This window comes from Crocodylus siamensis, chromosome 5, assembly GCF_052110815.1.
Source record: "Crocodylus siamensis isolate JL-2025a chromosome 5, ASM5211081v1, whole genome shotgun sequence".
NCBI lineage: Eukaryota > Metazoa > Chordata > Crocodylia > Crocodylidae > Crocodylus > Crocodylus siamensis.
Genome location: NC_143399.1, coordinates 127,914,602 through 128,202,959, shown reverse-complemented (window position 1 = coordinate 128,202,959; position 288,358 = coordinate 127,914,602). Strand labels below are relative to the sequence as shown.

At 43.2% G+C, this 288,358-nt stretch overlaps 1 long non-coding RNA gene across 1 annotated transcript; it reads left to right on the top strand.

Moving 5' to 3' along the window:
* The first annotated feature begins 140,135 nt into the window (after positions 1-140,135).
* LOC149864556 (uncharacterized) lies at positions 140,136-288,135 on the top strand. The gene is made up of 3 exons (XR_016442765.1): positions 140,136-140,927; positions 247,537-247,622; positions 286,004-288,135. It is a non-coding gene; the product is annotated as an uncharacterized LOC149864556 (long non-coding RNA).
* Positions 288,136-288,358: the final 223 nt, after the last annotated feature.

Sequence of the window (288,358 nt, the reverse complement as noted above, 5' to 3'; positions counted from 1 at the left end):
TACGAGTGGCCCTCGTCTGGACCCTCTCCAGGTTATCCACATCCCTCTTGAAGTGTGGCACCCAAAACTAAATGCAGTATTCCAACTGCGGTCTGACCAGTGCCCAATAGAGGGGAAGTATCACCTCCTTGGTTCTGTTTGTCATGCATCTGGTGATGCACAATAAAGTGGCGTTAGCTTCGCTGATGACTTCGTCACACTGACGACTCATGTTCATCTTGGAGTCCACTAGGACTCCGAGATCCCTTTCTACTTCTGTGCTGCCGAGCAGGTCATTTCCTAGGCAGTAGGTGTGTTGGATATTTTTCCTCCCTAGGTCAGCACTTTGCATTTCTCCTTTTTAAATCGCGTTCTATTGTTTTCTGCCCATTTGTCCAACGTGTCAAGGTCTGCCTGCAGTTGTTCCCTGCCCTCCGGTGTGTCCACTTCTCCCCACAGTTTTGTATCATCTGCAAACTTGGGCAGAGTACACTTCACTCCCTGGTCCAAGTCACTCATAAAGACATTGAAGAGTATTGGTCCAAGGACCGAGCCCTGCGGGACCCCACTGCCCATGTCCTTCCAGGTCAATACAGACCCATCCACTGCCACTCTCTGGGTATGACCCTCTAGCCAATTTGCCACCCACCGGACTGTGTAATCGTCCAAGTCACAGCCTCTTAATTTGTTAACCAATGCGGGGTGGGATACCGTATTGAAAGCCTTCCTGAAGTCTAAGTAAACGATATCTACCTCTACTTCCATGTCCAGGTGCTTTTTAACCTGGTCATAAAAAGAGACTAGATTAGTCAGGCATGATCTACCTGCTACAAATCCATGCTGGCTTCCCCTCATCATAATTTTTCCTGCTGGGCTCTCACATATGTGAGCCTTAATAATCTTTTCAAAGACTTTACCAAGGATGGAGGTGAGACTGACTGGCCTGTAGTTGCCTGGATCCTCCTTCCTCCGTGTCTTGAAAAAAGGGACCACATTGGCCCTTTTCCAGTCCCCAGGACCTGGCCTGTGTGCCACGAGTGCTCAAATATTCTTGCCAGTGGCTTCAGCCAGTACCTTCACTACCCTTGGATGGAGCTCATCTGGGCCTGCCAACTTAAATGTATCCAGTCCTTCCAAGTGACTCTGCACCATCTCAGGGTCAATTCTTGGTAGTCTGGCACCCAGCTGTTGTCTCTCTACAAACCCATTGTGAGACTTGTTTTGTGCCTCGTTTAGGAAGACTGAGGCAAAGAACTCATTGAGGAGTTCAGTCTTGTCCCCACTGTCTGTCACCAATAGCTTTTGCCCATTCAGTAGTAGTCCTATACCGCTCTGGGCCTTCCTTTTACACCTTATATATATCTGAAAAACATTTTTTTGTTATGCTTAACTTGGGATGCCATCGTCAGCTCCATGGTAGCTTTGGCCTTTCTAACTGCCTCCCTACAACTGCGAGCTGAGGAGGCATACTCCTTTTTAGCAATTTCTCCCATTTAAGCACATGCTTTGATCCATTCATATTCACAGCTGATAACATACTTAAGTGCAACTGAAAACAGACTTCAATTGATATTGATTTGCAGTAAGATTTAAGTGGGTAGTTAAGTGTTTTGCTGAATAAGGAAGGATTACTACATTGGGACCCTAAGTAGGAAGTAGCTGTTCAGTGTAATCAAAGATATGACTAACGGTAAACCTCTCTTCCACTTGTATTCAAAACACCTGATAGAAGGGCTGGTTATGCAACGATATCTATTCTGTCTCCCTTGTACATGCCAGAAATAGATTTCACGCCATTTTCAATTAGTTTTACTCATAGGTTATCTCTTAAGTGTATGTGTGCTCACGTGGGCATACACGTTTGTGCATGCATGTATGTTCTGTGTCAGTGACACTGCAACCTTTGCAGGACCAATAAGTTACACTGTCTGATTCAGAAATTAGTCTCCATGGAGCTAATCGGCTTTGTTTCTGCCTTTGAGCACTGATGTTTTTTCCTGCAGTGCTATCCAAGCTCTGGGGTGACTTTAACTGAACTATTGATTGACAAACTAATGTCATGAAGTAGCCTTATATGCTCCATGCTAACAGTAACTAAAATCTCCTGGTGTTAAAGGGGAAAATATAAAAGTTTCTGTTTTCAGTACGAATAGTTTGAAACGCTGCAGTTGCAATCTTTGCTTTGCTAAGAGATAATGACCATAAAAATTCTGGACCAAATCTCCAGCTCCAAACATCACTGTCTTCAGCCTGTGCTAACTTATATCAGCTGACAAACTGGCCTTTGTTTCCTACCTACCCAGAACAGGAGTGTTGTGTTTTATTAAATAATTTTAATAGGTTGAATCAGGTCAATGACAATCCAGAGAGATATTATATGACATTAAGGTACCTATAGACTCTATAACCATTTCCTCTATGTAGTCCCAGCTGCCTTCAGTACTCCTCCGGGGAGCAGTGTAATACCAACATAAACATAATCCATTGCTCCTTCCTTACAGTTTTAATTTTTTATTCTTATGAATTTCTGGGGAGAAAAAGAATGCTATCTCTGCATAATGGTTTTAAAATGCACCATACCTATGTTCCAGAGATGCTGGGAATCTTATTTCAGTCCTAACTGACACAGAGACTTCATCCTGCTAAGCAAGAGGCAAACACATTTTAGTCAATTTTAGAACACATGTGGGTAGATGTACATGAAAAATATACAGGGGTAGGCAGGGCATATTTTTTTCAAGCAGAGTAGAATCTTCTTTATAGCTTTGATGAAGAATTGGGAATGAAACTCAGCAGCTTTCTTCATGATAGAAACAAAATTCCTCAAAATAAAAGGTAAGAAAGAAATAGGCTTCTAGGATGGTGAGGTAGCCTTGGCAGTCAATCAGCAGGATAACTATGCTAGCTGACAGACTGAAAGACTGCTCCAAAGTCACCAGTACACCTGTCTGTGTGAAGCCACCTGGTACCTCTGAACAAAATGTTCTCAGTGCTCTCTTTCTGAGTTGTACAAGGCATTTTTTCAACAAGGAACCCACCACAGAGAGGTTAAATGGTCTTCACCTAAGTTCCAGCAAACTGCAGCCACTCTATTTTGTGGCTCTCTCTCAAAAATAATATGATATAGGAAACTGAAGTTTTTTTGTGTGAGAATAGTATAAAGCAAGAATGACTAGAATATATCTGCATAGTATCATGCTATTCTTTGAATGTTTGTGCCTTAAAGCAACAGTAACATTTGGCAGTAAAATGGTTGCATGTTTTAAGATAGTATGACTTAGATCAGGGCTATCCAACTGCCCAGTGAGGAGTTAAGTTGCAGCTCTGCATTCTCACCCAGCCACCACTTCCCCTAATTGGTCTGGGTGCAACAGCAGCTGGAGCCTCTGGGCTCCCACTGCTTTTCTGGCTGCTGCTTCCTGCCCTTGCCTTAGGGAGAGCTGTGGGTGAGTCTGTGCCCGCACAGGGGATAAGAATTGGAGCTTCATGGTGGGTACATCACACTTGCCTGGGGCAGCAACGTGGGAAGGTGCCCTCAAAGGCATATATTGCAATGGTATGGGGGTGAAATCCATACTCATGCAGCAGTTGGCGATGGGGGGAACAATGTACAACATTGAGGGGAGGGTGCCAACAGAGAAGCAGGAGGGATGTTTGGACAGAGGGTAGTCTGGCAGCACCTAGCTCATCTCGTGCAGCCTGCTAAGCATGCAGCCCCTACTGGTGCGGCCCTGGAGGTTTAAAAGTTGGGCAGCCCTGACTTAGATGACTGAGAATTTTTCACTTCTTTACCCACTGGTATAATTTATTGGTTTAGATCAGTGTCTTGGTTGTATACTGCTGTTGAAACAAGGAAGTTATTTGGGCAGGTAAACTGACGTTTTCCTATTAAACCTATCCAGCAGACCGAGAAGGCAATTATTTGCCCAATTCTACTTGGCATACTGGCTTTATAGAAGTTTGGATTGGTGAAGTAATGTATTAAGCTTCTGAAGGCAAACAATAGAAAAATGTGTTTTGTTTGGTAACTTGTTCTTTTTCTGATGAACTAATAATGTTATAGAATTCCTTACCTGAAACATTCCTAGGCACAAATTGCCTAATGTAACAAATTTTCATTGAAAAAATGTTGGTTCATTGGGACTAAAATATTTCATTGGAAACATCTCTGATTCAACAAATGTTTGCCAAGTCTAAGGAAGGTTTCCAAAGGAACAGGAGCTACCTGGATTCCTACAAGATCTGTCCAGGGGCTGGACATGCTGGAAGCTATCGAGTAGCAAGCCTTAGGACAGATGTCCATTATCCGAAATTGATGAAACAGCTGATGAAACTGACAAGAATCCCAGTTTCTCCAAGGAGCTGCAGCACCTGAATAACTTCTGGTTCACCAAAAATTTTTTATTATAATCCAATTTAACCCTTATCCTTGTTGTCCTGATTTTTGGCCAGGGCAGTTCCTGACCTGTAGACAAAGCCCATTTTCCATATTGGCTGTTGTATGATCACCTTCAAAATGATGCTTGATCTTAATAGTTTAATGATATTACTTGATTTGTAATTACATATTACTGGTGCAAAGATGCAGTGGCAGGTAATGTAATATTTATACATGAATATGTGGTTTTTCCATATATTCGATCTCACAGTAGATGGATATCATTGGACTCTAGAGTTAAATGAGAAAAACCACAGCCTGAGACATTTAATAAAAGCAGTGACTTCATTCATAGAAGTAGTAATAGGTAGAGATTAGATATTTTTTCTCAATGATTTTCAACTAGGCAGTGACTCTGCTAACTGCCACTTGCCCCTTTTCAAAGACAGTATTTAGAGGCTGTTTTTGTTCTATTTCTCTATTAACCTTCCCCCTTCCCTTTTGTAACTTGTATAGCTGAATACTAGTAAACTTTTTCTTAATTTACTCAGTGGATAGTAAGGTATTTTGGGGTCAAACACAACATGTTGCAAAACCCAAAATGAAAACCTTTTTTTCCTGAACTTTGAGAATTATTTTACATTAGAATAAATTTGAAGGAAATGTCAATATGAAATGGTTTTGAGTTAGAAAATCAAACTGTTTCATTTTCAAAATATCAACACAAAATATTCTGCCATTTTCCAGGTCTCTTCTCCCTACAGTGAAAGTGGCCTGCTTTTCCAAAATGTTTTGGGGGTTACTGAATTTGCATGTTTCTACTGAAAAAAAAAGGCTGAATAATTTAATTCAGCATTGACAAACCTTTAGGTTAGTTACAGCCTCTATGCATTGCCACAGTATGACTACCAAGCTGTCTACCTCGCCAGTTCTTAACCTGTGCCTTTGTTGGTATAAACGTAATTGGGCCTCAAAGCGATTCTTGTTTGTGGGGGTGAGAGAGTTCAGAACCTGTTTCTTCAGGCTCTTGGAAAAGTGCCCCTAAATTTGCTTGTGACTTCCTGTGTGTATAGAGATGCATGTCATGGAGGGTCTAAAACACTGAAATAATAAGCAGATATTGACTTCTAAGATGTCTGCTTCACTGAGCAAGTGCATGTCAATGGATCGATGCAGCACTATCAAGTCCCTGACTCTGGTAGGGTAGGGCTGCCTGCTGTTAGTGACATCTCACTGCTGGCATTAGATATTAGTCACAGCAAGGAAACCTTTGGGGAAAAATAAGGGTGGGAGGGCAGGAATTTATGAAGGCTTCTGTTTAATTATTGAAAATATAATTTCACAAATATATTAGTTCTACCATTTTAATTAGTTTTGAAGGATTTGGTGTATGAAAGAATCCATCATGTAGACCTGTGTTTGCTGAATGTATTCTTTTAAATGAATGAGTCAATGGGTTAGAAATATTTAAATGCAAAAATCTGTGTTAATGCAGTGGTTGCACAGTTTACATCATCATAAAAGTCAGGAGATGTGAAAGGCAGGATGCCAATAGAAACATTAACTCTGCTGTATCGCATATATTGTGCCACATCCCTGGTCCAGGCAAGCACTTCACCATTTGCCTAAGAACCTACACAATTCCCAATTAAATGGAAGAGCCAGATCCTCAGCTGCTTTAAATCAGCATCATTTGACTAAAATCAATGGAGCTGCAGAGCTGGCCATCAGCAGACTGTCTGGCCCAAACGGTTTTGCTCAATTTGAAACTGCAGTGGAAGTTGTATGTTTTGCAGGATTATGCTTTGGAGAGTGCAGTTGTGCAGCATGTAACTTAATGGCAGATAACACCCTGAAACAAACATTTGGGGCTCTACTATTCTCTTCTGCATACACTTGAATCCTTTTCATGCTAACAGGAATTGCAAGGTTGCTTCACTGGAATCCCCTCCCCCCCCGTTAATCAGTATTCTTTTCTGAGGACATGCATTTTTTAAAAAAGAAGACAGATTAAATCCTGCATCATATTTTCTTCAACATTCTTGAGAAGAACGCTTGAGCTCAGCACCAGAATTCCTGACAGTGACAGAGGATTTCATGACCTTATGTGACTCTCTTCCAGTGCACCTGTTAATGATTGCTGACATACCACAGCCTCACACACTTATCTTCTAACGAAATTGCACCGGCTGGCTGTACGGGCAGCCTGATGTGAGAAATGGAGGTCTCAGTTTTCATGTGTCATATTTAAAAAAAAAAAATTGTAGTGGGAAAGAGTGACAAAGCCACAACATAGAATTCTTTATGAACTACAAGAGGCTAAGCTAACGGCTGTGTGTGCTGTGACATACATTAAACCTGAGCTGGGGGTAGGGGGTGGAGTCGGTGGTAGGAATTGTACATGTGTGAGTGGCAGAGCAAGAATCAGGGGGTTGTGTAGCTCTTCTTTTCATACACTTGCTAATAGCTGAGTGAGACATCCAGGCAGCAAGAAAAGCCTGAAGGATCATTAACATCACTGGTTTGGAGTCTGCAGGAATCTATATCATTTAAAAGGAATGTGGATCCTGTTGAAACATAATGAGGACTAAACTTCCATAGGTTATTTAAAAACCAAGGTCCTGACCACTTGCTGCCAATAAAGATCCCATGGCCACTTTTATAGACATTAGAGAGATTAGCCCTGAATATATTCCAGCTAGATAACTATATTTTGTTACCTTCCCAAATTCACCCTCCTGTTACAATTGTACAGAATTTCAGGCTCTCTCTTTAAATGTGTTGCACCACTCTGCTGTCTTTTACCTCCTAGGAGGTTGTTTTAATAGTGAGCGAAGGGTATATAAGAAACATGGAGACAGCCTCACCCCAACTCTAAATATATATGCCACAAGTATTTATAGTACATGTATTTATAGGGTTATATATATTTAGCAGATTATATTTTCATATAATTTAAATGAAACATTCTCACCTTGTTGAAATTTTTTAACGGTACTAAATCAAAACTTTTCAGCATTTTTATTTCATGGTAAATATTATTTTAGCTTCTTGATCTGAATCAGAACAAGAACAAGTTTTACAGTGTGAAAATTTCCTACAGAATGCAAATTCTGCTTTCTGTCCTAGCTGTCAGGGACAGGAAAAAAGGGTATTAAATATCATTTTTAGAGACTGTTTATGTTCCCCTCTCTCAGAACTCTGTGCATTTCTTCTTCTAATAATGAAGTTGTCTGGCTTCATGGGAGTAGGAGCATGAAAGGTTTTTTGTTAAAAATGTTTGAGAACTTTCTTTAAAGTATCTTTTCTGCAATGGATCTTTTCAGTGTTTGTGACCTACAGGATGGTTAGTTCAAAGGGTTTATTGGCACTTGTTTAATTTGGACTCTCTTCACTAATCTTTAGTGGTGTGGCCACTTCCACACTAAAGTCAATAAAATATTTATAGCTTACTATCAGGTGTTCTCTGTTTCTCCCCCTTTTATATTGTACACCTGTGTATGTTCATATAATGCATATCCAGACGAGCACGCAAGTGTGCTTTCAGTACCTCAAAGCTGTTTGAGGTGCCACAAACTGCGTGTGGTGCATGTGTACCTGCTTTTTGTGCTACCAATTAACACCATGGTGCCAAAATTTGACACAGGGAGAGCCTGGTATGAAAAAAAAAGGCTGCTAAAAAATGGGGCACAGCGTATGTGGTAGTAATGTGTACTACCAGAAACCGAGCCTAGCCAGCCATTGCTGGCCAGGGTCCACGCAGCCAGATCAGTAACATTGTTGCCCTGGGAGGCCCCCAGGACCACAGTTGAGGCTCCTGGGGCCAGCACAAGTGCTGGCCCCAGCCTCCCCTACCTCGCCCAGGTCAATTTGCGTTATGTCAGAGCACGTGTGCATGGGCTTGCCGCAGGGCAAAAAGCAGCAGCACAAATATGTGCCACTACTATTTGTGCCATGGGAAATGCATGCCACTGCATGTGCATGCTCATCTGGATGCACCTCTAGAATTCAGCTGTGTCCATACCAGGGCTTGCACCAGGAGGTCTGAAGTAGGTCTTAAAGTCTAGTTTTACTTACGGAATGAGAGTGGCTTGATCCAGTGTCAAAGGCCACAACTCAAAGCTTTTTTGAAGTTAGATGGCTCCCCTGTTTTTCAAGAAGCTTTGTATTAGAGTTAAAATGAGTCTTTAGAATGTATGTCCGACATTATCTGTGAGCCTTTAAATAAAGAGAACAAGTTATAGTGGCTCTGAAGTACCCAGACACTTTGCACTACCATGGTCACAGGGCCAAGTGTAAACTGGAGCAACTGTGCTGAAATAGTTAGAAGTGCTCCCACTCATGGCAAGTCTGAATTTGATCCAGAGTGTAGAAAGGATTTCCGACTGCAGCAGTGCAAAATGATAGGCCTGCAAGAAGGTTGGGAAATGTGTCTGGAGTTTTTCCCCCCTTCTTTAGCTGAGACATTCTGTGACTCTAGCTTTGATATGCAGACAGGGACACTGAACTTAACACCTGTCAGTTGCTTGGGGCAAATGCTGTTAGAAATTTCTCTAACACACACGCACGCTTTGAGTTCTTTTAAAGTATTTAGAGCTTTTCTGTGTGAACCTGTGTGAAAGCTGTTACAAATAAAACCCATACATCCATGGCACAAATGCAACCACATTTGAGACCCTTTCACTTTCTAAAATTCTGGGAAGGAAGGAAATGCTGGGAAGTGGTGTTTAGATGTGCTTATCCTAGGCTCACAGCCATCAATCTATACTCTCTGCCTTGTGCTGACACTTCCTTCTAGCAACAGTCTTCATACCAAAAGGAACTCTATTAATAAATTGCGTCCCAACTTACGAAGGATTTTTTTCCACCAGGAGCCAAGTGGCTGATACTTAATATGTACTGTAATGTGACCTTAAGAGAAAACTTAGTCACTGCAGTCCAGCAAAATAATTTGCTTTAGAGCTCTTCCCCCACATTCTGCTAAACCCCTCTGCATTTTCATCTCTTCCTTAAACCTGCATCACTTTTGAATGGTCACCTCTTCATTAAGAGGAGGTTCTTGATTCTCTGAGAGTTTCCTTTTTCAAGCTCCACATTCACTCTTATTTCCCAAGATAATTGTTTGTCGTGCTCAAGTTCCTCTTACCCACAATGGAGGCAAACAACTTGTGGCCTGCAAAATTGTGAGATGTCAAGTGATGTTGACTAAGCTGGAAAAGAAAATACAACCTATGGAAGGAAATTTAGAAATCCTTGACCCAGTTCCTGAAAAAGAATTAAGATTTAGTCTGAACTGCAGCTGACCCATTATGAAGTCCATTGTTGCAATGACATCCCATCGTAGCATCTTTTCAACGGCCAGTGTTCTGCTTGTGTTCGAACTGGGTCAAAGAAATAGTAGACTTGTGACGCACTTTGTTCCGTTTACACTTACTATATATGTATATAAGTTGGAAGACAGTTATTTAGGTTGCAAAGTCAAGTGCTCAAAAGTTAGGAAATGTCAGATCTACAGTTGCCTTAGCAACCTTAATTCTGTCCCCTACACATCAGTCCTATCCACTGAATGAGGCCAGGTCCTGAGGGGGAAAAAACCAGCATATGCTAACATTGCATACACACAAGGGGGCTCCGGCATTTCTTACTGAGTGAGGTCTTCTCACCAGAAAGCAGCACACATTTTTAAAGTCTAATGATGCTCTCTGTCTTCCCTGAAAATGATTAACATTCTCTTGATGGCCAAGTAAAAATGCTAATATTCTTGAAGTGTCTGTCACCCTGCACCAATGGCTGTTCAGCACAGGAAGATCCTCCAAGTATATTTTTCAGTTGAAAGTTCAAAAGGGAAACATGGCTCATGGATGATGCTTACCATTTACCACAGTTTAGTTCCTGGCTTCCTGCTTCATACAAATGTTAAAAGAGCATTATTGGGTGCCTTGACAATAGGGACGGGGGGCTGGGTTCTAGGACTGGCTTTCAGAAGCAAAATAAATGCATTTTAAATATAAACAAGCTGATTAAAATATGGATATTTACATTAGAAAGAAAGTACAAAAATATGTAGCGATGACTTTTCATCTAATGCAGCTAATAAAATACCTGTGTATGTTCATCTAATGTTTTATTAGCTGCATTTTAAATATAAACAAGCTATACCTTTTCAGAGGTATAAGTGCCTAACGAGCGCAAAAGATGGAGATAAAATAACACTGCCAGTTAGGTTGGGTGTTTCTTATTTACAACTTGGGTTACAACTTTAATGCTGCTGCACTTTGATGGGGAATCACTTATTTTGTTGTGCTCAGACACTGACTGAAACTTTACTGAAAACATTACATTTTTAATTCTGCTGTTACTGAGTCACAAAGCCACCAGCAGAGGGAGTGGAGGTACATTAGCAACACACCCTATTCCCCAGCTGGGTAGCTCTATCAGAGAACATAAGTAGTGCTTGTAATCAACAAGGTAGCACCTCCGCACTGTGTATTACCTTAGCCCCCATTAGAAATGGTAGGAGCCGAGAGAAAAACATTTATCAGGCTGAAAAAAGAGAAATAGTAGAGCTGTTTGTTTTCAGGCTTGCAGGAGCATAATTTTAAAAGCAAAAGCCATAAAAATATACCTGAGTTTTATATCTGTTTTTCGGTGTTTTTAACAACACTTTGCAAGACCATAGTGACTTTCACGTCTCAAAGCTCGTTCCAAATCTTAATGAACCAAGCCTCATAAAACACTTGGAAGCCAAGGAAATAGATTCCATTAGTAAACTGAGACATGCATGGACCTGCATGACCTTGGCCAAGTTGGAAGTCTAAGCATTTCTACTGGAAATTGCCATAATGTGACTCCAGGGCTAAGTTTGCAAATTTAAGCAGTTATTTGTTATGAACTCTCTGCTTTCCTACAGGCCTGTGCCTCCAGCTAGGAACCTGACGTTGCACATGCTGCTCTAGAGCCTTTGCACTGTGTAGGACTATGACCAGCAGATTCACAAGTTGCAGTCCTCATAAGCTCTTAGCAGTCCTTAGCCCTTCCCCCTCACGTCCCAATGAAACTTTACTGAAAACATTACATGGAGATCTACATGAAGCCCTATGAGACTGGACTATAAGGAGTTTGGCTGAACTGGGGGCAACAGCATACATCTTTGCTCGGTCTCATGTACAATTTACCTTTATGTGATGTGAATAATGAAGCATGCCGGTTCATAATTCATTTCCCATGAACAGTACAGCAAGTAGCACTTGGTTACTCAAATATTCACAAAGAACAAACACAGTACAGGGAAGAAGGATAGTCAAAGCACATTTGCTGTTAAACAGAAGTGAGTGCCTGTTGATGGGTTTTATTCCATCATCCCCTTTTCATATTTGCATGATTGAAAACTAAATTATTTTGGTTATGGGGGAACAAAGGGCTTGTTCCAGTCTAAGTGCAAACTTACAGTTTGAGATGCAGTGAAAAGTCATCTCTGCATTTTTTTTGTACTTTCTTTCTAATGTAAACCTCTGTAAATTGGTAACATGAGACAACATATTGAAAATTAAGTGTAAACTGAAGATATATATATTTTTATGGCCACATTATTTGTAATGCTTTGTTTGTTTCAATATGATCTGGTTTGCCACTAGATGTTCGTTATCACAAATCCTGAAATCTTTATTATGTCACTTGATACAAAAACTAAGAGTGAAAAAACTTGAGTTGTTTCTCTCTGTCCCTTGCCCCTACCTCCTGCTTCCCTGCTTCTTGTATATACGTATAATGATAGTTCTCTAAATTAAGATAGTGATTTCAGAACTGGCTACCACTCATCCTAAACCCACCTTATCTCTTGAACAGCTGCAGATTCCTGTTACTGAGAAGGTGGACCAGATGTATTAGAGAGTTTAGTAGTACATTTGCCATGCCTTTAAAAGCCTAGGCATAGTCATTCACAATCCAGAAAGTATGGGGGAGGGGAGAGGATGGTGAGAGAGGACGAGGCTGCTGACGTAGGATGAGGATTTAAAGAGCTGACCACCTGCTCTTCTAACCCTCATCTGCACGATATTTGAGCCCATGAATTCAGACATGACACTTGGGGGCTTTGGGCTAATCTCACAGTCTGCGTACAGTCACAAAAATGTGACCTCAGGAATGGAGACCATATCTTCTGGATATCTTGGCAGAGCAAGCAAATAAACATTTTCATATCAGTACCACTGAGTGTTGGGGAAGCAATTAATATTTATTAGGAGGTCAGAAAACCTACATTTCAGCCTTATTTGAAACATTTGCTGTATATTATTCCTGACCAAGTGAAAGACATGCATGGAGTTGACAGTATTTGACCCTACAGCTTGCACTTTTGAGAGAGACTTCAGTTCACCTGCTTATGAAGGTAGTTAGGGAAAGGCCTTGGATGTTTGAGGTTTTCAGAAATATTGCTATGATCTAAGTTTGTCAACTTTGTGTCTGGCTCAACAGTGTTCACCACAAACTGCCCTGTACAAGAAATGAGGGCATTTGGGCTGTTCATTTGTCATCTTGATATTATTGTGGCCCTACCCAAAATTAGAGCTACCCAGGAGCTATTCTAACTTATTGCAAATGGCTATGCCCCTGTAGAAATATACACCAGCTGAGCCCCACTGCACTACACTGGGTGGACACCTGATGTAGGAGCCAGATACGTTTCTTTAAAATAGCTGACAGCTTCCCTTTGCAGCCCTCCCATACTAGCACATTTGTTGCTATTCACTTGGTAGAAATCCACTTGGAGAGCCTGCAGCTATGGAGACCATTGTATTTATTGTGGACACTGCTTTGCTTGTCCAGGAGTGTTAGTTCCTCTGACCTTATTTCTTCTTGTACCATGTACACCTTTTTCTCAGAAATAGTCCCACCAAAATCTTAAGTGGGGAAGCTGACATTTTGCCTGTGATAGAAGCACCATGCTTTGATTCCTGCTGTACCAAGCAGCAGCAGTGGCATTTCTATTTAGGCAGCTAAGAGAGTCAATTGACTTAATGTCTCATTTCAGTTCACTTCACAAGTGTTAAAGATCATCTCTCATTTTTAGTGGTCTTGATGTTCCACTAATCAAGCTGACCTTTCTTCAAACAGTTCTTTTAGAGCTCTTGCTCTCTCCTCCTATTTTGCAGCCTTGAAGAATGTTTTTAGTTCTCTTCAGAATCATAGATCCACAATGGAGATTGCTGTTCAGCAGAGCTAAGGTTTCAGTTTTTGGTTAAGCAGGCAGGGAAGCATCCTTGAGTTAGATTAGCCTCTATCCCTGTTCTGTGCAGGCATAATTGTGGAAAAATCATTTTTTTCTTCATTCAGCCTTCCCAAAAACAAGTATGTATCTTATCTGGGCGGGGGGTGTGGTGTGCAAGAAAATCTGGGGTTTCCTGTTTTTCTTCTAGGAGTCAAACCCAATACATTTTGCTGGCAACATCAGTGTTTCTGACCTCATGGGAAAAGTAATTGTATGATTTCTTGTAAGGGTCCAGTCTTTGACAGATTAAGCTGATAAAATTTTGCATTTGAATGTCACTGGATGTGCCTACATGAGATACATTACTGCACAGTAGGTTAGTCTTCTATCAAAAAAAGCATCACCATCTACATGTGTGCATATTCACTGTGCAGTAAATTAGTCTATTGCATGGCTAGCTACTACCTATAAATACAGGTAGTAAACTAACTGCACAGTAGATACTGGGCAGTAGCACTCATGTAGAAGCTGACTGGGAGTAAATTTGCTCCTGGTCAGCCTATCTAGCAGGGGCCCACTGGGAACAGGGAGCTATCTATCCCTGGTCCTGGCACTGCTCAATTCCCTGGCTCCCCCCAGGAGCTGGGAACTGACCAGTGCCAGGACTGGGGAACTCTCTGCCCCCTGTGCCAGCTCCTGATGTGGAGCTGGCAGCTCCAGAGGGTGAGTGGGGGACCAAGAACCCATCTCCTGCCTGTCTCCTGGAGCAGCTCTGTGCAGTGCAGAGCTGGCTGCTCCAGGGAGCAGACAGGGGCTGTGAATCCAGCATTTGCCTGTCCCCTGAAGCAGCTCTGGGGAGTGGGCAGGGGCTGGAAATCCAGCCCTCATCTGTCCCTTGGAGCAGCCAGCTCTGTATGGCACAGAGATGTTCTGTGGGGACAGGCAAGGGCTGGATTTCCAGGCTCCCCCCACTTCCCAGGGCAGCCAGCTCCATGCCAAGCAGGCCAACTGCTGGCAAGTCCTGTGCCCCCTGCCCAGCAGGAGGCTCACCAGTAGCTGCCCCATACCCAGGACAGCTTTCAGCAACTCCCTGCTGGGCAGGGCTTCCCTACCCAGCAAGGGGCTTGCTGGCAGCTGTGTGTCTGGATGGGCACCAGGCCAGGGTTGCTCTGCCTATTTCAGGGGCAGCTCTCTCCTGGCCCTGTGCACTTGAGGTCCCCTCTAAATGTGTACAGGTCCAGGAGACAGCTGCTGCTGCATCTGGCACAGCTCTCTTGGCCCTGTGTCCACTGAGACTAGCCCCATATCACTTGCCAGCCCCTAGGCTAGCACTGGGGGGAGTCTGGATGCTTCAGGGGACAGAGCAGGGTGGTAGTAGCCCTGTATTGGGCTGTTTACAAGAGGGAACATGTGTAGACACATTCTCAGGAAAGCTTACTGTGCAGTAAAACACTGTGCAGTAAGCCCAGTCTGAATTAATAGCATGTGTAGATGTGCCCCCTATGAATTAACTTGGTGGTTATGAGGGATGAGCCAACCAACATTTTTAACCTATCATCCTATATATCTTCTGCATTTGAGCTCTGATCTCTTGTTTTGTGTGATTCCAGTCTTGCTAATGTACAGAATGAATTTCTAAGATGGACTCATCCATTTTAATGAATTCAATGCAAATATAGATTTCATAGATTTCATGGACATTAGGGCTGGAAGGGACCTCAGAAGATCATTGAGTCCAGCCCTCTGCCCAAAGGGCAGGACGTCAGCTGGGGTCATAGGATCCCAGCAAGATAAGCATCCAATTTGCTCATGAAGGTGTTCAGTGTAGGTGCTTGAACCATATCCGATGGCGGGCTGTTCCAGACCTTGGGGGCTCAGACAGTAAAGAAATTCTTCCTTATGTCCAGCCTGAAACGGTCTTGTAGTAGTTTATGACCGTTTGACCTCATCATCCCTTGGGGCGCTCTGGTGAATAAACGTTCCCCCAGTTCCTGGTGGTCACCCCTGATAAACTTATAGGTGGCCATCAGATCACCCCTGAGCTTGCGCTTTTCCAAGCTAAAGAGTCCCATGGCTCTTTCATATTACATGAAAAACATACTCAGAACTGAGGAGGAGGAGAATTGGGAATGGGTGGCTGTGTAGTTAAAGCGCTACCCTGTAATTTGGGAGCTGTATGTGGGCTTTCCTGATCCACAGACTTCTTGTATGATTGTGAGCCAATCGTCTACAGCCATTTCTGAAAAGAGGTATTTATGTCACTAGCTCTCTTTACACAACAAACTTCCATGATTTTTAAGAGAGTTAGGTGCCTGTAACTTCCTTAAAGGACCTGGCCTCAACCTTATGTCTCAGGAACATTGGACAGGAGTCTAATCTGTTGCCATCACAGACAACTACGTCATATCTCTTTCATAAACCAACCATTTTCTGTCTTACAACTGGTTAGGTGCCCCCGCCCCCCTTTACTCTTATTGGGAGGCTGTTCCCAAAAGTCACTGGGATAATTACAACCTTTCTTCTAAATTCCAGCCTCAATATAGCTATTGTTAGTTAGTTTATTTATTCTTGTGCCCATTTTATTCCTAAGCTTTAAAAGATTCTTTTCCTTCCCTGGTGTTTACTTTCCTTCATTCTGTTGTATTTTCAGACAATGGTCATATTCCATTTCAGTCTTCATTTTACTAGGCTAAGCAGGCCAATCTCTTTTCATGTCCTATTAAAACAGGATCTACATTCCGCTGATTATCTGAGGAGTCCTTCTGTTTGAACTTGAATTCATTTATCTTGAACATAAATGACCAGGATTGTGCACAGAGTTCCACATGAAGTCTCATCAGTATCTCATACAATGATATGAATACTTCCCTATTTCTGCTTGAAATACCTCTCCTGATATGTCCTGGGGGTCATATTTGCCCTACTTCTTCCTGCGTTGGATGAGGTAATAATGTTTGCATTCCTTTCATTGATCTGACTGTGTTGGTGGAACCATTCTCATTCCAAGTTCATCTTTTATAGAGGATAATTGTTATGACATTTTCAGCTTCTAAAAAAATAAGGCAGGACCCTAAAAACAACAGCCTCATTCGCTGTACAACCGTGATTCATTTCCCTGAAAACTACAGCCAAGTACAAACATTAGTTTTATTGGTAAAAGTGATCAGAAACCAGTCTATACCCATAACAAAACAAGTTTGGTGCGCACAGACTGGCTTTAAAATGGTGTCTAAGATTTGCTTCCCTCACCAAAGGTCGAACGTCTCTTCTGTTTGCCACCAATCTAAACTACGACCCTTACAGAAAACTGCATAATTCAGATTGATTCTGCCTCCGGCTTTTTGAATGCCTGTACTTAGCCTATCTCCACACTGAAAGAGGAGAACTGTAAGGAAAAAATAGCATATGGGTGATGGAGTGCATACAGAAGGGCACCTCCTGCTGTAGCTGCGAATGCTTTGTAGGAAGCGTGCTGAGTTACACCCATCTCCTGGAACAATGATTCTGCTGGGAGAAGAATCTAGCTGCTGGCTGGGAGCTTGCAGCTGGTTTCCCTTAGCAATGGCCCCTCCTCTCTCCCAGCCTGTCCCAGTTTCAAAATGGGAGGGTGGAAAGGGAGCAGAAGGAGCTCATTCTAGGGTTCCCCCGCTGGTACTGGAGGGTGGGGAGGGTGAATTAAAGGCTCTAGTATACCCACTACACCCTCCAGAAGGGGCTAAAACCACCCCCCACCCCCAGAAAGAACTCCCTCTACTCCCTTCCCCCCTCACCCTGGGACCAGCTTGAGCCTGGCAGGGAGCACAGACAGAAGTTACAGAAGACACCCTGCTTCTGTAACACCCTCATGCAGTTAGTGGTGAGATTTTCACCCTATTGGCCATTTCTGAAGCTCTCTGCAGCTGTGTACTTGCATTTGTTCATGGCTATAAACTGCTGTCTGTAGCCAGACTGGGCAAAAATTCTTATTTCTGTCTGCACCTTAAAGGCTGTGTCCTAATGCATATGAATTAAGCTTGCACATCTTTAACCTAATGTTTCCTAACTTTCAAATACTTGATCCTACAACATAAATAATGTTCTTTTAGTGTCACACCTGTGTGTTAGATGTGGTGATGTGGCTTTGAATAAAAGTTCATATGAGGTTATACATACATAAAAGTTAATGTATTTTGATTGTATTTGGAACAGAGCTGGTTTTAGAGGAAAACTGGCCATGGCTTTAGGCCATGGTGAGCGTCAGTAAGATAAATTACAGCATAACTATAGAGCAGCAGTGTAAGTCATCCAATGTGCAGGTTGGAAGAGAGAAGAGGTCTCCCCTTAATCTCTGCCAGAGGCCTTGGTGGGTGTAACACTGGCTTTTTTGATACGTGCTGAATGTGTAGATTATGGAGCTCATCCCACCCCCAAAATCATGTCAATAAAAGTTTTAAAACTCACCGTTCCATCACACCTCTCAAACATCCCTGACTCAGAAATGTCATTTAGTCTGTATATCCTATTGGAAAACCTGTGATATACATAGCTCATTTCTATCCCTGACTATGAAAAACTAGACTGTAATCTTATTGGCAGTGCAGAAGTGAATAGTGGGGTTTTTGAAGGAGAATTTGTATTTTAAGAGAAAGGAAACAGATTTGAGTGTTGGATTAGTATTACAATAATATTTGACTTGCTATATATAGATTATTATTATATTTTTAATGAAGCTTCTTGGCAGTGCTCAGAGGTTTCAGATTTTAGAAGCTGTCTCCTCTGGAGACTGATTTGGGAGCAGATTCCAGCAGAGGTGGTCAATGGAGCTTTATTACCTAGCTCTGTCCCACGCCCCACCCCCCCACATCATCTAGCATATGCCCTATAGGAGGAGTCAGCAGCATTTTCTGGCAGTGGGCCAGAATGACTCAGATCAGATTATTAAAGCCACTTCTCCCCACTGCTGCTTTTCTCTGCCATCATACTCTCTCAGTGCTGTATTCCCACCTCATGCTGCATTCTCTCAATGCAGCATGGGCATGGGCAAAGTCTCCACCACCACACCTCTGACTCCCCCTATTCTCCAAGCTGAATCAACTGGCTCCATGCACTGGTTGCTGACCACTGCTCTACAGCCATTTTTTGCATGGTAGACAAGAATGAGGAAAAGGGAACCCTAGGACCTTTGTACACACCACAAAATCAGCCTTTAAAGTGGGTTAAATGCCCTTGTGCACCGCTTTAATGGCATTGCTGTTTTTATGTTCAATGGCATATTGTATGTTAAATGACTTTGGGATGTAGCAAAATAAAGCATGTCCGAGGTGTTTTAGTTTGCTACCTTAGTAGCCACAGAGGGAAGCACTGGGCCCTGTGCAGCAAAGGTGCTGTGCAGGCAGCCTGGTGGCAGCCTGTGCAACCAAGCTCCACTAAAAAAAGCTGCAAGCCTGATCCTTTTCTTTTCTTCCTTTTTTCCCAGAGCCTGCCTGGCTACCTGAGCTGCATGGGGGCCCAGTGCTTCCCTCCATGGTTGTGGTACTCCCTGGGACACCCTGGCCAGGTGTCTGTGGGTGGGTGCAGCCTGGAGGGTGCTGGCGCTGCTGCGGCGGGGAAGCACCATCCTGTCCTCCCCTCTCTCCCTGCAGCTCAGGGATTGCTTGGCTCAATGGCAACTCATCTTCCCTCCTTCACTGCCAGAGAGGGAGGTAAGGATTGGGCTTCAGCCTCTGTGTACATGCCACGGGGGTTTACTTCGATTTAAATTGAAGCGGTGGGTTTTTTGAAAACCCACCGCTTCAATTTAGACCAAAGTAAACCCCAGTGGCCTGTGCAAGTGGCCCTAGATCTCTGCTTTTCTATTGTATATTAATATCAGCCCCTTAAGCCCTGATTTAGGAATGAACAGAGGCCCAGCTCCTCAAACTGGGTGGACAGCTTTAGTTTAATTGAAGTCAATGCAACTGTGGTCATTAACACTAGCTGTCCAGTGGGATCTGACCCTGTAAACCTAACATCAATGCAGGCTTTATTAATGTCACTGGGTGAACAAGCAAACCCAAACATGATTTCCATGCAGCTATAAATTAGCCATGTCCTTCAGTGCTTTGTTCATTTATGGCCCTAATCAGGAGTAAATGTGTGGCCTACTTCTCTGGGTATTTGTAGCACCCAGTAAGTAGCTTATGTCTTTTCTTTGACAGGAGTATAAGGAAAGAATGACAGTGAGTGTTTAATGATTTCCCCTTACTGTATATAGAAGACCAAACATATTGGAAATATTACTCTATGAGTTTGTTTGATGTGACCCTGAGAGTGGAAAAATGTTTTAATAGAAATAAAGTGCAACCTGACTGTTATTAAAGATGCCAAGTTTATTGAAGTGCGGCACAAAAAAGGTCATTTGGCTGGCACAGTATATCCAGACCACAGGAAACAAAGAAAGAACCAAAGTAAGACTAGTTATAGATCCTTTATTTGTCAGATCACCAGGAAAATATTTTCTTTTCCCAGAAGAAAGGGGGTAGTGGAAGTACCAATGACCTTTGTTATTAAAACAGAAAAAGTAAATTAAATTTCAGTGGATTTTTTTTTGGACAGTATATATTTGTAATGGTTTGTTGATGATGATTTTTGTTTCTTTGTTTGTTTTTTTGCATTGGAAACCAGGGCATAAGACCTTTTGATCTTCAATTTTCTTTATTTGGAATAGAAAGAGCTCACTATATTTAAACTTGTTTGTCCCATAGTATGGAAGGGAATTAGCAAAGAAATTTAGATATGGATTCAAATCTGAAGCTTCCCAAGTTTCAGTGATGCTCTGATTTGGTGCTTTTCTCTGAACTCCATCTCTAACTTAACGTTTTCAGAGTGATTGCAAAGGTGGATAATAAGTGGTTTCTATATAATACAGTATATCCAGTCTATAAGCTGAGGCATGATGGCAGAGTGGTTAATGCATCTTGCTGCTTCTAGAGCAGTGATTCTCATCCAGGGTGCCAGGGCACCTTGGGTTGCTGTTGGATCCTTTTAGTTTGTATGACTAGGTACATTTTGGATACCTTTATCTACCTTTACCTTATTTGTGTGTTCTGGGTCTTCAGTGGAAAGGAAGGGAATTGTCACTGAGGGATGAGACATCATTGGTCACAGAAAATTCTAAAAAAAAAGCACATTGTGGATATAACTAGTAAAATAGTTTTTTGCTCATATTAAAAATCACTGTAAAACAAACTACTCTTAAGGAAAGGAATCACAGATGCACTAAAGAATTGCTCAGGATAAGTGAATAAAACTACTTTTGTCAATGTCCCACACTTGAGGGGGCCTAATTATTTCATCACTAATTATCCCATCAGTTGTACAATTAGGCCCAAAGTTTGAGCAGGTACACATGAGGTTTCTTGGATTGAGCAAGCAGGAATAGAAAAGTAGCCATCAACAGCGCCCCTATAAGTCACTGTGTGCGTCACTCAGTGAAGATGCAATTCTCTCTGTGTTTTGGGACAAGACAAAAGAAATTCATTCTGCCACATTGTTAACTATCAATCAATAATATTTTATCTTATGCAATTCACTAGGGAGTTGCTCAATTAGTTGTTAGATTCTCTTTTCCCTTCCCCACATTTCTTGACTTGGCAATAGACTACAGCTATTTAGAGTTCAGTTTCAGTCCTGGTTTCTGTATGCTCCTATTAGGACAATCATTCTTCCTCTATTTGTTACTAAATTCTTGGAGTAAGATTAAACAATGAGTTGTTTTTAGTCTCAAAGTATTGTGGGTGTTTGCATTAAATTGTTTGGAAGTTTATAATTTACTGTGCAAGTGAAAGGTTTATCATTAGTAAACTTTGCATATCAGGATTGTAAGTATCAATTCAGATGACACTAGTTAGGTTTCCTGGGCTCACGCTAATTTGATTTGGGAGGCATTCATAACAATTTTCCTTTGAAATCCAGAATTGCATTTTTAAGATTGCTCTAAATTGCAGTAATGAATGAAGCAGTTGTATAGGGCTTAATTCAGATAAGTAGTAAGCACTCCAAAGTGAAGGTTGCTGAGCTCTCCAGATCTTGAGCATGCATAACTGAATTGGAAGCCTCTGCCAAACAGTAGGTTTTACAGTAGGTTTCTAAGAGAATAGGTCTACTCAGTATATTTTGGCACTCCTTTTTCTTGTATTATCAGAGCTTAAGAAGTTCAAAGGAGACGCATGTTTTAACAGGGAAGAAATTAACCAAACTTTTAAAACCTCCAAGATAACAATGTCATAGTCATAGAGAATGACACTACCAGGATGACTGCTCCCATCTCCGAGGGTAACACAATAAGATGTTTTTTCCCTAAGATAGGAAAAGATTAAATAAGACAGTATTAATCCTCCTCCCTCTTCCCAGGAGAAATTTTTAAAGATACAAATAAGCATTTTATTGAAAATGTCTGGAAGTCAGGCTACTTACCTGGCATTTGTATTATTCTGCAGCTCTGGCCAGGCTTCTCTGCAAGTACAGCTGTACTGCTTTTGGTACCTGAGCTAGCTCAGTTAGAGCCGGTTCATATATTTCTACACAGTCATGAAGTCATTTGAGTTAGAATTCCATTGACTTTCCATTAGTTTTGTGCTCTTAAATCACATGCTTCTGGAAGACCTTCTCATAATCTGGACAAAAAGGGGCAATTCTGGGAAGTTAATTAGATTCAGATAAAAATGGGATAAAATGTTACATCTTCTTAGTGGATTTTTTTCCTAATATAATGCAGTTTTCCTGGCATAGACGAACTCCCATTCCTCTTGTAGAAAACAATTCACAGCTCTAAATTCCACTTTCACAGAATAGAAGTGTTATTAATGGGAGAAGGACTGGTCCCTCATTGTACACTAACAGGGCCAACTGATTCATAGTCTGTTATCTTAAGGAGCCAGGTCATGTGGTGGGTTGTCCACTTAAGAATACAACACACATAGCTTTCCTGAAAGTACACATTTGTAGGACACTGAAGAGTTAATAATCTATTGCTGCTTAATGAACATATAACCACCTTCTCAAATCCACATTGAATGTGTAGTTAAGTGTACTCAGGGCATTTTAATTTAAAATGTTACCATAAAAACTGTAAGTGGAATTAGTGTAGTGCTTCTGAGATTACATTAGTAGCAAAACAGGGGGTGGATAGTTATTGTTAATTAAACCAAACTGACAGGATCCACTAGACTCCTAACAACATTTAAGTTCTGTATATTTTTAATATCTTAAACTTGCAAGATACCTGCCCACCAAGAGTTTGCTTTTTCCTTCCTTTTAATAGCAGGAGAAGGCCATTTAAAAATATATATATTTCTGTTACACCATAAAATTAGTGAACTTACAGCAATAAAACCTTCTAGTTGTTTCCAGAGCAGGCTTTGCTATAATATGCTTTGTGGATGGAACATAATTATTTCTCCATATGTTTGTTTATTAAAACCTTTTTATGGCAGTTAATTTCTCCCATCAAACCAGTCTCTGAAGAGACTGCTTGATTTGATTCCCTCTGATGAAAATGACCTATTTTCTACCATCCACACAGTCACAGTTTGCAGCTAGTTCCTTATTTACTATTAACTTGCATATGGTTGGGTCAAGTTTTATGGACAGACATAAATTTTCCTCATCAACAACTTCCTTTCTCTTCTGTTTCTACTCTCCCCACCCTCCAATAGCCAGAGTGGAAGATTTCATTAGAGTGGAAATCCCAAGAGGATTAACTGGAAGCTATCTTCCAAAGATAGAAGAGTCCCTGCAATACAGGAAGAATTTCAGTCTTGTGTGGCAGCCAGCTAATTCCACAAGGGGAGTATCTAGGACCTGCATGCCCACCTTCCTGTACCCCTGCTGGGAATTATATTCCAAATTGTTCTGGCGTTACTAGTCCAGTGGGTTCTTGCTTTGACAGGAGATGAGCGATACCATCTTCCAGCATAAGAAGTTCCATATTAACCTGGATTTCTCACATTTTTTTACTTATTTCTTTGCCTTATCACTTCTTACTGTGCCCTTTGGGTCTGGATAGACTCGCCAACCCATTCTCTCCATTTTTCTTCTTTTGCATATATGGCACAAGCCTGACGGGCTGCCTGGTTGCTTGAGGGAGCAGGGCAGAGTGAATGTGGCCCAGTAAAGGGCATGAGTGCAAGAGGCCAGGTGAGAGCAGGCAGAGTGGTAGAGGCCCCAGTGAGAGGGGGGTGGTATGGGTGGGGCCCTGAAAAGGGCAGGGTGAGAGAGGCCTAACACTGTGCTGAGCTGGGTCTGGCCTAACACCAGAGCATAGCACAACTTAGGAATGTCATCAGCGAGGCATGGGACACGATAAAGGAGAGGCTGGAGTTGTGTGAGAACCATCCTTTGGCACCAGCGCGCTTGAAGGGCAGCCTCCCGCCTAGTACCATCTTAATTATTTAACAACAAAGGGTGGCAGGCGAGTAAGGCAGGCGGCTTGCCCAAAGACAGGTGAGTGGGCTGGCACTGTGACCGGGCCTGGGAGTTTGCCCCATCACAGGACTGCATGTGTGATTTTTCCCTTGTGTCTGAAATTGCCATGCATAACTAAAGCACTGTACCTGTATGTCTGGGCTATCACACTTCTTTTTTCCACTGACAAAGCATGGTCATATTCATTTTTGGAAGAGGCAGATAGAAGATATTCAGCTGTTAACTAAATGTGCACCTGAGTGAACTCTATTTTGACCTGTAGGTGGCTAGTTTCAGTCATGTTTGTCTCTTTTCCTTCTAGGGACCTCTTCCTCCCCACCCCACCCCTCAAAAAAAAAAAATACAAAACAAAAAATCTTGACTCTACTGACATTTGGGGATATGTTGAGAGCCAATTCACAGCTAATGATGATCCCAGAAGATTAAATAGGCCTATACCTCAGTAAGATGTCATTAAGTTATTTCAGAGTCCATGCTGTTCGCTGTATGTGTAAGTGTGTGTGTGTAGTGTGCACGTCCACTGTGAACGAGGGTTCACAGAGTTGAATGCTTATTTTGTTAAAAATTGAAAAGTATTGCTCATGACAATCAGAGAAACAATGTTTCAATAACCTTTTCTCAATCTGGCCTAATGTGCCTCTCTAGAGACCATGGTGAGCACAGTGGTAAATTGATTTTAAAGAGTACAGCCTTTCTAACTTTTTATGCAAGACTGGCTAAGAGTTTCAGGTTCCTACTTAATAGCTTGGGATAATATAAAGCTCAAAATATTTCTGTGGTGTGTAAGTATATCTATAGCAGGGCAGATATGATTATTATTTTCTTTCTTGGAATTTTTCCTATTGCAAAAGGAAAATCAATAGTAAAATGAGCAAATGGGTCATATAAATGAAAGAAGCAAAGGGTAGCAATTCGATTCCCGATTGTAAGATGTGCTGATGTATATGGTATAAGGTGATGACTATTTTTAGTCCCTGCTTGAGGAATATGTCTTTTCCCCTTCCATATGATGCTATGTTAGCTGAAGATGGAGTTGCAGAGCCATAGAAAGAGACAGGAAAGTCCTGCACTGAATGATATGTTAGACTTTACAAGAAGGAATTTTCTTACCGATTTTTAAATGCATTTGTGCGGCATAAACAAGGCCTTTACTCTTCTTACAAATTTCTTCTAGAAATCCCACACTCCTTAACTAAAATTACTATAAATCATGTTATAGTTATGTAGATAAAGTAAAGAAGGCTCCTCATGATGATCCATCCTTAAGCAGCGGGTTGAAAGCTAGCTGACCCCTTGAGGTCCCTTCTAACTGTAGTTTTCTTTGGGCCCCTCTATATGTGTAGGTAAAGGCATGAGGGGATTGTCGCAGGGCTCTTAGGTGCTCTGCGGCTGAGGGTGGAATTGGCTCAGAAGAGACCTCTGGTGGTGGGAAGGGGGAAGCGTAACTGCCCGTCCCCAAGACTGTGCAGGTGCGGGTTGCCTTAGCAACCAGGGAAGCCTAGAGCCAGGAAGGGGCGGGGCTTAGTCCTTCTTAAGCCCAAGCAGAAGGCCAGGAGAGCAGTCCCCTTCTGGCAGCCGCAGGAGCAGGAGCTCTGTGGGAGAGCTGAGCAGACCAGGTTGCGGGTTGCAGCCTAAGCGCTCTGACCAACTGCAGTGATGTGGGGAAGAGAGCACTCTATGGGAGGTAGGAACTAAGAGCCAGCATGGCATGCAGTTTATGTTATAAGCCAGGAGGCTCCTTGTTGTTTTGTCACAGCTGTTTGTCTCATGATTTGGTTATCAGCCGTTTGGCTTATGATTTGGTTATCGTTATACCGGAGGACCGGGTGAGGCTGTAGGGGTGTGAAGAGGCCGCACGGGGGCTCCCCAGTAGCTTGGGGGTTCCCGGTGCCCAGCGGGGGCACAGTGAATAGTGCCACAGTGTGCACAGCGTGACGGGTGCCAGAGAGATGCTTGGTGTGTGGGGGTTGTAGCCCCAGCTGCAAAAGGGCGCTCAGGCCCTAGAGGGGGCAAGAAGCGCGAGGAGCGCGGCAAAGACCCTAGAAGGGGGCAGTGGAGAAAACCCTGACAAGGGGGCGGTGAAGAGCCCGACAGTGAGGGTAGTGAGGAACCTACAGTGTGGGGGATGATAAGGGGCCCTGAGAGTGAGAAGAGTGCTGAGGAGCCCAAAAGGCAAGCGAAGGGCCGGGACCCAATACCATGTTCTGGAGGAAGATTACTTCAGCAACAACTGCGAGGCTTGGGCTGCGGTGCAGAGAAGGAAAGGAGCCGCAGACAGTGCCCCCTGTCATCGGGGCGTATAAAAATGGGCAGCTTCCTGCTAGGTTTCATGATTCCTTAATTATGAACGAGATCAAGACGTGGCAGGCGAGAATAGGCGGGCGGTGGGCCCATTGCAGGAGGTCAGAGCTGCACGCCTGGAGAGGCTCCAGAAATGATACTCCTGTTACAGGGATCTAATACAGAATCCACGCAATCATGTCTCCTGCCATGTTACACATGCATGGCAGGAGGCACAGTTGTGGTATTACGCATTAGATTCTATTACGCCTTATTGCCATTGAAGGGGGAGCCTGATCCTAGGCTTGCCCTGTGCTGACAAGAAGCAAGCTTCAATGGCTGGGATCCTCCTCACTTTGGGGCTGCCCAATGCACCCCCAAGGCTTGAAAATGCAACTGCAATGATCTTCTAGCCTTGGGGTGCATGAAACCCCCATGGTTGGGAGATCTCAGTCTCCCAGCTTGTGGGGCTTTCACACATTTCTAGGGCTCATGGATTACTGCCAGGATCTGTGGCCAGCTGGGTCCTGGTACTGCGAGGCAGTGTGGGAACCCACCGTTTGCAGCTGTGAGACTCTGCACCCCAGGAGCTGTGGGGTGCTGTTGGTACCTACAATCAGCAGCTGCTGGGGCTGAGAGTTCCCTCAGCTGTGGGACTCCTAGCACCAACTGGGCATGATGTACACCTGTGGCTGGGAGCCCTGTCAGCTGCTGGGGCTCCCAGCCACAGCAGAGACCCTGCTACACAGATTGAAAGTTAGTACACATTTTCGAAGTCTGACTTTATAGTTTTTTACGAAATGATGGGTATTTTGCACGTGTAGCTGGTCTCAAGGTAATTGCACAATTAACCTGCTAATACCTGTAATGTGTATAAAAGGACAGTGACTATGATTCTGAAGCATCAACTTATGCAATAACTACTTCTATTACCCCCTAATCCTTTCATTATCTTGATCTGTTCCTTATCTCCTTTTGTTTGCCATGCTCATTTGTTATAGCTTAGACTAAAGTTGTACTAAATCAGAACCTGCTTTGGACTCTGAACTTGACTGCGGTCTCTCTAGCCCAAATAATAAGAAATTATAAGATTAGGTATGGGAAATGTTTCCAATTTGTGAGTTGGAAACACCTTCACAGAATTTCTCTAATGTTAGTACACCAAGATGTTGTTCTTGGAAGATTTTTTCTTCCCTCAAATATTTTACATTACAATAGCAACATGGCAGATCCTCAGCTGGTGTAAATCATGTTAGTTCCATTGATTTTGATGAAGTTAGGATAGTTTACTTCCACTGAGAATCTGCCCCCATCAAATATACAATATATAACATTCAGTAAGCTACCTCATAGTTGTCATGCTGTAAAATAAGTTCAAGTTCAGAGTGAAATGCGAGTGACAAAACAAGCAGGGTGGTTACATCCATTACCTTCAGTGACTGCTATTACAAGTGCAAAAAACACAACCTCTCAGGCAAGAAGTAGAAGGAAATGGATTCAATCCTGGCAGGGGTTGGAGGGGGTGGTAGAAAGGTGATAGCATCCCTTTGCATTAGATGAGTAATAGAGGTTGCTATTAATAGCTGGTTAGTCAAGCCATGACAGTTTTCTCTGACACACTGAGCTTATATGCCAGGTATAAATATTTCCTTTTTTTCAGTTTCAAGTCCTTTAGAAATTGTTTTGGTATGCTACTTTTCAAGGGTGTGTGTGCCTATACAAACTCAACACATATACATAATTATCTGCATGAAATTCAGTAATACAGTTTTTAACCCCCTGGATTAGAGGACATAAGTTTATTTATTTTGCCTATGTCCTGTATTTTTTTCCAGTTGTATCACTGTTGAAAAAGTCGTACAATAGATATATTCTTCAATGGTTCATTGAGTCCATTCAGAAATGCTTTCTGCTTTGCAAAGGTAATTATCTTTATTGGGTCTGTGCCTTAATAGTGCTTCAGCAGAGCATTTAAGAGTGTCAAATTCTATTAACCATAAAGTAATTCATAGAGGAAATAATTTGAGACAGCATTTGAACAGTGACACTTTAAGGAGCTTAGGTGCGTTCTTTTGGTACTTACTCTTACCAAAGGATTTTCAGGCTGAATGCAATTTAGTTTAATTATGTGTTCAACCTTGCCTAAATCCGTGTTTGTTTGCCATGACAACTTTCTCCTCCTACGGAATATGGAAACCTTAAGGGTACCTCAACAATCAACCTGTCAACCTCTAAAACTATAGGCTGCTGCCAGTTGTTAATCAAATCAGTCCAAAAATATTGCCTTTGTTAATGCCATGAATGTGTATGTTAAGGAAACAGAGTAGATGGCATAGGCATGGGGTCATTTTCTGAAATCACTGCACCATCTATGAATTGATAAGGAAGCCATTAAAATCAAGACACCAGTATATCAAGCATAGTACTTTATGGCTGTTACACGAAAGGGAAAGAGATACCCTAGCATTTCCACTGAACTGCAGTTGTAAATATTTAAGATGAGACGCTTGTCCGAAGAACTCTACACTAATTCACTCCCACTAACTATAGTAGCACCCACATTTTAAAAAGTGAGGATAGCAAGTGGCAAAACGTAGGCAAATATAGAGAAGAACATTCATCATTGGATGAAGGGAAGGAAAGAAGAGAAGAGATGCAAACCTAAGACGAGGGTGTCACTTGATTTTCCTCATCTGGATTTGCCTTGCATGAATGCAGTTAAAGGTTCCATATACTTATGATTTGTATTGCTGTCCTGAGCTCCAGTGAACTTCAGCTTTCTCCTTGCATTGAATTGAAGTGGAAGGTGAAATTCTATCTGGGCAGCCAGGGGTGAGGGGGAGTTTGGAGGGGAATGCATTTGCTCCCCCACTCCATATTGCCACGTTGTAGTATGAGTTAGAGCTAGGAAAACAGAGAACAGACTGGGAGCAATATTGCTTTGTGTTCTAACAGTAGTAATAACTAGGAGACGACACACGCAGTCAGCACTGTGTTTGTGTGTAGTGAGACCTGCAATAACAACTCTTCAGCTACCTTCCAGTGCATCACTCAGTTCTGGCCCATGTTGTGCCACTGTCTTCTACTCATTTTGCTCCTCTGTCAGTTCTCAGCTGTGGTACTGGTAGGGAGTAAATTAAGTTATATATCTGTCATCTGAGAACAGAGATGAAGAAAGAAAATTCTGATATAAAGCATGAAATTGTGTATGGCTACATCAGAGAAAAGTACCAGGAGGAAAATTGCATGGGAAAGCATTTTCTAATGTTATATCAACTGTGAGGAGCAATAGCAACAGCTGTCAGGCAGATCTAGCTGATAGGAGTAAATGGAAAGTGGGGTCAAAAGGTGGTGGAGGATAATGTTCTGGGGTCATAGCTGGTCAGAACACCTCTGTCCCTAGCCTTGCATTGTGCCAGTAAAGAAGGGAAGTTTGGAAAACAGTGCAACTGTTGTGTTCATTAGCATATTCTTTGGGGTTTTGTATAGATCTGCCAGTTCGGTAAAATCATACTGTTCAAAGGTGTTTGTTGGCCTGCTGATTTAGTCTGAATACCTCCTTCGCATGGGAAACTGGTCGTTTGTGTATGTAGAGGGAGGGTGAGTGGGGCACGAGTCCCACACACCAATTTAGAGGGGGTGCTGGACTGGTAGCCCATGCCATTGGGCTGCTGCAGCTGGTGTGTGGTGAGTCTGGTGCCCAGCTGCAGCAGCCTGAGCCTGCACTACTACAGCACCAGTAGCAGCAGAAATAGGAGCTGCTGCCAGAATCAGAAAGCCCAGGCCAGGGCAGATAGGACTCTTTCCCCTTCAGCCCCACCCCTTATCCCCAGTCCCTACCTGCTTCCATGCCCCAGTGGTTCCTGCCCTCCCCTCCTCTGCTCAGGTTTCCAAAGGCATTTCCTATTAGGCCTGTGCGAGTCGGCAGCGATCTGATCCAGCTTCAAATCTGGCTGCTTCGCATGGGCCCGATCCAATCTGGAGCTCTGGACCAGAGTCCGCCTCGATCCAGTCGAAGCTTCGGAGCCACCTTGGAGATCCGGCCATAGGGTATAATGGGGAATCAATGAAATATCTATAACTTTGTTGGTTTTTGTCCAATTTAGATGAAACACACAGGGACAGTAGACTCTGCCAAGAGCATGAAACCTGCCAAGTTTCAAGGAGATTGGTTTAGGTGTTTGGGGGGAACTGTACCCCAAATTCTTGAAAGCCCAACTCATGTCACAGTTGTATGTTACACCACAGTGGGTCAGAACTGCAGGGGTGGTAGCTCTTACTGAGGCCACAAAGCTTGCCAAGTTTCAAGGAGATAGGTGCAGAGGTTTGGGGGGAACTGCACCTCAAGCTGTGGACAAGCAAAATTCGTGCCATGGGTGACACTGCGTGTGCTAAGGCACTGCAGGGATGGTGGCCCCTGCTGAGGCCACAGTGCCTGCCAGCTGTGGAGGAGATCGGTGCTGGGGGGTTTGGGGCCCTGCACCCCTAGTTGCTGACAGGCAAAACTGTGTCAAGACTGTGTCTGTCTTGGGTCAGTTGATTGTCTATACTGATCCTTTCCTCTCCTTAGCCTGGTTTTGTAGATGCTAATTGATGCATGTTAAGTCGTCATGTAGTAGCTAGGTCCTGTGTATTGAGCTGGTCTCTGAGTCCCTGCTCCCTGAGTGAATTATGATTGATTGATAACTGGGAACGCAGAAGCTTAGCAGCCAGGCCTGCAGTAGTGTCTCCCATGCCCCAAGACAGAGACAGTCTGTCTCATAAGGACCCAGGGCACCAGTTTTGCTTGTCTGCAGCTTGAGGGGCAGTTCCCCACAAACCCCTACACCGATCTTCTTGCAACTTGGCAGTTTTTGTGGCCTCAGTAAGAGCTACCACCTCTGCAGTTTTCACTGTACTATGTTGTAATGCCTAGACATGACATGAGTTTTGCTTTCAAGAATTTGGGGTGCTGTCCCCCCCAAACCCCTGCACTGATCTTCTTGAAACTTGGCAAGTTCCATGCTCTCAGCAGAAGTTATTATCCTTGTATGTGTCATCCACATTGGACAAAAAGCAACAAAGTTATAAATATTTCATTGATTCCCCATTATATGCTATGGCCAGATCTCCGAGAACCGCTTCAGGAAGCCTAACAAGGCCAGCGTTTCGACCTGGATGTGCTGCTCAGACCCAGAAGCATCTGAAGCTTCTTCAGATCCGAAGCTCTGTCTTCAGCCTTGCACAGCCCTACTTCCTATGCCTCCAGTTTCTGTGGATGTTCCTGGACCAAAATGGAAGAACTTGCACGAAGCTAGTGATGTACTGTCTGACTACTGCAACCTTGCGTGTGTGTACTCTTACATTGACTTACACCTTACTCATTCTCACCCCGTCCTTCCTAACAGATGAATACTAACCCTTAATTACATTAATTTAATACATCCTTGTAACATATGGGGCAAGTTAAACCAATGTTGGCTATGGACTTGGTTGTACCAGTTTACTAAATCAGTTTAACTTTATCCCTTCAATCAGTGTAATCAGTATAGACAAGGCCTAAGAATTTGAGATAAAAATATTCATTGCCCTATTTCATGTTGTTGAAAAGGATAATACAAAGTGCCTTTCCTTTGAGAAGTCTTTGAAAGGTGCTGTCACTTACACTCACTGGGAGGTTTCGTGACATCTTATATGATTATGATATCATTGCTGTCATTGTTCCACTTTTCTCCATGTTGATCATGATCTGGTAAGGTGCTTAAACTTGTTCTTAACTTTAAGTACCTGAATAGTTCTACTAAGTTCTTTGCTGAATTGGAGCCACTGTCTCTCAGGGCCATGTGGTACAATGCATTGCCACATAGAAGTACCTAGTTAGCTTATTCAGAACTAGGTCAACTACCAAAAGCAATTAACCTGTCCAGGCTAATTAGCTCAGCTGAGATGCTAGCTGTAGTATCCTCATAACACAGCACTTTGTTTTGTCATGAAGACATACCCTAAGTTTATAACCAGCATCCTTTACTGCTTGAATTGTTTTAATACAGTTGTTTTATGCAGTACAATGCAATCTGGATTTTGGGATTGTTTCCACAGGGAAATTAATCTGCATTTACCAAAGTGAGTTTGCACACCTGGTCAGTAAAAGCAGATTAAATTCCTATGAGCGTATTCTCTTTTGGAATAAAAGTGATCTAAACTCAGTGTCCACATGGGGACTGTTCTTCAGTAGCTAAGAAACTGTCTTTGCTAGACTGTTTTGAGAGCTCTCTTCCTTTTGCACTGTAAGATTCACCAGCTTTATCAGTGATGGGAATACTGACGCAGACAGGTAACTGACTTTACTACCAGCATATTGTCTTGGTTTGGGCTGTTGGATAGATTTACATTTTACTTGCATCAGCTGCTGAAGTAAACTTACCATGCTTATGCAACATATATGCATTGCTGATTACTTCCTATTGATGCTAACTTTGGAGAAGCTAAGCCGGGAAAGGGGCATAGGAATCTAGATCTTGCCCAGTACCACAGTATTCATAATTTCAACAGTAGTTTGCAACTCTGGTCAGATGGGAAAGTTCTCCTCCAGCTGAACATATTCACCCAATACATGCTAGTCTTTTTCGCTTCTCCCAACCTTCACCAGTGCTCAAATTCATAAAGAAAACTGCAGCCTTCCAGTATGGGGAATTACTATTGTAATAAAGCGTAGCTGATATAAGCAAAAATGTCATGAATTCTTGGCTGGAACATAATTAAATTGGCCAATCATTTTGAATGTCAGTAATATTCTCATTGTAAACTTAGGCTGATTAATGGCTCAATGCATACTAACTCTTCTCATTCCTCATTTCACTAAGGCTAGGTGAATAAGTTCGGATAACATAAAGATGGACTATGTTTTCATAGCCCTCAAACAGAAGTCAACTTTTAGGATTTAAACATGTAGTGAAGCTATTCTTTTTTGTGCATCTTTGCATTCTTGAACTGTGGTAGCTTAGAACAGGAAGAGGAAAGCAGCACAGAGCAGGCTGTTTCCTTAAGATTTCTGGAAGGGGATAAACTGTAAATATCAAATGAAGCCTTTGAGTTCTGAAATCTCATACCAAGTTCCTGGTCAGTTGCAAAGAGGAGAGGTTCAGTTAAATGGGACATGGCTTAGTAACTGTCTAAAGTTTGAGTCCTCCGTTTTGGCTGGCATCAGTTTTCTTGGGCTAAGCAGTGGCACTGATGTAGTTAAAGGTATGAAGGTAGTAATAATGGAAGGAACCCCAATGCTAAATCTCGTAGCATTGTTATCAGTTTTTCTATAAGGGTCTTGTTACTCAGGACGCTTAGCCTGTGTTATATTTAGATGGTAGTAAACATTAATACAACTTGGGACATTTTCTGAGCGGTCACACATTAATGCTTGATCTAACAGCTGATAGTTGGTCTCAGCCCAGGGACCTGCTGGAGACTCCTGAATGGTCCTGGGGTTGGTATCCACAGTCACTGAATTGTGGGTACCAGCCCTGGGACTGCAATTGATTGTATTGCAACCTCTGTGGAGCAGTCCCATGTTAAGTTAATACGTTGCTCAATACAGTCATGAGATACTGCTCCCTCAAAAAGGTATAAGTACTACAATGTGTGTGCACTTACTACATGCTATCTTGTGTGAATGTTTGGACACTGATACTTTAAGTGCAATTAATACATTATGTGTAATGTGTAACAACCTCCTCATACTAAGTCAGAATAGTAACATAACTGAGGGGTGATGATTGGGGCATTAGTCCAAGGTGCCACCTTTGGAGGAGGGTGGTACACACAGAGTTGCCTCAGCAGTGAGGGAATGGCCATGTTGCCGTTATCCTGTTAGCTTGGGGGTCATAATCTGAGTAGACAGCATTTAAAAGACAAACATGCTGGATACCCCTGTTAGTCATTGGCATGTAAGCAGATCTTTAATGTGAAGAACTCCGTGAAAATCAGAATATTCACCCTGAGGAAACTTTCAATATGTTGACATTTGTTTTCCTTTCAAATCAGGACAAAAATGAAAATATTGCTTTTTTGTTCTGGGAAAAACAATCATAAAAATGTCAAAACACTTCATTTCAGTTCAGCTGAACTTTAAGCTTAATCTTCTTTAGCTGCTGGAGTGCCTAACTGGAGTGGAGGTCAGAAGCCTTATGCCCTACACTTTGCTATGGGACAATGTCCCTAATCAAACTACACCTCCCTATGGTCAAGAGCAATGACATATTTCTTGACCATAGGAGAAGTGGCTTGCCTCACATAAAATTCAGTCCAATCAAAGAATCTGGCCCATAGGAGGGAAAAAGTGTGACCAGATCCATATGAAACATTATTTTGAATTACCTAAAGGAAAAATGAAACATTTTGACAAAATAAAATAGTTATAAGTGAAAAGAAAAAGTCACAAGATGCTTAAAATTTTGCATAGTGCAACATTTAATGTGTTCATACTTGAATGAAAGTTATAGCACTTTCCTATGCAATTGAAGCTACCAACAGAAGTGGCAAAATTTTTCAAATAGGTGGGAACATTAAATGTAACTGCCATACATTTCTCCTTCTTGCTGCTTTTCCCTGTGTATTTGTCACACAAGCTCCTTGTTCTCATCTTTCTTTATTATCCCCTCTCTGCTCTTTGGTTGGCACCTGTTTGAGTGGTTCAGGCATCATGCACATCTCCTGAATCAGTGTGATAGAAGATCCCTACTGAGCTGCTAATGTTAAACCCTATCTATCCAATAGCTGATAAGGGGAAACAGCATTGCCTAAAAGTGATTATATACTGTATAAACTTTGATATACTGTACATGTTTGTAGTGACTTTGGAAAGCGCATTCTTTACAACTTTCTATTGTTTTATTTTTAATTCTTGGCATCTTGCCAACATCCCTGACATGTTCCTCTTAGTAAAGACATAACATTTTTGAGAGTTGGAGCTTCAGGTCAGTATTTCCTTATCTTTATTTCCCCAAGACTCTGACTCAGACCTTTTTCTCTCCTTAATACTGGTCTGCTGCCTGCTTGTGCACTCTCCCCACAGATTTCTTTTCACTCTAGTTCCAGAGATGTGCTTTAATCCTCAATATCTTTACAGTAGTGCTGATTAATTCTCTTGTTTTTATTTTAAGAGTTTTTGTTTTAAAAAAAATATGACCCAAGACCTTTTAAAACCTTAAGCTTAAAATATCCATAGGTTTTTTTCTTTTTTTTTAAAGTAGTTTCACTGTTTTATATATTTTTTTAAAAGTTGTATGGGAAATGGGATATACATATGGGCTTCTAAGCAGGAAATAGTTACCTACAAAATCTCTGAACTAATAACCAAAAACAGAAGTCATTCTGGTTTTGTAGTGTGTGATCTTGCACTGAATATCCTCCAAGGTTGTAACTACTTTTAGGCAATGAGAAGACAATTCTTCTTTACTTCCATATTATAATGAGACATTCAGAACATCTCTCAGACTTCTTTTGTTTTAGTCTCCTTTTTATAGTTCCATTCAATTTGGTTTCCTAGTAATATAATTAGAAGCCTTTGAATAAAAAAAAATTAAAAGGGGATAATTTTCTAAATTTTTAGAGAAAAAGAATGATCTTTTCACAGAATGTAGGAAATTACTGCTTTCAAAAGGTAGGTTATAAAACTACTTTGATTGAGTGATAGTTCTGCATTGTATGGTTGGATCTTTCTGAACCCTGCAGTTGAAAAGGCTGTTCAGCATTTGAAACACAACCAGTCCCTTTCAGAATTTTAAGCAGCCTTTTTGTTTCCGTTCAACAGATAAATATTTTACACTTTTTAATGCTTTGTAGTCTAAAAGAAAGTCAGCCACAGATAATCAAGTGAGGCAAAAGTAGTCTTCACCTTATACTCCTTTCCCCATAGCTTAGATAGAGACATCAGCCAACTCATCTGGAAACTTAATAAATTCCATGGAGTGCGTGGCTTAGCATGAAAGGTGAATGTTACCTTTATGCCCAAAGCTATTTTAGCATGTGGGGAACAAGGATATTGTGTAGTATTTTTAAAATATAAATAATATATGCCCTTTAGGATAATCGAGACTTTTTTCTGCCTGAATGCATAGATTTAAATAAAAGGGATCGATAAGAAAAAAAAAACTCATTTGGAAAAGCAAAACAGGGGCACAGGAAAGAGTCCTTGAGGAAGCAATGGCAAGGCTGCTATTTGGACTCTATTCAGGCTGAGGTTTACTTTTCCCAACAGCCTAAAATCAGAGGGAATACTAAACCTTACAAGCTTTGGGGGAGAGCTTGGGGGCTGTACAGGGATTGTCAGGCTGAGCTGACAGGTCTTCAGGGAGACAGCGCTGCCATGAGCGAGCCAGTCTGCTCTTCTCAGCCAGAGTTGGCAGAGCTGAGTCAGCCGAAGTTAAACTTCCAAGGAGAAATTATGTGGCAATACCTGAGTATACCTTTCTCTGTGCACTTAGTACCTTTGGACAAATGCTTTGTTTTGAAGGCACCGTATTGTGACAAGCTCCTTGTTAAAAAGGTTAACAGGTGCCAAACTCATCTGTGCCTTTTAGTTTCACAGAGATGATGAACAGAGGGGCTTCAGCTAAGCAACTGGTGTACCAGGTGAATGGCCTGCTTCCACCCAGAGTGAGGGACTTGGGAAGCTGGGCCTGTCCATTTCAGAGGACCCAAGGAAGGTCAAATGCAAAGGGCTTGCCAAAAGTTCAATTTCCTTGGGAAGATTTAAAAACCAGAAAATTATAAGTAGGCTTAATTAAAAGCATGATTTCAGATTAATTTAGCTAAACAAAGACTAATAGGTCTCTAAATGTTTTCAGTTCAGTGCAACCTAGGGTGATTTAGGTACAGGTTTTAACTTAGCTGAAATAAATCTCTTTTAAACAGAACCCTGCCATTTTAACTGAACCACAGAAAATTGCACACGGACACTTGTTAAAAACTGCAATGAATGCTGTAGGTCAGTGAAGTTATCCTTCTTAAGAAGTCTTAAATATGGGTTTCCTGTTTTTTTCTGACTATGGGCCTGATCAACGCTCTGTTACAGAATCTGTTTAATTTAACAAAGGTTAGGGAGGCTCAGTGTCCGTCAATGTCTTCCTTTGTCATTTAACAAAATACATTTAACAAAATAAATCACTGATTTGTATAGACTTAAAGGAGCCCAGTACAGCAATTACAGTGGCTTCGCATGTACTTCAGGATGCTGAAGAATTGTTTTCAGGATTATAAAACATTCATTTATTTTATCCTGTAAGCTGCATCACTGTAGTCAATTTTTCCTATCTTAGGATGGTCAGGATTTATTATAACTAGACAACAGACTCTGTTAACCTTCTCAGAAATGTATGTCACCTGTGACAAACCCCCACATTTAAAAAAAAAAAAAAAAAGAGGTTGCAGGGTTTGTGCAAACTAGTATTTTGTGGTTTCTGCTTCATGGTATATATGTGTCCGTTATATTTAAGTACAAGAACAGAATGTATTTCTTTCTGAGAAGAAGTTGTCTGTAATACCAAACGACTTCTGTTTATGGTGTGGTTTTCATCCAAAAATATGCACCAGGAATGCAGTGCGTGCATACAAACTATAAAACCCATTACAGAAATGTATAGGTTTATGCACCACTTAATTCAGCTGGTACTTCTGGATTACTGTTTTGTTCTGGTGAGGCAAATAAAACAAAGATCATAAAAAGTGGGACCCAGCAAAGTTCTAAACAGATGCAGAAATACTGAGGTCACATAAATACTGAGGTCACATAAATCTACTTAATTTGGGATGATTTCAGGTAAAAACTGGTCCCTTTCAAGCATCAATAATAATAATAATAAATTCCCATAAATATATACATTTAACCTCTGAAGAGTTACCACTGCATTACCTTCCTACTACTTATGAGAAACTGGCTCGTGAGTTATTTGTGTTTTATGTTCATGACAGAAAGATAATCATCCTCAGGGGGGATATATGCTAAATACTATGTAACTAATCCAAACTGTCAGCAGCTGCTTCATTCTTTATAGTACTGCCATTTGTTCCCACTTGCACTGTAAAATCTCTGGACCAGTATTATTTTTCTTCTTTTAAATCCTATTTCAACATGTTTAAAAACAACTATTAAACAAAGTTTGGATCTCTGAGAAATTCTAAGAATTGAACCAAAATTTGTAAACTTGACTAGAAAAAGCTAGTTATTAGATGTATGTAGAGATGCTTAAAAATGCCACCAACAACTGTTGTAGATTACACAATCTCTTTCATTTGTGGTTCTAAGCTACCTGTTAAACTACTGAGAATTGCACCTCCTCAATAATATATCATTTGTTTATGAAAAAAACAAAATGTTAAATGTATTCTCTTGTGAACATGGTTTCAGACCTTGATTGTAAAACTGGAGATAGATACAACATTGACACTTACCAGTAGAAACTACTACTAGTAACTTCAGTCCCCAGGCAAGGAGGACGTGTTGGCAGTCCATACTGGGTGTCCTGATATGTATAGGCCCTATGATTATTTTTAATCTAACTGAAATTGGGGGTCTTCCATTTCTACATTTCAGTGAATTACCAAATGATGGCCTATATTTAGGTGACAGACACCAACCTACCTATTGCTGCTAACACCTATACTTTCCTGTTTTTTCTTGAACTTATCTTCCTTTGTCCTATACTGTCACTTTTGTTTTATCTTGCATTTCAGTAAAAGTGATGGCCAATTTGCTGAAATCCATCCCAAACATGAACTTCCTTCTTTTAGGATACAATAGACAAATTGTATTTTTTAATCAAAACTAACAAAATTATGGAAGCTAAGAAATCTATGAGTTTCTTTAAAATTCTTTTAAGTGGTTTAATTCTGGTCCAAACTTTTTTGTACTAGTTTTACACATGTTGAAATAGGTTTCAAAAGCAGGAATATTATTGGTCCAGAGATTTAGAAAAAGTATACTTGTAATACTCAGTGATTCCTAACTGGTAGGCTATAGAGTTGTTATGTATGGCACCACTGGGCTTAATGCAGTTATTTAAAGTCTAAAATACTTTAGTGACAATGCAACTATTTCTAAAGAACTGATATTTTTCAGTATTGTTAAATTTGCATATTTAATTGCAGTTGTTTATAATGCTATCACCTTGATCTACAACTTGCTATTACAAATAATTTAGAAAAATCCTTTATTCCCCTGACCCACCAAAGATTTTCTAATCTTTTAGGGGGAGAACATAGTGAAAATAGTGACCAATTACTAACATCCAACAATAAAACACAATTATTTAGAAAAGAAACAAAGAATGACATCATACCCAATAGGAGAGACTGCATAAGAGGAATATTAAGTTGGCAAATTAGGCATATGGGGCTGAAATGGAAGTCCTGGGTCATCAGATACAATGTGCTGCTGTTAGGGGCGATCTTATTATAACATTTATCTCATAAACTGATCTAGGTTGTTATTAAAACTGGCTAGTTTTTATGCTCCTGTCCTTCCCCAGTTTCTGTCAGGAAGCTGCTCCCAAAGGTCACTCTTTTGATGGTTAAAAACCTTCTTATAGTTTTGAGCTTCAATCTAGTTATGGTCAGTTTATACCAAACAGTTGCTGTGCGAACAATGCCTTTCATTTAGATAGGTCTGTTTCTCCCCCTGGTACTTATCCATCACCTACTCCATTTTGGCTTTTGTTTTATTCAGCTAAACATGCCAAGCTTTCTTTTTTAGTAATTTCTAATGAAATTGCCTCTCTATTTGTATAATGATTATGTTAATATCCATTTCTGAACCAGTTCCTGTTTGAATTCATCTTTCTTGAACATGGTGGCCAGAACCACATACAATATTTCAGACTGAGGTATCAACCTCTGTCCTCTAGAGCTACTGAAAGTGCCTTGCCTAATACACCTTAAGATCATATTAGTCTTTTTCCTAGCATCATCATTTTAGTGGCTCATAGTCATCCGGTGGTCCACTAATGGTGCTAAAGTCAACTAAGTTCTTTCTTCTCCTCTCTCATTTTCAGCTCCCATCTTATAGAATAAGTTTTTGCTAGCAGTTTTTAAAAGAGTGACCTTGTGCTCTACACATTTACATACATTTCATCCCATTTCTGTTTTTCTACTCCTCAGGGACATACAAGTCTTCCTCTGATATTTCAATCCTCTTCTGTATTTGATGATACCTGCCAACTTTGTGTCATCAGCAGCTTTCATCAGCATACTAGTATTTTATGGCAAGGTCATAAAGAAGAGCATCCCAAGAAACTCCAGCCTTTCTTCTGTTCAATACTTCCCCTTTTTAACACAGCCATTTGTTATGCCCCTTGAGCAGTTTTTTTTACTCACTTTGCAGTTCTTCTACTAAACCTTATTTGCTCAATTTTTTACTCATTATTTTCTATATGGCCCTGTAGCAGATGCTGTACTGAAGTCTAGAGAGATGAGACTGACTTCATTTCCTTGTCTAGATAGTCAGTTGTCATAATAAACTAGTTGATTAGTCTAACACAAACATGACTTGAGGCTGAGGGAACTAGGCTTATTTAGTCTGCTGAAGAGAAGACTGAGGGGGGATTTGATAGCAGCCTTTAACTACCAAAAGGGTGGTTCCAAAGAGGATGGAGTTAGATTAGAGGTGGGCAAAATGCAGCTCACGGGCTGGATGCAGCCCACCAGGCCATTCTATCCAGTCCGTGGGGCCCCTAAAAAATTTAGAATATTTATATTTATGTGCCTCTGGCTGCCTATCATGCAGCTCTTGATAGCTTGCCAAAATTCAGTAAGCGGCCCTCCGCCTGAAATAATTGCCTGCCCGTGGGTTAGACCGTTCTCAGTGGTGGCAGATGACAAAACAAGGAGCAATGGTCTCAAGTTGCAGCAAGGGAAGTTTAGATTGGATATTAGGAAAAAACTATCTCACTAGGAGGGTGGTAAAGCACTGGAACCGGTTACCTAGAGGGATGGTGGAATTTCTATCCTTTAAGGTTTTTAAGGCCCAACTCAACAAAGCTCTGGCTGGAATGATCTTATTGGGGCTGGTCCTGCTTTGGGTAGGGGATTGGACTAGTTGATTTGCTGAGGTTCCTTCCAACCCTAACTTTCTATAGTTCTATGATCAATTCTCTTTGGTAAATATGCATAGCATTTTATTCCTTTTATCCCTATGTCTTTAACTGTTGTTTCCTTCAAACTGTGCTCTAAATCCTGCATACCACTGAAGTCAAACTAAGGGTGCATACACACATTACATCTGTACTGTATCTGTAGAATAGTATCTGGTAATAGTATTCGTAATCCAGTAATAGTATTAGTATTACTAATAGCATTAGTTATCCAGTAACAATATTAGTCTATGTAATGCTGTGTACTAGTGTTCACAGTGCTTAGTCCAGTCTAAAAATGGTGCATATGATGGAAGTATAACCCTCATCTGACGATGTATAAGTCTAGTCCAATAGGGGTTAGACTGGTTTAATGACTACTAATACAGTTCCGCTATTGATACAAGTGCTCTTGGTGACCTCCAGGATCCCAATGTGCAGTGCTGCAGCCAGGCAAAGAGAAAATTCTGCTCCTGGCTGGCTTGGGGCCAAGAAGGCTTAGCCTCTCCGCAGCCCCACCTTACATTCCAGACTTCAGAGAGATGCAGTGGCTGAGTGAGTTGTGTCCCAGTGCATGACCCTTGGACACTTAAGATCCTGGGCTAGACCCCCAACACCTCCCAGACCCCAAGACTCTATCTCAAAGTACTCCAAGACCCACGTGCAGATGTGAATGTATAGACCACCCTCCCCCTGCCCCAAGATTCTGGCACAGACCCAGAGACCCAGAACTCCAAAACACAGGATATAGACCTAAAATCCCAGGACTGGAGATCCAGGTCCCAGACTCCATGAATCCAGCATGGACCAATCCCCAGAGCCGTTTCTGGCATTTGGGGTCCGGAGCAGTGGGAAGATGGACAGGAGTGAGCTAGCAGGGAGATCCTGCCAAATTCAGGGCTTGGGGGACATGGCTGGCTCAGCCACTGTTGGAAGACATCTGAACTGTGTTAGCTCCCAGTATGGATGGGCATGGCTGGCACCATTGTTATTGTCAGGTGGGTGCCCCTGGAAATTTTGGGTCTTGGGCAGCGGGTAGGGAGGGGCAACAAGTGAATGTCCCTGGAAAGTTCAGGGCTTGTGGGGGCATGGCCAACCACACTCTAGTCACTCTGGAGTAGGGGCCACACTGTCTGAACCTGGACCCAGTCAGGGTGAAAGGAAGCCACACACCAAGACCATACTATACTCATGCATCCTGAACTACACTCCCTTGGCCAGCCCCACACCCATCTTCTGACATCCAGACCTATCTGTGGAAATCTGGACCCCAGAGGTGCTACTAAATTCCGTAGCAAAGCCTAGTCCATGTTCCTCCACTACCTACAGCTGAGATAGAACTGGACTGTGGATCTCATAGCCATCTGGGACAAAGAGGAGACCCAGGAGCAAATCTGCCAGCACATATCACAACAAGGAGATTTACTAGTGGACTACTGCAGTGATGAGCATGTGGGACCATGACCAGGACTTGTCACAGTTCAGGGGCAAAGCTAAATGGATGAAAACTAACTTCAAGTGCACTCATGTAGCTAAACAGACCTTTAGAGGTAGGAGACATATTATGTTTTTCTTATGAGGTGCTGTCTCACATCTTTACAAGGGATAGGGTTGTCACCACCATGTATACCTATACCACTATTGAGGAGATACAGCTGGTGGCAGGAGGACCAGAGCAGCAGGTCATATAGGAGGGTCCAAGGATCCAGGGAGACTGGGTACACAGGAACAGCTCCCTGGAGATACAGGGGAACCAGGAAGCATATTCCAGCTGGAGCTGGATCTCCATTCCCTCAACCTCTTCCTAGGCAGAAAGACCATGGGCATAAAGAGGTAGGACCCAGGGGACATCTCTGACAGTACTGTGATTGAAATGCAGCACATGGACCTAGATCCTATACCATCCATGTTGCAGGTGGCTTTGGGATGAGCACGTAGCTAACGGATTGTCTTAAGTTCTTAAAGCCTGCCCTTTCGAAATTGAGAAGCATAGTTACAGGCATACTTTTGTATATCCTTTTGTTTGAAATCAATAAAATGCACAATCTCTTTATTCAGCTTTATTTTCTATGACCAGCTATTCTAAAGATAGCTTACTATTTACCAGCAAGAACTGGTTCAGTAAGTATTTGATGAAGAACTCACTTCCGGGAATATATGGGTCATGCCATCATTTGTAACATTTTTATCCAATTTGTATCTGTGAAGTTAGTCTCCCAAAATAATACAATTTGTGGTGGTATTTTGATCTCTAATACTGTTAAGGAGATCCCATCTGTAGCCAAGTCTTCCAGCACTATCCCAGTAGAATAGCTTTTATTCATTACAGTGGTTTTAATCCAGACATTCTGTTCTACCCATCTGCCCCTTCTAACTTCTTTATAGTCTATCACACCACTAATGTACACTGTTACCTTAATCCCTTTGCCTTTATTTCTGCCTCTCCTGAATGGTGCTTGCCCCTCAGCACCTGTATGTTAATCCTAATGATTAATGACCCCTGTTTCCATTATCCCTTTCATTCAGTTTCCCAGTAGACACCACTGGGTTCTCATATTATCCGGGTTCCTTGCATGAGTAGACAAATATGTGAATTGTTTCTTACTGAGCACCAGGAATCCTGGTTTTCTCTGATTAAAAAAACCCCAAATTCTCTGATTAGCCCCTCACCCCCATCCACATTTTTCCATGATTTAAAACAAAATGCCGCCTCAATCCAATAAATATATAGTGGCATTTTGTTTTAATCCCAGAAAAATATGGATTGAGATTATGAGTCTCTTTCATCCTTCTCCTGTTGTTTCTTAGTTTAATACACTTTTCTTCAGTTATGCTAGCCTTGATCCCAAAATTCCAGGGCCCTGGATAAAATCCAGCCATTGAGGAGACTATTTGTGACTACTGGTCAAACATCTCCAAACCTTACTTATAGGATCAATGTACAGCTTCTCTTGGAAAAGTAACTGTTCTCTCAGTTAAAATGAGTATACAGATATTCTGGATTATTCTCCCAGAACAAAAATGGCCACTCTGGGAGAAAAATAACTTGGGAACAGCCAGGTTTAAATTGTACCCAGGAGAGAATTTCTCCTGGGAGATCAAATGTTTGTACAGGAGAGAAGCCACAACATAGTCCTCCAGTATCTCAGGGTGCTTTATTCCTGCTCCCCAGGGAAACAGCGTGTCACTCACATTGGACCCTACTGCGCCAGCTGAGTAGGGAACAGAATATGCCCCATTCACAATCTCTATATTGTGCTATATGAAGTCTGAGTCAGTCAATCAGGGTTCCCCTGTATACTGCCTCCATCTATCTCCAGGCAGGCTGAGAGAGCCTGCAAAGCATATTGAGATGTATGCAAAGGGCCTCACTGGCTGCACAGTATTAGCACTGCAAGCTCTCTGCTTTTCAGGGACTCATCATTGGAATGTCTGTTCAGGGGTATCCTGGTAAGTTTTTCTAACAAGAAAACAAGCCCAGGAAAATTCTTCAAATCATATGAATGTGCTTATGCAGCCTTTGAGAGAGATATCTTCACAGTCTTGTCATACCTTTTCCCTCCTTTTCTAAGCACTAGCTATAACTACATATGCAGATTTTGTCCACATAACAACTATGAAGGTTAACATTCATATTCTTATATAGTTGAGCAGAAGTTATCAGGACATAGGTATGACAGCTCATGAAAAGTGCATAATCCAAGAATATAACATTCTCATATAAAAGACTCCCTAGGGGTACTGGGTCAGTATTCACTCAGAGGCAAAGTTATCCCTTACTGAATGTCTAGCCTCAATTCCTTTAGGTGTTGCTCAGAGAATAGCTCCCATATCCATGACTAAAGAATTGCATAGGGTATGAGGGTTGGTGAAATCTTAACATTAGAGTGGATGGATGCAAGTTTGAGAGAGGCATAATGACCTGAGATATTCAATTTTATGTTATAAGAATTTTTCTGATCCCTTTGAATTAAAGTGAAGAAAAAAGCCCAAATATACTTCCTCTTATATTATGAAATTCTATCTCTAAGCTCTGTGTAATGTTTATTGCCATGTTGCATTGACTATAATACAGTTTTAAAACAAAATGAATCTTCTAAAAAAGATCTATGTCTTTAATTTGAATTTAAAAAGACAACCACCATCTCTTATGTGCATCATTAATGTGTATTCATTTGATTTTTGTCTATATCAAAATTAATCCACATAAAGAATCCATTTCCATGTGAGGTAAGGAAATGCACATACTTTTTTGGACGACTCATACAGTTACTAACCTTTATGGTAAGAACTATATAATTCAGAACAACAATAGTGGAAAGCAAAAATCTTCCTTAGTTCTTAACACAGAGTTGTCTGTGCCATATTAAAGAGCTTGAGAGCAATTTGTTCTACAACAGTTTGATAAATCAAAAGAATGTGTGTTATAAACTGAAAGAAACCTTGAAATTACACAACTAATATCCTGGGGGCTCAATTTCACTTGCTTGCTTTGGACAGGAACATACAATAGAAAGCATTTGTTTCATGAAATGTAGTGCGACCTTAGATGATATGTGAGATCATGAGATTGGATAAAACTTGTCTATATTGGAGCAGTTCTCCTTCCATAGCTGTTCATTTCATAGTTTTTCTTCCACCATGCTCTGTGCTATATTTTATAACCAGGATCAGGTGAAATATGTGCAACAGGGTTTCAAAACAGCACTTGAAACAGGCCTGTTTTCAAGTTTGTCTGAACAAGCTGTGTTTGGGTACAAATGGCTTTGGATTGGTTGAGCTTGAATTTGGTCATGGTGGAAAGCTAACATTACCTACCCTTGCTAAAAATTCCAGGGGATTTTTACTGAAGTGGGGCCAGATTGTCCACTCTACCTAAGTTGGTTGAGAGAATGAAAAGCAGAGGGAAAAGGTCACAGAGGCATAGAAACACAGCAGATTCACATTGCTTCCATGGACTCCAGAAGGTTCCTTTCAGCCTTGGAACATTCAGTGGTCTGTGTAGGGGGTGAAGTACCTGCTCATGCACAGGTGATGGGGAAAGAACCATAAAGGATGATGCAATTAAATGTGGTTAATTTTGATATAGGAGATCAATCCAGGTCTACAAATTGTGAAAAATTCAGGGTGAAATCTCATCCAAAAGATGGGCATACTCTTGATTCAAGTAATTCAGTTCATAATGTTTTAACCATTGGCATCCTAAATGAAAGAGTGACGGACCAAATGATTGGTTTCCAAAAACCATCATTGATTAATGTGTGCTGATGATCTGTGGAAAGCTACATGGTCACAAGACTTTCCTGCCTTGTTTCCACCCACTTCTACATGTGTTCAGGATCTTTCTTGCAAAAAAACCTGGAGGCATTGAAAAGCAGCTGAAACTAGGAGAAGCCTACCTACAAAGCATAGACACTTCAAACCCAGTTTTAATCCAAGCAGATCCATTAAAGAATTTATTTTTGTAAATTTTAGCTATGAGCCCAAGTCAGAAAAAAGGAAGCAAGGAGGAGGAAGACACACCAATGTGTGGATGTGACACAGTGCAATAGGATGGCATTTATGTACCTATCATGTGCAATAGAATCGGCTCTTGAATGCAAAAAAGTGGGTGACAACATATGGGCAGTCAGGCACTCCCATTTGTGTTTCTGTGCCTTGAAAAGGAGGAATCCAATGGAATCAAAAGCTTTCAGATTTAAAACTGATAAAAAGATATATTTTTATACATATAGTAAATCTGTGAAACTCATTACTATTGGATATCAAATCTATATCACACCCAGGTTAGCCAGCTATGTAAAATATTAACATAATTTGAGGTGAGGTATAAAAATGCATAAGAAATATCAATTGTCCAAGTTCAGTAAACCAACCCCTAGTTATCTGAGATTGTGGAGAAATTACCCAGAGATAAATCAGCAGAGACAAGTTATGTTTATTGACCTTGTGCTACATGACTAGCACACTATCCAAGAGTAGTACCCAAGATGCTTCTTAATTCATGGATTGATGCTATTCTACCTGTTATTCTGAGATGTGATGCCATTCAAAGGAGCTATAAGTTTCCCTGAAGCTTCGCTGAAGTTTTAATTTAGGGCAGTCTGTTCTGCTGATATTTATATAAAAGCCCACCTTGGTGACATTGTGAAAAGCCTTGCTTCAGTGGCATTTAGAAAATAAAAGATGCTTTAAATAATAGCTACTTGGGATTCATTATCGTGTCATATCATTGAAACCTCTTGGTACAATTAGAGACTCATAATTCACAGTTGATCATCATGTATTTGCTCTCCTCTTTGCATGAAGATTTTTTAAGCTATTTGATTTCTGGTTCCTGAAGGTAGTTGCTTGCAACTTTACAGTTATAGTTTTCCATTAATCATTTTGGGCAATGATTTATTGAGTATCCCATCAATAAAAGGAACTTTCTTTCCCTGATCAGTGTTCAGTGAAGACAGGGCACTATCAACCCAGCAGCCTTGGAGTGAACAGTAATCCATTCCTGGCTGTCACACACTCTGGAGGTACAAACTTCAGAAGGCAAGCCTGTAATGGAATTGCTTCAGTCCAAGAAATAATTAACATACACGGGGATAATTAATTTCTCAGAAAAGAAGTGGACTATGGCAAGTTGAACTGTTAGTACTAAAAGATAATGCAAAAGAATTAAAAAAAGAAGAAACAGTGGACATTGGGGTATGCAGAGCTTTGGTGTACCATAAAGCATCCATGCAGCCATGGCTATACATCTATCAGTACTCATGCTGGATTCATACCTTAACTGCCAGGTAAAATACTCCTCATGAGAGCTCCCACTTCTGTCTGTCACCGCCCACACCCGCCTCCCTTTCACCGCTGACACAGCTGGCAGCGGCTGTGGGTGGTCCCCACTTGCCAGCCCCCCTCCCACTGCTGGCAGTGGCTGTGGACAGTTCCTGCTCGCTTCTCGCTGCCATGGTGCCCCTCCAGTCATGGGAGGCTCTAGTTGTTCATGCATGGTTCAGAAGATAACCCTTGCGATTTCAAGTGGGAATTCGTAGTGCTTACCTGTTGCAGTTGTTCTTAGTACATTACAACAGAAGAATTGTGCTATTATTTTCCTGTAGTCAAAAAGCAAGTAAAACACTAAGTGGTGACATTTTCAGAAGCTTCAGTCTAGCAAGGGGTGCCTTGAGTCTAAAATGGTTGAAAACCACTGACCTAGAACTATAAGTTAGTGTTGTGTGGCTATACCTTTGTATTTGGTGTTATAATGAATGGAATTTCTACTACTGGGGACTCATGAATGGCTCTAAAAGGGTCTGCCCAACAACCCAACTTTCTTCGAATGTCATAATGCTCAAATATAAAAAATATTTGAAACACCGTTAGCCAGTCTAATTGCATTGGGGTTTAATGTTAGCCTTTTAAATAATAATAAAATGTTCATATTTTAGCACTTTTCTTCTCAAAGGATTACAAATTCTGTACATATTTATTTTTTTAGACAGATGAGGAGTACTACATTGAGTATAAAAAGGGTTTTCAATGAGTTTGGGGTAAGTATGAATGAATTATACATATCCTTCCAAACTAGCATTAAAAAATCTCCTTGCTATATTGTTATGCTTGAGGCAACTAACATTGCCATATATTTTACTGAAAACTTTATTAGAATTTGTTTTTAATTTCACAGTTGTTACTATTTTGTATCCCATTTCCAGTAAAGACAGAGTGCAGCTATACAGTGCTCAGTGGTAATACTAAGAGAAATTTTATACTAGAAAAGCTTTTGGAGACCTCAACTTTATTATGTATAAATAAAAATTATAATCTGATATCTGGGATCCTCCAGATAAAAACTCTCTTCAGAAATCTCAGTTGAATGGTTTTACTGGTTCCAGTCTTCCTGAGAATTTTGTGGGGAGAGTAAGTGATTATTTGTTCTACACATCTGTGGGACCCCTGTATCTCCAACAGAGTCTAGCACAGACCAGGATAAATTATTACAGTTAGGATTTTAATAGAAATTTTCACCAAGGAAATTATGGGTACTCATGGAAAGCTTATGATTTTTTCCTTTCTAAATATATAGAATTCTGTGTCAAGGAGCAAAACCTGAAGTTAAACCTTGATGGATGCAAGACTGAGGACTGATCATTCGGCATCTCAGTCAACTGTAATTTTAGTAGGGGGAATTCCATGTCTGCAGGGAAAGAGCAAACCTTTTTTTAACCACTTGTGAAGAAAAGACATCTTTATGGCCTGTGAAAAGTGGTTTAGTGGGCAGAGAACCAGTGGCTAGTGATACATTAATTCATACAGCTATGCATGTAATCATGTGGAAATCATCACCACTAGACCCATAAGATATTAGCTGCTGTATATTTACTGTTTTTGCATATCTCCATGCAACTGTAGTCGGTTCATCCATTATTGAAAGGCAGTCTTCTCTCTGGTGGAACTTGGGTATTAAGGGTTTTTTTTAATCATTATTCAGTGACAGACTCTTATGATTCATAGGATAAAATATGATTTAAAGAAATCCTAATAAAAAGTGCTAGTAATACAGAGAACTCTTAAATGCTTTATTATTGAATTATTTTGTTTTCCCTCCCAGTTTCTATCAAACAAACTGTTAGGAACAGATTGTTGGATCCAAATGATTTCCAAGACGCTTGTATCAATCATGAACAAATCAGACTGCCAGAATGCTGAGGCTGACTATGTACAAATAGTTGATCACAGATGATTTGGGGCCTTGATAGCACATTGCAGGGGTGGTTTCTACAGTTGAATGGCAGCTTGCATTTTGCAGATCTTGCTCTTAGGATTCAGAGGCCAATAGAGATAAATACTTACTTTGAGTGCTCACACATTGCTAGCTGCTGAGGCTAGTGTTTGAGAGATGAGGACTCATTACATTCATATCTAATCTTAACAAAAGTTTCCAAAATTCAAGCGTAATCAGATCTGTGATTTAGTTCAGAAAAGGGCATCTCAACAGACAGTTTCAAACAAGTGTCAAGGGAGTCATGATGACAGCTGGTTGGGAATTTTCTGTAAAAGCAGATTTTCGCTGGAAAGTATATATTCATTAAAACTGAAACGGTCTGCAGAAACATATATATCAGCACTGATCAAAGATTGATTAGAGCGGTAGCTTTAAACTTGACCTCTCACATCCCATATGAGGTCCACAGCCATTGGATTATACTGTCTCTCTGGTGCAAATATTTAATTGTTTATACAAAGCAGCACAGCTCCAATAGGAGACAGAGAGATCCATCATTAAATAACCAGTATCCCATTAATTGTAGCTTTCATCTCAAATATAGGAAGCCAAGGTCCAAATATTTTGTCTAGATCAGGCAAAGCTGCGGCTTAAACTTGGAATTATTTTTGGTTCTCTGGAGCACTTTGAAGTGTCTCGAAAATATTTTGAAGTCTTAAACTGATGTGGAATGGGAATGGCATTTTCAGCCAACACTAGTCATCATCCCTTTGCTCTGGAGAAAGGGTCTATAGCAAGTAGAAAAGGGAGACACAACACAGAAAAAGGTGATACTGGTTTCTGTCATCTTTGATGTGCACTTGCAAACACTTTCAGAATTGTAGAAAATGCCATTTGCAGCATTCCTAGAGTGAAACTATACCCATTTTTATGTAAAAGTTCTTTTGCAAGAGTAGGGAGTCCACTCATATATAATCAGCTGCAGGATTGGGACCCGGCTTTATTGATGAAATTCTGGACAGGGCAGTTATTGATGCTGTGTAAACTTGTGGGACTTTTCCCTTTCTTGCATCTGATGTTAGTACCTTCTTAATATTTCACAAATTTGGGACTGTGAAATCAGATTTTCTTGAAAGTGGTCTAATTTACTGAAAAATGGGTTGAACGTGATACTAATTTGATGATTTCATGGAAATGGGGAACTGTAGAACTCAGAAGGAAAATATTTGCATGCTTCTCATCTCTGTACACTTCATTATGTCTAAATGATCCTGTAATCTCAAATGAATATATTTGCTTTACTTTCTGTCCTCACCCCTCTTTTAAACAGCTATCCCTGTAAGCAAATAGCTTTCACAGATTGCTCTTCATACAGTCAACACATCTTGTATAGAATCAAAATTAATTCCAAACCTGGAAATTAATTGGTATTTCCAAAGGAATTTATAAACCATGCAAACCAAATTCTGTCTCCGAGCAATTTTCCTGAATGTGTTGCCTTGAGGGGATCTTTGGCCTAGATATTTCCTTTTTGGAGGCTCACTTCCCACTGCCTTTATGCTAGGTGCAGTCAACAAACTACTGACAACAGTGAGTCAGCAGGACTCATTTAGCATTTTCCAAGAAGATCAGTCCCTGTTAACAGATGAAACTCACAGGAAAGTAGAGCCCTCCATGGCATTACAGCTTTGTCTCAGAGGCTGTTTCATTTCAGCAGCGCATGAGTAATTCAATTAACAAGATATTCTCTCTATTCTGACCCTTTCCCCGTAGGTGTAGAGAGCTCTGTGGCATTTGGATTCCATTTCACATTAAGACAGGTGAGGGCTCCTGGGAAGCAGGGGGAACAAGTCTTCATTTGCTGTATACCAAGATAACTCCCATAACTTCAGTAGAGCTACAGTGAACACAAGCTTCTTCACTTTCAAATATAAGCCTGACACTGTTTTTTTAAGGAAATGGTCTTGGGTGTAAGTCAAGATTGGTCTGAGAAAGGAATCCCCCAAGATTATACCAGATATGTTTGGAAGAGTTTAGAGCGGACTCTATATCTTCTGTCTGTCACACTACTGCTTTACACAAAACACCTGAGAATGGGTTCTACAATACACCCCTATCATGAATCCCGATTGCTTTTTCCTCGACCAATACAGCTACAACCTGGATACCTGTTCTACTGTGCTTTATATTCAAGTAATTATTATTATAGCTTTATTACATTTGGGCAAGTATGAGAGATTTTTATCTTCAGAGTGGAACTGTTATTGCTTTGATGATTAAATAACCTTTATATTTTTGGCATTTCAGGCCAGCTAGTTAAGGCTTATAATTTAATTAGCATGTGGTATTTGATAACTTCAGTGACTATCAAGAACCTCTAAATTAAAACATTTCAGAATCAAAATGTCTCGTCAGGGAAACAAAAAACAACTTCTTCTTCCATTCTTCACCATTTACCTTCTGGTTTATTGGTTAATGTTTAATACTTTGAAGGAAAACTTAATGATCATAGAATGTCATGTTTCAGTGTCCTGAAATGGTTTTTGCCTCTTTTCTTCAGTCTGCCATTTGAAGGTCCTGGGCAAAGGTTGATAATCTGAAAATCTCTCCTACCACTAATGTTTTGAAACCTTGAAAGTGACTGAGCAATAATCCCTGGCAACTGATCATTTTCTGTCCATCTTAATGAATGTCATTGTAGAAATAATGACCACTGCTCATACCCCAGTGAATTGCCTGTATGAATGCTTTGCTGTCTTGTGCAATTATTCTGTGTTACTGTACTGTGGTGTAGGGTAATCAATAGGAGTCTCATTTTATGAGAAAACAGTCTACCACCTCATAATGTCATTTGGTAATTTCTCCTGTGTCTGAATAGCATTATTTCCAAGCTAAATGGCTGTTTGTATTCATTATCCCGGTTGCACCCTGTAAATTATTCATCATTAAACTTTTTTTTTAAAGGCTTCAGTCACTGAGTTTTAGAACCAGATAAAAAGTTCCTTAAGTCCAAATCTAAGACTTTGGCTTTGGAACCATCTCCCTGAAAAAAGTAAAGCCAGACTAGAGACTTAGTCTTGGGCTTCAGACTTGCATATCTAAAATTAAGTGCGTATTTAAATGAGTGGCCTGATTTTCAGAAACTAAGCACTCATAACTCAGTGGGAGAGGTGAATGTTCAGTAGTACTACCAGACAGATATTTTCAGTTGGAAGTCTTTTTCATGAAAAAAATGCATATTTAGATCCATCATAATGTTCAATGAATTCATGTCAAATTCATCAAATTGTTTCAGTTAAGAGATAAAAAAACACAAAGATTTAATTTTAAAATTAACCCCCCCCCTCAAAATAATTGAAACAAAATATTTCATTTAAGAACTTGTTTATTTAAAATGTTATGCCACTCTTAATACAACCTGTAAAAGAACTCTGAAAAGCTCTAACGGAACACAATTCTCTACTATAGGATCAAGCTTTTTTTGTATTCAAAATGAATTTGACTTACAGCTGACTGACTAACTAGACACATTTTCACATCTATCTGAAACTATTTTTCCCCAGTTTTTGATACTGCAGGTGAACCAGTAAAATGATAGCTCTTAGCTTTCACTCATTTTTGACTATGGAAAAATAGTAGAGCAATTCTTCCATTGCAAAGATCTCAGAACGACCACAGCAGATCAGAATGCTTCTGACACTATGATTTCCAAATTAAAATCTCTGGGATTATCTTGTGAATCATGTGTAGGTGTTTGCACATCTAACAGTGCTATGATTGTGTGGCATTCTGTGGCATCCTTAAAAGGATCTTGTCACACTGGTTGACCATTCCTGGTACAGAGGTAGCCTGAGAGAGGATACATCACATTTTGTTCTCAGGAAGCCCAATCTGACTGAGAAGGGGAAGGAGTTTATTTTCTGGAAGCAGCTGTGTTCATACACGGAAGTCAAACTCAGACTAGTACAGAGATTTTGTAGGTAAAGAGTAAAAACAAAAACACCCCACAAATATAAAGGTTTTGAGTTAGACTGTATCCTCCTATTAGCTGTCTAGGCAGAACTGCTTAACTATGACCCTGGTCTGTCTTGCTTCTGTTCCTGAAAAAAACAGTTAATGTGCCTTGTGTCTCCATAGTGTTGGGGGGATTAGACTAGCAGAATGAGAGCACCACAGAGCTTACATGGCTGGTAATTTTGGTTAGGTACAGACATTACAGTTATTGAGCATTAAGCTCACAGGAAGCACTTTTTAGCAGTAACACAACAGACATCTATGGCGCATAAAGTGCTTTAGAAAGGGTAGATTCTGCTCTAAATTAAGCCTGGATGGATGCAGTATCAGATTAAAGAGCTTTAGGTTACAGCGCTTTATCGAACATCTGTTCCACATTCCATCATGAGTCAGTCAAGGTAAGTCATATTCCATCAGCATCCCAGAGGCCCCTTGCAGGGTAGCTTGATAGCTTTGGCCAGTGCTCATCTGGTTCCAGTGAGCACCAGCCTAGCCCTGCCCCAAGGCTGCCACAGAGGAAAAAGAAAAGACTCTGTCTCTTGTCTGCACGGCCGGGGTGAGGAATCGACTCTTTATGCCATGCAAGTCCCTACAGATTGCTGGGTTAGGTCTTGTGGGGCATGAGAGGTAGGCCAGATGGGATCTATGTGGTTGGGCACTAGGATCCTCTTCCCCCACTCCAACTCCAGCCTCTTGACAGCTGGAGCTAGGAGCTACAAGATGGGGCTGCCTGGCCTGGCATTACACCATGCCAGGAACTGGGGATGGGGGAAGGGGACCACTGTGCCACACAGACCTGGACCAGCCCTCCCAGAACCTGATCCAGCAATCTGGGGGAGAGCTGTGCAGCACAGGAGCTCCCTTTATCCCCCAGATCACCCATCAGCTACTGCTGACAGTCACCAGGTGGTGGTGTGGTGGGGCTGGGGAGAGGGGCCGCTCTGGCTCCCTTTTGGGAGGTGTGTGGGAGCACCCCCAGCCTGCTGGGCTCAGGCAGTGCAGGCAGGCTCTGAGCACACCCCACCCCAGCACCCCAAACAGCGAATATATGCAAGTAAAGCGCAATAGGGTGCTCCCACCAGGGTTTTTTTGCAAGTCTGTACTCAGCCTTTATTGTTCTGACATGGACCAAAACAAAGTTTAAACATGGTGCTGAAGGAGGTTCACACAACATAGCCACATTTAATGAAACAGTACTGTATATAATGACTAAAGCACAATACATCACAGTTAATATACAAGATGGATGGTACCCTTCCTGCTCATGGCTTTTTGCAAGTTACTTTTCAGGCTAAGATCATGGCATCTTATAAAAGTAGATGGATTAATGTTTTTTTCCATGGGCTTGAGCAAGGGAAATAGGATCACAATGCTGGAGCCTGTGGTAACAAGCATAACAAGATAAAGTAAATTGTTCAAGGTGAATCCAGGAAGTCTGTGGAAAAGCTGAGAACAGAGTAGGGATCTTCTCAATCCTAGTCAGGTGCTGTAATCACAAATTCATCCCTTCTCTTAAAAACAAAGGGAATATGAAGGCAATAAAAGTTAAATAATCACAGTACACTCGAAGTGCATGCAAATGTTGAGTCCTTTTAATAAGCAACTTGCCCTGCAGTTGGGGCAGCCCTAAATGTTCATGTTCAAGCCGTAATGGTATTTCCTGGCCTTAAAATGTAAGAGTTTTTTAAAAGAAAAACAAAAAGCCTCCTTAGAAGTATACCATAAGATGTATGCCACAGTTTTGGGTGGAAAGCCGTAGTAAAAGACAGGATGCTTTTCAATAGTTCTTTTTGGGACAGGCTTCCCTCCACTCAGTACCCTGAATTTCAGTGTGTGACATATTAATCTGGCAAAGAGGATACTATGGATCCAAAGGAAGACATGTATAAGATTTAAGGACTCTGTATCTGACCCAACTGACAAGCAGGCACAGGGGTGTAAAAAGGCAGCTGGGTGCCCAAGCCAGTGGTGACACATGGAGACAGCTGTTATTTTTCCAGCCCTGACCCCCAGTGTTGGTGCCCACAGATGCTGCTCTGCTTGCCCTGCCTTAGTTATGCTGCCTAGCAGATATTCCTGATTCACTTAGGGGACATAGCAAGACTGCCACAGCCACCTCTGTTTTTCCTCTATGCCTGTGGCTTTTTCCTGCCCCAAGGCCTCCAGCTAGAGAGTTCCATGGAACTTGATGTTACCCTTTTGTTTGCTATAGAAGGCTTACAATGCGCATTGCTTTCAGTTTGCAGATGTCAATGTCTTCTGCCTGCTTCTCAATAAATACAAAAGCCAGTTTTCTTGCTGACACAATACCTGAATGAAACTGGAGGTCTTCAAGAGTATCACTTGGCTCAAACTCTGCATAAAACAGAAATGATTCATGCTGGAGGGAGGGAGCCTATCTCACCTACGTTCTCAAGTAGTAGCCATTAGTGTGGTATCTACTTCTCAGTAGTCAGCATGGGCTGGATGTTTGCTGCTGCTGCTTACTGGTGGTATTGTGGAAAGATAGAAGAAGCAGATTTTATTTTGCTCTGAAGATTGCTCTTTAGCTTTGTATTCAATCAGGCATCCTCTAGGATTTCAGATTTGTGGACTCTCACCCTTGTGTCCCTACTCATACAAATTTGATTCTTGAGTTTGACTTGACTTCGGTGGTTGAAGGCACAGAAGAAAGAGATCAGTCAAGTGGGTGACATTTTTACTGAGTTACTTTTCAGAGCAGAACCATGCTCTAAACTCACAATTAACCAAATTTTGCTTTGATTGCATGAATGTGCTTATGTCAAAATAACCTCTATGTTGTACCTTGTGTAGCACAGTTCCCAGTTTGTCTTTAAATAAGGCATTAGTGGCAGGAACCAGGTACAGTGTTGTTCAATGCACTGTAAACTTGGGGGAGACATGGTCTGCCAGAGTGTCATGTGGTCAGCTAATTATTTGTTGAATCCTCACTGGCTAGTTTACATGTTGCTGTCTGTAGCCTACAGCAGCTAGAGTTTTCCTACTGCTTCTTTCCAAAGCAGAACACTTATCACCAGGTAGTGAATCTGCCCACCATGATGCAATGCTATTAAAATGCAGTTGGCTCATCTCATCTCTTTCCTTGTCTCTGCAAAGGATTTCACCCTACAGTGTTTGCAAGCCTGGTGAATAGACATTATGTTAGTTTAATATTTTTTCCTTCAGAGATTTTGAGGGCAAATTCACCTAATTCTGCAAAATAGCTTAATTACCCAATTACATCTTTTATTACAGGAGTAAATATCAAAAAAGTACTATTAAGATGCTATCTGCAAATGTAGTTGAAACAATGCCTGATCTTTTCTAGGTCACATTTTTTGTCTTTACTTCTCTGCTGATGTCTGAAAAGCAAAACAAACAAAAAAAACCCCCTCAAAAAACCCTCAAAAAAAACAACCCAGATGATACACAGGTGCAATACTTGTTATTGAACTGACAACATGGTGCGGTTTTTGAGGGAGTTGCCATAGCAACAAGATCATTTACAGAATGTAATCCTATTAGGAGAAAACATCTTTAAACTGAGTTAATTGTACTGGAGTTTGTATTGCTCTACAATTGGTTAGACCTGTTTCGATCTCATTTTTCAAGATGCTAATAACAGACTGATTATGGGCATTTCACATTGTCCTAAATTGCCTTTTGAGAGAGATGAGATAGGAATTATGTAAATTATTGCAGGTATCTATAGACTGAACAGGTAAGATATAGTAAATTGATATATGTTCTTATTTCTGCATTAAGAGCAAATGGATAACAGAGTTGGTTATAAAAACAAAATCAGTTTGACATTTAGTTCAAAGGGATAATCTTCAAATTCCAGTCTCCTTTTTCTCTGAATCTATAACACTGTTCCTCAAATAGGACTTTACATTCCTTATGCTCTGTGCATTCCTTTAGATACGTGTGGGTTTTCAGGACCCTTGGGGAAAATCTTTCTGCAGGCTGTATAACAGTTATGTTTGTGAATGAGACATAAAGAGTGCCATTTGATTGCTGATTGCTGGAAAGAGAACTGATTAGGAAGGGGCAACAGGGGAGGCCCCCTCTGTTTTGGGAAGCAAGCAGGAAGAACTGAAAGTCCTTGCATAGTCCCGGAACTATGACATAATTGGAATAATGGATACTTGGTGGGTTAGCTCTCATGACTGGCGTACTGTCATGGATGGGTACAAGCTGTTCAAGAAGGACAGGCAAGGCAAAAGAGGAGTTACTCTTTATGTAAAAAAGCTGTATGATTGCTCTGAGCTGCAGTACTGATCTGGAGATAGGCCTGTTGAAAGTCTCTGGGTAAGGGTCAGAAGTGAGAGCAACAAGGATGATGTGGTGGGCACGTGGTTTATAAACCATGAGACCAGAAGTATGAGGTGGATGAGGCTTTCCTCAAACAGCTAGTGAAAGTTTCTTGATCACTGATCCTGGTTCTCATGGGGGATTTCAATCACCCCAATATCTGCTGAGAGAGCAATACAGCAGTGCACAGGCAATCCAGAAAGTTTTGGAGCGTGTCGGGGACAACTTTCTGGTACAAGTGTTAGAGAGGCCAGCTAGGGGCCATGTGATTCTTAACCTGCTGCTCACAAGCATGGAAGAATTGGCTGGGAATATAGAAATGGATGGGAGCTGGGGAAGCAGTGACTACAAGAAGCTTGAGTTCAGGATCCTGAGTAAAGGAAGGAAGGAGAGCAGCAGAGTAAGGACTGTAGACTTCAGAAAAGTAGATCTTAAAGAAACATTACTAAGACCACAAAAATGAATCATCCCAATGCACAGAAAGACTAGGAAGTATGGCAGATGACCAATTTGGCTTATTAGGGAACTCTTCCGTGAGCTAAAACACAAAAAGGAAGCTTACAAGAAGTGGAAACTTGGACAAATGACTGGGGAGGAGTATAAGGGCACTTTTACACATGCTCTGGAGATGGAGGGGTGGCAATTTAATTAGAGTGGCTCTGAGAGTCACTTTAAGTGCCAGTGCATCACCTGTATCACCACAGAGATGCATGTTGGAGCAGCCTCTGTGCTCATGTATAGCACCCTAAGAGTATTGCTCAGGCATGCAGAGATGAAAACAGGAAGGCCAAAGCACATTTGGAGTTGAAGTTAGTAAGAGATGTGAAGGGGAATAAGGAAGGCTTCTACAACTATATCAGCAACAAGAGAAAGACTAGGCAAAGTGCAAGTCCCTTGCTGAATGGGGGAGGCAACCTAGTGACTAATGATGCAGAAGTTCTCAGTGCCTTTTTTACTTCAGTCTTCATGGGCAGGGTCAGCTCCCAGACTATTGCACCTGGCAGCACAGTTTGGAGAGAAGGTGAGAAGCCAGCAGTGCTGAAAGAACAGCTTAGGGACTATTTAGAACAGCTGGACATGTGCAAGTCCATGGGGTGGATGCAATGCAGCTTAGGGTGCTGAGGGAGTTGGCTGATGTGATTGTAGAATGACTGGCCATTATCTTTGAAAACTTGTGGCAATTGGGAGAGGTTCCAGACAATTGGAAAAGGGCAAATATTGTGCCCATCTTTAAGAAAGGGAAGAAGGGGAATTCGGGGAACCACAGACCAGTCAGCCTCACCTTAGTCTCTGGAAAAGCCATGGAGCAGGTCTTCAAGGAATCCATTTCTAAGCATTTTGAGGAGAAGGTGATTAGGAACAGTCAGCATGGATTCACCAAGATCAAGTCAGGCCTGACCAACCTGATTGCCTTCTATGACAAAGTAATTAGCTATGTGGATGTGGAAAGAGCAGAGGATGTGATATACCTTGACTTTAGCAAGGCTTTTGATATGGTCTCCCACAACATTCTCGCAAGCAAACTAAGGAAGTATGCGTTGGATGAATGGACTGCAAAGTGGATATAAACTGGCTCAAAGTGTAATAATCAATGGTTTTATCTAGTTGGCAGTCAGTAGCAAGTAGAGTGCCCCAATGGACAGTCCTGGAGCTAGTTTTATTCAATTTCTTGATCAACAATATAGACGATGGGATGGTATGTACCCTCGCTATGCTTGTAGATGACCCCAATCTGGGTGGGGGAGTAGCAGATACACTGGAGGGTAGGATTCAGAGAGACCTCAGCAACTTGGAGGTGTGGACCAAAAGAGATTACATGAGGTTCAATAAGAAGTGCAAAATCCTGTATTTAGGGCAGAATAATCCAATGCACTCAGGACTGAATGGATAAACAGCAGCTCTTCAGAAAAGGACCTGGGGGTTTCAGTAGACAGTAAACAAATGTTCCTTATCCATGTGGGCACCAATGACATGGCTCGGAACCCTCCCAGCCAGGTCATGAGGCGCTACAGGGATTTGGGAGCGGGGATTAAGGGTCTGGGGGTGCAGGTGGCGTTTTTGTTGATCTTCCCTGTCTAAGGCTATGGGCTGAGGAGGGAGAGGAGTATCCAGGTAGTCAACCAAAGACTGTGGCACTGGTGTCATTGGGAAGGCTTTGGCTTCCATGACCACAGTCTGCTCTTTGGTGAGAGAGGCAGTGAGCTGCTGGGAAGGGATGACCTCCACCTCTCTCCGCTGGGGAGGAGGCTCTTCTCAGCCAGACTGGCTGACCCGCTCCACCAGGCTTTAAACTAAGCCTGCTGGGGGAAGGGGGACTACTGCTACTGCTGGCCCGCTGAGCAACCCTTGCAAAGCCAGCAGGTCAAGGCATCACACCCATGCCCCAGCTCTGGAACAATCTGAAGGCAAGGCAAGGGCTCCCAAGGGGACACTTGCGTGCCTATACACAAATGTCTGGAGCTTGGGGAATAAACAGGAGGAACTTGTCCTCCTGCTAAATGTAAAGAACTATGATGTCATAGGGATAACGGAGACCTGGTGGGACTCCACCCATGACTGAACCACGGGTATAGATGGCTATACCCTGTACAGGAGGGATCGAGTGGACAAAAGCACTCTATGTCAAGGAAAGCTACGCATCCCTGCAAGATGACATTGGCACCCACAGGGGGTGACTTGAGTCCCTCTGGGTTAAAATCCATGGGGAACATGGCACAGGGGATACTATGGTGGGAGTGTACTACAGACCCTCTTCCTGGGGTCAAGACCTTGACCAGGAGTTTGCCAGGGAATTGGCTGAGTCCACACAGTCCCAGTGTATGGTTGTCATGGGAGACTTTAACTACCCAGACATCTCATGGGAGGAGCATTCAGCCAAATCTGAGTGGTTGCAATGCTTTCTCTCGTGTGGATGACCTCTATCTGACACAGGAAGTCTACGGGCCGACAAGAGGTAGAAGCACTGCTTGACCTTGTACTGGTGACCGGGGACGACCTAATCAGCAACCTAATGATCAAAGGGAAGCTGGGTGACAGTGACCATGAGTTGATCACCTTCACCATCTGCTGTAAAGCTAGCAAGTCCGTCAGTAATACAGAAGTCTTTGACTTCAGGAAAGCTGACTTTGACAAGCTAAGGAGGCCTAAAAGGCCATAACCCAATGGAGAGGGGAGTTCAGAATGAGTGGTTGCTCCTCAAGGGAGCAATCCTGGATGTGCAAGCAAAGTCCATCCCATCTCGCAGGAAAGGCAGCAAAAGGGCACAGCAGCCCCCTTGGCTCTCCAGGGAACTGACGGACTGCCTGCATCTTAAAAGGAAGAGCTACAAAGGATGGAGGACTGGAACTACCACCAAGGAGGAATACTCTGCTCTGGTCCGGACCTACAGAGAGCAAACCAGGAAAGCCAAAGCTGCGATGGAACTCTAGCTAACTACAAATACCGAGGACAATAAATTTCCTTTTTTAGATATGTGGGGAGCCAGAGGAAAAGCAAGGGCAACATTGGACCCGTGCTAAACCAGATGGGGCAACTGACAACTGATGCCCAGGAAAAAGTGAAATTGCTAAATGTGTAGTTTATATCAGTTTTTCACCAGTTCCGTGAGACAGCCCTGCCCACTATGAGTCATGGAGGCCCAGGTGAGGGAGATTCCTTGCCCTCCATCAAAGCTGACCTCGTGAAGGAACACCTTGACAGGCTGGATACCTTCAAGTCAGCCGGCCCTGATGGGTTACACCCAAGGGTACTCAGGGAGCTGGTGAGCGTCATAGCTTAGCCCCTGGCATGGATCTTTGAGAGCTCTTGGTGCTCTGGTGAAATACCCGATGATTGGAAGAAGGCCAATGTCATGCCTTCAAGAAAGGGAGGAAAGTAGATCTGGCAAAGTACAAGCCCTTCAGCCTGACCTCTATCCCGGGGAAGGTCTTGGAAAAGATTATCAAAGAAGCCATCCTTAACAGACTAGCTGAAGGCAATATCCTGAGGGATACCCAGCATGGGTTTGTTGTGGGTAGGTCTTGCTTGACCAATCTCAGTTCCTTTTATGACCTATCACCTGGACAAGGAGGAAGAGATTGATATCGTATACCTTGACTTCAAAAAAGTCTTCAATCTGGTATCCCATGATCATCTCTTGGCAAAACTGGCTAACTGCAGCCTTGAGCTCACCAGAATCCGCTGGCTGGGGAATTGGCTCCGTGGCAGGACCCAGAGGGTGGTGGTTGATGGAAGCTAATCGTCTTGATGCAGAGTCACCAGTGGGGTCCCTCAAGGCTCTGTCCTAGGGCCTATACTATTTAACATCTTCATCAGTGATGTGGACATTGGTGTCAGAAGCAGACTGGCCAAGTTTGCTGATGACACCAACTCTGGGTAAAGCATCCACACCCGAGGATAGGAGGGTGATCCAGGCAGATCTTGACAGGCTCATGAAATGGGCAGATGAGTACATAATGGTGTTCAACACCAAAAAATGCAAGGTTCTCTACCTTGGGAGGAAAAACCTGCACCATGCTTATAGTCTTGGCAGTGCTACACTGCTTAGCACTACAAATGAAAGGGACTTGGGGGTCATGATTGACAACAAGATGAACGTGAGCCTTCAATGTGATGCTGTGGCTAGTAAAGTGAGCAAAATGCTGGCTTGCATCCATCGATGCTTCTCAAGAAAATCCTGGGACATCATTTTCCTGTTGTACTCGGCCTTGGTGAGGCCGCAGCAGGAGTAGTGCATCCAGTTTTGGGCTGCACAATTTGGAAAAGATGTGGACAAGCTTGAGCGAGTGCAGAGGAGAGCCACATGCATGATCAGAGGTCAGGGAAACAGACCTTATAATGAGAGGCTGAGAGCCATGGGACTCTCCAGCCTAGAAAAGTGCAGGCTCAGGGGTGATCTGGTGGCCACCTATAAGTTTATTGGGTGCTCATCAAGATCTGGGGGAACATCTGTTCACCAGAGCACCCCAAGGGATGACTAGATCAAACAGTCACAAACTCCACTGCGACCGATTCAGGCTGGACATAAGGAAGAACTTCTTTACTGTTCGAGCCCCCAGGGTTTGGAATAGACTGCCACCAGAGGTGGTTCAAGCACCCACTTTGAATACCTTCAAGACACATTTGGATGCTTATCTTGCTGGGATCCTATGATCCCTCCTGACTTCCTGCCCCTGGGGCTGGGGGCTGGACTTGATGATCCTCCATGGTCTCTTCCAGCCCAAATGTCTGTGAAATCTATGAAGAAGCCAAATCTATGTGCCCCTTGTTGCAAAGCAGGCTTATGACATCCTGGGCTGCATTAATAGGAGTGTTTGTCTGCAAATTAAGGGAAGTAATTATTTCCCACCATTCAGCACTGGTGAGGCCATATCTGGAGTCCTGTGTAAAGTTTTGGGCTTCCCACTACAGAAAGGATGTGAACAAATTGGATAGAGTCCAATGAAGGGCAAAGAAAATAGTTAGGGGGCTGGGGCATGTGACTTACAAGGAGAGGCTGAGGGAACACAGCATATGTAACCTGTAAAAGAGAAGACTGAGGGGGAACTTAATAGTAGGCTTCAGCTACCTGAAGGGTGGTTCCAAAGAGGATTTTAGACCAGGTGTGGGTAATTATTTGTGCTCTAGGGCCACATAGGCTGTTGTGGGTCAAGTGAGCACCTTGCCCCCTGCACAACTCACCAAGACTCCCTATGTAGGATGGGGTCCCGGGCAGCGATGCTCAGGAATGGGATGGGCAGATATGCATTCTGTGGGCAGGGGAATCCAGGGATTGGTTTCTAGCTCTGCCCCACCCCACCTGTGCATCACCCCACAATCCCAACCCCAGATGCAGTTCCCCACCAACCCGTGTACCTTGTCTGCATGGCACCCTAGAGCTGCATCTTGGGCCAAGGTTGGGATTTTGGTGCAGAGACAACATGGGGCTGAGGCAGAGCTGGAAGCTGCCATCAGGCCTCATTGGAGGGCCACAGTACATATGAGGGGGAGAGGAGGACTGTGAGCCCCAGCGAGGAGGCTCAGGAGGCCGAGGAGGGGAGGCAGGGGAAGGGGATGGCAACATGTCACCACATGTCCAAGTAGGGGGAACTTAGCCTCCCTGCCTCTTCCCTTCATTTGTCCCCCTGACCAGCCCAGGGCACGTAGCCCATAGGTGAGAGAGGGAGCGGGATAGACCTGGTGATGACTCCACGCACCACCATGCACTTGGAAGCAGGGGCTAGGACTGGGGCAGGGCTGGGGCAGGCAGGTGACATTAGGGCATGTTTTTCCTATAACAGTCCATAGGTCACCCTGGGATGGCCATGTGGTGGTGGCAGCTCACAACCCTGCTGGTTTGGCATGGTATAGAGTGGTGTGGGGGCACTGATGGGAGCCCTGGTGAGGGGACTGTGTCCAGGGCCAGGGACCAGTGTCCAAGCTATGTTCAGGGCCAGGGACTGGTCTCCATGGAGCCTGGGCCCTGGCCCTGGGTGCAGCACTTTCACCAGGGCTCCCACTGCTGCCCCTGCACTGCTCTGCTCCACCCCACACTGAGCCAGTGAGGCTGGGGGCTGTCACCACCATGTGGACATCCCTGGGTGAGGTGCAGGCTGGCATGGGACAGGGTTGCCCGTGCCACCTGCCTGCCCCACCCTAGTCCTGACTGGTACTTCCACAGTTCCCCACCCAGCTGTAAGGACTCCATGGCCTGGATACAATTCTGCACCTGGTCACTTGTGGTCTCCCTGGAGACTGGCCCCTCATCCAAGCTCCAGGTACAGTGCCCTCACTGGGGCTGCCACCGCTGCTGCTGCTCCCACACCACTATGCTCCACTCTACCTGGTCCCACACTAACTTGGAGAAGCTAGGGCTGTCACTGCCACACGAGCATCCACGGGTGGGCTGTGGGCTGGTATGGGACAGGGGCCACCCCAGTGTCACCCATCAGGGCCAAAGGTCCCACCATGGTCTGGGCATAATTGCCATATTTTGCCCATCCCTGAGCTAGACTGTTGTCAGTGCTGGCAGATGATAGAACAAGGAGCAAAGGTCTCAAGTTGCAAAGGGAACTTTAGGTTAGATGAGGGACAGGCAAAATATGGCCCATGGACCAGATCAGACCCTTCAGGCTATATCATTCAGTGCATGGGTGGGTGTCCACCAATTAATTGTATCTGGCTTAGCCTGCAGCTGCCCCTGCTGTGCTCAGCATGGGACTGAGCCCCCCCCCCCCACTCACAGTTCACATTCTGGGACTCATGTGCCACTTGGAGGCAGGGTGGAAGCCCTGTGAGAGAGAACTGGAAGCCTTCCCTGCTCCCTGTGACCAGGTGCAGATCCTAAGACTCCAGGGAATAAAGAATATCTAAATAATATAATAACAGTTATATAACATATAAAGAATACATACCTTTAGCACTTGTTTAGCCAGTGAAAGAGCCCTGATATTGTAATATTTCTGCATGGTATTACACAGGTCATGTGGTTTCTCAGAAAATAGTGTGCAACTCATTGTCAGGGTTTATTCAAAGCATCTGATGAAGGCACTGTTGAAGAGAAGAGTTTGGACTGGATGGACTTCAGAAGTAATCCAATATAACTATTCCTGTGTTTCTATGTATCCCATAAGAGAGAGATGCTCAGAGAAGTCTTGAGGTCAAAGCCAGCCCTGAAACGTATGTGTATGTTTTTTCTTGACTTCAGTGGAAGTTCTGCCAATTTATGCAGAACCGAACTGGAGCTTATACTTTGCTTACTGTTTAAGAAATACCAGGCTCTTGTATTCCCTTAATTCTGGATTTTAAAATATATTTAATCCAAACACAACACTCACTGTGGCATCAATTCTACTTTTAACACAATTACAAATAGTTCTGTATCTGTGAGCCATCCCTATTTAGTTCATTATCCCTTTTCTACCCACTCCATATGCTGATAAGTGACCACATATCTACATGCTTTAGTGATGAGAGGCAAAAAAATTTTCCTCTACATATGGCAAACAAGAATATTTGGCAATACAATCCTAAAAAAAATCTCCTAATCTGCACATTCATTTTTCCATGTGTAATTGTTATGAAAGTTCATAATACCATTATTGGGTTTGCAAAAGGCTCTAACTTAACACAAAATAAACACATTAACTTTTTTAAAACATGAGGCAATTATTACAGATATTACAGACTTTTAAAATATGTTTTACAGATTTTAATGTATTCCATACCATAGATACTTAGTGATATTGGGCAGGGGTTAATAATGTTTTCTGAGGGGGGCTGGAATGATCCAGCTTGGGTCTGTGGTGGGTGGTCATTAGGATCCAACCACCTCCACTGCTTCTCCCTGCCTCCTGTGTTGAGAACAGGGAAAGCCGTCCTGCTGCCAAATGTCACTGAAGCCCCATGTCTTCGGGCTGAATCCAAAGGCTCCATGAGCCAGATTCACTTTGAAGATGGTAAGTTGCCAGCCTCTGGTATAGAGTATACTTTTTGGCCTGATTTAATATCACAGCATGCTTTCAACAAAATATTTTTCATTAGAAAGTGCAAGTGTTTCAAACCAGTAACTGTTTGCAGTTTGTTGTGATGGTTGGCTTTTGTGAATTTCCCATCTGTCTTTAAAAGAGAAAAAAAGTGAAATTGTCAAAACATCCCATTTCAATATCTTTTTTTAAATTAAAATTTTGTTTGGGGGTAGAAACAGCATACTGCTTGAAATCTAGGTTAGTTTATAGTAAAATAACAAAATTATTAAAATGAAAACATTTTTAAATTATCAAAAGGAAATGCCTTTGTACCTGAAACAAACATTTTTTTGAATTTTGGTTTGTGATTTTTTTTTTTGTCGAGATGTGAATTTTTCAGCTTGATTTTTGAACACTTGAAAATTCTTTCCCTCAGCCACTAAATATTCTCTTACCATTATAAGCTGAACCTCATTGTTCTGATTCTTTGCAACCTTAAATGCTGTAAGAACCTGGAAACCCACCTCTCTCTTCAAGTCTTCCAACATACATACCTTTCTTGTAAACCAAATTGTACAAGCTGAAGGAACAAAAATGCATTGCTTGCAAAACCAGTCAGAATCTTCTTTCCATATGTTTTCCTTAACATTTTGTGTTTCTGTCAAATCATCTACAATATTTAAAAAATTTTTAAGGAAAATCATTTAAGTGTAGAAGTTTTCTAAATCATGGTGTTCAATTTGATTATTAAAAGTGTGATTTATATTGAAATAAAGTAGCCAGTAGGGTGAAGGGGAGCAACTAATCACTGTATAGCATGCTTCTCAATACTAGGGAGATAGGGAGGTGCTGCCTTGATTGCCTTTAAACCAGGGGTGGGCAAAATGTGGCCCAGGGGCCAGATGCAAATCACCAGGCCATTCTATCCAGCCTGCAGGGCCCCTAAAAAATTTAGATAATCAATATTTATCTGTCCCTGGCTGCCTATCATGTGGCCCATGATAGCTTGTCAAAACTCAGTAAGCAGTCCTCTGCCCAAAATAATTGCCCTCCCCTGCTTTAAACTCATGCTGACGTTGATATGCCTATTTAAACCTGATCTCCACTAACATTGGTGCCTGCCTTCCTCACAAAAGTATAAATTTACTATGGTGGGGAGTGATGATGCAGCACTCCTTTGTGCTGTGATGCACTTTTCCTGGGTCTCAGAGAGGCAGAGATCCCTTTGGAGTCAACTGCAACTGCAACTAGCTTGTACCTTCATGTATGGCTCTTTATGTATTTAGTAAACACCTCAACTTATCTTTAGAGTGTCAATTCCTCTACATTAAAATCAAAGCATTCATCATGAAGATGATTATTAGGAAGAAAGGAGCATAAATAAATACATTGGGAATTAGGCTAAATCTTTAAGGGTACATTCAGATGTTTGGGGAGGTTAGATCATGTTACAAATGGCCCACACAATCTAATTTAGTTTGCTTAGGTGCAGACCTTAAACTTAGATCCCTAGTTAGGTTGATCCAAGTATGAACTGTACATAAGGTCAGGAAGGTTAGAGTGTCTAAAAATGACTGATCCGATATAAGTTAACTGTATCTCAGAGGTAGTCTAACTTAGGTCCAGTGAGTGAACTTCTGTATGGTTCCCAGCACAGTCCTGGGGCTGGGAAAGCCCAACTGCTGGCCCTAGCTCTGGACCTGCACTTTTCCTAATCCCTCTCGTACCAAGCTATTTTTATCCCACTTGCCCCTCACCCCACCGTCAGATGTGAACATCCCTCCCACAGACCAGCCAGCCTCCCCCTTATCCCACCAAACTCCATCCCACTAGTTGCTCCTGGTGCCAAATGTACTGGCATTTTCCAGTGCTGGGAGCTGAGGAAGTAAGTTGGGGTGGGAGAAGGGTGGGTGGGTTCAGGGGTGTTGGTTTGTTGCGAGGTGATTATTGACCTGTGGAGGAGGCGGGGGGAGGTCAGGAGCTAAAGATAGCCATTGATCTGTGGAAGGGAAAGAGCCACCCATCCTCCTAACCCCCCATGGATCTCACCAGCCCATCTGATGATGCCAAAGGAAACTGGATTCCACCAGCACCCTGCAGATCTTGCTAGCCTCCCTGATCCCTCCAGGCCCCACCCCCCAGACTCCACTTGCCCCTCTGAGCCCACCAAACCCTCATGAACCACACCACCTCCTCCTGCAAATGCAGTGTGCCCTGTTGACCTCCCCATGGCCCCTACTTGTCCCCCAATTTCCCTTGTGGACCCCACTTTCTCCTTGGTCTCCTGCTTGACCCCCTCCCCTCCCAACTTACCTTAGATCAGGTGGCCATTTAAAACTCAACTGTACCTTCACCTAACCTCCCCCAAATGTCTGCACATACCCTAAATGTTGAGGAAAGTGTTGTTTAAGTTAGGGTAACTTGTGTGTTTTATTCAACATTTCCTGTAAGGGGGTCCAAGATTCAGCTGCTGCCATTTTGATAAGTTAAAGAAGCTAGTTATTGCTCTTTATAGCCTTACAACCCAGCTGCAACACTGAACTGCTGTTGCAACTCCAGGGAGACAGTGTATGGGAAATGCATTAAAGAAACAAACTTCAATGATATTGCACATCAAGCAATATAAGGAAATTGAAACTGGGCAACATTATCAAACATTTTTCTCCTATGCTGACTCCAAACAAAGACACAAAGCCTGAATCTATTTTTATTTTTAAAACTAGGTTAACTTTAAATTTTAAAAAAGTTATCTTGTAAATAGATTCTAAAGTGCATTTTAGGTCACCCAAATGCCAGGAAGGCTGGCTTTTCTTTGTGTGGTTGCATAGGGATTGTCAATTGTTAACCCACAATATTATTTTTCACCAAATGCTTCCTCAGTTCCTGGCTTAAACAGAGTCTATTAGTACATCCCTTGCTACTGCTTCTATTCCTGTCCTTGGTAATTTTCATATAATGAGTACTGTACTCTCTGTCTCTAAAGAAATGTTATCTCGATCTCTCTAGTGCTTAGTGCCTTTTTACTTGAAGTTCATTGTCATTTGCTTTTTGCATTTGAGGCTAGATCATGCCACTTCAGAGCATCTAACTTCTTTTTTCTCTTTGGAATTTCATATAACTCATACAGTCCCCTTGAGAGACACTGTCTTCTCTTTTAAATATTTTTAAAGATTTCATAGATTCCATAGACGTTAGGACCTTGGAAGATCATCGAGTCCAGCCCCCCACCCAAATGGCAGGAAGTCAGCTGGGGTCATAGGATCCCAGCAAGATAAGCATCCAATTTTCTCTTGAAGGTGTTCAATGTAGGTGCTTGAACCACCTCCGATGGCAGGCTGTGCCAGACCTCAGGGCCTCGGGCAGTAAAGAAATTCTTCCTTATGTCCAGCCTGAAACGGTCTTGCAGTAGTTTATGACCATTCGACCTAGTCATCCTTTGGGGCACTCTGGTGAACAAATGTTCCCCCAGATCCTGGTGGTCACCCCTGATAAACTTATAGGTGGCCAGCAGATCGCCCCTGAGCCTGAGCTTTTCCAGGCTAAAGAGCCCCATGGCTCTCAGCCTGTCATCATAAGATCTGTTTTCCTGACCTCTGATCATGTGCATGGCTCTTGTCTGGACTCTCTCAAGCTTCTCCACATCCTTTTTGAATTGTGCAGCCCAAAACTGGATGCAGTACTCCGGCTGTGGCTTCATCAAGGCTGAGTACAAGAGGAGAATGATGTCCCAGGATTTGCTTGAGAAGCATCTATGGATGCAAGCCAGTGTTTTGGTCGCTTTAGTAGCTGCAGCATCGCATTGCAGGCTCATGTTCATCTTGTGGTCAATGATGACCCCCAAGTCTCTTTCTTCCATAGTGCTAGCCAGCATAGCACTGCCGAGCCTATAAGGATACTGCATGTTTTTTCTCCCAAGGTAGAGAACCTTGCATTTTTTGGTGTTAAACACCATCAGGTTCTCGTCCGCCCATTTGCTGAGCCTGTTGAGGTCAGCCTGGATCATCCGCTTGTCTTCTGGTGTGGATGCTTTGCCCCAAAGTTTGGTGTCATCAGCAAACTTGGCCAGTCCGCTTTTGACTCCAATGTCCACATCATTAATGAAGATGTTGAACAATATGGGTCCAAGGACAGAGCCTTGGGGGACCCCACTGGTGACAGGACACCATGATGAGTGACTGCAATCAATTACTACCCTCTGGGTCTGACCACGGAGCCAATTTCCCAGCCAGTGGATCATGGTGGACCCAAAGTCACAATTGGCCAGTTTCACCAAGAGGTGATCATGGGATACCAGATCAAAGGCTTTTTTGAAGTCAAGATATATGACATCAATCTCTTCTCCCTCGTCCAGGTGATAGGTCACCTGGTCGTAGAAGGAAATGAGATTGGTCAAGCAAGACCTACCCGCAACAAACCTGTGCTGGCTATCCCTTAGGATGTTGGTGTCAGCCAGTCCATTAAGGATGGCCTATTTAATAAACTTTTCTACAATCTTCCCTGTGATAGAAGTCAGGTTGATGGGCCTATAGTTAGCCAGATCCACTTTCCTCCCTTTCTTGAAGATAGGCACCACATTGGCCTTCTTCCAGTCTTCAGGCACTACACCAGAGCACCAGGAGTTTTCAAAGATCCATGCCAGGGGCTGGGCTATGATGCTCGCCAGCTCCTTGAGTACCCTGGGGTGTAGATCGTCAAGGCCAGCTGACTTGAAGGTATCCAGCTTCTCAAAATGTTCCTTCACGAGGTCAGCATTTATGGAGGGCAGGGGATGTCCCTCTCCTGGACCTCCCTGTTCCGTAGCGGACATGGGCATCCCATGGGACTGATGAAAGACCGATGCAAAGTACCTATTTAATAGGTTGGCTTTTTCCCGGGCTTCAGTTGTCAGTTGCCCCATCTGGTTCAGCAGGGGTCCAATGTTGCCCTTGCTTTTCCTCCAGCTCCCCACATATCTGAAAAAGGACTTTTTATTGTCCTTGATGCTCGAAGCTAGTTGGAGTTCAGTTGCAGCTTTGGCTTTCCTGGTTTGCTCCCTGCAGGACTGGACCAGTGCAGAATAATCCTTCTTGGAGGCGAATCCCACCCTCCATCCTTTGTAGGCTTTTCTTTTTAGCCTTAGGAGGTCTGCTAGATCCCTGGAGAGCCAGGGGGGCTGCTGTGCCCTCTTGCTGCCTTTCCTCCGAGATGGAATAGACTTAGCTTGTGCATTGAGGATCAGTCCCTTCAGCAGCAACCACCCTTCTTGAACTCCCATCTCCCTGGGGTCATGGTCCCTTAGGGCCTGACTGACAAGCCTCCTGAGGTTGTCAAAATCGGCTTTTCTGAAGTCAAGGACTTCCATGTTGCTGACTGACTTGCCAGCTTTACAGCAGATGGTGAAGGTGATCAACTCGTGGTCGCTGTTACCCAGCTTCCCATCTATCACTAGGTTGCTGATTAGGTCATCCCCTGTAGCCAGTACCAGGTCGAGCAGTGCTTTGCCTGTCATTGGCCCATAGACATCTTGAGTCAGGTAGAGGTCATCCACGCACAAGAGGAAGCTTTGCGACTGCTCGGATTTTGCTGAGTGGTCCTCCCATGAGATGTCCGGGTAATTGAAGTCACCCATGACAATCATGGTCCTGGAGCATTTGGCCTCAGCCAGTTCCTAGGTGAACTCCTGGTCAAGCTCAGGACTTTGGGTGGAAGGTCTGTAGTAGACTCCCACCGTTGTGTCCCCTGTGTCGTGTTCCCCACAGATTTTAACTCAGAGGGTCTCCACTCATCCACCCTGGTTGCCAGTATCAGCTTGCAGGGACACGTAGCTTTCCTTAACATAGAGAGCTACACCCCCGCCCCTTTTATCTACACAATTCCTCCTGTACAGGATATAGCCATCTATACCCGTGGTCCAGTCATGGATGGAGTTCCACCAGCTCTCCATTATCCCAGTGACATCATAATTATTTGCATTGAGCAGGAGGACCAGCTCCTCCTGCTTATTCCTCAAGCTCCTGGCATTTGTGTACAGGCAGGCAAGTGTCCCCTTGGGGGCTCTTTCCTTGCCCAGAGATTGTACCAGGACTGGGTCAAGGGTGGGCTCCCTTAAGTACTTTGGCCTGCTGGCTTTGCAAGGGTTGCTCAGTGGGCCAGGAGTGGCAGTAGTCCCCCCGTCCCCCAGCAGGCTTAGCCTAAAGCCCGGTGGAGCTATGCATGTAGCTAGACTATGCATAGCAAGACTATGCATATAGCTTGTTTCTGGGAAAAGTAAAATGCATCACTGTATTTTTCAGAAAATATGGAATTATGGAATATCTATTTAATTGAAGAATTGTTTCCAGTAGCAACTATATTTTCTCAGATTCTAAACTATTCTTGTAGTATGCCACCCATCTTCCCCCCTTCCTCCCACCCTGATATTGGCACTCCTTTTCACTTCTTTTTTCAGGTGGAAGTAAAAGAATAAATGCCAGAGATCTCATGAGAGAGTTGATCTAAAAAGATTTCCAGCTCCGTTTTGAATTTTTAATAAAGTTGAATAAGTTTATAAAACTATCTGAAATATTTGTTTATTCCCATTGAACACAACTCTAAATCTGATAAGCTTCCCCCCATCAGTGAAATCTATTCTTTTTCATTTCCACAAATAATTGAATGATCAAAATACTGGAGCCCTTAAAAAGGATTCTCTGACTTGCCATTAGCACAAAGCAGAAATAATTCTTCCATCTCTATGGGCACATTGACACATTGCTGTACAGCGACATAGCTATGGCATTGTGCTTTAATACTTCCTTTTGAAAGTACTAAAGCACAGCACAGTTATGGGTGGTTACTGCACCACACATGCGGTGCACAGTTAGATTTTGTCGCTATATCGCCCTAGTGGCATGCCATACCCGAAGAGAGTTCCACTATGGCAACATAGCTGCCAGTCATGTGGAGATACATGTGAATGCTATGTTACCATAGTGCACTGTACAGTAATGTAATGCATAGCTATGTCGCCATAGGGTGACGTGTAGATGTGCCTTATTTTAACTTCATGTTTACTCCTCTTTGTGGCTGGTTATTCTGGAATAGCTTGCAGCTGCTTTTAGGAAATTGTTTTTTTGCTTGATATCTCATGAAGTACTAGATGTGGATTTTTAGATTAAATTACATTTCAGTTTTGTGGTCTTAACTTATTGCCTTTCATTTTTTAGTATTAGCAATGACGAAACCAGTCCAGAGAAATTAAGTATTTTAATAGCACAAATACCAAACCATAAACCAACTGTCCTGGGGATCTAGGTCTGTTAGGGTGAGTAACATCCATACATGCAATACAAAGAGAATACTGTGCTCCTATCTGGTCCTTCTGTGTGTAGGCACAATTGACCAAATCTTCCTGTTTCTCAGTAGGCAAGACTTTACTGCAATAGAAGCTTTCATCAAATATAGCACCAAACCAAGATAGGGAACATTAGTAGATGTATTTCTACACAGTAGGTCTAATGTGTGAGGCACAGAGTTGAAGGGAAATAAACTAGTAAATAAAAAGGATTGTACTATAGCAAGAAGGGGGTTGCGGATAGGGAAGTGGGCAATGCTAGAAAAGCTAGGAACTACAAATCAGGAAAAAATTCTGAGATTGTTAGTACTAACCTGAATCAAAACCTTGTGATTTTGACCTATCCTGGTCAAAGGCTACTCTCGTTTTGTCTGCACACAGCCATTGATACCTGTGGCTGCAAGATTCCTTTGACTTCAACAGACTTTGGATGAATCTCATACTTTTTCCCTTTATAATAATTAGGCCCACCAAAATATTACTGTTTTGGTTTTTAATGCAACTCTTCATTAATTTCTTTTAAACAATGGCATTTGTTTTGTTTTGATCCTATCAGAGCTATACTAATGAATTCATAAGAGAAATCATAATAGTCTCATTCCAAAGCAAAGGGATTCCACTAGGAAGCAACAATGCATCAATTAAATAAGGTGGATGCAATTAATTACTAAGAGTTGGACTTTTTCACATTTGATTGAAGAAGAAACAAGAAAACTATAAAACTATTTTTAAATGGTCCATGATTTGAACAAATGACATGTGTCCTTATCCCTTTAGGCACTCAATTTTCTCGATTTTATATAACACCAGGCTGAGAAGGACATATCCTCTCCAGTTATTCCTGGCGTGTTTATTTTAAGAAGTAGATAATTATAAGTTATAAAACTGCATATCCTCTAATCTGATTTGTTACTTCATCTCTAGCACACAGCATGTTGCATTTTAAAATAACTAAACACAACAGCCTCACTTATAGCATGAGATTGTTGGCCATCCTATCATCATATTGAAGGTTGACCCAGGAAATTTTCTTCTTTCTCCTAGTGCCTCTGTTTTTGTTGTCCCTATTTCCACCCAAATTTTACAAAATTGCAAATAGGATTTAAACTTGTACAGCCCTTCTTTATAGCTCTATTTTAACAACCTCTATATAAGCCCCATAGAGCTCAACTCTGTTTTCAGAAGTTAAATGGGAAACAAAAATTTTTATTTGAAGATGATTAAAGAAAAAAGCTAAACTACATTTTACAGAAAATCTGCTTTTACAGAACCCACTATATATTATGTTAAGCTGAAAGATGGAGATACCTGGTGAAATAACTAGCAAACTTTTTTATCAGGGTCAAATCTGCATGCCTTTCTCTTTGGATTTTAAAAGTGCTCTTGTGGTAGGCATGATAATGGCTTTGAAAATACTTAAAGAAATGAATGTCACAACTGAGGACACCCAATCTAAAAGTAAATATTATATATTGACCATTAGACTAGGCACAGACATTCAAAAAGTCCAAAGGCAGTATCAATTTAACCTTCCCACATTACTCTAAGTTGCAAAGAACAGATCAGGAATGAACAGAATCCACATGCTCCCATTGGTGAGAAGGGACCACAGGAATATTGGCACTGGCTGAGTCCAGCAGGCTGGGAGTGCTCCCACATGCCCCCCAGTATGTAGGACATGGATGAAGGTAGCTAAATGCAGCCAATTAGGAGGCCACACTGGATTGGCTACTGGGCAGTTCCCCCAAATCCCTACTGTTATCCCCAGGGAGGGTGGGGGAGCCAACACAGAACCTCTCCCCAGCCTCATTCCCCACAGCTGCTGACAGCAGTGGTGGGGGCAAAGAGGGAAAAGCAGAGGCCCCACCCATCACTGCAACCCAGCCAGAACCACTGGGAGGACATGCAGTGGCAGCTTTCTCCCTTCTCCTGCTGACTGGCCCAGTGTGGCTTCATTTCACATCCCCACCCCCTTCTAGCTGCTAGCAGGCAGAAAGAAGAGGGGGGTGTGGAGGCTCCCAAACCAGCTCCTCCCCAACCCAGCCAGAACTGCAGGGTGGGGGGTGCTTGTGGGGGCTTTCTTCCCTCTTCTGCTGACTAGTCCTGAACAGCTTTGTTCCACACTGGGCCAGTCAGCAGGTGAGGGGAGAAATCCAACACAACACTTTCCTCCCTTTTCTCCAGGCCCCCACCCCTTCCACCACCCCCCACCACTCAGAGGAAATAACTTGCAGGGGATGGGGCTGTTCAGCCTGGTCTGACCAGCCAGTCCAGCCAGGTGTAGAGATATCAGTAGGGAAATGCCCCCACCATGAAAGCACCCCAGGTGTGCAAACCCCAGCTTAGGGGTAGGGGGAAAATGGGCTGGGGGCTCTGTTCCTCTGCCTCCTTTCCCTCTGCTGCCTTACCTAGCTGGTAGGTACAGGCAGAATGCAGGGTTGGGGAGAAGAGGCTTTGCTGCCTCAGCTCTGTGACTACTCAGGGCTGGGGAGAGCAGACAAGCAAGAGCAGAGGGTAGCCTGCCAGCCCTGCAAGAGGCAGGTTAGCAGGGCCCATAATGCACTTGGGATTCTGGGTGACGTGAATTGAGAGGCAATTTTGAAACAGAAATTTGATAGACAGGTGTAAATTAAACTGATTAAACCTGATACTACATCCATTCAGGTCTATCTTAAACCAGGTTCCACCATTTTAAAACCAGTCTGTGTGTACTGAACATCTGTTCTATTACAGGTTTAGATCAGTTTTTCATCACTTGTACTTGCTAATAATGTTTAATTTCTGTCTCTAGCCTTAGTTTAAAAGAAATAATTCTCAAGAATATAGGCCTCATCTAAAGTCCATTAATGACTTGTACTGACTTCAGTGGACTTTGGATATGTAAATGTAAAAACATAAAATGGGTCTGGAAATACTTGGAAAGGTTTCAGAAAATTTGGGATTCTTTTAATGGGTGTTGGCATGGCCAGTTGTGTCAGGCCATATACAAACACATAAACAAAAAAAAGTACTGATAGTACCATCCATCCCAGTTCCTGGATCAGTCCCAGACTAGAAAGCAAGTAGTTGTGTCACTTGTTACCAATGATGGGCAAAAGGTCAGTCCTCTGTCCGAGCAACACAAAAGCACCATCTACTTTGCCAGGCCCAAGGGATGTATTATGTGGAGAAAATGATGACCTCTGGAGAATTGGCTGGGGTTCTCTTTTGCTGTCTATACTAATTCTGTGAGGGAGCGTGAGGGTGACAATAATTTGGATCTTGGAGAGCACTGGATTAGCAGCTGAATACAAGGCATAACCTGTGGCCTAGCAGAGCTGCTGACCACAAGGCAGAATGATATCTATGCCAGCCATTTGCTTATGCTAAGTAACCATCTTAACTGTGTCAACCGCTTTTCTGGAAAAAGCACAATTAAGCCTGTGTGCTGTGAACCAGCTACAGTAAGGAACAAGATAAGATAGAGGGGTCCACAAAATGGGTGGAAGATGGTACAACCTGAGACAGAAAAACAGACTAAAAATACGTAATTAGTAACAGAATCCAAGATGAACATATGCAAAAAGGTGAATGGCGATTGGTGGAGAAGACTCCAGAAGCTTCCAGGTTTTGGTCAAAGTCCGCCTATTGACTGAAGAAAAGCCATCAAGGTCTTAGACATGCGTTCATAGCAAGAAGTCATGTAAATGAATGAAATGCATAGGTAATTCCATTCTAATGAAGCAAACAGTAAACAGTGGCAGAGCTTGAGATGGGAGGAGAAATGGTGGAATATAGGAGGGGTGAGGGTAGAATAAATGTTAATAAACATGAACTAAAATGTATAAACGTGGAAAAAACTATTGTTCATCGTGGCTCCCCATATTCCATGGGTGAGGGAGCTGGCCCAAAGCGCTCTCCATTCTGAATGAAGCTGTTGCAAGCAATGTGTACTGGTGTTTGCTCCCTGCTCTGCTGTGGCTAATGAGTAACAGGATCCATAGGTAAATGGGCCATTGTCTCCCTAGTAGTTGGTTGTCACATGGAGGTCTAACAAAAAGAAAAGCCCCTACCCCAGAGGTTGCTATTTTGCCCATGAAGAATAAAAAGAGGAAATAGAAGTTGTGTATTTGCATAGAAGGAAAATTAAAAATGATGAAGGGTGTGGTAACCTAGAAATACAAATATACTTGTATATTGCTATAAAAAGAAAAAGGGTAATCAGTAACATTTTAACAGCATCTGGACTCAGAGCCATTCAGCACTATAAGTAACAGGAAGGAAGGAATACAAGTTGACAAATGCAGTTGTTCAGGGAGAGTCTGAACCTGTCTATAATAAAGACAAGAGATTTGTTAAAATAAAAAAAAAGGTAACATTCTGTGTAGCAGTTACCTCCACACTTTGCAACCTTCATCTTAGCTTTCCACATCAAGATTATATTTAACAATTATTCTGATAATGAGATTGATCTTTATTTTCTCTGACAAGAGACATAAGCTTTTTTTTATAATTTTGGTTATAACTAGTGGGAATAATTGTTAATGGCTACATCAGGAAGACAATATCCTGGTTAAGTGAATCTCAGATGGGGTAAGGAAATGGGGGATGGAGGGCACCCCCACCACAACACATACATGCATTCACCCTGATGCTGCAGCTTCCAGGAGCCCTGACGGCAGGGAAGACCAGAGTGGAACAGCATGGAGGTCTGTGGCTGGATTTCATCCCTGATGCCTAGAGGCTGGAACCGGCTGCACGTGCCCTTCCTTCTCATCACTGGCAGCCACCCAGGTCCACCACATGTGGCCTTGGCTTTGGCAACAGCCACAGCAGCAGTAGGGCAGTAAGCTGCCTGCAGTGGGCAATCATCCTGGCTCAGCCCGTGCAAGAGCTTGAGCTGTGCTCAAGCCCCAGCTCTAGCTCCTTCCCCTAGCAGATTCCAGGCAGGAGGAGCAGTGCCCAGCCCAGCCTGCCTCCACCCCTCCAGTCACTGTTCAGTAGGAGCCAGGCCAGGCACTACAGGTTGCAGTAGCCTCTGCTTCTTTCTGCAGCTGTTGAATCTGGGACTGTTGCTTCAATTTACAACAACTGGCTGAAATGCTGGGGTAGCTTATGAAATCTAGGGTGGTCCTGGCTAGTCTGGGACATATGATCACCCTAGGAAGTAAGGAAGGGTACATTTCCTCTGGAGAATGAAAGTTCCCCTCAGAAAATGCCAGGTCTTAATTTTTCTGTTGCAAAGAACATACAAAAACCACAGCAGGTCAGAATGTTTGTGATGCTGTGGATTCCTATTTGAAATCTCTGGGTTTATCTTGCAAATCATATGTAGGTGTTCACACATCTAACAGTATTATATTGCACAGTAGAGCTGTGCAAAGTTTTGGGTGCTGGTTTGATTTGGCGGAGATTCGGCCCGATTCAGCGGCTGACTCTCTGAATCTGAATCAAATTAGGAGACCAATAAAAGGGTCCAAATAGATTTGAAGTCTCTGAATCAATTCAGGAAAGATTCGGACAAAGATTCAGTGATTTGGGCAGTACCCACTTGCTGCTGCTGGGAGCTGGACCCGGACTCTGTGCCGGTAAGTAAGGGGCAGGGAGGGGGCTGAAGGAGGGGATCATGGGGAGACACCCACCAGCCCCATCTCCTGCCTGCTCCTCCAGCCTGCCTGAGGGTCCCCCAACCCCCGCCTGCTCTTCCAGCCTCATCAATGGCTGCCTCACCCGGTCCAAGCGTCCTGGCACTTAAAAAAAAAAAAAAAAAAAAAAAAAAAAAAAAAAAAAAAAAGCCCTGCACTCACTGACTGCTGGAGCAGCCATCGGGGCTTCCAGGGGCTCCTAACAGAGCCCCCCCCATGCACTGTGGTGCAGTGGGGTGCAGCAGGACTTGCCCCCCGTCTGGAAAGAGCTGGTGAGTGCAGGGCTTTTTTTTTTCAAAGAGCCGGGATGCTGGGGCTGGGAGAGTGGGAGGAGGATGGAGGTTTGTGGCAGAGCCTCCCACACAGCGCAGAGCAGTGAGGGAAAGCAGGGATCTTCCCCCCCCACGTCACCTGGCAGGAGCTGGTAAATGCGGGGCTTTTGTTGTTTTTTTAAGAGCTGGGACACTGGCCGGGTGGAGTAGCAATTGACAGGGCTGGGAGAGTGGGCAGGAGATAGGGCCTGTTTGATCTGGAGATTCGGCTGATTCAGCAGCGGCTGAATCTCTGTTCGGATTTGGCCGAATTGATTTGGGGCAGTGATTCAAATCACCTAGTCAAATCACTGTCCCCCAAATCGGCCGAATTCAAATCCAAATTGAAAGTGAATAATAGCTGCACAGGCCTATTGTACAGCACTCTAAAAAGGATCCCAGCACCCCAAGGGTGCCTTACCACCCTAGTTAAGAATCATTGCCCTTAAGCTTTATGTTGGCCTGAGGTCACCATGGTCACATGTCTAGTTATAGAGGTTACTTCTAACTATTATTGTTTGTTATTTTCCTTCACTGTCAAGGGAACTGTTTGTCCTTCCACCTTACTTTCATGTGAATGTTTGTGATTCAATTCCCGAGTAGTCTTCCAGTCTGAGTACAAGAACAGTATCATGTGCTTTATTTGAGCAATCGCAATATACCATCACAGCATACACAGCAAATGCTTGCAGAATATAGTTTGCAAGCTATCCATCTAGATGTTTAAAAAAATCAAAAAAAGTTTGAATAATTTGGATTGATGATAACTTAAATAAACTATGATATTTCTGTGAGCAAAAGGAGGTGCAAAAGTAAATAACTTATTCTCTCAGCTGTACTGAGTCAAACCATGCATTTTCAGACCCTACTTTAAATGGTTAAGCTAGTTTCCACTGAAAAATAAACTGTACTTGATTTTTTTTAAATAAGGAAAGCATTGCCACGGGAAAGAATTAAAATGATACAACTGACATGCATTCTGCTCCTAGAAAAATGAAATGGTAATAAAAGCATGGGTAGCTTTGTGTCATTGGAGTTTTCTGCAAAAACTTTCTCCAACCTGGAGAAAGCAAGGTTAAGGTTGGGACTGTTTTGCTACATTTGTATCACTTCCAATTTGTGTACACCTAACTGTTACAGCATAACAGCTGCTGCATGCTCTGAGCAGCAGCTCCTCCTCCCCTTTGAAAACCATCCAAATGCACGTTTGTCCATGCCCTTATATGGCATCCTTTTGCTTTCCTCCCAAGTACTTTGACTTTGCAAATGTCATTTTGGTTAGACCTATTTATGGTTGTTTAAAAGTACAAGACCAGATGAGGAAGATGGATTACTTTATATATTGCTAAGTCATAGGATGTTATCTTTGTCCCCCCTTTTTTTAACTTTCTTTTGTGATTGTGAGCTAGGAAACATAAAAGTATCTTCTGTGTAAGATGGAATAAATCATTTGGTTTATCTCAATATGCTCGTTGGATTATTCTAATACAAAATAAGTGTGTTAACTATACTGGAAAAATATACTTAATACTATTCTTTGAAAGTGCAGCTGTATTTTGAAAAGTAACTGTGTCACAATGTCAATGTTTAACTTAACAGAGCTGTTCACTGCATGCACTGATAGTCTTATCTGTTGACTTCAGTGATGAAAATCAGTTTCTACTGCTTGTTTTATTTTTGTTAGCCCTGCAGAGCCAACAGCCTAAGAGTATATCTACATGGCACAATACAGTGCCGTGTTGAGCTATCCAAACTAGCACAAGTACAATAAGCAGGACAGCTGTGTTAGTAGTGCTCCATCAGGACTAATTAGCCCTGCTGAGAAGCAGGGTAAATGAGTCCAGGCAGAGTGCTGTGCTGAGGTGGCTATACTTCTGAAATCTAAGTTAGATCATTCAGAGCAAGCTCAGGTATCTCTATGAGAATGACTTGAAATGTATTTCTTTCCGTGTATCTTCATTATCAGAATTATTTTCAATTCTCCTTGCAATTAAAATTTATTTTATGCTCTTAAGGTCCGGTTGAGTGTATTGTCGTTGCCCAGTTGTCAAAGCCAATGGGGTTACAAAGGCATGACTCAGCCCTTGTTTACTGATCACACTGAAGAAATGCAACCTTGCTTCCATATGCAAGATGAGTTTTCAAGCTGGATGTTGGTGGATGAGGAGAATGACATCTTTATTTTTGAAGTGAGTACATTTGGTTTACAATCACCGAAAGACATTGAGCAGTGAAACCCCGTTATCATTTTCATGGAGTCACTTTTCATAGCAGCATAACATTTTAAATCCCTAACTAGTAATGAGGGTGCCAGAAGGGAACAAGACCCTCCAAAGACCCTCAAGATCATTTTAAGTTGCCCTTCTGCAATATTTTCTGCCTGTAATGATAAAACAATTTTGTTGTTCTAGTTGCTATTCAGAATTTTGCCAGTAAGTTATTTTTAGCTTACCAGCAAGGTTACTCTGTGTGTGACTCACATATGCCACACTGTTGAAAACTTCATTTATTATTTATACAGCAATGCATATTCTATGAAATGGACAGTTCCTTGTCACCTCCATTGGTGTCTACAGCTCTCTAGAGGAAAAATGGCTTTTAAAATAATTTCTTATTACAGATAAGCTAAGGGAGTTCAGAAGCTGAAGTTTTTCCTTGTTCTAGATCCTGATTCTGAAGAGGTGAGGTCTCCTGTCTGAAATCTCCCAAATTACATGTTTTAGGTATTTCTATTCATATCCAAATTTTCTGGCTTGAGCCCATCATCAATTCCTATGAGACCTGAAAAAAAACAGTGCTTATGCACTCAGAAACCATGGTGATGTGCATGATATAAATACCTAGATGGAAAGCAAAACTTGTAATGAGACACAAACTTTAAAAAAATCTCTGACCTATAAAAAAAATAATACATATGGAAGTATTAAAAAAAACCCTAAGCAATGCCAATTGCATTTGTAAGATTACAGCCATACACTAATATAATAGCAGTAAAGTTAATTAGAATTTTCTTTTAAGAATGAAACTTTTGCAGGAGAATTAACTAGTTACTGCTTGTTCAGTCTTTATGGATGTATTTTTACTATAAATTAAACTTTCATTTACTTCTTTACAGTTCTCAGGAAAGGTCTGTGGGTTTTACTCTAGCTGTGTCCATGCTCAACTATACAGGCACTTAAAATAATAATGAGGGAGATGAGCATAAGCATAGTTCTAAGGTATCTTTTGTTATTTTAAATATTGGGGATACTTTTGAGCTTCCAAATCAATATTAGTACTTTTGGACTTGAAACCTTCTCATAGTTGCTGCTGTGCACCAATTTCTAAGTCCTTTGAGAAAAAGAAAAAGAAAAAAAATCAAAATTACAATAGTGAGAAATTGAAAGCATTTCTCTTTCAGAGCAGAGATGGGGGAGGGGGGGTACAGCTGATATCTGTTTAGTACCAACATCCAGGCAAATTTTTACACCAGTGAGATGATTATTTACAGAGGATGTGACTAAATTTTATGCACATTGTTTTAAGCTCATTCATATCTTACAGGATGACATAGTTGTATAGAATTCAGAATAAGAAAGTAAGTTATTATGGCTAGGGCCAGACATTACACACAAACCAGTTTAAGTGATCAGAAACTGGTTTAAACCTGTAATAGAACAGATGTTCAGTTCACATAAACCAGTTTGAAAATGGCTGAAACCAGTTTGAGATAAACCTGGTTGAATGTTGTATCAGACTTAATTGATTTGGTTCAAACCAGTTTATGCAAAGTCTGTTCCAGGCCCCTTCCTGGTTTAACTTAAACCAGAGTCCCTCAGCATCCCAGATACTTCGCAGTCCTGGATGGGGCTCTCTGTTCCAGAGCAGGGCTGGCTCCACCCCTCTGCTCCCTAGCTGGAGTTCTGGCAGAGACTGCAGGCACAGCAGGGTCTGCCTGGCTTCCCCTCCCCCGCTTACTTGCTGTTCAAGCAGGGATTCCACCCCACCCCAGCATGGACCATAGCCAGCATGTGGTATGCTAGTTAATGCTGAAAGGTGTCTGTGTAAGGCAGACAGAACAGTGTCCACTTAGGGCTTTTTGGAGTTAATCAACAGAACAGGTCAGCTGGTAATGTCCCTCCTTCCTTCGAAAAAGTTGTTTAAGAAGAGCGTTAACTAATAAGAAAGGCTTTTGTTTTCTTGGTGGGTTGGTAAATGCTGTTATCAACTCCCTGCTGGTTCCCTCACTGTTCAAGAGCAGCAAGGTGTGGGGGGAACCCCTCCCTAATCAAAGCATCCTGCCAGGGCCTGCCCACACCCCTTCAGTTCAGCACGGTGGACAGGAAGGGAGGGCTGCTGTAGCACCCCTGGCTTCTAGCCTGAAGCACTGCAGGCATGTGCCTGCATTTTCTCAGAATGTCTGTGCACTTGCAAACCAGTTCAGCCTAGCCAAGTTAGACTAACCTGCAAAGATTGAGTCAATTCAAGCTCAGGCTTTTTGAATGTCTGTCCCTAGCCTATAACGGCTTTTTGCAAGAGGTATAACCCAACTAATTGATGACATATCTGTCAATGCATCAGGGAAAAAAGAATCCGTGTTGCTTATTAGCCAAGTCTTCATTGCCATGTGCTCAGGTGGATGTGAGACAAGAGAGGCCTTGATGCTATTCCCAACTCTGTGATTGGCTTGCTCTGTGAAACAGGAATATTAGCAAGAGAATTCTTGCAGTCTATCTCAAAGTGTTATTCAGTACCTCCTGCCATAACATAGTACAGGGGAATTTTTATGAAGGTCTCCTCTGGTCCTTGGTAGAGGGTTTGGAATACTCAGAAAACAAAAGAAATTTTTAAGGCAGAATGTGGCCAGTGCTGCTGCTTTGAAAATACTTCCTCAGCATGGACTATCTAAGCTGACTTGGTGCTCAACCACTGTGGTTTTCAAAACCTTTTGTGACTATAGGATGCCATACTCCAGGTCACTCAATATATCATGAGACAGTTGTCTACTGAAACAATATATATTTAACCTGGCCAGCCCCTTGATTGAGAAAAATAGTATTTCAAGGATGTAAAATCCAAAATGATTGCTAGTATAGAAAAGAAATTACAAGCAAATCTAAATGAACTGAGGAAAGGACTATACAGAACCACTGGGTGCTGTTTTTACCCAAATCTACAAGGAAAGGAAATGCATATTGTTTCAGCCCCTCACATCTCATATTTCCAATAATAAAAAACATGCAAAAAGTGTGGGGGAAGTGTTGCTATCTACATACTTACTGTGTTATCTGAGCTCTTTAGTATTCATCCTCATAGTGCAGGAGGAAAGGACTATTAAAACACCTATCTTACAGCTAGAGAACGAAGAGACTGAGCTCCAGATTTTAACAAGTATTTAGGTGATTTTAACATATTTAAAACTATGGACTTAAGAGATTTGCATAAAGTTACATGGGAATAAGGATTGGACACCGTGTCCCAGGTCTCCCTTTCTTATTCTGTATCATCTGGAAAAGGCAGCTCACTGCAGAGGGGCAGAGTTCACTTGTTTAGTTTAGATATTGTGCATTTTCATTTCCTGAAAATTTGTCAGCTAACTTGCTGAATATGGCAATGATGTTTTCCAAAGTCTCTAACATGGTCTAGAATATTAAAATGTGGAGGAGAAAAGTTTTTGTAAAGGACTTTTAATATATATCCTTAAGCTTATTAGAGTAACTTGGACTGTCTTGTGCATATTGTCTTTCTTTCTGGAGTATCTTTTTCTCTCTCACTGCTTTTTATGTTCAGTGACTCTTTCTTCATTGTTTTCTTTTTGTTCCTCAGCATATCTTCCATTTAAAAAAAATGCTGTACTCAAGGTATTTCCCTTGATTTGTGTTTTGATTTTGTCTCCAATTTTGGTTGCTTTTTTATGTGCCTTTGCTGATTGGGGTTGAGAATTATTTCTTTGGTCTTAATTTTTTTCTATTTGCCTTTTTGGTTTTGAGACAAGCTGCTGTTCATCTGACTGTTCCCCATTTTGTGACTTTTGATACCTTCACTAGCCACAAGGAAGCTCTTTCAGAGCAGTAACTTGACTTAGTTATTCTGCTGCACAGAAATTTTAAGTACTGGAAGTAGAGATGGGTCTATCACCTTGATAACAGGTTTGCACTTTGGCAGAAGAGTTCAGTTTTGTCATTAAGGAAAAACTGAGCAAATTGAGGTGGTAAAGACACAGTGGGGCATCAGTGGCTCTTGGTTCAAACCAAAATGCTGGATTTCAGTACACCCAGACTTTGGAAAAGTTTGGATAAGAATCTGAATTTGAGCCCATTTCAGTGCTCTGCTTAACCAGGTGGGGACTTAGTATCTTGGGACCTTCTCTAATAGTAAGAGGCTGAGGTTTAATCTTATCTCCTTCCTCTCCTCCCCACCAAAACTACTTGGAAATAGAACTATCTCAATCCCACTGCCTAAGTTAATATTTAGTGGTACAGTGCATGGTAAGCTCTCAGTTCAAATCAGGATTGCAAGAGCTAATGCAGATTCAGGAGTCAATTATTTTCACAAGAGGCAAAGCTTTCTGTGTGGTATTTTTACTGGACCAACTGTATAGTTGGGAGACAAGTTTGACAAGCTTTCAGGCACAAAGTGCCCTTCCTTGGGTCCTCTGTTGTAAACTGTAAATGTTGATAACCACCATATTGTACTAGGGTGGGAGTGTTGTATCTGTGATGGTCCAAGAAATGCAGGAGTGGCAAGTATTTTTCATAATATATTTTATTGAACTAACTGCAAAGTTGGACGAGAAGGGCAGTGTGTGCCCATGCACTTGTTCCACATCTCTCTCAACTCTACACTTAGTCCAATAAAAAATATCAGTAGGAAAAATAGCACGTTTTATGGACCATCACAGCTACAACAACACTCCAACCCTACTATTGTTTTCAGGTCACTCTGTAGCATAGGGTGGAGAGGAAGATCCTTCTTCTCTCTTCTCCTCTTTGCATCTCCCCAATAGCCAAGCAAACTCTTGTTAAAACTTAAGGGTGAGATATTCAGAAACACCTAACAAGATGTTGGAAGTAAAGTCCCTTGGCACTGTCAACAAGATTTGTGCTTCCTTAGGTGCTTTTGAAAATCCCTTCCTAAGTATCCACCCCTTCTCTTTTAAGGTATGGGGCAGTGAGTTTGATTCTCTTCTCATCCAGCCTCTCAGGCTGCATCCCCTGGTCAGGTGAGCTTCCTTCTCCTTCCCCAGAGGATAAATTCTCAACAATAAGGAGTACTAATGAGATTTGAGCCATGAAAGTGAAAGAATTCTGCCTCTAGCAACATGTTAGTGTACTCAAGAATAGCGAGGTCTGTGAAACCAAGGGAAAATAAGTGTTGCAAGACTCTTGCTCTCAGTGGGGGAAATTAAAGGTGGCTTGTGTTATAAAATATTAAATAGTGATTTAATCAGCAATGAGATATGTAAGTGAGCTTAATTAGAAATACATATTATTCTTTGACTTTAAAGCACAAAATGAAAAATTAAAGCAATCTTAGAGGATATGTAATCAGTGAGGAATAATATGTTAGAAAATGAGTCTGATGTTGTAATTGGTGTATGCAATTAAAATTAATTAATTTTAGTTAGCATACATGCATGCAAATATGAAATCAATGCATTTCAGATATTAAACTCGTAATTATAGCAATACTATTACCAGAACAGTAGTGACGAAGAAATTGACTTTTCTATGGTAAATACTTATACTTCAGGGTTGAGGTCTCTGCTATGTCGTATCATTCAGGCTTAAAGTTAGGTAGAAACTACCTGATCAGCATTTTTTTAAATGGTTTAAAATTCACCTTATTTTAACATATACCTTCTGTTCCTTAGGCCCTATTATATCACTCTAGATTTCCTTTTCTGTCTTTTTAGTGGGTAGAATGAGGCCTAAGGAAGCCTAACAGAACATAAGGGAGAGTTTTAGTACAACGAGTCCTAACTTACATCATTCTGTCACCTCTGAATTTAGCCATACGTATTTTAGATAACGGGTATGCACACCATTTCATGATTCTTTTGCTGAGTGATAACACAAGAAGACTCAATTTTATTATGTCAAACAGTCTCCATGTTAAAACCACAAGCTGCTCCAATGGCACTAAGCAGTCTTTGCCATGTGTATTCAGATGCATGTGTACAGAATTACTTCTTGGCAACTCCTGCAAATTCTTTCCTGTAATCCGTGTCTCTCCCACTGGTTTTTATGCAGCTTGCTTCACCTTTTAATAAACTCTCTTTAAATAAAGCACTTTTTTTACAGATTTACCAAGTACAGTATTTGGATAATCCATGCCATCAACAGCAAAATGGCCACAATGCAAGTCAAGTATGTTCCCCAGTTAATTTCTTTTATCTTCAAATTCTCTAATTCACATCTTCTGAACATGACCTAGTGCTATAAACAGCTTCTGCTTTTTGCAGGTCACAGTGTAAAATAGAGAAATTTTAACTTCAAATGGCTATGTTGCTACTGAAACAAACAAAAGTGCAACAGAAATCCAATAACCCGCAAACAACTATAACTATTATTAAACATCTTGAGGGCTTGTACGTTTTGCCCCAACAATCTCCGGTTTGTCTAATGTTGTTGTCTAGCCAGGGGTGCCATGTTAATCCTCTTCTGATTATATACACTGTTCTGATTATATACACTCTCCAAACAGCAAGCCCTCTCTTGTTGGCTCAAAAAGTCATTGAAAAACCCTCTGGCTTTTAAAATGCCTTCACTGGTATGTTGCCTTTTTGTCCCATGGTACTAATAGGGAGGAGAATTCAAGGACTTGCATCTAAGAGAAACAAAAATGAAAAGATCTCCTGACCAATGAAAGGGAAGACAATTCCTTTCTCCCCCACTAGTGACCATTTATGCATGTGCAAACTACACACACAGCTCTGCAGTGCCGTTGGTTTTCCTATTACCTTTAATGTTATCTCCTCTTCAGCTTCTAAGTTATTTATTAACTGTGTTTTGTAGGCAACCAGATTTCCTTACAAAAGCATCCTAGCTATATAGTGGCATCCACGTCTCACACAATGAATTTGTATAGAACCACCCAAGTTACATAAGTGATATTATCCTGTGGGATTCTCTGATATTCAGTTATGCAGGTGGCACTGCCAAGACACAAAGACACTGAGTGAAAGAATCTGCAGCTGCTTTCTCTCCACTTATTTTTGCTTTGTAGGTGCACTGAGGTTTTATCTGCGTTGTCCCTTCTGTTCTGTTTCACTGCAGCATGTTTGCATGTGTTATTCATTAAGAATTAAATGAAGATTAACGGATTTGTGGGATGCTAATGAAGTAAAGGATATAGCCCATGCAGTGGGAGCACGTTCTTGTAAAAATGGCTCATGAATGGAGTTATACAATAGTCATAAAATGTCTGATTTGTCTAAGCCTTAACACTTTTATCCGCTGCACACAATAGTGACAGGAATCAAAGCAGCTAACTTTCCATCATCTCAGGACAAAGGTGCCTGTTTGATTCAGCTTCAAGGGCTGCATGCACAATCAGACCCCTGGAGATACTGAAAGGCAGAAACCGGAGAGATGCTTCAACAAAGTTCATAGGGAGGAAGCTGCCTCCATGGAAAGAAACAGAATGAGAAGGAAAATGAAAAATAGGATGGTGCACAGAATTGCTCGGAGGTCACAGAAAGGTCTAAAAGAGAGAAAATATTCAGCAAGACACTTAAAATGGAAATATGGTTGCTATTAAAACGAAACAGGGTCATTACTTAGGTTTAATGAAGCCGAATTTAATCAAGAAGAAATTGAACAAACTGGTTGACGATTGCACATTGAAATGTACTATACAGTGTGACGCAGCTTCCCACAGTGGGGCTAATCCTGGCTCTGTGTCCATGGAAGGTCTCTTAGCAGATAAACAAATACAGCTGCTAATGGTTTGAGACAAGATTTCAGGGCCTGGAAACCCTCTGGGGGAGGTGGTGGAAACCCTCCGTGAGGAATTATTCAGGAGGTCAGGCAGCATGGAATTGGGAAGCAGTGGGGTCATAGAACCTGTTTTATTCATTGGCCTATAGTAGGCTACAATAAATGTATGTGTTCTGGTGGGAACTTGAACCATGACAGTGACTTAACCTTACTACTCTGGAAATCTCTATACAAAGTCTGCTTGCCTGGCTCCATAACCAGCTTGATTTGGTGTTTTGGTTCAGGGATTGGGGTTTTACCTTCTATCCTTTTCTCAGGCAACAAGAGCATGGAGTTCCTTTATTGTCTTTAAAAAAGAATGGCCTTTTTACTCTCATTTGGGAAGAAAAATGATTGCAGCTATGTTACTGTTTTTCTGAATGAGGGAAATCAAGGGCCCAGACTCTGTGGTTTTAGGATACAGCAGTATGACTCGTATTGATTTTACTGGCAAAAGTCTGAGGACTGAATTTATGCCAAACTATACTCCTGGTTTTAAAATCTGGTAAATTTATGTAATGTCTTAAGACAGAGTGCTTTTAAATTCACCTCATCTTGCCTCCTCTTCAGTCAACAACTGCTGTTGATAACTTCAGTAAAAACAGATTCTGAAGTGTAAAAATAACATGCTCTGTTTGTTTTTCAACACGGGGAGATTAAAGAAGCTAGAGTGATAATTATTTAATTTTGCTCTCTTAAGTAAATCGGTACATTTTTCATCTGTCCCCAGTCCCCATTTTGTTGTAAAACAGATTTTTTTTAACTTGTGTTCATTTGATGTTAAGTATATTTGAAAGCATCACAAATCTGCAAAGGGGAAGAAAAACAGGAAACAGAGTAGGAAGCCAAATAAGGGCAAAAGAGAAATTTAACAGAGGGCAAAAGTGAGAAACCTACGTAAAACCTGTTATGCAGAAAGAGATGGACCCATTCAAACCTTCGGTAACATAAGCCCATTTTAACCCATGATACTGCATTAATACAAGTAATCAAGACTATTCCCGGCTTGTTATTTAAGTCTCCTGATTTCACAAACAACAATGAACTCTTCCATGATGTAAAGAGAAATTGCTTGGCTATTTGCATTGTGTTGTGAAGAAAACAGTTTATCCATCATTTCTCAAAATTAGAAAGCAGAGTGATTTAAAGGCTGCTGTTGGGAACACTTGTACTAGGTTTGTAGTGTTTTAACTGTACAAGTGTTTTAAGTGTGCAAGTGATAGTAAAGGGATATGTACATTCTCACTGTGTCTTGCACAAACTATATTTGCTATAATGACTGATCAAGGAAAAGGGAGCCATCAGCGCCCACTGGAAACAGCATTTTGAAGACCGTCTCAATCGAGACTGTTGTTGACAAGAGTGTTCTCAATTCCATCCCACAACACCCAGTCAGAAACTATCTTGGATTCCCTCCAGCCCTTGATGAGGTGAGGAAAGCCATCAAGCAGATGAAGAATGACAAGGCATCTGGAGCAGATGGAATCCCTGCCGAAATGTTCAAGCCAAGGGTTGGGGGGGGGGGGGGAGCAGAGCTCACATCACAGCTCCATGCCCTCATCTTAAGGATCTGGAATTATGAGAAAATCCCAGATACCCTCAGGACACCATGATCATGAGAGTCTTCAAAAAAGGAGATCAGTCCAGCTGTGAAAATTACAAATTACAGAGGGATCGCCTTTCTGTTCACCACAGGAAAGATCATTGTGAGGACCCTCCTGAACCATCTCCTTCCACTTGCTGAAGAGCTCTTTCCAGAATCTGTGTGGGCTTAGGGCATCAAGAGGCACAATGGACATGATTGTCACTGTTCGCCAGCTACAGGAAAAATGCTGGAAACTAAACAAACACTTCTACATGGCCTTCTTTGACCTCAAGAAAGCCTTTGACTGTCAACTGAGACGCATTGTGAAGGATTCTTCTGAGGTACAGATGTACACTGAAATTTGTCATCATTTTTTGCTTGCTCCATGGTGGAATGCGAACAGTGGTTCTAAGTAACGGATCTATTGCAGATCCCTATGAAGTTAAGACTGGGAGTTAAGCAAGGCTGTATCATCACTCCAACTGTCTTCTTGATAGCCCTTACTGTGATGATGCATCTGACCACCAACAAGCTTTCTTTCAGAACTAAATTTCTGAATAGATGGTAAGCTGTTTAACCTCAGCCAACTCTGAGAGAAAACCAAGACTACCCTGACCTCAATCATTGAACTACAGTACACTGATGATGGTGTAATATGTGTGCTCACTTGGAAGCAAACCCTTGGGCAATCATCAACGTCTTTACCAAGGCATAAAATAAAATGGGACTGACACTTGACTTTCAGAAGACTAACATTCTCCATCAACAAGCAATTAATAAGCAGTCCCTAGCTACAGTAATTCAAATTCATGGTGAGACTCGAGAATATCAGATATTTCCCGTACCTCAGAAGCCATCTCTTGCAGCAGGCTGACATTGATGAAGAAATCCAACATTGCCTCAAATGTGCAAGTGCATCCTTTGGACAGCTGAGGAACCAAGTGTTCAAAGATTGAAAATCAGATTTGAAACCGAGCTCATGGTTTATCAAACAATCATGATCCTACCTTACTGTATGGAGCTGATATGTGGACCATGTACAGAAGACACTTTAAGTTGCTGGAGAAGTACAATCAACACTGCCTACAGAAGATCCTACAAATCCAGTGGGAAGACAGATACACCAACATTAGTGTCCTCTCACAAGCAAACATCATGAGCATACAGGCAATGATCATTCAACATCAACTTTGCTGAGCCAGCCACATTATCCAGATGTCTGACTCCAGACTCCCAAAGAACATTTTATTCTCCCAGCTCAGTTAAAGTGTATGCCCAAGAGGGCCGTGCCTAGACAAGTGAGCCCATGCTTGTTAAAGCATTTCAGAGCAGTTTGAGATGCCACAAGGGGCATGTTTGGCATGAAAAAATGTTCCCTGTGCTGCATATTTGCAGTGTGGGCTCTAATTTTGATAATACTGGTATCAAATGAAAACCCAGTATCAAAAAAAACATACTGGGAAAAAGTGGGACAGGGCATGCAGCATGCCCTGAAGCAACCAGATGCTGAGTCCTCTAAAGAGATTCTCTGGCACCAGCCAGAGCATCACTATGCCTCCCCACTTCCCCTGCTGCTCCAGCATGCTGCTTCAGATGGCTGGGGCAAATAGGAGTGGGGCAAGGCTACAGCAGTGTCTTGAATCCAGGCACTGTCCCAGGTAAGTAGGGATGGGGTGGGGGGAACTGTGTGTATGGGGGTTGGAGGACTGTGTGGGTGGAGGGAGTGTGGGGGTAGAGGGACTGTTTTGGGGGGAGGGGTCCCTCACCGGTCCACCTGGATGGCTCACAGCAGCAGTGGCTGTCAGGGTGCTCATGTCCACTCCTGGCAACGCAAGGCTGCCTCAGATCAGTGGCTGAATATGGTGCTGGCCCAGCCCAGCCCACGTGCCCTCAGACAGAACCAGGCTGGCTCCTGCTGTTCTGCAGCTTCTGGCACTGCATGCAGGAGCCACGTGCCCTTGGGCCGGGCTGGGTCCTGCCTCCATGGAGCCAGCCTAACAGCATGCAAGGCCCATGGAGGCAGTACCTGGCCAGGCCCGAGGATGCATGACTTCTGCCTGCAGTGTCAGAAGCCACGGATGACAGCAGGAGCTTGCCCAGTTCTGTCTGACAGCATGTGGGCTGGGCTGAGCCAGGCCAGGCCAGCACCATGTGCAGCCACTGGTGTTAGGTGGCCCCGTAGCTGGCAGAGCTAATCAAACACTAGCATGTATCTACTGAGGCATCTCAAACAAAGCTAAAAATGTCATCCTCCCACTCTGCTTGGCCTTGGGGAGACGGCAGCTGGAGTACTATGTCCAGTTCTGGGCACCGCACTTCAGGAAGGATGTGGAGAAGCTCGAGAGAGTCCAAAGGAGAGCCACACACATGATTGGAGGCCTAGAAACTAGGTTGTATGAGGAGAGGATGAAAGACTTGGGACTGTTCAGCCTAGAGAAGAGAAGACTCAGAGAGGACTCGGTGGCAGCCTGTAAGTATATCAGGGGAGTACATCAGGGTCTGGGGGAGCAACTATTCACCAAGGTCCCCCAGGGGAGGACTAGAATTAATGGGCACAAACTGATTGAGGATCACTTCAAACTAGACATAAGGAAAACCTTCTTTATAAGTCAAATGTCAAGGGTTTGGAATAGGCTCCCCCCAGAAGTCGTACAGTCATCCATCTTGGTGATCTTCAAAAAGCATCTTCATGCCCATCTTGCTGGGATCATCAGATCCCAGTGGTCTTTCCTGCCCAAGTACAGGGGAGCTGGACCCAGTGATGTCTAAAGTCCTTTCCAGCCCCTAACAACTATAAAACTGTGTCAGCAGTTGTCTCTGCCAGGAGCGGACATGAGCACCTCAGTGGCAGTAGCTACTGTTGCTGCCCCATGCATTTTTTTAAAGGTAGATGAATAGGATGCTGCTCTTGTGGGGGTGGGGGGTGGAGATCTGTGTGTTGTGCCAGAGGGCTCTGCACTGTGTAGGGGGTGGATGGGGGACCCAGCCACCCTCAGAGTCCCTCCATGCCCACACAGTCTCCCCACACCTCCAACTCCCCCACTCCCAAACCCCACACCACTCCGAACCCCTGCACAAGCCCCACACTATCCCCACAAACTTCACTGCAGCCCTGCCCTGTGCCCACACCAGTGCTGGGACATGTGACCTCAGCCTGGGGGTGCTCCTGGTCCCAGTAACCATTGCTGGGGGGTGTGATGGGCTGGAAGAAGAGGTGTAGGTGGCAGCAGAGGTGTGTGGAAAACAGAGAGATGGGGGTCAGCGGTGGGGGAGAGCTCCAGGTAGGAAAGGCTATCAGAGTCAGGCTTAATGCTCCCTTACCCCCCTAGACCACCCTGTGCAGGTAGAGGTTGGCTTGGAAGGGAAGGGGCTTTCCCAGATCTGTCCCTGAGCCCCAGTCAAGGGCTTTTGAGGAACGGCATGGAAATCACTGGGGCCTGGGTACAGGGAGCAGAGCAGCAAGGGCTGGCACTGGTCAGAGCCACAAAGCAGCGGGTGGTACAACTGCAGCTGGACTCATGTCCTGGTGCTGGGACAGTGCTGTGACCAGGAGGGAGCTAGTGAGGACAGGCAGGGGCTGCGGGTCAGGAGTGAGGGGCACTGGTGGGCTGTGGGTTGAGAGTGAGGGGCAAGGATAGGAGCAGGGCACTGGCATATCAGTGCTGCTCAGCGCCCCACATCCTGGTGAGCGAAGGGGGCAGGGGAAGTTCTGATTTTTCTACGATAAAAAGCAAATGCCAAAGTGTATAAATATTTGGAATTGACTTTATTATGAAGATAGAGGCACTGGTAGGCTTCCAAATTGCTTTAAACTTGTAAATATATCAATAAACATTGCTGAACTGATCTCTCTATATATAGTGGTATTTCATTTTAATCATGGAAGAACATGAATTTGGGGTATTTTACTGAGAAAATTTGGGTTTTTTAGCAGACAATTTGCAGTTTTTAAATGGGGAACACCAGGATCCCTGCTTGTGACACAAGTGGCAGGACCTGGGCAGAGGAGCCTGCCCAGGGCCAGCACTAGGGACCCAGCTGAAGGGCAGATGAGATGGGTGACATGTTTCAACAGGTAAACAGGTCACTGCAAGGAGCACATCTTCTTGGTGATAGCTGCCCAGATGGCAGAGCGGGGTCACCTGTCTGCGTCTGGCAGGCATGCGGCCACAGGGCTGCAGGTTCAAGGGGGCGGATGCTGTTGCAGGTGGCAGTAGGCCACAGCCAGGCAGTAGCCCCCACTGCCAGACTGCTGCAGTGGGTAGAGGGTGCTCTCTAGGTTAGAGCTGCTGCTGCAGCAGTCCAGCTGACACAAGGGGCTAGTGTCCCCAGATATCAATTGGTTGGATCTCAGAAGCTCCTGAGGGCAAGAAGCCTTAAGCTGCTCACCAAGGCAGCTTTTTATACTGCTGGGGCAAGTATGTGAGTATATATATATATATATATATATATATATATATATGTATATGTATCAGTTGAACACAATGTTTTATTGATATATTTACAAATTCAAAGCAATTTGGAAACCTACCAGTGCCCCAATCACTATAATAAAATAAATTCTAAATACCTATACATTTTGGTGTTCGACTTCAGGTGTTTTATTATGGAAAATCAGAGTTCTTCCTGTCCCCTTTGCTCACCAGGACACAGGTCCAGCTGCTGCTGTTCCCCCACCCCCACTGCTTTGTGGTGCTGAGCAGCCCTGATATACCAGTGCCCTGCCCATGACATTGCCCCTCACTTCTGACCCATAGTCTCTGGCCCATACTCCCAGTGCCCCTCATTCCCTACCCACAGCCCCCATGCACCCAGCCCTGCTAGGGGGGACAGGGGGCTGTTAGTGTGGCATGAAGGGCAACCACAGCACCCCGCCCTTGATGGTGCCCCTCATTCCCCCCCAGCAACACCTGAACTCTGGCTGTCATCCATGAGAGGCAGCAGCTGCTGCAGCAGAGTAGAGTGTAGAGCCTCGCTCCCCCTTCCTCATAGGCAGCACAAGCTGGATTGGAGCCCATGGCAGGGGGTACATGCTGCCTGCTGCAGGCTTGGGGCTCCCTGCCCTACTGCCTTCCCTCTGTGGCCTCCACAGCCCAGCAGGCAGGACCTGGTGTGGCGGGACCTGGCATGGCAGGGCAGAGCAGAGCAGGACTGGGTGGGGAAGCTTGTTGCCAATGCTGGGAGCTCCATGACACCATAGCAAGGTGCCACCTTCTTGCCCAGCAGCAGCGCAGCTGCCGGTGTAGCGTTGTGCACCTCACTGCTGCCAGGTAGGCAGGGGGCACCTCACCATAGCAGCATGGAGCTCCCAGAGGCAGCAACGAGCTTTCCTGCCCATTCCTACTCTGCCCTCCGCACCAGGTTCTGCCTCAGCTCTACCCAACTCCCTCCCTTCCTCCCTCACTATGGGAGCCTCAATTTGCTCCCCCCACTCCCCATGAGCTCTCCCCTCGCCACCAGACTTACCTGCAGGTTTGCCTGGTGGCCATGTGCAAGTGTACGTGTGCATGTGCATGTGGCACCACCTGCTGATTGTCTTCCTGCTCCCCTCAGCCCCTTGCAGGCTGGAACTCTGCCAGCCTGCAAAGGGTAACCCACCATTTCCAGTGTTTTTCTCCTTTAAAGGAGAAAATCCAGGTTTTACTGTGTTTTTCTATGGCAAACAGAAACCCTGGATCCCTGATAATTACTAAGGAATTACCTTGATCAGCAGCCTCCACAAAGGAGCTCAGGCTTCTAACAATATGGAAGCTGACCAATCTATTCACTTTCTGGGATGGCTCTACCAGGTGAGGCTACTGGCATGTTGGAAAGGTGATCTGTGAGGTATGCCTGCCTAGCTTATGTTCCATCCAATCCAGCACCAAGTTTGCTGTGTAGTGTTGGACCAGAAGAATGTAGTATTTGTGTAACAGTGCTTAACAATGCCAGCCATAGTTGCTAAAATAGGATGTGTCAGGTCCCCGGATATCATGAGCCTTTAAAACGCTAGTTGAGTTTCATGTTCTTTTATTGTTCTAGTGAATTTTGAACCTTCAGGGTGCGCTGGGGTCATGTTTTCATGCTTTTCTATGCAGCGCTGAAGGCTACCAAGTTGCTTTCTTTTTAATTGGAAACTGAAATTCTTATGTAAACAGAGAACTCTGTGAGCGTTAAATAAAATACCAAATATCCTGCAAAATTCTATGAGCTTGCAAGACTATATTTTGTCTTCCCTTCTTTAAATCCCTGGAGCTGAACTGCCTATCAGAGGAGACACTTCATAAAAGTGAGAAGCATTGAAGAGGAGAGATCTGAGGAAAAGGGGATGTAGGGGGAACAATTATTGTAAAAGAAGTGTTAAGTATTATCAGGGGGCTTGCATTTTCATTGCTTCTGCCTTTTTTTAGTGCTTTGAGTGCTTTTCAATTATATTTGTGGCAGATACATTGGGGTCCTAAATATTTCAGGCCATCAATCTCAATCTAATGTTAATGTTGGAGAACATGCATTGTTTTCTGATATGTTTCCATATGCAGTCTGAAGTATGTTCTTACCTGGGTGAGTTATGCTTAGGACAAGAGATGAGGAACAAAAGGAACTATATGCTACCGTTGCAGCTGATCCCAGGGCTAAGATTACTCATATTAGCTGTTGTTAATAATACTAATGCTAATAATAATACTAATAAATAAGAATACTATTTGCAGCAACACAACAGGTTATTCTAGCATTTGGAGATTGCCAGAGGTTTGTGATCCTGTTTCCTGGGTGCACCTATTGGAGCAAGGATCTGTGGAGGGGAAAGACAAAAGCTGCTACACCTAGTCTCTGCTACCCAGCCATCTCCACTATATCCACATTACTAATTATGCTGCTTTGCAATCAAGTAATAGGAGGGGGATGGAGCCATCATCATTTTAAATAACCTAAGTGCAGTATACCTTAAACAGACGAAGGTTTGAGAAAGTATTCATTTATTTGATATGTTCTAATGCTCAATGAGTTTAAACTGCTGATTCCAGATCCAGAGCTGTATAATTTGGAGTATTAACTAGAGGTACTCGGTTACATTGGTCCTATATTGGATTGGCACTGATATAAGGAAAATTGACAGTATCAGCAACTGGCTTTTTTTGGCTGATGTGGCCAGTAACATTACTGATGAATGCCCCTGTGCATGTGTGCAGCTGCAGCCACAGCCTCAGCACAGCATGCAGACAGCCAGGAGCACAGCCCAGCGAAGTCCAGCTGGTAAGTCTGTTGTGCGGGAAGGGGGGAGGGGCAGATTGAAGCCCTGGGGTGAGGGAGGCGGTAGGACTGGGGCTTGGGAAGAGGCAGAGGCACGGGCAGGTGCTGCCCAGCCAGGGAGGGGCATGGGATGCAGCCATAAGCAGCTCGTCTGGGGATGTGGGGGAGGGGTGGATCCCACCACTGTGTGCACCTTAGGAGGGCATGGGAGGCAGGTGCCCCCAGATCTGCATGTGGGGTAAGGGTGGGATGCCTGTGTGGGCTGGTGCTGAGGCAGCACCAGGCTTTACCCAGCAGGGGGGCTGGGCTGGGGCGGGCAGTGTGAGGGAGACTACAGTGAATTTAAGTGGGGGGCTGCAGCTCCTTCCCCTGCTGCTGTCACCTGAATCGAGTGCAGCCCAGCCCAGCTCATCCCCCCGCCAGAAAGAGCCCTCTGCAGCCCTGGCCACAGCCTGTAGCACCATCCTGCCCTCACCCTGCATGCATATCTGGGGTCACATGCCCCCATACCCTCTCAGGGTGCATGCAGTGGCAGGAGTCTTGCCCCCCAAGTGAGCTGCACACGGCTCTGTCCCATGCCTCGCCCTGGCTGGGCAGCCACTGCCCCTGCCCAGTCCTACTCCCTTCCTCACTGTGGGAGCCTTGATCTGCCCCCCACACCCCTTCTCTCTCCCTTCCCCCACAACAGACTTACCAGCTGGTTGCTGCTCTCCATGTTGCTGGGCCACATATCGGCAATCAGTTTGGTTGGTATCAGCTGATATGGCTCCTTAAACATTGACCATCAGTATTGGCCCCAAAAATCTCAATCGGTGCATCCCTAGTATTAACTCTAGTGATAATGCTCCACATTACACCAACTGAGGACGTGGGGAGCTATCACCTGGTACTTGTAAGTCTTAAAATGATAGATTGTACCCTTTGGTCAACTCGCCATAGTTTTATTATTATTATTGTTTTGACCGCTCCAAATCAAAGGAATTATGCAACTCTGATTTATTTTAAAAGCACAATAGCTTTAGATGGAGATGGTAATGTTGCCTCCACTTAAGATTGCCCTGCACTTCCTATTATAAAGCCCTTTATTCAGGGTTTATAACCTTGCCAAACCTTAGGCCATTTGAACCTAAATTTTCCATTCCACAAGAGCCTGCTTCAGGCTAAAGTTGTGTGCAAATTTTAACTGTAACATTTTAGCCATTGCTAAGAATGATGCGAGGGGAAAAATATAATTTTTCCTATGTTAAATAACTGTTTAATTGAGAACTGAGCATGCTCCAGCTCAGATTTGCAAGAGTTTAGTACAGCTTTCCTCTTTACTTATTCCTGCTTGTTTGGGGCCCCTGTAGCATCAGATGCAGGAACCGAAAAAAGACATGCTCTTTATTCTTGGCCCTTGATGCCTCTCCCCACATCACTTTGGAGGAAAGGGAGGAGTCTGCCATGCTGGAATAGAGAGGGATAAGAAATGAGGGCTGGAATATAGGATCCGGAAGGTGAAGGAATTAGAGAAGCACACAATAGCAGGGGGTAGGGAATAAAGGTGGTGGTGGGAAGCAGACTGGAGACAGGGGCTGTAGGCAGAGTAGAAGAGGACAGAATGTCTAGTTCACAAGGGCAGATCTGTAACCACTAAAACCTATTCCTCTCTGGAATCCAAACATGGACTCTAGAATCCGGGATATCTACTTTAATCTTGAATCTCGATTTTCCTTTGTTATCAGGAGAAACTCTCACAGTAAACAGCAATGAAACTATTTGACAAAGTGAGACTCTTTTCCCTATCTGCTTCAGTGATTGAGCCAAATAGAGGATAACAACTTACTGCTGTTACCAGTTACTCCATTACCTTAAGAAAGCTGCACTGTTGATATGAAGATCTGAATCTTGCTGATTGTCCAGGTTAATTCCATATGGCAGAATTTATCCATCTAAAATAAAATTAGGCAATTATACTTTTAAATAAACACAATATGGTTGCAAAGCTAGAAAGTGCCAGAATTAAGGCTGCCTGTACATTGAACTACAGTCTATATTCACAAGACCATATGTTATTTGTTTCTACAGGCTATTTTTCCATTATACTGTATTTTTTATAAAAATGAAAACAAATCCAGGTTTGTTTAAAATTGCTGTTAGTATTAAAACAGTCTTGAAAACTAAGAATATTTACCAAAACCATTGTTTCCAGAAAATTTTTGGTTTCTGGTTTTTCATAAAAATTATAGATTTTGACAGAAATGGAAAAATATAGTATTGGTTGAAGAAGTAGCCTTTCATGAAGAGTTTTCGCATAAAGCAGTCTGAAGTATACTAAACCTTGCCACCTTCACCTGTGATAAATAGCAGAGTAAGATTTTTCATTCTCAGTCCAGCACTATCCAGTACTATGTTGCCCTCATGCTAAACTGGGATCTACTATTTACTTACTGCCATTTTCAGTACAGATGAGGGTCTAAGGCAGTAAGGCTCAGATTCGTAAAGGTAGGATTACTATGTCTGGGTTTTCACGGACATGTCTTCTTTTTGGGTCCTCCCATCTCCATCCTGGTGTTTTTTTTAAATATCAGCAAATGTTCAGGATTTTGCTCTGTCTCTGCTTTTCCAGCACTTCCTAGCTTGCCCAGCAAGAAGTTGATTGGGGCTGGGGGGAGTGGGGCAGGGCAATAAGAGGCAGGGCCCTCACAGGGGTCTTTGTACGGCCCTGGCAGCTGCAGGCAAGTAAGTCTGTGGGGGGCAGGGGTTGGAGGGCCAGGGCATGGGGGCTGTCAGGTGTATGTGTGTGTATGAGTGTGCATATCTGCCAGTGCCAGGGTTGCATCAGGGTGGGCAGGTGGGGGAGGTGCCTTCCCCTCCTCTGTGGGAAGGGAGTTGGGCAGGTTCTTTGGGGGCAGCAGGGAGCTACATGGGCATCATGGCTCAGGGGGAAGGGAGCTTCAGGTCAGGAGTGAGGGGCACCGGCAAAGTTGGGGTGTGGGGGTCAGGTTAAGAGAGAGGAGCATCAGCAGGGTAGATGGGGTGGACAGGGGCTGCAGGTTGGGAGTGAGGGCCACTGGCAGGGCTATGGGGGTAAGGGGCTGTGGGTCAAGAGTGAGGGATACTGGCAGGTCTGGTGGGGGCAGGCTGCAGGTTAGGAGTGAGGGGCACTGGCAGAGCTTGGGGGGCCCTGGCTTGGGAGTGAGGGACACCAGGGGGCGGGGGACTGTGGGTCAGGAGTGTGGGGCAAAGGAAGAGCCAGGGTTGTGCAGGACAGGACTGAGGGGGATCAGCAGGGACGGGAGGGGATGTGGCTTGTGAGTGAGGGACACCAGCATGCTCTCGGGGGCAGGGTACTTTGGGCCGGGAGCAGCAGGACTGGGGGGGTGGGGGAGGGGCCATGGCTTGGGAATGAGGGGCAGGGGAAAGGCACAGGCATATCACTGCTCCTCCCCTACAATCATATTCCCCCTTCCCAGGTATTCTCTTTCTTGAAACTGGAAATATGGTAACTCTGATAAAGGTATTTAGGCATCTGACTTGGAGTGAGTCTTTTTTAATATGGGCCTAAATTTCTTAAGGTAGTGACTGATATCCTCTTATAGGATGAAGCATATTGCCCTAATAAAATATGGTAAATTATAAACATTTCACGAGATATCATAAATAGTTCTTTTGTTCCTTTTTGCCTGGTATTAGTCTCTGATGGTTTGATAATTTTGCTGGTGCTTGATTTTTATGATTTTTTATAAAAAAAAAAAAAAGTTTATGAAGCTAATTTGTTTCTACTGTTGTTATGTTTCTGCTTAAAGTTCAGATTTTTTCAAATTATATTTTATGCCATAGGAAGAGAAGAAAAGAATTATTCAAGTGTCTCATTGTCAGCTGAAGGTTAATTGGGGTTTTCTTTGGGGCATTCATCTTAAGGCAATGATGCCAGGTGAGAATATGAAAATGTGCTCTGTCAAAGACATTGACCTGATAAAACAATGGACTTTGATTGGGCTGAGAATTCAGTCTCATTTTCCATGCTACCTTGAAACAAAGAGAGCATTCTCCAACTGCAATGCAGATTCCTTCTCTTGTATAAGACCCACCTCAAAGCTCACGCACAGTGCTGCCTGCACCAGCATACCCATTTATCACCCCAGATCTGATCACTGCAGGCACTTGGGGTCTTTAATCTGATAGAACTGACAAAAGATGCTTATGCATACCATTAGGAAAGCAATATTCCATATGCTCTCTAATTGGTTTGAATTTATCCTATTATTTCAACATTTAAATGTTGCCGAATGTAATTTAGATGTGTCAAACTCATAAAGTGCAGGTTCTAGTGGGAGTTCATTATTGAAAAAAGATATGTCCACCAAGACTTCCTCTGGCAAAATGCCCAAGCTCCATCATTTTGCTTACCTCATGTGTGGTTTTCATCTGTTAGCACTACTCCTACTTCCACACTGATGTCATATCTAATATATTTCTTTTATCTCTCAACAGACATTTTATTATCCTATTTTTGCCATTCAGAATATATGTATATTAAAAAAAATAATTCTCTCTTTAAAATGCAGAGCTATTATGCCTTGAGTAAACAAAACTCTTCAGTAAAGGCAGCAAAGAGTGCCAATCTTGGGCAGATTCTTTCCCTGCCTGGCTAGCGTAACAAAGTCTGATAATTATCATTTTCTAAATTGAATGATGCAAGCAGTGCCAGAATCTGCTCATTGAAACCTCTGAAAGCCTAGCTGGTTCTTTTTCTGATTAGGATGCTTGACCCACAGCCATTACACAAGCTGTAAGATGTTTTTCTTCTTCACTCATAATTAATCTGTATTTTAAAGGAAGGGAGGGGGAAAACTGCAATTTGAAGGGAACTTGAAATGTTTGGGACTGCTTTCATGGAACATTATATTTTGAGCTGTTGTTAATAATAATATTAGTATTACTACTACTACTACTACTACTACAGTGATAACAGCAATCAGAAATACTATAAGCAGTTGCAAGTATTAGAATATTCTGGTCATGGGGAATTTTAAAAATGTGACCTGTCCTTCTGAGCATTCAGCCCTGTGACAGAAGAATAAGTTGGTTGTTTCTTAAGTGGCCACCTTTAAAGGTACATATTAACAATAGTTAATCCAGGGCTGTGCTCAGCGAGAAAGCATCTCTACCTTTTTCTCAGAAAAAGAGCTATCATTCCAAAAGGCCTTATTCACTATACTGTACTCTGAGGCAAAGCTCTCAGTGATTTCTGAACCTTTGCATGATTTCCTTGTTACCCTAGGGGAGAATTGCATGTAAATCTGGGCTGGTGATTTGATAAGCGAGTACTGAGAATACACTTAGTAGACTCAAAACTGGTTTCAGACACATGGAAAAAAGTTTTTTCATTTTAACCATATTTTGTCTTCAGAAAATCAGCATCATATCCCATGCATGGAGGGGGTTTTTGCAGTTGGTTTTGGCTTGTATTCCTTTGCAGAACCTAAGCAGTGTTGCCAACTCTTGTGATTGGATTCTGAGTTTCACGATATTTGGCATGTTTATTAAAGTTCCAGCTCCTGGAGTGATATGAATATACAAAGTTGCCAGCTTTACATTTTGTTTCTTTTAATGAAGTTTCTAGCTGCCATGGTTGCAGAGATCTTGAAGTTGTGACCCATTTGTATTGCAAAGATTCAAAAGCCAGAATAAGAAGACTTCTAAATGTTATTTTTTAAATGTTTAAGTTACTTTTATGGTGTTTAAGAAGGCCAGTCATACAGCGTTTGCATGTTTGAAGTTAGCTATACTACACAATATACTCTTTGGTGGGACTTATAACACTGTAACATTACAGGCTATAGGCCCGGTACAGACATTACACTTTTACAGGTATAAGTGAGATCACTCAGTCTACTGGTATAAGTAATCAGTGACCCATAACAGAATAGAAGCTCAGCACGCAAAACTAGTCTATACCTATAAGGCAAAGACTTTTCACTTGATCTGGCCCCTTAAAGTGCTCTACAGCCATAACCAAACAGAAGTGAATGGCTGCAGAGTGTTTTAAAAGGGTCCAATCCTGCAAAAATCTGAACCCTCATTCTATAAGGGTTCAGATGAAGACATTTCACAACATAGCATTTCAGTAACTCACGTCTATGCTGCCTCCCAGCCGTGGAGCCATTTTCATAATGGGAGGGAGGGAAAGGGAGTGGAGGAGGTTCAATCTGGGGGGTTTTCAGCCAGTCCTGGGGTGGGGCAGGTGGAATAAAGTCCCCCAAGGTGGGGGGAGGGCTCCAATGCATCTACTGCACCATCCAGTGCTGGCTGGGGAACCCCTAGAATAAGCTTCCTCCACTCCCTTTCCCCCTCTCCCATTCTGAAAACAGTGCCTGGGCTGGGAGGAAGGAGGGACCATTGCTAGTGGAAACTGGCTGCAGACTTGCAGCCAGCAGCTGGATTCCCCAACTCCCCCTCTCCCCTGGGCCCAACACTGAACTTCTGTTTCGTTCTGGGGATAATTGTAAGTCAGAACGTTTCCTGCAAATCATTATGAGTTACAGCGGGGAGCTGCTCTTCTGCCTGTGCCAATAGACTGGTTCAAAAAATGGCAGAACGCAGTCTAAGATTTGCCCTCTGCCACCAAAGGTCAAATGTGTATTCTGTTCACTACCAATCTAAACTACACCACTTTCAGAAAACAGCATAATTTAGATTGATTCTGCCTTGGATGTTTTGAATGCCTGTATCTAGCCATAAGTTGTTACCTAGCAGATTTGTAGACCCCAGTAAGTTGTGCAGCTGTGTACTTCTGTTTTGTCACAGCTGTAGACTGCTTTCAGGAGCCGGACTGGGTGAAAACTGTCACTTCTTCTGTCTGTGCCTTTAATGCCTTTGAAGCTATTTACCTGTGGTCACTTACATTTGCCATTGTTTATAGACATGCTATGAAATCCCCATGCTGAATTTTGCCTCCAAAAACAGATGGAGGTTCAGCCTGTCCAATTTTCTCTGCATGTTGGTAGGGTAGGTAACTTTTTCTTAAAATGTTCTAAGTTCAAACAGGGGTACACAAATCAATATAATAAATATTTAACTAAAAATGGCCTGAAAGGAAATGTAAATGTACAGCAAATTGCAATTTATTTCTCCTTGTAAAATAATCATGGTTATTGTTCAAATGCCTTGATGGTATTGGGGGGAAAAGAGAAGGTAATTTGTTTTTGAAGTTTTAACAGCAATTAGAATTTTCAATAACAAACATAACCACGGTGCTGCCACATGTCAATCAATGTGACTAATGAGAGCAGGAAAAAGGGTAGGGAGGGGATAGCCATGGAAAAATACCTACTTGACTGACAGGTGCCCACAATAGACCTTCTGTGAACACACATGCAGCAAAAGGATAAGTGAACGCATTTTATTGCACTTCAGGCAGATTGTAAAAGTTTTCTTTTTTTTGTTTTTCTATTTTTCTTTTTTGTGCATGGGATGATATAGGTAAACTTAGTATAACAAAGAAGAACTTCAAAGCATTGTTGTGCAGATTTTTGGCCACTGTATGTGTGTGCATGTGTATTCTTATCGAGTAAGGTTGTTCCTTGTAGGTGAGCAAGCAGAAGTCCATTTTATGTTCCCCTTTAATGGTGCACAGATCTGGTGAGTCCTATTTACATGTTACTACAGTTGTCCACACTTAGCCACTTGGCTTGAATAGGTTTGTAATGTCTGCCTATTGCCCAAAAAGCCAAACAAAAAACTCAGGCATTACTTTGTGGTTTCAAATCAGTAAACTGTAAAACAAAGATTTGCATCATTTCAATTAAAAACAATACACATCTGAGTTTGACTGAAGTTTATGTCAGGCTTGCTTGAAATAACCTGAAACTGGAACATAATTTTTGTAAATAACAGAACCATAGAAATGTATGGTTAGAAGGGACCTCAGGAGGTCATCTAGTCCAACCCCCTGCTCAAAGCAGGACCACCCCCACTATATCATGCTAGCCAAGACTTTATCTACTCAGGTCTTAAAAACCTCCAAAGATATGGATTCCACAACCTCTCTGGGTAGTCTGTTTCAGTGCTTTTCTACCCTCTTAGTAAGAAAGTTTTCCCTAATATTTAATGTAAACTTCCCTTGCTGCAACTTGCGACCACTGCTCCTTGTTCTATCATCTGCCACCACTAAGAACAGTCTAGCTCAATCCTCTTTAAAACCACCCGTCAGGTAGTTGAAGTCTGCTATTAAATCCACAGTCTTCTCTTCTCCAGATTACATAATTCATTTCCCCCATTCTGTCCTCAGAAGTTATGTGCCCCAGCCCCCTAACCATTTTCATTGCTGCCACTGGACTCTCTTCAATTTGTCCACATCCTTTCTGGACACAGTACTTCAGATGTGGCCTCACCACTGCTCAGTAGAGGGGAGTAATCACTTCCCTTGATCTGCTGGCAACACTCCTATCAATGCAGCCCAGTATGCCATTAACTTTCTTGGCAACAAGGGCACACTATTGGCTTATATTGAGCTTATTGCTCACTGTAACCCCCCAAGTCCTTTTCTGAAGAGCTGCTGTTAACCAGTCAGTCCCCAACCTGGACTGGTCATGGGATTGTTCCATTCTAAGTCCAGCACTTGTTCTTAATGCACCTCATGAGATTTCTTTTGGTTCAATCCTCCAATGCGCTGCAGTCTCTATGAATCATAGCTCTACCCTTCAGTGAATTGATTACCCTTCCCCCCAGCTGGTGTGTTATCTGCAAACTTGCTGAGGGTGCACACAATCCCATCTTCCAGATCATTGATTAACTCTACTTAATGCCGGCTGCCAGCTAGACACTGAGCCATTTATCACTACCCTTTGTGCCCAATGATCCAGCCAGTTTTCTATCCACCTTACAGTCCATTCATCCAACCCATACTTCCTTAGCTTGCTGGCAAGAATATTGTGAAGACTATCAAAAACCTTGCTAAAGTCAAAGCATATTACATCCACTGCTCTCTCTGCATTAACAGAACTAGTCATCTCATCATAAAAGGCAGTCAGATTGGTTAGGCATGACTTGCCCTTGGTGAATACATGCTGACTGTTGCTAGTCACATTCTTTTCTTTCCAGTGCTTAGAAATGGATTCCATGAGGACCTGCTTCATGATGTTTCCAGGGACTGAAGTGAGGCTGAATGGTCTGTAGTTCTCTGGATCTTCTTTTTCCTTTCTCTTAAAGATGGGCCGTATATCTGCCCTTTTCCAATTGCTTGGGACCTCTCTCAGTCACCATGAGTTTTCAGAGAAAATGGTCAGCATCTCTACAGTCACATCAGCCATCTCCCTCAGCACCCTCAGGTGCATCACACACATGTCCATGAACTTGTACAAGTCTAGCTTTTTTAAATACTCCCTAACCTGCTCTTTCACCTATGTCAGCTGTTCACCTTCTCCCCCAAATTGTGCTGCCAGGTGCAGCAGCCTGGGAGCTGACCTTGCCTGTGAAGGCAGAGGTAAAAAACAGCTTTGAGTTACTCAGCCTTTTCTACACCATAGGTCACTCCTATTCAGTGAGGGTTCCACATTTTCCTTGATCTTCCTCTTGGGTGCTTGTACACGTTATGGATGTCATTGTGTACATGTGACAAAATGTCATTTGTATGGCTTAATGGCATCCCACATTACATGTGCACCAGTTTTGGGGGTTTTAGATTAGTTTGCATTGTTCCAAACTAAACTACATCTAGAGGTAGTTTAGTTTGCAACATTGCGAATTGCAATGATGCAGCTGTCAGCTGGCCCCCCAGCCATGGGAGAGGCAGGTAGGTTCCACAGAAAAAAGGATCAGGCCCCTTGTCACTTCTGCCTTCAAAGCCTGATTGCTGGAAGCCTGCTGCGTGCTGTTCCTTGGGTGGGCATGGAGAACAATTGGATTGGGCTGAATGCTGCCTCTGAGCTGTGGCAGCATCCAACCTGCTGGCAGCCTGCGTGGGTGGCCCCAGGGGGTGCCACCACCACAGAGAGAAGGACCAGGGCCCTCATAGCTCAGAGATTGCTTGGCCTACCAGTATCTCACCCACAGCTGAGAGCAGGGTCCAACTCCAACAAAACAACAAACAAACAAACAACAAAAAAAAGGACTGGGCCCCTTTCTATACTATGACGAAAAAATTGAAATAGTGGGTTTCAGTTAAAAACTTAGCGTTTCAGCTTACAGGCATAAAATAAAACCCTGAGGACTAAACCCTACTCATGCGTACGAGCACCCCTTGTGCCCTGATGTTTATGTTTGTAATAACTTGATTCTGTTTAAGTTATAAAGGCTTTGGTTGTGTTACATAAACCAGATCAGATTATTTGCATGTTGATGGACTGAATTTAGGAAAGTTAGGGTGTTTTTTACACATGTTTCAGGGGTGAGGTGAGTGCATTTTAATTAGAGTGGCTCTTGGGAGCCACTTTAATTAAAGGGACCACAGCATCTCATGTATTCAGTACCCTGCGCTTCAAAATGGCAGGGGGTGTGGTTTAACTAAAGTTTGATGAGATTTAGTTAAAGCACCCCTGCAGCTATTTTGAATTGAGGGAATGCTGAATACATGAGACACCCAGGCTGCTGAAGCTTGCTAATTAGCAAGCTCCAGTAGACTCAATTAATCAAGTTTGCTCTGACGCACTGTAATTACAGCGTATCAGAACAGGCATCCTACGTGTGCTATGAAAAATGCTTAAAGGTCATGATGATCAAACAGATGAACCTGAGATCCCAGTGTAGCACTGTGGCCAGAGAAGATAATATTACTATTTGTTATTGTTGTGGTAGTGCCTTTATGACCCAGTCATAGATCAGAGTCCCACTGTGGTAGGCACTGTAAAAAATGATAATAAAAAGGTCTTTGGCCCCAAAAAGTATATAATTGGAATATGGGTGATTCTAAAATTTGCAAAAGTAGAATATGGAGTAAGTGTACAGGGCTGCAACATTAGTGGCTGCTTGCAGACATTTAAAGAAACCAAAACCAAAAAATGCACTTTACTGGAGGAAGCAGTATATTACTTTGACCTGGCTCTGGAGCATCTGTATAGATTGTGTGTTTCAGTGGGGCTTTTTGGTGCTTTTACCTAAAGCTGATTCATTAGCTATTCAATAAAACCATCAAAATAGCCCCACTATCTATACAGATGTTGGGCAAGCTGGGTCCAAATAATACACTGCTGTTCTGGGCATGCACTGAGCTCAGTGTGGGAGTGGGCCAAGTTCCATGTCTGGAGAAATTCCAGCTCCATTTCCAGGTACTCAGTATTTGTATCAAAAAGAAAAAAGAATAAATTTAAAAAAATTCTAATTAGAAATAGAGTACATATTTTTTGGAAGTGCTAGTAATTAACTCCTGGAAGAGATCACCAAGGAATGTAGTGAATTCACAATGCCTTTGAAGTTGTTAAAGCAAAACTGAATATTTTTAGAGAAGTTATGCTATAGTTTATCTGCAAGATACTGGGCTCGATACAGGAATTACTTAGTGAAATTCCATAGCTTATATTATGTAGGAGGTCAGACTGGATGATCTTCATAGTTCCTTCTGGCTTTAAAATCTATGAATTTTCAGCAGCTCTAGGCCTGAATAAATAGAAGTAATCTTATTGCTATTGCTTCCTCAATTTTTTGCACAGAACATGAATAAACATTTCTTTCAATTTGGATTTTCTGGTGCAAATAAAGGTGTTTTTACCTGCTGTTAATGGATTTTCAGAAGTAATTTAACAAAGTGCCAAACCATGGTGTCTACACTCAAAGATGAACCCCTTGGATGGTATAAACTGTCCAGGATGTTGGCAGGGGGTACATGCTTTTTGAGACTTGTTCCCACTAGCCTCCTCATTCCTGCTGTCTCTTCCCCATCTGTATGCTTTCCTGCCATGACTTGATGGAACAAGTAGATGAAGAAAGGCTTGTTATGGGTGAATAAACTCTTGGGCATTAGGTCCATGTCTGGGCTGGGGCCCTCCTAGCTTGGAGCCCACTAGTCAGGGCTGGCTGCAAGCTTTGGGTGCAGCAGGTAAGTTGCAGGCTTGAGGGTCTATTGCCATGTGTCCTGCCACTGCCTTTCAGTCCTGGCCAGCTTCTCCCTGATGGATGTGGAGTTAACCTCCCAGTGGCCATCCTCTGTCTTCCCAGTCATGTTGAGATCTGGGGCACTTCATGAGATCCCCCTTTCCATGGCTTCTGCCTTCCTTACAGCCACTGCCTAAACTGCCAGGTTGAGGAGCACCGACAATCCTGGGAGCCGTCTCAACTCAAAACCAAAATGTTATGCTTCGTGTTCATCTCACCTTGGAGCATCGCTTTCCAAGCACCAACCAAAAGAACAAACAAGTTCCAGAACCTGCCTGGTTCTGGATGGAACATCGCCCGTCTTCTCCACTTGGCTGCCATCTAGAGCCACTTTCCCCCTGCTTTGAGTTCAGTTCCTCTGACGCTCCACAGGGGACTCCTTCCCCTGGGACTCCTATAGCCAGGCTACCTCTCTGGCCTGAGGTTTGAGTTGTTTATAAAGGGTGATGCAGGTCACCTGACTTCTACTTCTGCCCTTGGGTCACCAGGGATTGACTGCACCTGGACCCGGTGGCCAAATTTCAAAATCCTCAGCCTCCTAGCAGGCTGTGGTAGTACCCAGAAAACATGAGCAACAATGACCAAAATAGCATGCGTTGGGGGAAGGGATAGTGTAAGGAGAGAAAGTAAGAGCAAGAGGGCAAGGAAGGAGCTGGGAAAGGGGGACACCCCGAAGGAAAGGGATGGCCCAGCAGAACCAAGAGAGGGCAAGGGAGGGTAATGAAGGGAGGAAACAGTGTGTGTGGGGGAAGCCCAAGCACCTTTGCCCCTCTAGTAACTGGGTAGAAACCCCATTACAAAAGCTGAGCCCATACTTTCTCTGATTCTATTAAGCTTCCATTACTAGTAGTAATAAGAAATCAGATTGGTGCACAAGTTAGGGGTACATTTTGGGGGATTAACTTCCCACATGATTTTGTGGGGAAGGGAAGTTTTCAGGCAAGATTTTTTTTTTAAATTAACAGTCTGTTTCAAGCTGTTTAGGATGGAGGAAGAGGGTCGGATATTAAAATAAGTGTCTCAGAGTACATGGATTTGCAAGGCACTCAAAGATGCATGATAAATACTATTTATCAAATGATAGCACTGACAGTGACATTTTCTATATGCCTGATGCCATCACACATGTGATGTGTTTACATATGAAATCACAGGCATGTAAAGAGCCCATGCTTTGCTGGTAGAACAATTAGATACTGACCTGAAAGTTTACCGATCATTTTTATTTCAAACATTCTTTTAATGAGCACCTAAAGGATATATTATGACATAGAATTCCGGGACTATGTTAGCCTGTAAAACCTGCAGTATAAAACATATTGTAAGTGTGAAATTAATTACCTTGCAGGAGCTAAAGCCAGACTTACTATTGGCAAGCTAAACTAGGCCAAGGTGAACCAGGGACATAATTATGAAGGGAATAAAACTGCTGTTTAACTCACTAGTAAACCTGGTACGAGTCAAATTGCCGGTGCTGAAGAAATTGTCATACGCAGTGTCCTATTTTTTTAACCATGTAGGGTGCATGGTACATTCAAGACCAAGTGGCTGTAAATGAACAGGTGAATTAAACATAGTTTTGGATTGAAACAAAGGTCTGTCTTTCCTGCAGGTTGAATTAGTGTCATCAAGCTGCTGTTCATGTCAGCAAGTACAGGCACATGCACCCCCTGACAGCCAGCATTCCCTGCTTAGGCAACAGGCAAGCAGGGCAGGCAGAAGCACTGGTGCCCCCCCCAATAGCACTGGCTGGGGAGCGGAGGTACCAGGAGAAGCACTGCTGGCACTTCCAGGTGTGCCCCTGGCAGTTCTGGGTTGGTGTGATTGGCCACAGGGAGACCCCCTCCCTGATGCAATCAGCAGTGGGGGGGACCCCTACCCCCCGGTCTCTGACTGGCCACTGGGGGTAGGGACAAGTGCCCCCCCCGACTCAGGTTGCACCAGTTGCTCACATGCATGTATGTGTATAAATTCTCTCTAAGGCAGGATTCAATGTTGCCTTGAAAAAGCTTGGTCTTGAACCAGTTGGGTCAATGAGAACTATGCAGCAGACTTGAACAGGAATATAAACAGCTTCTCATGGACTGGTGAACATCAGAAATGTTGGAAATTCAAACTAATGTTTGGACAGGAATTTCTTTGCCTAGCAGGAAGTAGGAGGGATGTGAGGAACTCCGTCCCTGAAGAGAAAAGACTCCTCTTCTGCTGCTAAAACCCTTGTGTGCACCAAGCTTTCTCTAACATGCTCAGTAGAGTGGGGCAAGTGGAGGCACCAACCCCAAGCATAAGGGCATCCCCACTTGCTAGTGCTGTCTGGAGCCTGTCACACCTGCCCTGTGCTCCCCTGCTTAGTTCTCCCCCCTCACTCTACAACCATTAGACAGCATCTGCCAAATCTCCAGTTGTTTTCAGAATGGGAGGTGGGAAAGGGAGCAGAGGGAGTTCTGTTTGGTGTTTTTCAGCTGTTGATGGAGGGTAGGGTGTACTGGAGCCCCCTGAGGTAGGAGGGCTCCACTTCACTCACCCCACCCTCCAGCACTCACTAGGGAACCCCTAGAACATGCTCCCTTCCCCCCTCCCGTTTTGAAACAAGGACAGACTGGGAGAGAGGAGGGGCCATGCTAGGGGAAACTGGCTGCAGGTTCCCAGCCAGCAGCTGGATTCCCCTTTCCCTGGAACCAACAGTGAACTTCTGTTTGATCTGGAGGATCGCTATAACTTAGAGCACTTTCTGTAAATTGTTCTCAGTTACAGTGGGGAGTTGCACTTCTGTCTGCACTGGCAGAGCTTGATTTTTTGCAGCAAAATATATAGGCCAGTCCTTTGAAATCCACCATTTGCCAGCAGTTACCATATTATTTATATGAGTCCTGCTGCTTGTTGGGACAAGACACATAGGTAGAATCTAGCTATTACTATGTAATAGGTAGACTGGTAAGTTCCATTTGTTTGACTAGGGATGTATTTGGTAGCCGTGTTGGTCTGAGATAAAAAGAAATGCAAAAATCTAGAACTCTTGGTTCAGAGATGATACTTTTATTAGACCAACTAGTTGCAAAAAAGTTTTTTTTTTTTTGTAAGCTCATACACCCTTCATCAGGCTCAGGGAAAATTAAAGATGGTAATAAGTCCCCATAGGTAGGAAATAAACTTCATTTTTGCACTGAGGAAGCTGAAGATGGAAATCTGTCCCTCTGGGTCCATGAGTATCCTTGTGATGTTGTGCAGATCAGGCAGGATTCCTTCCCTGTTGGTGTCAGATGGCAAGCAGGGAGGTGTAAAAAACTGCCTTGTTGTACAGAAATGGAGTTTATAATCCCAAATCAGCTAAAATTCAGCATCTTCCATGTTTCAGGGATGTATCTGGTATTTGTTTGAACATGCAACACCCCCCTCTTCCCCCAACACACACTCCCAAACTCCCCTCTCCCTCGATGTGTGGAGTCACTTAGCAGGCAGTAGAGATCAGTGTATGTTATGTTAACATGCTGTGTTCAATAAAGTTTATTTGGCGAAACCTCTGCTGAAAGAGTATTCAACAAAGCTGTTAGATCTGTACCTTTTAATAACTGAGCCAGACTGCATTATTAATTAAGGATCACAGAAATATGCTTTGCGGTGCAGCACTTGATAATACAACTCGAATGATAGTCTCTGTACCAGATTGCAGATACAGCCACTGTAGCTCTTTTCTGTGGATGATCCCCAAGCAAAGGTGCAGCTGTCCAGTATTTCATGATAATTCTAGTTTCAGCTGACTATTTTAGAAGTCAGGCCTTTTCTATTATAATAACAAAAACTTCCTGCTCTGACAGGAGAAATTTCCTTTGTGCCTGATGCACCACTACAGAACAATGCAAACTTGCTTTAGCAGCTGTATCACCAGAACGATGCTCATGGTACTGGGAGACAGGCCCTTGCATCTGGTAAAATCCTTCACTCTTTCTTCGCCTAGCAGAATTGATTTTTTTTTTCTGACTGAAAAAAAAATCTGAACCTAAACACACCAACCTGGGAGCTTTTCTCCTTATATTAAATTATCATTTTTAAAAGGAAACTGTCAAAGAAAAAAACATGTATTTTTGGATTTTGGTATCTGTATTGTACTTGTAGTAGAATTAAAAGATATTTATGAATCAGATTTGCCTTTGAAATCAATGCTGCTTCGGGGGGCGGGGGGTTGAGTATTTTTAAAGCCCATTGTTTCTCAAAGTGCCCCACAGAGAAATATAAGGGGCCATACTTGTTATTCTCCAGTTGCTGTTGTTGTCATCGTTGTCCTCTTTTTTTACAAATGAAAGTTAAGTCTCTAGTTGTGATGGTTGTGAAGGAAACGTGAGATGAAAATATTTTTTTCCTAGAGCTAGGTAAATTGTTTGGCCAATGCTTTATTTCAGCCAAAAGTGCATACTTAGAATTGCTATGCCAGCTTGTAGGCAGCCAGTTATCTTGGGGTCAGGAGAAGCAGCCAAAGTCCAAGGGGAGATTGATGAATCGGAGTGTAAGGAAGCCGGGCAGCCGGAAGATCCATCTGGGGAACAGAGTCACAGATCCAGACAGTCAGACAGAGCACAGGGTCAAGAAGCAAGGTGGGTCAGGTATCTAGGAAACCAAATCAGAATTGGGGCAGGTATCCAAAGGGTCAGGCCAAACTCAGGGTCAGTGGGCAAGCTTGGCTGGAGTATTCAGAGGGACTGTCAGGAAGCCAGTAGCAGCACAAGCCAAGGGTGCAACAGTCTGGGTACAGGATTGAACCTTATCGCCTTGACACCTCCTTTTCTAGGTCAGGTGTTTGTGTTGGAAGGGATGAAGGGTCAGCTAACCCTCACTGACCACTCCAGCAGCAGGGAGTGGATGTGTGGCTCGGCCCAGGTGGGGGGTTCTGGACACCTGTGTCCACCCCAGTGCTCTGCTAAGGAGGTGGCAGACTCGGATGAGTGGCTGTGCCACGTAGGCTGAGGCTCCAGATTCAAGGCCACAGCCTGCCAGGAGCAACCAAAAATGTATAAGGTTATTTCAGTTTTGCCAAATCATAGAGAAAGATCGCAGGCATTTTTGAAACTGGCAATACACTGAAAATGAGTTGTTTCTACAGCTGTACGACTTCCGGATTTGCAGAAAGCCGAAAACAAAAGCACAAAGTGAGAACTGAAAACAATGAATATGCCTCAGCGGGTGCTATCTGTTTGGATATTTTAAATGCTGACATGGCTAGCTATTTTGTGGCTCATCAAAGTATGTCAGAAAAGAGAAGGACTGTATTATGAAGATTTATAGCAACATTTCCCAAAGTGAGGAAGAAGGGGCTGTCAAAGTGTTTAGGCCTTTATACACATATGGTAGGGGTGTCCAGGGAAGATGCGATTGGTTTCAGTTTTCCTCAGTGCAAGCTCAATTATCAATATTTTGAGAAATGCTGAATCAGGCAGTGAAACCAGACAGCAGAGTTTCAGGTTTCCTTATACCTGGTTTTACTTGCTGACTTTTGTGCATTACTGCAGTGCTCACTGCTTCCTTACTGACTTTCACCAGACAGTGAGCACATGAGTCCCTCTGATACGCTTGTAGGCCCAAGCACCTGCAGACTCTGACAACCCACTTCAGCATGTGTCTGAGTTGGGGGGGTTGATGAGGGAAACTCTCCAAAACAAGTTACAATTTCTCTTTCCTACTCCAGGTAAACCCCGAAACTATTTGCAGTGAGCCATTTACCTGACAGATCTAGCCAGTTTTCTGGCTTGTAAATGGTCTTTGAACAGACTTTTGAGTTAGACCTCCTTGCTCATTTCTCTGAAGTGGTTTATGTGAATATATTTCAGCTGCCTGTGAAATGATTGTGAACTCTTAACCCTGACTTTTGCTTTTGAAAATCCATAATTAGCTTCTCAAGCTCTATGCTTGGATGGCTCTGAGCTAAGTAGCTATAGTTTCTTGGCTGGCTTGCCCACATTCACAAAGCATTTTCAAGATGGCTGCTGTGAACAATTACAGCTCAGTTACTTGTGTGAATACATATTTTCATGAATACTCATGGGCCTTTTTCTATCCAACTGTGGGAACAAAAATTTGCTCTTGCTGGATGACAGCAGTAAACAGGATCCCAGAAAGACACAGCAAATACGTTTGAGAAGTGTTCAAATCATCCTGAATCCCTTTTTTGCAGTGATCACGCAGCTTTTATTACAGAAGATTCGCCCTTTAAAAGCTCACAGCACATCCTCTGCAGTCAGTAACAGAAAACATCCCAAATGACCTGATGTTTATTCTCTCCAGCCAAACTAGTTCAACCGGTGACTAGTGTAATTTAACAGAAATGTACAGGAATATATTTCATGCAGAAAGACACAGCTCCATGCAGAGCAGCAAACCTTTGCCAATGACATTCCCTACCTGGAACCTGGATGTCTTGTGGGGTGAGAGGGAGGTCATGCTGCTCCCTTCAGGCTGGCTTCTGACGACTGTTAAACTTCCTCTTCTGGACTGACTGACAATTTGGCATGGTTCTCAAATGCAAGAAGCTGAGTGGCAATCTGTTCACTTCCCCAACCCTCCTGCCCAGAGCAGCCTTATTTCTTCTCACTTCAAGCTTAAAGCTCTCTCCCTTTTTAGCATCTTCCTCTCTGGTAATGGCAATTGTAAGATACCAACATTTTCTCCATCTGGCTCCTATGTCTACACTGGGAGTGGGAACCTGTTTCAAAATGAAATTTACATCATTTTCCCCTCGGCTTTGTGTTCTGACAGTTGGGTGGCGCTGGGATCAGGATACCAGTATCTTCCCACGCGGGCACATGCGTCAGGATGTTGCTAGCAGTTGCAAATGCGCAAGCTCTGTCTGTACAATATGCAGTCTCCACTTTCCAGCCATTTAAGGAAATATGGCCCAGAGCTGGTTGGGCACGGTAAAAATGCAGATGTGCTGAACCTAAAACCTCTCACTTTTCAGTTTGAATGAAAATTTTTTTCGGGAAGGTTTCTTAGGTGCAGAATGGAGAAAGGGAGAGAGAAGAAGATTACATGATGCTCTTCTGTCCCCTCCCCATGACATGCCAATTTTAAAACAGTCTGTAACTGAAGCTATGCTTTTAGCATGGTGATGTTATAGTCGTGTTACAGGAAAAGGCAAAGTTCAGGGACAGTTATTAACCACACACGTTTAGCTCCGCACCCTACTGTGGCGTATACTGTTAGTGTTAATACCTCCATTCTTTCCTATAAGTCAATGTCTCTGGCTGAGCTACATCTCCCATGAGCTTATGCTTTCTTTTTTTCTGACTGATTGACTGGAGTCATGGCTTCTGTGACTGTGGTGATAAACTGTAGCCTTATCTATAACATGACTGTTTTGTCTGGGATGTGGGAAATGTGGGTTCAAGTCCCTGCTCAGTCTGCTATGCTGCAGGTTGTTGACCTGTCTCAGTGCAAGGGAGGTTTCTCATGAAAAATTTCAGGTCTCTTGCTTTGTTCCATTGTGGAATGAAAACACATTTAAAAGCTTGAATGATTTCACTAAAAGCAAGGTGGTAGTTTTCTATCCAGCTCTGTTATAGCCTGACTACTGTCTTTATATTATGACCATTGCCAGAACAGGAGTAGTGAAAACAAGAGTTAGCAGTGTCAGGCTTAAAAGCCTGAGAAGTAACCAAGAAATAAACATTGTCTGTCAGGTATATGTAAAGGTGGAACATGGGGCACAGTGTAGTAGGGCTGTGTGAAGCTTCAGTTGCTGATTCAATATGGAAGAGATTGGTGACTGAATCTCTGAATCCGAATCGAATCAGAGACCGATTCAGAGAGAATTGATGATCCAGCCATAGACACAGTTTTGTATATTTTTCTATGTACCTCTAGGTACCAGGCTCAGCTCAGGAACGCTGAGATGGTGAGGCATCCCATGGGAGCACGGGAGTGTCCCCTGCATGCTCTGTGGAAGACCTTCTGGGCCTGCCGTGGAGTGCGTGGGAGGGACCCCTGCCCCCGGCTCAGCACCTGGTGTCTCCTGGGTCTGAGGGGGCACCCAGGGTCCCCCTGCAGCCAATCGCTGAGTTGGGGAAGCACAGGGTGGCGGTCCCCCACACACTTGGCAGTGGACCCAGAAGTGGACTGGAAGTACTTCCCTGCCCAGCGTGCAGGGGAACCCATGGGATGCTCCACCCACCCCACCATCTCAGTGTTCATGAGTCGTGCCTGGTACCTCGAGGTACATAGAAAAAACATATAAAGCTGTGACTATGGCTAAATTGTTGATTCTCCGAATCAGAATTGAATCTTCAGATTCCGCTGAATTGAATCGGGACAGTGATCCGAATCAGCAAATCAAATCACTGTCCCCCGAATCAAGCCAAATCTGAATCCGAATCAAATACAGCCTGCTTCACACGGCCCTACAGTGTATGCCATCCAGATGAGGGCATGAAATAGCTTATTGCTACACTATACTTAGATGAGACACAATGGCCAAAATGATTATTTTATGATCATATGGTTCTGGTTCCAGATCATTGGGATTTCAAGCTGCTTTCCCATTCACCCCGCATGTCCCGTGCGATCACATCACATTCCCACTGTCGCTTGATTTTTCTGTGATCAAAGCCCTTAATGCACTATATGGCACATTTAGAACTAAATAATGCAGGAAGACCCCTGATTTACACTGACCAACTGCATTACATTACTAATTAATTAAGAACTTAAGTTTCAATCTTGTTATTTTCTAAAGTGGCTCACATTGTGAAAATATAATTTATTAAGCATAATTTACTAGTGCAAGGCATCAGGAACCCAGTGGTACTTCCATTCTAATGCCACTTCCAAGAAAACTGCTTAAAAGCACTGAAAAAGACTCTGGTGGTGTTTTCCTGCTATGAAATAATGCCAAGATAATTGTTCAGTGCCACTTCATATGCTGAACTACAGCAGGAGAATGGTGCGTCTAGATGGGAGACTTAAAATCCAAAACAAAATACATGACTGAAAGAAATACATGCTGTATATTACAGTGTCATACCTACTAGATATGTAAGAGTCCTTTTAGTTCATCTCAGAAAGCTAAATTAGTCTCTACTGTTTCTTTATTAGTGTATTGCCTAGGATAAATCTAAATGTTCCAAATGAGAGGGCTGCTACAACTTCCCTGCAGAATTAATTCTATGGTATTAGAGATCTGTCAGATATTCCTGGTATTCAGTCTCTATTTTCATTTTTTCTTATATATTGTATAAAAAAAAGCAGCATATAGCAAAGCAGTTTTTCTTTCCTCTTATTTATTTCCTCTTTTTTTATGCCATTTTCCTTTAGAGACATGATTCATTCTGATTTAAACACTGAACCAAAATATCTGAAAGTAAACACCAATTTTCATGCACAGCTTCAATGGCAGTTTATTTTTCTTCCATTTTTTTTTTCATTCAATCTAATTATTGTGCACTTGAAAGACTTTAGAAAAAGCACAGGCGGTGAGGGAACAGAAGAAACAGATCAGATGGTAGTACTTTAAGATATGTAGTAAGGCATAATTACCCGATGTGGTGGTCACCAGATTAGGTCTCAGGAGATTGGGTTTAATTCCAGATTTTTGCATCAGATTTCATGTGCGACTGCGGACAAAGAGACAGTGTTGAGAAATACAGAGATGTCTGGCAATCACTCAGAAATAACCATCCTTTCTAAGGTGCTTTTTTCCACATTCTGAGAATCAAGAATCATTAATGTAACTTGTAAACATTTTTACTGCGGTACATTCACACTTATGTTGTTGTCCAGGAAAATCTATATTCATAAAAATATATGTAGTCAAATTCGACAAGAATTGAAAACTAGTTTTTATTTCTGTTTTTTGCCAAAGATGTACAAGCTAGGTAGTCATGATCACACCCAGAAATAAGAGATCTGCAGTGTGGCTTTAAAAAAAGAGTTTCCCTCTATCTGAGATTACTTGGGCGAACAGTCAAGGACATCATGTCCAGAACTCCAGTCCACTTTCATTAAGCAGGTTCCATAAAGAGTAGTTATGTGTCTGCACTGGAAATGAAATGACAGTTGACCCAAGGTGTCAGAAATGCATTTTCAAGTGGCTTGCAAACTGCTTTTATACCTGACTCTCTTCAAATATCACCTAAATGGCAGAGAGAGTCTATAGCCATGCTCTGATAAACTTGCTTTAGCAGGTTGTGTGTGTATGTTCCCAGTAATTGAGGCCACATTGTCAGATGAAAATGCAACAGGAGCCTCATACCTTTTTTATAACTCATTAAATAGTCCCACATTTCCTTGCCAGTCCCTAGGCATTTTTCAGAAAAAAAAAATCCTACTAAAATGACCAGTAGTTTGACATTACCACGGTCTGAGTTCTGATCAGGTTCTACAGAGCTCAGTAACTCTTGACATATCCCATCCACTTACAGACTGGTATTTCAGTCCCAGCACACCACACACAATGCAGCTGCCGTTCAACATCTTGCCTTATTCACAATTTTACAATCCATACACGCTTTCTTAATAAACTTAATAATGCCATCTGCCCAGAAAAGTGACTAACTGTGTTGTACCAAATGCTTTTTCTGAGGTAAGAGGATGATGCTGTTAGATCCAGAGTGCTGCCATTCTCATGGGTACTCATAAGTTCTGGGTGAAGTGATGTGCATGTGTTGACTGTTTGTATGCATGCTGCTCATAGGCTATTATGACCCAGTCTGCAATGTGTCTGCTGCTTCACTGTTGGAGGGTCACATCAATTATTCTTACATTTATTTAGGTAAGGTTGTCCACCTCTTGCAGCACCTTATGACCTCCTTTTAACAGAAGCCCCCCTAACCTGTGTTACTAAGTGCAGGGTAAAGGCTGCAGTGAGACGGACTAAAGAGTTGTAAGCTTGCTTGAAGAGAGGCAGGCTGCCAGATGCAGGCCTTGGAGAGGCAGACTCCAGACCAATACGCCTTCTAATTAGTAATGAGGAACTTCTGTGCCCTATTAGAGAAGGAGAACCTGGTGACCTATCAGAAAGGAGATATTCACAGAGCTCCTAGGCTGAGAAGTCAGACTGGTGCAGACTAGGCTTGGGGAAGGAGCTTCACTGGAATAGAGAGAGACCATCAGCAAGCTAAGTTTATGCTTTGTTTTTTGGGGTTTGTGTTGTCGGGAAGCATGGGAGTGGCTTTTAGGGAGAAGGGAAGCCAGTCAGGGTGCCTGGGGAAAGGCACTGGCACTTTGGGCTTTGTTAAGTGAGTTAAGGGAGACTGAGACCCTGGGGCCCAGAGAAACATCCTTAACCAAGGACAGCTCCAGAGACCCCAGGACTCTGTGGCAGCTGGCCACTAGAGGCCACCCGCCTAGAATTAGAGTTAAAAGACTGCACCAGGGTGAGGTGGCCCGTCGATGAGCAGGATGAAGTGAAGCAGAATACCCTCTGGTATTCTGATAAAAGCCTCCCAATTTGTATCATAGGTGTGGCAAGCAAGAAAAGGGCAGTATCCTGGTGGCAGCCAGAGTGAGAAATGGGGTTAAGGGGCCACCAAAGTGCATTACAGCTGCCTTCAGAGGCAGGGTCCTGTGGTACCATATTGGGCTGTGGGTTCACTTCACCATGACAAGAGCCACTTTTACAAAGAGGTTTCTTTATTAACACCAGCAGTATCCAGACACACAACCATCAGACTCTCTCCCTCCAACTCTGTCCAACTCAATCCAGTTCTTAAAGGCATATATTTGCGCACGCACCTCTCTATTCATTTGGACAGTATCCTGATGGCAGAACTGACCTGAGTTGGTACTTTTGCCTTGGCTGTATCAGTGACAGGATTCAGGCTGCTAGCAGAGAGAGAAGAACAAATAACTAGTAAGTTCTGAACCATTTGGCCTCCACCAGTTGCTAGCTAACATTTTCTCTCTTTCAGGAATAGTTCCACATCATATTTCTTTACTTCTCCTTAATGGCAAAATATAAGGGCCAGCTGTTTCATTGCCTTCCACTTTGTCATTTATACCAGGGCAAAGTGCTATAAATACCGGTTGTCTGATTTGGTAACAAACTTATGCTCCTTACAGTAGCCTAAAGTGATTATGCAAAGGACAGTAAAAAACTGGATGCTGTGTATCTGTCAGGACTGCACATACTTGCTGCTGTACAGAATGGGTAAATTATTCAAAAGATCTGAAGTCACTAAGTCTGATTAAACCCACACATGAAAAGTGAGTTGAATTTAACCAGCACTAAGAGGAATCAATGGGCATTTAGGTACTTACACTTGATAGAGACATCTAAAACCCTTTGTGGGTATGACCCTGAAAGTCAGTTTAGCAGAATTAAGACCTATTTAGTAAATGGGAAAAAAGGGGGAAAAAAGAAGATAAGAACATATTCCAAATATTATATCATTTAAATATTGTAAAGGAGAGACTTTATTCTGACATTAAATCTGCCATGGCACATAAAAAAAAAGAAACCTCATGATTTAGGAAGATAAGATTTTGAAAGTAAGCGAACAGAAATTATAAAGCAACAGTGTGCCTTAATGTGTCAGGCTAATAAAGAGTGACCAACCACAATAAGAAACTTGATTTCCTGCAGCACAGTAAGTCCCTAGGAGTCAAGAGTTGCAGAACACATTGGTCAAATAAATGACTCTATAAATGTAAAAAAATTCTGGAGGAGAAAAGCTCTGGTAAAAATAAGAGCTGCAAGAGCTTTAAAAATTGGAACCTGGTGAGCAAATAAACTTACTGCAGCATGTTTTTTTTTCTTTTAAATTAAAAAGCCATCCAAACAATTTATTAGACCTCAGGAAAGCTTTTTTGATGGACTTGCTCCCATGCGGGGAGACCAGTGGATATGATGTACCTTGATTTTAGCAAAGCTTTTGATATAGTCTCCCACAACATTCTTGCAGGCAAGCTAAGGAAGTGTGGGCTGAATGAATGGATTATAAGGTGGATAGAAAACTGGCTGGAACATCAGGCTCAGAGGGTAGTAATCAATGGCTGATGTCTGTTTGGCAGCTGGTATGAAGTGGAGTGCCCCAGGGGTCAGTCCTGGGAATGGTTTTGTTCAATGTCTTCGTCAGCGATCTGGAAGATGGTATGGAGTGAACCCTCAGCAAGTCTGAAGATGACACCAAGTTGGGGGAGTAGTAGATGTGCTTTGGGGTAGGGCTAGGATTCAGAGTGACCTAGACAAATTGGAGGCTTGAGCCAAAAGGAATTTCATGAGATTCAACAAGGACACTCCAGATGTGGCCTCACCAGTGCTGAATAGAGGGGAATAATCACTTCCCTTGACCTGCTGGCAACACTCCTACTGATGCAGCCCAGTTAGTTTTCTTGGCAACAAGCACACACTGCTGGCTCATATTCAGTTTATTGTCCACTATAACTCCCAGGTCCCTTTCTGCAGAGCTGCTGCCTAGCCAGTCAGCCCCCAGCCTGGACTGGTGCATGGGATTGTTCCATCCTAAATTCAGGACTTTGCATTTATCCTTGTGGAACCTCATGAGATTCCTTTTGGCCCAATCCTCCAATTTGTCTAGGTCACTCTGAATCCTAGCCTTGCCCTTATGTCCCCCAGCCCCCTCACCATTTTTGTCACCTTCCGCAGGTTATGCAGTTACAAGTGGGGAGCAAGCAATCTTTGTGCTTGTAAGAAGGAGGTGTTCCAGCCTGTGAGGCCCCATCTGGAGTACTGTGTTCAGTTTTGGGGCCCCACTACAGAAAGCATGTGGACAAATTGGAGAGTTCAGTGGAGGGCAACAAAAATGGTGAGGGGACTAAGGGACATGATTTATGAGGAAAGACTGAGGAAACTGGGGCTTATTTAGTCTAGGGAAAAGGAGACTGAGAGGGGATTTAATTACACCCTTCAGCTACCTGAAGCGGGGGTCAAAAGAGGATGGAACTAGACTGTTCTGAGTGGTGGCAGATGACAGAACAAAGAGCAACTGTCTCAAGTTGCAGAAAGGGAAGTTTAGGTTAGATATTAGGAATAATGTTCTTAGTAGGAATGTAATAAAACACTGGAACAAGTTACCCAGAGAGGTTGTGAAATCTCCATCCTTGGAGGTTTTTAAGACCTGGCTAGACAAAACCTTGGCTGGGATGATCTAGTTGGGGATGGTCCTGCCTTGAGCAGGGGGTTGGACTAGATGACCTCCTGAGGTCCCTTCCAACTTCTAATTTTCTCTGATTCTCTGCCCTATGTTCAGCAACAAGTACTGTTGAAATTTAGACACTCCAGGTGATTGATTTCTGTCTTTTTTGTGGGGGGCCACAGGGGAACTGGTGAGTCATGCTAAGTTGCATTATTGCCTATAAAGTTGATACACGAGCCAATCCAAGTTGAAATAATTAAATTAGGGGTCTTTATTGTGTGTGGGACTTGAGAGACAAATTTGAATTGTTACTCAAGCAGTGAAGACCACATTAATCATGTGAAGGCCCAACTGCATTGTGTTTCCAAGAAGACTAGAGTAGTCAGGGAAAGGGTGCCAGACTGGCTGAACTGGCCTTTTTTGGACAGATTTTAAGTCATTTCTTCACTGTATCTGAAAGACCTTCTTTGTCAACAAACACCGTTGAAGTTAGCCAAGTATCTCAAGACACAGAAAAATTTAGCTTTCAGTTTTGCCCCATGAGCTACAGTACATTTTTGCAACCCAAACTTGCCTTCCGTTGGAGGCTGAGGTTTCCTAAACCATTTAAGTCAAGGCTGTTCAACTTATGACCTCCAGGCTCCTGCCCTGGCCCCTTCCTGGGCAGGAGGGAGACAAGGGTTCCACTGAGCTGGAGGGCTGGGGAGTCCCCGCGCCCTACAGGGTAGGGAGGAAGCATCTTCTCAGCTGCACAGAAGTCAACAGCCCTGACTTAAGTGATTGAGTGCCTGTCCCATTGTAATTGGGACTTGTGCTTTGAATTTATGCCATTCTGATAATAGTATGTCCCAACCCAGATGCTCTGATAACATTTTGACCACACATTCCTGCTCATATACTCCAACCCATAAATGCAGTATTGAGACCACTCCAGCTACATCCTCTGGTGGTTGTTTTTGAGACCTCAGTCTCTGACATAAGAGCTACTGCTGAAGATAACCCTAAGGCCTCACTGGCACACTACAGTTATGGTGGTAAACATGTCCTTAGTCCCCTAGGAGCTTTGGAAAATCCCATCCAGGCTTGCTAAATCTTGAAAATAGGGCTGATAAAAACATTTCCAATAGAACAATTGCTGTTAGGAAACATCAGCTTTTAGTAAGCAAAAACTGTCACTGACACATGTTCATTTCAACAAAATGTTATTTCAAACTTTTGGTGTGTTTGTTTGGAAAGGAGTATTTTGATTTTACCATTTAAATCCACTTTTTATTTCATTTCAAACTTTTAATAAATATTTTATACAATGCCTTAGGAGCCAAAATTAGGACAAAACATTGCAACCCAAATGAAACTAGATTTTCTTTTCTTCTGGAATTTGGTTTTCATTCCATTTCTGAACAGGAAAAATAACTTGGAATCATGGATGCCCACTTAAAACAAAAACTCCAGTTCCCAATCAGCATTTACCCCACATCAGTTTTCAATCTTTTTCTGCTACAGTTTTTAGCAAAGTTCCTCATTTTTGAACATGTCACACATTGTAAAGACCATTGTCATGCATTTGGACTTTGGCAGGCTGGGAACAATGTAGATTACTGTGTTTTTTGACATTTTTACATACCTCACTGCTGCTGACAGGAAAAGCTAGAGGGGAATGAGCAGCTGTTCCAAACTGGAAAAAGGCTACAGAGAAGTTCTATCTGGTCTCACCAATACTGGTTTAATGTTGAGGCTATTGCTTTATTACACGCAACCCTGGTAATGAAGGTTTTTTCAGTAAGTTTCAGTGGAATGTTTGAAATTTTACTCAGTGTTTTATTCTCAACCCCATTGTTTAAAGTTCTCACAGGTTTAGGTCCCTGGGTTTTAAAGAAACAAACCAAAGGGAGCAGAGGGAAGTTGATTTGCTTAACGGTGTGGAAGAAGCTAGAATGGCAGGACTAGCATTTGGCAGGCAAGGCTGTTTGGGTGCATCTGATATCTTTTATTAGACCAAATTAAATAGTTGGAAAAAAATTTGTTAAGCAAGGACGAGCTTTATTGATATGAGAAATCTCCTAATATCACATCTGGGCACACAGCCTCTTAATCTTTCTGAACATCTAGTATCTTGCTCTAAGCACTATCCACATATAATATATGTGGCATCTGACTCACTGATGGCTAGAAAATGTTATTTTCACCAGCTGGAGCTCCTTCCCTGATTCTCCATCCACGGTTCCAATGTCAGTAGGCCATAACAGAGAGAAAACCCTTAAAATCTTTTGTCTTCTCTCTATTTGGAAAACTGTGGTTCATTTCCTCTCCTGCTTTTCCAGAACATGTAAGTGATTGTTTCAAGTCAGAGGGGCTCAAATAAGTAAGGAGTTCATAAAACCATCACATCTTGAAACAAGTAGATACAGTAAAGGAATAGGAATACGGAAGGTAGGAACCCAGAGGATGCTGAAGAGGAAACTGCTCAGTGACAGGTAATGATGGGTTATACCAGGGGCAGGCAAAATCCAGGTGGGCCAGGCTGGGCCTGTGGCAGACTCCATTTCCCAGCAGCCTCTGCCTACATCGCTTCAGCCAATTTCCCTGGAGACCCTAGGAGTGATGGCCATGACAGCCTGGGGCCAGTGTCTATATGGAGACTGGTCCAAGGGGCACTGGTAGGGTGTGTGGCTGGCTGGGGAGCTGGTCTCGCAATGGGGCCAGGATCTTGCAGCAGTTGACAACACACGCCAGGGCTGGGGCAGAGCCACAATCCGCTGCTCCAGCCCGTGCTGTCACCCCCAGAGGGTCCCAGCCCCGGAGCAGCTCTTCATCCAGCTGTATGCCCTGCTTGGGCTGGCCCGTATGGATACCTCAGCCGCTGTGCTGTTGTGGCCCTACCACTCCCGTGGTCTCCGTGGAGGCCTGCCTGAGCGATGCAGGCAGAGGCTGCTCAGAAATGGGAGCAGAGCTGCCAGCCGGATCCACCATTTTGCCCACCCTGTGGTTACATAAATCCTGCCAATGGAGGGAAGTCATGAGGAAAAGGACTGCCAGGGTCCAGAAAACAAACAAACCCTTTTTCTGCATGTTGGAGCCCTCAAGCTAAAAAATAATGGGATAAAAGCCTGACGTGATGGAGCCAGAGATGCCAGTTCAGTGCAAGGGAGAGCACAGTGCAATGCAGAGACACTTAAGCTAGCCCTGAACCTGCTATATTGGGTATCAGAAGCCGTATGGGCACCTTAGCAAGCAGGCCCGTGCATGCTAATTTATCATGCTGAGAAAGAAAGAAGCACCCTGATAATCAGGAAAACTCCAGTGCATAGCAACCCACAGTAACACAGCTATACTATTTTTGATACCAAGCCTAGTTCATTTAGCGGTAGCTTGGGCATCTACACAGTGCTGCATAGACATACTGACAGTATCACTAATAAGGCACTCCTCAGACAGTTTTCCTTTACAGCCTCTTCCTAGATGTTGAAGGTGGTTGTACCTCTTTGGGACTAGATATAGTTTCTAAACAAGACAGCAATGAGTAAAATGGTCTAAATAAAAAAAATGCAGTATATTAGATTTAGAAAGAGATCAGATCAGAATAATAGGGAAAAAAAATTGAGTTGAATCTCTACTTTGACACAGACTTCCTGTATGAACTTGAGCAAGTCAATTATGAGAGAGTTTCCTGCAGTGTTAAGCTTCTGCTGAGCACCATGGGGGGCTGTCAGGGAAGTGGGCTTTCAGATTGGATGATCAAAAAAATTCAAGTATAGTGTTCACCCATTGGGAAATGGATTTGTGACAAAAATGGAAAAGAGATTGATGTTGGTGGAATTTTTCAATGGGGAAAATCTAAATGATTTCATCTCTGCATCTACATAAGCACTATGGTGCTCCATGGGACTTGTAATTCCTGGTCCTAGATGCTCCCATAATGCCCTATTGGCCCAGATTCCTGCCCAGAGGACACTTCCTGTGGCATGGTATGGTTCAGTAATATAACTAGGGTTGGGCATGTGGGGCATCAGCCAGGGTGCTGATTTAAAGGGGCTGTAAGATTGGTGGCCTCTGCTACTACCACCACCACTTAGGACACAAAAACTACTTGTTAATAACTGTGGTCTCTCTCGGCTATGTATCATTAAACACCTATGCTTCAACATTTCCTAACATTTTTTTTTCCAAACTTTTCTATCCATGACCTGTAAACAGTCTCATTAAATACCAGCTTTGCATCCAGATTCAGGATTGAAACAAATGATCTCCATCATTTAGGACATTTTTTTAAAATGAGCTTTACCCAAGCCCTAGCCTCAGCACAGACTAGAGCAGGTCAAAGACAGATCAGGACAGAAAATCCACCTGAGAGCCTCAAGAGCATCTCTGTGCTAGCACTCAGCCAACACTTCACCTTAGGTTCCGTTACAGTAAATAAAACAAAACCATATGTTGCCAGATTATACCTTCTTTTTCCCCTATCAGGATTATACCTTCTTTTCCCACTCTGTCAGAAGAGCAACCTTAACTTCTTGTCTCATCCTTTTTCCTATACCTGAGCTGAAGCCCTGATAAAGTTTCTTTTGCCTGCTCCTGATTTTATCTATCATACTAGAAAAATTCTCCTTAAAATGATACTTCCATGAGTTTTTCACTGCACATCTGTTGTCTGCTTTCCAAATTCAATCAGGACTGTATCTGTTGTTTTTTACAAACACTATCTACTCCCATTTTTTCTCTTCCAAATTTGGATTTATTTATACCAGATATTCATCCGTCCAAGTGAGCATTTACCTTTTATTGTTTCCTAGCTGCCAGACTTATCTATGTTAATTGTCCTGGCTGGTGATGTTAGATTGAGTCAAGCTCATGCTGCTTTTAAAGAGACAGGGCTTATGCAATTCTTATGACTCATTCTTCATATTGCTTCAATTCCCTACCAAATGTGAACCATAGATAGATTAATTTATCCCCTTGGATCAGTCAGATTTGGGGTGAAAGCCAATTTAGATTTATGTTGTTACATGATTTCTAATATAATAAAGGGCTTAGTCCGTCTGTCTGTCCATAATGCTCTTGGAATGCTTTCATTGGTTACTGAAAAAAACAATCAGAGTTTTCCAAGAGTGTTATGGACAGGAAGTGGCAGCGACAGTGCAGCGGATTGCCGCCATAATGATGGGATGGAGCAGGGGGATGAGGCCAGCGCTGCTGGCCTTGCCTCCCTTGCCCCCCAGCCTTACTCCCTGTGGGCGGTGGAAATGGAGGGGATGGAGCAAGGGGGTGAGGCCAGCACCACTGGCATCCCCCCACTCCTCAGAGGCAGCGGACCCGGGACAGAGCAGGGGGCGAGGCCAGCACTGCAGGCCTCACATCTTCCCAGGTCCTGGTCTTCCTAGGTGTGGAGTGCCGCCACATGGCGGGGACAAAGGGGGTGGAGCCAGCAACCCTTCTCCATCCATGCCAGCGTGACAGCGCTTCACTGCCTCTGAGGAGTAGGGCCTGGGGGGGCGGCCAGACCAGTGGTGCTGGAGGTGGTGGTAGCATGGGGTGGTGGCAGAGGGGGATGGAGGGGAAAGCTTCCCTCCCCCCACTCCTGAGAGATGGTGACTGTGCTGGGGGGGAGGATTCTTGATGGGCAGTTCGCTAGTTTTTAATAATATAAACCAAAGAAAGCAAGTGAGTTTGACTGTATTCAGCTTGTGTAGATGAGCACAGTCATCTTCCAAAAGAGGCAGAGAAGTGGCCCTTTCCCTGTCTTTATTGCAAGATTTTGGGTGAATAAAGTGTACATAATAGTAAACAATGGGTGTGTCTACATATGCCTCTATGGCACCATTGTTACTGCACTATAAAGTCCTTTCTTTTGGAAGTACTAAATGATGGCACAGTAACAGCCCATACTGCACTGTGCCAGTGGCGTACGGTTATTTTTAACCACTATGTTGCTGTAGCAATGTGCTATAGCAAGGGAGTGTATTGCTACGGCGATGTAGCTGCAGCATCATGGTTTGTGCCTGCCGATGCTGTGTCACCATAGCGCATTGCTATGGCGATGTAGTGTCTCATGTAGGCACATCCACCAACTAATGAAAAAGTCTCTTTCAGGTCTTACTTTGTGGCGGAAATGGAATCCAGTCTAGATCATTCTTTCCCAACACACATGTATCAGAAGGAACAAAGTTCTTTGTATTTATTGGTTAAACAGAAAGAATTCTCTGCTGCAAAAAATCACATGATCTTTCATCACACCCAGAGGAGTGTTCCTCAAGGAGGAGAGCTGGGATGGCATGTACCATCAGTGGAAAGAAATATTTTGGGAAACAGAGCACAAACTTTCCCCTCTAACATAATTCCTGGGAGGACCCTGTTTCCGAATCCGTGGGCATTTACTTCCATTACTCTTTTTTTTTTTTCTTTATATAGCCCCTTGTTCTCAGAATCCCTTCTTGACCTGAGCTTCTGAATGTGTTTCTTCCCTCCTTTAAAATCTCTTTCACAATATACCATTCGCATGAAGAGCTATTTCTTTTTGGATGCTTTCCATTTTTCATCTGTATGTGGTCTGCTTAGATTATAAACTCTGTGATGTAGGAACACTTTCCTCCTACTAGTCTAGTTCTATAAAGCTCCTAGCAAAAATGTTGCATCATATAAATACAATTAATATATCTGTGGTACATTTAGCAAATTATTCAACCTAAGTCCAGGCTAGTAGTAACACATGCTCAAGCATAGGTTGATTCATGTGAAGATACCCCTTCCAGTTCTAAGTAATCCAGATGGATTTGAGGAAAAATCAGCAAAATGGTCACTATGGGCACTTTTGCATGTGTTCTGGGGGGGGGGGCGTGTTTTAATTAGAGCAGCACCAAGAACCACTCTAATTAAAGCACCACAGTGTTTCATATATTAGCATCCCCTTGATTCAAAAATGGTGGTGGGAGTGCTTGAACTAAAGCTCATTTGATGAGCTTTAGTTAAGCGCCCCCACCATGGTTTTGAAACATGGGGACACTGGTGCATGAGACATGGAGGCTGCCTACAGTGTGATAATTACCACACTCGAACAAACTTGATTAACTGAGTCTGCTCTGATATGTTGTAATTACAGCGCATTGGAGCAGCCTTCATGCTCATGTAAGGCACCCTATGTCAGGAACCATTTACTTTCTTATCATACGGTTTTAACTATGATTGGCTTTTCAACCACATGATACTACAATTAATTAGCCTTACTATATGCTTCTTTTCAGTGGAAGATTTCATCACCATCATAAACTAGAACATAGATTCATTCTCCAAATGCAGCTGATCAAACTGGGTGAAAAATCACAAGAATTTCCACAGCTGCCTAGGATATTGCACAGCTCCTTCATAATATGCTATAGAATCAATACTTTTGATATTGCCACTGAGAAAAATCTAGGAGATGACTCACAGAGGAAACAGTGTCACAGAGAAAAAAAATAGGAAAGATCAAAAAATGAGCAGCAGATTTGAAAATCAGAGCAATTAAAAAAATAAAAACCTTAATAAAATGTAGCATTACTGATTAATTCACAATGCGGCTTTGTTTTGCTCTTCCATGTCTTATTCCTTAGTAAATGCCTTGCCATGACTATGCTGAAAGGAGGCAGATCTCTTACTTCTGTTTATATAAGTGTCATTTTCAGGCAAAAGGGTGGAGGGGGTGGGGAGAAACAAGTGGTTTTTTTTTCTTCTTCTGTTCTGTTCTATCAGTGCTGACAAAAGATTTACAAAAGCTGGTAACCAAGCAACTGATTACTACAAAAATCTAAATAACGTCTCCTTGTTAGTCAGCTTTTAGAACACAATGATCATCCTCCACAGCTTTACTAAAGGTCACTAATGATACATCATGTCTCCAAATGCAATTGCTACTGATGTCATAAATGTATTTGTATAAACCACCCTTTACTTTTTTCTGAAGTTGCCAGCTCTTGAGTTATATATAATATGGAATCTAACTGATTTAGAGGATGTATTACAGGAATTAAATGACCAGGTGAAGTGTTCTGTAATTCCTACAGTTAAGCTGATATTTATTTAATAGACTAGACACTCCCACGTAATGGTGATAGGTGCCAATTATAGGATCTGTGTAAAGAAAATTTCCTCTGATTGGGTTAAATAAAAGTAAGACGGTCCCATCCTGCCATCCTTATGCAAGTATTTCCACTAATCAACCATTTGAATACACGAAGGTTTCTTCTTTGTGTCATTATACTATAAGAGAATGTGTTTATGATTTATTGCCCTTTTTATAGCTTAATATGCTCTATCAAAAATATAGGAACAGGGCTTTATGGGTGTAATCAAAGGTAGAATTTGGCCCATGATTTGAAGGATGGCGCATTGGCCACTTATAGTACCAAACAACATCAGCAGAAGCTCCCAAGATCTCCTTTGTTTCACCATCTCTGTGGACCCTTTCTGGGCATCCAGATGGGTGTGCTGGTCACAGAAATTATTCCTTCCTTATAACAGGATCCCATGCAGCGTATTCATCAGCACATCAGCAGTGTATAACATGTATGTGGAAAATGTTGAAAAGAAAAATACATCAAGGCTTCCCAGGATGGCTGCCACAGCTAGCAATGAAAGTTTAAAGAAACAGGAACAGAACAGCTTTTTATTACGAAGAAGACATGACTCCAGGGTGCTAAATTGGCTTTAGAAGTTTACTTACAAAATTGATTAGATAGATAGATCTATGTGGTTTTAGAAGCTTTGTGAGATTTTCCCCCTTTCTGTTCAGTTCATTTAAAATTAACTTACATTCTCACCTATACTTAAGCAGAAACTGTTACCATAGTAACAGAGGAGATATTCTAAATGTAGCATATGATGTAAGCAGCCAAAGTGATTCCACATAGAAAGGGAAATTGGCGTTAGATGCAATAAGTTCTTTAAATGTTCCTTCCTAATGGAAGACAAGTAGAGACAATTGATACTTTTCCTACCACTGCCATGTTCAAAAAGCGAGCAAGAAAGAGCTTCCTTCACTTGTGAAGCACTGCATGACCAAGGGACTTGGTCCTGGACATTGAGAGGTGGAGGCTATATACGATGTGCTATTGTAAAGATGCCCTTGGACATATTGTCTGGGAAACTGAACCTAAGATTTCTGCACCTCCTACTTGAGCAAAAGGATAATCTCCATTTGTTGGGAGGCGGTAGCAGTATATTCATATACTGATGGTCTAGCCACTACATGGGGACAAAGGGGCACAATGGGCTTGAATTGGTTATAGTGATGTCCTATATTTGCTTCTGTATTTACCTCTAGTTTTACCTGTTTCCTCTTTTTTTTTTAGAAGTCTATTCAAATGTTACTACCTATACTGGCATACCTATACTTCAGCTGTAGTGGACTACAATTCATCACTGAAAAAACTTGCCACTCCATCAACATGGGGTAGTATCACGGTGATGCCTAGCTGATCTACATAAATGTAGTGGTCCGACATCAGTGGTGTTACCTTTGAACAGGCTTCACCTTCTAATAGTAGAAAGTCTGGATATTGATTACTCCCCATGCGGGGGCCATATTTGCTATAACAGAGGGGATCTAGTTTATTTTCACTTTCCTTTTGCATGTCTGCTCAAAACTAATCACAAACAAGCCCTGGATAATGACTGGGTAATGAGGACAGGTTTGTTCACAAAAGAGAATGGGGAAAGCCTCCTCTCCCTTGGTTTAGTCCAGAGGTGGCCAACTTGTGGCATCAGCAGCCTGCGTGTGTGGCCTGCAGCAGATCAGGGAAGGGGCAGCACAATGGCAAATTGGCCGTGGAGCAGAAAGCAAGGTGGCAGATCAGACAGAGGAACGGGATCAGAGTGGCACTCAGGTGGGAAAAGATGTGCTTTCCAAAAAGAATTGGCCCCCACTGGGGAAGATAGCATAGATGAATGGGTAAAAGAAAGTGTGGTTATTCTTCAGGTACCTAATGAGGAAATTAGTACTACTGATTCATTCCAGATTCATTCCATTTGATTGTAGATAGGGAAGAGAGGATGCAGTAACAGGAAATAAGAGCAACAATGGCAGAAGATTTTCTGCCAGGAGAGATTGGGAGTGTGACAGGGAGGAGCACCCAAAGGGTAGGGAGTTGTAGTGCTTGTCATCTATTCCACCCCTTTGCAGTTGCTCTGAGATCTGCAGGATTTCCTGTGAGTTTTTAGGAATATTTTGAATTGCTATTTCATGCCCTTAGTATACTCTACAGGGAGGAAAACCCCAGTTTTCTGTCTGCATGGTGCATCCAGCATACCATAAATTGAAATTAGAGTTTTTTCCCCACATAAGTCTTTGAGTTATAGCCATTACATTTGGAAGTTAGGCCAAAAATCTTGCAATGATTAGTTTGTACTTAAAGAGATAAGCTAGTCTGCTACAGAAATGAGGAAGTTACAGAGAAATTTAACTTGTTGAATTGTGAGGATTTTTTCCTCCTTACTTCGAAACATCAGGTAGTGGTCATTGTCAGAAGTATAATAACAAATCAGGTGAATCAATGGATAGTTATTCCTCTATTCCTTATTGTGACAGGTCCACTCTCAAGCCACTGACTCCCCAAACCACAGGTGGTTGATATGGGCCCAGAAAAGAGGGAAAGCCCATGTCTTCATTAGAGGGGCTGTGCACCCACGTGTTCTGAATCAGCCAGGGCCTAGGTGGAAGGGCTGTAATCTGGCCAACCAGAGCTATGCAGGCTGGAAGGGAAACACCAATTGACCTGAAGCCTGAAAGAAATGGGCTTAAAAACAGGCCAGTGAAAAAGGGCTGGGGGCATGCTGGAACTCCAGAAGCAGAACACATCTCCCCTGCTGCTGGAGTTCCTGGAACAGAGCCTTGTATCTTCTCCACCTTTGGAGCCAGGCATTACCCTGAACTGGACACTGTGGGAACTTGGTCTTTACCCAAGACCATGTGTTGGGCAATGCAGGTCAGATGGGGAAGGGAAAGGGCAGCTTGGAGGAGCTGGATAGGAGGTTGCCCAGAGGAGCTGTGGTGAGGCAGCTCTTCGATGGAGTGGGACTGGTGGGAAAGCCTACAGGCCAGAAGTGCCCCAGCAAATAGCCAGGCAGAGAGAAAACCCCATGCAGACTTGGAGTGGGCTAGTTAGGGGCTGCACCATGCTCTTCCAGAAACACTAGTGGGAAGAGCCTGCACAACAGGGGGAACCAGCCAGTAGGTATAGGGAGCCCGACTCAGAGGGTCAGAAGTGGTGCCCTGGGCACACAGGACTAAATGAAACACCTCAGGAAGGGGGTAGCTCAGCATGCTAAGGCATTACAGCCCTGCCCAGTCAACAAGCATGAGCTATTTGTGTTTAGTTACCTGTTTTGTTGTAATTCGTGAGACAGAGGGACAGGCACAGTGCATGTAGATCTGATCCTCACCATGCACCTAAAAAGAAGGGATCATATAGGCACCCAATTTGTCACCAGGGTCCAGCAGTAACACCTGAGTGGAAACGGGTGGGTTGTAGGGAAGGAGGAGCGGTACGGAAGCTACATCAACCCAATTGCACAAAGGCCACCAGAGAACTGCTGATATCACCTCCCTGCAAGTGAATGTTCACCTGGAAGAAAAAACAAAGTTATGGTGGGCCAGAAAGGTAAGGTATGTTATGACCAGGTGAGCAGGGCATGCCCACGGTCCCTTGGCAGCTGTGTCAGGCATGGACCTGTCACACTTATCATTAGTATTGTATGAATGCCAAGGGTAAAAAAATGACCCTATTCAAATTAATAGGAATTTGACTATTGTCTTCAAGATTTCACCCCTAAAATATCTGTATTGTTTAGGAGCTGTGGGTGGAGGTATGACATATTTACAATGACTTGTCTTAATTAAAAACTCAGAAAGTATTGTCAGGGTAGCATCATCCAGAAACAATTTAAACTAAGATTAAATAGATCCCCAATTCACAGGATGAGGTGCGGAGAAACAATCAAAATAATAACAGTAATATTTCAAATAGCTTCTTTTAATGAAAAGTTAACAATGCAAACTGATGACATAGAACTTCTTGTTTCATTTCCTGAGGGTTTTTGTAATAAAATCTACAAATTAGAGCTTTTATGTATCAGCCACGAATATTTTTTTCCTTGGATATGATCCTGTTGTCATTTCTGCTATTTATAAGCTGACTGCTTTCTAAGAGAAGATCTTGCTATTATTTTTTGCACATGCTTTACTTTTGTGAGTAATAGCATAGAAATCCTGGGATGTATGGACCATAGCCATAATAATTTGCAATATCTGACCCTAAGTTTTAATATGTGTTATTGCTTTTCCTGTGTCAACTGCTGTAAGAGGACTCAGGTCATATTCTGCTTTGTCTTTTATCCTGTACAATTTTATCTTTTAGGCTAAGTACAGACAGTCAAAAAGCCAGAGGTGGAATCGATTCAATCTATGCAGGTTCCTCTAGATTGTGTAGATTGAACTATTAGCAAACAGAATGCACATTCACATTCGCTCTTTGCCTGGGGAAAGCAGGCAGATGCCTGCGCTGCCTGAGGCCAGAAGGCAGGGGATGCTTTTGAATGCCTGCCAATCTGCTGGCCATTGTTGAGTGCAGCTGAGCATCCCTAATTTGGCTGTCAGGCACATCCCCCAATGCCTGGACCCTCCACTGTGCCAACCGTGGCTCTTGACTCCAACTTCCCCCCATGGCACTACCCCCTGCCCAGCCCATGGCCAGTGAGCAGGCAGCCCCAGCATGTAGGGAGGGAAGAGACCACACGCAGGGCTTCCCCCATGATGCTTTCCCCTACCCTACCCTGGCCAGCAAGCAGGCAGCCCCATTGTGGATGGGGGCAGGGGGAGAAGAGAACGCTGGGCTTCCCTTTCCCACCAGCCTTTAAGCAGGCAGCCCAGCATGGTAGGGTACAGAGGGGAGGGAGAGAAACCAACGGGTAGGGCTTCTTTCCCAATGATGTGGGAGAGAGCAACAGGCGGGGCTTCTCCCTTAACAAGCAATCAGGCAGACCTCAGCTCATGAAAAGCCTGGGCCCAGTGCAAGGAAAAGCCCTCACAGTGTGCTCTCCCTCCCTCCCCCCCCCACAAACTGGGCAGACATGGGTGGGGTTTCCATTCCCTCCCCTCCCTTCTGCTGCCTTGTCAGGCTGATAGGTGCAGGCAGGATTCAGGCTGGGGAGCAGCAGCTTTACTGCCTCACATCCATTGGTGACTGGTGCCTCCCAAGTCTGGCGGAGGCACCAGATTACCAACAGTGGGGGTTGTGTCCCCCAGAGGCTTATTGCTGAGCCAATGGCGAAACCAGAAGTGCACTTCCAGTTTCACAGCTGGCGCTTCCAGGGACTGCATGCCTGATCTCAGGGGGTTCATATGCATCCATGTACACGCCCTACATGTTGCCAATACTCAGATCTGTTACTGCCCAGGGTGGGTCTGGCTCGACCCTGCCAGAGAAGAGGAGCATTGGTGGAAGTTAACATGCCTGCCCTGCAATGGGGAGTTAGCAGGGAGCCACAAAGCATCCTGGGATGCTGGGGGACTGAGACTTATCTTGAGTCAGGAGGGGAACTGGAATAGAAGTATTATACACTACTAAACTAAACTGATTAAATCTGATACTACATCCATCCAGGTCTATCTTAAACCAGGTTCTATCATTCTGAAGCTGGTCAATTGGCACTGAACTTCTGTTTCCTTACAGGGTTAGACTAGTTTTGATGGTCATTTTAGTTGTTTAAAGCTAGGCATGAAGTAATAATTTGGAATAATTCTCCCAGGTCATCTGTTGTAAGGGGACTTGGGCCACATTCTACTTTGTCTTATATTCTATACAATGTCATCATTTAGGCTAAGTACAGACAGTCAAAAAGCCTCAGGCAAGAATCAATCTAATCTATGCCAGTTTCTCTAAGCTGGAGAAGAGAACAACATCTAGTGAAGCGCTTTAAACTTTAAAATTGAGTAGTCCTACTGATCTCATTATCTATTTCCCAGGCTGCTGGTCTAAGCTTTATCATGAATCTTGAAGTATTTGGCATAGGGTTACATGGGGCTTTCCCAGACCACAAGAATTTTTAAGATTTTGAAAAAATTGTAGGAATCTATCTGTCTGTCTGTCTTTTCTAACAGTCTTATAGTTTTAGAGTCTGGCTTACTTTTCCAAATGCTTTGCATTAGCAAGGTGGTAGTGCACATGACAGTATGCTTTGATGAATAAAGCCAGCAGCAGCTGGAGTCTTCAGGGGGATTCACCAGAATGGTTCCTGTAGTTGTTTAGCATTGACTTCAGTTCAGTGAATCTTTCAATTAGAAGGTTGCTGTCATGGAGTTTGATAGGATAGCATTGTCTGTAGGTCAGGTAGGAATGAGGATGATATCACTGCTGTCCTCTTGTTTCATACAGGCATGCCATGATAAAGCAGGCCCTCTGAAACATTCAGAAAATCCAGAGTAGTTCCCTCCTGTCTCCTGCAAATTCTCCTATAAAGTGGCCCACCTGCTTTTTTCAGTCGTCACTACTGCAATAAAAGCATAGCATTTCCAGTCAGCATTTCCAGCTGAAATTTTCAAATACCTTAAATTACTCAGTAAAAATGTATTTAAAAACTCCTCTCTCCAATAAGGCAGTCTCAAAGAGATGACAAAAATATCTGTTAAAATACATTGCAAGTTACTTCTACGGCTCCCACATATCCAGCTGAACTGTATCAATGAGTAGACTTTGTATAGTATTAAAAGACCATTCTCCATTTCAAAATTCAAACCTGTTGTTTGAGACAAGCTGTCAATCTATATCTGAAATATGCTTTCAAAGCTCTTCTTCATTTGCCTTGCTGAACATTATAAAAATATTAAAATCCTACAGAGAATATTTAGAAGGGGAGGCTGGGATCTTGAAGATCCTTAGTATCCAAATGTTTAAATATGTAAACAAAACCAAGACCTTTTCTTTTAAACTTTTCTTCACCACATCATTTCATTCTTTATTTCTGGAAACAAAAACATCAATCATTTTCTGAAAGAAAAAGCAGAATACTTTCCAGAACTGTTGCAGTTCATCAAATATCTTTGTAGAGAGTGGGGATAATAACTTTGAATAGTTTTGGCTTCGATTCTAGTACTCCTGCTTATTACAAGGATTCATGTTTACTACAAGGATTTTCAGTGGAAAAGAATTCAAACCACCTGACATCCAAGTAAGAATTTTTTCCAGGATATTATCCTTCCACAAGTCTAATAATATAGGTTGCAATACTGTAGCACATTAGCAGCTCCTCTGCAATGGCCAAATGCATGTTATTACTCCATGGTAAGTATGAGGTGAAGGTGAGACAGTCTATCTTGTATTTATCATGGGCTAAGAGTGTATAGATGGATAGTAACTGCTGTGTAGTGGATTTGGTCAGGCTCCTGGCTGCTTGACTAGGAAAACAGACAGAGACCAGAAGTGCTAATACTGCTTATTTCAGTTACATGTTCTGAGATGAGGAATTCTGCATGCCTTGTTTTGTCTTGATATATTACCCTGTGCATGGTTGTTTTCTTTAAGTAAACTGTCTGTATGTGATTTACTGTTGTTTTTTTTTTCCAAGGTCGTATTTTTTTTCTCTTTCTCTGTCTTAAGTATAAATATGCTTGTAAACTTACAGAGTTTGAGAAATCCTTTGAAACGGACAAGTGGGTGATTCCCCTTGCTGTATGGAATTCACCCTGTGATCACAGTACAGCCCTAACTAAATAAAGAAAAGCTGGCTCTGTCAGTTCTGATTCAACCACAACGTGAAGTTTGATTTCTTCCACAATTTGGTGCTGTGACTCGGATAGAGATGCCTGGAGTGATCAGTTGGGACACAGACATCTCTTCACTGAAGCCGTAGCACCAAACCAAGGTAAGAGACCTTTTGAAATCTCTACTGGGGCTTTTCAGTGAGATGCTGTCTCTGTGTCTTCCTGTTTCACTGCTTGAGTCTCACCCTATCCAAACTTTTTTTCTGCCAGAACTGTCAGACCCACTGTGTAAGTAGTAACTGTAAGTAGAAAGAGTTAAGGTTAAAGACTCTTTGTTGCTGTTGTCAATGAAAGTATTTCCCCATGTGAATTGAGTTAAGTTCTGTAAAGAACTATGAGGTCTCTCTGAGGCCAGGAGTGGAAACCTTGTGCAGCCTCTCCAAAGGCAACAGATCTGTTCTGTGTGCTCTTCGAAAACAAGGTTCCAAGATGGAAACTCTTTGAGTGCTTTCTATGATAAGTGTTGACCAAGACTGAGACTAAAGAGATGCTCTTGAACCTCATGCCTCAACACAGGAATTCCCTTGTGTGAATTGAGAGTATGAATTGAGAAATATGAGCCACTGACCAGGTCTGAGACTAAGGTTGGGTTCAGTTGCCCCAAGGTTGTCTGGAAGGGCAGTTTTGAATGCAAGGGGGCCCAACTGGAACCTTGTGACCCAGTGGACAGGTTTACCCTTTCCCCACCCTCATAACTGAGCCACGTCTAACCATGGGTAACTGCATTGTGTGCCGTTATCGCCATGGAGTTTTGTCTTTGAACATTAGCCACAGCATCTCTGTGCTGCTAGCAAATCTCACAACATGACCGAACACCCTGAATAAGCCATTATTGTATGAAAGACCTGTGTGAATTGAATTTAAAGATATGGGGAGCAGAGAGTCTAAAGACATACCGGCTCTGCCAAAAGGGACTCCAGCATTGTACATGTACACACACTATGGCTATAAAAGTTGTGTTTCTAGACAAATGGAATTGGTATACCAGAAATGATTTTAGCCGGCAGTTTCCCCTGGAGGGAACATTTGATTTAAGTAAAATTGTTCATCTCCACAGAGACCTTGAGTTAAGAGGTAGCAATATACCACAGACTCAGTGGGACACATTTTTTGATTGGTATGAAGAAGCTTTCAAAAGATGTCAAGAATCTCAAGTTTGGAGTCTTAAGGACTCCCAAGAGAAACTGAAATCTCAGATAATGGAATTAAACAGAAAAGTGCACCAAAACGGGGCTCCACATCAACATACCATCAGCACCAAAACAACTTTATCCACAAATAACTGAAAATGAATCTGCAGAAGATATAATTGATTTTTTTAATGTGCCACCCCCATATCAGTCCCAGGCACAATTGGAATCTGACTAAGTCCAAAGTAACCAAATAGACTCTTCCAGCAGGATTAGCCCACCTCACCAAGAAACTATCACTCAACAACAGTCATCTGCCCCCAGGGCATGCCCATGTCCACTGGAGGCAAGGCGTCTGTCTCCTGAAATCTCAACCCCCTCCTCTTGTTTAAGGTCTGGTATCCAGTATGGTCCAGCCCCTTCTTTAAAATCTAAAAAGTCTCATCTTATGCCTTTACACCAGCTTCCAGGGCAAGGTACAAATGGGGAAACTACAATCACAGTCCATGCCTGCTGGACCCCAGGAGATCTCCTAAACCTTGTTAGACAATTTCCCAACATCAGGGAGGAACCCCAGAAATTTACAGATGAATTGGAAACTGTAATCCATTGTTATGATCCAGCGTGGGCAGATTTGAACCAATTAATGAAAAGTGTTCTGCCCTCTGATGTCCGCAACCACCTCATCGCACAGGTTACTCAAGACCCCGGAATAGGAGATAACTTAGCAGATGCCTGAGGATGCCTCCTTGAGGCTGTGCTTAAAATTTGCCCCAGGAAAACTGACTGGGCCAAAATGCATAACTGTAAACAAAATAAAGGAGAATCCTCAGCAGACTACATGGACCACTTGAAACTACGATTTGAAAGACATTCTGGTATTGAAAACGCAGCTGAAACTGCCCCAGAAGCAGTTGCTTCCTCTTTTGTCCACGGACTTCTTTCTAAAGTCCAGGAACAGTTGTGCACAATTGCTGTAGGTTGGCAGACTAAGCCACTTGCAGAACTAGTCACTATTGCAAATCATTGTACAACCTGCCAGGAAAAGAAAAAGGAATCTATGGAAACTAAGCTAATGTCATTACAATTACAGACTTTAGGCAGGGACGGAAGCCAAGGTTTCCATCAAGGACAGTTCAGGAGCAGGGGGTGTGGTCGTGGGATGAGATGAGGAGGATTTCAGTCCCAAAATAATGACAGTTGTCGTTATTGTGGCCAACCAGGACACTGGAAGGCTCAATGTCCTCATCGGCCTGGCCAGCCGGGGATGACGTTTGACCCGCCACTGCCTCCTCTCACTCAGTTCTCTGTCCTGAATCAGGGAGCCTCCTATTAGGCCAGCCTGAGGAATAGTAACATCAACACAGCCCCGCTTCTCCCACTTAATCAAGATGATCCCTTCGTTTCCTGTGTGATAAATGGCATCTCTACAAAATGTTTAGTAGACACTGGTGCAAGCCACTCTACTCTTCAAGCTGAAGAATTTTCCACAATTCCCCTCTCCTCTGCTGTTGTAAATGTTGTAGGAATTTCAAATCAAATAGTTCCTCATCCTGTTTCCCAACTATTACATGTTTCTCTTGGTCCTGTTTCTGATCAGCATGCCTTTCTCCTTAGTCCTTGTTCTCCTGTTAATTTGTTAGGCAGAGATTTGCTTTGTAATCTTGGCTGTACTATCTATTGCTCTCCTAATGGTGTTTATTTGGATGTCCCCTGTAGTAATGAAATGGCTGTACTTGCTGCCTTAGCTAGCTCACCTCCTGAGCCTGAGTTCCCTGATGTTTCTGTGTTGCAAGAAGAAATCATAAAAGCTGTCCCTCTGTTTCTTTGGTCTCAGCATGCTAATGAAGTAGGACAAATCTGTACTGCCCAGCCTGTAAAAATTAGATTAAACCCAGCTAAGCCTTTACCCAAAGTTGCTCAATACCCTTTATGTCCAGAAGCTGAAGAAGGGATATGCCCTGTTATAACTGCCCTTTTAAAGCAAGGTATCATTGTCCCGACTAAGAGCCCTTGTAATACACCTATTCTTCCTGTAAAAAAACCCCGAAAAGAATACCTTTCACTTTGTACAAGACCTCCGTGCAGTAAATTCTGCAGTTTTACCTACTTGTCCTGTTGTACCAAATCTAGCTACTATCTTGTCCTGTATTCCTCCTAATGCTCGTTATTTTACTGTTGTTGACTTGTGTTCTGCATTTTTCTCTATTCCTATACACCCTGATAGTCAGTTTCTCTTTGCATTTACCTATCAAGGACTTCAGTATACTTGGACACGATTGCCCCAGGGCTACACTGAATCCCTTTCTCTTTTTTCTCAAATTCTGAAAAAAGATCTAGATGATATTATATTTAAAGAAAATTCTGTGCTTGTGCAATATGTTGATAATTTACTCTTGGCATCTACCTCCCTTAAAGCCTATAAAAACAAAGAAGACAACACATCCCTCATCTTGAGGACCGTTTGTAAATTTACAATTAGATTTTATTCAAATGCAGAAATGTTGTTCTTATGAATATGTCCTTGTTAGTGTATGTATGTTTTCTGGATGGATAGAAACCTACCCATGTGCAAATGCTGACATTATCACTGTAAGCAAAAAGTTGTGCAGAGACTTTATTCCAAGGTTTGGTATTCCTTTATCCCTAAACTCTGATAGAGGAACTCATCTTACTGGACAGATAATGGTGGAAGTCTGCAAAGTCCTGCAGATCCAACAGAACTTTCATTGCCCATACCATCTGCAGGCCTCGGGCCGAGTGGAACACCAAAATGGCATTCTGAAAAATGAACTGGCCAAAATTTGTGCTGAGACTCACTTAAAATGGCCAGATGCATTTCCCAAAGCCCTTATGAGTATGAAATCTACTGCCAACCGAAAGACTGAGCTTAGCCCACATGAAATTCTAATGGGAAGACCCATGAGGCTCCCCACCTCGCCACCTGTTGCCTCCCACTTTTATGATATACATTCACTTGATGATACCATTCTGGACTATTGTAAAGCACTAATGAAGTGTGTTAAGGCTTTTCATTCACAGGTACAGGCAACTCTCCCCAAAGAACCAGTTGACCCATGCCATTCTATCCTGCCTGGTGACTGGGTCCATATAAAAGTCCATCAATGAAAGTCATCACTGGAACCTTGCTGGAAAGGCCCATTCCAGGTACTCGTGACCACCAACACTGCAATAGTATCAAGGGCTCCAGACATGGATCCATGCTTCATACAGTAAGAAAACATCAGCCCCATTAGACCCAGAGTCTCCTCCATATCAATCTTGTAATCAGCCTCCACAAACTGGTAGCAAGCCTAGCGCCTGCCAGCAGGAGAGCTTAAGACCAGTAGTGAGCCAAGCGCCTACTGGCAAAGAGGATTTGCCACTACAGAGTGAAGAGTATGTGCCCCAACAACACCACTATGCCTTTTGGGAAAGGCAAAAGGCCTCTACCTAGTTCCTAGTTCCCGAGGTGGAGTTGGTTAGTCGTGATTTGGGTAGTTCTCAGTATTTCTTTTTGAGCCATCTTATATGAACTTGACTCATCAGTTATAAGAAACTCTGTAAACCAAACTATGCTTCCGCACCAACAAAGAAGATCATTTCATAAAAATGTGTTCTTGTCTTTAGTAATCAAATTGGGATAGATTTCAGTGTCTCTCATTGTTGGATATGTAGTCATGTCCCTATCTATTGTACCGGAGAGATACCCATGATACCGGTACCCTTGAATGCAACTCAGATGTTAGCCCCTTACTATTCAGATTTTCATGGAAATGAAACTTGGCAGAATGCAAGTTGCAACCGGTTTGACTATGTACGATTAGCATATGCCACCCCTGGAAAGTTCTGTTGGACCTGTAATGGATCTCGTGTTGCAGTAGGAGTCAGTAAGTGCAAGGTAGAATTTAAGATAAATGGTGCTTGGATTTCTAATAACTCCTGGATATCTAACTACTCCCCTGCTGGTCAATTTTCAGGCTATTATTCGCAATGGATGATGTCCCCACACTGTAATACAGGTGGATTTACTGCATTAGCTGGTCACTATTTTGTGTGCGGAGATAAGGCCTATAAAAATCTTCCCTCTGGTTAGAGAGGAACATGCTATGTCTCTGCAGCATTTCCTGCCTTTACTATTAGATCTCACTTACCTAAAAGAAGAATTTGCAATGTTCATGAAATTACAGAAAATCAAAGGTTTGGGGGTATAATGTTCCCCAGCTATGGCACAGGCTTAGCTATGTCTGAGGTAAAAAAAGTTGCAGCATCTCTGGAAAAGATTGCTAATGCTACTGCTGATAGTTTTGATAAAATAAATACAGAAATAAAAGAAATAAGGCAAATAACATTGAAAAACCGACTTGTGTGAGAAGTCCATGCTTTAATAGGTAAAGAATATTGTACTTATATTCCTGATAATTCAGAAGAAATTCAGGATTTAAGTAAACATATTAAAAAAGAAGCAGCTAAATATCCTATGAAACATAGCACTTGTCATTGGCTTTTTCCTAGCCGTTGTTGAGCTAATCTGGTTTTGCCCCAATCTGATATCTGTTTATTATTCAGCATTACAGATAGACACTTGGTACTGCCCTAATAGTCAATAAGCATGACAATTCATGTTACTCTAGTAAGGGAAGATTTTACATCTGTAGAGGCTAGGGATTGGTTCTTTTCCTTTAATCTTGAACTGGCTATATCCTCTATTGTAAATCAGGGTAGTTTTTCAGTTTTAAAGGAGATATGCTCATTAACACCAAATAAGGATCTAGTTCATATTTTTAGTTTCTTTTACTAGTTTTTTTCCCTTGTCTCCCAAAGTGAGTATGCTAACTAGTGCATTTACTGCTCTGACATTTCATGGATATGTACTTGATTTGCAGAGAAATTTGTTGTAGCAGCCATTAGTTTGAAATTCAGTGAAGCACTTGTCATTGACTGCAGTAGGGAATCTGTAGGCCTCTAATATTACATATAGCTAAAGGAGCCAAAAATTCATTGAGTGTTGGGTGCCTAGTTCCCAGCCTTTTCTTTTGAGCCAAATTTGCATGCTCACATAGCAGTCCAAACACAAGAGAAATTCCTTGCCCAGGAGAGCCTTGCATCACCTGTGAAATATGAAACATCATAACAAAAAAGAAGCATAATTCAACATCCTGCTTGCCATCAGACAACTCTGAGGTAAATAGACTGCCCCAACTTTTATTTGAGCCTATTTTGTATAAAATAAACTTTTCCAACCGGGAGATTTTACACTACCTTTCAGCTCTCCTGTGAAATATGAGTTTTCATTTCTATCTGGGAGACATTTTACAATCTTTGCACTCTCCTATGCCTAAGGAAGTACACATGTGCTCAAAAGCTGGCAAATAAAGACATTTTCTTGCAACTATTTAGTTGGTCTAATAAACGATGTCACCTCCCCAAGAGTTCTGATTACTTGAGCTCCCTTAACTGTCTTTGAAAATCCTAATTTAGAACAGCTAGTTTGTGATCACAAGAATTGTTCTCTTTTCTCTTGTATCTGTGTTGTTCCAAGCTAATGAAAGTGAGGAATTTGTGTCTTTTTTAATGTCCTCTTTTACTATGTCTTGTGCAAAGAAAGCACCATATCAAAATTTAGAACCTGATTCTGATACACAGACTTAAGCAAAGGATTAATTTACACCTCAAAAAATCCCATTGACTTCAGAGAATTAAGGACCGTTCTTTTAAGGATAGCAATATTTGGCCTTCATGCTGGATTCCTTCCTTCTACTTTCTGTATGTTCCAGTGTATACTAAAGCAGGTGATATCTATCACTTTAGCTTTTACCAGTACCAACATAGCTCACTCCTCTGACAAGAAAATCTTTTCACCTGCCATTCCAAACGTGTTGGTTTTACAGACTATTACAAAATAACCCCACAGTTTGGTGTGATTGGCAGTCACTGCTCAAAAGACTGCATGAGCAAGGATTCTGGAGGTCAGAATGAACTGTTTAAGGAGAACTGTGCAGGGAAGCTGGCAGGATATTCACACATGCAATATGCCGGTTTCAGAAGGTGTTAGAATTCCTTTCCTTTCAGTCCCTCACAAACCCCCAGTAACAGCTCTCTGAACGAACAAATCAGGCGTGTGTTTAACTTGGGAAGTACTTCAGGTCTTCTGTTCCTAGGACCTGGGCAGACAACATCTTTACACCAGTTTAACGTGCGTTGTTTTGTATGCAGATTTAGAAATTATATGATCCAGAATGGACAGGCATGCAGCTATATCAGGGTACTTATACTGCCTCACTCCTAGTTGGGGCAGGCGCAGGTACTTTGAGCAAACAGCTACACTGGGATAACTTTGCAGATGACTCACTCACCAGTGCAGTCTACATTCAGTGTAATTTTGCCATGATTCTTTCACGGGTAATTCTATATCACGTTGGCTGGTGTAACCCTTCTGTAAGATTGTATGTTGTGTGTAAGCTCTTTCTTTAAAAAAGTGTGAAGGTCAGTTACAACAATATAAGTGTGTCATCTGTGCAGGTCTTATTCCTCCTGCTTATATCAGATACTGATGGTGAGATAAGCTCTTAAAGAACTAGACGTGTAATGTGTGGTTACACATATTTTTGGTATCATGCTGAAGTAGGGCTCCATATTTTTAAAAAGGCTCACCATGGTTTCGTAGTCACGGTGATTTAATATATATATCTATATATATCTATATATTCAGACAGAATTAGTAGGTAGAAGTGATCCTATGTACACTTTACAGAAAGTCTGGGGAATATTCATCATCAAAGCTAGTAAGGATTGCAGTGGATGAGTAATAAGGATAAAAGTCTGCCCCACAGACAGCTACAAACAGTGCACTAGGAAACTGGGATTTGTGGGAAAATGCATAGCAGTGGAAAAGCTTGAGTCATCCTGTCCTGAGTTAGCGGAGTGGCTCAGGATGACCGTTAATGGGTACATACAGAGCCCAAATACTCTTTTTATGTTTTTTTGCTTTGTGTTTCCTATATGAGGCAATGGTAGGTGGGTTATAAATGTGCTTCTGAGGCCATAATCTTGCCGGGCTGTGAGTATCTGACTCCTGTTCAACAAGCTACTTATTTGCATCCTTCACATTAAGCAAGTGCATAGAGCCATTGAGATCAATATGATTATTTAGTTTCTTAAATTAAGTATCCTGTCCTTCAGTAGCCTGAGGCCAGAATGCTCAGCACCTTCTTGGACCGACTCCAGACCACACTTATCACACATCTTCAAGAATGTGGTTTTCCTCATGCAGAACTCCTAGCTCTACTCCTAGTCATTCCAGGCTTGCACAAAGTCATAATCTCATCACTCCACCCTTGTTGTCCCGCTCCAAAATAGCTGATCAGTACTGTTCTTAAACCCTTTATCTTCTGTTCCCCCACTACAATCTAGATACAGAACCATTGTCATTTTCTTAACAAGCATACCACCCTTTTCATTTTAACAAGCCTCTGGCAAAACACGGACCACTGCATCAATGCCTTATTGCTCTATATTTGCCTCCTCTTCCCTAAATCAGTTACATTCATACCAACATTTGGTACAGTTCAGTGCTCTGCATGGGATCCATACATTGCTCTGAAACAGACACCAGAGGCAAAAGTCAGAAGCATGCAAAGCTGGAAGTGGATGCTAGGCTATGATCTACTAGGAAGTTATGCATATGTGCCTAGGAAAGGCAGTTCACTTCTTCCAGACTACACTGAGTGAGCTTGGATCAGTACAGTACTACCTGCCCACCAATTCAGAGGCGGCACAAGGGAAGCAATGCCCCGCCCTTTTCCAAAGGGAGGGGGCAAGGAGCAGCTGGACCTGAATCAGAACTGCACCAGCCGGGTCTGGAGAACTTCAAGGATATATAAGGGGAGAATGTATAAGGGGAGTGTGCTCAGCAGGCTGGGCAGATGCAGCGAAGGACTCAAGAAAAGTGGAGCCAAGAAAAGCTGGGGAGCTCTCCCACAGAGGGCAATAGGCCCAAGGCTCCTGAAGCTGCCACTGGAGGAGCAGTCTTGGGAGCAGTACGAGACCACTTGGGCTGTTGACAGCTCACGGGGACAGTGTGGGGAGACCTGGCCCTGGGAGTGGTGTGAGACCACTTGGGCCCATCACGGTGCACAGTTCAGTGCATGGAGTTCAGGCTTTGGGAGCCACAAGTGGTAGCTCGAGCCTGCAACCCTGGCAGGGCCAGTGGCCCACACGGTGCGCAGAGCAGCGCATGGGCAAGGGCCTTGGGGGCTGCAGTAAGGCAGCTCAGGCCCCATCTCCTGGCAAGCAGCTAGGTCCCATGGTGTCTAGGGCAGTGCACAGGCCCAAGCCTTGGGAGCCAGGGAGCAGCGGAAGCTGCTTGCGTTAACCACCCAGCATGAGGATGGACAGAGCCCTCAGTGCTGAAGCCAGGACACAGGGAAATTGTAGTACTACAGTGTGAGGCCCAGCACCCAGGAGCCAGCAGCGGTGGTGCAGCAGCTGAGAAGAGCTGAGCCTTCGGTGCCAAGAGTGGGGCACAGGGCGGGGAGGAGCCCAGCGGCACAGGATAGGCCTGGAGAGGTGCTCCAGCAGAGGAGACCCCATCGAGCTGCACCCTGACCACTGCCACCTGAGGGAGTGTGAGTCATTGGGCCCTTGGGTCCCACAGGGGCAGGCAAACCCAGAGAAAAGGCTGGGTGAGCAGCACCCCCATCTAGTCAAGGCCCTAAGGGGATGGACCCCTGGTGCTTCCTAGATATTACTCCCCTTAAGGGACACCATTGGAAGGAGGACTATCTCTTGCCATGGGTCAGGGACTATATTAAGGAATAGATGATAGTAAGATTGTTCCTGTTTGCACCTTATATTTTGTAATTTGAAATGTTGTATTGCGATGCTGTATTGTGTTGATGCTGCTGAAATTGTTTTATTGTAATGGGTAAATAGCGTTATTTAGGGTTTGACCTTAGTTATTGGTTAATGTTCACTGTGTAAATATATGTATATGATATTTAGTTTTACGATTATGTATATTATAACAATAAATTGTATATAGTTAAGAAATTTGGGCTTGGGCTAACTCTATAGAGGAAAAAGGGATCTGCTCAAAATTCTGACACCCCTCTCACAGCACCCCTTCCTGCCTACCCATCCCATCTGATTGAGAATAGGGCACACCTTTGGGTGAACCCAGGTTACACTTTTCCAACAACTTATGAACAGCTTTGTGTTGCAGTCACTTTCCCTGGATGTAGGCTTGCTTAAGTGCTGAATGCTTTTGGAATCTGTGCAGTTAATGGAAAGCTTTGGAGCTTTCCAGCAACATAGTAGCCACAGTTTTGGCACTTAGGTTTTCATGTAAAAGACAACTTATAGTTGTATTGGTGCTCTGGTGATGGAGAAGAGGCACTCTACATCCTTTTCCATCACCATTTTTTTCCAGAATACCTATAAACACAGCACACACTTAGGTAATTAGCTAGTGAACAGCATTACATTTTAGAGTGAAATTCTGGCCCCTTTGAAACCAGCCTAGTATTGATCAGAACTCGTCCTTCATTCATCCCAAACAGGAAAGGTGAATGAAACTGAATGAGAAGAGCTGTCTGAGAGCTTCAGATAGTTTCAATGTTTCAACTGAATATTTGGTTGCTGAAACAGTGTGTTACCTTAGTCATGATATTACTAAGTTTAGTTTGTTGTTGTCCACTTTAGTTCAGTGAACTAGCTGCCTGTTTGTGGGTCCTTGCTAATCAAATCATCTCAAACCATGTGGCAATTCTGTCCAGGAGACTGTCTGCAGTATTCTAAGTCGTCCTTGTATTTCAGTGGGAATGTCATCTTGAAATCCAAGGTCTAAAAATGTCCTCAAGATTCCTCTGATCTCCTGGACTCCTGGGATCCCATAATGTATCCTTTCATCAGGCTGACTCCCAGATATTCAGTAACTAGATCCTCAGCTGCTACACATTGCTCACTCATCCAGCACCCTCCCTCCCTCTGCTCCCTCTCTCTTTTGCTCTCTCTCTTTCCCTCTTTCTCACTTTTTTTTTTATAGCAACAGGCAGACAAATGGATGTTCTTGTTCAGCCTTAAGATAGCACATGGACATTTCATGACATACTACTGAGCCAGCTCTCATACTCCACCACACAAAATCTCAACACTTCCCCCCTTGCCCATAAAAACTAGGTTTTGGGGTTTTTTGAAGTGTTATAAAAATATAAGGTAATCCTGGTTGTATCCCATATTTGGGATGTAAAAAGAATAAAGAAATATTTTACAGATGGGAAGACTGTTTTCCCCTCCAGAAACCTTATAATGGGAAAATCCTGGCCACCTGCTCCTTACTATACACAAGGGCTGTTGACTGTAAGGTAACAGAGCTTGTATAAGACAAAGTGGGTTTGACTCCAAGTGAATATAGTTTGAATTAATATAGCTTGAAACAGAGCTAGCCTTACTTACCCCGTCTGAAGCCATGAAGAGATGGTAATGTTCACAGAGCAGTTTGAATGAAGAACTCATTCAACCTGAACAGAGTAGAGTAACTTCCTTCTTGAGCTGCTGCAGTGGTATGTTGATTTGCATCTACAACGCTTTCTAGATATGGTAGATTGCCCGTAAAGGAACAGCCAAACTGACTTCAGGCTTTAGGTGAAACAGACAGTCTGTTTTCCACATTCTTTTCTTGTCTTAATACATCAAGTGAGAGAGAAAAATCTCATGGAAGCCAGCTCTGATTTTTTCTCATCCTTCCCCCTCCATGTTTCTCTAATCTATCCTCTGCAATCTTAGATTTTTCCAGTGATGCACACATGCAGTGCTCCCTCAGATGCATGTCAGGTACAAAATCTATCACTTCTATCCTGATAAGCATTAAAAAGAGACACCCTGGATAATGTAATTAAAACTCAAGCATGGCCCATGGAGTAAATTCCTTTTTTTTTTTTTTATAACAGGCAAACCCAAATCTGATTCTGAGATTACCCTGCTCTCTGATCAGGTCATTTTCCACTCCACTTTTACACTAATGCTCTGGGGTTCGGTCCTCATCTCTTTCAGCTCCAAAGTGCAGCTGAAGAGGTAGGGGAGCACAGCTAGTTTCAAACCATCAACCCCAGGGCTGTGAAGGGTGATCCAATCCTCATGGGTAAATTGTAATGGCTTGAAATAGCCTGTTAAAGTTGAGTGAGAGGATTAAGGTGGGGAATACTCTGGAATAGCTTCTCTTTCTTTGTACAACTGCACTGAGCTTCAAGGCAAGTAGTAACACTGCTTCAGGCAGCTGTGCTTCCAGTTGTAAAGCTTCTTTTAGCTTATTTTCCCAGGAGCTGACTTCCGTGCATGCAAAGAGGACAATGTCTAGGACAGGGTGTAGGTAGAATAAGGAGAGGCAAAGGCTGCCTTGGCTTCTATCACAAATTTTCTGACTTCTTTGCAGATTGTGACCCAGCAGCCTTATGCTTAAGACATGTTTCCAAGTTGTGCCACAGAGTTTGAGGAGTTCTGATCTTGTGGGTGCATCAAAAGACTGCAGCAAGAAACTTAGGGACTATTCTTGTCTCTGACATTGACTCACCACATCAGCTAAAGAAAGTTGCTTCTCTCAGAAATAAGTTGTTTGGTGAAAGAGGAAAACAGCACTTTTTGTATATGTGGATTTCTTCAGATGTGAAGTCACTATGCAAAATGGAATTTATAGCTGTTATGGTTATGATTCATTTCTGAATAAAATCCAGGTTAAAATATCCCAGGCTGGTTGTATACTCTTAGGGAACACATAATATGTATATCATTTGCATCTTCAGAATTAGTTATTATTACGATGATTATATGTAAAATAGTTCATTAACCTTCTGTTTTACATAAACTTTTACTTTAAATAATTAAAAATTAAGCTCAATGACCCATCCGCTAATAAAATTCACCTTCCATCTGCTCAGAAATGTAGGCAAAAATAGGGAGCTAAGTCATCCAAGAATAACTGATCCAAACAATAATGACAAACATGGCTTTGAAAATAGATTTGGCGGTACCTTGGGAACAAGAATTATATCAAATTGATTTTGTTGTACTAGGAAAAACTAAGTAATAACAAGCTTCTGAGGCAAGCTTGTCTTTAACTTCTTCCTCCTCTTTAATACAAGCACCTTGTATATCTTTATTGCTATGTAAGTTCCTATATATCTCAGGGAAGATCAGGTGCTGGGGGGGCACTTGGTATCCCTCTACAGTTACACAGGCCCAGATCCTTAAAGGTCCCATTCATTTCAGTCAGAGTTCCTTATGCACCTTGCATATCTTCAAGGATTTGAATCATAGTGTGTACCGTTTTGAAATATGTGATTATGAGGCAAGTAAATCTTTAATATTGGTTTGCCATATACATATACAAGAGAGACAAGGGGTATGTGAAGCTTCAGTCCCTGATTCGATTTGGAGGAAATTCGGCCCAATTTGGTGGCCAAATCTCTGAATCCGAATCGAATCAGAGGAACCTTTAAGCTCTCCAAATCCATTTGGAACCCTTCGAATGGATTTGGAAAGATTAGGACAGATTTAGCGATTTGGACGTAAATACAGCTTTAAATGTTTTTCCTACATACCTATAGGTAGCAGGGGCTCTGAATGCTGTGGTATTAGGGCAGATGCAGCATCCCACAGAAGCATGGGGTGCTCCCCAGTGCACTTGGCAGCAGACCTGGAAGTGGATCAGAAGCACTTCCAGTCCACTTCCGAGTCTGTCGGGGAGCGCGCAGGGCACCCCCCCCATGTCCCCCTGGCTCAGCAGTTGGTGCTTCTTTGGTCTGGGGGGGCACTTGGGGTCCCTCTACAGCCAATTGCCAAGCCAGGGGGGACGGGGGGCACCCCAGCACACTCCCTGGCAGAACCGAAAGTGGACCAGAAGTACTGCCAAGCACACTGGAGAGTTCCTCATGCTCCTGTAGTATGGTCCATCCACCTCAGCACTGCAGTGATTGTGAGTCATGCTGCTACCTCAAGGTATGTAAAAAAAAAAAACTTTAAAGCTATGCCTGCGACCGAATCACTTATTCAGTGAATCAGCATCGAATCTTCAGATTCGGATTCAGCCGAATTGAATCAGGGACAGTGATCTGAATCAACAGATCAAATCACTGGCCCTGATTCGGGCTGAATCCAAATCCAAATCTGAATTGAAAGGGGCCTGCTTTGCACAGCCCTAACAGAGACCATGCTGAAGTATGTTCTCAAGATGTACTGAAGAGAGAGCCTGACTACTTCGCATGTAAGGAATAATTTCCTATTCCAGCTGACGTCAACAAAAAGTTCATTGTACAAGGCATGGAACAACATGAGTGAGAGTGTCAAAATGTGATTCCTAACTTTGTAGATGCTTTTTCTTTACCTTTAGTTCCCACTATTTTTGTAAATCCCTGTGACTTCTGATAAGTTGAGTCCAACTTTAAAGAGTAAACCATTGTTATTATTTCATTGGAAAGTAAGTTTTAATGAAAAGCAGCAGTGTCACTCAAACAGAACCTTTGATTCATAGAAATCACATGAGTGAACAGATATAGTGCATAAGGACTAAGCAAGTTGGACTGACACCTTTCAAGGGCTGCTGTGAAAATCACAACCCATTAAGTTAATGGCAAAACTTCTAGTCCAGAATATGGGGCCTATTGTACTCTTTGCAAGCATATTTAGAAATGAGCTAAAATTAGGGTTTTTTATAAGCTTATCTCTAAATTTACCCTGCACTCTTCAGATGAGTTTGGAAAAACACATAGGTAGCTACGACAGTGGTTGTAATAAAAAGATTTGCTAAATTAACATATTTGAGTATATATGCAAATAAGGCTTATGAAGGGCTGTTTCTTGCCTCAGCAAAGATACCTGGAGAAACACTGGGACTGAAAGTTTCCTGCAATAAAACCAGAAATAATGTGGTCCTTGTAATTTGTTCCTGAAACCTGGAAGGTAGAGGCAAATGAGTACTTTTCACTCCACAAACATTTGGTGCTTCACCTCCAGATGGTTTGTGCTGAGGATACTAATTCTCTAGTAAGTGGATTGAAACTGCAAGGTAATTTCATATGAGCAGCAGCTATAAAGTGCATTTTTATTCATAAGACTTAGACTAGATGTCAGTTGGGGTGACCACTAACAAAAGCAGACCTTACTCCAATAAAATAAGAGAGAACTTCTTTCAAGTCTGTCTCTCAAGCTCACATAGACATTTTCCTTCCAGTTCACAACAGAATTCAAAGGATAGTTCTTTGGTGGTGAGCACAGTTGTAGCATCTTTGATAAATGAGTAATTTCTTGTCCATGAAAGCAGAATTTTATGGCCATGCAGATGGTTTGTCCACATTATTCATGCCATTCAACCTCCTGATTGTTTTACCTGATGGCATTTCTATTTTGGAGAATTAAAGTGAAGAGGAACACATTGTGTAAGTGTTAACTAGATGAACGTGTACATCTTGGGCTATTACGTGGAAAATATTAATAAGATCACTGTAACAGGATAACCTGTACCTTTAAGGGAGGCAGACAGGCCTAGGGTAGGAGGTGATTAGCGGATAGTTAAAAAGCCCAAGGGAAGAAAGAGCAAGGAGCTTGAGCTGTGAAGAAGTAGTTTGCTGGCTGAAAGTAGACTGAAACCCAAAAGAGCTTGCCTCAAAGAAGGGCTACATCTAAAGGGTCCCACCTATCACTTGGGAAAAGCTTAAAAAAATTGTTTACTCAGTTATTTGTTTTGTTTTACCCAGGATTATTGTTTTCCCATTGTGAGATGGTCCTCATAGAGCCAAAGGAGTAAAGCCAAACAGCAAGGCTGCAGGTACTTAAGCCCACTCCCCACTCATGAACTATTGTTTTGGATATCTGAAGAATGCTTAAGGGGCAATGAAGAAAAAAATCTAAAAAAGACAGAAAATGGTCCATCTGCATCTTGAATAGTGTATGAAGTTCTGGTTTCCCCATCTCCAAAACAAAAAGTAGAACTAAATAAGGTACAGAGAAAGGCAACAAGGTTGATTTGGGATATGGTGAGGTTTCCACACAACAAGAGATTAAATAGGCTAGAACTTTTCATCTTAGAGAGAAGACAAATGCTGGATGGGGGTGGTGGGGGGAAGAGAGAGACAGCAAGCGAGGGAGCGAGCAAGCGTTGTGGGGATATTCATAGATTCATAGATGCTAGGGTCGGAAGGGACCTTGATAGATCATCGAGTCCGACCCCCTGCATAAGCAGGAAAGAGTGCTGGGCCTACATTACCCCAGTTAGATACACATCCAACCTTCTCTTGAATACCCCCAGGGTAGGGGAGAGCACCACCTCCCTTGGGAGCCCGTTCCAGACCTTGGCCACTCGAACTGTGAAGAAGTTCCTCCTAATATCCAATCTAAATCTGCTTTCTTCTAGCTTGCGGCCATTATTTCTTGTAACCCCCGGGGGCGCCTTGGTGAATAAATACTCACCAATTCCCTTCTGTGACCCCCTGATGAACTTATAGGCAGCCACCAGGTCGCCTCTCAACCTTCTCTTGCGGAGGCTGAAAAGGTCCAGTTTCTCTAATCTCTCCTCGTAGGGCTTGGCCTGCAGGCCCTTAACCATACAAGTGGCCCTTCTCTGGACCCTCTCCAGGTTATCCGCATCCTTCTTGAAGTGCGGCGCCCAGAATTGCACGCAGTACTCCAGCTGCGGTCTGACCAGCGCCCGATAGAGGGGAAGTATCACCTCCTTGGACCTATTTGTCATGCATCTGCTGATGCACGATAAAGTGCCATTGGCTTTTCTGATGGCTTCGTCACACTGCCGACTCATGTTCATCTTGGAGTCCACTAGGACTCCAAGATCCCTTTCCACTTCCGTGCCACCCAGCAGGTCATTTCCTAGGCTGTAGGTGTGCTGGACATTTTTCCTCCCTAGATGCAGCACTTTGCATTTCTCCTTGTTGAACTGCATTCTGTTGTTTTCTGCCCACTTGTTCTGTTGTTTTCTGCCCATATGATAGAGTGCTACAAAATAATAAGTGGCATGAAGAAAGTAAATAGGGATTTACTATTCTCTCTCTCAATATTAGAACAAAAGACATAATAATATTAGGTAGTATATTTAAGAGTAGACAAAAACGTTATTTTTCATATAATGTGATTAATTGTGGGACTTGGTCCCCTAAGATGTTGTAGAAATTGGAAATTTAACCAGGTTCAAAGGAGGATGGACAAATTCAGGCCCATCATTAAGTATTAAACATTATGGCTAGGGGCTTCAGTCTCTAGATTAGGACTCCCTAGGCCTCTTAATGCTGGAAGTTGTAAGGTAAGAGGGGCAGGGGACAGACAGATAATACGGCTTCAATAAGCACTCTGCCCCAGAGCATCATGTCTCTCTGAGATATAGAATACTGAGTTAAATGGTCCCTTGGTCTGACACAGTATAGCATTTCTTACATGCGTATTCATCTTTCCCCCACTCCTTCCTCCTTTTTTGTCATATCCAGTTGTGTCTTGTCTGAAATCAGATTGTAAGCTTTTTAGGTTTGGAACTATTTCGTACTTTGTGTTTGTAACATTGTGCCGCAGTTCTGAGGCCTAGTGGTCAATAATATAAATATGTAAGTGATACTAATTTGATTCTCTTCCAAGGCCTGGCAATTGCATGTATTGTATTGCATGTGAAAACATTTGGAAAATCAGGAACACTTATTTTCCAGATGACTAGAGCTTCTGTAGAGACTGGATACCTATTATAGGATCCTGAAGTAGTTATTCTACCACTGTTGAGACAATGTACATACCTAGATCAGTTTCATTCCAAACACAGCAGAGTGCCACTCTTGAAGGAAATTAACTACATTTGCCCTCTGATAGCCTGTGTCATATTATAATAATAAAGAAAAGGCTGCAATCTGCTATTTTGTTTAATGGGAAAGGCATAGCAAGTCAGCTGGGCATGGGGGCAGTTGCAATGAATGGAAGTAGTTGCAACTTCTACCTATCACTGTGCTACCAGGGTGATTTTATGGCTTTCATGTCTTCCCCCCATCAAAGTTGGCATCTGGGGCTGCTGCTCCAGTTGCTCCATCCTAATCTTGCTACTGTAAAAAGGATATATTGGAAGTGACACTTCTATGTTCCTGCACAAGGCATGAGAATCAATGGCAGCACACCTATGCTGATTCTTTTGGTCCTTTCAAAGGATGCCTAATTCTCAAAGAATAAGGTTACTAATGCTTATTCAAAGTAACTGGAATTTTCCAGTCTATTGAATATACTTTATAGAAGCTTCAAGACATGCACTGTTATCATTGTCTTCCAAGACATCCTGCTAATGTCTATGTATCATGGTTATTATCTTAGTGGGTCAGAATTTTGATGAAGAAGAATGTGCCTTAAACTGCCAATTAATTTCTTGTTATCATACTGAAACACTGAGGGCACATCTACATGTGCCTCCCATGGTGCAGTTGTTACTGCACAGTCATTTAGTATTTGCTTTAGGAAGTACTAAATGATAGCGCAGAAACAGCACATTGCTATGGCAACCTAGAATTATGTGTAGATGTGCCCAAAGAGAGGTACTGAGGTAAGTCTGAAGTCAGGCAGAAGGCAGGGCAGAAATAACACCTTTAGAGGTTTACCTTTATAAGCTTTCATAGGCAACAGCCTACTTCTTTGGGTGTTATATTGGAACACAGTTTAAGATATAACAAAGGAAATACCTGGAGGTTTTAATGGTCTGACAATAATTAGTATCAGTTTTGAATTTGTTGAAATAACCAAGAGGAAACATTTTTTGCATTTAAGGAAGTGTAGAGGCCAAATGGGTTCCCAGTTTAGGCATGATTGAGACAGGACCCTCATAAATAATAAAGAAATAACATGCTCTTCCAGGGCAGGTAAATCTCTTTTTGGGAGCAATGATGCCTTCAGTAGGAAAGTTTAATGATGAAGGGCATAATGCAGACCACAACTTGATCAACTGACAACTGACACCCAGGAAAAAGCCAACCTATTAAATAGGTACTTTGCGTCAGTCTTTCATCAGTCACACGGGATGCCCATGCCTGCTATGGGACAGGGAAATCTGGGTGAGGGGGATCCCCTACCTTCCATCAGTGCTGACCTCGTGAAGGAACACCTTGAGAAGCTGGATACCTTCAAGTCAGCTGGCCCTGACAATCTGCACCCCAAGGTACTCAAGGCGCTGGCGAGCGTCATAGCCCAGCCCCTGGCACGGATCTTTGAAAACTCCTGGCGCTCTGGTGTAGTGCCTGAAGACTGGAAGAAGGGAGGAGAGTGGATCCGGCTAACTACAGGCCCATTAGCCTGACTTCTATCCTGGGGAAGATCTTGGAAAAGTTTATTAAGTAGGCTATGCTTGAGGGACTGGCCCAGGCTAACATTCTAAGGGACAGCCAGCACGGGTTTGTTGCGGGTAGGTCTTGTTTGACCAATCTCATTTCCTTCTATGACCAGGCGAAGGGAGAAGAGGTTGATGTCATATATCTTGACTTCAAAAAAGCTTTTGATCTGGTATCCCATGATCACCTCTTGGCCAAACTGGCCAGTTGTGGCCTTGGCTCCACCACGATCCGCTGGCTGGGAAATTGGCTTCGTGGTCGGACCCAGAGGGTTGTGATTGATGGCAGTCACTCATCGTGGTGCCCTGTGACCAGTGGGGTCCCTCAAGGCTCTGTCCTTGGACCCATACTGTTCAACATCTTCATTAACGATGTGGACACTGGAGTCAGGAGTGGACTGGCCAAGTTCGCCGATGACACCAAACTTTGGGGCAAAGCATCCTCGCCAGAAGATAGGCAGGTGATCCAGGCTGACCTGGACAAGCTCAGCAAATGGGCAGACGAGAACCTCATGGTGTTTAACACCGATAAATACAAGGTTCTCCACCTTGGGAGGAAAAACCTGCAGCACCCTTATAGGCTCGGCAGTGCTACGTTGGTTAGCACTACAGAAGAAAGAGACTTGGGGGTCATCATTGACCACAAAATGAACATGAGCCTGCAATGCGATGCTGCAGCTAGTAAAGCAACCAAAATGCTGACGTGCATCCATAGATGCTTCTCGAGCAAATCCCGGGACGTCATTCTCCCCTTGTACTCGGCCTTGGTGAGGCCGCAGCTGGAGTACTGCGTCCAGTTTTGGGCTTCACAATTCAAAAAGGATGTGGAGAAGCTTGAGAGAGTCCAGAGGAGAGCCACGCGCATGATCAGAGGTCAGGAAAACAGATCTTACGATGACAGGCTGAGAGCCATGGGACTCTTTAGCCTGGAAAAGCGCAGGCTCAGGGGTGATCTGATGGCCACCTATAAGTTTATCAGGGGTGACCACCAGGATCTGGGGGAACGTCTGTTCACCAGAGCGCCCCATGGGATGATGAGGTCGAACGGTCACAAACTCCTGCAAGACCATTTCAGGCTGGACATAAGGAAGAATTTCTTTACTGTCCGAACCCCCAAGGTCTGGAACAGTCTGCCATCGGAGGTGGTTCAAGCACCTACATTGAACACCTTCAAGAGTAGATTGGAAGCTTATCTTGCTGGGATCCTATGAACCCAGCTGACTTCCTGCCCTTTGGGCAGGGGGCTGGACTCGATGATCTCCTGAGGTCCCTTCCAGCCCTAATGTCTATGAAATCTATGAAATCTGATCTACATCACAACCATTTGCAATTTTTTTCTAGACACAGTAGAAACTGTTAGTGAAAATAAGCTCTATGAGAAGATGGGTTGTATAATGTTTACTCTGTCATTGGGTTCCAGGTATGGAGTACTCACTGAGACCTCCATACCGTTTGGGGTTCTGTCCTCGAGTCACCATTCAGCAGAGACTGGTGGGGTGGTAAACAGCTTTATCTTTATTAGGAACAGGATTCAGCAACTCGCATGTTCACAGCTTGCAGGGAAAACTACAACTATCCAGCACCACAAACCACACCCACAGGGCATCAGGGGGTCATCCCACTGCTGGCCTCTTAATGGTACATTCCATATGCCACATCCCCCTTCTTTACTCTGGGAGCTCCCTCTTAAATAGCTGGATGTTCATCAGGTGCTACTTTAACACGGAACATTTCAGGATTGTGGAGTCAGAGGTTGCTAGCACTTGGCTCACTGGTGGAGTCTAGCCTTTACCACTATCCCATTATAGTCCTTGTACTTCATGGGCAATCTCACCACATGTCCACTCTTAGTTTGCATGGTGTCATCAAGTTCCTCTGTGGGTACTGGTGGATTCTCTGGAATATGATGACACTCTTGCTCAGGTGGTCTGGTTGTTCTTCTGAAATTTGTTCTGCTGCCATTTCTTGAGGTACATTGACATGTTTTTTTGGTACTGACAAGTAATTCTTTCTTAGGTGTCTTCTGTACCTCCTGTAGACATTACCGCTGGGGGTTTCTACTACATAGGAGCACGGTTCATCCCTTTTTGCCATGATGGGCGCTGGTGTCCAACCTGTACTTGTTTGCATTCTTACTTTCTCCCCCTCTAACAGAGGTGGGAAGAATGCAGCTGTGCAGTCATGGTGCTCCTTTTGGCATCTTTGAAGGTTCTGCAACTTGTGGGAGCCATTCAACAGTAGTCTAGGAGTTAGCACCACCATGGTAGCAGGGAGGGTACTGTACAAAAGTCTCCCCATCAGAAGATGCATTGGAGCACACTCAAGACAAGGTGCACAATGAGTGTGTTCCTTAGATTGAGTAAAACCAGATATAGATCAAAGCTATCCTGGAAAGTCTTCTTAAACATTGATTTGATGGCCTGAACTGTGTGTTCAGCCTGACCAATGGATTGTGGGTAACCTGAGCTAGAATGGGTGATGGTGACACCCCAGTGAGTTGCAAATTGTTTAATTGTGTGACTTGCAAATGGCACGTGATCACAGACAATTTCTTTAGGTATGCCATGGTGAGCAAATACAGACTTCATTTTGGCTACTACCATGCCAGTTGTTTTGTCTGGCAGTTGCAAAACTTTACAGTACTTGGAGTAATAGTCAACTATGATCAAATAAGACTGTCCCCATAGGTCAAAAATGTCCACTGCCAGTTTTAGCCAAGGCAGGTCTGGGATCTCACGTGAAATCGTGGGCTCTTGCTGATTACTGGGTTGGAGCTCCTGACAAGGTGCACAATTTGCCATACATTGTTCAATACATTCAATACATTCATTTTAGGCGAATACATGATTTGTTGAGCTCATGCTTTTGACCTTTGTATGCCTTGATAGGGCGAGTGAAGCAATGTCAGCATGTTGGTCCTCACACCACCTGGAATGATTATTTTTTGCCCAATAATAAGCAAATCATCCTGAATCTGGATCTGGTTTCTGAGAGGCCAGTAGGGCTTTGACTTGTTTTTGCCCGCTCGGCCATCTATAACAGGGAACACTAGCCCTGTTACCAGAAAGCAGGTCAGTCCCTTTAAGACCAGAACTTTCTGGGTACAGCATGCTGGCAGAGTAGGGGTTAAAATCTGAGCCTGGCCAGCTAGTCAGAAGACCAGAAGGGGGCAGGCCAGAACTACAAAAACCCTGGGCTTGGCGGCAGTAGGGGGCAGTGGCCAAAGAGGAAGGTGGTTTCACGTGAGAGCTCCACAGAGAGGCTTAGCTGCTGGTCTGGCTGCTGTGAGAAGGGAACTGCTGCTGACTCTCAGAGAAGTGGCGGCAGCACCACAAGGGAGAGCGTCACAGGCAGCAGGGAAGCAGAAGCACCAAGCCACAAAGAAAATGTAAGCTGGCACGCTGCCTTTAATTTCTACTTTTTTTTTTGTGGTTAGAACCCACTGACTTACTGTATGCATATATTTTTGTTCACTGATACACCTGTGGTTTGTGGATGAGGCTGTAGGGCAGGAGGAGGCCTCATTAGCACCATGGGCACAGTCATAAAAGGCCAAGGGGGCCTGGTGCATTGGTGTGTGAGTTGTGTGCTTTTGGGCTGGGCCAGTGGGGATTCGAGGCTGCTGTCTGGCTTTGAAATTGTGGCCCTCTGGGTGCGAGAGCCTTTGGGCCAGAGAGCCTGGGCTCCATATTGGAAGCAAGAGGAGAGCCACAAGCCCCAAGATTAAGGAGCTAGAGCCTTGGAGTCAAACCCTATCTGGTGGGTTTAGATTGGTAGGCCTAGCTAGAGAAAGACAAGGGAGCAAGGTCTATGGTGGCTGAGAAGCCCAACATAGAAATACAATAGGCAGTCCTCTGCTTGTAAGAACATTTGTATAATATTTACATCAAGATGTGGCAGGTGAGTGATTGTGGGCTACGAGAAGCATTAAGTGACTTAAAGGGCACCCCTCATAGGCTGCAGATAGCAAACAAAAAAAAATGCCTCTGGGGAGGGCAACCTGTTACACCATCCATTAAGATGCTGTGCTCTAGGGGCTTGTAGTTCCTTGTCAGACTTCATATGCTCCTGTAACTACTGGAGTAACTAGTCACTGAGTGGCTCCATTTCCGTCAGATTGTGAATCACTTTTTATGAGTGGCGAAGATCAGGTTCAGGAGGAGGGGAGTGAGTGTTGTGGCTGTAGAAAGCGTGTCAGCCACTAACATGTCTTTGCCTTTGGTATAGTGAATCTGGATGTCATATTTTTGGAATTGCAACAGCATCCTCTGTAGCCATGCCAGAGCCTTTCCTATGGGCTTTGGAAAAATTGCTTCTGGGGATTTATGGTTCTCGCAGAGCTCTCAGGTGCCCTGTGACTGAGAGCAGAAACGGCTCGGGAGAGACCCCTAGTGGCGGGAAGGGGGAAGCACAGCTGCCAGTCACCAGGACTGCGCAGGTGCTGGTTGCCCTAGCAACCAGGGAAACCTAGAGCCAGGAAAGGGCGGAGCTTAGCCCTTCTTAAGCTCAGGCAGAAGGCCAGGAGGGCAGTTCCCCTCCGGCAGCTGAGGGAGGAGGAACTCAGCCAGAACAAAGGGGAGAACTCTGACGGTCAGAACATCCCCTGGTTCCTGCTGGGGGTTGATGCGTTCTCTCTCTCTCTCTTGCTCTGGTAGGGAGAGATTCGGATTTTGACCAGAACGGTCTAGCTTTTATGTTGTAGCCCGAGGGCTTTACGTTTTGTGTTTTCTGTTTCACCGGAGGACCGGGTGAGGCTATAAGGGGTTGGAGGAGGCCTCATAGGAGCTCCATGATAGCATGGGGTCTCCTGGCACCGGAGGGGGCACAGCTTTGTTTGGGGCACATTGGCCCAGCCCCGGAGCTAGGGGGGCAGCGAGAAGCCCAGAGCTAGGGGGGCAGTGAGGAGCCCTAACTAGGGGGCAGTGAGGAGCCCCAGAGCCAGGGGGCAGTGAGGAGCCCCAGAGTTGGCACAGGCGAGAAGGCCCAGAGTGGGCAGTGTGGGACAGACTAGAGGGCGCCAGTAGGGGCACGGACTCTGAGATGAGGTAGAAGGCACCGGCCAGGATACAGATGGAGGGATAAGCCAGAGGGTGTCTGCATGGCAGGGAGTAGGAGAGACCTGAACAACACCGGATACATCTGCGAGGCTTGGGCTGCGGTATAAGGGGAGGACAGGAACTGCAGATAGTGCCTAAGGCACTGAGACCAAAGATAGGCAGCCTCCCATTTGATTAAGACCTTTCAATCAATCAAAATAACAACAAGGCATGGCAGGCGAGAAGGCGGGCGGTTGGCCCCAGATTGGTGTGGTGGGGCCACGAATAGACGGCCCCAGGGAGGCACTACTGTCACAGTGGTCCAACTGGACCCATACCTGGGTGCCATACATATATTGGTGGAACTTCATCATGGAGAAGACAATTGCCAGAAGTTCTTTTTCAATCTGTGCATAATTTCTCTTGGATTGTGTTAGAGCCCTTGAAGCATATGCAGTTGGTGGATTCTGATGAAACAGGCATGCTCCCAAGCTGTTGTTGGATGCGTCCACTTGGATTTCCAGCTTTTTGCTGGGTTGAAGTACCTGAGCACAGGTGCCAATGTGATGGTTTCCTTGAGCTTATCCAGGGCTACCTGATGCTTGGCTCCCCATTGCCAGATAACATCATTCCTGAGAAGTGCTCTGTGGGGCCATCACGCTTGACTGATGTGGAATGTATTGCACCAAGTACTGAATGGTTTTGGGAAGTCTCTGAAGACCTTTTTTCTATGTTGGAGGGGGCATCCTGTTGATGGCTTCCACTTTGCCATCGTCTGGTTTGACAACATCTTTTGAGAAGACATGGCCCATATACCTAACAGTGTCAACTAAAAACTGTATTTTCTCCTTATTAAACTTTACTCCTTTCAGATGTGCTCTCTCCAGGACTTGTTTCAGGATAGTGTCATGCTCCCCTTTGGTAGCTGATGCAATGAGCATGTCATTTGTGATTATGTGGATTCTTGGAATGTCACCAGAGCACTCATAATTCTTCTGCTGGAATACTTCGCTAGCTGACTTATCACCAAAGGGAAGGTGATTGAAGTGGTACTGCCTCCACAGGGTGTTAATTTAAAGGTACACCGCTCTGCTGATTCCTTGTCTGATTTGACTTGCCAGTAGCTGTCCTTTTCATCAAGAATGGTGAACAGCTTCTTACCAGACAAGCTCTTCTGTACATCTTCTACAGTGGGAATCAAAGTGCTGCCTCAGCACTGCCTTGTTGAAATCTCATGGGTCTAGACAAAGTCATAGCGAACCATCCTTCTTTAATATGATCACAGAGCTATTGACCCAGGGAATGGGCTTAGTTACCTTCATAATGGTTCCCACATCTTCTAGCATTTCAAAGGCAGTTTTCAACTGGCATAGTGTTGCACAGGGAATTTTTCTACACCCATGTATAACTGGTGGTACTTCTGGGCTGACAGAGAAGTGGTGGGTACCAGAAAATTGGCCCAAACCTTCAAAAATGTCTGGGTATAGTTTGAGAAGTTTTGCCTTAGTTGCAGGTGCTGTCAGAGCCATTCCATGGACTAGTCTGATAAGATCTAAGGTGGTACATTCCACCCTATCAAGTATTGGTGGGTCACTACTGTCTGTTATATAAAAAGTTAAATTAGATTCATTAGCACCAGATTTGCAGTGTGAAATGATTGCACCTTGTGGTTTGATATGTACCAATGCAGCAGTTGGAGTCTTCCATACTTTGCCTTGGAAAGGCTTTGCTACATCTGCTGGGATATTGTTTGCTTCTGCTCCAGTAAGCAATTGGCAAGCCAGCAATCATGACTGTGCTGTACCAGGCCTTCTGGTTATTAAAGGTCCATGAATGCTGCCTTGAAGACATTGTGCCAACATATAGGGTGCTGCTGCATTTTGCAGATGTTGGAGCCTCTCCCTTTGATATGCACATTTTCTCAAAGTGGTTCACTCCTGAGCATTTGTAACAAATCTCTCCAAAAGCTGGGCAGGATGGAGACTTGTGTGTGCTTCCACACCTTCTGCAAACTCTGCCTTTGTTAGTTTGATTGCCCACTTGTGGCGCAAACTTCACTTATGACTTGCTTGGTTTTTGCGAAGTACTCTGGAAGCTTTGCTTTTGATCAACTGTATGCAAGCTTGCTTCTCTAGCCATAACTCGGGTCTGAGCACTAGTGACAGCCTTTGCAGATATCCACAGTCTGTGGTAAGGTCAGGGAAGCCTTCCAGAAGCCTTTCTTTGAGTTTGCAGTCAGTTATGCTAAAGACAATTTTGTCCCTCAACATAACATCCTCAGCAAGTCCAAATTCACAATGTTGTGCTCTGCTTCTGAGTTCTGTAACAAAATCATCTATGCCTGTAGCCTCATTGTATCTAAGTTACCAGAACTGATACCTTTCAAAGACAGGGGTTTTTCTGGGTTTGCAGTAGTTCTTGAATGCTGCAAACACTAAGGCTGTGCAAAATTTTGCCAGCTGTTTTGTTTTGACACTGTTTCAACTCATTTGAGCTTGAAACAACAAAATTGAAACAAAGTGAAGGGTTCTGAAACAGCCTCAAAACAAAATGAGGGCAGTTTAAATGTTTTGAAATGTTTCAAGTTTTGAGGCAGCCTAGCTGAGTTCCTCTATCCAGCACTATGATTGGGCTGGGGAAGGGAATCCAGCCCATCCTAGTGCTGGGGAGAGGAACTCAGCTCAGCCTGGCCGAATTCCCTTCCCCAGCCTGATCATAGCATTGAGGAGGGGAACTCAGCTCAGCTGGGCTGAGTTCCCTTCCCCAGCCTGAAAATTGCAGCACTGGGGAGGGGAACTGAGTGATTGGGATCAGTACCCTTCCCCAGTAATTGGGCTGGGGAAAGGAACTGAGCCTGATCGCACAGTGCCCCCAGCCTTCTCAGGGTTGCAGCCCCTGATCTGCCTGCCAGATGAGAGAAGCCAGGTGCTCCTGCCTGGGACAGGTGGCAGCACCCAGCTTTCCTCCCACATCTGGCAGACGGATTTGGGGCCCACAACCCCGGAAGGACTGGCACAGCCCCCACAGCCCTCCTGGGGTTGCGGACTCTGATCTGCCTCCTGGATAAGAGAGGCTGTTTCGAGCTTCTCCATTGTAGCCTGTAGGCAAAATGTGGAAACAGTGCCACTGTTTTGATTAAACAAAGTGGAACAGCGGTTTCAAATCAAAATGAAATTCAAAACAAAATGTTGTTCCATTGAAACGCAAGTCAAAATGGAATGGTGCCATTTCACACAGCCTTAGCAAGCACCTCTGTAAGCATTTTGTTATCGGGGTCTGCAAACACCCCTTGCATGTTGTAAATTTCTAGGGCTTTATCCCCAGTGCAGTGAAGCATGACTACAATGTTATACTCCTCTACCTCTTCCTCAGCCTTTGTGACTGCCAGGTATAATCAAAGCTTCTATTCCCATCTCCTCCAATTCTCCCCAAGATTTCCAGTAAAGGATAATGCTGGTGGGGGTTTGAAATGCTCTTTTTTTTTCTTTTAATGAAAGCCGTAACCTGCTTAATCAGAATGCGGGTGACTCCGCTGAGAGACAGGTCACTTCTGACACCATATAGTGTGTATTCCCTGCCTTTGGGTTCCTGGGATGGGGTATTCACTCCGACCTCCATGCCCCTGGGGTTCTGTCCTCACGTCACCATTCAGCAGAGTCCAGTGGGGTGGTAAACAGCTTCATTTTTATTAGGAATAAGATTCAGCAACTCCCATGCTCACAGGTTGCAGGGAGAACTACAACTACCCACCACCACAAAGCACACCCACAGGCCATCAGGGGGAGAGACTGGGTCATCCCACTGCTGGACCCTTAAAGGTACCTTCCATATACCACAGGTTGGGTATGTAATGAAGGATTTGAACCTAATAAGAGTTCACAAAGTACTCACATACATTTCACACAAGCATTTGAAACTAAATGTTTGAGGTTTGCCTCCCCAATTTCCTAAGCAATCCATTCCTTGCACTTGAATACTGGTTGCTTGCATGTAAATTTTCTAAACAGTGAGTTTCTATGAATAACAAAAGAAACTGTTGAACACTGTAAACAGAATTTTTGTCTTTAGTATGCTGGCATGAATTATACTGAATATATATGTTTGTAATGTACAAAATGTCTAACACATCTGTTAGATATACTTACCAATTTAATTGATATTCTTTGAAGCACTTCAGAAGTACAAAAAGTTTTGACTCTGAGGAATCTACTAATGAGCACAGATTAAATATATTTTAATATAATAAATCCATGGAGATTATGAAGTAGAACTGAATAAGTCTTAAGGCAGGCAGAGGTAATGTGGTAATGTTTTGGCCTGAAAACTTCAGGACAGACCTGTTTCCAGAAAAAAAAGCTGTTAGATCTAGAAAGTAAAAATGGTTCCTTGAATTTTTGAATGAAGTCATTCAAAAAAGTTAGTTCAAGGAAAATGAAATTTTAAAATGTTGGTTTGATAAGAGACTAAACAAAATAGTAACTTGGAGGTATTATTTTTTAAGTTCTGGGTGAGCTCATACTTAGCCTCCAGTTAACCTTCATTGCAAGGAATTTCCCTCATTTACACCTATTTTCATTTGGGAGCAAAATTACACCAGAAATACAAAATGTTGGACTTCGTGGCTGCTTGCAGACATCTTTTTTTTTAAAAGTGCTTTACCAGAAGCAGCAGTGCCTTAGTTTGACCCAGCTCCTCAGTATCTATGTAGATCAGGTGCCTCAGTGGCGCTTTTTGATGCTTTTATCTAAAGCTGAGTTAATCAGTTATTGTATAAAAGCACCCAAAAAAGCCCCACTAAAGCACCTGATCTATACATTGGGTGAGCCGGGTCCAACTAACGTGCTGTCTCTTGCGGGCATGTGCTGGGCTCCGTGTGGGAGTGCACTGACTTTAAAATAAAGTGCTGTTTTTGTTTTTGTTTTTTTTTAACATCTGCAAGCTGCCAACATGAGAATATATGTATGTGTTGGGGGCTGGGTGGGTGGAGGTGGGGAGTGGGGGTAGTTTGTGCTCAGAATACCAATCCCTTGTTATTTTAAATTAAGATGATGTTCATCCAAAATAGCGAATGTAAATGTCTGCCAACCTGGGAAAGTTCAGATCTACACCTGAGCTATTCTGGCTGTAATAGGACAAGTCAAAATCCATGATCATCATAACCCTGAACATTGAGACAGAACAGGTGAGGCTTTGGAATTTGACACTTACTCTCACTTCTTGCTTTACATTACCAGAGCTATTCTTATTCTGAAACTCTTTTATTTTGTGTCCTTTTTGCCACATTTGGGACTGGACCCATTGTGAGAAGGCTGGGCAAATTTGGAAGGTAGTCATGTAACAGATATATACACTGATTTACACAACCTGAGGAACTTACCTACTGGGTTTAATCTGTTTATCAAATCTAACATAACTATCATTTAGTTCTTGGGTGCCACCATAATGTGTTTTACTCCCTATCATGCCGGTAGTAGGCACACTGGAGATTTAAGGATGCTGTATTATCCATAAAAGTGAATGTATGTGCATTCATATGTTTTCACTCAGTCCTCAAGTCATTTTAATGCTGTTTTTCAGAGTTAGTTGCAGTGAGCTATTTCCTTCCAAAAGTATGTGTTGATCTACATGCAATATAAATAAGTCAAAAGAAAAAAAATCTAGTCTGAAACAGGCTTCTTTTCATTGATCCTTTTCATTGCTTGATATGAGAATATTTTATCTTATAGCTTAATTGATATTTGACCTTTTCTCCATCTGCTCTAAACCAGGGGAATACAGTGTTTGTCTTGTAATTACATTTCTTCCACAAGGTGTTTTTCTTTTAATGGATCTAAACAGTTATTGACAGTAGGATGACATCTTTTCAACATTTTAATCAAGAATCCGACCAGGTTTGGCTGGTGCTTTAAGTTACTACCAAGGGTTTCATAGTGTAGTGGGACATTAATAGCAACAGGGCAGTGATCAGAGGATAAAGTTAGCCTTGGGTTATATCAACCAGGTGGACCAGACATCAGCAGAGGGCAATGGTCTTCATTAACTGTTTGTGAAGATGACTGCGAGGTGGAAAGGTGCACATTTTGTGATTTGCCCAGGGCTTCATAAACTGTAGAACTAGACCTGATAAAGCCACTGCAATTATATGATGCTAATGAGGTAGTGTATGGTGTCTGGGAGAAAGAGACAGTTTTTCTGATGGAAGTACCAGTGATGTTTTTTCTATTGCTGTTGAAGTCAATGTCAGAACTTCTGTTGACTACAGGAAAAGAAGCAAGACTAGTGCCATTTTTGGCTAAGTTTCCATATAATAGCACTATAATGTGTGACATACTGTTTAACTGAGTATGTGTGGTGAGGCATTCTGTCCTGTTCAATGGGTCCTTTCCACCTGTGACTACATGATCCTAAATATTGAGGTCTTTTGAGCCAGTAAAGCTAAACATAAATGTTCACCTGAGCTTTAGTCTCTATTACAGTCAGAGAGGACAAAGATCAGGAATGACTTCTGGGACTCAGACCTTTGGGTCTGTGAAGCCTGGGATCATTAATACTTCTGGGAGAGAAGAGCTGAGACAGATGCCATAGCTTTTGAGTTGTATGGGGAACAGAACAAAAGACTTGAGGAAGGTTTGGACCCTAAGAGATACCATCACAGCAAAGTAAGATAAATGCATGCATATCTGCAATTCATAATGCTGCTGGTATGAAGGACAAAGAAAATGATCAAAGAGAAAACTGGGGAGACAAGAATGAGAAAGTAGTTGAAATATCTGATGCCATAAAATCAGGACTAAATTTCTTTTGCCAATACAGATACTACAGAAAAAATAATCACACATTTTCCCTAAATTTTGCTCTGTAGTATATTCCTTGTAACTTTATACTGCTCTCCGCAGTATAAAACCAGACACCACTGATTTCTGAGATCGCAACCGAATCTGGGTGTAGGAGAGTATAGGAGTTAGAGCTGAGGATGAAATGAGAATTTGCAATTGCTGCTACCCACATCCAAGAGAAAATAAGTATGTTGTACATGCTGTTAGTGGTGCTTAACCCCACAAGGCAAAAAGTTTGGAGAACATGCCTGCTAAGCAATGTTTTTTTTAAGTGTGTAAAAATATTAGATAATTTTAAGGTAATTTTAGATGTTCTTTTAAAAAAGATTTCTTTAGTGTCTGTGAAATATGCCATATTAATAGTCAAAGACCCCAAAGTCCCTGGTTTACTGTCAAAGCAACAAGAACGTTAACTTCTGTATACCTTATATCAAGGTGTCAGACTTGGAAAAATCATCTACATGGATAAGAAAGAAACCTAATCTCAGGACCTTTTAGTTCTTTTCTTTTATGCCAGGACTTCTAACAAAAATTATGGCCTTATTGTTCTGGAGACGTGGCCAATAAGAATGTGACTGTAATCACCAACTCATAATTTGTACAAAATGTCACCAAATAGCTAAATGTCAGATGGTAAAAATTTCCATTTCTTCTGATGTACATTAAACTGCACCCATGTTCCAGTTATCAGTTTTCAGAGTTATTCAATCCAACTACTTAGAAATTTGGGTTTTGTAAATAAGCTACACTTTTTGGTTTTCTTAAAGAAGGTAATAGAAGAAAAAGAATAGTACTGTGGGAACTGTCGGCGGTACATCTAACAGCAGTAACAAGGAGGATCTAAGGAAAGTACGAGCAGAGAATGGGCTGTGTGGGAGAAGATGTAGCACTAGTAACAAAAGTAGCTGAAATTATAGTTAGCGGCACTTCCTCTTCTTCTCTGTGGACTAAGAAGGAAACTCAGTGGGAGTTGCCCCTAATTCTCCCCCTCTGAACATCAGCTCAGCAGTTGTGCCACCTCTTTCTCCATTTATAAAAACCATTTCCTCCACAGGATTCAGCCAGGTTTTGCCAACGCTCCCAAGCACTCATATTGTGTTAAGTGAGTCATCTTGTGTAGCCTGCAGAACCTTAATGAATCCCGATTGGCTAGGGAGCTTAGCTTTCCTGCTGGTGGAACAGTGCACTTTAGCAGGTGAAAAGCTCTTTTAAAAATGTATATAGACAGGAAGAAACATGTGCAGAATACTAACTGCAAAGGAATAAAACAGCAGGCAGTGCTTCTCAGGTGCTAAGACCTCACATTAGAGGTATGGCTTTTAGGAACGTTCCATTTTACAGAGTCCCATTCAACCTTGAGGAAAGCACATCCTTCTGCCTTAAGAGGCATCCCCTCCCCACGAGTATCTGCTAGTTTCTGAGAGAAATCACCTCTTTACCCCATGAAAGGGTCCTCTATTTTCTGAAGCCCTCTTACTGTGATGTCTGATGCACATTCCTATTTGGACTTAGTTTTTCAGCCAAGGACAAAACTAGTGATTCTCAGTCAGGGGGCTGTGGCACCCTAGGGTGCCTTGAGACCTATTCAAGGGTGCCACACAATGTTAGCACTGCAAACAGGATTCACAGGATAAACCCAGAGATTTCAAATAGGAATCCACAGTATTAAATGCTTTCAGGCCTGTTGTTGCCTTTTTGAGTTCTTTGCAACAGAAGAATTGCTCTGCCATTTTTCTAGAGCAAAAAAATGAGTGAAAACTAAGAGCTGGCATTTTCCAAGGGGTACACTGAGCCTCCTGAGGGGTGGCTTGAGCCTAAAAAGTTTCATAACCACTGATCAAGTCGGTAGCTTTGGCTGCACATCTGTACAAAGGAGTCCAGAGGAAAAGATCTCCCGATGCATGACTTTCTGTGCTGGTCCACCCGTTTCCGCACACCCATTTCCCTCCACTCATTTGTTCATTTGCAAACACAGCAAAGTCAACACAAGGTAAGCAAGAGGTGGCTAATAATTGCTCACTGGCCTCTGCCCTTAATAAATTCCTGTCACACAAGAGCACTGAAGAAGCAGAGGAAGAATAATGCTTCAGCTGTGTGCTTCTGAGTCTCAATGCCTCTAGGTCCAATCCTGATTTGGTACATTTTAACGCTACCCATTATTCAGAGCTGTGTTTAAAATCAGAAATTGGCCGTAATGCAATAGGCCTTCTAAAACTCCATTTGATTCTGTGCATTTTACAAAAGAGTAGGCCTGGGCAGGAAGGTTAAACAGTTTTCCCAATGGGGCAGTGGTGAGATATGACGAATTAGAAGAAATGATTGTGTCATACAGGGTGCTGCAGTTGTGGATAGCTAATTAGTGCAAAGAAATAGCCTACAAGTGTTGCAATTAAAAAAAAACCCTACAAAACACACAAATGTTATAAAGTTGTGGGCATCTTTGGAGAAGTTGTGCTGTTGTCTTGTACAGTGACTCTGAGGCCATGATGCTTGAAGAGCTGGTAAGTAGCATAGTGCTGGCTCCATCTCCTTGCTTCCAGTGGCTTCTGCTGTTCAGGTCTTTCATTCCCAAGACGTGTCTAAAGGCCTGTTAAAAGAGCAGCTGTAAATAAGGAGGAGGAACCAGGTTAGCTATTCTAACCATCAGCCCATTCTGTTAACTATCCTGTTCTAACTATTAGCCTGCTTTACTGCTTGCTATTGGGGAGAGAGAAAAGAAATGGAAGTAGCCAGCAACCCAGTTAAAAACAACAGCATATTTTTCTAACATTATTTTTCTTTATGAACAATTGCTCGGGTTGCCACAGGAAGGTTGTGCAGTTACAAGTGGGAGAGCAAGGAGTCTGTGTACTTGTAAAAAAGGAGATGATATGGTGCCACAGTGAAAAAGTTTGAATGCCCTTTGCCTTCTTTAGTGCCCTGCAGAATCGTTATACCTAAGCCATGCAGTATGACCTTTACAGTTTGTCATGATGCTTTGCATAGAGACATTGCCTGGTAGGTGTGGAGTAGCTGCTTGACACTTGCATATCCTTCCTTCCAACACCCAATAACTTGGCAAAACCTGCAGCTTTCCTTTCACTCCTCTGAGAAGCAGTAGCCCAAGCTGTACACCTGCTTGCATATCCTTCTTGATTGCAAAATATTCCCCAGATAAATACAATCCTAATGGCTGCCTCCCAGGATATATTAATTAGGGGAAACGTTTAAGGTTCTACACCACTGGAACTCTCCCTGACTTGTTCTTACGTCAAATTGAGCTGTCTTCCCACCAGAACTAAACAATTGCAGAGAAATCTTTCCTTCGGCATCCAGTCACTGAAATAGCCTAGAGCAGGAACTGGCAACGTTTTTTTGTGAGGGGACCAGAATGACTCAGTTCAGGTCAAACATAGGCAGGCATTAGGATCTAGTCCCTGCCTCCATTTCTCTTTGCTGCTCATCTGCAGTGTGGCATGGGAAAAGACGCCCTTGGCCAGAGCCAGTGCTGCCTGACTGCAGCACAGCATGGGCAGAGCTCCCTCTCCTTAGTAGACCCTGGCAGCTGACTTCATGGCCTCAGAGTCACTGTACAAGACAACAGCACAACTTATCCAAAGATGCCCACAACTTAGTGACCTTCTGACCCGTCAAGAGACTGCTGAGTCAATAAGACAGAGGTGGGAGACGTGTCCAAGCTCCCAGTCTTTTGCTTTAACCATGAGATAACAATTGCTTTGAAACCCAAGGAGATGTCCAGAACAGTGTAAGTGTTATACCTGAATGGAGTAGTAACATATTGAGACTTGGGTTATAAACTCTTTTAGGCAACAGGCTATTTCTTGTTTGGCATTTGTACAGTATCTCACACAATGAGTTCCCAGTCTTGCAAAGAGTAAAAAACCAAATGAACAAAACCCCCTAATACAGTATAAAAAATTCATATCAAATAGTAGCACTATGGTATACCATGTTCCGTGGTTTACATAAAAAAATATACAAGTCAGACTTAATTTAATCCACATCACATCTTCATTCAAAATATGAACTTGGGAATAAACAAGGAAAAAGTATTTACATTTATATACATTTTTATATATGCTTCTTTAAAAGGCCCAATCCTGCAATCTCTCCCATTGCTTGGTACTGTGAGGTAGTGTGGTCTGGCAGTGAGGCACTAGACCAATGTGGGCAAAGTCTGGCCCACAGACCGGATCGGACCCATGGCAGGCTTCATTTCCCAACAGCCCCTGCCTGTATCATTGCGGCTGGTTTCCATGGAGACCCAAGGAGCAGTGGCAGGAAGGGGTCAGGGCTTCCATGGAGATCAGCCCAAGCAACACTGGTGGTGTGCACGGCTGAGCAGGGAGCTGCTCTGGGGTCAGGGCCAGGATCTTGTGATGGTGACGGCGTAGGCCGGAGCTCAGGCAACGCTGTGATCTGCTGCCCACACACCCCGGGTAGGGATGTACAGGCAGTGGATTGTAGCTCTGTCTGAGCTTTGGACCATGCCTTTACCACTGCAAAATCCTGGCCCCAGTCCCAGAGCAGTTCCCGGCCCAGCTGTGCACCCTTCCGGCACTGCTTGGACTGGTCTCCATGGAAACCCTGGCCCCATGCTGTCCTGGCTCTGCTGCTCCTGGGGTCTCCATGGAAACCAGCCACAGTGACATGGGCAAAGGCTGCTGGGAAATGAAGTCCAGCTGCCACCCAGATCCACCATTTTGCCCACCTCTGCACTAGACAATTGGGCATTTAAGGGTTTTTTTCAAGGCACAGTTACAGACATAAGAGGTTGTGGGATATCTGTTGCTGGAAGGTTTTTAGAGCAAGTTAGAGAAATTCTTGTCTAGGATGGTTTAAATGGGGAGGATGTTGCGTTCAGCCAGGATTGGACTAGATGACCTTTGGACTAGATGCCTAGTCTTACTTTTCTATGATTCTGTGTTGGTGACTGAATAAGTTGCATCATCTCTGTGCCCCAGTTTCCTTCCTAGTTAAAGGAGCATGAATCCATGACCTACTGCTGGGAGAGCAGCCAGGAAACTTTTGCAAAGGATATTGGGTCTCTTATTAGTGGAAGTTGTTGATGCCTCCATTTGAGAGCAATTATACTGTGCACAGGTAGTGAGCAGTTACATGGGCTTCAAATAGTCTGCAGTTTCAAAAGAAGATCATGCAGCAAGAGAGATTGGTATGTGGTCTTGATGTTCTGCACACAGCACTGTACCTAGACTCCTGGCGGCTCTGGGTGAACTCTTAGTATCAAGTCCCCCTTCACCAAAGATAATGATACTAATAATTAGACAATGAAAAAAAACAACCCATTTTCAGGCCCCTTTCTGTCCAGGCCTGGGTGGCTGCCTGGTTCTCCAGCCCTGTCTGCACATCTATCTTTACAACCCACAGGGCCTGGGGCCTACAAGCTTCTATCAACACTTTCCTGTTGCCACTTTCCTGTACATCGGTTTCCACACCCCTCTCTCCACCAGGTTGGGTTTGATCCCCTTTCATGATTGGACGTGAATGGGATGGTCAGACCCTGATGTAATATTTTCAATAAAGTAATCTGAAAATATTAAAGTGACCTTCTCAGAACCTTGCAGATTCCACTGACGATTCTAACAAAACTCAGTGTATTACATTGCTTCCCAGATTGGGTGAATTAAACAGAGTGACTATATGCACTGTAAGGCTGGAAACTGTCAGAATAATCTTTCCATTAAATTGATGCCTTTTTAAAGATGGTCTGTTTTCTTTTAAGGGAAGATGGTATAACTGTGCAAGGGAAAGCAAATAATAATTTTTTTTCTCTTTGGTTTAATCTTCTTAGGGAAAGGGGTAATCCTCTGCTAATGTCCTCCATCAGAGCAAGCATATGTCTCAATCACATTTGTAGTTGAAGCAGAACAGCATTCAGCACTAAAATTATGCTAATAACAGTTTAGATTACCTCTTTTCTGACATTTATTCATATCAGGGATCCAGAGAATGAGACTTTCCACCATGTGCATTTGTGTGCTTAAACCCATATTATTTGTCTTTAGTATCTCTGTGAGCTTTGGCATGTAGCAGTCCAAGTCTTTGGCTCTAAAATTATTCTCTCAGAGCAAGACCATCTGAAACATGTATAAGTTCTTGATTCCCTCCCCACCCTAACTTTTCTAATAGGCATATACAGGTGTGAAGGGGCATTGGAAATGAGGCTTTACATTTAGGACATTTTTTTAAAAATGTGTAGCTAGACCAAGTGCAAACTATATGACAATCATACCATAACAAGAATTTTATGACATGACATATTTACACACATCATTGACAATATTAAAATAATATCAGGGAAGAGAAATATCTCTTCTACAGTATATTAAAAAACAGTGCCAGAAGAAACCTAATAAAATATAAGTTATAATCTATGGTCAACAATATTTCTTTCCATGTATGGTGAATACCAATTTTGAAACACAGAGCTTTGTAATGTATAAACTTTTCAAATTTAATTTGTATTGTGTCTAAAGTGAAAATTTTGCAGTAGCTGCCTGAATGTTTTCCTATCAAACAGAAATATGAATTATGCTGTGTGGATGTATATATAATATAGTATTTTATGAGTGATTGAGGTTAAGCCAATAAGATTGTCACTCATGTTTTGATACACTTTTTCTTGCTTTCCCTCTCAGCACTTTTTGATGGATTAGGTCTGCAGCTGATAAGCACAACCGAGTGGTAGCTGTAAGACTGATACTCGTATGAATTTCTCTACAGCGTCTCCTTAACAATGCAGAACAACAGGCATCACTCATTTGTAATTACCTTACGTTCTCAGGATGAAAGATCTCCTTCTGCATCAAGGTGCACAAAAATTGCTACAACTCATGTAATGTGGTTGCAAAGCTCACTTGTCATAATGCTTCATACTAGCCATTTTATTTTTAAAGATGGATGGATATCGAAATACATGACCTGACTGCTGTGTGCCACTCTGCACATCACAGAAAATCTCTAGGCATAACGCTGAGCTTTTCAGCTTTGTCTGGCTGCCCACACACCCACTGTGAGACCACACTGCAGAACCTTTTGATGTGAATCATAGGAAGGTTTAGAGTGGGTAGTATGATCTGCATTGTCTATGCATGTATACTTGATAATTAGGCACCCCCAGAACTATTGTGTTCAGAGGAGAATGTGAGGTCTAGCAAGGAGTAGCAGTTTATTAACATCTAATAACATTCATTTTCTGTTGAAGTCAAATACAGGATTAGCTGCATAAGATAGGCAGGATAAGCCTTGTTATATGTTATCTTTTGGACCCTCTAGTTTTTACAGAATCAAACCTCTGCTATCTTGTGTAGTAATTTGTTGTTTTATAAGTAGTCTCCTAGGTACTTTCAAATTTTTGTTTTTTAATTGTTTCAGCTTTGGGAAATGTTATTCTGCAAATGAACCCCCCCATAATGTTTACAATCATACTTTCAGAAATATTAACAAGTTATGTCTGAAAGCATGCAATAAACTTTGCTGTCAGAGCAGTTGAGCTGGGAAGCTGTTAAATATTTTCCATGATTAGGGGAAAAATGGTTCTTTCAGGTCCCAGATTATCAGGTATATAATTTTAAGCATGAGAGCAGTGTGACTGAAATCAACTACTGTATGTGCTTGAAGTGCTTTGCTTAATCAGGGCCATAAACCATTGACAGTCTCCTGGAATCCCAGTAATAGCTGGCAACGTGAAGGCTGGATAATTATGATGAACTAATTTGTCCACTTAAGTTTCTGGAATGTTGAATACTGGTGGGATTGAGGGATGATTTGTCACAGTGCTCAAGTGATTTAAGAGCATAAATGCCATTGACTAGGTGTATCTACACATGCTCTTTAATGTGCAGTAACCTATTTTACTGTGCAGTAGAGCATCACAGCAAAAGCTGTGCTAATATACGAATGAGCAGTAAAAATAGGCTACAGCGCATAAAGCATCACTAAATAAGCATGTGCTTTTGCTACTGCACATTAGGGCAGCCCAATGCACATTTAGTTAGTACCTCATATTAGATGTCCTAAAATTAATGTGCAATAGCAAAAGTGCATTAGTGAAGATGTAGACACACCCATTGATTGTTATTAGTTGTTGATGCTTTCGCTGCTAAGCCACTTAGATACTTCTGAAAATCTCATCCTCTATCGTGATCTTTATCAGGTGTTGTTTTATATGTGCATTCTGGGAATGGGAATATTATTCCTAGCTGAGAAAACAAGAATGGGCCCATTACTATTTTACAGCTTCATTCTGAAATTTCAGACACAGTCCTTTGTTCAAGGCTTTGGAGGAATGAGAGTAGAAGTGTTGCCCTGTGGGGCCAGGCCAACTCTCAGGATGTCAAAATTGCACTGTTAGATGGGAGGGCTTGACACAATTGCGCGGACACACACACACACAAATCAATTAGTCACATACACACACACTAGGCACATACATGCCCACCAGGCGTGTGCGCGCATGTGCGCGCGCGCACACACACACACACACACACACACACTACCAACTCAGGCACATACACATCCAAGATTACCAGTCTAAGCACATACACACTATACACACCAAAAATTAGACAAAAATCAGTCATCAATACCCACACACTCAGTACACATACATGGATCGCTAATTCGTATATCATGTACACAACGATATATATTTGCCTTCACACACATACCACCCACCTACACATATATACATCCTAACTTGGGTGGTACAGTGTGTATGTGTATGCTTAGGGTACTTGGGATACCTAGGGTGCTTGGTAACTATGGGATGGGGAGTCAAGGGTCAAAGATTTCCAGAAGGAGGGGAAGATGGATGAGGGAGGGGAAAATAAGAAAGTGAAAGTGCTAGGGCTGGGATTAGACCTGGCAGACTGGAGGGGACCTGTGTTTACTTGAGGTTAATGTGCCCTGGGGTTACTTGGGGTCACCTGGTTCCAGGGTGGAAGCAACGGAAAGAGCTCAGTGGCAAGGAGGAGACAGCCAGGAAACTGAGAGGCAGAAAGCTGGGAGATAGCTGAGAAATCAAGGAGGAGGATTGGGAGGTCAGTAAGACAGAAACCCAACTCAGGGCATAAGCCTCAGAAGAGTCCCGGCTCCGGTGCAAGACTTGCGGGTGTAAGCCTGATGCACCTCCATGAGCCTAAGGACCCTAGCAGTGACCCCAGGACCCCTGATGAGCTCCAGCCTGCTGGCAGGTAAGCAGGCATCTGTGGAGGGAGAAATCTAGTAAGCTGGGAGTGGGCAAAGTGGGCCGAGGAGGGTCACACCCTCCCACCGGCTCCTACTTTGCCGAGCCCCCCAGGGAGCCACGCGACTAGAGCCTTGTGAACAGGCCACGCAAACAGGCATGCTCCTGGGCCCAGTGCATGAGTTAGCATGGGAGTTCGTGCAGGAGGGGGAGTGGGAGGGCCCGCAGCCCTGTCTGCGAGTCCCCCAGAGTAGATAGTCCCAGCTGTAGCCAGCCCACCAGTGGCATGACACAGATGGGCACATGCTGTACCCCGAGGGTCCCCTTGGGGTCTGCAGCACCCCCCTCTGGCACCTCAGAGAAGGCCACCCAGACAGAGCCCATGGTTCCGGACTTCTCACAGACAGAGCCTTTAGCTCTCGGTTGCGGGGGCTGCCTGTCCCTTTTTCAGGCTCTGGGGCCCAGGAGCATGGCCACCTCCCCGTGTGGGGTCTGCTCCCTACTGGGGTCTCTGGCATGTGAGCTGGAGGAGCTCCAGGCCACAGTCCAGAGACTGCATGCCATCAGGGACTGTTAGCAGGAGATAGACTTCTACTGCCAGGCCCTTCTCCCCCAGGAGGCGGAGGGTAGACTATGGTCTCCCTCCAGGACAAGGGAGGACCTGGGGACCTCCCCTTCTGTTCTGCCACAAGGTTGGATCAAGGTAGTAAAGGGCCCCGCCTGCCACACCAAAGCCCCAGACCCACTGGAGCTTTGCAACAGGTATGAGCCTCTTGCAGCCCCAGCAGAGCCTGCTGAGTTGCCAGCTCCCGCAGGCAACACAGAGGACACTGTAGCTACCGTTCCCACTCTCCCCAAGACCAAACACAAAGTGTTTGTTATGGGAGACTCCATCCTGAGGGGGACTGAGGGGGCAATATGCCACCCCGACCCCTTAGCCCTGGAAGTTTGCTGCTTCCCTGAAGTCTACATCTGAGACATTGTGGAGAAGATCCCTAAAGTCCTCCAGTCCTCAGACCACTATTCCGTGCTCCTCATCCAAGTGGGTACCAATGACATGGCTTGGAGTGCTCCTAGCCAGGTCATGAGGTGCTACAGGGATTTGGGTGTGGGACTAAAGGGTCTGGAGGCACAGGTGGCGTTTTCTTTGATCCTTCCAGTCTCGGGCTATGGACTGAGAAGGAAAAGGAGGATCCAGGCAGTCAACCAAAGACTGCAGCACTTGTGTCATCGGGAAGGCTTTGGCTTCCATGACCACAGTCTGCTCTTTGGAGAGGCAGTGAGCTGTTGGGAAGGGACGGCCTCCACTTCTCTCTGTTGGGGAGGAGGCTTTTCTCAGCTCGACTGGCTGACCTGCTCCACCAGTCTTTAAACTAAGCCTGCTGGGGGATGGGGGGGGGGACTACTGCCGCTGCTGGCCCACTGAGTGGCCCTTGCAAAGCCATCAGGCCAAGGCCCCACCCAAGCTCTAGCCCTGGAACAAAATGTGGGCAAAGCAAGGGCCCCTAAGGGGACACGCCCTTGTCTATACACAAATGCCAGGTGCCTGGGGAATAAACAGGAGGAACTTGTCCTTCTGCTAAATGCAAATAACTACAATGTCATTGGGATAACAGAGACCTGGTGGGACTCCACCCATGACTGGACCACGGGTATAGGCAGCTATACCCTGTACAGGAGGGATTGAGTTTATAAAAGAGGCGGGGGCATAGCTCTCTATGTCAAGGAAAGCTACGCGTCCCTGCAAGCTGACATTGGCACCCACGGTGGAGGACTCGAGACCCGCTGGGTTAAAATCCATGGGGAACATGGCACAGGGGATACTACGGTGGGGGTCTACTACAGACCCCCTACCCAGAGTCAAGACCTTGACCAGGAGTTCACCAGGGAATTGGCTGAGGCTGCACGCTCCCAGTGTATGATTGTCATGGGAGATTTTAACTACCCAGACATTTTGTGGGAGGAGCGCTTGGCCAAATTTGAACAGTTGCAAAGCTCTCTCATATGTGTGGACAACCTCTATCTGATGCAGGAAATCTATGGGCTGATAAGAGGTAAAGCACTGCTCAGCCTCCTACTGGCAACCAGGGATGACCTAATCAGGAACCTAACAAACAGAAGGGAAGCTGGGTGACAGTGATCATGAAATGATCACCCTTACCATCTGCTGTAAAGCTGGCAAGTCAGTCAGTAATACAGAAGTCCTTGACTTCAGGAAAGCTGACTTTGACAAGCCAAGGAGACTTGCCAGAGAGGCCCTAAAAGGCCACAACCTAATGGAGAAGGGAGTTCAGGAGATTGGTCAAGGGAGTAATCCTGGATGCACAAGCAAAGTCCATCCTGTCTCTGAGGAAAGGCAGCAAAAGGGCACAGCAGCCCCCTTGGCTCTCCAGGGAACTGGTGGACCTCCTGCATCATAGAAGGACTGGCTGGAGGATGATGAGAGGCTCAGAGCAATGGGGCTGTTCAGCATGGAACAGCACAGGCTCAGGGGTGATCTGGTGGCTACCTATAAATTTATCAGGGGTGCTCATCAGGATCTGGGGGAACATTTGTTCACCAGAGCCCCCAAAGGGATGACAAGATCAAACAGTCACAAACTCCATTGTGATCAATTCAGGCTGGACATAAGAAAGAACTTCTCCACTGTCCAAGCCCCCAAGGTTTGGAACAGACTGCCACTGGAGGTGGTTCAAGCACCCACTTTGAATGCCTTCAAGACACATTTGGATGCTTATCTTGTTGGGATCCCATGATCCCTGCTGACTTCCTGCCCCTGGGGCAGGGGGCTGGACTCAATGATCCTCCAGGGTCCCTTCCAGCCCAAATGTCTATGAAATCTATGAAAATAATCATTTTGTTAAACAGACAGACAACACACTGCAAGGCCCCACTACATGGCCTCATGAAGCTACTGATTCCCACACACACACAAGCACTCACACAATGGTAGCAGGAGAGAAAAAGGCTTGGTGGGGGGATTGAAGTCAAAGTGTATAGGGACAGAGTCCAGGTCCTTTGCTTGGGGAAGAAAGGCGAGCGATAGCTACTTTTTATAGGGGCAGACCTTCTACGACCCTAGTGGCAGGGGCATGCCTAGGCAAGGGTCAGCCCTGGTGTATTGAGCATGTGCACTCCAGGCAAGGACATGCAGTTCCAGGGGTCTGTCTTGCAATAGCGGGTTGTCTGATCTCTGTAGGGTCTTTGTCTTTCAAATGCTGGGTACCTGGTTCCTGGGTGAGTCAATGTCCTGGCACTAGTCCAATTGTTGAGCTGATGGTCCAGTCGTTGAGTTGATTATTCAGTAGAGGCCTGCTACCATTGTATCTCAAGCACTTTCATTCATCCCGATTCATTCAAGAACCAATTTACATAGGAGGGGTAGGTATGAGTTACAGTTGCAACATATTGTATAGGGCAGGGGACACAAGATGGAGGTTTGACATATAAAATGGAAACTTGACATGACTTTACAGATGCAGGCCTAAACCATATAATATTAATATGAAACAATAAAAATCAATGCAAATATTATAGGAATACAATGTAAAAGAGTAAAAATCAATACAAACATAACAAAACACTACTTACAATATAAAAAGAGGCTTTTTATAATAATAGCATACAAGAACTTAGTACTATTTGTAATCACTTATAAGGGATAGAGAGGGCAGAGAGAAAGTCAGAAATGGTTGGGGAAGGGGAGGGAATGCATTTTAAAATAAAGAAAATACTGGGAATTTTGCTACAGAAGTACAGAGATCATTCAGTGTGCTGATTGCTCTGTTCAGTTTATTATATTTTTCCCACCATGCCAGCACACTGTCCACAAATAATTTCTTCAATATGTTCTCTGTCTCTCAGCAGCTAATTTAATTCTTCTAAGATCTGTTTTTCTAATGGGAAAATTTGAACAAAAGATGCATTTTCAGAGCTGATTTATGAGCTGTTGCTATCAGCTCAAACTGCTTAGGTATACAGCAGAAATTAGAGCTTTTGCACAGAGCTCAAGAGATCATTTCCCTGCAATATTTTATGTTAATACATGGTAACCATTATCATTATTCAGTGCCACTGTGAGACAGTTTAAGGCTCCAAATGAGAGGACTCACTGCTACATGAATGACTGGTGCCTCCCACAACTAGGGGGACACCATGGTGGCAAGTGGGGACCACCCACAGCTGTCTTCTGCACTATCGGTGGTGGCGAGCAGTGAGCAGGGACTGCCTGCAGCCACTGGTGGCCACGTCGGCAACTTACCACAGATGCTGGTGGTGGCTTCAGCAGCGGCCAGTCGCGGAGGGGACACGTTCCCCCCGCACACACGCACACGTTGCCTATGCTGTGCTAGATGCTTTATAAAAACCTAGTGAAAGCCACTGGCTCTGAAGAGTTTATAATTGAAGGCCAGAGGAAAGAGAGGGAACAGATTAAAGAAACAACTTTTTTTTCCACAGGGTATGACTACATGCAGTTACTGCTCTGACCACAGTGCAGTGTAGACATGCCTGAGCTTTGAAACAGGTAGCTAAGGTCCTGGTAGCATTCCCATGGAACTCAGTGGCAGTCATTACACATCTGGTTTAGATGACTGGAAACCAGTCTATACCCACAATAGAACAGAAATTCTGGGCACATAGACTGCTTTAAAATTGATGGATCCTGATTCAAGATAGACCTGGATCAATGTAGTATCAGACTTGCTCAATCTAGGTTAGACCAGTGAATTGAATTTCAGTACCAGGTTCACTCATGATTCAAGGCAAGTCACTGTCCACTGGCATCCCAGGAGCCATTGCAGCCCTCCCCACTTCAGGGAGCCATGGCTTTGCTGCTGCAGCCGCGCACCTACCCAGTCCCTCCTCCAAGCTCTCTAGCTGTCAGCCACAGGCAAGACAGAGGTGCAAGGGTGGAGTGAGGTTCACGAGCTGCTGGGGGAAGGTGGTGCCAGTGGCACATCCTGCATTTTGGGCCTGGGTTGGAAGGGCACAGAGTGTCCCTCCTCTGTCCCAGTTCCATCTGAGCCCCAGGACCATGTGCTCAAGTAGCTCCAGGAAGGGCTTGCAGGATTTTCCTCCCCGAGTTGCACTGAGTTAGGGCCTACCTGCAGCAGCTCATGAGCTCTGTCTTCCCCCTCCCCCACACCGGACAAAGCTCAGGGAGCCCCAAGTCACTGCAAATGGGACAAGCACTCCTCCCTCCACTGGCTGTCTGCAGGTGACATGGCATTGAGGGGAGGCATGTACCTGGCAGCCAATGAAGGAGGACACAGCCATTCAGCTGCGCTTAGCTGTCTTCAGCAATCTCTGGCACATTGGGAGGTGAGTGGGAGCACCCTGGGTTCAAGGAAGGCAGCCTTCAAGTGCAGGCTTCTGTGTGCCCTCCTCCACTGAAGGGCAAACGTAAGTTCCCTGCGCTCCCAATCCAATCTATGCAGCTATCAGGAGATTTGATCGATTCTCCCTTGGGCTTTTTGAATGTCTGTTCTTAGCTAGTTCAGTATGCGTTTATAAAGCCTGTCAAGAAGCAAGGTAAATACACGGGGTGGGTAGCTCACTTGAGCTTTCAGCTGCAGCAGCTAGTCAGACTTGAGCTGTCAAATTGAAAGCCAGCTTGGGTATGTATTTACTACACTTCACATACTGTACCTGTGGTGCAGACCTTCAAAGCACAGGTGAGAAGAGAAGAGAACCCAGACCTCCATACTCTGTCTGCAGCCCTAGCCACTGGCCCATGGCCCACTGCCTTCTCAATACATTTCTTTTCAACAGAAGTGATTCTTCTAACATATATCTTTGTGTGCACGCACACACTCACCCTATCTGCAGTTCTGGTATTATAGACTGTTCTGTTTCTGAATAGTGTAAGGATTATCACATGCCTTAAGAGTAACTGCAATACTTGAAGATCTATTGGGACATGCCAATTAAGGTTTTAAATGCTGTAACAGCTGTTGTCTATTTGTAAATGATTTCTCCTTGTTTTAGGATTTTCTGGCAGCATATACATATGCTTTGTTAATAAAAGTAGAAGTCCCCAAGGAACGCTGCATATTAAACTTTAATAATCGGAAAAGAGCTGAGGAGAAAATAATCAGTTACAGGTCCATTAATGGAACAAGTTGCAATTTCAGAACACCCTTAGGGACATCGCCCATTGAAGGGTAATGTGCTGCATCATTGTGCTCGTTGAAGGTATCCTGAACAGCCCTGATTGACCCATTTGTTACCTTTTCTCCTGGAAGGATCAATCCTCATTTGACCAAAACAAATTCAGGATGCAACACAGCTCAATTATTTTATTTCCCAATGTCTTAAAGGCTCCATAGTTTTCTCTGAAAGGCAGAAAGGGGATACCTTTACATTTTACTGTCACTCTAATTTAAGATTAACCCATTCACCATTTTGGTAAATTCCACTACAGCAGAAATGGCTGCTGGACCTGGAAAGCTATCTATCAGTGAAACAAGCAGAAACAAGGAAGAGGATTGTCTTTAGTAAAAAATACCTCTTTCTAGGGAACACAATGCTGGATTTTTAAATTCCAACTTACTGGTGATCCACATAAGCAAGTTTGTTTTAAAATGTTTGTTACCTCAGACCTGTTCAGTATTTTCAGGGTAGCTTGCTAATTTATTTTTTGTGTGCTGAGTTTAAGGAATGAAAAAGTACTGCATATTCTGTTATAAAGTGCGCTACAGCAAATGTGGGAAATTTTTGAAGGTAGAGCCACTGTATCAGCACTTGTTAACTTCGTTGCCATTATTTTCTGTCCTTGTTATCAAGACAAGCACTGTGGATGTTTTTAACAAGTGGTTAACACCTGTGTTACAGTTAGAGGATCCTCTGTTTAGACTTTGATTTAAAGAAGCTAATGATACCAGTGGGTTGCTGTATAAGGTGCTAACTGCATGGGGTATTCAGTTTTTCAGTCATTCCAAACTTAACTTAAACTTAAATAATAGTAGGTTCCCATTAGAGCATCCATTTCACTACAGCATTGTCTGTGTACTCCATCATCTTCATACCTACACGGGTTGCATACATTCGACACACAGTACAAGCTATCATAATGTCTCAGTCACAACCACCCAAAGATTAAAAATAGCCTAGGCTTGTACATGTGCCTTAATTTAATCCTAGCAGAGAAGCTGCACATTTGGGCCCTATGCACACGACAATGGGACCCCTATCTGTCTCTCCCCTTAGTGGGACACTTGCTGAGAGTTTCTCAACTCTCACAGTGAGGCAGAGACATTGAGACAGGATGCCATTTTCTCACAGTGAGAAGCAACAGGTTCTTTTCAATCCATTGGGAGAAACTGGGGCAGCAGCAGTGAATTTCTCCTTGATTTACTTTGAATGGCTCAGCTGAGGGATACTGGCCCCTTGCACCTCCTGTCTTATCACAAAAAATGTCTTTTAGAGAAGTGTTGTTAGTAGGACCTGCCTTGAACTATGCGCTGTGGAAGAATGTTCTCTTTTGTGAGACTTATCAATTCAGACTTTCTATAATCTCTTTTCTGGTCATGTGACAGTGATTAGCATTTGCAGAATTACAGAATTTCATCAGCCACTGACTGCAAGTGTTTCAGTCACACAGGCTAAGTATGGATACTTAAAAAGCTGGAGACTGAATCATTTCAGTCTTTGAAGGTTAGTCTAAACTGCACAGATTAAATTGAAACAGAAACAAACAGACATTTACCTCATTCAGGAAATGCAGCCACATACCTGCAGTGTCTCAGGCCAGAATCCAGGAGACACTAGAGCACACCTCTCTGGTTGTATATTTCCTTCTTCTTCCTGCTGTCCCCAAGGTCTCTGAGATTTGTAGTCCAGAATTAAAGCAGCAGGACTCTGCAGGGTTGCTTATCACTTCCACTTCCTGCTTTCAGGTGCCTCTGGGATTTGTAGTCCACAGTCACAGCCAGTGGTAAATTTGAACAGGGGAAAGGGTGTGTAACTCCCCTCCCTGGCCCCAGATGGGGTTTGCCTGGGGGAGACAGTCTCCACCCCCCACTGCAGACTGGGATGCATCTGTAGCTGGGCTTGCCCTTCATCTCCCCTGTCAGCCAGTCCTTACTTCCCCAGCTATGGAACAGAGGGGTAGAGCCAGCCCTACCCTCTGCAGCAGACAATATAGCACAGCTCAGGGATGGAAAGCATGCTGGGGGACTGTGATTTAAGTTGAACCAGGAAGGGGTCTGGGACAGAAGTTTCATAGGCTGGTTCAACCCAAATGAGTTAAGTGTGATACTACATTCAAGTATGTTTATCTTAAACCAGTTTCAGCCATGTTGAAACTGGTTTATGTACGCTAAACTTCTGTTCTGTTACAGGCTTAAACCAGTTTCTGATCACTTAAACTGATTTATGTGTAACTTCTGTCCCTAGCCACACTAACTGTCCAGCTCCTGCCAACAGAGGAAATTATGCCTGTGGAAGGCTTGCAGGATCAAGTCTGTTTAACTTTTACCTTTGAAACTATTAGGCAACAAAATGCACATTCAGTCTGTTTCCATTCTGATCTGCTTGAATATATCTATATGAGGGATTCAGATATTTTTGACAGATTAAAATAGATATGGGTTTGAGGTGAGAATACAGATATCAACATTTCTCAGACTTTGTGTTTTGTTTTGTTTTTATTGGAGCCATTCCTTTTTTGGTTTGAGCCTCTCCCCTGTCCTCTCTTGTACATGACATTTAATTACTTCCCTCAAAAACTACTTCTCTATTGAAGAACAATAGTTGTTCTTTATATTGAAAAGCAAGGGGGAAGATGATGAAGTAGTATTTCTTGGGCTCTTCCCCTTTTATAGTTGGAACAAAAACAAGTCAGCACAATAGACTAATTATGAACTAATTGTTTTATTTTTTGCTCTCCTCTTTTTTTTAAATTATGATTTATTCCTATACTGAAGAATAGGAGAAAATACAAACAATGAATTAATTAATTACTCTAAGCTCCTTGATCTTTTCCTTGTTATTTCCACCCCCTCCTCCAGATAGATGGATGAGGATAATCAAGGTAAATTTTAATTTCACTAGCCCCTCACTTTCTTCTGGTTCTTTGCTTCTCTTCCTATTCCAACTTTGAATATTCTCTATTTCTTACACCCTCTATTTCTTTCCTATTTGTGTTCCTCTGGGGAAAGAGCTAAGCAGAGGAAGAGCAGTGAAGTGTAGGCTTTCTTGTCGGTCACTCCCTTCTGTGCCATGATGGCCTGATGGGCAGTCTGACTCTGCAGTAGTGTAAAATTGCTCGTGCAGGCAGTGCCAGGAACCCATCCTATTGTTCTCCAGGGCTTTCAGCCTCTACAGGAATTGTGAGGAGCACCATTCTGCTTTGGTATGGGGTTCATCAAGAGTTTGGTGCCAAAAGCCTATCTTGAGAACTAATGGCCTACCCTTGTCTACTCTACTCCAGATTTAACCAGGGTTTCCTCTAAAATAAGGGCTAAATGAGAGCTAAAGTCATCACCGAAGAAGGAATCATTTACTAGCAGCAGCATCTTAATGCAGATAAATCCAATGCCTTATAGATATTCTAAAAAGGTAGTCTTCATCAGTATTATTTGTATTAATGGCAACACCTGGCAGTCCCAAGTGAGATTACAGGCACATTTTGTGCTAAATATCTTACTGTTCAAATAAACAAGACAGACATAGAATGGGAGATGGGAGAGACAGATATTTACTGAAGGCCACTGAGCAGGTTTGATAAATGGCCATTTGGACTGGAAGCCCACTGAAACTGAGAAAAGACTCCAGCATTTTGGACCAAGTCTTCTGCTTCATAGGTTTTTTTTATGCAGTAGTTTAACTAGGAACAAATATGGATGGTGATTGTTTATAATTCGTACCTGTTCATGGTTATGTTGAAATAAGCATTTTAAAAGTATTAAGTTGTCAAGTATGTTTAAAGGATGAAATTCAGGGCCTGCTAAAATCCATGTGAGTTTTACCATCAATTTCAGTGGAACCAGGATTTCACCTGGAATATTACTGCTAACAAACAAATATAAGCAAAATAACACTATTAATAAATCCTGCTCAGACATTGTTAAAGGACTAAATCCTGCAACCCCTACTCAGTATTTGCACTAATATTTTTCCCTAAGGATTTGGATCAACATAATTGTACAGTAGACTGAAAGGCTCTTGTTTTGATATATTTTCAGGCTCTTACGAAGTTGTTGAATTTATTGCATTCTTCTTCAGCTCTTTTACTTGTTTTAACCTTCTTCATCCCTTTCCTTTTCTCCTTGACCCCTGCAGGCCTGGCAGAAAATTTATGAGTGAGGATTTTTTTCTCTCTCTCTTCAGAGTACATACATATGCATATATTATCCTTAGTAAGAAATATTTGTATGCTTAACCCCAGTGCCATTACTAGCATCTGAATATTGTATAAACTCCAAGATTTGTCTCTTCAAAACATGGTTCTGTTATGTGCTGTGCAACAAGCAATTCATGCGCATATGTCATTTCAACATTAACTGATTAGGCTTCAGTCTGGTGGTAATTACAGGTTCAGTTCTGCAAGGTGCTGAGCTTGGCTTCAGTCACAGACAGGATAGTTTGCACTTTGAGGAAAGCAGTTATGATAAAAGTGAGGGACATTAAAGCTTCCTTCTGCTTGGAGCCAGCCTGGTGTACTAAAGAATAGAGATTGAAAGTAACCTTGTCTACTCTAGTAGTGCTTATTATAATTAAAATGCATCGGTGATGGGGTTTGTTAAATGTTAAACTAAGAATAGGTGACGTACATGGCAGGTGACCTCTAGATTTATTCAAAGTCTATACTGAAGAGATTTTTGTATATGAAGATTCCCTTTCCCTTCCTTCTGTGTATATACTTCCCTTATACCTCCCTAGGGAAATGTCTTATATTTCTCTGTCTACCTTGACTTCTACCACATGAATGATGAGTGACTTAGTAATAAATAAGCAAAAGAAAAGTTTGGAAAAGATGGTGATTATTACTCACATGAGTTATAACCTGACAAGGGATTGATTTTTTTTTTAAAGTGAACAAGAATCTGTCTAGACTGAAATTATTTAGCAGTTTTGTAAAGCATTACTTTATGTAGAACTAATTCAGACAACAACTAATGAAAATGTTTGGGATCTATGATACAAGAAAATTAAGCTCATTAATGCAGAAAGGAAGCTATTTCAGCTGCCTCTTGTCAAATTAAACATAAAGGTGATATTTTTCAGTTTTATGATCTGGACAAATTGGTAGATTTTTTTTAATGAAGAAGAACAAGCACAGCAATTTTCCTTCTTGAATCATTGGTCTTAATGTTTAAGTAAATAGCGATCCTAAAACTTCAGATGATTTTCTGTGAAATTAAGTAAATATTTGTTTCTAATGCTACAGCTGCATTAGACTTTAGAGTTTGTTGTGGTATTTTCAAGTTTTTCTGTATATAGCAGTGTTGAGAATAAACTCTTAGTCCCAGATCACAGTTTGCACCTCAGTTTACAGGACTATGCAGGATACCTGCAGAGAGTGAAAATATTTAACTGGAAGCAGCTGTGGCAGTTCCATTCAAATATATGTGAATTTGATTTTCATTGGGTTTGAAATCATTTGGGAAGCACCTCTATAAGTGAGAAAATAATTTGACCTGGTTAGGGCATCTGGTAGAGAAAACCATATTCACTTTTTAAGAACTGATATTATTTATGCATTTTTTAATTTAAAGAAGGACCACTTTAACATTTGGAACTAGCAAGCACTAGTGGTTGAAATTATGGGATCTTGTTACCCTGGTCTTCCTCCTCCTTCCCAGACTCTTTTCTTGTTTTTTGCATCATTTACCTATTGCAATGGTTTTTACAATGATGTGATTAGAGATGTGTGAGCAGGCAATAACAACAGAGAAGAGTCCACTCTACAAAATCATATTTTAAGTAGTGGGGAAAAAAAGAGACCATACATTTGTGTGGCTGCTAGCAATTTTTTTTGGTGTATTTCATAGGCTACAGGCAACATGATTATTACCTGAAGAGGAATAGCGCAGTATTCAGAACACTAGCTTAGGCCCTGAAAGACAAGGCGCCCTTCAGAAAATTCCAGCTTTTCCTTGTTTCTTGACCGTGGAAAAATAATAAAACAATTCTGTTCCAATGAACTCAGAAAGACCAAAACAGCTAATAAGATTTTTGACACACTGGATTAGCATTTAAAATCTCTGTGCTTACTTTGTGAATCCTGCATAGGTATTTACACAGCACTAATATTGTGGCATCCTTACAATCTCACAGTACTCCATGGTGGTGCAGTACCCAGGTCGAGAATCACTGTGCAAGATGCTGCACAAATCCATAGGAACTCTATAGGAATAGAACACAGGTGCCTTAACTCCTGACCTGATCCCATAACCCTGGAATACTTTGCAACTGCAAAAGATTTAAAATCAAAAGACAAAAGTTGCAAAAGTTTACCTATTGACTAAATGCTCCTGGAATACATATAGGTAAAACTATTTCATAAAATTGAAACAGTAAAAACAAAACAGAAAAAAATTAACTAAAATACAGGGCCATACTGCTTTTTTTTTCTTCTACTCCTTTATATTGACATTGCCTTGTTGTAATCATGCCACCTGTTTCCTTTTAGTTGAGTAATGATTGCATGTTTACAAAGGTGTTTCTTGAATCTATGCCAGTTTGGGAAGAACATGCTCTGATGCTTCCTATAAAAAGAAAAAGAAGAAACAAAAAACAAAATAACAGGGCAGAAGTATATAGACAATCTGTCCGTCAATATGCCCCAGATGCAGTGCCTATAAAATTGATTTAATATTCAGTAGCCATATTTTTTTCACAAGATGGGCTAATGAGAGAGGAAATTAGATAAGGAAAATGTCAAGGAGATCTGCAGTGGAAATTTAAATTGTGTTCCAAATTGTAAACAGTAACTTGAGAGGAATTAGGCACTTTCATTCTAGTGTGATTACTTCTGATATATGCAATGTTTCATATTTTTAAAAGGAAATAATATTACTGAGAAAATGTTTATCACAGTAGACAAAAGTACCTCAGTCAGCTTAGCAGAAGAGCTTGATTAGTGGCAATGTTTGTATCAGAAAAACTCACAGCCATAACAGATGTTACTTGTAACAAATATATTTTATCATCACACATTCTATCTAGTCGTCTACAATGAGTGTCCTTGAACACTGTACAATTTTAAACATTCTTCTGCTTCAATAGAATTCCATATTAGTGAGATGCAAATTCTACCATTTTGGAAGATATTGTTATTTCCTGAAATATTTGTAAGTGTAGCCATTGTAGAGTCCCTTATTATCCAGTGACATTTAAGCACTTTATTTCTGTGTACAGATCCTTTTGAAAATACATGATATTTGCAATTGTCTTTATTATTCCCAAGTCTTTGCCAAATAGTTTGGATGAACAATTTTCAGTCTGTTTTGGTTGTGTATTGGATAGCTGAACCATTCCATATTTGTAAGATAATATACCCAACAGAACATTGGGATTAATGCCCAGCTCTGCCACTAGTTTGACTGGCATTGGGAAAGATATTTCTCTTCTCTGCCTCAATTTCCCTATATGCAGAATAGGGATAACTGTACTGACCTTGACATATTTCCACTATATAAAAATTAGTTTCTTATTTTGTTTCATTGGTTGTGAGTTGAGTGGTTTTAGTTTGTCTTCCTGAATAGGTGACGAATGTTCTTAAAGTGGGAGAAGAATAAGGGCTGATGGCAAAATGCATAGTGTGATAGAGCACTTCAGGTGCCTGCCACTTTTAAGCTGCTAGCTCTCTGCCCTTACAGCCTGCAGGTAACCGCGTTCCCCAATTTAGGGTCACATGGCTGGCAAGGGACTGCCTGATTGGGAAAGAGGGCTCAGCTGCTGGCAATAAGAGCAGACCTGAGCAGAGGAGCCAGTAGTTTGTTGGCTGCAGCTGTAGAAAGAACATCACCTGGATAGAACTACTGCTCATAACATCTTGGAGGTAAGGGCAGGAGCTATGGGGATGGTAGGAGGCTCCTGGTTCTGGGGCATGGTGTAAAATTACCCTGCTGGCCTAAGGTAGTGTAGTGGGTCTGCCCTTGGTGGGATAGTCCCCAAGAAATGCCATGCCAGTTGCCTTCCCAGTGAAAGGCAAGTATGGAGTGCCTTATAGCCCTAGCCCCTACAACCTGGTGAGTAATCCAATTGTAGGGACAGGCATGGGGGCCAGGCACACCTAGGGAGAAGCACCTAAGCCCCATAGGGTGTGACCCTAGTGAGAGGGGCAGAAGAGTGGGCTCTGGTAAGAGAGGGCAGAAGACTTGGAGGGCCAGGCATGCCTAGGGAGAGGCACCTGAGACCTATGGGGTATAAGACCCCAGAGGCCCTAGTGAGAGGGGGCAGGAGAGTGGCCTTAGCAAACAGGCAGAAATATGTGCAGAGGCCCACACAGAGTAGGGTTTGCAGTGGTGGCTTGAAGATCTGTGCATGAGGGGTATAAAGTAGGTTCTGCAGGTCAACCTGAAGGGCTGCACCAGAGGTGTACAGAGTTGGGTTTCAGGGGCAACCTGAAGGACTGCACATGGGCCAGCCCTATGAGAATGTTAACCTAAGTAGGAGGCCCTAATGAGAGGGCATAAGTTGAAGCCCCAAGGGGCAGAAAGGCCAAGGTAAGTCTACGAATGCCTGAGGCTGCAGTTGGACCAGAGGCCAAGGCCCCAATATGTCATCAGATGTTGTAAGGCCCAGTTTGGGTCAGAAGGAGACCCCAGTAAATCATCAGATGTTGGGTAAGAGGTTAAGGACTTTATTTGGATGCCATCTGTGAGGCATGGGACATATTATAGGGAAGGCCAGAGCTGTATATTACACCCTAGGCGTCAGGGCATAAAACAGGTAACCTCCTGTATTTATACCTGAAGCAGACAAGGTCTTTAACTTTCAAGATTCTTTCGGAACAAACTTCAGTTCCTAGTAGTTCCACCATTCATCCTTATATTCAGGTAGTCCCTTCAGATTCCCCGAAGTATTAATTAGGCAGAAAGTAGGGCAGGGTGGCACCTTTAGACTAACTGATTTGGGGAGGCATGAGCTTTTGTAGGAAGCACCTTGCCTCATTGGATGCTATGATGGTCTGGCAAAAAGAGAGTTTTATGTAGAAGGGCAAGTAACAAAGGAAGAGGACATTATTAATGGAGGTAAAAAGATGGTTGATTAGATCAGTTGAGATGAACTGGGGACACTGGAGTAGCAAGTCCATAGTCCCTGTTAAGACTGTAGTTAAGACTCTGTGGAAGATTTCCAATCTATGGATGGCTACTACAGTCTATGGATGACTTCTTGTTCTGCAATTTCCTGTTCATGTTGGTTTTTAAGGTTCCTTTTTCTTGTTGTTTAAGGGGTCAGAGGTTACTGGTAATGCTGAAGTTTTTATCAGGAATTGTTTCAAGAATTGCACCAAAGTAATAAAACACAAACCCAGGATTATAGATTGATTTTTCTTTCTCTTGAAAAGAACTTGTAGAGTCTTTCACTGGGTTTTAGCTACTACACTGTAACCTCAGAGATAGCAAGGGGGTTCTGCTGATCAGATCAGTGGTCAGCCTCTAATGATAAAAATAATTTTCCAGCACTTTACAGGCTACTCATTCCAAGTGATCTTACTAGTACTGGGCAACTTGCTAAAGATGGGTCACATGTTTTGGATCACTTAATGCTATGATTTTTGATCATTTCCCAGGACAGACAACTGACACTCAACCAGAACTTTATGAAACTACTGAAAAGTCCTTTCTTCTCAGAAGTTCTACTTGATTTTTTTTTTTTCTATATAATTCTGGTCACTTTTGTGCTCCTGTAATTTAAGAACAGTCATTGTTTTCAGTTTCAAACAAGTAGAAAAGTAGAAGACTTCATTTTGCTCAGAATTAATGCTGAGAGAAGGCCATGAACACATGCTTGGTTTAACAGCATGTGTGCGAGTAGACAAGACTATTATTGTATACTTTTTGTAATTCTGCTCCAGATTCTTTTATATGCTGTTTTGGTGGTGCTTGTTAGTTCCAGATACCACACAGAACAGTAACTTCTACATGGATCCCTTTAGTTTCCTTACCACATAAAAGGATTTCTTGCAAGGAATGTTGGGTATAAGGAAATTTATGCTGTCCAGTATTTTTCTGCAGCTTTGAAAACTGAAGATCAAGTTTGGAGGCTACTTAAGTTAATGTTGTAAATACTTCATCTGAAATAATTTGAACAGAGCCAAAGGTGAAAGCAGTAAGATATTTGCAAGCTTGTTTGGCTTCAGATCACTTCTGATTTACAAGGATGAGCATGTTACTAAATTAACACATTTGTACTTGCCTGATATTTTAATTTAAATGTGTTCCAGTCCAGTTAACTGGAAGAGCTAAATAGATGCTTACCATTTAATAGATTTGATTGTTAGTTTTAAGTTGTTAGTAGAGCAGGATTTACTAACTGTTTTCCTATCCAGTGGATTTTTTTCTTTTTAAAATTTTCAAATATTCTACTCTTTATCAAATCAAAATCTTATGAAGTGTTTTACACACACATACATATGTGTACATAAGAGCACACAAGATAAGAGTGAGAGATTGACCATGTAGCCGAGGGGTGGGCTATTTTTATTTCAAGTGGAGGACGGCTTAACAAGTTTTGCTGAGCTGTTGGGGGCTGCATAGGTTAGCCCCACCACTTGGCAGTTGCCCTGGCCCCTGGTCGCCACATTGGGACCAGATGTTCTGACCCCTAACCCCTGGCCTTTATCACTCCAAGCCCCTCCCCTTGCTGCCCCCTCCCAATACTCCTTTTGGGGCGCGGGGTTGCAATCTTAGAATGAGAATAAAAACAAATCGTACATTAGAAGTCAAACACCTACTATAATATATTTAAATTTTATTACAAAATTATTTGTCTTGACTTGTGATTGTGTACTGCATAAAGGCGGTGGGGTGGGCTGTGCAGGGGTACGCTCTTTGCCCCCAGTGCAGTGCTGCCCACTTCTATCGCAGGGACTCCATGCTACGTACCTGCGGCTCTGCACTTGCCGCAGGGAAGTCCTGCACTGGACTTTGTGAGGAAGCAGGGGGAGAGGCTCCCATCACTCCCAGCAGAGTGCAGCAACCTGTGCAGCAGGGGAAGCAAGAAGCTCCAGTGCAGGGCTTCTCCCACTGTGACTGCTGGAGCTGCAGGTGTGTGGCACGGAGTCCTAGCAATAGGCAAAGCTCTCCTCCCTGCCCCCATGCAGCACTGGCTGGAGTCACACCTGCACTGAGATGCATCCCCAGCTGCAGCTGGGGATGCATGCCATGGGGGGAGCTTGTGCGGGGTCCCTAGACCCCCCCCCTCACATCCACACCCTGTTCAGCTGAGCTCCACACTCCTGCTGCCCCTCTGGACACGGGCTCTGTGCTGTACTCCCACTTCTGCCCAGCTGCAACTCCACCTCTCCACCAGCCCCGCCACATTGCTACCTGCTGCCCAGAGTGAGCAGGTTCCAGCTGTAGCAGAAGCCCCACCCAGCTGTTGCTGGTGGAGCAGGGCCCTTCCATCCAAGAGGGTGGGAGCAAGGCCCAATAAACTATATTGTGGGATTGTACATGTGGGCACCTTACTCCCACCCAAGTGAGCAGAAGGGCTGGGCAGGGTGTAATTCATTGTGGGGTGCTGTGGGCCAGATGAAAGCACCTGGTGGGCCAGATGCAGGCCATATTTTGCCCACACCTAATGTAACCCCATGTTTAGGTCATGTGCATCAGATGTGAAAGTCTCTTTGTCTCTCTTCTGCAATTTAGGATTGACCTCAGGGCTGCCCTCAATCCCAACCATGCTGCCTCTGTACTGAAGACCCTGGGCAGTCTAATCCAACAATCCAGTCTAATTCATCTGATGAGCTTCATGTACTGAGAATGAGCCTCCTAAATGCAACCCTATCTGTAGCTTATTCAGAACTCGCCTAAGACTCTTAGGTTGCAAGCACAGGAGGTTTGCCAGCAACCATCTCCTAATTCCCTACTCTTGACTTGGGGTGTTCTGGGCACTATTTCTTATCCCTACTGTCTATAATTATAGCTAGACAGAAAGAGAAACTGGTAGACTATTTACAGAGTCTTATAAGGGCTCTGACTGAGGAAGCAGAAGCATGACGTAGTGGTTACAAGGTAAAATGCAAAAAAAGGAGTGGTGGTTCACCCTTGGGCTAGCTGAGGGTGACCTCGGGGTTAACCCAAAGTATTATTGTACACATCCCATCTGCTTCTCACCAGAAATTCTGTGCTGTACCTGAAAAATTTTACCTCATAAAAGTATTTTTCTAGCCTGGTGTATTCCTATGAGAAATGTTGGTTTTAATTAACTGGAATTTTCTGTTGGAAAAACATATTCCTTAAACATTCCTGATTAGCTCTACTTTTACTTGGGCTTTGCTCTTTTTGTCTTCCAACTCTTCAGGTGCTGACAGAAGTGCCATTTGTCATGTGATTGGCTCCCTTGGGGCGCATCCAGATGAGCACGCATATGCCTCTTGCCCCACCTCAAATCCCTTTGAGGCAGAGCAAGAGGCACGTGCAGGAATGAAAAAATGTTCCCCGTGCTGCAAACTTGAATATTAGATCCCTGGATATCCAGGGGTCTAAAAAACCTGCTCCGCAGAAGAGCAGAGCAAAGCACGGTCCCAGACCATGCCTTGAGTGAGCAGGAGTCAGTCATCCAGAAGAGACACTCTGATTTCAGCCAGAGCATCTCTTTGGTGCTCCTGCTGCCCCCAGGAGTGCCCCTGGCACTGTCCAAGGTAAGTTGGGAATGGGGGTGGGTGGGTATGAGGGGTGGCAGGGAGTGTGGGGGGAATGTCTCCAGGACTGCGGGGGGTGAGTGGCCTGAGCAGCCTTGGAGGGACCTGGCCCAGACTGTTGCAGCTCACTAGTCCAGCTTTACACCGGAGCAGGTTGCGCAGCTCCGGGAGGTGTGCGCAGGAGCCATGCCTCTTGGAGCTGTGGGACCAAAGTCGGACTAGAGAGTCACATGGGGCTGGGCCAGGTCCTGGCCGTCCAGGCACAGTGGGGCAGAGGTGGGACGCGGCATGTGGTTGGCCCTGGGGCCCATCTACCGCCCAGGTGGTGACAGGACCCAGTGCAGTTGTGAGGACTGCATACGGGCCCAACCAGGTCCTGGGGCCCCTCTGCTGCCCAGCTGGGCTGGGCCTATGGCAGCAAGATCCAGCATGACATGCGGAGACTGCGTGCCAGGCCCAACCAGGTCCTTCCGCCCTTGGGGCTGCTCTACCACCTGGCTGGGCCATTCCTATAGTGACAGGACCTAGTACAGCATGCAGGGACCGCATGGAGCCCAGCCGGGTCCTGCTGGTCCTGGGGCTACTTGTGATGCCTGGCCCAGCCTGCCCCAGCATGCAAGAACTGTGCAGTGCCCAGCTGGGTCCTCCCAGCCCTGGGCTGCTCGTACTGGGCCAGATGGCACGAGCAGCCCCAGGGCCGGCAAGACCCAGCTGGGCTCTGCACAGTCCCTGTGCACCGCTCCAGGTCCTGCTGCTATAGAAATGGCCTGGTCAGGCAGCAGAGTGGCCCCAAGGATGGCAGGACCTGGTTGGGCTCAGCACTCGGTTCCCACATGCCATGCCAGGTCCTGTCACCATGGGCCCAGCCAGGCTGGGTGACAAAGCAGCCCTAAGGGTGGCAGGACCTGGCTGGGCCTGGCACATGGTGCCTGTGTGCTGTGCTAGGTCCTCCCACCATGAGATTGGCCAGGCTGGGTGGCAGGAGCAGCTCCAGATCTGGCACAACCTGGCTGGACTCGATGCAAAGTCCCCCTGATGCTGCTGTGAAAGGTCAGTTACGGGACCTGGGCGGGGGGGCTGCCCTCTGTGGTGCTTGGGACTCTGGGTGGGGGGGCTGTGGCCCTCCAGTGGGGGATGGGGGCTGTGGCCCTCCAGTGGGGGCTGGGGCCCTGTGGGGGGGGGCATACCCTGTGAGGGCCAGGGGACACATCCCTCCTGAGGCAGAAAGCCACCTTAGTTTCTCCCCAAATTCTTTGCCCTGTGAAATGAGATTAAAATAGGCCCATCACAGGATTCACACCTCAGCCTGTCTCTTAGGTAACTTGAGCTGGCTGCATTCCTGAGGGATGGGGGAAACCTGTTCCCTCTGCCTACCTGACTGGTATCAGCTATCTGGGTGAGGGGCATCTACCTGGTGGGCTGGAGTCTGCCCGGTAACTGGTGATGTATTTCAAATTGGTTGGTGGACAGCCAACCGGAGCTGGCCTCCACTGGACCAGGTGAATGAGGTCACAGGGGCTATATAAGTTAGGACTGCCCAGGAGGAGGGGGCAGCAGCCATGCGGGGGTCACAGAGGAGCATAACCATCTAAAATCGGTGCTCTCCCCCAAACTCGCAAGCTAGAAACTGCCTGCCTCCAAAGGGAAACTTCACCAGCCTTTGGAAGATGCTTGTGAGTAAGCTACTCGAGATCTGATTTAGATATCTAGCTGGCAGTAACTCAGATGCATGATCAAAAGGCTACCTCAGCCAGACTGTTTGCTCTTTAGGATTTCTAGGATATTGCTCAATCTTGTACCCTATTTTCACCCTACCCCTGTAATCAATAAAGTCCCCCCTTTGTGACTGGTGTGGGAGACTTGTTGAGGGGTGGGTCTAAAGGATGCCTAAGAGACCCCTTAGGTCTGTGGACTAAGGGAGACTTTACTTTTTGCCCCCTGATTTGGGGAAGTGCCCCAAGTGCCTGTACTGGGTCGAGTACCTGTAGGACAGTAGGCCTGTGTTTCCCTAAGGACACAGGGCTGGGAGTGAGTCCATTCTTGGGGTGGTGGCGGCTGTGTTACTCCCAGGCTAGGCGTATGTGCTCCAGGAAGGGGTCGGGCCAGACATAAGGTGCCCCTAGAGAGGCAGTCGGAGCCTGGAAGGTGGTCAGACGCAGGGAGGCGGGCAGCTCAATGCAGGAGCACCCCCTGCTGCCGTGCCACACCCCCCACACCCACAGTTCCTCCCCAGCAATTGCCTTACACCTACCCACAGACCAACTGACATCCCTCTACACACCCACCCCCTTCCTGCAAACACCCCCCCACCCCATCACACACCCATCATGTGCAAAGAAAACGGAAAGCACACATCGACACGCATAGGTACTTAGAATTTATTTTATCATGATGATAGAGACACGGGTAGGCTTCCAAACTGCTTTCACATGGTAAATATACCAATAAAGCATTGCCCAACTGATTTCTCTAGAGTGGTGTTTTGTTTAAATTGTGGAAGAACATGGATTTTGGGGGTTTTTAAAAATGGATTTGGGATGCTGCTGCAGCAGTCCAGCTGGCACAAGGGGTAGTGGCTGGGCCCTAGAAGTTCCTGAGAGCGAGTAACCCTGAGCTGCTTGCCAAGGGAGCTTTTTGTATGGATGGGGCCAGGACAGGGCAGCTTTTAATATTGCTGGGGACAGCACAGGTGCTGGCCCCAGGCTCTAGCTCCCCCTGGCTGCAGATCTGGGAGGAGCCAGGCAGGTTTATTTTGCCCCAAGTCACACAATTTGCTCCACAACAAAGCGCATGTCCGAGCACATGCGCTGAGGCAAAAAGCCCTCGCTCAAATTTCCACCGCTTCTATTTGAGCTGCTGCAAGCGCACATGCTTGCAAGTGTGGACTCTGGGACACATGCTGGACACATGCTTGCAAGTGTGGAACTCCTGCCAGAACAGCATGGCTGAAGAGCACTTTAAAAGTGTCCAATCATGTGGCAAATTACATGAGTGTTCAGATGAAGGCACTCCAAAGTGGAGCACCTTCATTAACTTCTGTATGTCCCTGTGTGTGAGTAGGGCTGAGCTGATGCAGTTTAGCCCTGCCTCTGTCTACAGGATGGGGGAGAGAGGGAGCTGTGGGCTGGGGTTTGCCCAGCCTGAGCTGGAGCAGAGGTGGGCGAATTGCAGTGCCCCTGAGGCAGGGGGATCCAGTCTATCTGCCCCTGCTCCAGCTGAAGCTGAGCAAACCCCAGCCCACAGCTTCCTTCTCCCCCTCCCATCCCGCAGACAGCACGAGCTGGGGGGGGGAGGCAGGGCTGGGGGACACATTCTGCATTTCCTTAGGTGGGCAAAACTCCTGTTTGCTGCAGATAACCTGTGTCTGTCTGCCTAGTGAGCAGTGTGATGCAGGAGGTAATTATTTCACTTTATCTTAAAATGAATTTAATGACAGAAAAAGTGCCAGATAGAAATGTGGAAAAACTCATATTCTTCTTCCATATGTATTCCGAATTGACATAGGCAGAGGCAGCACAGGGTTATGCATTTTTGCTCCACCCTAGAATATAATATCCAGAAGTTCACTCTCCATGCTCTTTTAATCTTGGCTGGCATTTTGTGGTATGGACCATTTACTGAGACATAAGCTCCTACCTCTGATCCACCAATGATGGTGCTTCCAGTTGCCCATTTGTCAAATTTCCAGGCAGAGCATTGTTTTATGTTCCCTGATTAGTGCCATTATGTATGATCAGAACACTATAAAGTGCCACTACATACATCTTCCTTTAAATCTCTCCTTAAAAGCCATCTATGACGTAGGGCCAGCAAAAAACTTGGCAGTAGTTAGGCAGATGATGTGCTGTGACCATTGCTTATTATACTGTTCAAGACTATTTCCCTATCTTATAGAATAGGAAATAGGGCTTAGAAGGGATCTTGTAAGGTCATCGACTCCATCCCTCTGTCCCTAAACTATTCCTGACTTGTTCTTAAAAACTTCTAGTGATGGGGATTTTCACACCTTCTCAAAGTAATCTATTTCAGTGCTTAACTATCCTTACCGATGAAAAGCGTTTCTTAATAGCTAAACTAAATTTCCCTTGATGCAATTGAAGGCATTATTACTGTTCTTGCCTTTGGTACACAAGAACAGTTTATAATCATCCTCTTTGCAGTAACCTTTTACATGTCTGAAAGCTGTTATGTCTCTGCACAGTTGTCTCTTACTTAGACAATGTAGACTTAATAAGTGTAATTCTTGTATTCTTTTCTCATAGATCTCACTTTCCAGTGCTATCCTCACTTTTGTTGCTCTCCTCTGGATACTCTACAAAAGAGTCACAAATCTAACTCTAAAAAGTTTTTGTATTGTACACTCCAAAACTGGACACAGAGCTCCAGCTAAGGCCTTACTGAGTAGAGAGGAAAGATGACTTCACATGTCCTCCATATGACATTCCGGTGTATAAAACCCATGCTGGGATGCGCTTTTTTTCCTCAACAGTATGATGTTGCTGACTCTTGTTTAGCTTATGATCCACCATAAACACCTGATCCTGTTTGCTGAACAGCTGTCTCACAGTTAATGCTCCATCTGTTTGTCATATCTATTTGCTGTCTCTTATCTTAAATTTTAGTACGAGCTTTTTAAGTAGGTACCACCTTCTCTCTTACATTGCTGTACCATTCCTATCGTGCTGGAGCCCTGGCCTTTTGATGTTACTGTAATATAAAGAATACACAATAAGAATGTGCATCTGCATTTTAAAATGCGTCAGTCACACCATGGACACATTTTAACATGTTACAAAAAAAAAAGAAATGTCACTGCTGTTGTTGACAATTGAAGCCAGAGATGTAAAGGTGAATGATTGTAGTATCCCCCCTGAGGCTTCCAGCTCTGCTTGTCTCTAAATTCCATATTCTGTTATATAAAGTCCATTCTGTCTTTTTGAGCAAATATATAATCAATGCACTGTACTTTACAAACATTAACAGACATTAGACTTCAATGGCCCTTACATTTAGCTGAGATGGGGTGAATCAATATCAGTGAGTTGGTATTTGTCACTGAATTGGTAAAGGGAGGAGAAATTAATGGAGTAAAATTCTGACATCTTTGGCTTTCGCAGTAAGAATTCAGGTGAACTGAATGTGTTTGTAAGTGTTTACATACAACAAGGCAGAGTGTGTGCGTGTGCGCACGTGCATGTGCCTATGCATATGTGAGCGTGTGTGTGTGTGTATATACACACATAACACACTTATTTTGCATAGCACATTCACTTGTATAAACATAAATTGTTAATTTATGTATATGATATTCCTGTCATGAAAATAATATTGATGATATATGATTTTAAACCATTAATATATATGTGTGTGTGTACATATACATATATGGATTTCATATAGACAGGGGATTTCCCCATACACATACTGTGTATGTGTGTAATGTATAACATATATATAGAATTACATTTGTTTATATTCTTCATACATTGTATTACATGCACACAATTACTTACAATAAAGTGATAAAAAATATATATAGGCTGTGAAAGTGTCAGTGAGTAAGGGAGTAATCTTTATTAACCTGGTGGAAGTGTAGGCCAATGATACTCTTAGGCCTGCCTAGTGCTGTTGGGTCTGGGCTTTATTTTTTTTTTTATAGATTCATAGATGCTAGGGTTGGAAGGGACCTCAACTGATCATTGAGTCTGACCCCTTGCCCTGGGCAGGAGAGAGTGCTGGGGTCAGATGACCCCAGCCAGATGTTTATCCAACCTTAAGAGGTATTGCCTTTTAGGGTCAGTACGTTTTTATGTAAAATATTCTTCCCTTAGAATCAGGCCTGCTGTCTTCACATAGTTTCTGTCTAAATAGTTCAGGATGAAGAAAGTCATTAAGTCAATAAACGAGCTCTCATTTGACCTCTTCAGGGGCTAGGTGTTTAAAATACAATGATGATTTTTTTTTCTCAAAATGTAGAGCTATGTAAAAAGGCTAATAATTAGTAAATGCCATATCTTCATAGGATGAAGTAAAGGATGAAAAGCTGGCTATTTGCCAGTACAAATGTGCTTACCCAAGGAAACTGTCAACATAGACTGATATTTATAAGAATTTTCAAAGATTTCTGAGGGGTTTTTTTTATTTTGTTTTCTCCCAGGTGCATACAGTGTGTGCATGTCATTATTATCTTTGGGGAATTCTTCTGTTTTGTGTTGGGCACCTCCTCATTATGCCCTCCCCAATAAGGCTGTAGTCACCACATATCTGTATAAAGAAATTTAAGGGAATGTATAGGAGAGATGCCACATACAGTCAGCATCATTAATCCACACCTTTTACTAGGCTTACCTAAGCTTTTCCCCCCCTCTACTAGTGAGGATTTCATCTCATTCAAGCATTTAAAAACATTTATGTGATCTAATTGGAGGGGAATAAACAATATTTCACTTGATAATATCACAAAGTAGTGTCTGACTAGCTCTGTTCATTAGGGACTTTACACACAAGCCACTGAAATTAGGGGAGTTCAGTTTGGGGTTTTTTATCTTTCCCCCCACCCCCCGCCAGGTGGAGAGGCTTCAGTTCATGCTCGCCACCCTTCAGCACCAGCTGGGAAGCCCCAAGAATGAACTCCCTCTGCTGCCTTTCCCCTCTCTCATTCTGAAAACAGCGAGCACTGGCAGAGAGCCCTGGTCATTGTTATGGGAACCTGACTGCAGACTCCCAGCCGGCAACTAGATCACCCTTCCCCCTAAAGTCAACAGTGACCTCCTGTTTGGTATGGAGTAACATTGTTACTTAGAACATTTTGCAAAAATCATCCTGAGTTAGTTGGGAGCTGTATTTCTGTCTGCACTAGCACTATCAGATAGATAGTATATGATAGTTCCCCCGACCTAACAGCAAGGAGGGCACCTATACACAAACAGTGAGGCTGCTCCAATGTACTGTAGTTACTGCACATTGGATCAGACTTGATTAATTGAGTCTGCTGCAACGTGGTAATTACCACACTCCAGCAGCCTCCAGTGTCTCATGTATCAGCATCCCTGCACTGCAAAATAGTAGCGGAGCACTTTAACTAAACCTTATTCAACAAGCTTTAGTTAAAGTACCCCCACCACCATTTTGAAGTGCAGGGACACTGATACACAAGACTCTCCAGGTGCTTTAATTAAAGCGGCTCTCGGAGAAGCTATAATTAAAGCGTCCCCCCTCCCTCCCCTCCACTCCTGCAGCATGCGTATAAACGCCTGGAGAGAATAGATGTGGAACTCCCCAGTGCTAGCAGCTGGGATGGGAGTACCTGTTTTCTGTGAATTGTGTAGTTCTCACAATTTCAGGTTAAGTTAAATTGAAGAAATCTCTCAGAAATGATGGGTGGGTGGATGGATGGAGGACATCTCCCTAAGCTTCAAAATTTCAGCAAAAAACAATATAAATGATATATTTTTTTAAACATAATAAATTTTAAGATAATCCCATGAATTTGTGGTATAGAAGTCATGATTTTTTTAATTTTAAGGGTTCTTGAAACTGCATATACAATGTCTTGCTTTAAAATTAGAAAACAAAATGTACAAGCTATGTTCTGTACTCTTAATGGGGACCAAGGCTAATGCCTTCAAGGTATAATTAACGCACCATATAAATGTTATACATTTAAGCCTCATAGACTATCATGATACTTGGCACAGGCCCAAAACAAATTTACACACATACACAAGTATCAAGAATTTTTGTCATAGTAAAATTAAACATTATAGGTACCTTGATGTGATAAAGAAAAGTGATCTGAAGTCTTACTGTTGTTAGTGGTGTTCTTGCTCTTCTTTCTCTTCCAGTAGGAGCATAATTTGCCTTTCACTTTCTTATTAGCATTTTATGTTCAAATGTATGGAGAGATCTTAAACGAGACATTCTCTTGTCTACAGCTATATTTTCTTTGGGCTGATTCCATGAGTTATGTTCTTGCTGCATGTAGTAATCTAGTTTAGTAGAACCTGCTTGCTGTTGTTTTAATCAACAGTAGAATATTATATATTGAAATACTATTTAAAAATGGTTTGGAAATCATTTTGTGTGCTATAGCAGTCCTTATTTAAATTAGGAATCTCTCTGGATACTTAAAGGCCTTTTTAACATGGACTGGGTCTGTACGCCACCACTTGGCTTTAATCTCTAGGCCATTTATTTCTATTGCCAGTTTCAGTCAAAATATGCTGGCTTCCTGGTTCACCTTGGGGAAAGAAGAACTCCTTGAGGTGTTTTCAGTAAAATATAGTGAGATTATAGCAGCTGGCTGAGTAGAAAATGAAATTAAGCAAATGGACAGAGAGAGTAGGAGGAAATGACTGAAGGAAAAAACACGGTGAAAAAACAAGGGGAAAGTGTAATGAGAAAAGGGTTGGGAGATGGTGGGGAGGATGGAAGAGCAAGGAGGAAAGCCAAGCAAATTGAGAGCATGAGACAGGAAAGAAAAGCAGGTAAGACAGCAGGTGTAGAAGTAAGGAGACATGAGCAGAATCAAAGTCATAAGAAAAACTGAGGAGAAATGGAAGCTGAGGAAACAAGAGTCAAATTCAAAATAGGGGAAAAAATGAAACAAATGGCACAGGACAGAGAAAAAGAACTTGTGAAAAGTGGATATAAGCTGGACAGACACAAAATTTGGTCCCAAACTCTGCATCCCTGAGGTCAATGAAAGTTTTTCAGTCAACTTCAGTGGGAGCAGGACTGACCTATGGGAAAGAGAATGATAGGATTTTGTGTGGCTCAGCATGGGCTAGGGTAGAGTTTGGGAAACTGGGTTCAGAGGTAAATTAGGATAGTGCAGATTTCACATGTTGTGAACAGTATAGTATACACACAAATTAGAAAACAGGCTGCTTCCAGCGATGATGTATCCCAGAACCAAAATCTAGTGCAAGTTTATAGGATTAAAGTCCAGTTGTCAGCTCTCTTCCTGGTCTGGATCTTGTGTTCCGAATTTCACCTGTTTCTACTACTGTAAATTTTAAAAATACAGTGAGTTCTCAAACTCAGTACAGGAGGGAGGTGATCAGAGTGAATATAAAAGATTCATATTAGTTCATAACAGCAACCAGAGCTTCATATCTTTCCAAAAAATCTCATCATCCTCACTGTTAGTGACCCTTGCAGTCAAGGATGATTGTTTTCCATGATTGCTTTAAATGTGAGTTTGAAGATGGCTGACAAGGCCAACCTGGGATCAACAGGTTCTATTACAACTTGGGCACATGTTTCTGTGCAGAGTGGATGGCTCTGGTTTCTTAATTCAATCCACTACACATTGTTTCTGCTGCTCCCACTTTTCTGCCTCCTGTTGTCATTGTGAGGTTTCAAAGTACTGAGATCCTTGCAGCAATCTCTTCCTCTATTTGGGACAGTCCTAGGTGATACTCTCTCACAAGCTGATGACAATGTTGCATTTTTTTTTCAAGTTGATCTTAAAGATATCCTTAAAGTGCTTTCTCTGCTCTCCTCTTAAGCAGCATACATCATGACAGAGCTCAGAGAATGAAACTTGCTTTGGGAGTCTGGAGTCAGACACCTGGATTATGTGGCCAGCCCAGCAAAATTGATTTTGGATAATCATCACCTTGAAGCTTGTGGTGTTTGCTTGCAAGAAGACATTGGTGGGTCTGTCTTTCCACTGGGTGTGAAAATTTTTTTGCAGGCATCATTGATGCTATTTCTCCAATGACTTGAGGTGTCTCCTGTACGTTGTCCATGTCTCATCTCCGTACAGTATGATAGGAATCATGATTGCTTGATAAACCATGAGCTTGGTTTTGAATCTGATGTGATCTTCAGACACATTTCCTCAGGTGTCCAAAGGCTGCACTTGCAAATTTGAGGCCATGTTGGACTTCTTCATTTATGTCAGCCTTCTGCTAGAGATGGCTTCTGAGGTATGACAAATACTCAATGTTTTCCAGAGTCTTACTATTAATCTGAATTAGCGGACCTGGTGACTGCTCATTAAGAGTTTGTTGGTGGAGAACCTTTAGGCTTCTAAATGTGACATGTGAGTCCCATTTTCTTGTATGCCTTGGTAAAGACATTGAAGATAGCCTGAAGATTTGCTTTGGAGTGAGCACCCTCTACACCATCATCATTGAGGTTGGAGTAGTCTTGGCTTTGGTTTGGAGTCAGCTGAGGTTAAATAGCTTACCATCCATTCAGTAGCTTAGCTCCACTCTGACTGAAAGCCTGTTGGTGGTCAGATGTACCCTCATGCTGGAGAATATCAAGAAGAGAATTGGAGTGATGATACAGCTTTGTTTAACTCCCAGTCTTAACCTCAAAGGGATCTGCAATAGATCCATTACTGAGAACCACTGCTGGCATACTGTCATGGAGCAGGTGAAGAATGGTGACAAATTTCAGTGGGTATCAATACCTCAGAAGGGTCTTCCACAGGGCTTCTCAGTTGACAGTCAAAGGCTTTCATGAAGTCAAAGCAGGCCATGTAGAGAGGTTTATGTTGTTCCTGGCATTTGTTCTGCAGCTGGCAAGCAGTGAAGATTGTGTCAGTTGTGCCTCTCAATGCCCCTAAACATACATTGAGATTCTGGGAGGAGCTCTTCAGCAAGATGGCTTTCCTCACCTCATCATGGGTTGGTGGGATTCCAAGATCATCTCTGACTGGGTGTCATGGGATGCAACTGAGAGCAGTCTCATAAAAATCTCATAGAAGAAATGCAAAGGTTTAGTTCACATTTGAAAATAAATTATACTCCTTAATGTCTGAGTAGCCACAGGATTGCTCAAACTTCCCTCTGGAGGGGCCACTCCATTTGTGCCAAAGCTTACAGGGAAGGCATAAAGATGGCCTAAATATGCCTTTGCCCACCCCATCCTTCAGTTTCACTGCATACAGGTTTGATATACTTTGGCATTGAACCTGATAAGTATGAAATTCCTCATGGGACCATGATTATTTCTATATATGGGCTGTGGGAGATGTATAACAATCTATGAAACAAATGAGTCTTCTCAAAGAGCAAAGATCTCAAAAAATCAGAGTTCATTGTTCTTCTAAAGAAGCTGCCTGAGTTTCAGCTGTACTAATCATCTAGCAACTTTGTTTCCATATTTCTGTAGATTTAAGAACCTATACTTAGGCTCCTGTTCTTTAAAGTGTAGGTCAGTATAAGCTACTACATATGCAGGTCTTTCACTGAAACCTAGAAATAGAGAAATTTTAATTCTTTTTGACCCAACCAGTCAAACGATCAGAATCCAACAGGCAGTTTTGATTGGAAGAACAACCGATGATGGATCCTGTATCTTTGATGCAATTTTCTTTGGTTACAAAATATTCAAAAAATCTTATTTCTCCAGAACATGGGAAATCATTTCTTTGCCAGCTGCCTTTCAGTCAGCATTCTGTTTAAAAAAGAGTTTTAAAAAGTACTTATACTTGTTTAGTACTTGTTTAAGCTGCTTCTTTGCATTCTGCTCAGCCTCTGTCCCTTTTTCTGTGGTAGTTTCTTTTGGCCTCTATCTCTCATGCATGAATACTGCCACTAGAAACACTGACAGTTGTACTGGTTTGGGCCTTGCCTGTGCTGTGTTTTTGGAAGTAACTTGTACCTGTGTTTTGGGTAGAGGCTGTAATTACTTTGGGTTTTTATTTGTTTCATGACAGAGCTTAAGTGTTTCCTGTATCTTTCCCAAATGAAAGGCAATTGTTAATCCTGTGTCAGTTAGCTAATATAGATTCATAGATGCTAGGATCTGAAGGGACCTCAACAGATCATCGAGTCCGACCCCTGCCTGGGCAGGAAAGAGTGCTGGGGTCAGATGACCCTAGCCAGATGCCTATCCAGCCTTCTCTTAAAGACCCCCAAGGTAGTGGAGAGCATCACTTCCATTGGAAGCCCATTCCAAGTTTTGGCCACCCTTACCCATGAAGAAGTTTTTCCTGATATCTAGCCTAAACCTGCTGTCTGTCAGTTTGTGACCATTGTTCCTTGTTATCCCAAGAGGCACCCTAGTGAACAGAGTATCTCCGATCTCTTGCTGCATTCCCCTGATGAATTTGTAGGGAGCCACAAGATCACCTCTCAGCCTTCTCTTGTGGAGGCTGAAGAGGTCCAGGTCCCTCGGTATCTCCTCATAGGGCTTGAGAGAATATGATAGAATAGATTCTGTCTAGTAATGTTTGTTCTGGGTTTTCCCCAAACCCATATCAATTCTTTTCAGTGAGGAAATGAGGGAGACGGTTATAAATTCCGTACTGGAGTCACAGGCCGTGTGTAGACAAAACAAGGGGGGCGGGGTGCATGACTTTTTAAAGCAGGCTAAATGCTTTTGCACTGTTTAAATGGTGTCAATGTTTGCACACCTCAGCAGCATATTGTACATTAATTCTAGCTGCTGCAGGAAATTCAGTGGCATAATGTGCCTTAAATGACTTGGGGTGCAGCAAATTAAAATTCTTTCTAAGAGTTTAATTTGCTGCTCCTACAGTCATGGAGCAAAGCACCTGGCTCCATACAGCTCTGCTGCTTTGCAGGAAGCCCTGCAGGCAGCCTGGAAGCAGCTGGAAAAGGCGTGCTCTGGCCAAGAAAAGCATCAACCCTGATTTCCACTCCCACCCCTTGAGCCTGCCTGCCTACCTACCTGCCTGCCTGAGCTGCACTGGGGCCTGGTGCCTCCCTCTGCAGCTGTGGTGCCCCCCGGGACCACCTGAGCCAAGTGCCTGTGGATAGGTGCCGGCTAGGATGCAGAGGGACACATCAGTCCTCCCTCAGCCCAGGGACGGCTCCACCTGCTGGCAGCTTGCCCTCCCCTTCCTGCCACCGGAGAGGCAATTAAGTCAATACGGTGTGTGTACGGACATGAGGGTTTAATTGGCCCTAAATTGAAGCAGCATTTTTAAAAACCTACAGCTTCAATTTAGGGCCCCCATTTCATCTACACACACCCATGGATGCTTTTCTGGATGAGGCAGTGGACTAGCTCTTAAAAAAACCTTGTGTTCAGTTCCCTGCCCTGTAATACATTTTCTATGTGATTTTGGGTAAGTTGTTTAGTTACTCTATGCCTCAATTTCCAGGGGAGAAATAGGAGCTATAACACTTTTCATGGATTTCATAGACATCAGGGCTGGAAGGGACCTCGGGAGATCATCGAGTCCAGCCCCCTGCCCAAAGGGCAGGAAGTCAGCTGGGGTCATAGGATCCCAGCAAGATAAGCTTCCAATCTACTCTTGAAGGTGTTCAATGTAGGTGCTTGAACCACCTCCGCTGGCAGACTGTTCCAGACCTTGGGGACTCAGAGAGTAAAGAAATTCTTCCTTATGTCCAGCCTGAAGCGGTCTTGCAGGAGTTTGTAACCATTTGACCTAGTCATCCCTTGGGGCGCTCTGGTGAACAAACATTCCCCCAGATCCTGGTGGTCACCCCTGATAAACTTATAGGTGGCCATCAGATCACCCCTGAGCCTATGCTTTTCCAGGCTAAAAAGTCCCATGTCTCTCAGCCTATCATCGTAAGATCTGTTTTCCTGACCTCTGATCATGCGCGTGGCTCTCTGGACTCTCTCAAGCTTCTCCACATCCTTTTTGAATTGTGGAGCCCAAAACTGGGACGCAGTACTCCAGCTGCAGCCTCACCAAGGCCGAGTACAAGGGGAGAATGACGTCCCGGGATTTGCTCGAGAAGCATCTATGGATGCAAGCCAGCGTTTTGGTTGCTTTACTAGCGGCAGCATCGCATTGCAGGCTCAAGTTCATCTTGTGGTCAATGATGACCCCCAAGTCTCTTTCTTCTGTAGTGCTATCCAACGTAGCACTGCCGAGCCTATAAGGAAGCTGCAGGTTTTTCCTCCCAAGGTGGAGAACCTTGCATTTTTCGGTGTTAAACACCATGAGGTTCTCGTCTGCCCATTTGCTGAGCTTGTCCAGGTCAGCCTGGATCACCCGCCTATCTTCTGGCGTGGATGCTTTGCCCCAAAGTTTGGTGTCATCGGCGAACTTGGCCAGTCCACTCCTGACTCCAATGTCCACATCGTTAATGAAGATGTTGAACAGTATGGGTCCAAGGACAGAGCCTTGAGGGACCCCACTGGTCACAGGGCACCACGATGAGTGACTGCCATCAATCACAACCCTCTGGGTCTGACCACGAAGCCAATTTCCCAGCCAGCGGATCATGGTGGAGCCAAGGCCACAACTGGGCAGTTTGGCCAAGAGGTGATCATGGGATACCAGATCAAAAGCTTTTTTTGAAGTCAAGATATATGACATCAATCTCTTCTCCCTTGTCCAGGTGATAGGTCACCTGGTCATAGAAGGAAATGAGATTGGTCAAACAAGACTTACCCGCAACAAACCCGTGCTGGCTATCCCTTAGAATGTTAGCCTGGGCCAGTCCCTCAAGGATGGCCTCCTTAATTAACTTTTCTAAGATCTTCCCCAGGATAGAAGTCAGGCTAATGGGCCTGTAGTTAGCCGGATCCACTCTCCTCCCTTTCTTGAAGATCGGCACCACATTGGTCTTCTTCCAGTCTTTGGGCACTACACCAGAGCGCCAGGAGTTTTCAAAGATCTGTGCCAGGGGCTGAGCTATGACGCTCGCCAGCGCCTTGAGTACCCTGGGGTGCAGATTGTCAGGGCTGGCTGACTTGAAGGTATCCAGCTTCGCAAGGTGTTCCTTCACGAGGTCAGCATTTATGGAGGGTAGGAGATTCCCCTCACCCAGATTTCCCTGTCCCATAGCAGGCATGGGCGTCCCATGGGACTGATGAAAGACTGATGCAAAGTACCTATTTAATAGTTTCATAGTTTCATAGTAGCTAGAGTCGGAAGGGACCTAGGTAGATCATCTAGTCCGACCCCCTGCCTTGGCAGGAAAGAGCACCGGGGTCAGATGACCCCGGCAAGGTGCTCATCTAACTTCCTTTTAAAAATCTCCAGGCTAGGAGCCTGCACCACTTCCCCTGGAAGCCGGTTTCAGGCCCTAGCCGCCCTGACTGTGAAGTAGCGCCTCCTAATATCTAATCTAAACCTACCCTCCGCCAGCTTGTGACCGTTATTCCTGGTCACTCCTGGCAGCACACGGGGGAACAGGGACTCCCCCAATACCTGCTGATCCCCCCTGACCAGTTTGTAGCAGGCCACAAGGTCCCCCCTTAACCTTCTCTTGTGGAGGCTAAACAGGTTCAGGTCCCATAGCCTCTCCTCATAAGGCCTGCCCTGCTGACCCCTGATCATACGAGTGGCCCTCCTCTGGACTCTTTCCATATCGTCCACGTCCCTCTTGAAGTGTGGCGCCCAGAACTGGACGCAGTACTCCAGCTGCGGCCTGACCAGTGCCGCATAGAGGGGGAGGATCACCTCCCTGGACCTGCTCGAGATGCATCTGTGGATGCATGACAGGGTACGGTTGGCCTTCTTGACTGCCTCCCCACACTGCTGGCCCATGTTCATTGTGGAGTCAATGATGACTCCAAGATCCTTTTCCGTCTCCATGCTGGCAAGAGGGGAGTTCCCCAACCTGTAAGTGTGGTGCCGGTTCTTCCTCCCCATGTGCAACACCTTGCACTTATCAGTGTTAAACCCCATCCTATTCTCATCCGCCCACCGTTGCAACCTGTCAAGGTCAGCTTGTAGCCTATTGCACCCTTCTAGTGCACCCACATCCCCCCACATCTTAGTGTCATCAGCAAACTTGAACAGGGTGCTTTCTACCCCCTCATCCAAGTCACTGATGAAGATGTTGAACAGTGCGGGCCCAAGGACCGAGCCCTGCGGAACCCCACTGCCCACGTCCTTCCAGGTCGAGAAGAACCCATCCACTACCACCCTCTGGGTGTGGCCCTCCAACCAGTTAGTGACCCATTTGACTGTGTGGGCATCGACACCACAGTCTCCCAGCTTTTTGATGAGGACAGGGTGAGAGACAGTGTCGAAAGCCTTCCGGAAGTCCAGAAAGACTACATCCACAGCAACCCCTGCGTCTAATGATTTGGTGACCTGATCGTAAAAGGCCACCAGGTTGGTCTGACAAGACCTGCCACTGATGAACCCATGTTGGTTGCCCCTGAGCATGCATTCCCCCGCAAGGCCCTCCTGGATGTGTGCCAGGATAATTTTTTCAAAGAGCTTACCCGGGATTGAGGTAAGACTAACTGGCCTGTAATTTCCCGGGTCCTCCTTTTTTCCCTTTTTGAAGATAGGGACCACATTGGCCCTCTTCCAGTCCTCCGGTTGGCTTTTTCCTGGGCGTCAGTTGTCAGTTGCCCCATCTGGTTTAGCAGGGGTCCAATGTTGCCCTTGCTTTTCCTCCGGCTCCCCCCATATCTGAAAAAGGACTTTTTGTGGTCCTTGATGCTTGAAGCTAGTTGGAGTTCAGTTGCAGCCTTGGCTTTCCTGGTTTGCTCCCTGCAGGACCGGACCAGTGCAGAATAATCCTATTTGGAGGTGAATCCCATCCTCCATCCTTTGTAGGCTTTCCTTTTTAGCCCCAGGAGGTCCGCTAGGTCCCTGGAGAGCCAGGAGGGCTTTTATTCTCCATATTACATATTTAAATTTAAAACCTTTGGGGCTTCTAAGGGCATAGCTGACCTGCAGAGTGAGAGAGTTCAGTCATGCTCCCTAGGACATAAGCCCTGCTCACCCACTCCCACTCTGTGTGCATCAACCCTCAACACAGGTCTGTGAGGACACCTGTACTACCACTCCTGAGCATGCTGGAAACCCAGATCTTGAGCTCAGTGGTAAAGTATCAGGGCTCATCAAGAAAGTGTTTGGACAGCTGATGCATGACTGAAATGGTTTACAACTTGTTGGGGTAAGCATTCAAAAATGAACATGCATCTGCTGAATCTTACAGGACATTGCTTAAGAACAGGTCTTATCATGTAGTTTAATTATACCCTACTGGTAATCTAAGCAAAAATACCATGTGAACAGCCTGGTCTTGTACATTTTATGATTTCAGTGTCCTGTGCCAACTGAGACTCAGACATACTTACACAAGCCACAAGGAAAAAAATAAAAGTTCATCAAAGCTTTTTGAACCTACCTGTTTAAGGTCCAACCTGTTTTGTGTTTAATCCAAAAGAAGTTTCCCTTTCACTTCCTCCATTAGGACAGGGTCAGAGAAGGAATTGTTTGCAGGTTGGGCTGGAAAAGCATTGACAGACAGGCTAGTAAAATTCACACAGTGCTTGCCTATATTATGGCTGCCCTGATTAACATTATTATCCTCTTAGTTTTATAATCACCATTCTCACTGGGAAATGAAAAATCTCTACATAATACACAGGAACAGAGTACTTTAGCTTATATGTGTTTGGAAAATGGTTTTCTCCAAATCTCTGTGGATTTCTGAAGGCTTCCACATTCTGCTGTAGAAGCTAAATGATTTTTTTTCCGCAAGACCTTAACACTTCATCATGCTTTTGAATAACAAGTGATTGATCCTGTACCTTAATTACAAGAGCAAATTGAAAGCAGTTGTACCATTCATCAGCAGAAATGGCACATTAGTTAACTAATGAAAAAGTCAACAGACTGAGGAATGAAACCACAACATTTTTAGTAAACCTTAGGACTGAATTCTCAGGTGAAGTAAATCAGCATGGGCTTGTACATGTGCTGAAATTGGCTTTTTAAGTGGTTTAATTACCCTTTTGCACCGTTTTAATGGCATCACCATTTACACCTGCGGCAGCATATCTCGTTTTAATTTCATCACGCTGTGCATGTGCTGTGGTGTATTTTGCTTCAAGTGAATTTTGTTATACAGCAAAGTAGAATGCATCTGATGTATTTTAGTTTGCTATGTAACATATTGCAGTGATACACCCGGAGAAGGCACTGGGAGCCCGGGGAAGCTTGGGCTTTGTGGGCTTCCAGCACCACCCCTGCTACCTTCTCTTGCTGCTAGCACACCCAGCCGTCCTTATGCTACCTTTCTGCACTGCCTAGGGGCAAGCCAGCCCATTCCCAGGTGGTCCCAGGCAGCGTTCCCTCAAAGCTGCATGGCATGCATGGCTGCACGGGTGTGCTCATGCTGTGCTGCCAGGCACACCTGTGTAGCTGCACTTGCTATGCAGCTTAAAAGGAATGCTGATCCCAAGTGGCAGGATGGTGCATGGGGTGCTGGAAGCCCGTCAATCCCAAGCATCCCTGAGCATGGCCAGGCTTTCAGCACCCTGTACACCATTTAATCAGGCTGCATGCTTCTCATGCGTTGGGGCAGCACCCACCCAAGGAGCCCCAGGGGGCACTGCCTCTGTAGAGAGAAGCCCCAGGCCCCCCCACAGCTCAGGGGCTGTGCAACCTGGCAGCAGCTCACACAGGCTGGCTCTGCCAAGAGGCGGGGTGGGGGGAAGCAGCAAGGGGCCGGTTTTTTTTCCAACAGAACCTGCCCATCTCTCCCATGGTGGGGGGGGCAAGCTGCTGGTGGACCCTGAGCTGTGGGGAGCCCCAGACCTTCCCTCCATGGTGGGGCATCCCCCAGGAAGGACCAACTTGCTAGCAGCCCATCCGGGCAGTCCCAGAGAGTGCTGCCACCATGGAAGGAAACACCAGGGACCCCTGCAGTTCAGGGGCTGCTTGGCCTGCTGTCGGCTCATCCCCCAGCCATGGAAGAGGTAGGCAGGCTCCTGGAGAAAAAAAAAAAAAGATCACCTCACCATTTGTGGGGTTTTTTTCCCCTCAGCAGAACCTGAGCAGGGTGCTAGTGGGTGGATGATGGCTGGGGGCTGCCGCTGCTATGGAGGGAAGGACTGGGCCACCCCTGCAGGGCCTAGCTCGGGGTGGGGGATGGGGAGACTTCCTACAGCCTGTGGGGGTGGGGCGCAGCTGCCAGTGGGTTGTCACTGTTCCATAATTAAAACAAAAACCCAACAATTAAAAACCCACTGTTTCAATTTAGGGAGCACTAAACCCCCATAATGTGTACAAGCAGCCCATAAGTCTATCTTTGGTAGAATTATGCTGGTAATTTGCAGATGGGCATCTAGGAATTGCTCATCTAGGTAAGACCTAGATGGACAAGTACAGAACTGTAATCATTAGATTTTGCAATGAGAAAGAGCAATGTATAATTTCCTGCTGCTTTCCATTGTTTTTTCTTTGGAGGAAAAATTGTGTAACAACATTTTTCTCTCAGGATGGAAGTTTCACTTGCAGTCTTCAGACGCGTCCTGCTTTCCTCCGTAACTCATTTGATAAATACAGAAACAAATTAACTGGTTGAGGATAGAGTGTTCAGTCATGATCAAGGAAGTATGTATAAACCCATGACATTTGTAAGATGTAATCTAGATAGATGAAAAATGTAGTGCTGTGTAGAAATAAGCATCATATACAGGGTTAATGATCTCTTACGGGAGAGAGCAATAAATGTTTTGTGTAAAATGCTAGGTGACATAAATAGACTATTCACTAGTGGCACAATCCCATATTTTTGTTATTACTATTTTATTTGTGGGCTTGTCGGTGATGCTTAGTTCAGGAGCTTTCCTGGCCCCAAAGGTCATATCCAGATGTGTGGCCATGTGGTATGTGGTACTGCAGAGATGTCTGCAGTGCTACATGCTGCACATTCCCTTGTTCTCCATGCTGCAAGGGAGCAGAATGGAGGGTTTTCTTGACCCCCAATCCGCAAAAAAAAGTGGTGCACAAGGCGGCAGCTTGTGCCGTCCAAAGCCGGAGCCTGGCCGGCTGGAGCTATGCTGCAACCCTGGGAGGCCCACAGGACCCAAGGTAGGGCTACTGGGGCCAGCCTAGTGCTGCTCCCAGCCACTCCTACCCCACCTGGGGTAACTTGCCACGCACCAGAGTGTGCCTGGCACAGGCATTCCCTGGTTACAACAAGTGGCGCCACAAGGTGAGACGCTGCTAGATGTCCCTGGGGAGCCAAATATCCACGCGTGTCTGGATGCAGCCAAGAAGTTTGTTTGATGATAAATAGATTCAGAGAGCAGGAAAGGAGAACAACAAAATGGATTTTCTACATAAATCAATAAGATACAGTACATGTATCAGGGCAGAAGTGGATTAAGTGGGACTCGGAAGTGTAAATGGAAAGATAGATGCCTGCCTGATGGATAACTTAATGAATCCACATATAAAGGGACCCTCATGAAGGATGGCATAGAGGTGACTATTCAAAAGTTTGACAAGAAGAAAAAATATTGAGGAGTAATAGAGTGGAGAGGACAGGGTCAACTGTGATTCTATGAGCCTTATGATAGCTCCGTTAACTCTCTTGCAGAACCTAAATATCTGTGAGACTTGAAAAGAATCTCTGAAATATTTAGATATAAATTGTGTGTAAAAAAATTGTTAAAAGGATATAATTTAGGTTCCAAGGTCAACCCTTAGAAAATTAGGCAATACCAAAGTTATGGTAGCTATATAATATCAATTCTTCCCTTTTGTAACTATCCCATAGAAAAAATAATGAGTGATATCATATAATTAACAATGGTACCAAAGTGTGTAAAAGGAGTGTTAAAATCACTCAGACACATTCACAGGTTTTAGGTGGAAGGAACAGAGGAAGCTGCACAACAAAGCAGAAAAAATATGAATAGTTTTTGTTTTTTTGTTTTTTAAATGACACCTAAAGAAATGCATTTATATAGAGAACTCATCAGTAGGGCTGTGCGAAGCTTTGGTCCTTGTTTCAATTTGCCAGACATTCGGCCTGATTCAGTGGCCAAATCTCTGAATCTGAATTGAATTAGAGGACCCTTTAATCTTTCTGAATTGATTCAGAGAGATTCATACAGATTTGGCGATTTGGATGTAGATACAGCTTTAAATGATTTTTCTACATACCTCTAGGTAGTAGGGGCTCTGAACGCTGTGGTGCTGAGGCAGATGCAGTGTCCCACAGAAGCATGGGGGGGCTCCCCAGTGCACTTAGCAGCAGACCAAGAAGTGGACCAGAAGCTCTTCTGCTCCACTTCCTGGTCCACTGGAGAGCACATAGGGTTCAGTGACTGGTGCCTCCTGGGTGTGGGGGAGCACCCAGGTCCCCCTGTGGCTGATCACCAAGCTGGAGAGATATGTGGAGGGGGGCAGCGCGCTCCGTGGCAGACCCAGAAGTGGAACAGAAGTATTTCTGGTCCACTTCCAGGTTCACTGCTGAGTATGCTGGAGAGTTCCCTGTGCTCCTGTGGGACACTCCATGCACCACAGCGATCACGAGCCATGCCTGCTACCTCAAGGTATGTAGAAAAAAAACTTCTAAAGCTGTGCTTGTGTCCGAATCACTGATTCACTGAATCGGCATTGAAGCTTCAGATTCGGATTCGGGCAAATCAAATCGGAGACAGTGATCCAAATCAACGGATCTAATCACTGTCCCCGATTTGGGCCGAATCCAAATCTAATTGGGCCCATTTCGCACAGCCCTACTCTTCAGGCAGAAGAGAGAAATGAGGAAGTGGAGCCTGCAGCTTCAGAATCCTTTCCACTCAGAGCTATCATTGCAGATGCACAAACTTGGGTCTAAGTGTTTTTGTAGCACCACAAACTCTGCCCTCAGTGTCAATAGCCATGACTTTCCAGAACATTTTGAATTTGGTGTGTAACATCCCCCAAACTTGCAATGTGTTTAATTCACAGATTAGGAACAGAAAAATATGAATATTATCAAAGTATTTGATAGGAAGTATTCCTCTGGCTGTAGAACTTAAACGAAGGGAAAAAACACAAAAAACAGTTCAGGTTCAGCTCCAAAGGAACAACTGGAAAGACCCTGAAGACATCTCTTCTAACATTATCAGTTATGCCAGATTACTGTGTCTGCTTGACAATCTGAAACTCTGCCAACTAATGTAAAGGGTTCCATTGGTTCCTTACATGGACCTGGATGATTGCTGCATGTTGATGAAAATTTGTTCAAAGAAAATAAGCACATTAATTCAATGTTCCATTTTATTTGCTCTGCACAGAAAAAAAATGGATATTTTGCATAGTAGATACCATATTTACTCTAATATAAGACAAGATTTCTCCCCAGTCTGCATGGGGGGAGGGTGGGGGAAGCTCCTTGTTTTATATTTGCATACAATAAAAATGCATTGTATATTGTTTAAACTCCTGCCAAAAATAGGATGTGCTCAGTAATGGAAACCAATGGAAATGAAGTTGATTAAATGCAGCAAACACCGAGTATGACCATAAAACATGTGGCCTAGACTGGGCAAATATATTGATAGGAACCTTTTCTTTTCTTGTCTTTTAATATTTTGGATTTCGTTTTGTGTTCCAGGTCAAATTAGCCAGATCAGTTCTAAATCCTTTTGATTGAGCAAAACTCAGTAGTTCAAACACCATATGTGGCATTGCAACTAGCAAATATCTTCTGCCCCAGACTTTTCAGCCTGGGGCTTTAGATGCTTCCAAATCCATGAGCAGGCATCCTACATGCAGGCCCATACCCAGAGGTTTGGGGTTCAGATGAGTCTCACTCGCCCTCAGCCAATGGCCACAGGAGCAAGCTAGGGAAGAGTTCCCCATTTCCACAAAATGCATTTGTCCACAGTGCATTTGGACAAGAGTGCACCCTCCACTACACAATACCATTCAAATCCATTTTGGCTTGAGTACCAGGCCAGTGTAGCAACTACACTTGATCTTAGTCCACAAGAGGCCCCTGGGCTCCAGCAGGGGAAGAAACCTTTTCCCCCTCTGTCTCAAAGACAGATTAATGCACCCCATCTAAATAAGATACATGGTAGTGCCCAGCCCCAAGAGCATAGCAGAATGGTGGGGGGACTCTGGTTTACCTTAAACAAGCAAGGGGTCTGGGGCAGACATTGCATCAACCAGTTTGACCCAAATCCATTACGTCTGATAAACCTGGTTGAATGTAGTATCTCAAACCTGTTTCAGCCATTCTCAAACTGGTTTATATGCACTGAACATCTGTACTGTTACAAGTTTAAACCAGTTTCTAATCACTTAGACTGATTTATGTGTAATGTCTGTCCCTAGCCAACGACATAAGCTTTTTCTGACAACAACTTGCTTCATCATAGCACTGGTTGCCTATGAAACTTGAGGAATTAATTAGCTTTTCAGGTGTCATCTTGCCCTACCTTCTGCCTGATTGTATATTAGCATGGATGGTTAATTGCCTCTCCTATTTATGTTGTGTAAGGAATAACAGTGAAAGTTTCTGGTCATCTTGAAAGCTACTAATGGGTATAAGAGTCTTTCACCCAAGTGGCAGAAGCAATATACTGCATCATAGATGATCAAACACGGGAGGAAAAATGAGCAAATACGCAAAGCAACAGTCATATTTACATAAAGTATTCAGTGAATAAATTTGAATAACTACCAAATTAATAAAAATCAAAGTCAGTTCCTGAATCATTTGTGAACAGGAAAAAATGGCTAAATTCTCTGAATAAACAGCTCACTGAAAATAATTTGCATAACATTATCTTTCAATTAGGAAAAGGGTGACAGATTAGCATGGAAATTACTGGGGGAAAAACCTTTGCATCTTCTGCTGCCACAACCTTGACAAGAATCCTTCTCAATCCATTCCTACAATGTGTCATGCTATTTCTTCCTGTGGCGTGTTGCTTTCAAAGCAAGGCATTGTGCCGTTTACAAATGTTGCTCTCTGCCAGATTCTTGGGAAAGACATGTGAGAAATGCCTGATTTTAACTGAAGCCTTTTACAGGAGAAGGAAGTGTTGTAACAACCCCTCAAGAAATATGACTGTCCAGAGAAGCTTGTGCTAATCATCACCTGTTTATTTCATCAGGGTATGTCTGGAAGAATGAGTTAGGCTGGTGTCCCATCTGATATCTTTCAGATCAGGACAGTTGTCAGAGGAAGTATATTTGTATCTTGTTGGTTCAGTTTCTCTTCTCTCTCTCTTTTTTTTCCTGTTGTTGCTGAAACTACTGAAAAATCTACTGCCAGAAGTCTAGATTCAGTTTCAAGAAAGTAAACTCTTCCAGCCATCATACCTGAAGGCAAACAGCTTATCCTTTACTCTGCTGTTGCTTCTGCTCTTGTTGCCATTTCTTAGAGAGGACTTTCAAAACAAATAAATAATTTTAATGTGAACATATAATGTGGGTCCCACAAAGGAATTTTCATAAATGCTAGGGCCGAAGGGACCTCAACAGATCATAAGGTCCCAAACCCTGCCTAGGGAGGAAAGAGTGGTGGGGTCAGATGACCCCAGCCAGATGCCTATGCAGCCTTCTCTTAAAGACCCTCAAGGCAGGGGAGAGCACCACCTCCCTTGGAAGACCATTCCAAATTTTGGCCACCCTTACCATGAAGAAATTTTTCCTAATCCCTAGCCTAAATCTGCTCTGTGCTAGTTTGTGACCATTATTTCTTGTTACCCCAGGAGGTGCCCTGGTGAACAGAGCTTCTCCAATCCCTTGCTGCTGCCCCCCTGATGAATGTAGGTGGCCACAAGATCACCTCTCTGCCTTCTCTTGCAGAGGCTGAAGAGGGCCAGGTCTTCTCATAGGGCTTGTCCTGTAAGCCCCTAACCATATGAGTGGCCCTCCTCTGGACCCCCTCCCCCCCGAGTCTATCAACATCCTTCTTGAAGAACAGTGCCCAAAACTGGACGCAGTACTCCAACTGCGATCTGACCAGTGCCTCATTTTGGTGGTCTTTAAAAGAGCAAACTCCTAGTGGTAGATCTGTTTCAGTGAAAGCTAAAGAATTTGTCCATTTGTTCAAATAATAAAAGACAAAAGTCCTCTGCCAATTTCTGGCTTGCTGTTGCATGATGAAGTATAAATTCCATTTATAAACAAATTCCTTCATTTGTTTTTTCTACTTTGGAAGTGTTATATCTAAAGAGGTTTTATGAATTCCAAAATTGGCACCCAATTTAGAAAAGCAAGTCCTGTCTTAAGCAAATCCCATAAATAAATGTGAAGAGAGCATGGATTTCATGAAGGCTTCAGATTTAGGGTCTATCAGATAGCCTAGCAGTCTATTATGGGCTGTGGTTCTTCAGCCTGATTTTTTTTTTTTTTTTTATGGGTCTCCTATATGCCTGTCCTATAACTAGCTACCTACTGTTTCTGAATGTTTTTGGGATTTTTTTTTAAGGCTCATTTCTGTATAGAGGCCAACATCTCTTTGAAAACTGACCATTGAAATGACTCCTTTACTTTATGGTTGATGCTTGAGGAGAGTCTGACAGCTCATGAAACCTAGCAGAGAACTGCATCAAGACAATGCTCATTTTTTGAGGAGACCAGATGTAAGAGCCTCACACTGAAAAAGTTTCACTGACATTTAGCCACGCAAACCTTGAATACCACACTTTTGGGAGCTTTTTTTTAAAACTAACTTGGATTTTTTTTTTCTCAGTAGCTTTTTCCCAGCAGCTGATTACAGAAATATGGGCATGTTTTCTTTCTGTGGCATTTACACTAAGGGCACTAAAAAATGGGCACAGTTTTTAAAAGAGGCGGTAGAAAAAACACAGGCATGCATAAAATAATGGACCTGCTTGATGCTGCAAGGCAAAGACTTGAGAAAATAGCTAATACTGCTGATTTCAGTGAGACAAATTTGCACATAAGTATTTCCAGCATAGCCATATAATTCTGTGGCTGAAAATCATTTATAAGTGAGTCTTGTTCACAGAGAAAGATCTAGAGGCTAGGATACACATGGGCATGTATATGCTACACAATTATTTTGGGATAATGTGAAAAGAGCAAATTAACTGTAAGTCTGAGGTTAGGCAATAATATTACAACAGTCTAACAGAGATGCCTGAAGCAAGGCCTGATGCCTGTGGCCCTTTCTGACAGGCTCAGGACCTACTTACTGCAGCACTGGCAACCACATAGCTGGTCTGTGGGTGAGCCGGTTGGCACCATGTAGCCAGAAGGAGTCCTGCTGGTTGGTTTGATGCCAGAAGGCTCTGAGCTTAAAGGAAGCCCAGAAGCAGAGCCGGGAGTGGTGGGGAGCAGTGGCAGCAGAGCCAGATGTTCTCCCTGCAGCCTGAAGGGACCCGGTGTGTCTGTGCAGGACCAGCACACTCAGAGGGACAGTGCATGCCCGTCTTGCCACTGGAGTGCCCAGGAAGCACCTGGATGCATGCCCTATACCTGGCAGGGAACATTTAAGGCTCTTCATGATTAAAGGAAGTACTAAATAATGGTGCAGTAACAGCCGTTACTGTGCTGTGTGGGAGGCACACAGTTATTTTTAGCCGCTATGTTGCCATAGCGACATGCTATACTGAGGGAGTGCATTGCTATGGTGACATAGCTGCAGCATCATGGTTTGTGCCCACTGATGCCATGTCACCATAGCATGTTACTATGGCAATGTAGCATCTTGTGTACACGCACCCAGTCTTCTCTTCTCTAGACTAAATAAGCCAAGTTCTCTCAGCTTCTCCTCTGAAGTCATGTGCCCAACCCCCATCAGCATTTTCATTGCCCTCTGCTGGACTGCCTCCAATATGTCCACATCTTTTCTGTAGTGGGGGGCCCAAAACTGGACACACTACTCCAGATGTGGCCTCACCAGTGCTGAATAGAGGGGAAAAATCACTTCCCTTGATTTGCTGGCAACACTCCTACCAATGCATCCCAGTATGCCATTACCCTTCTTGGCAATAAGGGCACACTGCTGCTCATATTCATCTGCTTGTCCATTATAACCCCCAGGTCTTTTTCTGCAGAGCTGCTGCCCAGCCAGTCAGCCCCCAGCCTGTACTGGTCCATGGGCTTGTTCTGTCCTACGTGCAGGACTTTGCACTTGTCCTTACTGAACTTCATGAGATTCCTTTTGGTCCAATCCTCCAATTTGTCTAGGTTTCTCTGAAGGGAGACTCAAATTGAAGGCAGTAGTAAATACGTCCTACTCTTCAGCGTATCTACTACTCCCTGCAGCTTGGTGACATCTGCAAACTTGCTGAGGATGCATTCTATGCCATCTTCCAGGTTGTTGATGAAGATATTGAACAAAACTGGCCCCAGGACCAACCCCTGGGGCACTCCACTTGATAACAGTGCCAACTAGACACCAGGCCATTGATTACTACCCTCTGAGCCTGATGATTCAGCGAGTTTCTATCCACCTTACAGTTCATTCAACCAACCCGTACTTCCCTTAGCTTGCTTGTGAGAATGTTGTGGGACACCATATCAAAAGCCTTACTAAAATCAAGGCACACCACATCCATTGGTCCCTCCACATCAACAGAATAAGTCTTCTCACCATAGAAGGTAATCAGCTTGGTCAGGCATGACTTTAACTATGTCTCATTTCATAGGTACAAAAGAAAGAAATGTAATGCTGGATTAGTATTAAAGTTCTGGGTTAGTATTATTATAATTATGATAAATAAGACAGATGATTATGTAAAAAGCAAAATGGTGTCTTTATCTTAAGCTACCTTTGCCCACTTGTGTCCCCCTTTCCCTGCTCTACCCATATCCCTTGTGCTGATGTCCATACCTTAGAGGTATAACTAAGAATTTTTGCCCCCTAGGCAGGAGCAGAAGTCCGAGAGAGCTGGGGTGGGAGCTGAGAATGACTGGGGTGGGAGCTGGGAATAAGTGGTACATATCAGGAAGCAAGGGGGAGAGTGCCCAGAGCAGCTTGCAGGATCAGGGCCTTAGACTAAATTCCTCAGAGGAAAGGGTTGCCTTATCAAATGCTCAGTGAAGTACCCTTCATAGCTATGGTGCTATAAAAATCATAAATAATAACACGGAGAATTTCAGCATACCTTAAATTGCTTTGTAATGGGAATAGGCTAGGTATAGTGCATAGTCAGACTCTAGCCTTGACAATTTCTGCTTTATCACCCCCTATTGGAGTGTGCTCTTCCATGCTTGTTTGGAGTATCTTAGAGATGCTAGTGAAGGCTACAAATAAAATCATTATATTTATGTATCTTCTTTCCACAATCTCTCTGGACACATTTCAGAGTCTAGAAAACCTCTTCAAAACACCTGGTACCTTCCAGTCACGTAATGGAAAAGTGGTGGTTTGCAGAAGTTACGTGACCTAAAATTACCCAGTTGTCTGAGAACAGAAATAAGACATCTGAGCTGGATATTTTTGCTTTATTCTAAGCCCAGTGAAAAGTTTTATAATTAGTGATTTTCAATTTAACACCACCCAGAGCTGAAGGCATGATATCATGCACACTTCATTCCCAAGTGAAAAGTGAGAATTCTTCTAAATATTCAATGCCATTTTTATACAGTTTATCAAATCCAAAGCCATTGCCAGCTTTTAATTTAGAATACAGATAAGACATATTTCACTTATAGCCATAAGAGATTTTTATTTCTTTAGCCAGATTTCATTTTTAGTCTGGAATGTGCATACAGATAGACTGTGCATTTTAAGCTTCTCTTGTGACAGAGAGACACATTTATTTATTTTTATTCCTCATTTTGATTACTAAAAGAAGAAAAAAAAGCAAACTTGTACAACTAATCAACACAGTTTCACAGGATGTAAAGTAATATAAAAGCCATCTTTAGCCATTGTTATCTCCTTGTCTTTGGCTCTGTGCCTTGAGGTATAATCTGCATGTTAGTGCAGTTGGGCATTCAGTACCTCAGACAGTTTTGTTTATTTTTTAGATCTGGGCTTGATGGCCTGAGAGGTCCATTTCAGTCCTATTTCCTATCCAGGATAACATGATCTGCCCTGCAGAACTCAGGAAATTAGGGGTAAAAATTAGGGCTGTGTGAAGCTTTGGGTGGTGATTTGATACAGAGGAGTTTCGGCCTGATTCAGTGGCCGAACCTCTGAATCCGAATTGAATCAGGGGACCGACTAAAAGGTTTGAATCAGTTCTGAAGATTCGGAGAGCTTTGAAAAGATTCAGAGAGCTTTGATGATTCAAGCAATCCCCGGTGGCTGCAGCAAAGAGCTGCAAACGACTCCCAGCTGGTAAATACTAAAGGTGGGGGGGGGGGTCTTAAGGGAGTGGGAAGGGCACCATGGAGGAACCCTGCCAGCACCCATCCTCTGCCCACCCCCCCAGGCCCCCCATGGATGCCCCGCCCACCCCAGCTCCCGGTCCTTTAAAGAAAAGCCCCAGTGCTTACCGGGTGCTGCTGGGTGGGGGGTGATCCCCACTGTCCCCCACTGCCTGGGGGGCTCTGCATGAGCCCCCTGACCCCCCCTCACTCCCCCAGCCCCCACCATGGCTGCCCTGCCCAGGCCAGCTCCAGCCCTTTAAAAACAAAAACAAAAATGAGAAAAGCTCAGCAGCTTCTGCAGTGGCCTCAGGGCTTCAGGGGGCTCATGCAGAGCCCCCCATATTGTGCAGGGCAGCGGAGCACAGCAGGGATTGCCCCCTGCTGGCAGGAATGGTGAGTCCCAGGGTTTTCTTGGTTTTTTTTTTTTCTTAAAGGGCTGGAGCTGCAGTAGGTGCGGCAGCTATAGAGGGACTGGGGTGGGGTCGTGGGAGATCATGCAGAGCCCCTCACATACCATGGGCCAGTGGGAATAGCCCTCCCGCCTGTAGCACCTACTCAGTCAGGGCTTTTTTTTTTTAAACAGGTGTGGGGAGCTGGGTCAGGCAGGACAGCCACTGCCAGGCTGGAGGGGTGGGCATGGCTGATTTGGAGATTCAGCAACAGCCGAATCTCCAAATCATATTTGGCTGAATTGATTCGGGACAGTAATTTGAATCACCGAATCGAATCGCTGTCCCCTGAATCGAACAAATCCGAAGTGAATACTAGCTGCTTTGTGCAGGCCTAGTAAAAATAGAGTTTGCTTTGGTAAGACTATAAATAAAACAGAATGGAGACCTCTGAGAACCACATCAGCTAGATTTTAGAAATTAAAAGCTACAAGCAATTGATAGAGCTCTGGGAGCTCTATCATCTTTAATCAAAGGAGCAAAAGTTCCTACCACCTGTCTTTGCCCTAAAAAGGAACAGAGCTTGAACTGCTCCTCTTATCCTGTGATAAGTGAAAGCTAACTGGTAGCAATTTAGCCCTGTTTCATTCAGGTTTAATCACTCCAGATTAGTTCACATTTATTGTAGGGTAAGAATGGGCAGATGTAACTCCTTATTTCAGTTTTTTCCATATCTAGAGGCATAGAGAAGCCCCAAGTTCACATGGAAAGTTTGGTATAGATCTGGGGCTGGATTCCAGATTTCCTGAGTCTCAATATTGTATTTCTTATCAGATAGTATTTGTAGAATCATAGAAAAGTAGGAAGGGACCTTTGGCAGTCATCTAATCAAACCCCCTTCAGCATTATCCTTATCCAAATCATCCCATACAGGTCCTTGTCTAACTTATTCCTAAAACTACACAATCAACCCTATCACAGAACTACAAAGTGTATTTCCCAAAGACACCAGAAGCACCCTAACCTACTGCAGATAAATCAGGTGGTCAGTGTCCTTTTGCTTCAAGTGCTGTTAAAACACACTGCAGAGATCCAAGGAAGAGGAGGGTCATACTCCCCCCTCTGCCACCCACTAGAGGGGAAAGCAAAAAAAAAGCAATCTGTACCAATCCTGATCCCATGTGTGGCAATGAGTCTGACCCTGAACACTAACTAGGACTTTCTGAGTTTTTTATTTCTAACAGGAGCATTGGCACACCCCAGTCAAAATCCCCAGCTTTGGCTGCAACCAACCTTCAATACAACATATCTGAGAATATTCAAGTTTTGATTAAATTGTCGTTTCTTTTTATAACACCAACAATAGCCTTTCTGCAAATAAAGACCAGCTCTGCACTATATCAAGTGAGTAGGACCAACCTAAACCACCTTCTAACTGGAGAAAGTTTTTTCAGAACCTTCCAGGATCTTCTCAGTAAAGGTTGAGCCACTGTATATAGCTCCTTAGACAGAGGTTTTTGCATTTTTAAGGCTTTTGTATTCAACAGATCTGAAGTTAGGAACTGCATTGATTTTTGTGATGCAAAGAGGTGACTTCAAAAGACACTTTGGGGCTCCTTGTCCTGATAGAAAGGGATTGATCAGTTTATCTATCTAGGTCTTTTATAGGCTTTCTGAGGTTTACCATGTACATTTGGTGTTGTGTTTGACCTTCCTTTGACTGAAATATTTTGACTGCTGTTTAAAGAGGAGATTGTATGTTCTTGGAACACATTTGTTTGAAGTGCTAAGAACCTTCAATTCCCATTGCATTCAGTTAAGAGATTGGATTATTTACTGCCTGATATTGATTATTGCTTAATCTTCAACTGGATCCCTAAGGGGAAAAAAAGACTCCTTCAGAATTTTTGTTCTCTTTTATAGTCAAACAGAAGAAAAAGGTTGATTAAAGAGCATGTTGAATCCTTCATATTAAATGAAAATGATTAATTTTACCTTTCTAATTGTGTTTTCATCTGGGAGATATTTCTTTTAAGGATAATTTTAATGAAATGTGATGGCTTGATGTCTCTGGAGACTATTTCCTCCATTTTGCTATAGAACTGGTACCAGTTTCCCTATACTGTTCCATCAATGTGCCTTATATAGTGGGATAAATTTCCTAATTGCAAAGGTAATGTTGTTCAGTATCTACTGCCTGTTTAGTACCGTCAGAATAAGAAGTGTTAACTGCTAGTTACTGAGTGCCTTCCACTGAAGTCTTAATCTGAGGCCTTCCTGCTGACAGTGTCTACAACAGACTCAGTTAGTAATAATGAGAAGAATTGTTTAAATCACTGGTTTTCAACCTTTTAAAGCAAGTGTACCCCTGGAAGCTGGACATGGAGTGGGAAGAAGAGGGGGGGGGGCGCCTCATGGCCAGACACAGAATGGCAGCAGTGTAGGGTGGTGGGTGGCAGCGGTGGCCTCTGTGTGCGACCTCCACCCTGCATCTGGATGGCCTGGTGGTGCTTGTGTGGCCCACAGAAGGGCATTGTTGACCTCCCCCCCAGCCCTGTTCCTGGGAGGCAGCGGTGTGAGGTAGTGGATGGCAGCACTCCATCCCTGCCTGCCCACATGTACCCCCTAGGGCCTTCCCAAGTACCCCTAGGGGTATGTATACCCCCAGTTGACAAACCCTGGTTTAAGTAATGTGGACATCTGTCCACTAGGTAGTAGGCAGAAACAAGGGCAAAATGAGAAGTGTGTGCGCATGACATTTTAAAGTGAGCTAAATGCTTTTTCACCACTTCAGTGGTGTCAGTGTTTTCACGTGTCAGCAGTGTATTAATTCTAGCCACTGTAGGAAATTTGGCAGTGTAATGCGTCTTACATGACTTGGGGCACAGCAAACTAAAACTCCTTTGAGGAGTTGTAGTTTGCTGCCCCTACGCCATGGAGCAAAGAATCGGGCTCCATGCAGCTCCATGTCTCTGCAGGAACCTCTGCAGGCAGCCTGACAGCAGCATGGGAAAGCAGCTCTGCTCAAGAAAAGGGATGAGCCTGATCCTCCCCCCCCCGAGCCTTCCTGCCTGACTACCTGAGCTGCATGGGGGCCCGATGCTTCCCTCTGTGGCTGTAGTGCCCCCAGGACCACCTGAGCCAGGTGCCTGCGTGTGGGTGCTGCCTGGGGGTGGGGGGGGCGCCGCTGCCACGGAGGGAAGCACCACCACCCCATGCAGCACAGGACCACTTTGCCTGCCGGCACCTCCCTCTCCCCTCTCTGCTGGAGGGGCAGGTAAGTCAGCGGGGTGTGTGTGTAACTCTAATCAGCCCTAAATTGAAGCACTGTTTTTTAAAACCCAGTGCTTCAATTTAGGGCCCCCGTTTCACCTACTCATGCTGAAGCTTTTCATTCTGCTTGGGCCACTGTGCTGAACAGTTTTTAGATAGCAAAGACTTATGCTGAGTTCCAACATAGTCTAAACTTGAACCATGTAATCTAGGGGTGAAAGCTATTTTCAAGGGATCAGGACTTAACTTTTAGAGTGGGGGAAAAAATCTACCAATAATAATAAAAGAGAGAAAAATTAACAGTAGAGATTTAATTACTAGCAATTTTCTCATCCAAAACACATTTTTTATGATCCCAGGCACTTTGTAGTTTGTATTTACTTAGGACAAAAAATAGTGAAAAGAAATAATTTTCCAGATTTCCTGCAGACTTTATACAAAGATTGCGATCAAATCTTACAGTATGTGGCTTGAAGATAAAAATCTGAACAGCTTGATGCAGTATTTTAATCTCATAAATATAAAAAACAAATCCTTACCTATAATTATGGAGTGCAATAAAGAATAACAACAATTTCTATTTATGCAGTTGAGTTCTTCTGCACATAAGTGACTATTTTAAAGGGCTGTTAATTACATACTGGTAAGGTACACCGAGATTTCTGGCAGCCCTCCGGTATCCAGAAGCACCCCAGAAGCATACAGCTCAGAGGTTTAAAAATGGAATTTTCCCTTTTCTGTTCTATCTCCCTGCCCTCACTCATTAAAATATATATTTAGTTAAAGCTGTGCTGGGATGACAGTCCTGAACACTGAAGTTCTTTGTTTACTCACACAACTAGTAGAACAAGACCAGTAAAGGTGCAAACTTCCTTATTTAATTTTACCAGTGTGCTGTTGCCCCAGTCTACATAGACACGAAGCAGGATTTTTTTGAAGTGCTCAGCATTGTTCCAATTCTATTCCCATTAACCACTGAACAGCAATGATGTTTGGTCACTGATAATATCAGCTATAATAGGATTGGTGACATATGGGTGAAAGACTCTGTGCCCTGTTACACAAATTACTTGTACATCCTGCCACAGTCAATGCTGATACATGGTTATGGAAACAAAGGCTCTGAAACACTATATACAGTAATAAAAAAAATGTGACACCAGACAGTGACATAATCTCCATCCTTGTAGATTATGGCCTTGATATACCATGATATTACTTTAGCTATATGTCACCATTGACAGTATGGAGTTATTTTAGTAGAAAACTGGGTAATACAGTAATGAATTGGGTCTTGTAGTTCCTTCCTGTAGTTAAACATTCAAAACAATCTAGTTTTCCCTGCCAGCAATGTTCACCCATGCACAGCAAATGCACCTATATCTCGTCTCTTCTGGCTCATTATTTATGAGTAGGTGATGCTTAATATTTAGATAAATATTTTTGGAAAGAACATTTGTTGGAATAAGCAAAAGGCTCAAGATGTTTGTTTAAAAAAGTTTTTCCTTGGCAAGCAAACACTGTTCTGCTTGGTTATTAAATATAGATTTGTCATGATTCCTGTAACCAGAAGTGCCGATCCTTCTATCTACTGTTATGTGGTTTGTTTAGACTGATGATAGTCAGTTCATCCTAGTGGTGGCTGGATTCAGCTTCTAGATATAACTGGTGATGCCCTTGGAATCCTTCAGATTAAAGGCAACATGATCACTGGAATTATATTACAACGCACACAGGCAAAGCCATGTTTGTTAGAAAATCTTTTCTGAAAAAGCACATTTTTCATCCACTTGTTTTACATGACACTGGGTGCTGAAAGTCTTATCATTGCTTTTCTTGTCAGGTTGTAATCTTTCCATATAGTAAGGTCCTTTGTTGCACTATTTCGCTGGTTAATTTTTTTGGTCTTTAACTTGGTACTGTAGATAATTTTGTTTAGTTCATATATGCTATATTCTTCTTCTCATGCTGATGACTCGTTTTTTGATGGTAATAGCTAATTTATTAGCTCTGCAATAATGGTGTAAAACTATATGCTTTGTGACAGACCCAGTAAGGAACTTAGATGTCTACAAGTTAGGAACCTGGTCCCCAGAGCAGTATCCAGGTCTACACTCCTACGGTATACTCAGAAGGGTGATCTAGAAAGCACAGTTGTACTGCACAGTCAAGGTGGACCAATCAAGAACTAGCCAGTAAGAAGCACTAAGCACAGGGAAGTGTCTGAATGCCCTCCTTTTCTGAAGCCTAGTTGCCTGAATCAGGGCTGCAACATTCTGGTGCCTGCCCTTTATGTAATACACAGCAGTTAGTCCATTAGCCCATGGAGTGGGAGGCTTGGTTTCTAGGCTCTCCATTGAGTGGATTCAAACCCACAGCTCTAATTTCTCCAGAGAATGCTTTAACCACCAGGCTGTAGGCTGGGCAGAACTTGGAAGCACTCTGTACCACATCAGTTGGAGCTGAACCACTGTGCAGCGCAAAGTACACCTTCAAGAGGAGGAGTGAAGGATACTTTCACCTAGAATAGCCTACTTCCTCATGGACAGAGCATTCTCAGAGGGGCGATGTGGTTTGAAATACCCTTGACAGTCCTGGTCATAACTGTCATAAATCAAAAGTCCAGATGCCTGTTTGGGGGTGGAGGGTTCCTCCCTATCTATTTCCGGTTGGATTACTCCCTCAATGCACTTAGAGAAGGTGGCGATATATCATGGGGTCCCTAGGTGTAATGCATCATGGAAGATGTGGCTCATAGCAACACAGGAGCCACATGTGTTACTATGAGCCACATGAGTATGGCTCATAGTAACACAACTGTGAGGCAATCAGACTACAAAATATTTGGGTTTGGGGGCTTTTAGTTTTGAAAAACAAATAAAAAACCCAGAGAAAACAGCTCCTTTTTGCAAAAAAAATCCCCACAACCTGTTTTCTGTTTTAAAACAGTTTTGATTCCTTCCATAAATATAGTTGTAACAATATTGCCTGTGAGATGCCAAAATTGTCACCATATACAAGAAAGGAGATGGAACGGATTGCAACAATTTTTGTGGTATTGCACTCTTGCCCATAGCTGGGAAGATGCTCACCCACTTTCTCCTTGATATATGCACCTTACTGAGGATATTCTACCCGAGTCCCAGTGTGGTTTCAGACCACTCAGCAGTACAATAGATATGATTTTTGTTCCTAGACAGCTGCAGAAGTGCTGCAAGCAACACCAAGACCTTTACGTGGCCTTTGTTGACCTAACTAAGACCTTTGATTCAATCAACAGAGAGGCCTTGGGGAAGATCCTAATGAGAACTGGATACCCATTAAAATTTGTTATCATCAGACTCCTTCATGATGACATGACAGCAACTGTCCTAAGCAGTGGCTTGGACCTTGTACCTTTTGTTATTAGAACTAGAGTTGTGTGATTTAAAAGATATATGTGATTACATCAACACTCTTTGCCATCTGTATCACAGCTCTTCATTTCATTGATGTCTCAACTGAAGAGCTCCAGATCACTCTTGATTTTCTTCTAGGAAGCTTATACAATTCTTGGACTCACTGTCAACTTCACAAAAACCAAGGTAAATTTAATAGCCCATCCCAAGCCAACCATTTGCTCTTCCACATATTACAATTATTTAGGACAATCTTTGGGGAGCACTTCCCTTACATAGGTAGCCATCTTTCCTAAAAAAGTAAATAGAGATTATGATAATCAATGTCAGATAAAATCTTCCAGTGCCATCTTTGGACATGCTTGAAATTATGTCTTCAATGATTATGATATCAGGACCCAAACTAAACTTCTTGACTACCAAGCTGCTGTCATTCCTCCCCTGTATTTGTGTGAAACCTGGACAACATCTTGTAAATGCCTGAAAGCTTTGGAACATTACCATGAGTGACATCTTCAGAAAGTCCTTCATATCAGTTGGAAAGGCAGAAGAACAAATGCCAGTGTCCTGGCTTATGTAAACACCACCAGCATTGAAGCTATGTTTATATGGCACCAGCTCTGTTGGACAGAACATGTATTAAAGATGCCGAACAACCAGCTTCTGAAACAGGTCTTAAACTCCCCACTCACCAATGGTCATCACTCTAGAGGTGGTCAAAAAAAGAGATTCAGATTCAGGACACCCTGAGGATCTATCTGAAAAAATGAAAGACAAGGGAAAAAGTTATGATCCCACATTACCAGAATCTACTCTTTCCTCCCAAAATTATCTGCCATGTCTGCAGTTGAATGTGCAGATCTTGGATTGACCTCTTCAGGCATCTCCAGACTCAATAATGACTCCCCTGTTTAGTGGAAGACTGTTCTCCATACCAAAGGACTATCATCTCTGCCAATATTGTTGTAATTAAAAAAATGTAGTTAGCAAATGTTAGAAGTTTGTCCCTTGTCCTTCGTCTCCCTCATCTACCCATCTCCACAGCAAGGTGTATTTGCTCAAGGTGATCGGTACCTTGTCATACATCCTGGCACCACTGGGGTGATTCAGTGCTTCAGCCTCTAACATATTGATGTTAATATCAGATTTCTTCAGATAGGTCTTCATGGTGTCCTTGAATCTTGTCTTTTGCCCACCTCTAGAGAGGTGTGATCTTAGATGGACTGGGAGTATGAGACCTGTTTCGGGAGCTGGTTGTCAGGCAAGTTTGCAAACCACAATAGAGTGAATTAGCAGATTTATTCAAGTGAACGTTTGCAATGCTACTTGACTCTATTGCTTAGATGCAGAAGTACCTACACATTAGTTTTCAATTTCATTTTAGTATAAATTAACTTATCTTCATGGAAGTAGCTTTAAAGCTAATAATCCTAAAAGAATTAAGATTAGAAAGTAATGCTATCAGTGACAAAGCTCATTAATGACTTTTATCACTACAAGCTGGTGAACTATAACCAAGATAATTGGCCCAAACTGAATAAAATGTTTCATTAATGAGGTATTTCTTTACTTTGTTTTACATTGCTTACACCAAGGTTTCCTTCCAGTGAAATGAAAGTTAGATAATTTATCCATTTTCTCCTTTTCTAAAAAAAATCTAACCAAGTGTCTGGAAGACCTGATGATGCACATCTGAATGGTGTCAGAAAAGGCAGACCTGAAGGAGGTAAATAGGGAGAACTGACTAATTAGCAATGTTGATAATTTGCAACTCTGTAGATGCAAAATGCCTAGTGAAGAACTATTAGCCTGAAAAGAGGCAGCAATCAGATTTCATACTACTCTTGTGATAGATTACAAATTGTCCCACTCAGCCAGTGGAAATTTCGACTAGACTATTTTTCTTGAGATACTGGATTTTTTTAATTAGAAAATGTCCAAAAGCCCAGTGAATGAGAGAGACTGTCATGACGCAGGGCCCTAGGGGTGGCCGTGATCCCCCCTAGCACCCCCTACCATGCCATGTTTCCTTCAAGCACCCTCAAATTTCACCCGCCACATCTTTGATGTTACATATTTATAAGGGAGGCTGTCTTTTGTCCCCTTGGACACAGTGCTCTGATGTATCCTGGCCCCTGTATTGTGCGACTCAGTGCACCCCAGCCTTATGGGCTATGTGTGGCTCCAACCACCTCTGTACCACACCCCAAGCCTCGCAGCTATCCTTGACAATGTTCAGTCTGTCTAGCTCTCTGCACCCTCTCTGGCACTTGGGTTCTCCCTGGCCCTTGTCTCACAACTGCGCCCCACAGGCGCTCGGGCTTGTCTCGCAACCTTGCGCCCCACAGGTTTGTCTTCAATCATTGTCCCCTTACTCTGGGGCTTCTCTCATCGCCCCCTTTGCCTCAGGGCCCCTCGTCACCCTCTTTGCTCTGGGGCTTCTCGTTGCCTTGGGGCTCAGGTGGCTGTAGCCGTGCCTGGCCCCAGCTCTCCTCCTTGGGGTCTCAAACCCCCTGCAGGCCTCAGCTGGCCTCTGCCTTACCTGGCCTCTGATTCTCCACTCCCCTTCTCTGGCGCCAGGGTCAGTGCACCCCAGATGCTGCACCCTCTCCAGCACTGGGGTCCCCACACTACCGTGGAGCCCCTATGAGGCCTCCAACCCTTAATAGCCTCACCTAGTCCTTCAGTTGTAAACAGTAAACCGTCAACACAAACTAAGCCATTCGGCTATAACCATATTCAAGCCTGTCCCAGGGTTTCTCCCTCCCTCACTGATAACGACTGCCGATGCATCTTGGCCTCTTCCCTTTCCTCACTTCAGCAGAATTCCTTCCTCTATGGCTACTGGCAGGGAACCCTCTGCCTGGCCTTAGCCTGGGTTTAAATGGGAGACAGGCCCTGCCCCTTCTGGTCAGCTGACTCACCGGTTTCCCTGGCAACCCGCAGCTGTGCTTCTTTATTAGTACTGTGGCTGCCTTGGTAACCAGCAGCTGGGCTCCTTACTTGTGGCTCCACAAGTAGCAGGCACCCAGTGCCCTGTTACAGAGACTTTTTGAGCATTCCTGTGTGAGAGGTCTGACTTAAATGGGTACTCTTAAGCGGGGAGGGCCTTTCAGAATTGCTCATAAACCTTTGCTCCTTTGGACTTTCTTTTGAATCTCACCTCCCAGGGTCTTTTCCTTTTGGATTTCATAGATTTCCTAGATATTTGGGCTGGAAGGGATTCCAGAGGATCATCGAGTCCTACCCAGGGCAGGAAGTCAGCAGGGATCATAGGATCCCAGCAAGATAAATATCCAAGCATTTCTTGAAGGCATTCGAAGTGGGTGCTTGAGCCACCTCTGGCCACAGTCTATTCCAAACCTTGGGGGCTCGGACAGTAAAGAAGTTCTTCCTTATATTCAGCCTGAATCAGTCATGGAGCAGTTTATGACTGTTCGATCTTGTTATCCCCTGGGGCGCTCTGGTGAACAGACGTTCCCCCAGATTCTGATGAGCACCCCTGATAAACTTAGAGGTGGCCACCAGATCGCCCCTGAGCCTGCGCTCTTCCAGGCTTAAGAGTCCCATGGCTTTCAGCCTCTTATCATAAGGTCTGTTTTCCTGACCTCTAATCATGCACGTGGCTCTCCTCTGCAGTCTCTCAAGCTTGTCTACATCCTTTTTGAATTGTGGAGCCCAAAACTGGACGCAGTACTCCAGCTGCAGCCTCACCAAGGCCGGGTACAACAGGAGAATGATGTCCTGGGATTTGCTTGAGAAGCATCTATGGATGCAAGCCAGTGTTTTGCTTGCTTTACTGGCTGTGGCATCACACTGAAAGCTCATGTTCATCTCGTGGTCAGTCATGACCCCCAAGTCCCTTTCATGTAGTGCTAGCCAGCATAGCATTGCCAAGCCTATAAGGATGCTGCAGATTTTTCCTCCCAAGGTGGAGAACCTTGCATTTTTTGGTGTTAAACATCATCAGGTTCTCATTTGCCCATTTCATGAGCCTGTCAAGATCTGCCTGGATCACCCTCCTATCCTCCTCAGGATCCTGTCCTCAGGTGTGGATGCTTTACCCCAAAGTTTTGTGTCATCGGCAAACTTGGCCAGCCTTCTTAGCTTGTCAAAGTCACCTTTCCTGAAGTTGAGGACTTCTGTATTGCTGAATGACTTGCCAGCTTTACGGCAGATGGTGAAGGTGATCAGCTCATGGTCACTGTCACCCAGCTTCCCTTCAATCATTAGGTCACTGATTAGGTCATCCCTGGTTGTCAGTACCAGGTCGAGCAGCACTTTACCTCTTGTTGGCTCATAGACCTCCTGCATCAGGTAGACGTCATCTACACATGAGAGAAAGCTTTGCGACTGCTCAGATTTGGCTGAGCACCGCCCCCCCCCCGAGATATCAGGGTAGTTAAAGTCTCCCATGACAACCGTACACTGGTAGCACACGGCCTCAGCCAATTCTCTGGCAAACTCCCGGTCAAGGTCTTGATCCTGGGTACGGGATCTGTAGTAGACTCCCACCATAGTATCCCCTGTGCCATGTTCCACATGCATGTTAACCCAGAGGGTCTCCAGTCCATCACGGGTGCCAATGTCAGCTTGCAGGGACATGTAGCTTTCCTTGACATAGACAGCTACACCCCTGCCCCTTTTGTCCACTCAATCCCTCCTGTACAGGGTATAGCCATCTATACCCATGGTCCAGTCATGGGTGGAGTCCCACCAGTTCTCCATTATCCCTATGACATCATAGTTATTTGTGTTTAGTAGGAGGACAGGTTCCTCCTGTTTATTCCCCAGGCTCCTGGCATTTTTGTATAGGCACGCAAGCGTCCCCATGGGGGCCTCTGCCTTGCCTACAGTTCGTTCCAGGGCTGGGGCAGGGGTAGGCTCCCTTAAGTGCCTTGGCCTGCTGGTTTTGCAAGTGTTCCTCAGTGGGCCAGCAGTGACGGTCATCCCTCGCTTGGGGCTTTTTCCTGTCCTCCAGTTTCTTGAGGTGTAGAGCTTGCTATGTGCATTTGCAGAAGTCAGAGTCAGAGAAAACCAGAGACCTAGAAACAGCGTCCTTTGAGGAAAGATTAAAATAATTGGTTGTCTTATTCTAGAGAACAGAAGGCTGAAAGCAGTCATGTTAACAGTCTTCCAACGTGTAAAATGTTACTGAAAAGCAGAAGTTAATACTGTAAACTATTCTCTACGTCCACTGGGATAAAACTTCTTAATAATAGTCTTAAATTGCAACCCGGGATATTTAGGTTAGGTATACTTTTTCCAGCTGTATGACTAGTTAAACATTGCAGCAAGCTACCTAGGGAGTGTGTGGAATCTCCAGTACTGGAGATTTTAAAGACTATGTTAGATAAACATCTGTCAGGAATGGTTTAGGTATAACTGATCCTGCCTAGGGCCAGAAAGATGGCCTAGGTGACCTTTTGGGGCACCTTCCAGCCCTGTTTTCAATACTTGCAAGTGTTGCTGATTTGTCTTCCTTTTTCTTAGCTTAGTCAACTCTATAAGGACAGGCGAATGAACACTTTATTTTGGAGGGCTGTTTAGAGTGTTTCTGTAACAAAAAAAGGTGGGGAAAGACCTTAATTTTTATTGTCTTTCATTTTTATTTTATTTTAAAGTAGTGGGATATTCCCATGGGCTCTTTTTTTTCCTTCTCCTATTTTGTTCTTCATCCAAAAAAGCAGGGAAGAGGATTTTTCTTGGTGGTGGATTTTTTTACATACAAGAAATAAAATTAAACACCTCTGTCATTTACTTACTGCTGCCTGCAAACAAAAAAAAGTTGTGGGGGAGGAAGAGAGGAAGAAGAGAAGAAAGTCAGAGTGAGATAATGCTCCCCTCCACAAAACCCCCCCCACCAAAAACTTAAAAATGAAATGTTCCAAAACTAAAGAAAACATTTTTGAAAACAAAGGCAACATGGTGGTTCAAGCTCTTATACACCATGTTGGGGAGGGATCAAAAGAAGTGATATATACTAATTTAATTTGAAAAATATGTGTAGAAAAAACCCTAAAATTGCAGCCAGTTGGTGATTTGCATTCCTGTGGAATTTCTGTTTGGCAGCTACACAAAAGACCTTTTTCTCTACTATCTTGTTTGCTCATCAGTACCTAAACCTGATGTAAAATTCCCTTCAAAACCTTGTGAATTCAGTCCATTTGGCCACCACACAACTAGTGTGAATTTTATGATGAACAAGTACTTAGCTCTAATATATCTTTTAAATGGGTGCCTTATTATCACACAGTGGATTCCTGCCTATTCTGGAATTACTGTATTAGTGTAATACCTGAGTGAATAGCCCCAGTACACACCATATGAAATGAAGTATGAAATGCAGTAGGTACTAAAAGATTCATATAACACATTTACCACTTTTGTAAATTAATTCAATTCATGATATATACAGCTGAAATGAAAAGGCCTTTCATAGCCATTTTTTAATTTCAGTTGTGGTAATGAATATATATTAATTAGAAGGGAGCTGATACATGTTGAAAAGAATTAACAATAACCTTAATTTCCATGTTGAAATAATGGCTGCTATTATAGACTTCTTGATTTTAATCAGATGTTCTGGGGAAAAAAGATAGTGTTTAAGGATTTATAATGCTCATGCAGTATTCCAGGGATCTCTCTCTCTGTCTCAAATTTTAAATTACCTTGCAAATGTAGCACATAGACCTCAGTCCCCTACAATCTGTGGGCCAGATTTTTATCAATTGTTTATTTTACTAACTTGCAGTATAAACAAACCTGAACTATTAAACAGCAAGGGCCAGGAGGAATTTCTAATTATGAGGATGGTCAAGCTACCTAGAACTGTGGGATCTTTATCTCTGGAAATTTGCAAGAGTAGATTAGCCAGACACTTAGCTGGAATGATTTACTCTGGGAATACCCTGCCTTGAGATGTTTCAACTCCATATACAGTTCATGGGAAGAATTAGGTATCTCAGAATGGGATTTATGTCTACCAGCATGCTGACGGGGCATATGTAGGTAAACCATTGGAAAGAGGGGCATGCCTGAGATTCCATTGTTTCCTGGACTCAAGTCCTTACCTGTAGTCCTTAGTCAGGCACTTATGTAAGAATGGGATGATGCCCTGAAACATCCTCTAGGATATGTGTCTCTTTTGGCTAGGAATGCTGGGCCATTCCTTTCCCTTAAACTACTTCCATGGAGGGGGAAGATGAAGCGGGATTTGTGGTATTGGTGCCCACGTGTATATGCTTAGGAAGTGGGAAAAGCACTTACTCAGAACAAGCGAGCCCTGAGGTCAGCATAAATACATTTAAACTCACATCTCTCACTTCCCAGGAAAGGGGCCAAACCACAAGATTACAGTTTAGGCTAGAATTAGAGAGGATTGTCTCCAACCTTTCTGTTGAAGTTGTGCTACTATGCAGCAGTGAATGTAAGATTTATTGGGCCCAGAAAAGAGAGGGAGCATGATTAGTCTACTTATATGGAGAGTCCCCAGGGAGAATGGTCCTTTAGGTTCTTCTTCATCCTAAGACTGCTTATGCATTAAACAGTCCCTGGATAAAATACAAACCAGGAACTAGAACCAGATATTTCCACTTCCCAGGGGAATGGCCTCATAACTAGGTTGCAGAATCTGCTTCCCTCTTCCTCTCTCTGAGCTCTTGAATCTTGCACATGGCCCAGCTTCAACAGAAGGGGTGGACAGTGCTCCTGTTACCAGCCGTGTTGTTCTCAAAAGACCAAGGAGTTCAACTTATAAAAAGATAAAGCTTGTTTATTCAGACAGCCTTCTTAGCCTATTCATCTGCTGCTCCCTCTGGTTCCCTCCTGCCATCCCTGGGCCAATATAACAACTTATACATAACACTCTTAAAGGGTCTACACATCTTCCCCCTTTACATGTAACATATCTCCATATAATACTAACATTGGAAGTTTAGTTCAACCCATTGTTAAACCACATTTTAACTGGTCGCTATCAGTCTTTGTGTTGGCTTCTTAGCTCTAGTGTCTCAGTTTCTCTGCATTGTCAATTCTTATTGGTTAAGTTCTTGTTTGGTTTCCTTGTTCAGATGTCTCTACTTCTGTGTCATTTTCAGTCTTCTCTGTCATTCCTTGTTGCATTGTTTTTAGCTGTTTCTTTTGGTGAATCTCGTGATGCTCCTCCTTTTCTCCCCTTTATAAGCTGTAAGTGTCATTTGTTCCTTCTTAGTACCTGTCCTGCCAGTGTGACTACTTGATCAGATCTAGTAGCAACTTGATAAGAAACAAGTGCTTTTTGTTTCCATGTTCATCCATCTGAAATAAGTACCATATCTGTGTTGTGCAGTTGTGGTAACTCCCTGGAACCCATGTCATAGTACCATTTTTGTTTGAGTTTGTTGACATTTTAAAATGTTTTCAGGTTTTGGTTTTTATTCTAATGATCATCATCCACAAGATTTGGCAGCCTGGTTTTGAGTTTCCTGTTAAACATCATTTCTGCTGGGAGCAATCCACATTTCATGGGTGCTGCCCTGTAATTTAAGAATGGCAGGTAAACATTGATGTGTGAATCTGTAACTTTTTTCCACAATTCCCTCAATATTTGTACTCTGTTTTCCACCAGGCCATTGGATTGTGGGTATTTAGGACCTGAAGTGTTGTGATAGAATCCATATGTGTTTACAAACTCTTTAAACTAAAGACAGTAGAATAGATGTCCATTGTCTGTTCTCACAATTTGTTGAATCCCATGTCTGGCAAAAACTGATTTGATGTGAGTTATGGCGTGGTTTGCTGTTGTGCTTTTGAGCAATGCAGTTTCAGGAGAGTGAGAATAACAATCCAGCACTAACACATAGTTTTTACTCACAAATAAGTCAATACCCACTTGATACCACAGAGCTACCAGCTGTGTTGTTCTCAAAAGACCAAGGAGTTAAACGTATAAAACGATAAACTTATTTCTTCAGAGAGCCATCTTAGCCTACTCACCTACTGTTCCCTCCAGTTTCCTCCTGCCATCCCCAGGCCAATGTAGCAATTTATACATAACACTCTTATAGGTATCCACTAAGTCTGTGCAAAATTTCACTGGCAGTTTTGTTTCAATGCTGTTTCGACTTGTTTCGAGCTTGAAACAGCAAAATTGAAATGAGATGGAGAGCTTCAAAACAGACTCAAAATGAAACGAAGCAAGTCGAAACATTTAGAAATTGTTTAAATGTTTCGACTTTCAAGGCTGAAGCTGGGCTTGCCTGCAGGGAAACAGAAACTAAGGAGAGGGAGGGGGAAGGACTGCTCTCATTATTGACCATGTAGCTCTAGCCAGTGACTGTCATCCTTTCCTGAGGTCCCTTCCAATCCCAGGGCTCTGGGGGAGGGATGGAAAAACTGCATAAAAGTCAGCATCGTTTGAACGGCTCTGCTTTCTGCCTTGGTGTCAGTTGAGTGAGGGCGCACCTTAACACACACACAGTGTCACCCACCCATGTCACAAGTTTTGCTTGTGAGCAGCTAGAGGTGCAGGCCCCAGACCCCAGACTCCCCCTGCACCGATCTCCTTGACAGCTGCCAGGCTTTGTGGCCACAGCAGGGCCTAGCAGGCCTACAGTATTCACCCTGCATACCACAAAACAGACACAGACCCACAATAACCAAAGTCATGAGTTTGCCTGTCAGCAGCCAGAGGTGCAGGGCCCAGAACCCAGAAGCCCCTGCACCGATCTTCTCAACAGCTGGCAGGCTTCCTGGCCTCAGCAGGGGCTAGCAGGCCTGCAGCTTTCGCCCTGCTGCGCCTTAACACACACAGTGTCACCCATGTCACGAGTTTTGCTTGTCTGCATCTTGAGGTGCAGTTTCCCCCAAACCCCTGCACCTAGCTCCTTTGAACTTGGCAGGCTTTGTGGCCTAAGCAGGGGCTAGCATGCCTGCAGTTTTGACTCAACTGTGGCTTAACACACACACACATGATATGATTTTTGCTTTCAGGACTTTGAGATGCAGTTTCCCTGAAACCCCTGCACCTATCTCCTAGAAACATGGCAGACTTTATGCCCTCAGAGGGGGATACAGTTTCTGCAAGCTTCATCCAAATCAGGCCAGAAATGACAAAGTTATAGGGGAATGTTTTGTGTTTCCCCTTTATAGCCTATGAGCAAAATGTCGAAACAGAAATGAAATGGAACAGTGGTTTCAAACTTCAAATGAAATGGGAAATGAAACACTGTTCAATCGAAATGCAAGTCGAAATGTAACGGTGCTGTTTCACACGGCCCTAGTATCTACACATCAGCCTCACTTATAACCCAGGGGTTGTGGCATTTTCCTGGTTTGTAGGAGACATGGGTTCCACCCCCTGAGGCTAAACAAGAATGACTGTCTCTAGGTCTCTCATTTCTGTCACTGCTGTAACCACATAGCTATTATGTAATAAGGTAGTAGTTCCATTTCTTCCTCCTCCTCTGGCTGCATTTTTTGAATGTAAATGGCCATGCTGAATAGTGTGTTTTAGGCATGCTGCAAGTAAGACTACCAGGTTGGGCTCCTCACAGTGCATGTCACCTAGCATGACATAAGTGGAATGATAATTGGCTGTCTCCCAAATGGAGGCAAGGCTGGGCACATATTTGGGAGGTGCAGGGGAGACTCTAGGCACATAGGGAACTTTACTTGTAAAAACTTGTGTATTTGAAAGGCCTCAGACATCTAAGCAGCTAGGTGCAAGTTTTGTGGATCACACTGTTGAATTTTGGAGCCTAAATTCCACTTGAGTGCATCTGTGGATCTATGCCCGCAGCTTTCTAGGATGTCTGCAAGCTGAATGAGTTACACTAACAGGTGCTTCTTCTACTCTGATATTAGAATATTCAACTCGGTAGTTCAGTCAGCCATGAAAGATCGTTGCTTGGAATGCTTTAAAGGGCTATGTGGTCTGAAGGTATTACTCCCTTGTTGAGCTAGCATAAAGTACAAAACCAATAGATAATATTTGTTAACTCTATTGAGTTTAACCCAGTGATAACTGAAGGGAAATTGAGAGAAGGTGCTGTAATTTCCAGTTCCTGGCTCTGATAACCAGGGCATATTTCTCATTTCAAATATTTATTCATGCATAATCTAGAATCTAGAGGCAGAATCTAGATGTATCACTTTGTGAAATGCTAGAAACTAATTTGCTCCTTGGGTTTGCTAGAAACTAATTTGCTCCTTGGGTTTGTTGTAGTTTATATGGTTAACAGAGATTAAAGAGAAATGAAAGAACCATATGTGTAGTGAACAGGAAATGAATTTGTTTGCATGAGCTCTCTTCTCCATTACCACCTAGATCCGGAGCGCCTCACAGTGAAGCTGACTATTCTCTTCTTCACCTGGTTCATGAGGCTAAATGTTCCCCTAGACATCATCTTGCAGGTATGATCTCTAGGGCCTTCATACCCTAGAAAAGCTTCTATCACTTTTGTATATATTTTCAGTTCCAAATAGATCAGAGTTTTGCTATACATTTTGTGTATATGTTATATGTCATATGAACACACATAATTGCTTTCTGATATTTTTAACTTGATTTTGAAATTAACCATATTGAATTCACCATGCACCTCAATCAGGGGGAATTTCTAGGAAGACAAAACCTGAGACTTCTGTTTTTAATCGGTTCTGTTCTAGGAATCACAGAAATAATGTTTTTACGATAGCCCACCAAGAGTAACTGGTGAGGACAACTTGAATACAAACTTTTATTAGAAACTCAAAGACATATGTTATAACAGATAGTTAGAAGCTGAAAGAGAGACAAAGTATGATAATTCCACTGTCTCCTTATGCATTCTGTGGAAAGTAGTGGGATCATTAAAATCCTTTTCATGTCAGCCCATTACTATGGGAAATGCAGTTAAAATGTGGTCAGAACTTTGCAATGATTCATGCCTTTGTGTCTTCCAAAAATTACCCATCTTAAGAAATGTACCTGTTCAGTCTGTGTATAATGATGCCATCCTGAACAATACTCACTAGGCCTGTGCAAAATTTTGATAGGTGTTTTGTTTTGAAGCTATTTCAATGTGTTTTGAGCTTGAAACAGTGAAATTCAAATTAAGCAAAAGGTTTTCAAACAGCTTTGGAATAAGGGCGCTCAACACGTTTCAAAAGTTTCTAATCCTTTGGAGTTTCAAAGCCAGGCTTGCTTGCAACTAAACAGAAACTAAGGAGAAGGATGGGGAAGAGATGGGAAGGACTGCTCTGATATTGACTGTGTAGCTGGCCAGTGACTATGATCCTTCCCTGAGGTCCCTTACAATCCCAGTGTCCTGGGGGAGGGATGGAAAAACAGCATAAAGAGCAGTGATTGAACTGAGCTTTCCCTGTCCCTTCACACTTACAAGTGACACAAGTTTTGCTCTGAACAGTTTGAGGTGCAGTTTCCCAGAAACACCTGTACCTACCTCTTTGAAACTTGGCAGGCTTCATGTCCTCAGCAGTTTTCATTTAAATCAGGAAATAAATGACAAAGTTATAAGCATTTTCATGATTGCCCATTGTAGCCTATGGGCAAAATGTTGAAATGGATCAAAACAGCAAAACAGTTTCAATGAAACAAAACTGAACAGTGTTTTGAAACAGTGAAACAAAACACTGTCCCTTCAAAATGGCGAAATGGAAGTCAAATCAGAATGGTGCTGTTTCGCATAGCCCTACTATTCACTGCTAATTGCTAGTCTTAAATCTATGGCTTAAGTACTGGTCTCCTACTTTTGTTTGCTAGGACCAAGCCAGGCCAAGCCTGCTGGTGCCAAGCTCTGTATCATGTGGATTTGGTCATGTGTATTTCCTACCTGGGCCACAGCCTTGCTAGTTCTTATAATGGCAGATTACAGAGCCAAAATGAGTTTACTAGATTAACTGAATGTGCATTCTTGTGTTAGGATTTCTTATTTGGTGGCAATCTCACCCCTACAAACAAGGATCCTATTGACACACAGGCTGAGAGTAAAAGGTAGTTGTAAAACATGATTGGAGCATGTATATTGCAACACAGTGAAATTCTAGTAGGGTCTATATTAGAGGATTTTTTTTAGACAAGCTATTACTCTGTACATGGTGAAAGTACACTTTAGGTTATTTTAATCAAGTGATTTCCACAGACTTCTCTAGCAAGGACACACTATCACTTGCACTTTAAGTATTATGCTGAGTTGAATGAATGAATTCACACATACATATTTTCTTCTGTTTACAAATTACTTTTAGTTGTATTGCACTCATAACTAGGACTCTTGTGTCTGAAACGAATACTTCCAAATGTACTTATAGACTTTAGCCCTCAGCTGCATTCTATAATCAGTTTTTCCCTATGTTCATGACGATTCCCAGCTTCTGACTTCTTCAAACTGCTAGAGCAGACATGTTTCCAAATTTTCCTGTATAACTTTGGAAGATGGGGAACAGGCAGATTCTGAAAGGCTGAAATCTAAAGGAATACAAATTCCTAATAACAAAACATGGGTAATATCTTAAAATATTTTTTCCCCTGAAGGAATTACAAACAGGATGACTTCTAATACACTAGGTTTGGTATTTCTCCATGGAGCATTCAAGGGAATTAGGACAGCAATTCAAAGCCAAGTTAAAAAAGAACATCATGGTTACTATCTATGCACAACTGAACTGTGGTGAGGGATCCAAGGCTGGCTCTACACTTTACATGTACTATGCAATTACTCTGTTAATTGTGCAATTAATTTAGACCAGTGACGTGCAAATTAGCTATCACACCTTAAAAATTCCAACCAGTAATAAAATTAAAGCTTGAAAATGTGTAATAACTTTGTAACTGGTTTCTACCCAACTTTAATTTGTAGACATAGCAGGGTCTATACTAGGCCGGTGCAAAGCAGCTAGTATTCACTTCAGATTTGGCCAATTTGGGGGGCAGTGATTCGATTCGGTGATTCAAATTACTGTCTCAAATCAATTCAGCTGAATCTGATTCAGAGATTTGGCCAGTCCTGAATTGGCCAAATCTCCAAATCAAACAGGCCCCATCCCCAGTTTGCTCTCCCAGCCCCATCAATGGCTGCCCCAGTGTCCCAGGACTTTAAAAAAAAAAAAAAAAAGCTCTGCACTTACCAGATCCTGCCAGGTTGTGCGGGGGCAGGGGGTGGGGAATCCCTGCTGCCCTGTGCTGCATGGGGGAGCTTTACCATGAGCCCCCAGAGGCCCCAGTGGCTGCTGCAGTAGCTGGTGAATGTGGGGCTTTTGTTTGTTTCTTTTAAGTGCCAGGATGCTGAGGCCAGCGGGGCATCCATTGACAGGGCTGGGACAGCAGGCAGGGGTTGGGGGGTGCTCGGGGGGCTGGGGGAGCACGCGGGGGTGAGGCCTGGTGGGGGTGTCGCCATGGCCCCTTCCCCTGTCCTCCAGCCTCCCTGACCCACCCCCTACTTACTGGCACTGGTCCAGCTCCCTGTGGTGGTGATGGGGACTGCCTGAATCTCCAAAACTTCTCCAGATTGATTCAGAGGCTTCAAATTGATTCAGACCTTTTTACTGGTTTCCTGATTCCAGTTGGATTTGGAGATTCAGCTGCTGAATCAGGCCAAATCTCCTCTGAATCAAATCAGTACCTGAAGCTTTGCCCAGCCCTAGTCTGTACCCCTGTGGTTGTGAGTCCTGTCAGCTCCTAGCCATGGAGGTGCACCATGCACTGCTACCACTAGCAGTCCTGCAGATAAGTCTGTCACCCACAGCACAATCCCATGGGCTCCTGTGGCTGGGAGCCCTGTCATTTGACAAGATTCCCAGCTGTGCAGCCTGTAGGGTGTTGCCACGGCTGGGAATCTCATCAGCTGGTGGTTCTTCCAGCCATGACAGTAGCTTGCTATTAGTATTCTGCTGCAGAGGGAGCCTGGGATCCCTGGACTCCCTTTCCACCAGCATTAAGATGTGATAGGATTTGATGCTGTATCCCACAATTGTACCTCCTGTCATGCCCGTGTGGCACTGCGGGAAGGATGATTTTCTGGATTGTGCTCAGATTCTATCAAACCATTATCTGAACATCTGGAGGAGCCCTATCATGCTCCAGTTATGCAAATTTAGGACTTCTGAATCTTGAACAATTCTAATTGTAACTCTCATGTAAAAATGACAGCAAAGTATACAGTATAGCTATAGCATAGGAAACTCTTTGTCTTATGTTTTGTAGAAGATCAGTATATGCAGGGTGGACATGAGCATCCTGAATCTGTCTTTGTGACCCACTTTCTACAGGTCACAATCCCCAAGTTGATTGAGCTAGTTTTCAGTGAACTAGGAAAAAATACATTTTAAATTTCAACTCAAACATCCTTTAAATTTTAAAGGAATAGGTATTTCTCTGTCCTATTCATAGAAAACAATGGCCAGAGACCTTTACCAATTTGTCTTCCTTCCTCTCTTCTTCCATTTCTGTCAGTGACCTGTACTGCAATGATGATAAAATTGGTTGAGGATGGAAACTATCAGTTGGACAGTCCTAGAATATCCAGGGGTAAATTTGGGGCTAGATCAGTTTCAACCACCTTCAATTGCTCTGTCCAGAGGAAAAAACATGTGAAGGCTCATCATGCTTAACAACAAATAACATTTCATCCTGTTTCAATGTATGTGGTCTTTTTCATAGGCACCAATTTTGGTTTTTGCCAGTTGGTGCTTGCAGACATTAACCCCCCCACACCCCTACAAAAAGGTGCTTTACTTTAAACTCGGTGTATTCCCACACCAAGCCTTGTGCATGCTGAGAAGAGGCAGTGTGTTGCTTCAACCCAGCTCACCTGGCATCTGTAATGATTGGGCACTTTAATGGGGCTTTGGTGGTGTTTTGATCTCATAGCTGATTAACTCAGCAAAGCTGGATTGTAGTAATGCACTTCTTCTGGTAAAGCATTTTTTTTTTGCAGGGGGTGGAGTTTAATACCTGTGAGCAGCCTAGTGGTTCTTGAGCATGTACTCATTTTTTTTTCTGACTCTGTTTTTGTAACTGCATTACCCACAGGTAATTACCCCAAAACATGCATGGAGTCAGCATCTATGGTCTGTTTAAAAGTTAAGACTGACTCTATAAACATGCTTTACAAACTTACACCATGTATATATTTAGCCTGCACATGCTGAATAACTTAAACGGGGGGAAATCTTGTCTTAAGCTTTTTACACAAACTTCTTCATAATGAACAAGCAGTTGCATCTTTCCAGGGGAAGGAACAATACCTGGTACAGCAAAAGCTTTGTTATCTGGCATCCCTTGGGAATGGGGGATGCTGGATAACAAAATATGCTGGTTAATTGAGCGGCCCGGGCTGCCGCTTCTGGGGCATCCCTCCTCCCCACACAGCCTGTTATGCCCCCAGGTCATTGGTGCTCGGCAGCACAGGCTGCTTTGTCCCGAGCCGTGGTGAGCACTTCTGGTTTCACTTTATCTTACAACCGGCATGCCAGTTAGTGGAGCATGCTGACTTGTAAGATGCCGGTTAACAAAACATTTACTGTATACAGTTTCAAGAGGGAAACGATAACTCTTCTCCTTACTTCCCTTCTCCCCATTCTTTGTTTCATGCCACACTTACATTTGCAGGTTCAGTTTAACTGTGTTTTTTTTTCAGTCAGTTTCAACTTACCCATTTTTCAGCTTGCACAAATTCAAGAGTTATTTTCAGGCTTCAGTTCAGCTTATTTTCAGCATTCACTTCAGCTTAATCTCCATGGGGTTCATCCTCCATTACTCTTGTGAAGAAGACTCTCTCTGCCCTACTTTTCCTCAGTTCTAGCATCAAGCATAGTCTTCTCCTCTGAGTCTCAGACTAAAATCAATGTAGGTAATTTATTTTCTTCTCTTTTGTCTTTGGCGACTGGGTCCTTCCAGGAGTTATTCTCCACTTCAGACTATTCAGCTATTATCCAAACCTTCTGTCTAGAATATGTTAGGAGGAGGCTATTTTTCTTTCTTAACACTTATGCTAATAAGAAGCGTGTCTTTTTTTCTCCATGTCCAGGTTCAAGGACCATTCTTTTAATTTGTATTCATCTATAAAGCATTAGTAAATGGTTAATAAGTGTTTGGACACACGATTCTTTGTTAGAGAATACTAAAGACCAAGAGCTCAGTAGCCCTATAACACTGTCCACAGACTCACTTCTCATCTATAATACATACTACTCCTGGCTATAATATGTCTATTAATAATTTATTAATACTAGATAAACTGTTTACAAATGTGTCTTTAAAGTGTGATTATTGTATGCCAGAGCTAAGAAATATCAAGCTCTAGTTTTCCTTCCCCTGTTCAAGAAACAATCGTTCCACTTTCCATCATCTTCTACTAAAATATTGCCATTGATTTGATAGTAAATTATCATATGTCTGTCTTCTCAATCTCAAATCTCCTACATGAACAGAATGAATTCAAGAAAGTTGAGAGCTTATTGTAATGCCCATCTAGTTTGAGGTGAGTTTTCACTGTTAGTAACTTTTTCTTTGTTCCAAGTTACCCGCTTGCGGGTAATTTGATGGAATTAGTAGATGGCAGAGAAAATAGGTCTACAACCAGTGAGGGTATATGGAGAGAGCTAGGAGACTAGCTGATGAAGATTTTCTGCTAAACAAAACAAAGCAGAAAGTTGAAGATGGAGCAGAGAGATGCTAATGCTCCAGGGACTCCAACAACTGTAATCAATGCTCTCATTTGGGAGTTCTCATTTTGGTTCTCATTCTGGGATCAAGCATTTCCATTCAAACCCCATGGCTCTGAGTCCAGAATAGGACCTGTGGGTAATGCAGTTAAAAAACCACAGAGTCAGAAATTATTTTTCAGCTGCAGCATAACTGTGCTCCTAGACCTAAACTTGCTTTTAAAAAACAGCCTTGCAAACAAACAGCAAATGTCACGCTGAGATCTCCAACTTATCCAGGTGGTCTGGGATAATCAAGACTAAGGGAAATAGAGAAGCTGTGACTGTAGGTCTGGGTACTTTTCAGAACAGCTGGAGGCTCAAATGCTTTACTTGGACTTTAAAAGCCTTAAAAAGTGAGCATGTTTTGCCCATTATTAGCCCTACCTTGCATAATCCTCTCTTAGTTTCAGTCACCTTGCCAGTAATGGTTTTCTTTTAATGGTTAGCCATCTCCACCCTCAAGACTTCTTTTCATTCTTATCCTATGGCTTGATTTCCTCTCAGTTATCATCCATTTGTGTACAGCAATGCTGTCCAACTGGTGGCTCACAAGCTATATACGGCCCACAAGGGGTTAATGTGCAGACCCTGAGCTAGCTGCCCTTTCCCCTATCACTCCAGCTGCTCCTGCACCTGGCGTCTCTAGGATCTCACTCCCACACTCAGCTTTCGCTTCCTGCCCCTGTCCCAGGGAGCAGGATGGCAGAGCCCTCAGTGCCAGTGGGGGCACAGTGCCAGCAAGGGAGCTGAAGTGGGGGCCATCCTCCTGTCCACAAATACTTCAGTGTGTATTAAATTTTGATTGCCAATCTCATTGAATTCTATAGGATTACTTGCAGGAGTGGGATCTGTATTTGTACTTTGGTCGCAGGACTGAAATTCTCTTTACAGAGCACTGCATATTCTTTTTTTCCCCCCACAAAGGTAGAAACTTCTTACTGACGGTTGATCTGCCTCAAAGTGTTTTTTTCTCTTGTGTTTCTAGTAGCATACCTTAGGCAAGACCTAATTGTTGGGCTATTCTCTGTAAATGCCTGGACATAATTTGTGTCCTATTAAATGTTCTAAAACAGAAAATCTGCATTCTAATGGCACCATGCGATAAGCAATTAAGCACCTCTGCTGGGCCTAAGAAAGCAACTCAATTCAAATCTTATATGCTCTGTGCTTTCCTGGGTCAGTAGCTCCCTGTAAGTCCCCTATTGGAACCCCCTATCCCAGGCCTGCTGGGTGAGCTATATTATTCATTAGACATTCTCTGTAGCTTTCTAGGTCTTTGGAGAGCACCTTTTATCCAGAGTTTGCTTCTTTATTTGGTCACCATTATAAAATTATCTTTGGATTGGAAAAGGGCAGTTTTCTGTGCCGTATGAGAAAAATACTGACTGTATACTATATTTCAATAGACTTCCCAATTTTTTGTATGCCCTTTACCAATTTTTTTTAACCAATTCATTTATCTGAGAGAAGAAGGGAGGTTACAATCATTATTCCTGTTTTATAAAAAATATTCTTCTTTCCCCTAATGCTAATAAGACCCACACAAACCAGGCTGGGGGAAAAGGATGACTGGCTGTATAGAGAAAACAGTAAAACTGACTATGCATAAACTTATGTCAAATGCATCAGGTAAACGTGCTGAAAAAACAGAACCCTCTTTTATCTTCTGCTCTTTTCCGTTGTAGTAATAGTGAGTGTGAATTACAACAGTACTCAATGGTGACTTGTTTTTATTCCTAATCACTAATATAATTACTAAGGTAATTAACCCTTTAAGTTTGCCCCTGATCTAAATGGACTTTGGTAGTTTCTCAAAGTCCTGTTGAAAGTGATAGCTATTTTGCCATTAGCTTCAAAGGGCAGGGATTCTAACCTTTATTGTTGTGATGCGAGTGCTTGAATAAAGGTTTCAGAAACAGTAACAGCACTTCAGCATCATTGAACCAAACACTTGTCCTCGTTTTGTTTTTCCATTTAAAGTCTGCCAGCAAAGTAATGCAATATGCCTTCAGTTTATAGTAATGAGAATGTGTACCTACTGGTATTTTTCCATAAGCACCTGAGGGGAAGATCATTCTAGTACAGTAGGTTACTTCTGGCAGCTGACACATTCTGGACAAGTTTTGGATTCTAGTAATTTTTAACTTAAAATGCTTTACTTTGGTACCAGTTCTTGCTTATTCTTCACCTACACAGAGTGGAGAGAGTAAGCGTGCAATTACTATACTGTCCCATAGATTAAACGGAATAATTTCACAGAACACAAGTAGAAGTTGCTCACTGTGGCAGAGTACCTTTGGTGCCTGCTGCTTTAAGGTTTGAGAGCAGGTAGCAGGGCAGCTTGCAGGTGTGGGTTAGCCTTAATCAAGTAGTCATATGACCCTAGGAAGGCCCTGGGATTGAAGGAAGGAACAGAGATGCCTCCATTTTAACCCAGGCCCTCAGAACTGAAGTAGTATGCTGCTGGCAGCTGGAATAACAACACCTGGTTGAGCTGTTGCTCAGAACATTTTGGAGGTAAGGGCAGGAGCTATGCGAATGGCAGGAGACTCTTGGTCATGGGTATGACTTGAAACTGCACCCTGCTAGGGAAGGATGGCCTGGTGGGAATGCTTGTGGTGGGGCAGTTCCCCAGAAATGCCAGGCCAGTTACCTCCCCAGTGAAAGGCGAGTGGAGGTGCCTTAAAACCCCAACCCCCACATCTTGGTGGGTTACCCTGAGGAAGAGCCAGGCATGGGGCCAGGCACAACTGTAGAGAGGCACCTGAGCCCATAGGCCAAATGACCCTGATGGTATGAGGCCAGGCATGCCTAGTGAGAGACACCTGAGCCCATAGGGTGTAAGACTCTCATGTCAGGAGGGTTAGGCATGCTTAGGAGAGGCACCTGAGCCCCACAGACTGAAAGACCCTGATTGCCCCAGTGAAGGGGCAGAAATACATGGAGGCCCACACAGAGTAGGGTGCATGGTTAACCTGAAGTGCTGTGCGTGAGAAGGCTGAGTGGCTGAGTTCAGCCTAGAGTAAGGCATAAGGCCATTAGTTACGTAGAATAGGTGGCCTGAAGTGCTGCATGTACCCTGGCTGGAGAGTGAGTAGGGAAGCCCAAAGTGCTGCACAGAATAGGGCCCAAGGGGGACCCAAAGTGCTGCATGGAGTAAGGCAAGTTGGGAGTGGCCCAGGAAGGGGTGGTATGTAAGAGGCCCAGTGAGAGCAGACAGAGTGCAAGAGGCCCTATGAGAGTGGGTGGTTTGAAAGAGGCCTGGTGAAGGGCAGAATATGTGTGTTGGATGTTAGAGGTCCTACAAGGGGCTAAGTTTGGCCTGGCCATGGGCCAGAGCTATCATCAGCTTATGTTGTCATCTGTGAGGCATGGGACATAGTAAAGGAAGGTCAGAGCCATGTGTAATGGCCTTAGCATTGGGCAAGTAAATGGGTAGCCTCCTGCCTGAGTGACATCATAATCGTTATTATCAAGGTATAGCAGGTGAGAGAGGTGGGCAGGCTGATATTGTGACCTGGTCCTTGTCATGGAAATTTTTGAGTATGTGCTGCCAGTACAGAAGAGGTTAAACTGACATGCGCGGTTTGAAGCTGTGAGTGGAAATTTCCAAGGCTCACCCAGTCCTTGCCCCCTGAGTGACCTGCGGAGCTGTCAATCATTGTTGACCTACTTTCCCCACAGACGCATGCTCAGATTGTGTCAGCTCCTGACTGAGAGCATGCTCAGTCAGAACCTGACATGAGGTAATCGGACTAGAAATTTCTCTGCGGAGAGCACGTTGATTGGCTACTAAATTGATATAAAAGTTCTGTGAGCCCCTCCCTCGGGGGGAGATCGCGCGGACCAGAGACAGAGGCTGCTGCTGCAGGGACTGTTCTCTGAGTCAGGCTTCAGGGCCTATTGATCTCCTCCTTCGGTAGCTTATTGCTTATTGTATTACGGTTTTGACTACGTTCATCTGGCTTCCTGACTTACCTTTCGAACTGATTAACGGCTTACGATTTCGGATCACCCTATGGACTTTGTTTAACTCGGTTCCGGATCACCGACCTCGGCTTTCTTCACCACCTACGACTCTGCTCATCCCTCCAACTGACGTCTCCGCTGCTTCATCTTCTGGCTACTGACCTCGGCTTTTCTCATACGACCACCCGATTCGTCCATTGCTGTGGACTGGCGTCACGCGGTTCATCATCACCGTGTTACAGTTCGTTTTATTGTTTGTTTCGTTGTTTGTGATCCCCATTTATGAGCTGTTGACCAGCCCTGGGACTAGGTCTTCGGACTGAACCTCGTGGGCCAACAGACCCCTTTGTTGTTAATTGTTTGTTTGTGTTCCAACTGTAACTGAAGACCTTTCTGCCTACGCCTGAAGCATAAGTCAAATAAATTCACCTGTTTTCCTCAATCCGCTCCGAGTCCCTAACTCCAGACTCTACGCCGCTAATCCCACCTGTCCGTATCTAATTGCCACCCCGGCCCACCGTGACCTTGGGGCCCGATCCTTCGGTTTTCCCCGACATGGCGTCACGAACAGGATCAATGGGAGGCGTATTGGAGTCGGAGATTATAAGAAGTTGCCCATGGAGCAACCGAGTCCGGCAGACCATCGGTGCCGAGGACTTATGGGACCACATCGCATTCCATCAGGCCGCACCGGCTGAAGGAACTGTGAGCGGGTACCTGTCCCTCCGGGGAGAAAGTGGGGAAGAATGGGCCGTTCGGCTCACCCCAAGTGCGCTGGGTTGCATTATCCAGGATCCTCGGGCCGTTTACCGCCCAAGGGGGGAGACCGGGACCGTAGCCCTGGCCCGTAAGAAACCTTCGGGCATGGCAACCTCAGGCCCGGACCGAGAATTTGCCCGGTGCATAAAGTATGTGAAGGAGGGTGGTGAGGATACCCCTCCTGACGGGTTTAACTGCCCGACCCTTGCCATCGGGTCTAGGGGGCATGAGCTCTTGGTCCAGCTACGAGAGTGCCTGGAGAAGGACGGCAGAAAAATAAAATGGTCGGGACCCCGTTGGAAGAAAGGCCGTATAATAAATGTGCTTTTCTGGGAGTACGTTGTCTTACTGAGGGAGCTAACTGACACTAGGGCCCAGCTCATGGCAGCAACCAGAGCTGTGACACAAAAATTGGCCGAGCGGCCATTACAAGATGGCGCCAACCAAACTGTCAGCGCGCCAAAACCGATGCTGACGTCACGACGCCCAGCTCCACCCATCCCGAGCCCGCCTTCCGGAAAAATGCTGTCTATGGTTCCGCCCACCGAGAGCCGGCCTCCCGCAACAGCGCCACCTGCTGTACGCAAGCCACCGCCTCCGTACGTCAGCCAGCACCACCAGGAGGACGTACGGGAGAATTGCACCCAAACAAATAACGAAGACTGCAACAAAGTAATTAAGCACAGCATAGGAACGGAAACAACTGAAACAACAAGCGAAGATAAGACTAACAACGTAACCATAAGGAAATCAAGAGTGAGCACGAATACTATTGGAACCGATACGAATGATGTAACAAGAAGCTTAACGATTAAAACGAGTACCATCGGAACAAACACAAGCAACGGATTAATAGAAATGACTAAACCAGTAACCAAGATGAATTATACAAACGAAACTATAAGTGCTGATGAAACTGAGAACGACTTCATAAGAGTAACACGAAATAAACCAAGCCAACAACACAACGATTACACCGAAGAATTAGTGTCTGCTTTTCCCATTGCAGTCCAAAAATGGGTAACTGATCCTCAGGGTCAGACAAGACAGACCATCACGACACGAACTAGAACACGTTCTGAGATGAATGAGTTGAAGAAGGAAACCGGCATACGAAACGATGAAACACCGATTGCCTGGTTGGGACGTTTAGTAGCAGAAGCAGGGAGTGAGACCATCAATCAAGATGAAGCCTTGCAGCTCGTGCGCAATTCAGCTTGGAGCCGAGCGAAAGTAGTGGACCCGGTGCCAGTGCTGGCAAATTATTATTGGCCAATACCCATTCCAGCTCTGGTTACTGAGGCACTTCAGAGAAAGATTCATACGTGGCATGAGGGACATGCAGGCCATATGAGTGCTACCGCGTTGGTGTATACAGTTATCGGAGCCTCATACGCCATGTGGAACCCAGCCCACCAAGCTCTAAATCTGACACCTGCTCAGGTGCAGGGGGCATGGCCTCACAGATATGTATTATCATCCGGAGACGTACCCTGTCTGCAGGAAGCGGTTGATGCAGCCACGGAAATATACGGAGGAAGTCAAAGTATAACAGCAAGACTCTTGCTAAGTACATCGGTAAACGGACCCGTAATCCATACCCTGGGTCAACTCGATCAGCTGAGAGGGGCGATGGAAAGATCGAAGCCCCAAAAGAGTGTACATTCTGTGGAGGAAAGGGAATGGGAATCAAAATGTGCTTACTCAGTGGAAAACCCTGTCAACCACTCAAGAGGGGGTGACAGAAGGGAATATCCCCGAAAGCAACCCCGAGTTTCACCCACAACTCCGAAAAAGTATTATACCCGAACCTCTTCACCTCCACAGCAAAGAGCCCGAGCAAGCTACTCACCACCGCAGAGAACCCCTCTAGAAAGAGCCATGTTTGGGTTCCTTCTAGACAAGTCGGGCCTAAGTAAGGAACAACTGAGAGCTCTAAGAGATGAAGGACAGCGAGCTCTTGCCAGAGCTCTTGGGTTTGTTGAGAAGACCAAGCCAAAAAACGAGTGATCGCCATCGGCGTAAGTCCGGCGATCGATGGCTTGACCGGCTCAGAAAAGCGACAAACGGACTCAAAACTCGGAGTAACACAAAACGAACATAAGCGAAACGAACCTAAACCGAACTCAAACGAGGAAACAATTAACGAATTGAAACGAAGCGAACTTAAACGCGATGAAGCAAAACTAAGCGGACAAACCGAACTGAAACGGCGTAACCCAGAACGAAACAAACCAAAGCGTAACGAATCTACACGAAGCGAAACTCAACGAAGCGAATCCAAACAACGAAATGAAAAAACCGAAGTAAAGCGAAGAACACAAACCGAACTTGAAGAAACCGTGATAACTGAACCAAAGCGTACCAAAACGAAACAAAGTCTGAAGCGTAACGAAACCACACAAAACGAATCAAAACAAAACCAAGAAGACCCAAGCGTATCGAACATGAAACTTACCGTAACGGAAACTATTTTGACTGAAGGAGTACAAGAAGCCGAAGAGTATCCAAATACTTACCTAATAGAACTTGAAGACAGCGGAAAGAAAGTGTTGGCCCATCACAACTGGCTAACCAGAAGGGCAGTCACTAATAGCGCAGATTAGGCCCGTAGTATTGAGTGTATATAGTTCCTTTTGAAAGAACCTGTTCTGCCGATTTGTTTGTTATTGTTTCAGATTCGTGACCATTTGCGACCCGCATATTTCATCGGAGACGAGATCACCAGACACCATCAGAGCTGACAGACACCATGGCGACCAGACCCAAGGATTTTGGACTAATTATTGTATATTGTATATATTTCAGATTTGTCATTGTAAAATTGTCAGCCTATGTATATACTACCGTTCCCACGTATGAAGGATTCGGGAACGATGGTTCCTTGGGGGAGGAGGTATAATTCGGCCTTCTAGCTTCTGTGCTGACAGCAAGGGGGCATGTCATGGAAATTTTTGAGTATGTGCTGCCAGTACAGAAGAGGTTAAACTGACATGCGCGGTTTGAAGCTGTGAGTGGAAATTTCCAAGGCTCACCCAGTCCTTGCCCCCTGAGTGACCTGCGGAGCTGTCAATCATTGTTGACCTACTTTCCCCACAGACGCATGCTCAGATTGTGTCAGCTCCTGACTGAGAGCATGCTCAGTCAGAACCTGACATGAGGTAATCGGACTAGAAATTTCTCTGCGGAGAGCACGTTGATTGGCTACTAAATTGATATAAAAGTTCTGTGAGCCCCTCCCTCGGGGGGAGATCGCGCGGACCAGAGACAGAGGCTGCTGCTGCAGGGACTGTTCTCTGAGTCAGGCTTCAGGGCCTATTGATCTCCTCCTTCGGTGGCTTATTGCTTATTGTATTACGGTTTTGACTACGTTCATCTGGCTTCCTGACTTACCTTTCGAACTGATTAACGGCTTACGATTTCGGATCACCCTATGGACTTTGTTTAACTCGGTTCCGGATCACCGACCTCGGCTTTCTTCACCACCTACGACTCTGCTCATCCTTCCAACTGACGTCTCCGCTGCTTCATCTTCTGGCTACTGACCTCGGCTTTTCTCATACGACCACCCGATTCGTCCATTGCTGTGGACTGGCGTCACGCGGTTCATCATCACCGTGTTACAGTTCGTTTTATTGTTTGTTTCGTTGTTTGTGATCCCCATTTATGAGCTGTTGACCAGCCCTGGGACTAGGTCTTCGGACTGAACCTCGTGGGCCAACAGACCCCTTTGTTGTTAATTGTTTGTTTGTGTTCCAACTGTAACTGAAGACCTTTCTGCCTACGCCTGAAGCGTAAGTCAAATAAATTCACCTGTTTTCCTCAATCCGCTCCGAGTCCCTAACTCCAGACTCTACGCCGCTAATCCCACCTGTCCGTATCTAATTGCCACCCCGGCCCACCGTGACCTTGGGGCCCGATCCTTCGGTTTTCCCCGACAGTCCTGAGCTGGACCCCTGCCACAGTTGCATAGAAAGAACACTGGTTGAGAGAAAATTCTTATGAATATTTTAAATTATTTATGGCATATAATGTTTACACTAGCATAAACAGACAAGCACTTTCTGATTTTTTTTCAGGCCCTTTAGAGTAACTGTTTTGTTCAAATTATTGTTTCATTCATTCTGTTGTACCACACTGCAATATTCTCCCCTTCCCTAACCTGTTCATCCATTAGCACATAGATAATGAGCCTTGCATTGCTGCGGAATACGCTTATTGCTAGGATTCATTATTCTGTCATGTCAACACTATTTTTAGCCCCGACTCCAGCTGGCAATTGAAAAGAAACAGAGTAAAGGAAATTGCCTCAGGTGCTATTAGTGCTACCTAGCTGTATGCAGTGTCTAATGTTCAACATGAAGTGCACTGGAGTGCATGACTCCAAAATTAATTTTTTTGAGATTGGGAAACAATATTCCAATTTGATTTGTTCTCAAAACAGCTATGTGCCACCTGATTTGAGGGCAAGCAATTTAGGCCTGATGTATAGGGACAGGAGAAGCTAGAAGCCAAACCAGCTAAAGCTAGACACTAAACCCTCCTGGAGTGTTGCATGAATCTATTCTGATTATATTGAGGACATATAACATTAGATGTGCTGGTCTGAAGCTAACATAATGCTGGTGTCTGCAGATGGTTGGAAGATGTTAATCTAGAAATTGTTGCAGGAAGCACCTCTTCAGTTCTTACATTTATTAGCCAGTACTGTGCTTCCATCATATATAATGTCAGCATATGAGATGAGCTTTACACAACCATTGAAAATGGGTTAATTCATTAAGAATTGGGGGAGTGAATTTCCCTCATGGTTCTTGGGCTATTTATATTCTGAAAAACTTTCCAGCTTGTCCAGACTAGGGAACAAGTTCTTAGATGGGCTTATTGCAGTAATAATTGTACCCTATAGTAATACAACCTCCATTATTACAAAGCTTAGTAATAGTTATCATAGAAATTGAGTCCCAAGATGGTAATAGGTAATATTTTTACTACTGTTTGTTTTTTTTGGTATTTGGTGAGTGAGTTTAAAGGTCCCAATCAAGCTCCCAATGCAAAAGCTTCTGCATCTTAAAAAAATTGGCATTTTCATCAAGAAGTCTTAAAGTTTAATATCTATTAAGCTTGAACACTCATTCTTAGAGGTCCTCCCTGGTTAGGATTTAAGCAAATAATTAGTATGGTCAACCAAACACTGTTTGTTTCTGCATGTAACTTACCTCCTCTGACTCCAGCTCTGTTTACACTGGAATCAATGGGAGGAGGCTTCCACATTTTAAAGGTAAATGGTGGAATCTCTGGGATTTCTATTCTGGTCACTTTTCCAGAAGATTGCCTTAAAACCAAAGCAAACAACACTGCTTTAGAATTACTTCATCATCTCACATTTGCATCCCTGGAGGTGTTAACCATTTAATCTGTGTAAAGATCAAGAAATGTGGCTTCATTTAGCTGAAGAGAATGCAGTTGGGAGGCAACAATTATGTCCAATCCAGAGACTAGGGGAGTAAATTGGTTTATCTTGGGTACCTGATAATGACAAGTTCATTCTATGAGAGTGGATAGTGGCCACAGACTATCTGCTGGTATGTGGTGAGTCTGCATAATTTAGCCTTGCTATTGTTTTCCACTAGGGGCCTGAGCCCACAGGTTGAAGGCCCTTTTTTTTTTTGGCTATCGTATTGGTAGATCTTTTTCTTCCCATACACCCATACAGTGGCACAGTGAATGCTACTGGCACTTGGATTCTATATGCAGAATAGATTCCTGCATGAAATTCACCCAGAGTGTGAACAGTGTGCAGGTGGTCAGACATTACACTGTTGATGTCCACATAAATAACTTGATAGATGCAGTATACATCCAGCTGTAGGAGGCAGATGTTGCTGGGAAGAAAACTTTATGCCAATATGTAATCGCATTAAGGCACATGGTTTGAGAAAATCTCTTTTTAAAACCTAACTCTACCCTGCTGGGAGTCATACACACTCAAGAAATTAAAAAGTTTAATTATTAGGGTGGGTAAAAGTAACTGCAAATTATTTCTGAAAATTATAATAGCAATCAGATCCTTTGTAAAGGGCATTACCAACAGTTGTATGTTGATTTGAGTTAAATAGAGCTCTATGCTTCGCCTTAGGCCTCATTACTTCCTAGTCTAAAATAACTGTAATATTCTCCATTATATCCTTAATTAAGCATCACAGGACAAAGAACAAAGATGCTTTGCAAACAAAGAACATCTTTGTGTGAATTGTTGGAGAGAGGAGGAAGGAACTGTTTTGATGGCATCCTCAAATTGCTCTGTGTAAGCACTATGGAGAAAACCTTTTTTCAATATTTTTATACGATAACTTTAATCAAATTATCTATTATGAACCTGTGATTGGATAATGGCTTGACAGTGAGTGGTGAACACCAAGGCGATTATCAATAATAAACTTTAAAGAGAGAGAGATAATGTGATCACTGTATATAAATCCATTATCATTATTCCTGTAATTCCAAATAATAGGATTTAAAAAACAGACAATAAAATAGCTAAAGCAGTAGTGTTTCTCATGTTCTCCCTCTCTTTTTGTTTTTTTGGGGGGTTTTTTGTTTTGTTTTTTGTTGAAAGATATTAAGAAATCTCATTTGGCAGTGTGCAAAGAGTGACGACTGAATTAAAAAAAAATAGATCATTAAAAAAATGTAAAACAGTAGAAGATTAAACCAACTAACAAACCATAAACTGTACTGATAGATATAAATATTCTGAAAGACTTGGAAAATACCCATTTCATTGAGCCAGTTGGAAACAAGTTAATTTGTAAAACTTTATTTAATAATAATATTAAGCTAAGAATGTGTTAACTTCCAGTTAGCCTGAACACCATAGGATTCTCTGTAGCCTTTCCAAATGTCTCCTCTAAATGGCTGCTACCTCTGACACAATACAGTATTGTGATTATTTATATTGCAGTTACATAGAGGCTAGCCGTAGACATTCAAAAAGCCTGAGCCTGAATTGGTTCAATCTTTGCAGGTTAGTCTAACTTACTTAGGCTAAGTCAGTTTTGCAACTGGACAGACATCCCAGAAATGCAGGCACATGTCTGCAGTGGATCAAGCTAGAAGCTGGGGAGCACTAGAGAAGCCCTCCCTTCCTTCTACACCATGGAGCTGAGGGGGAGGAATGGGTTGTGGCCAGGCTCTGGCAGGATGCTGTGATTAGCCCAGCAGGGAACTGATAACAGTTTATCTCCCAACTAAGAAAACAACAGTGGGGCATTACCAGCTGCCTGTTGATTTTTACCTGTTGATTCAGCACAGACCTTAGCCAGCATGTGGTCTGCTAGCTAATACACAGACACCGCCTCAGCAGGGCAGAGGGGAGGGGGGAATTCCTGCTTAGCAGGCAGTGGTATGGGAGAGGGGAGAAGTAGCCCACAGTTTCTGGAGCTCCAGTGAGGGAGCAGAGGGGATGGGCCAGCCCTGCTGTGGAACAGAGAGCCTTGCCTAGCCCAGAGAGCGTGCTGGGATGCTGGGGGTGTCTGATTTATTTTAAAGCAGCAAGGGGTTGGGACAGATATTGCATAAACCAGCTTGACTCAAGTCAGTTAAGTCTGACATTACATTCAGCCAGGTTTATCTCAAACCATTTTCAGCCATTTTCAAACTGGTTTATGTGCACTGAACATCTGTTCTATTACAGGTTTAAACCAGTTTCTGATCATGTAAACCAGTTTATGTGTAATGTCTGTCACTAGCCAGAGACTGGCCAACCCAGTTGGCCATGTTATATACACATAACAACAGAGAGTCTCTGTCCTGAAGAACCCTTGTATGAATGAACAAGAGAAACATAGAATGGAAGAAAGGATAAATTATTGTAATTGTTATAACTGGGGAAAGAGACAGAGAGAAACTAAGGTCTGAATCCTGCAACTGTTAATTGTCAGGCAGACTGCTTTAGCTGCACAGAGATCCCTTGACTTGTGTGCACAGTAACCTGCCCTCATGTGAACCATGGTGGGACCAGAAGTCTCCCACAGAACTGCATTACAGACTTTCATGGGCAGTGGCAATGTGTAGGAAGTGCACAGGGGTGCATATGCACCCCCTGAGAATGCTGGTGCCCAGTTGCTGACTGGCCGCTGGGGAGGCATGTGCTCCCCCCTGCCCCCCACCGACTCGGGCAGCACCAGTCACCCAGGCTGATGGGCTTAGCTTGGGTGTGATTCTGCTAAACCTTGCTCTGCTGGCAAAAGCTTCTAGCGTGAGTGCTATTGTACTGGCAAAATAGATTCTCTTGCTAGCATATTGAATTGGGTCCTGAGCTTCAAATAAAATATTCTGGCAAAAAAATGGTGATCCTGCCAGTACTGCTACTTCCACACAAGAAGCAATTTCTGGTGTAGTATTTCAGTATAGTGACAGGATCCTTGTGTAGACTTGGCCTAAGTGACTTGCCCAACATCATTTAGGGAATCTATTGCATCTGGGTATTGACTCTGAAGGCCCAGTCCAGCACGTTAACCTTAAGACCGTCCTTTGTTTGCTCTGTATGTTGTTGTACAAAGCATCTTTTGCTTCCTGAGGTATTGGAAGTGAAAACATTAATTAAAAAATGCTCCCATTCCTTTAACTAAACTTGAACTGAAAATATAAAACTACATACTAGAGCTGGGGAAGAAGCATTTGTTAACCTGGAGTATGAGAGAATTACCTGGAAACAGAAAAGTGTCTTCTTTTGAGTGGACGATTAGGAAGTTTTAGGGGTGCTGGCACATCCTTTAGACAACAGAAGGATCTTTCAGAATGATTCAAGAGCTAGGTAAAGAAGTGGAGGCTGCTGAGAAATGCTGTAGAAGCCTGAGGGCAATTCCTCCTGCTCTTTAGAGTTTCAAATATGTTTTTTAAGATGCATCTTTCAGCTGCTTTTTCTACATACTTTGGGGATTAGATTTGTTTAGTTCTTTAGAAAACATGCCTACCCATCATTAATTACAGGCAGAAAAATTGTAGACCACAAGGTTTTTCAGTAGTATAAAATTCATAATTCCTTTACAGACTATTACATTTAAATAGTGCAAATGGAACGTAACCCACACAAAATGTACCAGCTACTTTTTACTGCAAAGTGTGTTTTATGTTAAACTAAAACAAAATACTTAACTATGATTGGGGTGGTGGGGGCTTGTGCATGTCCAATTCATACAGCATGTGTTATAATCTTGCTTCTTGTATTCTTGTTTTCTCTCCCCTGCTTGGGTGGACTGGAAGGAAGCAGGAGATGCTGAAGTTAGGCAGATGCCTGTGGGCATTTATACATACACATTTTTGTGCCTGGACACTCCAGAGATCTGGCACATCAGAGCAGACTCAATTAATCAAGTCTGCTTCGCACACGAGTTGATGTGCACAGTGCTCCATTGCTTGCAGTTGTATAAGCGGCTAAATGCGTGTCAGCACAGAGAAAATATCTCCTACGAGTTTTAGTTCAAAAGCGGACTGCTGCCACTTTCTGCACGCTGACATGCATTTCATCGCTTATACAACTGCAAGAGACACAGCGCTGGATGTGCTTCAAAGTGCCTGGCACTGTGGCACTTTATTGTTAGGCCTATTGTCTAGGGATACCCCTGTTGTTTACTGTAATTAAAAAGGCATGGGGGTCAGTCATGTAAACATGAAATAAGACTGCTAGCCTGATTGGTTAAATGGAGCAGTGTGCTTTTGAAATTAATTGGTTGAGAGAAAAGCTGGGGCATGGCAAGCCCTGATGGGAAAAGATTGGATGATGTCACACCAGGCATATAGAAAACTCTCAACTAGCACTCAAGTCTCTTTCTCCTGGGGCGGCTGAGACCTGAAAAGCTGGGTTTTAAGTGGGATGACTACCATAGTGGTATTAATCCCTACAGTACACTAGGGTTGGAGCCTAGCAGTTTTGCTGGCATGCTTTGGGCTAGGGCTGAGAGTCTGGCATGTTTTAGTTGCTGTTGCAACTTCTAGTTTCAGCCGAGTTACATGGCTGAACCACAGCTGTATGTTTTAATGGCAGAGGTGGGCTAGGATTAAAAGCCCACCATGGTTTGGACCAGGGCTGAGAACCTGGCATGTTTTAGCTGATGTTGCAACCTAGCTGTGAGGCTGAACTTCAACCGTATGTCTTGCTGGCAGTTTTGGTTAGAATTAAAGGCCTGGCAGATTTGAGCTGGGTTTAAGGCCTTGAGTTGGATAATACTATAGGAGGTATTGATGTAAAAATCGCGGTTCGTTTCTCGGGAGGCGGAAAAAAAACCTTCAGCCACAGACACACTCTATTAGCAACACAAAAGGTATATATTTGCAAATAGGGTCAGAGAGAGAGACAAAAGATCAAACACTCTGCTGCCCCTGAGGGAAACTGCCCAGCTGGCTTTATCCCCTCTCTCCTGACCACGTGTGCAGAAGGAGGAACTTTTACAACTCATTTCCGGTTCATACAAACATATATGTAAACATATTGCTTCATACCTCCCATGTGCATTATAATTAACTACTTAAGTATGCGGGGCGGATAGGCTTAATATGTATTAGGTTATTGCGCATGGGCAGACAATATTAGAGGTTACAAGAATCTGAAATTTTTCTTGCTTCAAGGCTAGAACTGTAATCTACTTTTATCTGCATGAGAAAAGCTGAGGAGTATATGCTTTACTGTAACAAAGAGATAGTAACTTTGCAAAACAAAGAGGGCGTGATACCTTAGTACAAAGAGCCTTTGGTAGTTTTCCCTTCAATTTCCAACCCCCGCTTCCCTCTCCCATTAAGGAGACAAGGAGGGCTGGCAGCCGTGCTTATTCAGAGGACAACACTATTGATGGGAGCTAACAGCTATTGATAATGCATTTTTAATAATATTTCTAACATATTGATCCCTGGAGCAAACTGACCAGGAATGAAGTTCTTGCAGTTATTGGCCAGGATAGGCCTGGGCCCCCTTTTGGTGTTTCACAGTTGTTGTATGTCAGTACAGGTATCTAGTTGAGATCGGATGTCCAGGCTGTAGCCTAATAAACTTGGCTGTCTTTTGTGGCCTATAGTTACTGCAAATATTCCAGTCCAGGCCCAATGCAGAATGGTCTGACTGTCTTCTGTGGCTTATTCCAGGCCCAGAGCAGCAGGTCTGGCCCATTTTGAGTTCCCTTGCAGTTTCTGTTCCAGTAGAGCTGTGGATTGGGACTAGAAATTTTGGGGTGCAGTGTGCTGAGGAAAGCCACAGTTAACCTCTCAAAGCCACCATGTAGAAGTGGAGCTTGGTATTTACAGCTTTGTAGAGAGCAATGAGGGGCCCTCTGCAACATAGAAAGACCTACACTCTCCAACAGCTCCCCGTGGCATACTGAACCCAAGGAGCAGTCTCCAGTGCGGGCCTCCCTCTCCAGCCCATTGCTGAAGGGCAGGTATAGAGGTGCAGGCCCTCTTTGGGGGGAGCTCCAAAATCCCAGACTGCCTGGGCATGAGTAAAGTCTCCCCGGCCTATACGGAGCAACCTATAGACTATGACTTCCAGCTGACAGTGTTTTAAATTGCATTTTGTGTTTTCTTGGCCTTTGTTCTCTGTAATAAATCTGTCCTTTGTGTTTACACTGCTTGTGAGGAGGGGATTTTGTTTATATGGACCTGCAGCCAAATTCATTGATCCCAGATTTCTGAATGGTGGCTTGAACTATGTAAAGACTTATTGAGTACCTTGAAATTTGAACCCAGCCCTTGTTGCTGTCAACTGATGTCTGGCAGAAGGATTACAGGAATATTACTAATAATCCTGCATTTTTTACCCTCCTATGGGGCTATAACTGCTTTGGTCTACCTGGCTGGACTGAAGCAGCCTAAATGTGCTAGAGCCAGATACTTAAGAGCTTCTCACTTAGGGATATCCTTAAATGATGAAGAAATGCTTAAGTAACTACTAATTAGCCATATCTGGTTTGAAAAATCTGGCTCTTGTCTGCAAATGTTAAAGCCGAGTCAAAATTTATGTGATGAGGTCAGCCCTTTTTTTTGGTCTAAAAATTCCCTGCAAACAGGCTTTTCTTTTTTATCTTTTTTTTAAATTTTTTTAAATTTCTGAAAACAGCTGCATTTGAGATTGTTTAACTGAAAGTCAAATTAGCGTGGATTGGCTTTTTGGGTCACATGATATTATTTCTGTCCCCTTATTGGATAAGGATAATTCTTAGTTCCAAAGCCCATTGACTTCGGGGGGCTGGGAATCAGGTCCAGAAGGAGGTTTCTGATGCATGTGCTTTCAGTAAAATTTCCGTTTAAATAAATTATGGTGACATGCTTGTAAATCTAAATCACTTGTTGGAATAGCCATAGAAAATTCATAAAAGGTACAAAAAGGCAGCCAAATTGATTCATTTTTTTTTCACTGTAGTGGCCATTCCAGGGTACTTTAAGGTAATGTTTCAGCTCTACTCAGGTGTGTAGAATAAATTTTTCCAAGCATTCTGAATATTTGCGGTAACTATAGTGTTAATTTTCTAAAGTGACAGTGTTTACACATTGATAGTTCAGTAAAAAAAAAATTACTAAATAAAATTAAGAACACATATATGCCTTTATAAGCAAGAATTTTTTTTCAGTTACCTTCAGTTATTTACTGAAACATTTCTGCATCTGTATTTCTGATTCTTCCTGAGTCCTCACTTTACCAAATATCACACAAACAGGACAATTTTGCTTTTCTCTTCAAACATATCTATGGCTTTATCCTTTTTTTTTCTCCTTTTTAGATGCTATCTGTGGATGAATGTTAAACATAATTTTTTTTTCCCCTTCATAAACATATCCACAATGATTTACCGTTGTGGCAGTGCTCCTTTGGGTGCCTGACACTTTAAAGGCTGGAGGCAGGCAGCTGGCTGGTGCTTGATTTAAGACGGGGTAGTGAATGGGCAGCCTTCCACTTAATATATTATGCCAACATTCAAGTTGTGGCAGGTGAGTCGGGGCAGACAGCCTGTCCACCTGCCTAGGGCAATCACAAGATCTAGTCCCAGGAAGGCCCCCTATCACAGCCCTCATTTAGGACTCCAAGGGAGAATTATTATGTATGAGGTCAGGCTAAGGTGGATTCCTGAAAATCATTGTTGCACAGATCCAGAGTTGGGGAGGAATCCTAACACTTTAACTTAAGAACAAACTTGTCCATTTCATATGCATACCATTAAACAGTTACCAAAGATTCCAAGAGGGATTATTAGGCAGTTGAATAGGAAGACATATATAGTCTTTAGTTATTTTTCTAACATTATGATTGTTTTGTTACCATAATTTGCATATAGAAAAAATCTTTAAATTATGATATATGTGTCTTTTGCAGGGGTTAAAAAAGCAGTACGTGTGTGTGTACACATACATATGTGCAGTATACTATATATAAAAGAAAACGCTTGCACGTTGTTACCTTCATAATATGATTTTTACCAACCCCAGTTTGAAGACTGAGGTTACTTATTGTTGCATGCAACTGTGTGATGAAGAAAACTGTCATTTCAATGCCTAATGTACTGAATAATGCCCTTCTACAAAAAGTGCATTTTCTTTGTTCCCATAATGACAGATTCAGAGAATTAATTTCTCTTAGCAAGAAATGTTCACTGAAGATAAGGCCTGAAATAAACACTGACACAACTGTGAAACACCCTGAAACTGCTTCTTGGTGACAAATTACTGCTGAGGAATATAGACCCTTCCACACAAGTGACACCTATTGAATTTATTAGACAGGTTATACAGAAAGAACTGCATCATTTTTTGTCCTCTGCAGAGCTGACAGTAATTAAATGGATACAGGTGGATAGAAAAAAAGTCTGAAGGCTATCGCATGCATTGGACTAATAGCCAAGATGCATATACATAACTGAGGCACAGATATGTATGTTTTATTTGCATGAGGGACGGTAAATACTGAATTTTGAGTTTTAGATCATTTGCCTTTTATAGGGAGTCAGGCTTGAACTGCAAGCAGAAAATAGTTCATCAGAGTTTTGAACCCCTAGTGAATGAGCCCATCAAAGCATGTAAACAATTTGTGATTTACCCCCTAGATTTGATCTTCATCCTAAGCTTGAATGTACCAACTAGGCTTACAGTGAACAAAGAATGTAAAAAAGTTGAAGGCCATGCTGATGAACCAGTGGGAAACTTAAATTTTACCAGAGGAACTAACTGAGCTGATGGAATTTAAGCAAACATTTAAAGCCACCTGTCTTTGGAGGAATAAATGGTGCAATAATTTAGTGCTGTAGACTTTCAGCTCTGGAGATTTCAATTTAAATGCAGCCTTCAGTCATATGTTAGAATGAGTTTGCTCTAATCTTAGTTGTCATTTGTCCACCCACAATCCTACCGCGATAATAATAGGTCTTATATACTGCTGTTCAACAGTAGATAGCAAAGTACTACAAATAAGGTTGGTATCATTATCCCTAATTTACAGATGAAGAAACAGTGGCACAAAAGGAAGATATGACTTATCTATGGTTACTCAGCAGGCAAGTACCATGACCATCAATAGATCCCTTACTTTCTCATTCTGAAGCCAATGCTCTATTTGTTCTTCTCCAGATTTAAAGGGACAGGAATTTGCAGTTTGGCTGCCATGGGATTTGAAATCAAGACGTCCAGAAAGAGAGCAAGAGCAAACAGAGGCATCTGACGGGGATGCTGGCCCTTTGCGTTAGGGAACTAGGGTAGAAACAAGATAAAATACAATAACTGCTTGGGTGTCATCCCTCTGGGACTTCATTTCCATTGATACTTAGCTGATGGTCAGTCTGTTGTTTAAAATACTAATCCTGTGTTTAAAACACAACAAGTAGCAACAATAATTTAGGCTATGTTAAAAGAAGAAAAAGTAAACAAGGGTATTTTGCCATTATGTTTTCACCCAGTGGATTTGAGTCCATTTCTCTGTTTATGTATTTAGTTAAAGAAAGCTCTTCTATGCCTCCTACTATGAGGAGAAAGGAAAACAAAATATCCTGTAGTCATAATCAGGAGAGAGAGAAAGCACTGGCGAGGCAATAGGTCTTTGTGATGGAGGATTTGCAAGGATGTCAGCAGACTTGGCCTCGTTCTTCTTTCTTTGCAATGGCTATATGTGATTAACCCATCTGCCTCCAACCACAGGGTGTGGGAGGAGGGTGGGGGGAAGGGGTGACAGGGAAGGAAGGGGAATCTGTCTAGCTATGACTAGGCCCCAAATGAGACATACGTGCTCCATGAAAAAGGAATAAGTCTACTGAATGTGTTACAAATGATCATTTGCATGCAAGTTGCTTTGCTAAGAGTGACCCTTGCACACAAAGCCAATACATGTTCTATGCTCCACTCAATTCCCACTTCAGCCCTATTTTTCTGGCTTTTATATGACATGGATAGATTTTACTGTCAGGTGGGCAGAGACAGTGATTTACTAGAAAGAGAAAGTATGTGGTATTACTATGTTTTCTTGTATACAACACATCCAGGAATATGATGCACACCTTGTTCTTGAAGCTAGGGACAGAAATTACACACAAATTGGTATAAGTGATCGACAACTGGTTCAAATTTTTAACACAACAGAAGCTGAGTGCCCATAAAACGCTTCCAAAACCGGTTTAAGATAAACCTGGATGGAGGTAGTATCAGACTTAACTGATTTAGGTTAAATTGGTGTATTACATTTCTGTCTCGGATCCCTTCCAGATTCAAGTTTAACTTAGTCCCCCAGTATCCCAAGATGCTTTGCACTCCCTTGCAACCCCTCCTCCCTCTTTGCAGGGTAGGCTAAAGTTGGCCCAAGCTGCCTGCTCCAGCCCAACAGGGAAACAGGCCAGAAGTTAGGGGGTGCTAAAGCATGAGCCATGGCAGTCACATGGCTACATTTCCAGAATCAAAAGTGAATGTCTGCTCACTTGCTTATTGGTTCAATCTACACAGCTTAGACTAACCTGCAAAGATTGAATTGATTTAGCCTGAGAGACTGTACTTAGCCTGAAAGGCAGAATGAAAAACAAAAACATCTTTCCTTGTAGTAAGTAACTGTGTAGCAGCTAGGGAGCTGAGCCTACTCAATTGTTCTGAGCTTCTTATACAGATTTTACTTTTGCTTTTGTCCAGTAAGTGGCAGAAACCGGTCTTACCCTATTTCTTGCATATAGTGCACATTCTTGTTTTCAGCAGTTGGCTTCTGCATGTCATATGTGAGAAAATATGATATGGTGAAGTGCTAAATAACAGGCTATTTCTTGTAGTCAGCTTGTCATGGGGTACTCTTTTAAAGAATCCATTGGCTTTAGTCCTATTAGTTAGCATCCCAACCTCTAAGTATTTCTCAAGTTTTCAAAGTTGAAGAAGCCATTTTTCATGAGCTTTCCTGAATTACTAATAGATCTCAACCACCTTGAAGCAAATTAGGGCATATTCATCTAGGGGCAGTGCTTCTTTGATTCTTGGCCTGCAGCAGCCACTTTGGTCTTGGTTCAGGCCAGAACGACCTGGAACACTGTCCTAGTTTACAACCTGTAGTATGCAACATGCAAAAGAAATGTCATTATAACAGCTATGGTAGCAAGAAGCTGTGCTTTTCTCTCTGCTCCCTACTGTCATGGCTCTTGCAGTTGGGACTGGTGGGAGTAGGATACTTCTGGACATGGGTCCTCCAACATTTTCCTGCCCACTCAGGAATTCCCTTTATGTCAGGCAGTAGAAGAGATCTAGCAGGGTTTGGTAAAGTGGCTCCCTTCATGAGCACTGCTCACCAGAGGGAGAATCATCACAAAGGAATATCGGGGAGGCTATATAACTCTAGCTAATGATAATAGTTCCATTAAACCTCATCAGGAGCAAGCTTGGGCCCATTTAGGCTCTTCTAAAAACTGTTTACAGTGGAACAATGAAAACGCTGGATGCTTTGGGTCTCAAAAAGATTGTTTTGATATTTTACCATATGTGTAATTTTAGTATTTTTCCCCCCAGTGATTTAAATGAATTTGAATCAGCTCATTAGTTTCCAGTCTGGTACTGAACATAATGACTCATCCCTAAATTAATATTGTCTACCCTGAACTACTCCTGTCTAAATCACTTTAACCACTGGGAAGACTCACTCCTCACAAAGGCTGCTACATTCAAATGAATTCTGAAACAGTTCATTAGGTAATGATGTAATTTATGTGCTCTGGGTCAGCAAATGTTTTCCTGCTGCAGTTTGAAATGGACTGACCATGGGTAACTAAACAGGTACTTTCTATGCTTCTGACATTTGCCTATATGAAAAAGTGGTGTGAACAGACCTTAAACTGGGACAAAATGCAGCAGGTAGTACTGTATAAATTTCCATCTCCATCCCTCTCCTCCCCCCTCCCCCCCAGTACAATGTAGCATTATATAACAAACCTGCATGTCTTTCAACAAATTCTTTCTTATAACTGATGTGCGTGGCACCAGCACTTGAGAAAGGTTATAGTAAATGGATCTGCAAGCATTCAGGATACAGGCACATAATTAGAAAAAGTTCAGTGGTCTAAGTTAAACCTTTGTATAACAGAAGTCAGTCATTCCTGACACATGCTATACACAGGATCTATTGTACCATGTACTAGTTGTGCTCTATTTTAGTTACTCTTTTATAGCAAGAGAGAATGAGTGGTCCTTTTCAGTGCTTTTATAAGGAGTATCCCAAAAATATTTTTCAATTGTTTTATGATCAGCACCCTAATGAGTTAAATATTTAACTGATGACACAAGTTACATAATAAGCCAGATCTCCAGCTAGTGTAAACTGGCAAAATAAAGGGAGCACTACTAATTTTGCGCCAATGTTTTTGCTCTGACCCAATAGTTTTAATTGCTGTGCTGATTCCAACTTTGGCCAGTGGCTATTTTTGTATGCCACCAGGCCCACTACTAAATGAGCTTCTTTTCTGCACACCTTGGTTGACAGGGTATGGTATTTCAGACTTAAGACTTAAGTAATCTCAGGTCTCCTTAGGGGAAAGAAGCTGTCAGTTGTTCCATATAATGAATGGTAGTCTTATGGTGTGAGGCACTGCAGGTAGTATTATGCTGCAAAAAAGCATGGCTGCGCTACATTGTAAAATGCTAGCTATAGGTTCTGGTAGCTCTTGTAATGAAGAACTGAATGATAGAGCTTGACAAGTGTCTGATTTTATAAAATATGATTTTTTTTGTTTAATTTGTTTTTATGAACAACTAGAATTTCTACCAAAAACATTGTTATCATTTCTCTTGAGTTTTTCTAATACAAAATACTTCTCCTCCCCTACTCCCCAAGGTAGAGGACTATCACAGTTATCTTCTGAACAATGGACAGAAACAAAATATTAGTGAATTATATGACCAATCTAGACTGTCTCAAAAAGTTTTGTAACCCAGCCAAGTTGGACAAAGCTAAGTTTAAACGCACTTAAATTGTGTTGGCGTGTTGTTCATGGGAAGTGAAGCCACAATGTTAATAAATGGTGCATATGATTTAAATTGCATCCAGGATGCTAATTTAGAGGGTATCTGAATTTGGCCACTAACAATTAAAAATTGAATCCTTCCCATTAGACATCATACATACCGGCAACAAGGCTGTTCCAACCTTGTCTATTATGTGCTTATGTGGATATCTTGTTGCCTCTAACTTTTCTTGTGTTAAGAGGGATAGGTTTTTGGGCTGGAGGGCCAGTAGACTGCTTTTTTTATCTGGTCCCCTGTTAATGACTTTCCAGGTTTTCTAGCCCTACTCAGTGTTAAAGCTTCCATTTCATTAGCTCTTCAGGCATAATTTGGAACACAAACCTTGCTGTTATATCAAGATACAGTCCCCAGGGAAGGAATTACAACTGATACCCATTTCTTTTTAAGTTTCTAAATTTTATAACTAACTAAACCAATCAATTAAAACCCCCATAGAAACAGATCCACTCTATTTTATTCCAGGATTTCCTGCTTCCATTCAGACTGGAAATACTGTATCATAAAATGCTTTTCTGGCTCTTCAGTGAAAATTAGCAGCATTACATAGCTAGAATGATTAAGGAAAAATTAAACAAACATTTCAGAATATTCCAGGAAGAGTTGCTCGGGGGGATTGGTCTTGAAATAAGTAATTCTTTATTTTTGTCCATTTTTAGTTAACAGGAGTTTTAAAATGTATTCAGGTTTTCACATCACAATGTGTATCAGAATGAACTCATTGATCAAACTGTTTAAACAAAAACACTAAACAAATCCATTAGTGAAATATTTCACTTTGATTCTATAAAAGCTGTTGTTCAGTCATGTAATTTTCTCTTTTGGCAGATTTTCAAAGTTTTCAAAATATAGATTGTTCTGTAATTTTAGTCCCCACAGCTGTGGCAGAGAGTTAATTTCCTTACTAGTGAAGCCAATCTGCATAATCAGGATCTGAAACAATAGTCTCATCTGTTTTTTCTGCTAAATGTCTGCTTAAAGGAATTTTTGTCCTATGATCTATGACTGGTAGGAGTACAGTACATAAAGTGGTGCTATAACACATGACAACAGAGCAATCTCCTATGAAAGATAATACATACAATGAGATTAATGCTCTGACAAACTGAGGTGTCTGTATTACAAATGCCATTGGCTGAATATTTCCTATTATTTGACAGACTGCTCACAGCATATAGATACATTTCTGCTCTGCTCTAAACAAAACTACTCTACATTTTGTACCCACAGTGTAAGAAAGACTTCTACTTTCCTCAGCATGAGGAGGGAATTAAGTTTATTCAAAGTTAGAGGTTTAGCCTTTGCTATATGATGTGGAATAAGTGATTGAATGATAGAGTAGGAAGCTGACTGCTGCATGTTCAAATAAGGTTCTCTGAGCTCTCAGTCATGCTAAGCTGTGGGAAGTGGGAGGTGCCTAAGAACCTGGACAAGACAAACCAGTGCCGATTTATGAACTTTGATAATAAATGCTTCTGCCACAAAATAACTGCAGTGTGGCCAGTGAGATACAGAGGGCTGAAAAACCAAAAGAGAAAAGGTTAGAGGATTGACTGGCCACTGTTAATTTTACATTTTTAAGCGCTTGTAATAGGGAACAGGGGTCAAATCAATAGCAGTGTTGCCATTAACATCAGGAAGGGTAGGATTTCAGCCTAGAAATGACTTTGTCTTGTAGAGCCCCACTCTCTTAGTGTCTGAGCCATTTGCTTTATGCATTTTGTGTCTTTAGGTATGTATCCTAAAATTTCCAACCCCCCCTCCCAACATAAGGGAAATACAATTTTCCCCATTTTACGGGAGAGTTGGGGCACAGATTAACTAAGGGCTAGATCCAAACTGCTCTTGTAGGTGCCTAATTGAGACTTTGGCCAAAGGTAAGCACCTACCTCCAAAAAAACGCAATCTAGACCAAACCCACCCCAATGGCCATGAAGACATTAGGTCTGAGAATTACTATGCCCCACCATTTTGGCCTGAAATGTTCTCTCAGTATCTCAAATTGTAATTATGTATATTTAGAAGCGATCCATACTTAGCACCTAGATGTTTAGGCTCCTTGTCTTCAGGTAGCACACCGGCGACTGATTGACACTGACAATATTCAGCTCGGTTTTCTTGAATGCAGTCAGGAGCAGTGGCAGCGGACTTTTTGTCTAATAGCTTAAATGGTTAAGCACTTCCCCGGGAATGGTGGGACCTGCGTTCTAAAGCCGGAGAGGATTCAAATCCACATCTTTCACTGGGAACTACCAGGCTAGAGGTTACTTTGGGTGGAGGCCTGAGGAGGCCTCCTTGATGTTCCACGCTGCACTCAGTTCAGCTTGACATGGCTTCCCTCTGTCAGCTGTACTGGTTGCGGATGAGGTGCACCCTGGGAAGGCAGAACTGCTAAAGGAACCATGGCAGCTAGCAGAAGGTAGGAGCCTCCTTTTGGTTAGAAAAGTGGTGCTACTGTACCAGGAGAGACTCAAGTTTTGTCAGGGAATGGTTGTAGTGTAAACTAGGGTCAAGTCTAGTTACACATGTGCTACTCAGCTATTGTTATTTTTATCTCTGTGCCAACGGTCATCACACAACCTCTGAGCCCTTTTGATGAGTAAATTCCTATTTGAACCCTATTTTGAAATATTTAAGTTTTCTGTAGACCTTGTCGTAAATATCACCTGTAAAGAATTGTAGTTCGCAGTTTATATATTATAGTTCTCGTAAATTTCCTGTAAAGGGTTATCAAATGAGAGACCTTCTGAGCATGTGGCAGATATGTATACTATAGGTGGTCAGTCTGTAGCTAGTTGTTGTAAGCTATATCTCTAAGCTGTTTTTAAAACTATAACACACGTTACAATGATTGGTCAAGCATTTTTTAAACACGTATTAATCCTTTCTAAATAATTTATACTCTTTGCATAAACTGTAATTGAACTGATTTGAACCAGATATGTAGCACTAAATTTCCAAAACTGAAACTATAAAAAATATGGCTTATTTCATAGACTTAGGACTGGAAAGGACCTCGGAAGATCATCAAGTCCAGGGGCAGGAAATCAACTGAGGTCACAGGATCCCAGCAAGATAAATGTCCAATTGACTCTTAAAGGAATTTAAGCAGAGTTATTGTCTTCCTCAGTTGCAAGTATGAGCAGAGAGTAAAAATTCATTAAATTGTTCTTCATAAAGTGACGTAATCAGGTAGCAGAGATGGATCACTACCTGGATACTTTTGCAGAAAGGTACAACAAAAGGCAACTGAATGTGAGGTTAATGCTGAAGATTTACCTTTCAGAGTCAACCTTATGTTCCTCATTTGCCAACAATTTCCATTTTAGAAAGTGAGATTTTATGTACAAAGAATAATACTTAATAATCCTAGTACAAAATAGCCAAACTTCTATTTGTAGGTTTCAGAGCACTTCACAAGGGATCAGCTATTTTACAGACTGAGAAATTGAAGCACAAAACAGTGGTTTTGTCCAAGATGAGGAGATAATGAGGGAGTCAATGACAGAGCCGAGATTATGATTCTGCCCTCCAGGTTTTTACCAGTCCTATGTCTTACCCCATGGCCTAAATTGAGAAGTCTCATCAAATCTCTGTTTGATTCCAGCCTTTTTCTATTTGTTGGTGAGTATTAAGCAAGACCATCATTAAACCCATTCTGAGCAATAAACAGAAATACTTTAGAAATATTCCTTCTTTTTTCATAAACATAAGAGATATATCTATTTAATTAAGCAAATAGGTTTAAGTCTATTTGCTTTTTTAAATAAACACTAAATGCTGGAGTCTGATTCTTATTTTCCATATTGTATATTTTTATTAGCTTAAAATTTATTCCACGGGATTTATTGCACACATACTTTGTTTATTCATATAGTCTAGTTTTCACTTGATAAAGATGTGCTACTCTCCTTTCAAGTGATTTTGAGATATTATTTTAATTGCACTAAATAATTGAACTGTTTTGCATATACAAATACCATTTTATTATTTCACTGCTGTGCAGGATTCTTTCCCCCCATTCCATCATAAGTAGGATGCAGCACAGATTAGATAAATCAGCACTAGTTACAGATGCTAAAAGTCAAGGCTCTATTTAATTCTTTTTGAATCAAATATGGGTTATACTGCTAAATATTCATTAATTTTCAGAATCCTAATATATTTGAATATTGAGTGACTTTATTTTATTAATGTCCCCTGCTGTTCTATACCATCCCACTTCTTGAGACAACAGAAATAGGATATTGTATGATGGTGCTTTTGTCTTCATGGACATAACCTGCTTTACTTGATGAGCCACTCTGGCTGTTAGATTAATAAAAAACACACAGAGCTAGGGAATTAAGTTATTGCTCCGAAAAAGTGTTCTCTATTCTATCCAGGCAATTTTTACAGAGGTGTAACTGCAAACAGAATTTGGTTAGCAAGGTTCAGCTGTATGTACATTGAGGTTCTCTTGTGAATCCATCATTACTATTATGGTTGCATCTGGTATTTTTGCAAGATACCTCTAAAATCTGCAACTTCTCCTCCAGTGAGATGCAGCTCTGAGGGGACCCTGGGAAGTGCATATGCTTCCTGTCCTGAGAGATAATGAAAGCAGTGCTGGGAAGTGCATTCTCTGTTCTTTGCCTGGTTGCTCCTTTGGGCATACATAGAGAAAGGGCAGGAGTGGGTGGACATAGCTAGTTTCTTGGTGGGAGTCTCAGGCTTGGCAGGGAAATAGTATGGATGTGGTCAGCATCTTGAACCTCTCCTGCAATAGCCCATTTCATCCCATAGCCTTCATTCAGTAAAGGTCTTACATGCTGTACGTCGGATATTTTCATGATGCTGCCTATCTTTCTGCATAGGCTTCTTAGCACTAGCCTATGCAAGTGCTAAGAAAAGGCTACTACAGTATACACCCTTTCCTAATGACAACTTTAAAGTTGGGGAGGAGGTTCTGTGCTTAGGTTCCAATGATGGCTGTTGCCCAGCACGCCCATTGGTGCAAATTTCCATCAGAGCTTTAGACTATAATAACAGATCAGAGGTGAGATTTACTGGGTGGCTCTAAATTTAGATCAGGTCTTGAACTTGCTGTGGTGAAAAGCTAAAGCAAAATATAACAACTCACTGCATCACACAGCCAGTTGCTGCACTATTAAAATAAAAGGGAAAAGGAGAAATTTTCACACACCCTGAAATCCATACTTAGACATTTTAGTAAAATCAATCAGATTTTGGACGTGCTGTGCCCCTATTAATTGTGCTCATCTAAACAATAGATTCTGAGGGCTGTGAATCTGCCAGTTAGATCTAACAGCAGAACTGAAATGCAAGAGAAAAGGCAAAGAAAAACAGTTACCTTATTGTATGATGATAGCTTACAGGGCCATGTTCAGAATACTTTATAATCCTTCCTTCATTCGATTTTCCCCAGATCCAACCTCAATCTGATGTTCACTATGACTATTTCACCCCAGTATAGCAGGTCAGCAAACAGCCTCTGTACTTTCATTTAAGCCCTGGCTGATGCTGGTTTTCTGTATAGGGATGAATTCCATCCTCTTTACCATATACTGCTTGTTTTCTCCTTTCCAGATCAGATATTTGATGGAATATTATACAACTTCCTTGACTTTTCTTACTTACATTGCTGCTATCTTTCCCTTGAAGCCAGCCAATGCAACTTTTGATCTTTAACCTTTCCCCCACTCCCTTCTATATGTTTCCCAGTAAACTTCAGACCATTGCTATGCCACTGGCTTCACGTCATGCTGTTTCTCTAATCCTCTGCTGAATGGCTGGCTGCAGAGGAATATTAACTATTCTGGAGCTCAGAATGCTGTAGGAATAACAGAGCTACCAGTTGAGTTTGTTTTGAACTCTAGGGGCTGAAGTGGTTGACAGATGTTTTGAGGATATCTTGTCTCTGGACCAATGCCTCATCTGTTCTGAGTTATTCAGAACACAAACACTGGGTTGGCATGAGTGAAGTATTCTCTGAACTGGGATGTCAAAACAGAAATATGTTTTTTAAAAGACAAGTGTCAAGATAGTGTTCGTGAAATTTCTAGCAAGATAGACTTGAATCTATCTGAGAATTTTTCCATCCCCCTTTGGACTCTTTTCCAAAGTCAGATTCTGCTACTGCTGTACCAGTTTTCCTGTTTGAATTAACTAAATTTTAAAAACATGTTTTGTTATTTTCCTTCTTAATATGTCAATAAATGCATTGCCTGTTCCCAGAGTGTTCAGAGTACTGCAGTGTTAATGAGTTAGACTGGGACTAGACTGTTTGTTTTCCTTTTAAGGAATGTAGTATGATTCTGCAAATGCAATGGCAGAGTAGTACTAGCTGCTAAAAAGATGTAGGCATTTAGCTACTTCTAAAATAAATCACTGTATCTTAGTACTACCTGCCCTGAATTTCATCTCTTTCCCCTCAAATTAGCAGGAAGTAGTATGGTCTGGAGAAAAGGCAAGGGAGAAAGAATGCAGAAAATTGAAATTGGGGGGCAGGAATTTCCTCACATTTCAAGACTTAAAGTGTCAGTCATCTCTTGGATGAAATCAAGGGGCATGAAGCTTGCCAAGATTCAAGGAGACTGGGGAAACTGCACCTCAAAGTCCTGAAAGAAAAACTCATGTTATGTGTATGTGTTTGTTAAGCCACAGTGGGGTCAAAACTGCAGGCATGCTAGCCCCTGCTGAGGCCACAAAGCCTGCCAAATTTCAAGAAGATGGGTGCAGAGGTTTGGGGAAACTGCACCTCAAGCTGTGGACAAGCAAAACTCGTGACATGGGTAACACTGTGTGTGTTAAGGCGCAGCAGGGTGAAAGCTGCAGGCCTGCTAGCCCCTGCTACGGCCAGGAAGCCTGCCAGCTGTCAAGGAGATTGGTGCAGGGGGAGTCTGGGACCCTGCACCTCTAGCTGCTGCCAGGCAAAACTCGTGACATGGGTGCTTGTACAACTAACTGGGTTTGGAAGGGACCCCAGGGAAGGATGCCAGTTACTGGACAGCTACATAGTCAATAATGAAAGCACTTCCTTCCTCCCACCTCCCTGTCCCCACCTCTTCCCCCTCCATCTCCTTACTTTAGTTTCTCTTTCCCTGCAGGCATTGAAGGCAACAAGCCCAGCTTCAGCTTCGAAAGTTGAAATGTTTAGAAATATTTTGAAACATTTTGACCTGTCTCATTTTGTTTCGAGGCTGTTTTGACTATATCTGTGTCATTTAAATTTTGCTGTTTTGATCTTGAAATTAGTCGAAACAGCCTTAAAACAGAACTGGTGGCCAAATTTCACACAGCCCTAGCAAAGAGTATACAATGCAAAAGTTGTGGTACATTTATTCTGCACTGGAAGAAGCCAGCAATGATATATTTTCCATTGGCTATTGATGCTTTGCCTGCAGTTCATGTGCTGTTGACATGTAAATTATTTTCTATTCTATATATAGCCCTTGTCATTAGGACACAGGCCTATGGCAATACTAGCTGATCTCCTTTGACCTGAGAATTAGACTGCTACACTGTACTCCCTTGGTAATCTTCATTATGGGAATAGTTTCCTATTGCATTTTCACCACTAGTTTTTATGACAGTATGTCAATAGGAACATTTTTTAAGCTGCTATCTTTTATTGGTGCACCAGAATTGATGCTGTGGCATTTTTCATTCTCATTGCAATCACTGTCATAAGAATGAGGGATCCTTACATGAACACCTGATAGATTTATGAAGCTCAGCATTAGACTGTACTGGTTACATCACCTTAATTCCAGTGTCTCCCTATAGACTTGTAGGCATGTAAGTACAGCCTGAGTTATTTAAAAACTATGGGCCTGTATTTCCCACCCACCCCCTTCTCCCCCTTCTTTGTCTTTTGTATTCTAATATCTCTCTTCTTATACACTGCTTGTTACAAATCCTTTTACAGCTATGATGAAGTGAGCTTCAATTCACAAAAGCTTGTGCTCTATATATCTATTTTGGTTACTTTATGGGTATGTACAGGCATTAAATTTAGATTGATCTATAGGGTTAGGTTGATCTAAATGCCTATTTGTGCAGCCATTCAGGTGGGTTAAATTGGTCAACAAATGGTGGGCCCAGTCCAAGTTGAGAGGAAGTGAACTTAGGAATGGGTTAACCAGATCTATAGCGTTTAGAGCACAGTCCCAGGACTGAGAGCCCAGCTGCTTACCCCAGACCTAGGGCTGTGCTCTTCCTCCCCAGCCCTATACAAATAACCCTCTTGCAGATCCATCAATCCCCCCACCCCTGATCAGACCCACTGATGGTTAAAAAATAATATTTCAAAGTTTGATTTTAAAAATTGGCTTGTAAGTAAAGTAGATATGGCATTAGAACAATGGTCCAGGGGACTGGCAAGGGTTAATTGGTTTTTAAAAGCCTGTTTGTAGCAAAGTTTCTTTCAAGGCCCACTTTGTCTAAAGCCAGCAGACGCACGCTGGGAAATTAAAGACATTTACCGTACTGTTTCATAGCATGAGATAAGAAAGCCCCATGGCTGAATAAGGAACTTGGACCTTATTAAGCTCAAAAAAGCAGCGTACACCAGCTGGAAAACAGGAAGCATCACCAAAGAGGATTACTCTGCACTCACCTGCATCTGTAGAGAGTGGTTGAGGAAAGCGAGGGCACAAACTGAACTCAGGCTAGTTACAGGAGTCAAGGACAACGAAAAGTCCTTCTTCATATATGTGAGAAGCTGGAAAAAGAACAAGGACAGCATTGGGCCCCTGAGAGATCCAATGGAGCAGCTGACTTCTAATGCACAAGAAAGGGTGCATCTCCTAAATGACTTTTTTTGCATTGGTTTGTCACCCTTGCAGGATGATCACACTGTCGGGAATGGCACAAACCAATCTGGGAGTGGGTGACGGGCCGTAAATTGACATGGATCAGGTGAAGGAACACCTCAAGGAGCTGGGCATTTGTAAGTCTGTGGGCCCAGATGGAATGCACCTGAGAGTCCTGAAGGAACTGGTAGACATCGTTGCATCCCCCTTGGCAGAGATATTTGAAAAATCATGGCACTCGGGTGAGGTCCCTGATGACTGGAAGAGAGCCAACATGGTTCCTATCTACAAGAAAGGGAGGAGGGATGACTTGGGGAACTGTAAACCAACAACTCTTACATCAGTCTGTGGAAAAATCCTCGAGCAAATTGTCAAGGGATCCATCAGCACCAGACTGATGGAAGGTAAGCTTCTGAATGCCAGCCAACATGGCTTTGTGACTGGCAGGTCTTGCGTGACCAACCTCATCACTTTCTATGACCAGGTAACATGTGCCGTGGACAAGGGAGATGACATGGTTGTCATATACCTGGACTTCAAGAAGGCCTTTGACCTAGTTCCCCATGATGTCCTCATGGTTAAGCTGGGGAACTATGGCCTTGATTATCATATGATTCGATGGCTAGGCAACTGGCTACAGGGTCGGACCCAAAGAGTACTAGTGGAAGGAAGCAAATCAACGTGGCACAGGCTGACCAGTGGAGTCCCTCAGGGCTTGGTACTTGCCCAGTACTCTCTTTAACATCTTCATTAATGATTTGGATATGGGAGTCGGATGTGAACTTGCCAAGCTCGCAGATGATACCAAATTATGGGGGAGGGTGGTCACATCATAGGACAGGCTGGGGATACAGGCTGACTTGGACACACATCACATTTCTCCGCATTGAAGTCCATCAGGTTTTGATAGGCCCTCTTTGAGAGTAAGGTGCTGCACCTTGGTAGGAAGAACCTCCGGTACATTTATAGGCTCAGCAGTGCTACGCTCACTAGCACCATGACTGAAAGGGACCAATGTGATTCTGTGGCTGGCAAAGCTAACCAAATTCTGGTGTGCATCCACCAGTGCTTCTCAAGAAGTCACTCTCCTGCTTTACTTGGCCCTGGTGAGTCCACAGCTGGAGTACTGCATCCAGTAATTCAGGAAGGATGTGGAGAAGCTTGAGAGAGACCAGAGGGGAGCCACTCATATGATCCAAGGCCTGGAGGGAAGGCCGTACAAGGAGAGGCTGAGGGACTTGGGACTCTTCAGTCTGGAAAAGATAAGGCTCAGAGGAGACTTGGTGGCAGCCTACAATTACATAAGAGGGGTACGTCAGGACCTGGGAGAACACCTGTTCACCAGAGCTTCCCAAGGGATAACAAGATCTAATGGCCATAAACTCCAGGAGGGCCGATTAAACTGGATATAAGAAAAATGTTTTTTATGATGCATGTGTCCAAGGTCTGGAACAAACTCCCCCCAGAGGTGGTGCAAGCACCTACTCTGGATTCCTTCAAAAAACAGGTGGATATATTTCTTGCTGGGGTCACTTGATCCCAGCTGACTTCCTGCCTGTGGTGGAGGGGCTGGACCCTATGATCTCTAGAGGTCCCTTCCAGCCCCTAATGACTATGAAATAACATGGCATGAGGTCAGTGTCCAGCTACAGAGCCCTTAGGATTTCTGGATTTGGTGAACAAACCAAATTTAAAAAAAAACAACAGGTAAATAGCCAAATTAAAATATGTGTATGTGATGGGTTTGGGAAACAAAGAAATATGATGACAGGACAAAACATGAACAGTATGACAATTACAGGGAAACCAATTATCGATGCCCAAGAATGAAGAGTCATTAGAGGGGAAAAAAAAATACAAATGGAGAAATTTCAGAGCAGCAAAGGGTCCAAGGGGCGGGGGAGGGACCTGAGGTCACCATAGACAGAAGGCGCACCACCAGCCTGTCTCATGCACCCCACTAGGTTGGGTGGGCCTCAGTCCTCAACCTCCAGGCTACTGACATCTAAAAGAACCACAGGGTAAAGCTTGTGTACTTGCCAAACGTACCTTCTCTGTGTAACAGCCCTAACATTGGTCAGTATAAAATCAGGAGGGTTATTTTGTTTGCCTTGCCTGCGTTTTTTTTTATCTGTTATCACTGTGTATCAATAAAATGTGCCTGTTATCAAATGGAGAAGTCATAGTTGGTCTGATGGTTTGGGTCTTCCCAGAACAAGATATCTGGGTCATAAATCCAGTGCCAAAACGCACCACCTCCCCAATCCCACCAAACCCCCTGCAAACCCACCAGTTCCCCTCTTCCCTCTGATTCTGCCCACCCCCACCCCAAATTATTTACTCCAGTTTCCCCTTGTGACTCCTGAGACCCAGCAAACCACTGTACAT